This window comes from Scyliorhinus canicula, chromosome 18 (assembly GCF_902713615.1).
Source record: "Scyliorhinus canicula chromosome 18, sScyCan1.1, whole genome shotgun sequence".
Taxonomy (NCBI): Eukaryota; Metazoa; Chordata; class Chondrichthyes; order Carcharhiniformes; family Scyliorhinidae; genus Scyliorhinus; species Scyliorhinus canicula.
Window position 1 is genome coordinate 96,497,415 of NC_052163.1, and position 286,608 is coordinate 96,784,022.

Consider the following 286,608-nt stretch of genomic DNA (forward strand, 5'->3'; position numbering starts at 1 on the left):
GGCGCGCCGCCTTGACGCAAACTCCTAGCTCCCCAGGTGGGGGTGAATAAGGTGCGAGGAGCGGCCTCCGAGGCAGTCGTGAAACTCGGCTGAGTTCACGACGGCCTTCCCGATTTATCGCGGGAGCGGAGAATTCCGCCCCTTGGCCACCTGAATAGAGAACCGTGTCCCGGAGGTAATTGGGCAGGATCAGACTGAATTCGTGAAGGGCAGGCACTTGACATCCAATATTAGGTGGCTTCTTAATGTTATAATGATGCCAGCGGAGGGGCGCGAGGTTGAGGTGGCAATAGCCATGGACGCAGAGAAGGCTTTCGACCGGGTGGAGTGGTATATGGGATATTTTAGGCAGGTTTTAGTACCTATGGGATATTTTAGGCAGGTTGGGTTTGGGCAGGGATTTGTGGATTGGGTCCGGCTGTTATATCAGCCTCCGGTGGCAAATGTAAGAACCAACCGAGTCCAGTCAGAATACTTTAGGGATGCCCGCTGTTATGGGCCAGGGTTTGGAGAACCCCAAAGTGTATCATGAAGTCCACATGACCCACAACATTTTGTAGATTGTGGTTATGGGGAGCACAAGGGCCTGTTTTATAGGTGTGTACAGTACTTTTAAATTAAAACAATGTTTATTTATGAAACCAGTTAACACTTTATAAACCCATAGTGAACATCTTAACAACAATCAACAGCACTAAATCCCCCAAAGAATACAGTACTCTATAAGTAACTCTTAATCTTTCCTTGCAACATCCATAAGACAAAAAATCTTTATACAGAAAGACATCAGCTTTAACTTCTCTACAGAAACAGGCATTATTTTTAAATCACCAAAAAATCTTTGGTAGACAGATTGCAGAGACTGACTGCAGCTCCAAGTCTAAAACGAAACTAAACACATTTTAGGCAAACAGCCTAAAATGAAAGTAAAAAGCTGACAGACAGCCCAGCTCCACCCACACTCTGACTTCACTGATAAACACCCATTTCTTAAAGGTCCATCCACTACAGCTATTTTGTAAACACCCATTTCTTAAAGGTACTCTCACATGACACCGCTCTTCCCATTACTGTTTGCCCTGGCCATAAAGCCCTTAGCAATGGCCCTTAGATCATTGAATGCCTGGTGGGGGATAGTGGGCAGGCAAAACCCCAAGAGTGAAGAAGGCACTCCTGAAATGGGGCCGCAGGAAGGGGTGCTTGGCTCCCCCGAGCTTTATTAACTATTACTGGGCTACCAACATATCGATGGTCAGGAAGTGGGTAGTTGGGGAGGGGTCGGTTTGGGAGCGGATGAACGCCCCTGCCGTTTTCACTGGCTCGGTATTCTACAAGTCCGGTGGTGGTGGCAGCCCTAAGGGTGTGGGGGCAATGGAGGCAGCATATGGGGCTGGAGGGGGCGTCAGGTGGTCACCGATCTGTGACAATCACCTGTTTGTCCCGGGGGGGCTGGATGGGTGCTTTAACATATGGCAGCAGGCAGGGATTGAGAGGTTTGGGGACCTATTCATCCAGGAGGGCTTTCCGACCTTGGAGGCACTAGAGAAGGAGCTCGAGTTGCTGGGTGGGAACATGTTCCGGTACCTTTAGGTGCGGGACTTTGTACAGAGGCAGGTTCCAAGCTTTCCGCGCCTCCCTCCGAGGAGACTATAGGACATAGTGATGTCAAATACAGGGGTTGGAGAGGGGAGGGTTTTGGAGATATACAAGGAGTTGATGGAGTGGGAAGGGGCCCCTATCAGAGAGGTGAAGAGGAGCTGGGAGGAGACCTGGAAATTGAACTGAGGGAAAAAGCCTTGAAGAGAGTCAACTCATCCTCATCGTGTGCCAGGCTTAGCTTGATCCAGTTCAAGGTGGTCCACAGAGCCCACATGATGGCAGCCCGGATGAGCAAGTTCTTTCAGGAGGTGGAGGGACAGATGTGGCCAATGTGGGGGTAGCCCGGTGAACATGTACATATGTTTTGGGCTTGCCAAAATTGAGGGGATTCTGGCAGGGATTTGCGGGTGTTGTCAGAAGTCCTGGAAAGGAGGATAACTCCGAATCCAGAACTGGCAATATTTGGGGCATCGGAAGATCCGGGGGCCGGGGGGGGGGGGGGGGGGGAGGCCGATGTCCTGGCCTTCCCGAGCTTGGTGGCCCGGAGACGGATTTTGTTGGGATGGAGGGACTCGGAGTCCCCGATGGCAGGAGTGTGGGTCAGCAATATGGCAGGGTTTCTCAGTCTGGAAAAAATCAAGCTCGCCTTGAGAGGATCAATTCAGGGGTTCGCCCGGAGATGGCAACTGGTCATTGATTTCTTCAAGACAAATTGAACGTCAGCAGCAAGGGGGGGGGGGGGGGGGGGGGGGGGGTAGTGAAACAGGAGGCATGGCAATGTTAGATGAGGACAGGGAACTTAGTATACGGGTAATTAAGGAATAGGGCGGGGGTAGTAGGGGATATTGTTTTCTGTTCGTTTAGGTGATTTGCGTGTGTTGGCCCGCGCAGTTGTTTTAAGAAATGTTAATGTGGGACTTCCGGTGGCGGCTATAAAGGAGCAAGTCGCACATTATGGTGGCTCCCACTCGGGTCGGACTTTTGGAACTTTCCCCCCCGATTTTCTACCAGACTTGAATTGAAAAACTGATGGCAGAGGCAATTGTGTACGGAATTCCCACATCAGTGCATGGAGAGGAGGACTAGAAGTGCTCGTAAAGGCAGAAACAGAAAGACAGGGAAGGGTTGGGCTGAAGCTGCAGCGGGAGGCAGCATGGCGGAGGACCGGACCTCTGGCTTGTCGACACAGCGGTCAACAGAGCAGCTGATGCAAGTTATTCAGCAAGGCTTCGATAAGCAGAAACGAGACTGGTTGGACCCGATAAAAGAGTCAACTGAGCGGCTGGAGCTTAGATTGGATGCCCAAGATCAGGCGATCCAGAAGGTAGAGAAGGTGCTGGCTGAGCAGGAGGAACATTAAACTGCAGTGGAGTTGGAGGTGGGGATGCTGAGACACCAACAGAAGAAGCTCCTGGAGAAGGTGGAGGACCTAGAGAATAGGTCTCGCCGGCAAAACGTGAGAATCGTTGGGCTCCCGGAGGGGTCCGAAGGTGCGGCCGCTGGGGCATAAATTGTGGGCATGTTTGAGAAGCTGCTGGGGGATGGGGCATTCGCCCGACCTTTGGAGGTGGACAGAGCTCACAGAGCCGCGAATGGGAGAGACCCCCCCCCCCGGAGGACAATGGTGGTGAGATTCCACAGGTACTTGGATAAGGAGTGCATTCTACAGTGGGCCAAGCAGACACAGAACTGTAAATGGGACACAGTATCCTGCGGATCTACCAAGACCGGAGTGCGGCGGTGGCCAGGAGAAGAGCGGGCTTTACCCAAATCAGGTCGACTCTTTTTAAGAAAAAGGTGAGGTTCGGACTGTTGTATCCAGCCCGTCTCTGGGTCACGTACGAGGAACAGCACTTTTATTTTAAGTCGCCTGAGGACGCGCTGGACTTCGCAAAAAGGAAAACACTGGTGGACAGAGAACTCCGGGGCGGAGGATGCCTGGGGACGGACCGGTGGAGGCGCAGAGCACAGGCTGGAGGCTGGCCCAAAGAAAGGGGATGGCTGATCGGCGGGGGGGGGGGGGGGGGGGGGGGGGGGGGGGGGGGGGGCAGTGAGCCCCCCAACTAGGCTGATCACATGGAATGTACGAGAGCTAAATGGGCCGGTCAAGAGGGCACACGTGTTCGCGCATCTGAGGGGACTGAAGGCGGACGTGGTAATGTTGCAGGAGACGCACCTTCGAGTAGCTGACCATATTAGATTGAGGAAAGGCTGGGTCAGTCAGGTCTTTCACTCGGGACGAGATTCAAAGACTAGAGGGGTCGCGATCCTGATCAATAAGTGGGTGGTGTTTGAGGCGGGTAGAATAGTCTCGGGCGTGGGAGGTCGGTACATTATGGTCAGTGGGAAACTGGAGGGGGTTCAGGTGGTATTAGTAAATGTGTATGCACCAAATTCGGATGATATGAAGTTCATAAAGAGAATGCTGGGTAAGATACCGGACCTGGACTCGCACAAATTTAACACAGTTATTGACCCTGGCTTAGACCGGTCAAGCTCACAAACGGGCAGGGTGCCAGCAATGGCAAAGGAACTAAAAGGGTTCATGGAACAGATGGAGATTTGAGCAGCCGACGGTGAAGGAGTTCTCCTACTCACACGTGCATAAAGTGTACTCCCAGATCGATTTCTTTATTCTGAGCAGGGCTTTACTGACGGGGATGGTGGACACCGGGTACTCGCCGATCACAATCTCAGACTATGCTCCGCACTGGGTCTGGAGGTTAGTAAAGACAGTAACCAGCGCCCGCACTGGTGTGCGAGTGGCTGAGGAAATGATATCAGAACTATCTGCAGGTCAACGACACGGGAGACATTTCAGCAACGGTGGTCTGGGAAGCACCGAAGGCGGTGATTAGAGGGGAGCCGATCTCGATACGCCCACAGGGAGAAGGTAGACAGGGCAGAGACAGACCGACTGGAGATACAACAGATCGACAGGAGTTATTCGGTACCCCAGAGTCAGGGCTTTTAAGGGAATGGCAGAGGCTACAGGTGGAGTTCGGCTTGTTAACCACAGGGAGGGGTATGGAGCAGCTGAGAAAGGCGAGGGGGGTGATCTGCGAGCATGGAGAGAAGGCCAGCAGAATGCTTGCACAGCAGCTAAGAGGGAGGCAGCCAGGGAGATAGGGAAAGTAAATGATGGAGATGGGAACCTGGTTGGAGACTCAGTAGGGGTGAATAAGGCATTTAAGGAGTTTTACAGTAGGCTGTATGGGTCGGAACCCCCACCTGGGCCGGAGGGGATGAGGCACTTCGGGGGACTGAATTTCCCAAAGGTGGACAGGGAGCTGGTAGAAGGGCTGGGGGCCCCGATCAGGTTGGAAGAGATAGTGGGGGGTCTGAAGGCCATGCAGTTGGGAAAAGCCCCGGGGCCAGACGGGTACCCAGTGGAGTTCTATAAAAAGTTTTCTGGGATACTGGAACCGTTGTTGATGAGGGTGTTCAATGAGGCAAGGGAGAGAGGGGTGCTGCCCCTGACGATTTCACAGGCCATGATTTTGCTGATCCTGAAGCGGGACAAGAACCCGGAGCTGTGTGGGTCCTACAGGCTGATATCCTTGTTTTTTTTTTTTTTTTTAATTTTTTATTAAGATTTTCACAAAATATAAACAACAAAACAATATTAACCAAACAACCATAGTAAAAACCAAAGAACAAAAACCAACCCCCCCCTCCCCCCAGCAACTACAAAACAAACAAAAGAAAACAACAAAAAGGAGATAACACCCACCACATCCAACAAACTCCCACCGAACCAAACCCCCCCCGCCCCCGGGTTGCTGCTGCTGCCAGCCTATTTCCCTACCGTTCCACCAGGAAGTCCAGGAAAGGCTGCCACTGCCTAAAGAACCCTTGCACCGACCCTCTCAGGGCGAATTTCACTCTCTCCAACTCAATGAACCCCGCCATGTCATTGATCCAGGCCTCCCGCTTGGGGGCCTCACATCCTTCCACTGAAGCAAAATCCTATGCCGGGCTACTAGGGATGCAAAGGCCAGAACACTGGCCTCTTTCGCGTCCTGCACTCCCGGCTCCGCTGCTACCCCAAATATCGCGAGTCCCCAGCCTGGCTCAACCCTGGATCCAACCACCCTCGACACAGTGCTTCCAAAAGTTCCCCAACGCTGGGTATGCCCAGAACATATGGGCATGGTTCTCTGGGCTCCCCGAGCACCTAGTACACCTATCCTTGCCCCCAAAGAACCTGCTCATCCTCGTCCCGGTCATATGAGCCCTATGCAGCACTTTGAACTGTATGAGGCTAAGCCTCGCACAAGAAGAGGCGTTCACCCTTTCCAGGGCATCCGCCCACGTCCCCCGCCCACGTCCCCTCCTCAATCTCCTCACCCAGCTCCTCTTCCCATTTACCCTTCAGCTCCTCCACCGAGGCCTCATCCACCTCCTGCATAACATGGTACACGTCCGAAATCTTCCCTCCTCCAACCCACACCCCCGAGAGCACCCTGTCCCGAACCCCCCGCGGGGGCAACACAGGGAACCCCGCCACTTGCCGCCTGGCAAACGCCCTAACCTGCATGTACCTAAACATGTTCCCCGGGGGAGCCCAAACTTCCCCTCCAACTCACCTAGGCTCGCAAACAGGTCTACAAACAGGTCCCTCAACCTCCTTATACCTGCCCTGTGCCAGCTAAGAAACCCCCCATCGACGCTCCCCGGGACAAACCGGTGATTCCCCCGTATCGGGGACTCCATCGAGCCCCCCACCTCCCCCCTATGCCGTCTCCATTGCCCCCAAATTTTCAGGGTAGCCACCACCACCGGACTCGTAGTATACCTCGTTGGAGGGAGCGGCAACGACGCCGTTACCAGTGCCTCCAGGCTCGTATTCACACAGGACGGCATCTCCATCCTCTTCCATGCTGCCCCCTCCCCGTCCATTACCCACTTACGCACCATTGCTGCGTTGGCAGCCCAGTAATACCCACAAAGGTTGGGCAGTGCCAGCACCCCCCCCCCCCCCCCCCCTATCCCTGCCCCGCTCCAAAAACACCCTTCTCACCTTGGGGTCCCGTGTGCCCATACAAACCCCGTGATGCTCCTGTTGACCCTCCTAAAAAAGGCCTTCGGGATAAGGATGGGGAGGCACTGGAACAGGAACAAAAACCTCGGGAGCACCGTCATCTTTAACACTGCACCCTACCCACCAGCGATAGCATATCCCACCTTTTAAACTCCTCCTCCATTTGCTCCACCAGCCTTGTGAGGTTAAGCTTGTGCAGGGCCCCCCAGCTCCTAGCCACCTGGACTCCAGATACCTAAAGCTCCTCCCTGCCTGCTTCAGTGGGAGCCTACCAATCCCCTCCTCCTGATCCCCCGGGTGCACAAAGAACAGCTGGCTCTTACCCAGGTTGAGCTTATACCCAGAAAAGCCCCCAAATTCGCCGAGAATCCTCATCACCTCCGGCATTCCCCCCACCGGGTCCGCCACATACAGCAACAGGTCGTCCACATAAAGCGACACCCGATGCTCCTCCCCACCCCGCACCAGGCCCCTCCAGTTCCCCGACTCCCTCAGCGCCATGGCCAGGGGCTCAATTGCCAACGCAAAGAGCAAGGGGGACAGGGGACACCCCTGTCTCATCCCCCGGTGCAGCCGAAAGTACTCCGACCTCCTCCTATTCGTGGCTACACTCGCCATCGGGGCCTCATCGAGCAGCCTCACCCAACGGACAAACCCCTCCCCAAACCCAAACCTTTCCAACACCTCCGACAGATACCCCCACTCAACCCTATCAAAGGCCTTCTCCGCGTCTAATGCTACCACTATCTCCGCCTCCCCTTCCACAGCCGGCATCATAATGACATTCAGAAGCCTGCGTATGTTGGTATTCAACTGCCTTCCCTTTACAAACCCCGTCTGGTCCTCGTGAATGACCCCCGGCACACAATCCTCTATCCTTGTAGCTAAGATCTTCGCTAACAGCTTGGCGTCTACATTTAGCAGCGATATCGGCCTATATGACCCACACTGCAGGGGGTCCTTGTCCCGCTTAAGGATCAAGAAAATCAGCGCCCGTGACATAGTTGGGGGCAAAGCCCCCCCCCCCCCTCCCTTGCCTCGTTAAAGGTCCGAACCAACAGGGGGCCCAACAGGTCCAAATACATTTAATAAAATTCGGCCGGAAACCCATCCGGCCCCGGCGGCTGATATCCTTGTTGAACGTGGACGCCAAACTGCTGGCCAAAATTTTGTTCTCCAGTATTGTGGAGTGTGTTCCGGACATTATTGGGGACGACCAGACGGGGTTTGTTAAGGGTAGGCAGTTGGTGGCCAATATAAGGCTATTAAACGTGATCATGATGCCCCCGGAAGGTAGGGAGGTGGAGGTAGTGGTCGCAATGGACGCAGAGAAGGCTTTTGATCGGGTAGAATGGGAATATCTGTGGGAGGTACTGAGACGGTTCGGATTTGGGCGGGGCTTTATTGACTGGATCTTGTTGCTGTATCAGGCTCCTGTGGCAAGCGTACGGACAAATAGGACAACATCGGACTACTTTAGACTGCACCGGGGGACGAGACAGGGATGCCCCCTCTCCCTACTGTTGTTCGCGCTAGCTATAGAGCCGATGGCAATTGCTCTGAGAGCCTCAAGGGGCTGGTCCGGGTGGTTGGAGCACAGAGTCTCACTTTATGCAGACAACCTGCTTCTGTATGTATCGGACCCAATAGAGTGGATGGAAGAAAGCATGAGGATTCTCGGGGAATTTGGCCAGTTTTCATGGTATAAGCGAAATATGGGGAAAAGTGAGATGTTTGTGGTCCAGATGAGGGGACAGGAGAGGCGATTGGGGGAGCTGCCATTTAGATTAGTAGGGGGAAGCTTTAGGTATCTAGGCATTCAAGTGGAATGGGACTGGCTGCATAAATGAAATCTGGCCTGACTAGTAGACCAAACGGAGGACGATTTTCAGAGATGGGACGCGCTTCCGTTGTCACTAGCTGGGAGGGTGCAGACAGTGAAGATGACGATCCTCCCGAGATTCCTGTTTGTATTTCAGTGTCTTACCATTTTTATTCAGCGGTCCTTTTTCAAACAGGTCATAGATTATCATAGAATTTACAGTGCAGAAGGAGGCCATTCGGCCCATCGAGTCCGCACCGGCTCTTGGAAAGAGCACCCTACCCGAAGTCAACACCTCCACCCTATCCCCATAACCCAGTACCCCACCCAACACTAAGGGAAATTTATCATGGCCAATCCGCCTAACCTGCACATCTTTGGACTGTGGGAGGAAACCGGAGCACCCGGAGGAAACCCACACACACACGGGGATGTGCAGACTCCGCACAGACAGTGACCCAAGCCGGGAATAGAACCTGGAACCCTGGAGCTGTGAAGCAATTGTGCTATCCACAATGCTACCGTGTTGCCCTTGGGTCAACAAAGTGATCACTGGTTTTGTTTTGGCGGGCAAGACCCCGCGAGTAAGGAAGGGTAGTGCTCGAGTGGAGTCAGGGAGAGGACAGGCTGGCGCTGCCAAATTTTAGTAACTATTACTGGGCGGCGAATATAGCCATGATTAGGAAGTGGATGGTGGGGGAGGGTCGGCATGGGAGCGCATGGAGGTGACTTCATGCAAGAGCACCAGTTTGGGGGCGTTGGTAACTGCGCCACTGTCGTTTCCACCAGCACGGTACTCCACCAGCCTCGTGTGGTGGCGGCCCTGAGAGTCTGGGGGCAATGAAGGAGACATGTGGGAGCAGATGGAGCATCGTTCTGGTTCCCAATCTGTAATAATCACAGGTTTGCCCTGGGAAATATGGATGGGGGGTTCCGGATATGGCGGAGAGCAGGAATTGAGAGGATGGGGGATATGTTTATAGAGGGGAGCTTTTCGAGTACGAGGGCACTGGAGGAGAAGCTTGGGTTGGCGAGAGGAAACTAATTCAGGTACCTGCAGGTGCGGGACTTCCTACGTAGACAGGTGTCAACCTTCCCCCTCCTACTACCAAGGGGGATTCAGGACAGGGTAGTTTCCAGAGGGTGGGTTGGAGAGGGGAGCGTTTCTGACATTTACAAGGAAGTTATGGGGTCAGAGGAGATGCAGACCGAGGAGCTGAAGCGCAAGTGGGAGGAGGAGCTGGGAGGAGAGATAGAGGAATGTCTATGGGCAGATACTTTGAGTAGAGTCAACGCATCCACAACATGTGCCAGGCTCAGCCTGATACAATTCAAGGTCGTTCATCGGGCTCACATGTCAGCGGCCCGGGTGAGCAGATTTTTTGGGGTGGAAGACAGGTATGCAAAGTGTGCAGGAGGACCAGCGAACCATGTCCACATATTCTGGATATGTCCGAAGCTTAGGGAATTTTGGTCGGGGTTTGCAGATGTCATGTCCACGGTGTTAAAAACAAGGGTGTCGCCGAGTCTAGAGGTGGCAATTTTCGGGGTGTCGGAAGATCCGGGAATCCAGGAGGAGAAAGAGGCAGACATTCTGGCCTTTGCTTCCCTAGTTGCCCGGAGACGGATACTATTAGCTTGGAGGGCTCAAAGCTCCCGAAGTCAGAGATCTGGCTATCGGACATGGCTAGCTTTCTCTGTTTGGAGAAAATCAAGTTCGCCATGAGAGGGTTAATGTTAGGGTTCGCCCGGAGGTGGCAACCACTTGTCGACTTCTTGGCGGAAAATTAATCGTCAGCAGAGGGGAGGGGGGGGGGGGGGGGGGCTAGTTTAGCTTAGAGTAGGGGGTTAATAAAGGTGGCACCTGTAAGGGAGGGAGACAGCTTTTGCACTGTGTTTATAGATTCACGTACATTGTTTATTTTGTTGTTGTTGTAATACCAAAAATACCTCAATAAAATGTTTATTAAAAAGAAAAGAAATGTTTGTGTGTTAAACTGTGAAAATTACAAATGCTTCAATAAAATATTTTCGATAAAAAAAAGATGTCAATCACCTTGTGTAAAATATGTGATCCATTAAAGTATCTTAAAATTAAAAAAAGGTGGGTGGGAGGGCCGATTGTAATGGAGATCACTTGTAAACTGTATCCGATCCACATGCCTTTGTTTATTGTACGGTGTATAAAATGAAAAACGTCAATAAAAACATTTTCAAAATTAAAATGAATAAATGGGGCAGTGGCAACATGGATGCAAAATTGGTTGAGTGACCAAGAGTCGTGGCTATTTTTTGGACTGAGGGAGGGTTTATAACGGAGTTCCCTCGGGGCCGGTGTTAGGATGGTTGCTCTTCCTGATAGATAATAATGACCTAGGCCTTAGCATACATCGCACAATTTAAAAATTTGAGGATGATATTAAACTTGCAAGTATTGTCAACCATGAGAAGGATGGCATAGATCTTCAAAAGGACATGGACAGTTTGTGGAAAAGACAGACAAGTGGCAAATTAAAATCTGATGCAAAGCAGTGAGAAGTGATTCATTTTTGTAGAAATAATGTAGAAAGACAATATAAAGGTTACAATTCTAAATGGGATGCAGGAGCAAAGGGACCTGGGTGTACATTGGCATAAATCATTGGTGCTAGGACAAGTTGAGAGCATGGGCCATAAAACCTCTGCTTTATCAATAAGGGTGTACAGTACTAAAGCAAGGAAGTTAACATTAAAACATTAATTTTGCCTAAATTGGAGTAATACATCCACTTCTGGGCACCGCACGTCAGGAAGGATGTGAAGCTATTAAAGGGTGCAGGAAATATTCCACCAGTTGTATAGAAAGAATGGAAAAGTCGAGATTCTTTACTTGAAGAGAAGGTTGAGAGGTGATTTTATAGAGGTATACAAAACCATGAGAAGTATGGTCAGATAGATAGAAATTGTTCCTATTTATGGAAGACTTGAGAAACAGATGGCATAAATTTAAGGTAAATGTTAAAAAATGCTTTGTGACTGGAGGAAAAGAATGTTCATGTGGTGAGTGGTTGGAATGCACAGTGAATAGTGGTAGAGGCAAGATCAATTGAAGCTTTCTGAAGTGAATGGGATCATAATCTGAAAAGGAGAAATTACAGGGCTTCGGAGAAAAGTGGCACTAGATAAATTGTTCCTTCAGAGGGCCAGCACAGACATGATGAACTGAATGGCCTCATGTGCTGTAACCATTCTATGATTCTATAACCAGACTTGTAAAAGGGAAAAAGGGGGAAAACATCTCATTTTTAGGTGTTGGTGAATATCTGTTAGTATTTTTGTCCATGTTTAATCAGGAGTTTTCACAAGAGAAAAGCAGTAGTGAAATATCTCAATGATGGTCAAAAATAGCCTAAACAGGTATCAAAATAATGCATCAATTGATCCTGCCTCTACCACTATTCACTGTGCATTCCAAGGTCTTCAATGAATTCACTTTCATAAGAAAAAAAAAGAGTTCTGGTAAAATTCAAGTGGATACATTGGTCTAGGACTCATTTAGTTACCATTAACAATTTAATATGAAGGCCAGCTACTTCAGATATTTCTGACTACACTTCATTATACTACACCAGGACACATTTACACAAATAGACTGAAGATGAAATCAGGAAAAGTCAGAACTTTTAGTTTATTATCAATATTGTCAAATCTTACGTTCTCATTTTTATCCTTTTAAACGTACAGAAGGTTAAATACAGGTTGTTGTTATAAAATGTAAACCACTAGTGATCAGTCACATAACACGGGTACAATTGAGAAAAGTGAACGCAAAAAAGGCGGTGAAGGCAAGGGATAAATCACATTTTTGTAATTGAAGATTTGCATAAGTTGAAGTGGTTTTCCTGAGTTGAGACATATTTTCCTGTTCTAACCCGTTAGAATAAGTGACATTTTAAAACAGATACATAATATTCAGTATTTGTCAACATTTAAAGTAAAAGCCAAAGAAACTATCGCAGAACAGAGAAAACCTTAAAGCTTTATTTGTGGGAGCTTGTTTTTGATTTCTTTCTTCATCACAGGAAATAAAAGATCTACAGTAATGACCCCTTTATTACTGCACTCTTATTCTTTATCATTCCCTAATTTAGAAGATGGAACAGACCCTTTTCTTATTAAAAAGTAGAAAATTCTGGAATTATCCATCAAGTGTGACAGCATCTGTGGAAAGAGCAACAGTGTTCCCAGTTGATGACCTTTAATTGGAGCTTGCACATTTGGAACACATTATCCGTTAATATTTACTCCAATTCTTCTATATCAGTTTCAAGGCCATCTATTTTAACTACAGGCATTTCTCATATTCTACTCAAATAAAACTCCCACAAATAGGGCAAAAACATGAAACAAAAACAGGAAAAAGGGCACGAGGTAAGATAGGTATTCATAGAGTAAATATTTGATTTCTACAATCACTGGAAGATATACAGCAGTTTAATGTTTTCAAAACCCCTGAGAATCACAATCTAGTCTCTAATAGACAGTACTAGATTGTAAACAGCACATTCAGACAAAAGTACATATTTATTAGTCATTACTCATTCTAATTCTACCAGCACAGCATAATTTTTAGCCTGTACACATCAAGTACAAGTTGACAATTTCAAAGCAGTAAGGTCCATAGTGCTTTTGCTTTCTTTAAAGTGTGTGTTTATTTACGTCTTTGGTATACAGCAATCGTTATCCTTAAAGAAACTCATAACAGATGGTAAAATTCTACAAATGGAGAAATTATGGAAATCAAAAGCTATAATTTGAATACTTGAATCTAATGATTAAAATAATGAAAACTTCTAAGAAACCATTAAAATTGGAGTAATGACATTCCTTCAGAGTGCAAGAAGCCATTAAAGTAACTGGGTTTATATTTTGATAGCAATTAAAATAATTCACTCATGATTCAATTACACTATAGTTGAAAGATGTAAAACTGCTTAATACAGTACAGGTAAATATTTCAAGCATAGTTTGATGGCAGTTCTACCAGAGCAGATTTACCAAATCCACAAAAAGCCTATAGTGACCAACTCTGGAGATTGGCCAAAGGTAACCTTTATGGATTTATGGACAGATAGGCTTTTTTGTTTACTAATTTGTTGTTTGGGGTTGAATACAGTAACTATATATGGACTCAAGTCAACATATTATACACAACACACACGTTTCAACTTTAGACCCTTTCTCAGACTTCATTCTGATGGACAGTATATACTGAACATATTAGCCTGTTGTTGGTAACCTTTGTATTTCGTGGTTTGATTTCAGATTCATAGCACTTGCAGTTTTTCTCATCTTTCTAATTCTTATTAATGGGCAGCAGTTAATGCCAAAGGGTTTAAAATGAAAAGCATTTCTAAAAAAAAAAGTTAAAACTTGGTATTTAAACAAGTGTTTAAGCCCACTTATAAGAATGGACACTTAATCACTGCAAATTAGTTTACTATACTAATTTTACTCTAGATTGATTTGAAATCAAAAGTCTAATGCAGTGAATGTACTTGGAACTATATCTTCTACAATTAATTCCTGTCTTTAGGTACTTTCTAATGCCAACTGAAACCCCTGCTGTCCATTTAAGACCTCCACTAAAGCCCCCAACAGTTTTCTACAATTCGTTGACAATATCTTAAGTCCTGGGAATCATCTTTGCATCCCAGTAGCTAAATCTGAAGAATTTTTAAGCAAAGATGTTATAACCTTTCACATAAAAGAAAAGTATACAAAGGAAAATAACTGCAACTGCTTGGCAAGACCATATTGATCACTTTATCAGTGAGGTATGTTAAACAGTACCTGTAACTCAATATTAAAAATACATTTCATACAAAAACAGATTAGGATTCATATATATTCAGAGGTTTGTAACAACATTCAATAAAGCATCATAAATAAAGCAAGAAGAAAAGTTACGCTGCCTGCCCCAGTGATTTGGACTTTTAAGCGGTCCGAACACATTTTGCAATTAATTCTCCATGTACTGCCAGTGTAATTTAAGCTACAAATAGCCTAAATGGCAACATATTTTATTGGTATCTGCTTCACGCCAGTACAGTAGTCATGCATTACAGGATTATAAATCAATCTGCCTACAGAGTGTAGGTACTGAATTTACTTATATAAACAAATTGACTACTAATTTGCATCTTTTGATCCGTAGGAGATTGGCTGATTACAGATGACCAATTTTAGAGAAACAAATGATACGGTCAGAACATTATTTCACTATCAAATGCTTGTAAAAGACTGGAAGTGCAAATTCATGTTTAAGTTGTCCCAGTCAAACGCTCCTTTGAAAGCCAAAATAGATACCTAGGCCAAGATCATCCCCTTTACGATTGCAATGATCTGCAAGTTAAAAAAAACTTTTAATCCCCCCATTACTGTGCAAAGTTTAAAATGGAAAAAAATCAATAGCAAATTTAAATTTGTATGGCTGATATTCATATTTCCATTCACATAATTGTGGATTACAAAACTGCTTTAAAAAAATGCGTCTATTTTAAAACAGCTTATGTGTGTAGAATATAATGTGCTAATGGTAAACAGAACTGATACATTAATTGCCATCACTTTCTGTGTTAACAATTAACGTTTCATTACCACTTAAGTCAACACTGTGCAAGATTCAGGATTCCAATGCACTGGGCTTTAAGGTCACTTAAATAAAAATACATAAATAAATAAGCTGTTCCTGTTACCAACGTTTGGGAGTAGAGTTTATTAACTACTGGTGCACAAATGTGCACAGACAATTGTCTTGGAAAACCATATACAAGACAATGAAACACCTAAACCCTGAGCACATTTTTTAATGTAAATTACTTGCACTATGGCATTTGAGAATTTACGGGACTGGTAGCTTTGTCCAAGTTAATAATAATAATAATCGCTTATTATCACACGTAGGCTTCAATGAAGTTACTGCGAAAAGCCCCTAGTTGCCACATTCCGGCGCCTGTTCGGGGAGGCCGGTACAGGAATTGAACCCGCGCTGCTGGTTTTGTTCTGCATTACAAGCCAGCTGTTTAGCCCACTGTGCAAAACCAGCCCCAAAGTTTATTAAGTTAAGTTTATTAATTGCGAAAGGAATTTAATTTTCTGGTTTATAAATAATTAACAAATACGTGGTACATATTTTGAAAGCAGAAAAGGACTTGCAACAAAAGAAAGTTCATCCAGTCAAAATGTGTGTTGTGCAAGCAATTAAATGATGATTCCTCCAATGCCAAAATGCCTGTGGACTCCTAGAGTAAACCAAAAGTGTGTTTGGAGAAGCCTGGAATCAATCAGTTGAAAGTATAATTTTAAACTTTTGAGCAATTTATTCTGAAAATGTCTGCCTAATGTGGAATGCAGTGCTGCACTGTTCTATGTTCTAATGGTCATCTGCAACATGCACTACTTTATGAAATGAAATGAAAATCACTTATTGTCACAAGTAGGCTTCAAATGAAGTTACTGTGAAAAGCCGCTAGTCGCCACATTCCGACGCCTGTTCGGGGAGGCTGGTACGGGAATTGAACCGTGCTGTTGGCCTGCCTTGGTCTGCTTTCAAAGCCAGCGATTTAGCCCTGTGCTAACCTTTACTGAAATGTTCAAAGCTTGTTCCATCTGACAACTCTTTACATAAGCAATGTTATGCTTGGGTGTATTCTGAATAGGAGTCACTTGTGACTCACGGTTTAAAAACTGCACGGTAGAGGTTAATGTTCCTCAAGTCAAAAGCGATAAGTTACACATAAAAATGCATAATATATGAAAAAAATGCAGTAGCTAAAAAAGAGCTTCCTTCCTCCCACCCTCAATGGTTTCACAGGCATGCCAACTCTCTGATACCACAATCCTTTCTTTAACTAATGTAAAACAACATGCACTTTCCAAAGGAAATCAATCAGAAGCAGAAATGTGTCAATTTTTTCTCTCCCTTCTTACACTCATATAAGACTCCCATTCTGTGCCAACTGAGATCAGGCAACTTAAAAACAAAAATGGACCTACTGGTCTTTATGGCCTAGTGCAATAATTAGGGGTTCCCTTAACTACTAGATTAATTCCTCAAAGGGCATTTCTAACAATAGTTCAAAAATTCTAAGATACTAGCTACTGAAATCTTTCTGGTCTGAACTTCCCTGGTAATACCATTTACATTACTCCACTAAACTGACCAAGTTATCTGAAGTTCAGATTTGAATATCATATATTTTTAACTAGGTAGCTCTAGAAGCTGATAGGATTTTCTTACGGGAAATGGTTCCATTTCTAAAGTCTAAAAGGATTTGTAATTTCTAAGGTTTATGTTGGTTACTAGGTCTATACTGTAGAGTAATGCAAGTGGTACAGTAATAACAATTTCCTTTGGTTTACTCGAGATTATATATGCCAATAGTTTCTTAAAAATCATTTCACTCCCTCTTGCCCATTTCAGCAGTAACATTTTCTGATTTTCTCCCATCCCCAGTCCAGCGACAGCAAGGTCAAATTGTAATGCCCCACATATCACCTTTGCACTTCTGATGCTTATGGTCTGATACCACAATACATGATTCACATTGCATCATGGAATCTCAGTAACATAGTTCTAACACCATGTTATATTCTTGAATGTTAGAAAACAATATAAATTCTGTCCTGTGAACATGCAGTGCAGTACACATTTGAACAAAGGAAAACATAAAAAAAAAAGAAGGGTACAGGTGAAAGTGCTTATAATATGTTGTTATTAAAATGGTTGTAACCTTTTGTAGTTACCATATTTTCCACTAAAAAGGGCCAATTTGAAATCTACCATCTCATTTTAGGTTTATTATTCAAAAATGAATGCTTCATTTTTTTGGCTGTATATGTATTTCCATTATCACTGAGCTCAATTTACCCACTTGCACATTTGTTACTTCCTTTGCATTACTTGAACACAGTTTTCACAATACAGCTCACTATTTAAACCACTGCGATGTTTAAAGCTCTTGACAAAGTAGCAGCTATTGGTTTTGGGCTTGAGATTGACAGCTGTTAACTGTAACCATATTTAAAGGCTATTTTTGAACCTATAATTCATAACAACATCAAATCCAAAATCTTAAGCCCACTGATGTTTATTGGTATCTCAATACTTAAATGGTAATATTCTTGCAGAAAAGGTGGAGGTATATTTTGTGTAAGGCACGGAGTCCCTTATTTCTCTTTCACTCTAAAGTCATAAGTAACACAGTATACAAGCAGCGAGTTTCTGATAGCAAAGGAAAGATTTTTCTAATCACTGTTAACATTATAAACATAAGCACAGTTCCCTCTAACAACTATTTCTATCAAAATCAAACATCAGAAACTTCATAGCAATCAGAATTTTTTCTATTACATTTACATTGTCACTAGCACACAGGAACCACAACAAACCTTCAAGATATGTACTTGAAGATTTTTTAAAATTCAAGCATTGAAAGAACTAAACTTAGCCCAAAGATATCAGAAAGGTTGTCTTATTGAAAAAGATTGGGGCAAACATTGAAATTTGGCCACCAACCAGTAAGCAGATAGACATTGAATCAAGTTCTGTTTCCTGAAATGGTAGAACTAAATCAATTTAAACCTATTAAACCCAAAAGCAGAACCATGTCTGAAATTGTATCTCACTACACAAACCAACCAAAGACAGAGATGCAATTTGTGCTGTTTATTCTTTGTAATTCTATGTAATTAATTAAACCCAACAGCAGAATCAGGTCTAAAATGTCAAAAGTGCAGCTCGCTACAAATATCAACCAGGCAAAGATTGAGATACAATTCAGTTGACTAATTTATCACTATTTCTGAGTGCTATAGAAGAAATAGATTACAAAAAAGGAATCAATCTGGCACAGCTTGTCGCCATACAAAAGCAAGAACTACATTTGCCAGCAACAACCGAGTATCCATCGCATCCCCAAAAGGCTTAGGTCACCAGGTCAACTACAACAACACATCGATTTTTTTTAAAAGCCAATATAACCTCCCTGCACTATTATCTCTGAACATAAATTATCATTTTATCACAGCAATAAAAGCTGAGAGTAGCAAAGCTTTATTATGAGAGACAGGAAATTGCATATTTAATAGATTATTTCCTACTGCTATCTTGTTGCAATGTAAAAAGGTCAAGATCCCAAGGGCAGGCAGATCCTGGCCTCATTGCAATACTTTATTTGCCCCTCCCCCTTCCCTCATCATTCACTTCCCCCCCTCCCCCCTCCAATAAACCCAAAAGCAGCTCCATTGGGGCAAAACAATTGCCCAGACTCACCTTCCTGGCAAGTTGATAATGCATTCAGTGAATTCTTTTTACTCCCAAATAGAATCTGATAATTATAGAAGGATGAGGTAGTTATCTGCAACTAAATTTAGTGCCAGAGTAAAAAGACAGAATTTATGAAGATACATATCTTTACATCTCAGAATCAACAGTATTATCAATATATTTAACTGCATTATTAGTTTAATTATGTAAACGTGGAGAAAATATTACAGGAAATAAAATAATCTAACACTTTTATTGCATATTATATAACCTGCTTTAAGTGGGTATGCAAAATGTTGGAAACATATGACAAATGAAAATGAGAAAACTACCTTAACACTAATTTAAGCGTCACCACTGTGCCCAGTGATCAATATTGCCTTCTTTCATAAACACCTGACATTATCCAGCTGCGAAACTAGTACCTAGAAACAAGCAAGTCTTGACTGAAATACTGAATATTTGAATAATTAGAAGGATCTGGTTCAAACCCCATTTTAGGACTTGAGCAAGTGATTTAACTGACATTTCTGTGTAGTCCTGAAGAGGTGCTGAATTGTTGGAGGTTGTTTAATAACATGCCAATAAACAACAAAGGCCCTGGCACTTGTTCAAAAGAGGATTTTTTAAAAAGGTTACATTATTACAACAGCAGAGATCCCCCAGTGTCCCAGTCAACATTCTTCCTTTACCCAACACCACTGAAAAGAAAAACTGATCATTCATCATAAGGGTACGGTAGTATAGTGGTTATATGATGGTGTAATAATCCAGAAGCCAGGACTAATGATCCAGAAAGTGGAATTTAAATTTTGTTAATTAAATAAATCAAGGGAAAAATGCTGATTAAATTAATAATGACTATAAAACTACTGGATTGTTGTAAAATCCTATCTGGTTCAATAATGTCCTTTAGGGAAGGAAAGCTGCTCTCCTAAATCAGTCTGGCCTGTATGTGACTCCAAACCCACTGTGAGTTTGACTCTTAACTGGTCTCCTAAACAGCCTGGCAAGCCACTCAGTTGTCATCAAGGTGGTAGCTTTCCACCATTCATCACCCAGTGTAATTAGGGCTGGGCAATATATGCTGGCCTCGTCAGTGATGTCCACATCCCATGAATGAATACATTTTTTTTCTGTTCGTAAAATCTTATTATGTATAAATTAGCTGTCCCATTGACTATTGAACCGTAACTACATAAAAACAAATTGACAATGAAGTGCTCTGGACAACCTTAGGATGTGAAATGTGTTATATAAATGCTCATTCTTTCTTAGCAGATCCCAGTTTAGCAGACAAAAAATTCTAAAGTAAAAATCCAAGGAAGTTCTGTCAAAATCTGCTCAATTACAAATGGCTTCAGTGCTCTTGGTTAGGGTCAACCACTGATCAGTAGCCAGCAACGTATGGAAGCTGGAGGCCCATATGCGCCAACTGGATTGGGTCAGGTATCGCTATGATGCTCATTACAGTCAAATAGCCTGCCAATACCGACCATGTATTGGTTACCTACCAAATCATATCCAACAAGAGATAAGACCTTCAGAAGAGGAGGAGAAAAATTGGCAGAGAGGGGAGAAATTAGGCAGCAGGGGAAAAAAATAAAAAGCACATTCCATGCGTAAGATTAGTTATACTTGTAGCTTAAAAATGCCTCAGGTGATATGATTTGTCCAGGTATTTCTATATTACACAGCAACCTCATGTCTTATTGTAAAGCCATTGTGGGTTCTTTTTCACCAATCTTAAAAATTGATTTAAACCCAATTGATTTAAAGTCTTTTCACAATATAACCATCACCAATTACGGCAAAAAAGCTCACTTGTATCACACTTTAGAAAAGTAAATTATATTTGACACCTAATAATCAGAGATAGGACAATATAGTGGAATACTACCTCTAATACTACCTGTAGTAAACCATACAAATAAAGAAAGCACATTTTAATAGAGCATGCTATCAGCATTGCAGCATGTTGCAACTAATTATTTTAATGGGAATAGTTCCTTCAACAAGCTGATCCCGGATTTCAATAATTCCAGACCCCTTCGCTCCCAAGCCATTGAGTAGAGCCAGTAAAACCCAATCACACTTATCAGAAGTAAAATACTGCCTCTAGCAATATTTGCTTTTCATTAATTTCAATGTGATGACCCAAAATTAATTTCAGCATTTTGCCATGCTATCTTTAGCACACTAAAGATGAAGGCAGTACATCACATTTGGCCACTGATAGGAATAACCCGTAGTGTAAGTGTAAATAAATGAAAAAGGAAAATTTGCTGTTCAACAAACAATTGCTTTGACGGAGTGGATGAAAGCATTTGGTTGAAAATCTACAAATAAAATACTGAATTTGTTAACTGCATCCTCACAAAGAATATATAACACTCGATTAAGGCAGGTTTTCACTCATTGCAAAAATAGCCTCAGAATCCTAGGATAGATGTAGATATATATCTATTGTTCTAGATATACATTTTTATACAACTTCAGGCAGAATCGTTTTTCCATACAATATCTGCTTCAATGATGATGCACTGGTTTACACTCTAAAAATGGTGTATTTTCACAGTATGAACACAAAGTTGATTTCTGTATAAAATGTTTTACTTCAAATACCACATTAAATACTACAGTAAATGCAGTGGAGCTCACTAAAGATCAATGACCAGCAAATCCAATACCAATCATGAACACTCAAGATCCAACTGATAAAATCAATGTCTGCACAAAGCTTTTGTGACTATAAGTTTGTATAAGCTTCTAATATTGTTTATTGCTCTGCTAATGCTTTAGCTGAGGTATGTTTTGCAATCAATAGTGATTTAATAACTAACAATACCTTATATGTTAGATGTCCTTAGCATTTTTAAAAAATAGTCTACTCTACAACATTGCATTTACAAAATAAAACCACATATATATTTCGTGGCACAGTAAATCTGAATGGATTTTCCCCTTCATTGTCATAGCAAAACTTTAGGGAGATTAGCTGGCAGAATTCCATCCTGCCTTCATCAAAATGCTATTTTTAAAACTGACACACTAATATTTCTGGAGGATGACAAGTCAAAAATGTTAGATCAGTTCTATGTCATTTCAAGGAAAGGTAATGATTGATGCTCCAGCTCTTAGCACATAACATGAAGCAATTTGCAGTTTCAGCACTGCTAAATACTCAAAATGATTTGAGAGATATGAAAGCACATTGGAGATTTGTGCAAACATATACCATCAGAACGAAAGACACCACCAGAGCAGCACTGTTAAAATTTACCATTTCCCCCCCCCCCCAATTGCTATTTACAATGGTCCAGAATTTGATGAGAATGGAATGCTCCTTTAAGATCTTAATTACATTTGCCAGAAAAAAATGACCTCAAGATTGCTCCACTGTATTAGAGTCCTGTGATGTGAAGTTAAGTAAAATATATTAAAAAGTATTGTATATAATAAATATGTTGAACAGCTGTAAAAGTCTGTGTATTGCTACATGTACAAGAATGATCTATATAAATGGATAAACATTGAAATAGCTTATCCCTTTCTTGTTCGGCAGTAACTGAACATACCAAAAGTAATAAGAATATCGTAGATGTAGTTGAAATTTTCTTTTCCTTCAAAAAATATCAATATTCACTTATAAATCTCAATTAAAATAGCACATCATGGAAATACATATATATTCTTTAAACGCTGAATTTGGCCAAAAAGAAAAATGTAACCAATGATAAATCTTGATTAAAGATTGAGTAGATATTTGAGGTATTAGTCGTACATAGCTGCTCCTTGATCTCATTCCGTAACCCAAGAAAGTTTATAAGCAGAGTTGGATTATGCTCAACTGTTGGACCACAGTTTTGGCCATTCTATTGCAACCTCGTGTTATCAAAAAAGTTATTTTCCTTGAGAGTTAAAAGCCTGAGAACTCCTTTTAAAGTGTTTGGCGGTGATGCACTGTGCTCAAGAAGTTGGCATTGTTACAGCTGCAGTCTCACGGTGAAGAGTTGTTCGAAGTATGTGATGATGAGGAGGTAGGTGTACGAGGTACAGACAGACCAGGTGTGCCTTGGGAACTGTTATTTTTGCTACAATTTCCTTTGGTGCTGGATACACCAGATACGCCAGGTCCTTGACCAAACAGAACACCTATTTAAAAAAGGTGAAATACATGTTTAATTTAAAATACTGGTGTGACATAAAAAAAACGCTCAAATTGTCTTTGATGGCATACTCATGACTGGACTATGTGGAATGAGTGGAGAAATAGAAAAATGGATGGATGACTGGCTAAAAAGCAGAAAAGGGCAGGGATTAAAGGAAGATACTCAGACTGGTGGAAGGTGTAGTGTTCCACAGGGATTGGTGCCGAGACCATTATTGTTGCATCATTAACATAAATGATATGGACTATGGAATCAAATATGGACTATGGAATCAGGAGCACAATATCAACATTTCTGGATAACACCAAATTGGGGGGGACAGTTAATGAGACTATGACAAAATACAACACAACATGAAGAGGTGTGTAAATTAATTTCAATATAGACAAATGTGAGGCAGTGAACACAAATGGATCTAGAGGTACAGATGCACAAATCATTAAAGTTGTAATGCAAGACTTCCAGTGGCGGCCCTGGTCTGATTGGTTGCACACAGAGTGGCTCCTGCTTGGAAGTGTTGATTTTGACCCTTTTCTGCCCATTTAATGGGTGAACTTGGTGGATAAAGTATGAAGGGAGAGGAGGGTGGTGGTTTCTCCCCTAGAGAGGAATGTCGGCAGGATATCAGACACAGGTAAAGTCGGTGAAAGCCCTAGCTCAAGAGTTGGAGGATGCTTGTGGCGCAGCACCATTGGGAAAAATGGCAGAGGGGGAAGGATCATTGTCATCTGCCACACTGCCTGTGGAGCAGTTGATGGATTTCATTAAGGGGGAATTAGTTAACAATAAAAGGAGATGCAGGGAGACTGGTCTAGTGCGATTGAGGGGGCAGTAGCTCTCTTTGCTGGACTTTGGATCGTGTGGAGAAGCGGTTGGAGGCATAAGGTGACGATCCAAGAGGTGAAAATGGGGGTGTTAGATAGGGCGGTGTTAAAGGGCAGCACGGTAGCGCAAGTGATTAGGGCAACACGTTAGCACAAGTGATTAGCACTGTGGCTTCACAGCTCCAGGGCCCCAGGTTAGATTCCCTGCTGGGTCACTGTCTGTGCAGAGTCTGCACGTTCTCCCCGTGTCTGCGTGGGTTTCCTCCGGGTGCTCCGGTTTCCTCCCACAGTCCAAAGACGTGGATTTGGTGGATTGGCCATGATAAATTGCCCTTAGTGACCAAAAAAGGTTAGATGGGGTTATTGAGTTACAGGGATAGTGTGGAAGTGACGGTTTAAGTGGGTCGGTGCAGACTCGATGGGCCGAATGGCCTCCTTCTGCACTGTATGTTCTATGTTCTAGACCAGTGACCGGATCGTTTCATTGGAGGCGGAGATGGCAATGCTGGGGAGATCTGCAAGGTGCTGCGTGTGAGGGCGGATAGCCATGAGAATCGGTCCAGGTGGCAGAACCTGTGAATCATAGGTTTGCCAGAGGGAACGAGTGCCATGGGCTACCTCTCGAGGTTGTTCAGGAAGTTGGTGGAGAAGATTTTCGATATGCCTCAGAGGTGGACCGTGCCAACCGGTCCCAGAGTCAGAGACCTGGCACTTCCAAACCTGTTGCATTGCTATTGGATGGCAGATGCCGAGAAGGTGCAATGGTGGGGGTGGGGGGTCGGAGTGGGTGCAGGTGGAAGAGCCCTCATGCAGGGTATGAGTTTGAGGGCCTTGGCAACAGCTCCGCTCCAGTTTCTCCAGGGAGGAAAATGAGCAGTCCGGTGGTGGTGTCTTCGATCAAAATTTGGAACCAGTTGAGGAGGCACTTTAAGTTTGTGCATATGTCTGTACTGGCTCCTATTTGTAGGAACTATAGATGTATACCAGGGGAGATGGATGCGATGTACGGGAGATGGTGGGGAAGGGGTAGAGCGAGCAAGGGATAGAGCGAGCAAGGGACCTGTTCTCTGAGGGTAGGTTTGTAGGGCTGGAGGAACTGTGGGAGAAGTGAGTTGCCGAAGATAAGAGTTTAGGTATTTGCAGGTGTGGGACTTTGTACGAAGGAGTTATCCTCGTTTGCGCAGATATAAACTGTCAGAAAAGTAGTTGGTTTCGGATGAGCGGGGGAGAAGACGCTATTGGAAGGGAAAAAGCAGAAGTGGGAGAAGGAGCTGGGGAACGAGCTGGGCTGGGGGGTATGGAGTGATGTAATACTCTACTTTTCAGATGAGTGGGTCTTTCCGGGAGTGAAGAGTTGTGGGAGTGAAGAGCTATGGGAGGAGGCCGGCAAACCATGCTCATATGTTTTGGGGTATGCAAAGCTGGAGGATTTCAGGGAGACGGTGTTAAAGACTGTTGGGATGCTGGGGGTCAAGATGGCGCTGTGCCCTGTGGTGGCAATTTTGGGGTATTTGACTTGTCAGAACTGATGGAGGGGAAGGGAGCTGATGCTGTGGCTTCACCTTCTGATTGCCCGGCGATGGATTTGATTGAGTTGGAGGTCAGCAGCATCACCGGGGTTGTGGCATGGTTGGGGGATTTGTCCAAATTTTTGAGCTTGGAGAAAATCAAGTTCACCCTTAGGGAGTCGGAAGAGGGGATTTACATGTGGTGGAGGCCGTTTCTGTCCTTGTTTGAAGACCTGTTTGTAGCCGGGAGGATTCAAGGGTGAAAACTTTACACACAGTGCAATTTGTGTATTTTCAGGTGCAATTTTTTTGTTCGTAACTGACTGTTCGGAATAAAATGTATTTTAAAAAGTATTAATGCAGGTAGCACGGTAGCATTGTGGATAGCACAATCGCTTCACAGCTCCAGGGTCCCAGGTTCGATTCCGGCTTGGGTCACTGTCTGTGTGGAGTCTGCACATCCTCCCCGTGTGTGCGTGGGTTTCCTCCAGGTGCTCTGGTTTCCTCCCACAGTCCAAGGATGTGCAAGTTAGGTGGATTGGACGATAAATTGCCCTTAGTGTCCAAAATTGCCCTTAGTGTTGGGTGGGGTTACTGGGTTATGGGGATAGGGTGGAGGTGTTGACCTTGGGTAGGGTGCTCTTTCCAGGAGCCGGTGCAGACTCGATGGGCCGAATGGCCTCCTTCTGCACTGTAAATTCTATGATCTAAACAAAGCTACACGATGTGCAAACAAGATACTGGATTAATTTAGAGGAAAAGAGAATTAAAACGGCAGCGAGTTTAATGTTAAACTTGTATAGAACCATGGTTGGACAATATTTATGTACAGAGTTCAGGTCTTATAAAAGGATATACAAGCACTGGACAATGCACAAAATATAATACTAGAACTTATAAGATATAACTATCAAGAACGGAGAGTCTGAACAAGTTAGTACTCTTTTTGATGCAGTTGATGTAGAGATGTTTCCACTCGCAAAAGAATGAAAACTTAGGGCCCTTAAGTACAAGATAGTAATATAAATTCAATGAGGAATTTTGAAGAAAATTTACTCAGCACCGAGAATTTGAAACTTGCTACATTGGAAGTGGTTTTGACATGAATGACAATGCATTCAGAGCAAGCCTCAGGAATACATGAGGGGAAAAATAATAGAATAATATGCCAAATGGTCTTAAGTAAATAGAGTAGGTGGTGCCTCATGTGGAGCACAAACTCTGTCTTTGATGGTGGGTCAAATTCTGTGCTATTTTATGTAGCAGCCTTCATAATACAAAGAGCACAGCAACTTATCTTGGGTAGATGAAATTACTGCATTTTTTGACTCAATAGTGTCATGTGAGAGTACCTTTAAGAAATGGGTGTTTATTACTGCTGGGCTGTCGGTCAGCTTTTTACTTTTGTTTTAGGCTGCTTGCTGCAGGGTGTGTTTTAGTTTCGTTTTCAGAGCTGGATAGCTGCAGTCACAGCCAGAAGGTGTATTAGAGTCTCTCTCTGTAACCGAAAGACTGTGAATCAATCCTGGCGATTTAAAACTAATAACAGTAGTGACTTTAACCTGATGTGCTTCTGTTAAAAGGTGTTTTAAGTCTTATGGATGTTAAAAAGAAAGCTTAAAGGATTACTTAGTGTTGTATTCCTTGGGGGTTGTATTTGAATTAATGGTTACTAGGATGTTCACTATATGTTTCAAAACGGTTAACTTGAGTTCATAGAATAAACATTGTTTTGCTTTAAAAAATACTTTTCCATTTCTGTTGTACCACACCTGTAGAGTGGGCCGTTTGCTCCCTGTTATAACCTGCCGGCTTACCATTGGCTGGGGACTAATGACAATCCCACAATCCTGTGGGAGTATGAGCTTTCCCAATGAGGGCGGCGGAGAAATCATTAGCAGACTCCCTGCATAAATAGAGCTGGCCAGTTTGAAACCAGCAGAGAGAGAGAGGAGTGAGCTGCAAGGGAAGTTGCTGCTGTTGTATAAATATGTTATTGTAAATAAATGTTATTTCTTTGTATCCTGAAGACTCGTGCTGGATTCTTCGTGGCCCTCACAAAACTGGCGACAAGGATGAGATTCGAACCCACGCGTGCAAAGCACAATGGATAGCCAGGTGTGACCAAAATGAAAATGTTGGCCCAGAGTTATGTCTGGTGGCCAGGCCTCGACACAGACATTGAGAAGGTGGCCCAAAACTGCTCCATTTGCCAGGAGCATCAGAAGCTTCCGCCGGCCATGCCCCTACATCACTGGGAATGGCCAGTGCGGCCTTGGGCGCATTGCATGCGGATTTCGCCGGCCCTTTTCAAGGATCCATGTTCCTGCTATTAATCGACGCTCAGTCTAAATGGCTAAAGATGCATAAGATGGGAGGCACAACGTCCTGCGCAACAATCGAGAAGATGCGTTTGTTTTTCAGTACGCATGGCCTCCCCGAGGTGCTGGTCACGGACAACTGCACTCCGTTCACAAGTGAGGAGTTTGCGAGGTTCATGAAGATGAACGGCATACGCCACATCCGCACTGCCCCTTACCACCCGGCTTCAAATGGGTTGGCGGAGCGCGCAGTGCAGACATTCAAACGAGGCCTCAAGAAGCAGTCTTCCGGGTCGATGGACACGAGACTGGCTCGTTTTTTGTTTTCATATAGGACCACCCCCCATAGGGTGACTGGGGTAGCTCCCGCAGAACTCCCAATGGGCCGGAGACTTCGCACCCACCTTAGCATGGTTTGCCCGGACATTGGCGCAAAAGTACGCCGCACACAAGAACGGCAGGGACATGTTTTTTCTCGGCATCGGCCGATTCGGCAGTTTACGCCCGGTGACCCAGTGTTCATTCGGAATTTTGCTGGTGGTGCCCAGTGGGTCCCTGGCATAATCTTTCGCCAAACGGGCCCTATCTCTTACAAGGTGCAAGCCCAGGGTCATCTCCAGCGCAAACATGTAGACCATGTTCGGTCCAGAAGACTATCACTTCCAAAGATTCCCGGCCCAAGGAGCTCATTTCTACAGCCACAGAGACCAGACACAATGGAAAGTATTCCTCACATTCTTCCTCTGGTGCCTCACTCAAAGCCTGCGCAGGTCGTGACAGAACCGCGTGGAGATAGAGACGCCAAGATGACGGAGGCAGCAGACTCTGACTCTGAGATGGAGACACAAGACACCTCAGAGGGGGAATCCTCGGGCCCACGGGCCGTGGATGGACAACCGTTGCGTCATTCATCACGGAAGCGCCGGTCTCCATCTCGTTACATGCCGCCCGATCCAGCGCCTCATGCAAATGGAGTCCGGCCTACGGCAAAACGAGTCCGGCACCCTCCTTCGCTAGGGTCTTCGGTGGATTCCTTGGACTTTGGGGGGGGGGGGGGGGGGGGGGGGGGGGGATGTTATAACCTGCCTGCTTACCATTGGCTGGGACTAATGACAATCCCACAATTCTGTGGGAGTATGAGCTTCCCCAATGAGGAGGGGGGGGAGAGAGAGAAATCATTAGCAGGCTCCCTGCATAAATAGAGCTGGCCAGTTTGGAACCAGCAGCGAGAGAGAGGAGTGAGCTGCAAGGGAAGTTGCTGCTGTTGTATTTATATGTTATTGTAAATAAATGTTATTTCCTTGTATCCTGAAGACTCGTGCTGGATTCTTTGTGGCCCTCACAAAACTCCCCTTACCACAATCTATTAAAAGTTGTGGGTCAGGTGAACTCCATAATACACTTGGGGTTCTCTAAACCGTGGCCAATAACAAATTGGGGGCTCGTCCGGGATAAAAGTCTGTCTATTGGATTGGCTTAGCGAACTTAAAGACAGCGAGTGGTGAGCATATTGTGGTTGCTTATCAGGGGTGGTATTCTAGATTAGTGGGGAGTGTGTTGTGAACAATGGCTCTTTCAGAGGCTCTGATGTTTTTGGGGGTGGAGACAGTCACATGCAGTACCTTACAGACAGAAACTAAAAGCAGACTGTTGATTTGGCAAAAACATTGCAGTTAACATTACCTGACAAAATGCGAAAAGATTAGGTAATTACGGCGGTGGCTAAGCATTTAAAGTTGCCTGAGATAGTTTGACTCATTGGAAATGGCAAAAATTCAGTTACAAATTAAACAAATGGAACACGAGAAAGAATTAAAGCAGCTTGAATGTGAAAGAGAGAGGAAAAAGAGAGAGAAGAAAGGAAAACAGAAAGAATAGCCCTAGCAGAACAAAAAGAAACAGAAAGGGAAATACAGATCAGGGAAAAAGATAGAGAGAGATTGAATGTCAGAAAATGGCCATGAAACATGACAGTCAGTTAAAACTGGCAGGTGTAAAGGGAAACATACAGTTCGATGATAGTGATGAGGATAGTGAGAAAGAGCGTCATAGTCAAAGGCTTGGTGGGAATCTATTTAAATATGTCCAAGCATTGCCAAGGTTTGAGAAGGGAGCTAAACAAATGAAATGGCCACAGGACATATGGGTATTACTGATTCAAACAAAGCTGGTAGGTAGGGCTAGTGAAGTGTTTGCATCCCTACTGGAGGAGGTATCTGGGTTGGATGAGGAGGTGAAAAAATCCATCTTAGGTACATATGAACTAGTGCCTGGAGCCTACAGACAAAGGTTTAGAAATTTAAGGAAAGAATCTGGTCAAACATACATGGAGTTTGAAAGGCTCAGAGTAATTTTGATAGGTGGATAAGGGCTTTGAAAATAGACCAAACGTATGAAGCTCTCAAAGAAATTATACTTTTGGAGGAGTTTAAAAATTCAATTCCTGATGTAGTGAGAATTCAAGTGGAAGAGCAGAGGGTTAAAACTGTGAGACTGGCAGCAGAAATGGCAGATGATTATGATTTAGTTCATAAATCAAAGCTTGGTTTCCAAAATCAGTTTCAGCCTGTGAGGGAGAGAAACTGGGGACATGAGAAATACTCAAGTGGTAAAAGTAAAGGTTATCTGATTGGAGATAATGAGAGTGTACCTCAGATTAAAAAAGAAATCCAGGAGGGTGGAAGAGACATGAAAAGTTGCAAATGTTTTCACTGTAATAAACTAGGCCATGTAAAATCACAGTGTTGGTGGTTGAAGAAAAGCACTGGGAAGGCTGATGTGGTAAAACAGGATAAGACAGTGCAGTTTGTTAAAGTGGTAAAGGAAAGCCCAAGTGAATCGAAGGAGGGGCAAAAGATTGTCCAGCCTGATCAAGAGGTGATTGATAAGAAGGTGCCAGATATCGTTAAAGAATTTGCTTGTGTGGGTAAAGTTTACTCATGTGTATCAGGAGGAACAGGTAAAGAAATCACAATTTTAAGAGATACGGGAGCTAGTCAATCTTTAATGGTCAGAGATGAGGAGTTATGTAGTCTGGGAAGAATATTGCCAGAAAAGGTGGTAATATGTGGAATTCAGGGTGAGAGTAGTGTTCAATTATATAAGGCAAGGTTGGAAAGTCCAGTGAAGAATGGTGAAGTGGTAGTAGGAGTAATGGAGAAACTATCTTGTCCAGGAATACAGTTTATCTTGGGTAATGATATATAGAACATAGAACAGTACAGCACAGAACAGGCCCTTCAGCCCTCGATGTTGTGCCGAGCAATGATCACCCTACTTAAACCCACGTAACCCGTATACCCGTAACCCAACAATCCCCCCATTAACCTTACACCACGGGCAATTTAGCATGGCCAATCCACCTTTGGTGGATCATAGGTGGGAGTGATGCCTACTGTGGTTGATAAGCCAGTGGAAAACCCGACAACTTAAGTGTTAAAGGACGAATATCCTGGGAGTTTTCCAGATTGTGTAGTAACAAGCAAAGTCACAGGTTAAGACAGGAGGAGAAATCAAAGATGAAGTTGAAGTGCAATTATCAGAAACGATCTTTGATCAGATGGTTGAAAAAGAACAAGAACAGGTGGAGGATGAGGCGGATATTTTTAGTTAAGGAAAATTGGCAGAGTTACAACAACAAGATATAGAAATAAAACGGATGTATCAGAAAGCATACACAGTAGAGGAATCGGAGTGTATACCAAAGTGTTATTACCGTAACAGTAATGTCTTGATGAGAAAATGGAGACCTTTACATATGCAGGCGGATGAAAAGTGGGGAGAAGTTCATCAAGTAGTATTGCCGGTAGGGTATAGAAAGGTGGAGTTGCGAGTTGCACATGAGGTACCAGTGCGAGGCCATTTGGGAATAAGGAAAACTCAAGTTAAAATCCAGAAACATTTTTATTGGCCTGGACTACATAAAGATGTAGTTAGATTTTGTCAATCATGTCACACATGTCAAGTGATGGGGAAACCTCAAGCAGTGATAAAACCAGCGCCCTTATTACCCATTCCAGCATTTGAGGAACCTTTTACAAGGGTCCTAATTGATTGTGTAGGACCGCTTCCTGAAACAAAAAGTGGGAATCAATATCTTTTGACTATAATGGATGTGTCTACTAGGTTTCCAGAGGCCATTCCAGTTCGTAATGTTACAACTAAAAAGATTGTGGAGGAGTAACTTAAATTATTTACTAGGTATGGACTACCCACAGAAATACAATCCGATCAAGGATTAAATTTTACCTCAAGGTTATTCAAAGAAATTATGGACAGCTTCGGAATAAAACAATTTAAATCAACTGCGTACCATCCAGAATCGCAGAGAGCATTAGAAAGGTGGCATCAGACATTAAAGACAATGTTCAGGGCTTATTGTCAAGATTATCCAGAGGATTGGGATAAAGGAATTCCATTCGTACAGTTTGCAATTAGGGACACACCTAATGAATCAACCAAATTCAGTCCTTTTGAACTAATTTTTGGTCATGAGTTAAGAGGACCACAAATTGATTAAGGAAAAATTGGTGAGTGAGAAATCGGAAATTACATTATTGGATTACATGTCAAATTTTAGGGAACAATTAAATAGAGCAGGTGAATTGGCTAGACAACCTTGAAAAGTTGCACAAAATATGATGAAACGGGTAGTGGACAAGAAATCCAAAGTTCGTATTTTTGCCTGTGGAGATAAAGTTTTAGTATTATTACCAGTGGTCGGTGAACCTTTCAAAGCTAGGTTTTGTTGACCTTATCAGATTGAAAGGAAATTAGGCGAGATGAATTATGTGGTAAAAACAGCGGATAGAAAGAAGACTCACTGAGTGTGTCATGTGAATATGCTTAAAAGGTACTTTGAAAGGGAAGGAGAGAAAAAGGAGGTTTTAATGATTCTAACTCAAAGTGACAAACCAAATCCAGATGACTGTGAATACCTCAAATTAAAGTGGAAAACGAGGATGTTCTTAAAAATTGGTATAAATTGTTGAGTTACCTTCCAGAGGAAAAACAGACTGACCGGAAAGAATTATTGATATCACATGGGCATATTTGTGGAGATACATTGGGAAGTACAGAAATGGCTGTACATGATGTAGATGTGGGAAATGCTGTTCCAATCAAACAACACCCATACAGACATAACCCGTTAAAATTGGCACAGGTTAACAAAGAGATTGAGAGTATGCTTAAAAATGGCACAATTGAAGTGGGTTGCAGCCAATGGAGCTTACCCATAGTGATGGTACCAAAACCAGACAGTACCCAACGGTTGTGTGTGGACTATAGAAAGGTTCATGCAGTTACAAGAACGGACTCTTATCCTAGCCCACGTTTGGAGGATTGCATTGAGAAAGTGGGACAATCAGCTTTTATTTCTAAACTGGATTTACTTAAAGGCAACTGGCAGGTATCTTTATCCAAAAGGGCGAAGAAGATTTCAGCTTTTGTGACTCCAGATGGTATGTACCAATTCAAAGTTATGCCATTTGGCATGAAAAATACCCCGGCCACATTTCAACGGTTAACTACCAAAGTTGTTTCAGGATTACCCAATTGTGCGGTATACATTGACGATCTGGTAATTTTCAGCCACACATGCAAAGAACATTCAAAACATCTGATGGAGTTATTCGATCGACTTCAGGAGGCAGGTTTGGTGGTAAACCTAGCCAAAGGTGAATTTAGAAAAGCCCACGTCACTTTCCTTGGCCATACAATCAGACAGGGTCAAATGGTCACAAAGGAGTTTTCAATACCCTCAAGACGAAGGGAAAATAATGCGATTTCTTGTTATGAGTGGATTTGATCGAACATTTGTGAAAAAATTTTGTCACGTGGTTGCTCCACTGATAGACTTGCTGAAGAAATGTCGCAAATATCAGTGGACAGCGGACTTTCAACAGGCATTTGACTGCCTGAAAGCTGTGATAACCAATGCTCCTGTGTTGGAGAATTCCAAGGGACTCTGTGATCAGATTGAACTAAAGTATCTGACTTTAAAGAGAAATGCACGGATCGTGCAGAGACCTTCTTGTTCAAAGAGACTGTCAATCGAAAAGGATTTTAGTTGGAGGAAGAAGAACCAAAATGGACTATATTATTATATCTGTTTGCATGTGTTATTTTTTTTTAAACAAAAAAAGTATATTTACTGTGTGCATTTTGTAAAGGATCGTGAAAAGGTGAAAAATGAAACCAACTTGCTTTTTTTTCTTGGGGGGGGGGGGGGGGGGGGGGAAAGAGAGGTTTCATGTGAGTATCTTTAAGTAATGGGTGTTTATAAATGGGTGTGTATGTATCTGTAGTGAGAGTACGTTTAAGAAATGGGTGCTTATTACTGCAGTGATGTCAGAGAGTGGGTGGAGCTGGGCTGTCTGTCAGCTTTTTACTTTCATTTTAGGCTGTTTGCTGCAGGATGTGTTTTAGTTTCGTTTTCAGAGCTGGATAGCTGCAGTCACAACCAGAAAGTGTATTAGAGTCTCTCCCTGTAACCTAACGGCTGTAAATCGATCCTGGTGATTTAAAACTAAGAACAATAGTGACTTTAACCTGATGTGCTTTTGTTAAAACGTGTTTTAAGTCTTATGGATGTTAAAAGGAAAGCTTAAAGAATTACTTAGTGTTGTATTCTTTGGGGGTTGTATTTGAATTAACGGTTACTAGGATGTTCACTATATGTTTTAAAAAGGTTAACTTGAGTTCATAGAATAAACATTGTTTTGCTTTAAAAAATACTTTTCAATTTCTGCTGTACCACACCTGTAGAGTGGGCCATGTGCCCCCCATACCACAATCTATTAAAAGTTGTGGGTCAGTTGAACTCCATGATACACTTTGGGGTTCTCTTAAACCCTGGGCCATAACAATAGCTAACATTAATTCCAATGCTACCTTGAATGTGCTGATTAACTCAATAGTTTTAACCAGGAGACAAAACTCTTACAAATAATACAAGGTGTTTAGCATCAAAAATCATCAGGAATTTTTTGACCATTGATAATTTTGAACATTACACATTTGACTAGGACATACGGTAGTTCTGAGGGGAAGTCATTTTGCAGCATTCCCAGTAATCAAGCCCCAGAACTCTGCCCTTGAAAGTCAGGAAATGTGCAGAACACCGGTTGACTTGATTCCCAATCTTCATTCCCTGAGAAGATACTTTGCTTCAAGTTTATGAGTACTATAGGAGGTTGAGGAAAGAAATATGCAAACAATTTTGGAAATAAAAGTAAAAAAAGCATAGACTAATGGGGGATTTGAACTACTGGTACCTTGCTATTAATTGGATTGTAGAGTAGTTCAAGGGGATAAGAGGATGGAGTTGCTACAATGTATACATAACTCCTTCCTAACCCATTTTGTGAAAAATCCAACAAGGGAAAACTTGCTACTGGATCTAGTAGTGGGGAATAAACTCGAGCAGGAAGGAGAAGTGAAAGTAAGGGAACGTCCAGGACAATAGTGACTGGAGACACAATGGATTAATAAAGACATATGACAAGTGAGGGTTAAGAAAGAGGCAGGCAACAATTGAGGGTTAGGAAAGAGGCATGCACACAGTAGAATAAGAGAGAATACAAAGGGATTAGGAGAGAAGACAAAAAATGTAGGAAGGCACAGAGGAACTATGAAATTAAATCACTATGACCATTAAGGGGTAGACAGGATAATACTACAGGTAACAATGGAGAGATGGTAGAAATATTAAATAATTACTTCCCTTTGGTAAATACTTGGGCGATAAAACATCTAGAAATAACATTGAATGTCCAGATGGGTAATGAGATAAGTGCATTAAAATTTTTTTAAAAGGATGCATTGAACAAATTAGCTCCTGGTTCAGATGGATTGCATTCACATTTTGTGAAAGAATCTAGGGAAGAGATAATACAGGCATTACTCATATTTAATAATACATTAGAAAAAGATGTAGTGCCAGAACTGGCAGATAACTGATATAATTCATATATTTAAGAAGGGTTGACAGAGCAGGTCTAGGAAATTGTAGGCCAGTCAGTTTAACACAAGTGGTCAAAAAAAATGGAATCACTACAAACGGAGAGAATAGAAAAACATCTAGAAATGAGAAATACAATAATGAATAGTCAGCATAGATTTTAGAAGGGACAATCTTGCTTGACCAACCTTATTGAACTTTTCTGAGGTGGTAACAGAGAAGTAGGCAATGAGAATGCAGTAGGTGGCAGCCTGAGGATCACCGGACTTACTTTTTTGGATTGAAACCACTCCCGTATCAAGAGTGAACAAAAGGAACATTCAAGACTGATGTGAACCAATGCCCATTCCAGAAATCAATCCAAAAGGGTGCTGTCAAATTGAATGGGCCAGAAACAAAGACATTGACCGTCTCAAACACAGTGTTAAACTACAACACAAAAGGTTGGAATCAACATGAACACCAAACGTATTTGGAAAATGACTTGGAATTGCAAAGGTCACATGATAAGATGCCATGTTTTCGGTCTGCATTAAAAAAAAAATCAGCACAATCTGTTTGTAGACAGTTCCACCACAAACCAAACTAACTACAAGTAATTCAAGCAGCCATGGTGCTCAACAGCAATACCTTGTAAGCAGGAGATCCTAACAGAGACAACAGTCCCTGAACCTGTTCCAACTTCAACTGAGAATTAACCGCCTGGAAATGCGATAACAAGAAATCTCACAGCCTGGTCAGAATACTGCACTTTACAAAACCAACACTTCAACTAGCATCAAAATGATCCAAGTAACTACAGACCTGCCATATGGGGAAAGAGAATGTAAACCTGTGGCTGAGATTGTAAACTAACAGTTCTTTACCATAAACCTGTATCCAATTTTTGTGCGTGAGAGTGTGTTTGGGAAGGTGTATTTAATTCAGAGTAAGTGTGAGAAAATAAATAACATTATTCCTTTCTCAAAAGCTTGCTGCTGGAATTACTGAATTGGGACCCACACTCAAGAGGGTAAGAAAACGCACTTCTTTCATCACAAAGCACATGGATCACGGGCATTAAGGGAGCACAAGCATTCTGACCCTGACACGTGGAAGGTGCAAGTCTAGGCAGAGGTAGTGGAACAATGGGGTCTTGGAGTACAACACACCAATCACTAAATATTGCGCCACAGTTTAGCAAGGCCACATAAGAAGGTAAACCAAGCAATAGGTTTTGTATCTAGAAGGACAGAATTAAGTAGTAAAGTGGCACTACACCTGTAACAAATCTTAATTAGACAACAGTTAAGGGTGTAGTTCTTGTTGCCATAGTATAAACAGAATTTAGCACGGGAAAGGATGCAGAGAAGATTGACAATGATGCATTTCAGGAAAGGATTGACATGCTGGGTCTCTTGATAAAATAAAGTTGCATGGGAAGATAATGGAGGTCTTTAAAATTATAAAAGGTTTTGATAGTGGACACAGTGAGATGGTTTCATTGTGTGGGGGAAGAGCATAACTAGAGGGCAGAAATATGAGATAGCAACAAATCGAAAGGGAGTTCAAAAGAAACAACTTCAGCCATAGCAAAAATGTGAAACTTGCTACTACAGGAAGTGGTGATGCGAATAGTACAGATAGAACCATAGAATCCTTACAGTGCAGGAGGCCATTCGGCCCATTAAGTCTGAACAAACCCTCTGAAGAGTATTCCACCCACGCCCACTTTCTCGCCCTATTCTTATAACCCTTTAACCTAACTTACACAGTGCTGGACACAATTTGGCATAGTCAATCCACCTAACTTGCACATCCTTGGACTGTGGGAGGAAACCCACGCAGACACAGGGAGAAAGTGCAAACTCCACACAGACAAGGTCACGCGAGGCCGGAATTGAACCCGGGTCCCTGGCGCTGTGAGACATCAATGCTAGCCACTGTGCCAATGCTAGATAAGTGTTTGAGAAAGAAGGGAAGAAATGATTACGATATGGGAAAAGATAGGAGGAGGCTTAAGTGGAACATAAACATTGACATGGACTAATTGAAATAGAAAAGAAATCCAGTATTACTTGTAACAGTGACAAAACAAAAATATGTTTTTTGTACACTATGTTCACAAATTACATCTGTAGTACCCCATTTATTTGACATGAAACTTGAGATTCACCTGTGTAAACAACTCCATTGATCTCCACCGACATGCTGATACTGCTCATGCCATTTGTGGTAAGGTTCAATGCCGATTCCTGGCGGTCTGTTGGGAAAAAAAACAGAGTAATGTTAACAATTTACCATGTAAAATGGATACAAAAAGTGACCTGAAATTTCTGAAGACGGTCCTGGGTCAAAATACATTCATGCCCCACTCTAGGACTTCAGTGCGAAATCTCAGTTATTTTAGTACAGAGTTATTTTATAAATCAATTGTGGTTAATTATATTCAGGTGCTGAGTTTTAATCGCGCAATCACCTTTGCCTTTAAATATGGGAAAAAGTTTAGAGAGGGATTGTTGGTTGGGTGTGCATGTTGTCTGTATCCCTGAAAAGAAAACCTTTAAGTGCATAAAGATCAGTTCTGTCTCCAGTTTTGCCCTTCGCTGCCTGACTATCCGAGTTGTGACACAAGGAGTGCTGCACTGCTAGACGTGCTGTCTTTCAGATTAAACATAGCCCCTATCTGCTTTTTCAAGCAAATATGAAAGATTTCAGAAAAACTATCTCTGCGAGATTTACCTCAATGACAAGTCATCACTATCCAAGCACAACGCCTACCGAAACATTTGCAGGTCTGTCCAATACAAGCCCTCAAATCTGTCTACAGGTCCTCATTTACTAGTTCATCAACACCGCTCAGAGAAAATTCCAGAAAGATGGGTACAGTCTTTAGCCACACCCTCAATTGGCCTTCTTCCATCAGTGAAGAAGCAATCAACAGGCTTCTCTCTTGATGACCTTCTAAAACTGATAGAAACGACAAATACAATCTGTTGTGTTATGTACTCTGGGATAACAACTCGATGCAGCTTTGACCAAAAGATACTCCAGACATTGAAGTAAGTTCCATGTGATTTATTGAACCATTAGCACAGTTCTCCATGAGTTCGACTCTCCTGCTAATCTTGCGATAGTAACTCAGTGTAACTGCCATCGCAGGCCAGACCCCATCGAAGAGTACGAGTTGCCCAGGGGGAATGGTTTTAGGTACCTGCAGGTCCGGTACTTCGTAAGGAGAGAGGTGCCGTCCTATCCTGGGCTGCCGCCCCTGGGATTACAAGACAATTGTTGGCTAGGGACGAGATAGTGAGGGGAAGGTATCTCGAGTCTATAAGGAGTTCATGGATTTGGAGAGGGCCCTGGTGGGAGACATAAAGCGCAAGTGGGAAGGGGAGCTGGGAGCCGAGACGTAGGCAGAGGCTTGTGGAGGGTGAATGCGTCCTTGGTGTGTGCAAAGTTAAGCCTAATCCAGTTTAAAGTAATACATAGGGCGCATATGGCGGTAGTGAGGATGAGTAGGCTCTTTGAGGGGGTAGAGGATAGATGTGGCCAGAGTGTGGTGGGGCCCGCGAATCACATCCACATGTTCTGGGCATGTCCAAAGCTGAAGGAGTTCTGGCAGGCATTCGCGGACGTAATGTCCCAGGTGCTGGGGGTGGAGGTGGTCCTGAGTCCAGAGGTGGCCACATTCGGGGTGTCGAAGACCCAGGAGTTCAGGGGGTGAGAATGGCTCTTGTCTTGGCGTTTACCTCCCTGATAGCCCAGAGATGGATTTTGCTCGGTGGCAGGACTCAGGTCGCTGAAAGCACGGGTGTGGGTGAGCGACCTGGCAGGATTCCTGAGGCTGGAGAAGGTCAAGTTCATTCTGAGGGGATTGGTTGATGGGTTCCCCTGGAAATGGAAGCCGTTTGTGGATTTCTTAAAGGACGTTGGAGGGATTTTTATTCTGTAAATTAAGGAGACCTGCATTTTGCAATGTATTGTAATTATTTGTATATAGAAATGTTCATAATTGCACAATCCTTTTATATTTTAGTTTCATGATTGTTTATAACAATGTTATGAATTATGGTTTGTTTTATTTAAATCATTACATTTCAAGACCTCCCCCATGATATTTTTCAATAAAACAAACATAAATCCTAAACCTCACAGGCGCAGATTGGCCTTAGCACATACTCACTGGAATTCTATCGAACACCTCAAATAATGAACAATGTCATCTTTCTCTCGAAGGACGAACAACGAGGAAAGATGCCGTCGTACGGTGCGTGCCCTGGCCAATACTCATCCCTCAATCAACACAGCCATGGACAGATTAATTCATTGTTTGCTGTTTGGGGACCAATTTAAAAAGTAATGCATTAGCTGAACTAAAACAAGTCTTAACAACATGACAGATGCTATGTAAATGCATGCTTCTCCTTCCTTTTGATGACTGTGATGTGCTGTAGCCACCTAAGATGGACACTGGGCTACCAAAATGGAGAACTGCTAAGGCTGCAGGGAGAAAACAGTCTTAGCCAGGACAAGCAGTTTGCAGAAGGCTAATTAGCATTCTGCACGTATCGAAACCAGTTTATGGCCAGGTGCAAGATCTCAACCAAAGGTGTAAATGACAACAACGCTTTGCATAGTAATGAGGCGATCAAGATCCAGGCCAGCACAATAGATACATTTAGATATGAATAGATACTTTTGAGAGAGGCCCAGGCGAAACGGCACCATAAGTATCCATCACAGAGACCCATAGAGACCGCCCCACCCATCGAGAAGAAACCCTCAGATTGGGGGATTTGTAAGATATCGATTGGGAAATGACCCAATCGATACATGGCAGGTAAAGGCCCGCCCCGAAGAGGCACGGACATTGGGGGACCTATAAAGGTAGACCCCGCACATGGTTCTGTCTGTTTTTGCTCCGGCTCCACTTCTGACTCCGACTCCAGCCTCCAGATCCTGTCTTTCATCACCGGCCGTTGAGCACCAGCCATCGTTCAGTAAGTGCCAAAACGACGCTCGCTACGTGAACCCGGCATTGCTTATACTCTAGCCGACTATTAGTGAACAGAAGGTGCAGTCCAGAAAGGAACAAAGGCCTTGTCCCCTGACCTTGCTGGTTCCTACTTAGATAAGTATTTAGTCGTTTAATAGTAGAAATAAGTATTAGTCTTTAGCATATGCATGCGTATTTATTTTATTGGTTATAATAAATATTAATCGTTTGAACTTACTAATTGGTGTACAGTTTTATTACTTTGAACCTGACCTTGATATACTTGTGAGGTGTCTAAATACGGCACCTGGCGACTCCGAGCTGAAATTACATACACAGAGCTGTAGTAGTGTTAAGCAAACGGCCTTTAAACGGAGGCGTGTTAATACACTCCAATAAACGCGTAATACACTCAAGTAAAACGTGCAACAGTGCTTAACCGTTCCGTCGTCCTGGATAGCTCTTCACTAGTTACTACAGTCAACAACTCCAATCTCCTTTACGGTATTCAGTCTTTGTGTCAGCCATGGCTCAGTTAGTAGCACTACTGCCTCAGAATCAGGAGGCTGTGCGGTTCTCCTAGATTTGCTCACAAAAATCTACCTTGAAACTCCAGTGCTGCACTGCCAGAAGTGCTGTCATTTGGATGAAATGTTGGACCGAGGCACCATTTACCCTCTAAAGCTGATGTAAAAGATCCCATTGCACTGTTTTGAAGGGGAGATATCATTCTGCTCCAAACAGCACAGCAGAGTTATCATTCCGCTCCAAACAGCACAGCAGAGTTATCATTCCGCTCCAAACAGCACAGCGGAGTTATCATTCTGCTCCAAACAGCACAGCGGAGTTATCATTCCGCTCCAAACAGCGCAGCGGAGTTATCATTCCTCTCCAAACAGCCCAGCAGTCAAGGCTAGAATTTGAGTCAATCTTTATGCACTTTTATAAGCTTTCATTTGGAGGTACACATTACAAAACATGGACCTCCTAACCCAACAACCTCAGTTTCAGTCTGTTCCTATTAATAGTGAATGTATAATGCTCCCAACCTGCATACAATTAAACAAAATTAATATGCAATTAACAGTTACCCCAGTGCCCTGGTCAATATTCATACCTCAATCAGCATCAGAAAAAAAGATTATCTGGGCATTATATTGCTGTTTGCAGGTGCTTGCTCTGAGCAGACTGACTGCCATATTTCCTACATCATAAAAGCGACTACACTTCAAAAGTACTTTTTCTAGCCTTGACTGCTGGTCTGTTTGGAGAGGAATGATAACTCCGCTGCGCTGTTTGGAGCGGAATGATAACTCCGCTGTGCTGTTTGGAGCGGAATGTAAAGCGGTTTTGTATGTCCCATGGTCGTGCAAGACACTATATAAAAGCAAGTCTTTATTTTTTCTTTTCAGTGATCCACTTGCATGGCACTGCCATTGTTGGAGTGTTCAACTGTGATTTATTATATTCCTGCCCGTCTTATCCTTCAATGGCTTTTCCCTCTGCCGCTCAAAGTTATCTCAGATTTAACCAAGGCACCAATCATGGGAGTCCTTTCGTGCCACTCTATTGACCCTCAGCAACATTAGTCAAATGCAGAATCATCTTACATAACACCCTAGCTCTAACTTCTTGTCCATTACCTTGGACTCATCTCCAGGATGGTATATTGCCTCCCTGGTGCTAGGATCAAAGAGTGGCTACAAGACATTCTGAAGCAGGAGAGCGAACAGTCAGTGGTGGTTGCGATACACATTAGAACAAACGACATAGTAAAAAAAATGGGATGAGGTCCTAAAGTCAAAATAGAGGGACTTAGGAAGTAAGTTGAAAAGTAGGACCTCAGAGGTAGTGATTTTAGGATTGCCACCATGGCCACATGCTAGTCAGCCTAGAAATAGCAGGACATATCGGATGAATGTGTGACGGAAGAGATGGTGGGAGGGAGAGGGTTTCAGGTTCCTGGGATATTGGGACCGGTTCTGGTGAGGTGGGAGCAGTACAAACTGGTCAGGTTACACCTAGACAGGACCAGGACTGATGTCCTGGACACGGGATGGTTTTCTGGATCGATACGTTGAGGAACCAACAAGAGAACAAGTCACCCTAGACTGGGTATTGAGTAATAAGAAAGGAATAATTGCAATCCAGTTGTGCGAGGCTCCTTAGGGATGAGCGACCATATGATAGAATTCTTCATCAAGATGGAGAGTGACGTAGTTGATTCTGGGACTAGGCTCCTGAATCTTAGGGATGTATGAATCTACAGGGGAATATATAATTGGGAACAAAGAAATGACTGAACAACTAAATACATTTTTGATCTGTCTTCACAAAGGAGGAAACAAACAATATACCAGAAATGTTGAGGAACACAGGGCATAACGAGAGGGAGAAACTGAAAGAAATCAATATTAGTAGGGAAATAGTGTTGGGGAAATTGATGGCATTGAGTCGATAAATCCCCAGGGCCTAATAATCTACATCCCAGAGTTCTTAAGTGGCCCCAGAAATAGTGGATACATGGCGGTCATCTCCGAGATTCTATAGCCTCTGGAACAGTTCCTACAGATGAAATGAAAAAATGAAAATCGCTTATTGTCACGAGTAGGCTTCAATGAAGTTACTATGAAAAGCCCCTAGTCGCCACATTCCGGCGCCTGTCCGGGGAGGCTGGTACGGGAAGATTGGAGGATAGCTAATGTAACCCCACTAAGGGAGGTAAAGAATAACCAGGGAATTATAGACCAGTCAGCCTGACAGAGCACTTGGAAAACAGTGGCAGAGCACTTGGAAAACAGTGGCAGAATTAGACAGAGTCAGCAGGGATTTACAAAAGGGAAATCTTGCTCGACTAATCTACTGGAATTTTTTGAGGATATAACTAGTGGAGTTGATGAGGGGCAGCAGTGGGTGTGCTTTATTTGAACTTTCAGATGGCTTTTGACAAAGTCCGACACAAGAGATTAGTCTGTAAAATTAAGGCGCATGGGACTGGGGGTAGTGTATTGAGATGGATAGAAAATTTGTTGGCAGACAGGAAACAAAGAGTAGGTAAATTGGGCATGCTAAAGTGCCCCTAATTTCCAAATGGCAGGCAGTGATTAATGGGGTACGCAGTGATCAGTGCTGGAGCCCTAGCTATTCACAATATATTAATGATTTAGATGAGGGAACTAACCACCATGACTTGGAAATATATCGTCATTCCTTCACTGTCACTGGGAAACATCCTGGAATTTCCTTCCTAACAGTACAGTGGGTGTACCTACACCTCAAGGACTGCAGCGGTTCAAGAAGGCAACTCATTAGCACCTTCTGAAGGGCAACTAGGAACAGGCAATAAATGCTGGTCTAACCAGCGACGCCCACATCCCATAAATGAATAAAAAAAGGTAAGCATGTAGATGGTAAAGGAAGCAAATGGTATGTTGACCTTCATAGCGAGAGGATTTGAGTGCAGGAGCAGGGACATCATGATGCAATTTTTTTTTTAGAAAATATTTTATTGAAGCATTTGTAATTTACCCTACCTTCCAGGCTTCTGACATAGCATCCACAAATCCCTGCCAGAATTTTCTTAGTTTGGGAAATGCCCAAAACATATGAACATGGTTGGCCGGACTACCCCCACACCGCCCACATGTCTCCTCCACCCCCTCAAAGAACCTACACATCCAGGCGACCGTTATGTGGGCCCTGTGGACGAGCTTGAACTGAATCAAGCTAAGTCTAGCACAGGACGAGGTTGCATTTACCCTTTTCAGGGCTTTTTGCCACAGTTCAGTTTCCAGCTCCCTTCCTAGCTCCTCTTCCCACTTCCTCTTCACCCCTCTGATAGGGGCCCCTTCCCACTCTAACATTCCCTGTATATCGCCGAAACCTTCCCACCTCCAACCCCCGTTTTGGACAGCACTTTATCCTGTAGTCCCCTCAGGGGGAGGCAAAGAAAGCTTGGGACCTGCCTCCGTACAAAGTCCCGTACTTGAAGGTGACCATACTGATGCCCCCTCCAGTCCCATATGCTGCCTCCATTGCCCCCACACCCTTAGGGCTGCCACCACCGCCGGACTTGTAGAGTATCGAGCCGGCGAGAACGGCAGGGGCGCCGTCAGTAAAGCCTCCAAACTCGTACCTTTGCAGGATGCTGCCTCCATCCGCTCCCAAACCGACCCCTCCCCCACTACCCACTTCCTGACCATCGAGATGGTGGTAACCCATTAATAGTTAATAAAGCTCGGGAGAGCCAAGTCCCCTTTTCCACGACCCTGTTCTAGGACTGCCCTCCTTACTCCTCGGGGTTTTACCCGCCCTTATAAACCTCAATATCACCGCATTCATACTTCTGAAAAAAGCCTTTAGGACAAAAATCGGGAGACACTGAAAAAAGAAAAGCAGTCTCGGAAGGACTGTCATCTTCCCCGTCTGAACCCTCCCTGCCTGCGTCAGTGGGAGCATGTCCCATCTACGGAAATCCCTTCTCATTTGATCTACTGCTTTGCCCAAATTTAACTTGTGAAGCTACCCCCAATCCTTGGCCACTTGAATCTGCAGATACCTAAAACTCCTCCCAACCACTTTAAAAGGTAGCTCCTTCAGTCTCCTTTCCTGCCCCCGTGCCTGGATCACGAACATCTCGCTCTTTCCCATATCTAACTTAGCCTGAAAATCACCAAAATTCTCCTAATACCTCCATGATTTTGGTCATCCCCCCCCCCAACCGGGTCCGTGACATAAAGCAGCAAATCGTTCGCATAGAGAGAGAGACCCTGTGTTCCACCCCCCCCCCCCCCCCCCCCCCAACCTCACTACACCCCACCAGGCATTCGTTGCTCTCAGGGCCATTGCTAAGGGTTCTATGGCCACGGCAAACAGTAATGGGGAGAGCAGGTATCCCTGCCTTGTTCCCCGACATAGACTAAAGTATTCCGACCAAACTCAGTTAGTTCTTACGTTTGCCACCATGGCCTGGTACAATAACCGGACCCACTCCAAAAATCCCTGCCCAAACTCAAACCTGCCAAAAATATCCCATAGATACTTCCACTCCACCCGCTTGAAAGCCTTCTCCGCGACCGTGGCAATTACCACCTCAGCCTCGCGCCCCTCCGCTGGCATTATAATTATATTAAGAAGCCGTCTAATGTTAGATGTCAGATGCCTGCCCTTTACAAATCCCGTCTGATCCTCCCCAATTATCTCCAGGACACAATCCTCTTTTCGAGTGGCCAGGATCTTTGCCAATAATTTGGCATCTACATTCAAGATGGAAATTAGCCTATACGATCCACAGCTCTCCGGATCCTTGTCTTGCTTCAGGATGAGAGAAATTGAAAGTTGGGGGGGAAGTACACCCAGCTCCTTGGACTCGTTAAAAGCCTTAACCAGGAGCGGCCCCAGCAACCCAGAGAGCCTCTTATAAAATTCCACTGGGAATCTGTCGGGTCCTGGGCTTGACCCGATTGCAACGCCCCCAGTCCATTTATCACCTCCCCAAGCCCAATCGAGCCCCCCCAGGGCCTCCACTAGCTCCTCATTTACCTTCAGGAACTCTAGCCTTCCCAGGAATTGATTCATGCCCTCCTCCTCAACTGGGGTTTCCAACTCGTATAGTTGGCTATAAAATTCCCGGAACACTTCATTTGCCTCCCCCGGGTCCGTCACCATCTTCCCCCTCATATCGTTTATGTTCCCTATTTCTCTCGCCGTCTCCTGTTTCCTCAGCTGATACGCCAGCATCCTGCTAGCTTCTCCCCATGCTCATATATTGACCCTTTTACGCTCCTCAGCTGACCCTCCGCCTTACCTGTGGAAAGGAGCCCAAATTCCATTTGAAGTCTCTGACGCTCCTGCAGGAGCTCCTCATTTGGAGACTCCGAATATCTCCTATCCACCTGCAAGATTTCTCCTACCAACCTGTCCAGCTCTGACCGCTCAGTTTTATCCGTGGGCTTGAATCGAAATACATTCCCCTCTAATAACCGCTTTCCGTGCCTCCCAGGCCACCCCAGCCGCAGTCTCTCCCGTGTCATTGATCTTTATGTACCCCCGAATGGCCTCTCTCACTCGCTCACAGATCTCCTCATCCACTAACAGCCCTGCATCTAGTCTCCACTGTGGGCGCTGGGACATTCCCATGCCTGCCCGTGGATCTATCCAGTGTGGTGCGTGCTCTGAAACCACAATTGCTGAGTACTCAAGTGTCCTCAACCCCTGCTAACAGTGTTTTATCTAGCTCGAAGAAATCTATCCTGGAGTATGCCTTATGTACATTGGAGTAGAATTAATGTTCCCTGCTCCTTGGTCTCTCAAATCTCCATGGATCTACCCCTCCCATGCGCTCCATGAACCCCCGCAGTTCCTTCGCCATTGCAGATAGTTTCCCCGACCTAGCACTCGACCAATCCAATCTCGGGTCCAGGACCGTATTAAAGTCACCACCCAGAGCGAGTCAAGGTCTGGGATCTTTCCCAGCACCTTCCTGATAAACGCGACAACATCCCAGTTTGGGGCATATATATTCACCAGCACCACTGCCCCGCTTCCCGCTTACCATAACAAATCTGCCTCCCAGGTCTGCCTCTATCCTCCCCAACTCGAATGTCACCCTTTTGTTAATCAGGATAACCAGCCACCCCACCCCCCTTGTTTAAAGTCCAGTCCTGAATGAAACACTTGCCTGATCCATCCCTTCTTTAATCTAATTGGGTCTCCCAGCTTCAGTGTGTCTCCTGTAACAAGGCCACATCCGCTTTTAACTGTCTCACGGGCTCTCTTAACCGGCCCATTCAGCCCACGATTATTCCACGTAACCAGTCTGGTCGGGGGGGGGGGGGGCCCTTGTTCCCTCCCCTGTTGATCAGCCCTGACCTTTCCCAGGCCAGCTCCTAGCCCGTGTTCCGCACCTCACTTGATCCGCCCCTCGGCGGCGACCGCCATCTCATCTCCAGTTTCCTAGCTGTTCCTTACCCGTCAGCAGTACCCCTCCCCTCCGTCTTTCCTCAGCTCTCCCTCCGTCTTTCCTCAGCTTTCCCCCCCACTTTTCTCCCGTGAACTAGCTGTCCAGCTAGCCCAACATTTCCCACCCTCTGGCGTCAAAAAACCTGCCATCTCCCAGATTCTATCTCCCCTAAACATAACACAAGCACTCAACACAGTAACAACAATCCCCAAAAGCAAACACACCATTCCCCAACGCGCAAGCAACAAGGCCAACCCATCCCCTTTAACCGATTCTTAGCAGTCCCATCACCTTCAAACAGAATCAAACACAATAGAAGAAGCTTCAAGCAGCTTAAGCAAAATTATGCATGCAAGAATCAACCATCTTTCTTACAGAAAAGAAAATCCCCCGTCGCAACTTAAAAGATTTTCCCTCTGCAATCCAGTACATAAAGCAATAAATCAAAATAAAATTACACAAGGAAAGAAAAAAAAAAATTAATCCTTTTCTTCCCGGACATCGCGACTTAACTCTCAGAATTAGAAAGACTGAAATTTTAAACAAGATAAAACAAAACACACTGAACTATTTTTCTCTGCCCCCCAATTTATCCTTTCCCCCAAACTCAGTCCACCACAGTTTGAATTTAAAAGTCCTTAAGCCAGATTATTGTCTTTCATAAAAGTAGCCCCCTGTTCCGGAGAATTGAAGTACAGCTCCCGGTTCTCGTAGGTCACACAAAGACAAGACGGGTATAGCAGTCCAAATTTTATGTCTTTCGCAAACAGGGCCGCCTTAACTTTGTTGAAACTTGCTCTCCTCTTTGCGAGTTCTGTCCCCAGTCTTGGTACACCCAGATCTTGATTCTTCCCACATGTACCGTCTGCCTGGCCCACTTCATGATATGCTCCTTGTTGAGGAATCAATGTAGCCTCACCACCATGGCCCTCGGGGGCTCACAACCCTGGGGCTTACGTACAAGGCCCCTATGTGCCCGGTCCACCTCCAGCGGCTTATCAAACACATCGGCCCGGACCATCTCCTGCAACATCTTCCCCATATACGTACCCACATCTGATCCCTCCTTTCCCTCTGGCAGCCCGATGATTAGGATATTTTGCCTGCGAGACCGGTTCTCCAAGTCTTCTACCTTATCCAGCAGTTGTTTCTGGCTGTCCTGAAGCATGCTAATTTCCAACGCCATCGCAGTGGACTCCTCCTCTCGTTCAGTCGCCTGCTCCTGCAACTTTTGAATCTCCTGTCCCAGGGTCGCCATTTTCTCCTTCATCCGGTCAACTATCTTAACCGAGGCTATCGCCTGGGTCATGTCTTCTGCACACTCCTTACGATGCCGGGCAAACTTCTCATCCAGGTACTCGACCCATTGCTCCATCGACCAGTGAGCTGGCACGGACACGCTTTGTCTCGTTACCATTGTGCTCGATGACCACTGAGCCTTGCTTTCACTCATCTTTTGGTTTCTTCTTTTTCGACCCTTATTTGGACACGATTCCATAAATTGATGGTCACCTCCTTTTCCTCTCCCTTCGATCAACTTATGTGAAATTTCCTGAAAAATATGGCTTAAATACCATTAAAAAGCCACTAAGGGCGAGAGCTGCTGAATGTGCGACCGTTCACTCCATGGTCGCCATCGGAAGTCCATGACGCAATTATACAGAGAACACACCTGGAATATTGTGCACATTTTGGTCTCCTTATCTGAGAATGGATAAGAGTGAGTACAGCAAAGGTTTACAGAATGATTCCTGGGATGGCAGGTTGACGTACGAGAAGAGATTGAATCAGTTAGGATTGTATTCGCTGGAATTCAGAAGACCGAGGGGGGATCTCATAGAAACCTTTAAAATTCTAATAGGACTAGACAGGGTAGATGCAGGAAGGATGTTCCCGATGGTGTGGGAATCCAGAACCAGGGGTCATAGTCTGAGAATACGAGGTTAACCATTTAAGACTGAGAGGAGAAATTTCTTCACCCAGAGAGTGGTGAGCCTGTGGTATTTGCTATCACAGAAAGTAGTTGAGGCAAAAAAATTGCATGTTTCTGAGGAGTTAGATGTGGCTCTTGGGGTGAAAGGGATCAAAGGATATGGAGGGTAGATGAAAACAGGCTACTGAGTTAGATGATCAGCCATGATAATAATGAATGGCGGAGAAGGCTCAAAAAGTCGAATGGTTTACTCCTGCTCCTATTTTCTATGTTTCTATATCACCAGCACAAATTGCATAAATGACATCAATTTCTGAAGCAGCAAAAATTCAGTTCAACACATTTAAAAGTAATTATGTTTTGATTCCTGCCAAAAGTTCCACATCGTGGTTCCTGACTTCTTATTCCTTTGTTGCCAGCCTGTTGGACTGGGTTTGATGGTGTATATCCCCATTGTCCTTTAAAAAATATTTTTAAAAAAAAGAGTACCCAATTCTTTTTTTCCAATTGAGGGGCAACTTAGCATGCCCAATTCACCTACCCTGTATATCTTTGGGTTGTGGGGGTGAGACCCAAGTAAACATTGGGAGATCCCATTATCCTTTTTAACAACTGGTTTAATTTCAAATCCTTATACCGCTTCTAACGCCCTGATCCTTGCCTTTATTATCTCAAGTTTTGATATGCCTTCACTCCTAAATGAGTTCCACATGTCACAATTTGCAACTCATTCAAAACTGCATGTGCCACCTTCTAACCTTCAATCCGTCTTGCATAACCTTCACTGCCTCACAGCGCCGAGGTCCCAGGTTCGATCCCGGCTCTGGGTCACTGCCAGTGTGGAGTTTGCACATTCTCCCCGTGTTTGCGTGGGTTTCGTCCCACAACCCAAAAGATGTGCAGGGTAGGTGGATTGGCCACGTTAAATTGCCCCTTAATTGGAAACAAAATGAATTTGGTACTCTAAATTTATTTTTAAAAAAGAAAAAAACCGAAGCCTTCACTACCTGCTTAACCCCCCAAAGCACAAAAATCCCTACTTTCATCACAAGAGACTTCTCACCTTTTTTAATTCTGCAATCTCTTTTAGGCCTGCATTCCATTGTACACCCAATAGTCTATGGACCTCATTCCACTTTAGCCCCATGCTTGAGAGCCTCCACTCAACCACTCTCCTCTCTAACTTTTAAGCTAGCTCCCCAATCCCAATTTAAAAGTTTCCTAAAAACCTGCTTCTAGTAACCAATCCAAAATTTTTCCTCAGCACTCCATGGTATTTTTACCTCAAGTACTTTGGGATTGTTTTTTCAAAAGCATCATAAGTGCAATTTGTTGTGATGACTGAGTGATTCCATGCATATCATTACAACCTCATGTTTTATAGTATAGGCATCTTGTAAGCCATGTCCATTTCGATCCTTGTGGAGAATTAATTGCGAAGGAAGGAGTCAGAAGGTTGTTCTCACATGCCTCTATTTACCAGTAGATAATAAGGATTTCCAACTATGACTGATTTTTTCTTCCTATAAAAAGGCTTAACAACCATCTCGACTCAGGTTGGGAATCAGTATTAAGAGTATTAACTGTCCACAAGTATTCAAACTGTCATGGACAAACACCACTGCATTTCCCTGATACAACTAGTGAACTGAGTTGTGTTTAACGTGCAACCGGAGTGTGTGCAGAATTCAGATCATACATTTTGATATGGTCCTTGAGGAACCGCAAATTAAAATAACCAAATTTACTAAAGTGCCCAAATGAAGAAATTATCAAGATTCCATTTGTAATGAACTCCAATTGGCTTTATTGGTTGGCCAATTGGAGTATGAGATCCCTCAATGATAGCTCATTGAGGGGGCCCTTATAATCACCTATGTAGGCTTTGTGAGCAGTCTTAAGTTGACTGGACTGCTAGCAGCACTTTTTGTAGCTGCTCCTGTAATATCGTTATTGTAAATAAATATTGGTGTGGTGACGGAACTCCTGCCTCCCGTGGATTACTACAGTGGCGACGAGGTAAACTACGAATTTTGCGGAGACCAGCTGCCGCACTCGGAGGGTAAGTCTTGCCATTTTAAAAATGCCGTTTTGTTTGGGAGGTTAGAGGCACTCGACCCGGCTATTGAGGACTGGTCCCAGTATGTGGAGAGAATGTGTTACTTCTTCAGGGCAAATGATATACTGACAGACAAAAGGAGACGGCATATCCTGCTGTCGGCGGGCGGACCCTCCGCTTTCGCCATTATACGTAGTCTGACTTATCCCGATGCGCCGGAAATGAAAACTTTCCAAGAAGTAACGGAATAACGACCCAAAACCACCCCTCATTTTGCGTAGGTACAGATTCTACACAGCGAAGCGGGAAGACAGGGAGTCAGTCACGAATTTCTTGACCCGCCTGAGAAGGCTGGCGGAAAAATGTTAGTTCGGCTGGACGCTAAATGAAATGCTTCGGGACCGGTTAGTGTGTGGTATAAATGACCTCGCAATACAGAAACGCCTGTTGGCGGAAACGGAGCTAGACTGCAGGCAGGCGTTACAGCTCGCACTGTCCCTAGAAAAGGCAGCAAGTGGGGCGCAGGAACTACAGGGCACGCCAATGGAGGTAGATACCTGTGAGAGGGACTACCACAACGGGTCCTGCTACCAGATAGCCGCTCTCAGGAAAAACCTGAGGAATAGAGGGAAAAAGGAAAACCCCAGAACTGCCCCCGAGTCTGCCAGGACTAACTGGAGGGAAGTACCGGCTGAGGCTCCCCCAACAGAGAAGGACCGTTTCTGGCACCAGACAGAGTGGGGTAACAACGACAGAAACCCGAGAAGGAGGTGGCAAAAGAGGAATAGCAGGTGGGGACGCAGGGAAGTACACAACCTAGATGCCCCAACCTCCTCCGAAGGGGAACAATTATATAATATTACAACAAAGAAAGCAGAACCTATTAGGATTACCCCACGGGTGAACGGGCGGCCGACAATAATGGAAATAGACACGGGTGCGGCCGTATCAGTAATGGGAGTGGCAGCATTTAGAAAAATCAAAGATGGACTCCAGCCACTAACTCTAACAAAAATATCGACGAAACTTAAAACCTACACGGGGGAAACCCCTGGAAGTTCTAGGCACGACTCATGTAACTGTGGAATATGAGAAACAATTGCTCAGATTACCGTTGACGATAGTAGAGGGCTCCGGACCGAGCTTAATTGGACGGAACTGGCTGAAAGACCTAAAATTAGATTGGATGAAAATTTTCCAGAGTGGAAGCGGCCAGTTGAGTGGAGTACTCCAAAAATACCCGGAGGTCTTCCAGGAAGGTTTGGGGGAAATCATAGGCGCCAAAGCAACTTTGCACGTAGACCCAGAAGCCCTTCCGAAATTTTGTAAGGCCAGGCCAGTACCTTTTGCATTAAAAAAGAAAGTAGATGAAGAAATAGAAAGGTTACGGCGCGACGGCATTATCAGACCAGTACAATTCTCGGAATGGGCAGCGTCGGTGGTACCAATTTTGAAGCCAGACGGCTCGATACGTCTCTGTGGAGATTTCAAACAGACAGTAAACAAATACGCACTGCTGGACAAATACCCAATCCCGAAAATAGACGACCTCTATGCCAAATTGGCAGGTGGGCTATTGTTCACGAAACTAGACATGAGTCACGCCTACCTGCAGTTAAAACTGGACAGGGGCTCCCAGAAGTTCGCTACGATCAACACCCTGAAGGGCCTTTTTCGTTATACTAGGCTACCTTTTGGAGTGTCATCAGCCTGCGCTATATTCCAGCGTACGATGGAAAATATTCTGCAGGGACTACCGCAGGTGGCGATTTATTTGGACGATGTCTTATAACGGGTAGGACAAACAGGGAACACTTAAGGAACCTGGAGGAAGTGCTCAGGCGTTTCGCAAAGGCAGGCGTACGGCTAAAAAGGGAAAAATGTGTTTTTCTGGCCCCACAAGTGACGTACCTGGGATATAAAGTAGACGAGTCAGGCTTACATCCATTAGAAGACAGAGTAAGGGCAATAAAAGAAGCCCCAGCTCCCACCACGGTCCAGGAGTTACGATCATTTCTAGGGTTGGTAACCTATTATGGAAAATTTATTGAAAATAGGGCGTCCATCCTGGAACCCCTCCACCAGCTACTAAAAAAGGGGCAAGAATGGAAATGGTCCACCCGCCAAAACCGAGCATTTAGGGACATTAAGGAACAGCTGTCATCCGAAAATGTCCTAGAGCATTATGACCCAAGGAAGGAGTTGGTGGTCACTTGTGATGCATCCCCCTACGGGGTAGGAGCAGTCTTAGCCCATAGAGGAAGGAATGGGGAAGAACGGCCAATAGCCTATGCTTCGAGGACCTTGGCGATGGCTGAGAGGAAGTACGCCCAAATCGAGAAGGAAGGACTGGCGGTGATATTCGCAGTAAAAAAATTTCACCAGTAACTGTACGGGCGGAAATTCACCATAGTGACGGACCATAAGCCGTTATTAGGGTTATTAAAAGAAGACAAATCAATACCCCCGATTGCATCAGCTAGAATCCAACGCTGGGCGTTGCTACTGGCGGCATATAGATACGTTCTGGAGCACAGACCGGGAACGCGAGTAGCACATGCAGATGCTTTGAGCAGACTTCCCCTCCCGGACACACCGCTGCGAATTCCAAAGTAGAGGAGACAGTAATGACTCTAAATTTTTTGGACACCCTACCAGTAGACGCACAACATATTCGGTTGTGGACGCAAAAAGGCCCAGTTTTAGCCAAGATGAAGCATTTACTGCTAACAGGGGAACTGGAAAGACCAGTGGAGCCCCAGATGCACCCATACTGGAGCAGAAGGGACCAAATAACCGTAGAAGACGGTATCCTATTATGGGGAGCCCGGGTAATCGTCCCAGCTCAGGGCCGTCAGGCAATCTTAACTGAGTTACATCACGGACACCCAGGGGTGTCTAAAATGAAGATGCTAGCTCAAAGCTACGTTTGGTGGCCAGGTTTGGACACAGACATAGCAGCCTTGGTACGTCGGTACCAGGTGTGCCAACAGGGGCAAAGAGTGCCACCAGCGGCGCCACTGCACCCGTGGGAATGACTAGGCAGACCGTGGACCCGCCTGCATATTGACCATGCCGGCCCTTTCATGGGCTCAATGTTTTTGGTGAAAGTGGACGCCCACTCCAAATGGTTGGACGTCCACCGGGTAAACACGGCAAGCACAGCATCGACAATTGAAAAGCTCAGGGACACGTTTGCAACACATTGACTTCCGGAGGTACTGGTGTCGGAAAATGGAATGGCATTCACAAGTGGGGAATTTGGAAAATTCCTGAAGGAAAACGGAGTCCGTCACATCAAAACGGCCCCCATACCATCCAGCGACCAACGGCCTGGCAGAGGAGAGCGGTCCAGACACTTAAAGCGGGACTCAAGAAGCAGCCGGCAGTGTCAATAGACACAAAGCTCTCCCGCTGACTGTTTGTTTACAGGACCACACCGCATTCTACAATGGGCATACCGCCAGCTGAACTCTTAATGGGAAGACGGCTGCGAACGAGGCTGAGTCTCCTTTTCCCAAATTTAACGGGGAAAGTGGAGAAACATCAGGAGGCCCAACGCAGGGGGCATGATAATAGTCGGCAGCAGAGAAATTTCCAGGTGGGGGCACCGGTTTGGGTCAGAATTATGGGAATGGACCAACGTGGGTCAAAGGCACGGTAGAGTCCCAAACAGGGCCCATATCCTATGAGGTTTCAATAGGAGGTAAGGTGCTGAAGAAACACCTAGACCAAATAAGGGCAGCGGAACCACACCTGGAGGCAGGCGAAGCAGGACCGCCTCAAGCTGGGATAGCCGAGATGGAAATGATACCCACACCCCAGCCCCGAGCAATTTCTCCAGACCCCGTCATCCAGTCATCAGAGTCGGAGATGGACACACTCGACGAGGCCGCCGCGACACCTCTCCCCCAGGAGGAGGAAGAACAACTTCCAAGGAGGTCGTCAAGGAAAAGACGGGCACCTATAAGGTACACCCTGCCCACTTCGGAGAACGACCCGGCGGACGACACAGAGGTGACAGACACAGACATGAGGAGCAGGAAGAAGCTCAGAGGAATGCCAGTTGGCAGGAATTCCTCGGACCTTGGGGGGGGGGGGGTGTAATTAACTCCAATTGGCTTTATTGGTTGGCCAATTGGAGTATGAGCTCCCTCAATGATAGCTCATTGAGGGGGCCCATATAATCACCTGTGTAGGCTTTGTGAGCAGTCTTAAGTTGACTGGACTGCTAGCAGCACTGTTTGTAGCTGCTCCTGTAATATCGTTATTGTAAATAAATATTGGTGTGGTGACGGAACTCCTGCCACCCGTGGATTACTACACCAATTTTTCAGACTTTTACTTTACTATGAATCAGAACCAACACATCAATCGATCTAACCTTCATGTCATGTTCAATAGCAGTGGTATTCCATCTGAAGTACCCGGAGAAGGTTGTCACTTGATTAGCATGCGCCTGCAGAACCTCCCTAACTAGGTTCATGACAGTGTTGATGGCACAGATCCGCCAGAGACTCATCTTACTCCTTTAACAAACCCCATTAAACGGTCTGGTCAGGTCTGACAAAATTGACAAAATTGAAGCAACAGCAGAAATATAAGTGTCCATTCACAATCACCTATTCAGCACACACTCACACAACGCACACTTTTCTCGTAAACATGCCTCCTCTGCTGCAGCTCTTTTTTGTGTCTGCCAGTCACATGGGTTCTGGTCTTTACTTCCTTCCTGCTGGTATCGCTTCCAGGTCAAGGGCTCAGTATTTCTTATTATCCAAGAATTTACAATTGATCCCTTTGCAATTGGTGCAACACTTCAAAGTCCTTTTCAAACATTGTTCAACATTTTAAAGAACATTTTAAAGAAATCACAAATTTTACTTGACTGCTTCCAGATTAAAGGTTTCCATTACAATATCCATTAAAACACAAGGTTAACAAACTTAACTGCTCAAAAATTGAAGTAAATATATTTCAATTGTTTGAGACAACTAAGAATAGAACTTGCATTAACCTTTCACCTCCAATGAGGCCAAGACAATACTCCTTTCCTGCAAAGTTGCAGCTGCTGTTTGTAAGCAAGTATGGCAGCTGGTGTGATTGAGGCAAGGTCTCATAAACAGATAATATTTAGTATTCAATCCCTTTTTGATATTGATTAAGGGATGAATGTTGACATGGAAAAATAAAAAATTCCTAGCTCTTCTTTGAAATTCTGCCATAGCATCCTTTACATCGATTATGATCTCCAAAGAGTCCCGAGCCGGAATTCCCAGTGACTAACAAAAGGAATCATGCAGCATATTTTCAAGCCTTTACTGTACTCAACAAACTAAAATCAACAAACAGTAAACGCTACTTAGTAAGCAACTAATGCTCTAAACTACTGGAAATAGAACCCTTATGAATGTCCAAATGCCGCTGATAACTCCGTGCCCCATATATACTTTTGAGCATGCTCTGCCTGCATATATACTTTCAAGCATGCTCTCTACAGAATTGAAATCTATTCCGGGAACAGTCTAAAGTCACTTCCAAAGGGTTCATGCCTCCCCGCTTTGCCAAGTTGTAATGTCCGGCAGACGATGGTCCTCTCCCTCATTTCCCAATCAAATTTCAGTAAGGCCCATGCAGTGAATCCTCCCAGCCTCTCCATGGCAAATATTTCAGTGTCCTTAAATCGTTGTGGGTTCCTTCTCTTCGACCAGTGGACAAGCTTTCCCAGAATTCTGTCTGGTAGCTAACAAAGAAAACAGCACTTTCTGTGCCTGTCTCGCTCACTATTGGTCCAGGGCTTTTTCAATCCTACTTCCTGGAGTATGAGAGTCAACACAAGGCAAGACAGCTGCCTCTTTGGGTTCAGGTGTGAAATATGGGTTCCCCAAGTCCTAACCTGGGCCTCCTGTTCCAATGGTAACCATCTGGGGCTGGTTTAGCACAGTGGGTTAAATAGCTGGCTTGCAATACAGAACAATGCCAGAAACGCGGGTTCAATTCCCGTACTGGCCTCCCAAAACAAGCATCGGAATGTGGCAACTCGGAGATTTTCACAGTAACTTAATTGAAGCCTACTTGTGACAATAAGCGATCATTATTATTAATCATCTGCCTTGTTGCCAGGTAAAAAACAATGCAATGTTTCAGCAACCCCTTTTTCCAGGACATTCTCTTTTCTTTCAAATTAAGAGATAATTTAAACACAAGCATTGAATAACCTCACAATCATAACAGCACCTCTCAAAAGATGAAAAAATATTACTTTGGTACTTTTTTTTTACAACACTATCAAACTCTAACATTGTAAACACTGACAACTAACTCACTACATAGAGTACAAGTAATATGATCTCCCGTTTTCACATTTCGCCATTAAACAATCTATCATGGCAGAAGTATACGGTTTAATCCATCACATCTAATCTCCTACGACAATTAAGATTCAAAGTTCAGTTTATAGGAGTTCTTGGAATTCCAACTTTCTTCCAAATGAGAGTTCATCTTACTATTAGTGGCTTCACTTTCCATCATTCATCATCGCAAATCTCCTCTCTGATCTCAGGTAGGTTTTACATCTTTTCCATGTCCAAGTTAGAAAATTGTATATTTGTTCTGGTCAACATTGCCGATGTCTGATAATCCTGCGAGCTCTCTGGCACCGGCAGGTGTGAATCAGAAATCCAGAAGTAATTCTGTCATTTTAAAAAAAATTTAGAGAACCCAATTCTTTTTTTCAAATTAAGGGGCAATTTAGCATGGCCAATTCACCTACCCTACACACCTTTTGGATTGTGGGGATGAGACCCACACAGACATGGGGAGAATGTGCAAACTTCACACAGACAGTGACCCGGGGCCAGGATCGAACTCAGGTCCTCGGCGCCATGAATTAGCAATGCTAACCACTGCGCCACCGTGCTGCCCTAGAAATTCTGTCATAATGCTTCTTACCCACTGGATTCTGTAATTCCTTTTATTCTTCTTTAAAACTAGACACTACACAGTCATCGGGGTATTTACCCTTTCACAGTTTTTGAATTTACCCGTGTTCAGGTTTTAACTCTGGATCGCCATTCCCTTTCATCGCTGCAGGGTTTTTAATATTCAAGTGTATAAAGAATGACTCACCAAGCCAGACAATTGAATTGTCCTCTTCATAAACAAATGCAGAATTACTTTTAACTTTTAAGATCGTCCCTATGATTTAAACTTTCAGCATTCTACTCCAGGATACGCAGTTTAACACTGCTGCCTCAGCTGATTAAGAACCTTGTTGAGGTTTTGTCAATGATCAGATACTTTTTGGCATTCCTTTTCGGCATCCTTTTCAGTCAGTTCACAAATTCTTTTAAATTCTTTGGTTTACATTTTCCAATTCAGCATCACTTTTTCTAATCCTTCTCTCACAAGAGCGACCCTTTCGCCATTTTGAAGTTTTCATTTACGTTCAAGAATACAAATCATTCCTGGTATTAGCTACAGAAGAGTTATCTTGTTTTAAAGTACCGCTCTCCTTTATTCCCTCATCAGCTTTCAGTGTTCCTGCTGTCTGTTTGACAACTCTTGTTTAGGGTCTGCTTGTAGGTCTCATTCAGACAGCTTTAATTTCCAGCCGTTTTTAACTCTTTGTCAGTTTGATGCTCCAATGTTCCTTTAACCTCAGTAGTCTAAGCTTTTGGTTCTTTGGACGTACCTTGAGTTGAAACAGCGATTTTCACAGCAGGCTAAGAGAATCATGGATTTCTGTTATGTTATTAGATTCTCTTGTACAGTTTCAATTTCAGTGGCTTCACTGGACTTCTCTGACATCACTGGAGAGGAAAGGACTTTATCTCCAGTGAGGTCATTTCCTGATATAAAATTGACACCATTAATAGGCAACTTGTATCCAACTCCCACAACTAATATACTAGAAATTAAACCACACTTTAAATTAACTTCATATAAGAGTGGTTAAGCAATCTCCATTACTACTCTGAATAATTACATTTTTAAATGGTGTTCCTTTGAGTGAGAGTTTACCTTCACCTATGATCATGAGCGAGTTAGATAACCCCATATCCAAGAATATTAATTTCTTTGCTTGCTTTACAGGAAAACAAATTATTATTGGAAAAGACGAGAGCATAAGGAATTATATGAATTTTGTGCTCAAGGGTGCAGACCTCACCCTTGAACACAAAATTCTTCTAATCCTCTGTGCTCTTGTCTTTTCCAATAATAAATATAGTCAAATCTACCGGTCAGACATAAATGCCACTTACAGGGCAGCACAGTGGCCTAGTGGTTAGCACAGCTGCCTCACGGCGCTGAGGTCCCAGGTTCGATCCCGGCTCTGGGTCACTGTCCATGTGGAGTTTGCACATTCTCCCCGTGTCTGCGTGGGTTTCGCCCCCACAACCCAAAAATGTGCAGAGTAGGTGGATTGGCCACGCTAAATTTCCCCTTAATTGGAAAAATAATTGGGTAATCTAAATTTATTTTAAAAATAAATGCCGCTTACTTATACAACATTTTCTGCAGTCACACAATGTATGTCCACAAATATTACAGTTTTGGCTCTTCATATTCAGCAATCTGCCATCAGATGTCCTCGCTTATGACAAAAATAACATGTTGGTCCCCTTGGATCATACCTATCCTCCATACTGATTTTTTAACTACTCCAATATCTGACATGTCATTTTTTATCTTCCTCACTGTAAACAGGGGTCTCTTCATTCTCAGATCTCTTATCACTTCAGTTTCTGTGTGGGTTTGCAAACAATGGTCTGCTGCTACTCATGTTCATGAGACAATTTGTAGTCAGCCATTATCACAGCTACCCTCATCGGAGGAACCTTTTGGTCTTCTAAGTGGAACCTTATTTTTTAATATTTCCATTGACATCACCTCTCTAAGTTGTTCACATTCTGGCTCAATAGTCATAGCCCTGTATCACCTATCAAATATAATTTTCTTTTCACTAGCAAATTCTGCTCTTTCCTTCAATTCCTATATTTTTGTATGTAAGGAGAGGCAGTGGCGAGATCCAAGGCAAGTACTGGAGACCCGGCAGATGGTGAAATTTGAATTCAATGAAAATCTGGAATTAAATGTTGATAATTGTAAAAACCATCTGGTTAATTAATGTTTTTTGGGGAAGTGTAGTAATCCACGGGAGGCAGGAGTTCCGTCACCACACCAATATTTATTTACAATAACGATATTACAGGAGCAGCTACAAACAGTGCTGCTAGCAGTCCAGTCAACTTAAGACTGCTCACAAAGCCTACACAGGTGATTATATGGGCCCCCTCAATGAGCTATCATTGAGGGAGCTCATACTCCAATTGGCCAACCAATAAAGCCAATTGGAGTTCAATACACCCCCTCCCCCAAGGTTCGAGGAATTCCTGCCAGCTGGCATTCCTCCGAGCTTCTTCCTGCTCCTCATGTCTGTGTCTGTCGCCTCTGTGTCGTCCGCCAGGTCGTTCTCCGAAGTGGGCGGGGTGTACCTTTATAGGTGCCCGTCTTTTCCTTGACGACCTCCTTGGAAGTTGTTCTTCCTCCTCCTCGGGGAGAGGTGTCGCGGTGGCCTCGTCGAGCGTGTCCATCTCCGACTCTGATGACTGGATCTGGAGAAATTGCTCGGGGCTGGGGTGTGGGTATCCTTTCCGTCTGGGCTATCCCAGCTTGAGGCGGTCCTGCTTCGCCTGCCTCCAGGTGTGGTTCCGCTGCCCTTATTTGGTCTAGGTGTTTCTTCAGCACCTTACCTCCTATTGCAACCTCATAGGATATGGGCCCTGTTTGGGACTCTACCGTGCCTTTGACCCACGTTGGTTCATTCCCATAATTCTTGACCAAAATCGGTGCCCCCACCTGGAAATGTCTCTGCTGCCGACTATTATCATGCCCCCTGCGTTGGGCCTCCTGTTGTTTCTCCACTTTACCCGTTAAATTTGGGAAAAGGAGACTCAGCCTCGTTCGCAGCCGCCTTCCCATTAAGAGTTCAGCTGGCGGTATGCCCGTTGTGGAATGCGGTTTGGTCCTGTAATCAAACAGCCAGCCGGAGAGCTTTATGTCTATTGACGCTGCCGGCTGCTTCTTGAGTCCCGCTTTAAGTGTCTGGACCGCTCTCTCTGCCAGGCCGTTGGTCGCTGGATGGTAAGGGGCCGTTTTGATGCGACGGACTCCGTTTTCCTTCAGGAATTTTCCAAATTCCCCACTTGTGAACGCCGTTCCGTTGTCCGACACCAATACCTCCGGAAGTCCATGTGTTGTAAACGAGGTCCTGAGCTTTTCAATTGTCGATGCTGTGCTTGCCGTGTTTACCCGGTGGACGTCCAACCATTTGGAGTGGGCGTCCACTATCACCAAAAACATTGAGGCCATGAAAGGGCCAGCGTGGTCAATATGCAGGCAGGTCCACGGTCTGCCTAGTCATTCCCACGGGTGCAATGGCGCCGCTGGTGGCACTCTTTGCCCCTGTTGGCACTCCTGGCACCGACGTACCAAGGCTGCTATGTCTGTGTCCAAACCTGGGCACCAAACGTAGCTTTGAGCTAGCATCTTTATTTTAGACACCCCTGGGTGTCCGTGATGTAACTCAGTTAAGATTGCCTGACGGCCCTGAGCTGGGACGATTATCCGGGCTCCCCATAATAGGATACCGTCTTCTACGGTTATTTGGTCCCTTCTGCTCCAGTACGGGTGCATCTGGGGCTCCACTGGTCTTTCCAGTTCCCGTTAGCAGTAAATGCTTCATCTTGGCTAAAACTGGGTCTTTTTGCGTCCACAACCGAATATGTTGTGCGTCTACTGGTAGGGTGTCCAAAAAATTTTGAGTCATTACTGTCTCCTCTACTTTTGGAATTTGCAGCGGTGTGTCCGGGAGGGGAAGTCTGCTCAAAGCATCTGCATGTGCTACTTGCGTTCCCGGTCTGTGCTCCAGAACGTATCTATATGCCGCCAGTAGCAACGCCCAGCGTTGGATTCTAGCTGATGCAATCGGGGGTATTGACTTGTCTTCTTTTAATAACCCTAATAACGGCTTATGGTCCGTCACTATGGTGAATTTCCGCCCGTACAGATACTGGTGAAATTTTTTTACTGTGAATATCACCGCCAGTCCTTCCTTCTCGATTTGGGCGTACTTCCTCTCAACCATCGCCAAGGTCCTCAAGCATAGGCTATTGGCTGTTCTTCCCCATCCTTCCTCTATGGGCTAAGACGGCTCTACCCCGTAGGGGGTATGCATCACAAGTGACCACCAACTCCTTCCTTGGGTCATAATGCTCTAGGACATTTTTGGATGACAGCTGTTCCTTAATGTCCCTAAGTGCTCGGTTTTGGCAGGTGGACCATTCCATTCTTGCCCCTTTTTTGCAGCTGTGGAGGGTTCCAGGATGGATGCCCTATTTTCAATAAATTTTCCATAATAGGTACCAACCCTAGAATATGATCGTAACTCCTGGACCGTGGTGGGAGCTGGGGCTTCTTTTATTGCCCTTACCTCGTCTTCTAATGGATGTAAGCCTGACTCGTCTACTTTATATCCCAGGTACGTCACTTGTGGGGCCAGAAAAACACATTTTTCCCTTTTTAGCCGTACGCCTGCCTTTGTGAAACGCCTGAGCACTTCCTCCAGGTTCCTTAAGTGTTCCCTGTTTGTCCTACCCATGATTAAGACATCGTCCAAATAAATCGCCACCTGCTGTAGTCCCTGCAGAATATTTTCCATCATACGCTGAAACAGGCTGATGACACTCCAAAAGGTAGCCTAGTATAACGAAAAAGGCCCTTCAGGGTGTTGATCATAGCGAACGTCTGGGAGCCCTTGTCCAGTTTTAACTGCAGGTAGGCGTGGCTCATGTCTAGTTTCGTGAACAAAAGCCCACCTGCCAATTTGGCATATAGGTCGTCTATTTTCGGGATTGGGTATTTGTCCAGCAGTGCGTATTTGTTTACTGTCTGTTTGAAATCTCCACAGAGACGTATCGAGCCGTCTGGCTTCAAAATTGGTACCACCGGCACTGCCCATTCCGAGAATTATACTGGTCTGATAATACCGTCGCGCCGTAACCTTTCTATTTCTTCATCTACTTTCTTCCTTAATGCAAAAGGTACCGGCCTGGCCTTACAAAATTTCGGAAGGGCTTCTGGGCCCACGTGCAAAGTTGCTTTGGCGCCTATGATTTCCCCCAAACCTTCCTGGAAGACCTCCAGGTATTTTTGGAGTACTCCACTCAACTGCCCGCTTCCACTCTGGAAAGTTTTCATCCAATCTAAGTTAAGGTCTTTCAGCCAGTTCCGTCCAATTAAGCTCGGTCCGGAGCCCTCTACTATCGTCAACGGTAATCTGAGCAATTGTTTCTCATATTCCACAGGCACATGAGTCGTGCCTAGAACTTCCAGGGGTTTCCCCCGTGTAGGTTTTAAGTTTCGTCGATGTTTTTGTTAGGGTTAGTGGCTGGAGTCCATCTTTGATTTTTCTAAATGCTGCCACTCCCATTACTGATACGGCCGCACCCGTGTCTATTTCCATTATTGCCGGCCGCCCGTTCACCCGTGGGGTAATCCTAATATGTTCTGCTTTCTTCGTTGTAATATTATATAATTGTTCCCCTTCGGAGGAGGATGGGGCATCTAGGTTGTGTACTTCCCTGCGTCCCCACCTGCTATTCCTCTTTTGCCACCTCGTTCTAGGGTTTCTGTCGTTGTTACCCCACTCTGTCTGGTTGGCCAGAACGGTCCTTCTCTGTTGGGGGGAGCCTCAGCCGGTACTTCCCTCTGTCTCCAGTTAGTCCTGGCAGACTTGGGGGCAGTTCTGGGGGTTTTCCTTTTTCCCTCTATTCCTCAGGTTTTTTCCTGAGAGCGGCTATCTGGTAGCAGGACCCGTGTGGTAGTCCCTCTCTACAGGTATCTACCTCCATTGGCGTGCCCTGTAGTTCCTGCGCCCCACTTGCTGCCTTTTCTAGGGGACAGTGCGAGCTGTAACGCCTGCCGCAGTCTAGCTCCGTTTCCGCAACAGGCGTTTCTGTATTGCGAGGTCATTTATACCACACACTAACCGGCCCGACGCATTTCATTTAGCGTCAGCCGAACTAACATTTTTTCCGCCAGCCTTCTCAGGCGGGTCAAGAAATCGTGACTGACTCCCTGTCTTCCCGCTTCGCTGTGTAGAATCTGTACCTACGCAAAATGAGGGGTGGTTTTTGGGTCGTTATCCGTTACTTCTTGGAAAGTTTCATTTCCGGCGGCATCGGGATAAGTCAGACTACGTATAATGGCGGAAGCTGGAGGGTCCGCCCGCCGACAGCGGATTATGCCGTCTCCTTTTGTCTGTCAGTATATCATTGCCCTGAAGAAGTAACACATTTCTCTCCACACTACTGGGACCAGTCCTCAATAGCCGGGTCGAGTGCCTCTAAACCTCCCAAACAAAACGGCATTTTTAAATATGGCAAGACTTACCCTCCGAGTGCGGCAGCTGGTCTCCGCAAATATTCGTAGTTTACCTCGTCGCCACTGTAGTAACTCCACGGGTAGTGCAGGAGTTCCGTCCCCACACCAATATTTATTTACCATAACGATATTACAGGAGCAGCTACAAAAAGTGCTGCTAGCAGTCCAGTCAACTTAAGACTGCTCACAAAGCCTACATAGGTGATTATAAGGGCCCCCCTCAAGAGCTATCATGAGGGAGCTCATACTCCAATTGGCCAACCAATAAAGCCAATTGGAGTTCAATACACCCCCCTCCCCAAGGTTCGAGGAAATTCCTGCCAGCTGGCATTCCATCCGAGCTTCTTCCTGCTCCTCATGTCTGTGTCTGTCACCTCTGTGTCGTCCGCCAGGTCGTTCTCCGAAGTGGGCGGGGTGTACCTTTTATAGGTGCCCGTCTTTTCCTTGACGACCTCCTTGGAAGTTGTTCTTCCTCCTCCTCCTCGGAGGAACCAATAATTGGCTTTATTGGTTGGCCAATTGGAGTTCATTACAGGAAGGAAATTGGAAATTTGCCATCCTTACCTGGTCTGGCCTACATGTGACTCCAGATCCACAGTAATTTGCACCCCTAAATGCCCTCTGAAATTGTCAAGTATGCCGGTTAATCCCTGTTCAGATCATCTAAGCTTTTCTTTAGAGATCAAATTTCCTTAATTCTTCTCCCTGGAAGTAAATTTTTTCCCTTACCATGCTCTTTATAATTCTAATTGAAGTTTTTATATTTCTCTTTCAATTCACAGATAATTCCTTCCTCTCTAGAAACGCTTGAGCAATAGGTGTAACCATGTTGACTGTTCAATACAGTAAAAAAAAACTGTGACATCTAGTTAATTCAAACACTGATTAGTTCAATCTACTCGATCCCAGGCTCTGAATTTGTATCCGAGATTCCCAAATTTGTTACAATCGCCTTAAACACCAATTACCGTTAGAATGATATTTTAATTCCCAGTGACCAATGTAAAGGAATCGCATGTCAAGATTTCAAGTTTAAAAGCTTCACTGGAACAACCTAAAATCAACATTGAGTACACATTATTTAGTAGGTAACTAAACTACAGAAAAGATAACGCTTAATATCTTATTGCAATCCAAAACCCCATGCCTCATATACACGTTATAGCATGTTGTCCACAAAATTGCAATCGATTTAGGAAACAGTCTAAAATTACTGCCAGCTTCCAATGGGCTCATGACCCATTTTGAGTCAATATCCAACAACTGAAGGTCCTTTCTCTCAATCTTCTAAGAATTCACAACCAACTTTCAACAGTAAAGTCCAGTAATTTCTTCTCCATCCTTGCCAGGGCAAATCTTCAGTGTCCTCAAATTGCTGTTGATTCCTTCTTTTTGACCAGTTGGCAAGCTTCCCGCAATATTTGGTCTGGTACCTAATAGAAAATGTAGCCTTTTTCCTCTCTGACTGTCCCCGTCTCGCTTGCTCGATGTTCAGAGCGTTTTCAATCAGACTGCGTGGGAGAAATCAATACAAGGCAAGACAACTGCCTCTCAGCATTCAGGTGTGAAAGAATGCAAATAATCACTAAGTTTTAACCTGGGCCCCCCTGTCCTATGGTAACCATTTTTAGTCCGGCAAAACTCAATACAAGTTCACATACCACCCCCCCCCACCTCAGGGCATTCTGTTTTCCTTCGACAGACAAATTAAACTTGATCATTTTAGAACCTTGCATTCATAACACATCCAACAGTAGGATTTAAGTTGAACAAAATACAACACCTCTGCCAATTAACTATTATTTTTGCACCACAGTGTTAGCAGCGATATGCCCATGTTATGGGAATTAGGTTTGAATCCCCCACCCTTTTGACTCAGATGAGAACGTTATCAGAGTTTTACTGTAGTGTCTATGCCAACCGAATATGCATGAACGGCAAGTAGGATGCAAAACAATACTCTTTTATTAGAATGCACAAATCTCCTCTCCCCAGAGGGTCACCCTCTCCGACCTACACCCAGGTTGGGGTTTTTATACAGTGAGGACTCCCCTCGTTAAGGGGAAGCCCTGCCCCATTACCGGGGAAGTTCATTTTTGTTGGAGGTCACGGGAAAATGAATGGAACACACACGTGGCCTCCGTGGGGGTCAAAACAGTTACAAAGTAAATACAATCAAAACTTTACGTGTTTTAAATACCAAAGAGGCAAGTAATGACAAAAATAATGACTGCTGCTGTTATCAAAAAAAAAATCACAATTCCTCATTCTTCAGAGAAAAATAAGTCAAAATGAAATTAGTCATCGTTCAAAGCAATCCACCATTGGAGAAAAAATGATTACTTGCAAGAATTTTGAAATTCTAATTCTAAACATCCAAATTCTAATCCATGAGATACATGCCAATCAAATCCCCCACTAGGCCTCCCAACACAAAATGCATCAATGCATTCTAGAGTATTTCCACTGGAACTGACATGGCTTCGGTTATGGTCACCCCAAGCTGATTCAGAATCACATCAATGCAGAAAACAATGTTAACGGCTTGAAATACACTTAATTCAGCGTCCACTAGATCCAGAGAGGCCAATTTAAACTAATATCTACTGTTATTGCCAATGCTGTTGTTCCGAGGTGTATGGCATCAATATCATCAAGACATGGACCAACAAGAAAAGATAACCATCTGATGTACTTCCTACCAGTTCAGAATATTATTATTTAAAATAAGTGAAAATTCTTGCAAGCAGATTTTTTCCCTCTCAATGAAATAAGTGTGTTCTTAACACAATGTACTTTCCCACCAGTTTCTTTGCCTTGAAGTAAAGCTTAGCTCTACAATGGTGTTCCAATGATTGCAACAGATAACACCTTTTGTACTGTGCATTCTCTGACTTCATAATTAAGAATACTTCATGCTGTTCCATATACCTTGACTGTTGATCCTGATGTTCATTGGTATCTGGGCTGTCATGGCAAGTAGATTCTGCTGAATAGCACGCTGCATCAGCCGCTGCTGCTCATCCATCCCAATTACCATCTTCTTCTCCGGAGGCTCTCCAGACTCCAGTTTTTCTCTCAGCTGATCTAATGCCGTAACTTGCGCAGCTACTGCAGCCTGAGCTGCAGCAGCCTGAGCTGCAACTACCTGGTGACCTGTCAATGAGATAGGGAGTCTACCGCCCAAAGACAGTGGAATAATTGAATCCTCCTCTGCAAAACAAAATTAGACCATAACATTCATAAACATTGATAAAAAAGACAAAAATTAAAATATATTCCAAAGTGTTTAAGGCTTTTAACAAAAGAAAAGCTATTTCAAATAACACTTTTTTGTTGTTGCTTCATTTCTTTTTTTTCATCATTTTCATCACAGTGCAAATTTGTACCCTTTTAGGGGGGGGGGGGGGCGGGGGAGAGAATCGAAGAACAAAATCCGATGTTTGAGGATCAAAAACCACTTTTTCAGCTCAAACTTCAATCCTTGATGAACCAATGGGTTATCGAGTAACAGGGTTGCACAACAAGAAAATCCCAGCCTTAGACTCTTGTCATAAGCAGTGGTTTCTCAAGCTTATGAGTCATGTAGCCAAGTTCATATTCAACAACTTTTTGCTTACCTTGTAGGTAAGGCTGTTTCTTTTTTAAACTGCCCTTTTAATTACATTAAAAATTAAAGTGCATGGGATGGGGGTATCGCATTGAGATGGATAGAAAACTGGTGGCTGACAGGAAACAAAGAATAGGAATAAACGCGTCTTCGTTCAAGTGGCAGGCAATAATTAGTGGGGTACCGCAGGGATCAGTGATAGGACCCAGCTTTTCACAGTGTATATTAATGATTTAGATGAGGGAACTAAATGTAATATCTCCAAAATTTCCCCATTGACACTACGTTGGGTGGCAGGGTGAGCTGTGAGAAGGATGCAGAGATGTTTCAGTGTGATTTGGACAAGTTGAGTGAGTGGGCAAATGCATGGTAGATACAGTATAATGTGGATATATGTGAGGTTATCCATTTATGTAGCAGACCAGGAGGGCAGATTATCGGAATGACTATAAATGAAGAGAGGGAATGTGCAACAAGACCTCTATATCCTCTTACACAGTTGCTGAAGGTAAGATGTAGGTGCAGCAGGCGTTAAAGGCAGCAAATAGTATGTTGGCCTTCAATGTGAGAAGTTTTGATTGCAGGAGTAGGAATATCTTGATTCAGTCATACAGGGCTAGGTGAGACCACACTTGGAATAGGGTGTGCAGTTTTAGTCTCCTTATCGGAGGAAAGACAAGGATATGGGGGTAAATCATATAGGACCGAGACAAGGATAAATTTCCTCCACTGGTGGAATTCACTATCACAAAAAGCAGTTGTTGGATGATCAGCCAGCTCCATTTACAAGTTTGCTGATGACACGACTGTAGTGGGTCTGATCTCGAAAAATGATGAGGTCAGAGTACAGGAGGGAGACAGAGAACCTTGTGGCGTGGTGTAACGACAACAATCTTTCCCTCAATGCCAGCAAAGCTAAGGAGCTGGTCATTGACTTCAAGAAGCGAAGTATCGTTACACGTCCCTGCCTGCATCAATGGTGCCGAGGTGGAGATGGTTGGCAGCTTCAAATTCCCAGGTGTGCATATCACCAACAATCTGTCCTGGTCCACCCACGTCGACGCTACAACCAAGAAAGCACACAGTGCCTGGACTTCCTCAGAAAACTAAGGAAATTTGGCATGTCCACATTGCCTATTACCAATTTTCACAGATACACCATAGAAATCATCCTCTGTCTACATCACAGCCTGATATTGCAACTGCTCAGTCCAAGACAGTAAGAAACTACAGACAGCCCAGTCCATCACAAGATACCACCTCCCAACCATTGACTCTGTCTACACCTTCCACTGCCTTGGGAAAGCGGGCAGCATAATAATGACCCTTCTCATCCGGGTTATTCTCTCTTCCATCAGATAGGAGACAAAAGTCTGAGACAACGCACTAACAGGTTCAAAAACAGATTCTTCCCTGCTGTTACCAGACTCCTGAAAGACCCTCCTATGGGTTGAATTGATCTCTTCACACATCTTCTCTACTGAGTAGTACTATACTCCGTATGCTTCATCCGATGCTCATGTCTACATATTTATATTGTGTATTTATGTATGTCCCATGTTTTTTCATGGATGGAATGATCTGTCTGGACTGTACGTAGTTGTACCTCGGTACACGTGATAAGAAATCAAATCAAATCATAATGAATGGCGGAGCAGGCTCAAAGGGCTGAAAGGCCTACGTCTGCTCCTATCTTCTAAGTTTCTAATGACAAGTTTTGTAAATCATAGTTACAGGTAAACATATGACTACAGTAATTTGTTATTTGCTTCTCTAATAACTGCACATTTTGTAACTCCCCCCAACAGAATCAATCAGCAGCCCCTTTTCCCAAACCGTACCCCTCATATCACATATTGCAACATCCCTCCCCAACTCAGCAGTCTTTCTACCCAACCCTTCCCCCTACCCCCCCCCCCCAACTGCTCTTCTCCCCAACCCCTCATCATCCCACCTTGCTCTTAGCAGCCCACACCCAAGCCCACTACTCACTGAGCAGCCTCTTTCCCAACTCCTTTCCTTCACAATCGTTCCCAATCCTCCCTCCCCCAAATCAATTACTCGGTAGCCATACTTCCCAAACCTCCTCACCTCCACTCATTCCTTCATACCTTTGAGAGACGGTTATATCAAGGTGGTGGCCTGGTCCAGGCAGGCTGCTTTTGCCCAACAGTCCACTGACCTATGGGTCAAGCAGGCACCTCTCCCATTTGGACAGTCTTTGGGCGAGCAACTGCTGCTCTCACAGCACTGTTGTTGTCAGTGCTCAAGTTTATGTGCCACCACTCACTTACCCATCAGTTTCCCCAATCTCTCTTCCTAGGAGAGTCCAACCTGCCTTGAATAAGCCTAGTGAACCTTTGTTGCACTTCCTCTATGGCAATAATATTCTTGCTACAGTAAAGGACCAAAACTGCACACACTCCTTCAAGTGCAGTCTAACTAAGGTTGCATACAAACTAGGAGCTGCAATAGGCCACTCGGCCCCTCAAGCCTGTTTCACCATTCATAAGTTCATGGCTGATCTAATTTTAACTTCAACTTCACATTCCTATCTAACCCAATAGCTTTCACCTCTTGCTCATCAAGAATCTATCTACTTCTACCTTCAAGCTATTCGACTCTGCCTCAACCACCTTCTGAGGAAGAGAATTCCACAGTATCTCAACCCTCAGGAGAAATGTTTTCTCCTCATTTCTGTCTTAAATGGGCGACCCTTTATTTTAGACCCCTAGTTCTAGATTCTCTCACAAGAGGAAACATCCTTTCCACATCCACCTCGTTAATACACCTCAGGATCTCATATATTTCAACATGTCGCCTCTTAACTCTTCAAAAATCCAATGGTTACACACACAGCCTCTCGAGCCCTTCCTCACAAGACAGCCTATCCAATCTAGGTATTGATCTAGTAAACCTTCTCCGAACAGCATCTAACACAGTTCAGTAAGGAGACCAATACTGCACACAGCACTCAAGATATGTCCCAGGGGATTCAAGGGCAGAATCAAATTTGACTAGAGCGAAGGAACAAAAAGGGTTGCAATTACATTGCGCAGTCTAGTCTATAGGTTACCAGCTAGCGAAAGGAAGAACAAATCTGCTGGGAAATTACAGAGAGATGCAAACATTATAGAGTAGTTTTAATGGGGATATTAATTACCCGAATATAGACTGGGACAGTGGTAGTGTAAAAGATGAAGTAGTGGCAAAAGTTCCTAGACGGTTTTCATGAAAATTTTCTACAGCAGTATGTGTCCAATCCAACAAGAAAGGATGCACTGTTGGACCCGTTTCTTGGAAATAAGGTGGGCCAAGTAGATCAAGTGTCAGTGGGGGAACATTTAGGAAGTAATAACCATTATATTATATGGTTCATGACGATGATAGAAAAGGAAAATAGGCATTCCAGGATAAAAATAATTAGCTGGGGGAGAGCCGACTTCAACGGGGCAAGAACAGAGATCGGTTAGTTAGACTGGAATAAAAGGTTGGCGGAAAAATCTGTAGCTGAACAACAGGCTACATTCAAACATAAATGGTCCGGACACAGTCAAAGTTTCTTTCCTTAAAAGGGAAAGGTAGGGCAAACAAATCCAGAGCTCCCTGGATGAAAAAGGAGATTATAAATTAAGGAAAAATGTGCCAATGACAGGTGTCAAGTAAAAAATACAGTTGAGAACCAGGAGGAATACAGAAGTTTCAGAGGGAGGTGAAAAAGCACATTAGAGAAGCGTAGAGGGATTATGAGAAAAGACTGGCAGCTAACAAAGGGGAATCCTAAAGTCTTCTGTAGGCATATAAATAGTAAAATGGTTGGATTTTTTTCGGGTGCTCCGTTTCTTCCCACAGTCCAAAAATGTGCAGATTAGGTGGACTGGCCAGGCTACATTGCCCCTTAGTGTCTAAAAGGTTAGGTGGGGTTACTGCCTTACGGAGATATAGTCGGGCATGGGCCTAGGTAGGGTGCTCTTTCCAAGGGTCAGTGCAGACTCGATGGGCCGAATAGCCTCCTTCTACACTGCAGAGATTATATGATTCTATGAAGAGGAGCAGGGCCGACTAGAGACCTAAAAGGGGTTTACCACATGGAGGCGGGGGCATGGCTGATATAGTAAATGAATACTTTTCATCCATCTTTACCAAGGAAGTAGTGTGGAATCCATAATAAACTATTTCTTAGTGAATGACATGGGTCTGCAGAGACAGAAGGATGGAAGTAGCCAAAACAAGAATGTGCTTTCTGTAAACTATAGTAACATCCAAGCACAGTTGGGGAGATGAGTATGCAAAGGATTGAAAATGCTCTTTTTCTATTGGCCCATTTGCCCCATTTTCTATTGGCTAGGAATTACTGTCCCTTCATTGGTTTGTTAAAATGAAAGTTTAACTGCAATAATGAAAGTTGACACGGCACTGGGATCGGATGAGATGAATCCAAGGGTATTGAAGGACGTGAGAATGGAAATTGCAGGGGCCCTGGCCATAATCTTCTAGTCTTCTCTCGACTCAGGGTAGGTGCAAGAGGACTGGAGAATTGCAGATGTTACATCCTTGTTCAAAAATGGTTGTATGGATTTCCCTAGCAATTACAGGTCAATCAGTTTAAGATCAGCAGTGGGAAAGCTTCTGGAAAAAATTATTCGGAATAGAATTGGTAGTCACATGGAAAGATCTGTGCCGATTTGGAAGAGCCAACATATCTAAAGGGGAAATTGTGTTTAACTAACTTGGAGTAGGTTGAAAAGGTAACCAAGGGTCAATGAGTGTAATGCTGTTGATGTGATGTGCTTGGCCATTCAGAAGGCATTCAATGCAGTGCCACGCAACAGACTGGAGAAATGTTACACCTCCTGGAATAAAAAGGTACAGTAGCAACATGGATACAAAATTTGCTGAATAATAAGAAGCACAGACTAACAGTCAATGGAAATTTTTCGAACTGGAGGAAGGTTTGAAGTGATGTTCCTCAGGGGATGATATTGAGACCCTTGCTTTTCCTGATACATTAATGATCTAGAAGATCATGGTGTGCAGGGGACAGTTTTTTAAAGTTTGGGGATGAAACAAAGCTTGGAAGTGTTGTAAACTGCAAAGAGGACAGTGTAGAATTTTGAAAAGACATGGACAAGTTGGTGAAGTGGACATATAGGTGGTTGATGAAGTTCAATTTGGAGAAGTGTCTAACTAGGTCGGTGCAGCCTTGAAAGGCTGAATGCCTCCTTCTGCATGTAGGGAATGGCTTCCTTCTGCACTGTAGGGATTCTATGGATTTGGCTCCTCAAGCCTGCTCCGCCATTCACTAAGATCATGGCTGATCTGATTGTAACCTGAACCCCATATTCCTGCCTACCCCTGATAACGTTTCACCCTCTTGTTAAAGAAGAATCTATCTAGCTTGCCTTAAAAATTGTAGAATCCCTACTGTGCAGAAGGAGGTATTCAGTGTCATCCGCAAACTTACTAATCAGACCAGCTACATTTTCCTCCAAATCGTTTATGTGCACTACAAACAGCAGAGGCCCCAGCACAGATCCCTGTGGAACACCACTAGTCACAACCTTCCATTCAGAAAAACACCCTTCTACTGCTACCCTTTGCCTTTTGTGACTGAGCCAGTTCTGTATCCATCTTACCACCTCACCTCTGATCCCATGTGAACTTCACCTTTTGTACCAATCTGCCATGAGGCACCTTACCAAAGGCTTTACGGAAATCCATATAAACAACATCCACCGCCCTCCTCTTATCGTCAGAGGATACAGCAGGACCTAGATGGGTTGGAGACTTGGGCACAGAAGTGGCAAATGAAGTTTAATCCAGACAAATATGAGGTAATGCATTTTGGTTAGGTCTAATCGGAGGGGAAATAAGCCGTAAATGGCAAAACTCTTAGAAATATAGATAGTCAGAGATCTGGGCGTGCAGGTCCCACAGATCTTCGAAAGTGGCAACACAAGTGGATACGGTAGTCAAGAAAGCATACGGAATGCTTGCCTTCATTGGACGGGGCCATTGGGTTATAGAAAACTGGCAAGACATGCTGCAGTTGTATAAGAACCTTGGTAAGGCCGCACTTGGAATATTGCGCATTATTCTGGTCGCCACACTACCAGTAGGATGTGGAGGCTTTGGAGAGGGTGCAGGGGAAGTTTACCAGGGTGTTGCTTGGTCTGGAGTGTGCGAGTTATGCGAGAGGCTGAACAGACTCGGACTGTTTAATTAGAACAGCGGAGGTTCAGGGGTGACCTGATAGAGCTCTACAAGATTATGAGGGGCATGGATAGAGTGGCTGGGCAGGCACTCTTTCCCAGGTGAAGGGGTCAGTCACCAGGGGACATAGATTTAAGGTCCGTGGGACAAAGTTTAGAGGATATGGCGAGACGGTTTTGTTTTTTTTACTACACAGAGGGTAGAGAGTTCCTGGAACGCATTGCCAGGTGAGGTTGTGGAAGCAGATACATTAATGGCGTTCAAAAGGCATCTTGACAATACATGGACAGGATTGGTACAGAGGGATATGGCACAAGGAATTGCTGAAGGTTTTGGCAAGGGTTGGTATCATGACCGGTACAGGTTTTGGAGGGCTGAAGGGCCTGTTCCTGTGCTGTATTGTTCTTTGATAAAAGTAAGTGTCCCATATGCCTTTTTCACCACCCTATTAACCGCCTCTCTGCCTTCCGAGATTACGGACAAATACGCCACGGTCAGTTTGTTCTTTGAAACTTCCCAGTGTCAGATCTTTCATAGTATATTTCCTCGTTAAATTACTTGTTGCAAAGTGTATCACCTCACCTTTTCAGGGTTAAATTCTATCTGCCACTATCCGCCCATTTGACATCCCATCTATATCTTCCTGTAACCCAAGTGCTGTTGAAGGAGCCTTGCTGAGTTACTGCAGTGCAAGTTGTAAATGTGCGCAGTGATGGAAGGACGTGATGTTTAAAGTGATGTATGGGATGGCAGACAAGCAGGCTGTTTTGCCCTGGTTGATATCAGCTCAGAGTCTTGTTGAAGCTGCACTCATCCAGGCTTCCTGCCTTGTGCAGTAGATAGATGGTCGACAGGCTTTGGGAAGTCCAGAGGTGGGTTACTCGCATCAGAATTCCCAGCTTCTGACGTGCTCTTGTCGCCACAGTATTTATAGGACAGGTCCATTCAATGGGGTCAATGGTAATTCCCAGGATGTTGACAGTGGGTGATTCAGTGATCATAATGCCATTGAATGTCATGAGGAGGTGGTTAGAATGTTACTTGCCATTTGCCCATGCCCGAATGTTGTCCAAGTCTTGCTGCATATGTGAACCAACTGCTTTAGCATCGGAGAGGTTGTGAATAATACCAAACATTGTGCAATCATATGTAAACATCCCCAATTCTACCTTTACGATGGAGGGCAATTCACAGATGAAACAGCTGAAGATGGTTGGTCCTTGGACACTACCCTAAGAAACTCCTGCAGTGGATGTCCTGAGACTGAGATGATTGATTTCCAATGATCATAAACATCTTCCTTAGTGCTAGACATGAGCCCAATCAGTGTATATCTTTCCCACTTATTCCCATTGACTTAGGTTTTGCTTGGGTGCCTTGATGACACACTCAGTCAAATGCTGCTTTTGATGTCAAAAGCAGTCACTTCACCTCATAAATTCAGCTCTTTTGTCTATGTTGAGGCCACAGCTGTAATGAGACCAAAAGCTGAGAGACCCTGGTAAAACTCAAACTGAACTTCAGTGAGCAGGTTATTAAGTGCCGGTTGATAGCATTGTCCATGACATTTTCCATCACTTTGCTTATGATTGAGTAGACTGATGGGGTGGTAAATGGCTGGGTTGAATTTGTTCTGCCTTTTGTGGACAGGACATACCCGGACAATTGTCTCATTGCCACGGAGATACCAGTGTTGAAGCTGTATTGGAACAAGTTGACGAGGGCCATGGCTAGTTCTGCACGTCTTCAGAAATTCTACCAGAATGCTGTCAGAGCCCATAGCCTTTGTAGTAGCCAGCATCTTCAACTGTTTCTTGATATCATGTGGAGTGAATCAAATTGTTTAAAGACTAGCATCTGTGATGCTGAGACCATCAGGAGGAGACAGAGGTGAATCATCCACTCGGCACCTCTCACTGAAGATGGTTGCAGATGTTTCAGCCTCATGTTTTGCACTGATATGCTGGTCCCTTATCAAGGAGAATGGGGATTTGTAAAGCATTCTCTTGAGATTAGTTGTTTATTTGTCCACGACCAATCATGACTGTGTATGGCTGGACTGCAAAGCTTAGATTTGATTCTTTAACTGTTGGATTGCATTGGTCCGTCTATTGTTTCCGGATATCAGAAAAGCACTGAAGTTGTCCAAAGAAGTGGCGAGATAAAGCTCGGTTGTTGGCAGCTATAATGATTTCAGCAGATGTCACTCCAGGGGTAACATGCAGGTGTGAAAGAGAAAGTGGCTAAGGTTGGATCCTTGGAGCACTCCAGAGGTAACTACAGGAATGGGATTAATGCCATTGCAGATGATTACCTGCCTACAATGTAACAGTTAAGAATGGAAAACAGCTAGATCAATTCCATGCAGTTGGACGATGGAGAAGAAGAGATATTGGAGGATGGGTGTAGAAAGCCTACAGAACCTGGCATGATGGGCTCACACACACAAAACAACCTTTCGAGGGAGGTTACAAAATGCTAGCACAAAGGGAACACACTCAACTAACAGCCCACAGTCGAGGAGCAGCTGAAGAATAAGGATCAAAAGTAACAGTAAGTGAAAGGAAAATGCAACTAAACTGCATATTTTGAAAAGGAAACCATAAATTCAATTTATGACTGAAAGGTGGAACTTTTTCCATTTGTTAAAACCCGAGTTTTCTGATCATAAACTATTTTTAATTCTAAGTGCCCCAATTCTTTTTTTTTCCCCAATTGAAGGGCAATTTAGCATAGCCAATCCATCTTATCCTGTACATCTTTGGGTTGTGGGGATAAGGCCCACGCACACATGTGGAGAGTGTGCAAACTCCATACGGACAGTGACCCAGGGCCTGGATCGATGCTGGGTCCTCGGAGCTGTGAGGTAACAATGCTAACCACTTCACCCTGCTGCCCATTTGATCATAAACTTAAATGGCAGCACAGACCTGTTGGGATTGAAAGGCTTACACATTCAATATAATTCTGTGTATATAATAATTAAGCTGCAGTACAACAGAATCTTTCAAAAACTAATTTAAAGACAGATTTGCAATAGTTCCACTCTTACAAGTGATAATTCTTGTAACATGTAGCCATCTGATGGCCACTTCCAGAATACAAAATGGATGTTTGCAAAGACTATAGGGAAATATGGACAATGTTAGGAAAGCAAGCAGGCACAGAGCATGGATGCATATTAAGAAGGCAACTCCCAGACGAGACTGAAACTGTAAGGCAATTAGCATACTGATGGCCCATCTCCAGGAACAAAGGAATGGCACTCAAGTAACCAATACTATTGTTGACACCCCGGCGCCAGAAAGACACAAACAAAGCAAGGCCAACGGCCACCTAGGACACGTCCAGCCATCAGGGCACCCACCCCTTTATTGGTCAAGATCAATACGAGTGATCAAGTACGGCCCAATTAATTGGGGCCAAGTTCAAGGCCCGCCCAAAAGCGCGCGAAGCCCCCTTTGGGTATAAGAAGAAGACCCCGAGAGAGAATCGCTCTCTTGGACTCGGCTCTCGAAGCGGAGACCCGTCCACCAGCTGCACCAGAAGCAAGTAAGTCCAAGGTCAACGCTCGCCATCAGACAGACGACCGTAGCTTTTTCCTGTTACATCTTCAAACCCAACAGCCTCAGATCCGAACAACGGCCATTGTTCCTCTGACTGAGTGGGCACCCGAAGTTAAGTCTAGGCGTTAGCGTTAAGAGATAGTTTAGTTTGTGGTATTTTGTGCATGAGTAGATATTACTGTGTGTGTAAATAAATAGTATTGACTTTGAACTAACTAACTGGTGCATTGGTTCTTTGATCAGTATTCGGGTTTGAACCTTGTGGCGGTATTGAAAGATACCTGGCGACTCTAGAGCAAACATAATTAGGATTAAGGAAGGCGACCATATTGACCGCTGTATTTAGAACTAGATAAATATAGCAAAAAAACATACATAAAATGTAATCAAATACCTTTCTTTATTTTTACCAGTTGGCTTATAGGGCTGCCATTAGTTGTTGCTAGACTTAGTGTAGGCACTTGCAATTTGGGAGAAGATAGCACTGAAGACGTTCCACTGGGAGAGTAGCTATAAAGAGTTGATCCAAAGCCATGTCTGCGACCCTCTCGTCGATTGCTATCAATAGCAACCTGCAGTTCATTAGGAGAGCTCAGACCTCTCTTCTCACATTCATATGGGTAGAGGTATTTCATATATCTGCAAAAATGTAGGCACAGGTTATGTTGTATCTGAACATTACATTCATAATTCCAGGATAGTTATCAATATGGGTACAGTTGTCAACATCAGATAAATCTTTGGAGTAACAATCAGCAACAGTTATACCAATTACAAACATATGGAGCTAGGCCTATTTTCATAAAGTAGCTGACGTTAAAACAATTTACAGTAAATTGAACCAAAATTCTCACGTGCAACTTAGGGAAAAGTTTTACATATTTTTAAATTTTCATCCATTGTATGTGTGTGCTGGAAAGATATTATTAAACTGATCATCATGAGAATAAAGCCAAGTGAAAGTAACCAGCTTTACAGTTTATTTACTTTTTAAAATGTCATGTTACTCCGAATGAGGGATATTTGGCATGCCTGGTTAAGTGAAGGAAAGGGCTCTCAATAAAGGACTTAATATTGTAGTGAGGGTGGCACATAAGAAAGCACAAAATGCCCAATATCCCAATTATACTGGATTATCAAGTTCATTTTTATCAATGCAACCATCAACTATAACACATCCCCTGTGCATGTCATTTTGACTGAGGAAATCCATAGAGATGTCCTCAAATGCAGTAGAAATGTGATCTCTGGGGTCATGGAAAAACAACCAAGTAAGTGTGGTATCCCAGAGTCCAACAGTTCCATATCAGCTCTTGCACCAGTATATTCAAGATGAATTGGCTTTCGACTGTATGGAACTTACAAACAGCACCTATTTGGGCATCATAAACATAACTAGGAGGAACAAAAATATTTCTCCCATTCTAGAACATAGAACATAGAACAGTACAGCACAGAACAGGCCCTTCGGCCCTCAATGTTGTGCCGAGCCATGATCACCCTACTCAAACCCACGTATGCACCCTATACCCGTAACCGAACAACCCCCCCCTTAACCTTACTTTTATTAGTACACTACGGGCAATTTAGCATGGCCAATCCACCTAACCCGCACATCTTTGGACTGTGGGAGGAAACCGGAGCACCCGGAGGAAACCCACGCACACAGGGGGAGGACGTGCAGACTCCACACAGACAGTGACCCAGCCGGGAATCGAACCTGGGACCCTGGAGCTGTGAAGCATTTATGCTAACCACCATGCTACCCTGCTGCCCCAGGTTCATCATAATAGTATTCTTCAAGAAGAATGTGAAACAGAGCATCAATGAGTAGAAAAACATTAATACTTTTAACCCAATATTTTGTTGTTTCATTATTTAAAAAATACTAATTTATAACAAAATGGACAAACTTGCATTTATATAATGCCTTTCACAATGCAGAGAAGACAATCCCAAGTAATTCACAGCAAATTAAGTTGCTTTTTAAAAAAAGTATAGTCACTTTTCTAATATAGAGAAATGCTGCAGTCAATTTGTGCACAGAAAGGTCCCACAAAACGCAATGAGATTAATAAATACCCAGGGTAATCTGTGTGAACAATAATTGCTGAGAGATATTGGCCAGCACACAAGAAGACGCTCGCCCTGCTCTTCTTCAATAATGTAATGGAACTTTTATATCCACCCAAGGGGTAAAACATCTTATCCAGAAAGGGGTGGAAGACTGTCATTGCCACTGAAGAGCTGGCTATGACAGCAAAGATTATGTTGAGAACTGTGATGAAATAATATGACATTTCTATTTATAATCCAATTATTTTCCCAAGTTTTAAAACTGCACTAAGTTGCCCAGCAAATGTCACCATTTAAACTCCTCCATTTTTACTCACTGAGTTCTGAGTGTAAAAGGCCACTTGTGATAGAGGTGGGTAGATTCAGTCCTTTGGTAATTTCCCTCCAAAGCTTCTTATTAATGACCTCCACAAGGCCCCCTTTCTCAGTGACCACCGCATACAGCATATAGAGGGTCCAGAACCTGCTTAGCCATTATGGGAATACGATTGACTGGAGTACCTAAAAACAAGAGGCAAATCGAATAAAGTTCAATGCAATAAAAAGTATAGCATCCACAATGTTATCTTCCTAATTATCAAGGTAGTTATTTTAATTATTAAACTGTGCCCATCCTAATTAGATACATCAGGTATGTCACAATCTGAATGCGTAATACCATTCACGACGGATTGGATTACTATAGTACGTATTTTGCCCTATTTCTCAAATGTAATAATAAGTGAATTACATTTTCAGTTTCTTTTTCACTCCCATTAAAACTAATTTGCTGGGCGGCACAGTGATGCAGCGTGTTAGCGCTGCTGCCTCCAGCGTTGCGGACCCGGGTTAGATCCCGCCCTGGGTCAAGGTCCGTGTGGAGTTTACACATTCTCCCAGTGTTTGTGGTAGGTCCTCATCCTCATAACCCAAAAGATGTGCAGGGTAGGTGAATTAGCCATGCTAAATTACCCCATATTGGAGGGGAAAAAATTTGGTATTCTAAATTTAAATATAAAACGAATTTGCTGCCCAACTTTCAATGCCTTTTTAAAACGCGCTGGCAAGGCAAGCATGTTTCCAATTCCTAATGCCATTTCTTGAACCATAGCACTTCATTTGGCATAGTTCACCTAGTGTTGTTAATGATGTGAGGTCCAGGGGTTTTAAACCAATAACATTGAAGGAATGGAAAAATACTTCCAAGTCAACATATGTGTGCGACTTAGGAGCAGCATGATGCATATTGGTTAGCATCGATGCTTCATGGCACCGAGGGCCCGGGCCATTTCCATGTGGAGTTTGCACATTCTCTGTGTCTGTGTGAGTCTCACCCCAACAACCCAAAGATGTGTTGGTAGGTCAATGGGCCATGCTAAATTACCCCTTAATTGGAAAAATAAAAGAATTGGGCACTGTACATTTATTTTTAAAAAGAAAGGAGATTGTGCGACTTGAAGGGAATTTCCAGGTGTGGCTTCCCATCAGAAATTATCTTTATTGCTACAAATTTCCACTGATTTACCTGTAAATTTCAGATTAAAAAAAAACAATCCCTCCCCCCACCGGGGGGGGGGGGGGGGGGGTTCTAGTTTCTAATCAATGCCTTAAAGACTAAAAATGTGGGGAAACATAAAGTCCAAAAGGTAATTGCCATGGACACCAACATCACTATGGTTTGATTCTATTCACACATCAGGGAAATTCAATTATATGACCAATGAAGGACCCCTAGTGCTAGAGATTCAATTAATTTGCAGGCTGAATTAAAGTTCTTCAACTTTAGATATGCTAGTTTCGATAAATTGAGCAGATCCCAATGTTCATTTGGGATTAACAATTAAAGACTTAACCGGATTTTCTAATTGCTGTCGACTGTACAAATGGCAATGTGAAACGGAGGAGAGAGAGATTAAATATTTTACAAAATAAAATCATAAGACGCTAACAAGGAAGTTCTAAACAACATTAATTACTGTCAAAACGAATTGCGTCACATATCAGAATGTTATAAAGGCTGCATCAAATACTACGAATTCACGACTGCTACAAAATCTGAATATCAATTAAATTTTGATGTGGAATTTCAATTGGAGACATTTCTGTAACAAAAACAGAAAGGTTTCTAATCTCAAGAGTACAGGGTGGTAAATGGTGCTAGGTCAAGTCTGAAACTGGAAGCATGGAGCATTGGGTAACATTAAAAACAGTAGAAAGATTACATTTGCTATGCGTTTACAACCAGAAATTTGCAATTGTGGGTTTTTATCTTTTAATATTTGCCAGGCTTGGTTGGTATGACCTTTTTCTTTAAATACAACTTCTATGTTATTCTTTTAATTTGAATTCCAAGATTTTCACGTCTGTGAATTTTGTTGGTGTTCAGGCTTTGTACAAGTATACATATAGACACCCAAGTAAAAACTGAGTATAAGGAAATCGATTACCAGGAATACTCAAACAGATTAAATAGCATGACTGCCAGGAATTAGCAAACGGATGCTGGGGCTCTCTAAATCCAAATTAACACATGAAAAGCTCTTCCCAAGTTGCTGAGTCTTGAAAGGAACAGACTGTCAGAACAAGATTATTTTATAAAGGATGGCTTTTGACATTTTTATAACCAGCCTGATGAGAATAAAGTATGGGCTTGTTTTTCAAAAAATTGGTCTAATGCAATCATTGGTCTAATGCAATCAATGTAACCAGTCAAAGTCACCTCAAATACCATGGACAGAATTTGCCTTCCCCCACCCACCCCCAACGCCAGGTGGGAGAATCGCCGGGGCGCCGAGCGAGTCCCGCCACGCCGGCACACGATTCTCCCACCCCCCAACAAACCGGCGCTGCGAGATTCACGGCTGGCCACTGGGAGAATCACTGCTCGCCGTTTGTAACGGGCGGGCGGCGATTCTCCGGCCCGAATGGACCGAGCGGCCTGCCCAACACGACAGATTCCTGCCGGCGGGAACAGCGCGGGAACACGTGGGGGGGGGGGGGGGGGGGGGCTGTGGGAGGGGGGTTCTTGCACCGGGGAGGCCTCAAAAAGGGATCTGGCCCATGATCGGTGCCCACTGATTGGCGGGCCGGCGTCTCCGAAGGAGGACCTCCTTTCCTCCGCCGCCCCGCAAGATCCATCCGACATCTTCTTGCGGGGCGGCCGCGGGAAGGACGGCAACCATGCATGCGCGGGTTGGCGCCGGCCCACCTACGCATGCGCGGGTGACGTCATTTACACAGCGCCGGCCACGTAATTTACGCACCGCCAAGGCCCGGCGCGCGTAATTGACGCGGCGCCACTCCTAGCACCCCCCAGGTGGGAGAATAGGGGGCTGGAGCGGCCTCCAACACCGGAGCGAAACACTCCGGTTTCACTAAGGCGTCGGGACCTGGTGTCCCGATGGGAGAATTGCGCCCTATGTTTTCAAAGAAAAAAGTTGACAAAAATATTATAATTTGGATTTATCATTGAAGCGTACGCAATGAAGCATTTTATGCAGTATATAATGTAGATTTTAAGTTGAATATTTCAGATTTCAATAGCTTTCAAGATGTCAGCTAACTTTGATCAGAAAACTGCTCAAAACTGACATCTTGGTTCAAGCAATTTGGGTGTGACAACGACAATTGGCCAGAGCTTCGATAAGAATATCAAAGACAACGAGAATTAACCATTGTCCTGGATGCAGAGTTTCATGTTGAAATTCCACCTGTGTACACAATCTGTGTAACTACCCACACCCAACCTGGGGGGGGGGGGGGGGGGGGGGTGCATAGTGGCGCTGTCACTGGACACGTAATACAGAGACCCAGGGTAATGCTCTGGGGGACCCGGATTCAAATGCCACCATGGCAGATGCCGAAATTTGAATTCAATAAAACCTGGAATTAAGGGAAGTCTAATGATGACTATACACCCATTGTAGATTGTCATAAAACCCACCTCGTTCACTAATGTCCCTTCAGGGAAGGAAATCTGCCATCCTTACCTGGCCTGGCCTCCATGTGACTCCAGATCCACAGCAATGTGACAGACACTTAAATGCCCTCCAAAATGGCCAAGCAAGGGCAATTAGGGGTGAGCAATAAATGCTGATTCAACCAGCAACACCCACATGAATTAATAAATAAAACTACAGTTCAATAACCTGCCAGCTAGTACTTAACTTGGTGGGCCCTCACACGAAGATATAAGACACGTTATTATCAGTAAGAGCCAGAGGAAAAGAGAAACAGGGGAAAATTAATACTTTTACCTCTCTTCTGCATGAAGCTGAAAAGGTCATCCAAAAATTCTTTCCTTCTTGGATCATTGTCTAGCTCATAGAGCTGAAAAAGAACACAACATAGTTCTTCAAAATGGCAAACAGACAAGTTACTCATGTACATGATCAAAGTCCTAGTGGGTTGAGTAAAGATCACCTCTGGCAAGTATTTGGATTTTTAACACAAATATACTTGTTGTTCTCTAGCCATCTCGTAAAAGAACATGTCATTAAACAAATAGAAAGTAACATGCACATACATTGAATAAATAATTCTTCCACATATACTATGGAAACTAATCTTTAAAAGCAAAAATATCCATCAGTAAATTTGAATCATAACATTTACAAGTCAGGGGGGGGCTGTTTCATCCCTCGCACAACTACAATTATTTAATCTAATCCTTTTCTCACATTTTATATTCTTACTTTTCAAATGTTTATCCAGTCCTATTTTAAATAATGTTATATTGCCTTTACCCATAACCACAGGGTAAAGCATCGAGTACTCGTGTAACTCTCTGAACACAATTTCTTCTAACCCATTTCACTCTTCTAGTGGTAATCCTGAATCTATGGCCCACCACACTACCCTCCCCCACCCCACACCACCTGGACTGGCAAGGGTTTGGTTAGGAGCTAAACTAAATTAAAAAGTAGGATCATCACCAACACATCAGTTTTCAATTGCCACAATATTAAGTGGAGTGAATCAAGCCAACAAGAGGTCTCCTGTTAAAAAGAGATGGGAACCTACAAAAATCATTGGATTGAATTTAGATTTTGTTTATTGTCATGAGTACCGAGGTACAGAGAAAAGTATTTTTCTGCGAGCAGCTCAACAGATCATCAAGTACATGAAAAGAAAATAAGATAAAAGAAAATATATAATAGGACAACACAGGTACACAATGTAAATAAATAACACCGGCATCAGTGAAACATACCCGATATAAGGGCTGGTTTAGCTCAGTGGACTAAACAGCTGGTTTGTAATGAAGAACAAGGCCAGCAGTGCGGGTTTAATTCCCGTACCAGCTTACCCGAACAGGCGCCGGAATGTGGGGACTAGGGGCTTTTCACAGTAACTTCATACTTGTGACAATAAAAGATTACTATTATTATTATAGGGATGTAGTGTTAATGAGGTCAGCCCATAGAGGGCGTTTAAGAGTCTGGTAACAGCGGGGAATAAGCTGTTTGAGGTCTGTTCGTGTGTGTTCTCACTTTTGTACCTCCTGCCCGATGGCCAAGGGTGTGCAAACTCCACACAGAGTGACCCAGGTCCGGGATCGAATCCGGGTCCTCAGCGCCGCAAAGCAGCAGTGCTAACCACTGTGTCACCGTGACGCCTGCCAGTCTAGAATAATTGAAGGAAAGGTTTGATCGCTTGGCTTTAGACTTGTTCACATGTCTTTAAGTTAGCAACTTTACGAAACGGATTTTTCCCAACATTCCCCCTGAAGCTGCCAACATTTCTAATGTGGAGGGTTCTTTCACTTGCGGGGTTGTAGGGGAGCACTTCCGGTATTTATGGATGGGTTTTGTCAGATTCGATGTCAGTGGAGGGTTTTAGGCAGGGTGGGAGGAGGAGTTAAGGCCCATATTGGATGACGAAGTGTGGAGTGAGGCCCTTGCGGGGTGAACTCCACGCCCTCGTGCATGAGGCTTGGTTGGATCTAACTTAAGGTCGTTTTTAGGGCAAATTTGACCAAGTCCAGAACAAATTGTTTCTTTGCAGGGGGGTGGAGGACAGTGAGCACTGTTCAAGAGGTCCGATTACCCATGCGCACATGTTCTGGACTTGTCCCAAGCTCAATGGCTTTTGATTTTCCTTTTTTAGCACCATGTCCAGTGATTCTGAAGATTGAGCTGGAGCCCAGTCCTTTAGTGGCCAATATTTGGGGGTGTCAGAATCGCCGGAGATGCAGACGGGGAAGGGCCAAGTCCTGGCCTTCGCCTCGCTGATTGCCCGGGAGGCAAGTACTGCTGGGAGGTCTCCATCTCCACCTAATGCCTCGGTATGGCTAGAGGAGCGATGGAGTTCCGATACCTTGAGAAAGTCGGTACACAGTGAGGGGAACAATCAAGAGGTTCTAGCAGACATGACACCCTTTAATTGTTTATTTCAAGGAATTGGTCACTGTTAGTTGCTAAGGGCTATGGGGTATTTTATGTTTTTGGTTTTTACGTATATAACTGTGTCTACTCATTTTTGTAATTTTGTATTGTATAAAGGCGCTTTAATGAGCATGAGGGGCGAGACAGAGAGTGACCCGGTGCTGATTATGGTGGGGCCTCAGTCTGTGGACTGTCTGCATTCGGAAAAAATAAACTGTGAGATCACAGGGAACCAGGTAAATGACTGATTTGTGGGTACTTTGCTTGTTTCTTTTAAGAACTCATACAAATTATTGATAACTGCAAGGTGTTATTAGTCGAGAGCTTAACAAAAATGGTACATCAAAGAATAAGGTAATTGGCAACAGAATGTTGCTGAGGCAACAGAAGAGTTCTTCCACGTCTGCTTGGAATCAGTGGACTGGTCCATATTGAAAAACTCAGTGGCCAATCTAACCAAGTATGCTACCACCGTCACAGACTTCATCAGCAAGTGTAGAAGATTGCCAAAGAAGGTAGTATGTACGTTCCCCAACGGGAAAGCATGGTTTATTCGGGAGATTCACTCCCTACTGAAGACCAGGTCAGAGGCATTCAAAACTGGCAACCCTGACCTGTACAAAAAATCCAGGTACGACCTCTGCAACGCTATCATGGATGCCAAGAGACAATACCAGACTAAGCTAGAGTCACAGACTAACGGACTCACGTTGGTTGTGGCAAGGCTTAAACAACACAACGAGCTACAAAGCAAAGCAGAGTAGAACCTCAGGCAGCAGTGTATCCTTCCCTGATGAACTCAATGTATTATATACTCATTTCGAGCACAAAACCATCAAACCGTTGTCAATTGCCCCAGCAGCCTCGGACACACCCATACTACCGTCACAGCTTCCAAAGTCAGATCAGTCTTCTTGAAAGTGAGCCCTCGGAAAGCAACAGATCCTGACGGAGTCCCTGGTTGTGCACTCAGATCCTGCGCGGACCAACTGGCAGGTATGCTCAGAGGTTCCCACCTCCTTCAAGAAGACCACCATCATACCGGTGCCACAGAAGAACCAGTCCACATTACTCAATGACTACCTTGTAAATCCCAGAGACCTTCCCTTCCCCCACTCCTGTTCTCAACACCACCTTATCCACCTGTAGCCCCTGGGGAGATGGTGCAGGAAGCTCTAAACCTGCCTCCGCATAAAATCCCCTCACCTGCGATAACTGAACCCATTCCCCCTGGCAACTCAAACTCCTCCTCCTGCTCCTCCAAGCTCGGGAAACCCTCTTCAATAAATAGATTCCCAAATCTCTTGATCCCCGCTCGTTGCCATCTGCGAAACCCCCCATCCAGCCCCCCCAAGAGAGAACGGGTAGTCATCACATATCGGTGCCCACACTGACCCCCTCCCCCAACCCCAAATGCTGCCTCCAGCGTCCCCAAACCCTCATGGCTGCCACTACTACCGGGCTTGCGGAGTACTGAGCCGGTGGCCCATAAACGGCAGCACGTGGCACAGTGGTTAATACTGCTGCCTACGGCGCTGAAGACCCGGGTTCGAATCCCGGTCCTGGGTCATTGTCCGTGTGGAGTTTTCACATTCTCCCCGTGTCTGCGTGGGTTTCACCCCCACAACACAAAGATGTGCAGGTTAGATGGATTGGCCACGCTAAATTGCCCCTTAATTGGGAAAAAAAATAATTGGGTATTCTAAATTTATGGGGTGGAAAAAGTGCCCCCAAACTCGCGTCCTTACATGATGCCGCCTCTATCCACTCCCAGACCAACCACTATTCCACACTCCAGTACCTGACTATCACTATATTCGCCTCCAGTAGTAATGAATAAAATTCGGGAGAGCCCCCACCCCACCTTGAAACAAATACCAAAATCTCTATATTCATCTGTTTGAAGAACGCCTTGGGGATTAAAAAAAAGGGAGGCTCTGGAAAACAAACAGAAACCTCAGGAGGACTGTCATTTTAACTGTCTGTACCTGCCCCACCAATGACAATGGGAGCATGTCCGCCCCAAAAGTCCCCCCCTCATCTGATATACCAACCGACCCAAATTTAATTTATGCAGCTGCTCCCATTCCCGCACCATCTGGATACCCAAATATCGAAAGCTCCCTCCCATCAACTTGAACGGCATCTCACCCAATCTCTTCTCCTGCCCTTCGCCTGGATCGCAAAGACTTCACTCATACCCATATTCAATTGTATCCCGAAAACCGGCCTAATTCCTCCAATATCCCCATAATCCCTCCAATTCCCTCCCCTGCGTGTTGATTATGTACAGCAGCAGATCATCTGTGCAGTGTTCCACCCCCACTGCACCTCCCCTTCCAGACCTTCGAGCCCTCAATGCCAATGGCTCTACAGCCAAGGCAAACAACACTGGGGAAAGTGGACATCCCTGCCTCGTCCCCGGTACAACCTGAAGTAGTCCAATCTCACCCAATTCGTCCGCACTCTCGCCACCGGTGCCTGGTATAGCAATCGAACCCAATCCACAAATCCCTGCCCAAACCGCCACAGGAACTCCGATAAGTATTCCCACTCCACCCGATCAAAGGCCTTCTTCTGTGTCCATGGCCACCACCACCTCAACCCCGTGCCCCTCTGGAGATATCATGATTACATTAAGCAACCTCCTAATGTTGGTCGCCAAGTGCCACCACTTAACAAACCCGGTCTGGTCCCCGGGCCTTACCTGCTTGCATCGCCACTTCTACAAGCCCAATTGCCCCCCCCCCCCCCCCCCCCCAAAGCACTCCACCAGCTCCTCATCAACCTTTGGGAACTCCAGCCCTCCCAGAAATCACCTCATCTCCTCTTCCCCACCTGGGGGTTTCTGACTTATACAATTTGCTATAAAACTCCCTAAACAGCCCATTCCCCCCGCCGGATCCAAGACCGTGTTCCTCCTGTGTCCTTCAATTTTCCAATTTGTCTCACCGCCTCCTGCCTCCTCACTGGTGTGCTAACATCCTGCTCACTTTCTCCCCATACTTGTATACCATACTGCCCCCTTCACAACTGCCCAACCGCCTTGCCGTGGTTAACAGCCCAAACTCCATTTGCAGCCTCTGGCATTACTTTAACAGCCTTTCCTCTGGGGCCTCTGCATATCTCCTGTCTACCTGCAGGATTTCCTCCACTAGCCTTTCTGTTGCCAATCCCTCCACCTTCTCCTGTGTGCCCAAATCAAAGTCAACTCCGCCCTGACCACACGCTTTCTGTGCCTCCCATACCCCACCTGCTGAGACTTCCTCCGTTATCATTAATCTCCACAAACCCCCGGATGGCCTTCCTCACCCACTCACACACCTCTTCATCAGCTGGAAAGTCCCACATCCAGCCTCCATTGCGGGTGTTGCAACCCAGCTCATTCGTAAATCACCCAGTGCAGGGCTTGGGTCCGATACCACTATTGCCGAATATTCAACATCCGCCACCCCTGCCAATAATGTCTTATGCACCACAAAAAAATCTAGTCGGGAGTACATCTTGTGCATGGGAGTAAAACAAATTTCTTTCGCCCTCGGCTCCCAAATCTCCACAGATTCACCCCCCCCCCCATGTGCTACATAGAACCCTGAAGCTCCTTAGCTGTCGCAGACACCCAGCTGTCGCAGACACCGCTCCCACCGACGGTTCCATCTCAGATCCAGGACCTTATTAAAGATCCACCCATAATCAGCCGATGAGAAGCCAGACCCGTAATCTTCCCCAGCACCTGCCTCATAAATTCACATTGTCCCAGTTCGAGGCATAGATGTTAACCCGCACCACCGGCAATTTCCCGCTTACCATAACGTACGCTCCCCCAGAGTTCGAACACTATATTCCCCACCTCGATCACCACACGTTTATTTATTTATTTTTTAAATTTAGTATATCCAATTAATTTTTTTTTTCAATTAAGGGGCAATTTAGCATGGCCAATCCACCTACCCTGCACATCTTTGGGTTGTGGGGGTGAAACCCATGCAAACACGGGGAGAATGTGCAAACTCCACACGGACAGTGACCCAGAGCCGGGATCGAACCTGGGGCCTCGGCGTCGTGAGGCAACAGGGCTAACCCACTGCGCCACCGTGCTGCCCCACCACACGTTTATTGACCAAAATTGCCACCCCTTTCGTTTTAAAATCAAACCCCGAATGAAACACTTGCCCTACCCATCCTTTCCTCAGCCTAATCTGGTCCCCCTCCTAATGGTGCGTATTTTGTAGGCATGGCCACCATCCGCCTCAATCGCAGCAAGAGTGCGAGCACATGGGCCCTCTGGACTGGCCTATTCAATCCTCGATGTGTCACGTGACTAGCCAAGTCGGGGCCACCACCACCCCCGCCGATCAACCATAGTTCCTCTTGGGCCAGCCTCCAGCCCATGTTTCGCCCCTCCCCAGGCTCCCACTGTCATCGAATCTTCCTCTTCTTACACTGTAATACCTTTCACCCTGTCAGCAGTACTTACCCTCCCACACAGAGGGCAGTAGGAGCGGAGCTGCTGATTGCTGTTCTGGAGAAATTTGCATAAGTAGCATTGTGGTCAGCGTAACTTGAAGGTGTACTTGTGCAAGAAACCCTAGGTGTTCAAGTGAAGGCAAGCATCTAGCAGAGGGCAGTAGAGCGGAGCTGTTGATTGGCTGTTCTAGGGAAATTTGCATACGTGCATTGTGGTCAGTGTAACTTGAAGGTGGTTTGTGAGGAGGCTGTTGCCAACTGACAGTTAAACCGAACAATCACTGTTTCCTTCCTAACCCTCTCCTCTAACAAAAAAAAAAACCAGACTGTATGATCTGAAGCCAACAGACAGCACTGTTGCCCAGACCTTCCTGTCGTCTATCACGGAGGTCTTGGACGCAATGAGGGGGGAAAACCTGGACAACCATTATCTCTGGACGAGCTGACCAAAGGCCGGATCAAGGTCCTTTGAGACGAGGTAAACTCCCGGAAGCGACAGCTTACCGGCTGAGTTGTATTTGGCTCTGTGGACTGGATGGGCCCAGACCTGCTGGAAGTGTACGAGAGTATGCTTCTCGGATGGCAGCATGTCAGAATCCATGAGAAAAGGCATCATCACCCTCATCTACAAGCAGAAGGGGGAAAGGGAAGAAATTCGAAATTGGCGACCCATTTCACTGTTAAAATGTGGAGTACAAAAATCTTAGCCAAAGTCATCGCCAATCGGGTCAGGTCTGCTCTGGAGTCGGTGATGCCACCCCGGCCAAACCTGTGGCTGTACCCGGCAGGAAGATCTCTGACAGCCTCGCGCTGCTCAGGGATACGATCGCCTACGTGCAGGACAGGAGGGTGGACACCTGCCTCATCAGCCTTGACCAGGAGAAGGCTTTTGACAGAATATCGCACACCTACATGATGGATGTGCTCTCCAAAATGGGGTTTGGGGAGGGAATTCGCAATTGGATCAAACTGCTCTACACAAACATATATAGCGCAGTCTCAATCAATGGGTGGGAATCAGAAAAGTTCCAGATCAAATCTGGAGTCAGGCAGGGCTGCTCTCTCTCCTCGGCCCTGTTTGTGTGCTGCATAGAACCTTTTGCCGAGTCCATCAGGAAGGATCCGGGTATGAGAGGGGTGACGATCCCAGGCAGCGGAGGCGTGCAAGTCAAGACCTCCCTGTACATGGACGACGTCGCCGTCTTCTGCTCGGATCCCGCGTCTGTACGCAGGCTCTTGGACACCTGCGACCAGTTTGAACTGGCCTCAGGAGCCAAGGTAAGCCGCGGCAAGAGCGAGGCCATGTTCTTTGGGAACTGGGCCAACCGATCCTTTGTCCCCTTCACGGTCAGGTCAGATTACCTGAAAGTGCTGGGGATATGGTTCGGAGCGGCTGGGGCGTGCACCAAAAACTGGGAGGAACGCATTGCTAAAGCAAAACAGAAACTGAGCTGGCAGGAGCAACGCTCCCTCTCCATTGCAGGCAAAACACTGGTCATCAGGTGTGAGGTACTCTTGGTGTTACTGTACGTGGCGCAGGTCTGGCCCATCACTCGGACCTACGCCGCAGCAATCACCCGGGCCATCTTCAAATTCATTTGGAGATCCAAGATGGACCGGGTCCGAAGAGACATAACGTACAAGCCTCTAGATAAAGGAGGGAGGAACGTACCCAACGCCGCCCTCATCCTGATGGCCACCTTTGTGTGCAACTGCATCAAGCTGTGCGTAGACCCCAGGTATGCAAACACCAAGGGTCACTACATACTGAGGTTCTACCTGTCCCCGGTGTTGCGAAGGATGGGCCTGGCCTCATTGCCGCGGAACGCTCCAAGCAGTTGGACCGTGCCGAAACACCTGTCATTCGTGGAAATTTTTTTGAAGAAAAACACCTTTGACCACAAAGCAATGAAGCAGTGGTCAGCACGTAATGTCCTCGAGACCCTCAGAGAAAAGGAGACTGTGGAGGACGTTGGATGGTTCCCTGAGCAGACTGTCAGAGCCATCTGGCAGAATGCCTCATCACCACAACTTTCAAACAAGCACCAAGACCTAGCTTGGCTGGTGGTGAGAAGGGCCCTCCCTGTCAAATTCTTCATGTACACCCGAAGGCTCAGCATCAATGCACGCTGCCCTCGGAGTGGATGTGGGGTAAATGAGACAGCCACACACCTCCTTGTGGAATGTGCCTTTGCAAAGCAGGTCTGGAGTGAGATGCAGTGGTATCTGTCAGGGTTCATCCCGAGCAGCTCTGTAACACAGGACTCTGTGCTCTATGGACTGTTTCCAGGGACACACACCGAAACAAATATCAACTGCTGCTGGAAGGTCATCAACTCGGTGAAAGACGCTCTTTGGTCTGCCCGAAACTTGCTGATCTTCCAGTGCGAAGAACTGTCCTCGACCGAGTGTTGCAGACTGGCACATTCCAAGGTCCAGGACTACGTGCTGAGGGACGCACTCAAGCTTGGGGCAGCTGCCGCCAAGGCGCAATGGGGAAAGACCACAGTGTAAGGTCTTACCAACAAATGTACACCGAGGGGTTGGTAACCCCTTGGCCCGGGTCTTCAATACCACAATGTATGAAAGAAGCAAAACAATGTAAATATTTAAGAAAGAACTGTAATTTATTGTAGGATACGTGTGTAACGTTATCCCAATTGAATTGAAGAAAGACAAATGAATGTAACTCGGATGGAAATGCACAGTCAAGACAATTTGAAATGTTCTGTAAAGTTTATGATAAATTTTATGAATAAAGTATATTTTTTGAAAAAAAAACAACCGCTGCAAGGATCCTAGCAGAGTAAAGATCAAGAGGAAGGCTCGAGGGCCGGAAGAAGTTGAACCATGACGTCAGCGCCTGCAGGTAAGTGATTGACTGGTAAGTAGTTTTTCTTTTCCCTGAGGTGTTATCGTGCAGGGCGCAGTGGTTGCTGAGTGAGTGCTTGCTGAGAAGGGGAATACATTTTTTAAAAACATACTGTTGGGAGTTTCCAGCTGAATCCGGTCAGAGTGAGGACAGAGTGACTGCTGGGTAAGTAGTAAAGATTTAAATTGTTTGCACAGGCCCATAACAGCTGATTGCTGTTCTTGTGAGGGGTGCAATGGTTGCTAGTCAAGTGTTTTATTTTTACCTGTATTTAAGTTGGGCAGTTTCTAAACCCTAGACACTACACTTGTAGTGCCCCCCCACCCTTCCACCTCCTTTAACCTAAGGGGTAGAGTGAATAACAGGTAAGCTGTTTCTTTCTTTCTCTTTTTTGTTATCTAGAGGGGATGGCAGGGAAGGTAGTGCAATGTTCCTCCTGCAGAATGTTTGAGGTTAGGGACGCCATCAGTGTCCCTGCTGATTTCACCTGTGGGAAGTGCACCCATCTCCAGGTCCTCAGAAACCGCATTAGGGAACTGGAGCTGGAGCTGGATGAACGTCTGATCATTCGGGAGGCAGAGGTGGTCATAGATAGAAGCTTCAGGGATGTAGTTACTCCGAAAAATAAAGATAGATGGGTGACGGTGAGAGGGGCTGCCAGGAAGCAGTCAGTACAGGGATCCCCTGTGGTCATTCCCCTCAGTAACAAGTATACCGCTTTGGATACTGTTTGGGGGGGGGGGGGAAACTTACCAGGGGTAAGCCATGGGGTACAGGTCTCTGGCATAGAGTCTGTCCCTGTTGCTCAGAAGGGAAGGGGGGAGAGGAGTAGAGCATTAGTCATTGGAGACGCCATAGTTAGGGGGACAGATAGGAGATTCTGTGGGAACAAGAGAGACTCGCGGTTGGTGTGTTGCCTCCCAGGTGCCAGGGTCCATGATGTCTCGGATCGTGTTTTTGGGATCCTTAAGGGGGAGGGGGAGCAGCCCCAAGTCGTGGTCCACATAGGTACCAATGACATAGGTAGGAAAAGGGATAGGGATGTAAGGCAGGAAGTGGGAGTAGTTCAAAGGCCCCCTAACAGTAGTTATATCGCTGGACAGAACATTACAAAAGAAATAATTGGAGCTTTCAAAAATGACAGAAAGGCAATGTAATAATTGTTGGGGCTTTAATAGTCATATAGATTGGGATAATCAAATCAGCAAGAGTGGTCCAGGGTACGGGTTTGTGGAATGCTTTTGTGACAGTTTCTTGGACCAATACATTTTGGAACCAACTCGGGATGAAGCCATCTTAGATTGAGTACTGTGCAATGAAGCAAGGATAATTAGTAGTATCATATTAAAAGATCCACTGGGAAATAGTGATCACAATACCATTGACTTCCAGGTTAAATTTGAATGTGACATACTCCAATCACAAACCAGAATCTTAAACTTAAACAAGTCAATTACATAGGTAGGAGGGGGAAACTGGCCACGGTAAATTGTAAATGAACACGGAGAAACATTTAAAGAAACAATTCAAAATGTCCAACAAAAACATATTCCATGAAAAACAAAAACTCAGCAAGAAAGGACCATCTATCTGTGGCTCACTCAGCAAGTTCGGGATAGTATTCGATCAAAAGAAGAAGCTTACAACATTGCAAAAGGCTGAGTGCTTTAGAAACCCGCAAAGGCAACCACAAATTGATAAAAGGGGAAAAAATAAAATGAGAGTAAACTCGCCAGGAATATAAAAAGAAAAATACAAATAGCAGCATGTGACTATATATTTCAGGCATTTTATGTTTAAAAAATGATTAAAGTTTATACTTAACAAAATAATTTTTTAAATATCTTACTATAAAATCTGAATTTCTGTTTAAAAACGGAGCTTATTGTGGAAAAAGATTAATTATGTTCAACTTTTAGAAGTCGACTAGGTCTAGAGAATAACAAAAGCTGAAAACTCAAATTACTCAGTTGCAAAACACCAAGCACACTCCAGTGATTAGTCACAGTATGATACGCATTTTGTAAAAAACAAATAATCTTAAAATCAGCATTTTCTGCTATTTTTGTATTGCCTAAAACCCCCTGACCAGATAATAGGATCATAACGTAAAAGATGAAAATTTTAGTTCTAAAAATACCCAACAGATGTCGCCTGCCAATAGTATTTACATCAAAAAACCAAAATGAAATTAGCATATAAATTCTAATAGGCACAAAACTTAAGAACTCAAGTTGATATCTTGTTTTCTCCCAGAAGGAATGATTTCCCCCCATCACCATAATATCCACATATACCACATTCTACAAAAGAGTGCAGTGAGCAACCTAATCTGGGGCCGCCACTAGTAATTCTCTATTAGCATCACTAAAGGTATGCATGAATAGCTGGAGTAACTTCCCTATTAATTTAGTATCTTTCCACTGTCTCAGCTGCTGAGCACGAGGGAAAAAATGTTGCATATTGCCAGACTCGGTGCAACGCCAGTGGAACCATTGCATTCTTTTAGAAATACAGCAACTCTACTTTCCTCTCATTCACCTCAGTTGTGCATCATTGAGCTCATTGATCTCAGCGGGATTGATAATCTATGCTGAAATGCTGCAGAAACACTTAATTCTGCAGAGATGTAAGATTTTCAAAGCAGTAACATGCATTTCTATAACAATAATCATATTGCAATGAAAATCTTACATTTGATAAATAGCAACCTTTCATCTCCATTTCTAACACAGAAAAACCATCTTCAGCTGCTTCATCAATAACCATCCCTCCATAAAATCAGAAGTGGAGACGTTTATCGATGATTGCAAGTGTTAAGTGCTGTGCCCACAACAGATGTTCATTGCTGAGAAAACCAAATCCCAGGAGGGAAACTTGGTTTGTGAAATACCCTTTCGTTCATATTCTGAAAATGAGAAAAAAGTACTGGTTTCAGCAGAAAGAAGCCCTGTAACACTTTTGGGATTTAAACAAATTAAAAGTAAAAGGTTTATGAACATGAAAATAAAACTGTTTTATTATTGTGAGCTTAAAAGTTTTACAAAATATTCTCCTAAAAGTCTTCCTACTTGATCAGACCCACAAAAACACCTCCTTGCAACACTATCTTTAGATGTCCAACTATCAAAAATCTATACTACCCAAGGCAGGGGTGGGCAAACTTTTCCGTGCAAGGGCCACATTCAGAAATTCACAATTTTAAAGGGCCGCATAGTATATTAATTAATAGTCCCGGTTGTAACCAATTAGCGTGCAGTATATACCTCAGCGCTTCCCCCGGCGGCATCCTGCCTTTAGCCCTCTTTTTCTCTACTTTTCAAAAATGGCGCTTCACCCGGTTATGATTCTGGGCGCCTCATATAGAACATAGAACAGTACAGCACAGCACAGGCCCTTCGGCCCTCGATGTTGTGCCGAGCAATGATCACCCTACTCAAGTCAACGTATCCACCCTATACCAGTAACCCAACAGCCCACCCATTAACCTTATAAAAAAATGTTTAAAAAATTTTTTAATTAAAAAAAAACATTTTTTTTTAATGACTTGATCTTGGTGGGCCGCATAAAGAACTTTGGCAGGCCACATTCCCTGACCCAAGGCAAAGCTGCTGTCGCTTTACTAAGGTATACTATACAACCTCTCAAACTCTGTTGAAATCCAATGAACCTTCAGAAACAAGACTGCTTTTTGTAGCCCAAGACCTTTCTGAATTGACTGGATGGCTGATTCAAACTGCATCATCTCACAGGCCAAGGCTTTTTTAAAAATATAAATTTATGGGATGTGACGTTGCTGCCTAAGCCAGCATTTATTGCCCATCCCTAGTTGTCCTTCAGAAGGTGGCAGTGAGCTGCCTTCTTGAACTACTGCAGTCCCGGAGGTGTAGGTACACCCCCAGTTCTGTTAGGGAAGGAATTCCAGGATTTGGACCCAACGACAATGAAGGAACGGTGATACAATAAGTCAGGACGGTGAGTGACCTAAAGGGGAACCCCCAGGTGATGGTGTTCCCAGCTATTTGCTGCTTTTGTCCTTCTAGATGTTAGTGGTTGTGTGTTTGGAAGATGCTACCGAAGGAAACTTGGTGAGTTCCTGCAGGCATCTCCTGGTACACATGGCTGCCATTGTTCGTCAGTGGTGGGAAGGATTGCATGTAAGTGGAAAGGAAACCAATCAAGCAGGCTGCTTTGTCCTGGATGGTAGCCTAGCCAACAATGCCCAATCCTGTGAAAGAATAAAAAAACTCAACCCAACTTGGAAATATACTGCTATTAGACAGGAGCTAGGGAACATAAATTGGGAACAGATGCTCTCAGGGAAATGCACAACAGTAATGTGGGAGTTGTTTAAGGAGCACTTGCTGCAAGTGCTGTATAGTTTTGTCCCACTGAGACAAGGAAGGAATGGCAAGGTGAAGGAGTCTTGGATGACGAGAAGTGGAGCTTCTAGTCAAGAGGAAGAAGAAAGCTTGCGTACGGTTGAGGAAGCAAGGATCAGGCACAGCTCTAGAAGGTTACAAGGTCGCCAGGAAGGAACTCAAAATGGGCTTAGGAGAGCTAGAAGGGGGCATGAAAAAGCTCTTGCGGGAAGGATTAGGGAAAACCCCAAGGCTTTCTACACTTGAGAAATATGAGGATGATCAGAATGTGAGTAGGGCCGACCAGGGATAGTGGAGGGAACTTGTGCCTAGAGTCTGAGGATGTAGGGGAGGTCCTAAATGAATATTTTGCTTCAGTATTCAGTAGAGAGGGGCCTTGTTGCTCGTGAGAACAGCTGAACCAGGTTAATGGGCTCGACAAGGTTGATAGTTAAGGAGGATGGCTGGTAATTTTGAAAAAGCATCAGGATAGATAAGAACCCTGCACCAGACAGGATATCCCCAGTTTACTACGGAAGCACAGGGAGGAGATTGCTGCGCCGTGGCGATGATACTTTGTGTCCTCACTCCTCCACTGTAGTAGTACCGGGACTTGATTGGAGGGAGGTGACTGTTGTTCCTCTGTTCAAGAAAGGGAATAGTGAAATCCCTGGGAATTACAGACCAGTCAGTCTTACGTCTGTAGTGAGCAAATACGGAAAGGATTCGGAGGAGATAGGATTTATGATTATTTAGAGCAACATAGTTTGATTAAAGATAGTCAGCATGGCTTTGTGAGGGGCAGGTCATGCCTCACAAGCCTTGTTGAATTCTTTGAGGATGTGACAAGACAAATTGATGAAGGACGAGCAGTGGATGTGGTGTATATGGATTTCAGTAAGGCATTTGACAAGGTTCCCCATGGTAGGCGCATTCAGAAAGTTAGGGGGCATGTGATACAGGACAATTTGGCTGTCTGGATACAGAATTGGCTGGCCGAAAGAAGACAGAGTAGTAGTGGATGGAAAGTATTCCGCCTGGAGGTCGGTGACCAGTGGTGTCCCGCAGGGGTCTGTTCTGGGACCTCTGTTCTTTATGGTTTTTATAAATGACTTGGATGAGGAAGTGGAAGGGTGGGTTAGTAATAATCATAAATCCTATATCTCCGAATCCTTTCCAGTATTTTCTCACCACAGGCACAAGACTGGTCTATAATTCCCAGGGATTTCCCTATTCCCTTTCTTGAACAGAGAAGAGCCGCGAGATTTTGCTGCAGCCTTATAAAACCCTGATTAGACTATACTTGGAATATTGTGTCCAAAGAGAAAGTCTGGAAAATCTCTGACAACGGGTTATGTGGACTCGAAACATTAGCTCTTTTCTCTCCCTACAGATGCTGCCAGACCTGCTGAGAGTTTCCAGCATTTTCTCTTTGGTTTCAGATTCCAGCATCCACAGTAGTTTGCTTTTATTTAATGAATATTGTGTCCAGTTCTGGTCCCCTCATTATTGGAAGGATGTGGATGCTTTGGAGAGGGTGCAGGGGAGATTTACCAGGATGCTGCCTGAACTGGAGGGCATGTCTTATGAAGAAAAGTTTAGGGAGCTAGGGCTTTTCTCACTGGAGAGAAGGAAAAGAGGCGACTTGATAGAGGTGCATAAGGTGATGAGAGGCATGTATAGAGTGGATAGCCAGAGACTTGTCCACAGGGTGGAAATGGCTGTCACGAGGGGACATAATTTTAAGGTGATTGGAGGAAAGTATAGAGGAGATGTCAGAGGTCGGTTCTTTACACACAGAGTGGTGGGTGCGTGGAATGCACTGCCAGCGGAGGTGGTGGAGTCAGAGTCATTAGGGACATTTAAGCGACTCTTGGACAGGCACATGGACAGCAGTACATTGAAGGGGTGTAGTTTCAGTTGACCTTAGATTAGGATGAGTGGTCGGCACAGCATCGTGGGTCGAAGGGCCTGTACTGTTCCATGTTCTATATCATTATTCCTTCGTCCTCATGGTTCAAAATCCTGAAACTCCCTACCTAACAGAACTATGGAAGCACCTTCATTAAAGAAACTGCAGCAATTCAAGTAGATGGCTCACCACCACCTTCACAAGGACCAGCAATGCCCACTTCTTGTGAATACCAACACTGCTGTCTCACAGAGCTAGGGACCTAGATGCAATTCCAGCTTCCGGTCACTGGATGTGTGGAGTTTGCCCTTTCTCCAGGTGCCTGAATAGGTTTCCTCCGGGTGCTCCAGTTTCCTCCCACAAACCAATGTGCAGGTTTTGTGGATTGGCCAAACTAAAATTGCCCCTTTGTGTGCAAAGATATACAGGGTATACAGGGGCGGTATGGTAGCACAGTGATTGGCACTATTGCTCCACAGCGCCAGGAACCCGGGTTTGATTCCCGGCTTGAGTCATTGGCTGTGTGGAGTCTGCACTTCTCCCAGTGTTTGCATGGGTTTTCTCCAGGTATTCGGTTTCCTCCCACAAGTCCAAAAGACATGCTTAATAAGAATAATAATTTTTTATTGTCACAAGTAGGCTTCAATGAAGTTACTGTGAAAAGCCCCTCGTCGCCACATTCCGGCGGCGCCTGTTCGGGGAGGCCGGTATGAGAATTGAACCCACGCTGCTGGCCTTGTTCTGCATTACAAGCTAGCTGTTTAGCCCACTATGCTAAACCAGCCCCTAATCAGCTAACAAACTAACCAGCTTGTTAAGTAAATTGGACATTCTGAATTCTCCCATAGTGTGGCAACTGGGGGATTTTCACAGTAACTTAATTGCAGGGTTAATGCAAGTCTACTTGTGACACTAATGAAGAGTATTATAGTAGATGGGGTGAGGGGATAGGGCAGGGGAGTGGGCCTAGATAGGGTGCTCTTTCAGAGGGTCAGTGCAGACCCGATAGGCCGAATGGCCTCCTTCTGCACTGTAAGAATTCAATGAATGAACAAAATACTCTTTAGGCAGATGAACAAAATGAAAGAAATTTATCGATGACCTAATGCTGGTTAGTTTCACCATATATTGCCTTATTTACAGCTCCTATTAGTGTTAATATGCTATTTCTGAATTAGACAACACAGCTGTGTCTAAACCCTCCTCGCCAACATTCTCAAATGTGCAAAAGGCCATCAAAACTATCAAGAACATTCCATCCTGGCACATTGCAGCCTCAGAATCCATGAATACCATAGTAATGTAATACAACTGGGAATGGCAAGAAAATCTGCATAAAGGACATTACAATTGCCAGGCAGAATGGACATGGTTGGTTAATTACCCCATTGATCTCACACACACACACACAAGTATACTGTATAACCATCCTCCACTCGCTTCATTTTGCTGGAAAATTACCTTGTTTTTTTTATAACAGGGAGACTTCTTCTGTAGTTTGTCATGTGATTTGCGTGCTGTATTTTGTGAAGACCTTTTTTAAATGGGCTGTGCAGACAGTTTGCTCTAGTCGCGCGTTTAAATAGCTCCTGTTGCTGAGTAAATAGACTTGTTTGCTGTAAGTAGACTGATGTTATGAGTCCCAACCTTCGCCTCCCCGACAGGCGCGGAATGTGGCGACTAGGGGCTTTTCACAGTAACTTCATTGAAGCCTACTTGTGCCAAGAAGCGATTATTATTAATAATTAATAGTGCAATCTCACTGGCTAGCTTACAGTTGGTGTCAATAGACACTGCAAAAAAAAAGAGGAAAGCGCACATTAGCCAAGAAGAAAACTCTGGGGAAATTCCTCTATGATCACAAAAGGCAAATTAAGCAAGCTTCAGGAGGTACAAGAAGCCCATAAAAGACCTTTTTTAAATTATACTTTACCTTAGGAACTTTAAGGATTGCGAAGAATGCTTCTGTTACATGGGACAATGGCCGGGGTTCTCCAAAATCCCAACCAAGTGTTGACGCCGGCGTAAACACCAGCGTGGTGTACACCGCCTTCAACGGGCCTCCTGGCCCAGCAATGCAGCGGTCCTCAGGGTGCCGGAGTGCTGCGCGCTGCTCCAGCGCCAAAAGGCGCGAATTCACACATGCGGTGACAGGCGACTCCATACCGGCGCTTGCACGTGATGGCAGTCTCCACGCCAGCATTGGAGGCCGTCTCCACGCTGGCGCCGAGTAACATGGCGGAGACCTATAGCGGTCCCGCACGGAAGGTGGTAGGCCCCCTCCAGCTCGCGGGCGCCCGCCTATCAGTAGCCCCCGTTCGTGGGCCTGGACGCTATGGAGCCCCCCCCCCACCCCCAAGAGTCAGATCCACCCCTCCCCCCACCAGGAAGGCCACTGCAGCAGCAGTGTCCTAACTCCCGCCGGGTGGAGGTACCAGGTTGGAACCACGTTGGCAGGACTCGGCTGGAAATACGGCTGGTTGACTGCAGAGAATCACCGCGGGGGGGCCTCTTTCAGTGGCCCCCGACCAGCGGCGCGTGGACAAGCACAATGCGCAATTGCCGTCTATTCTCCCGGTTCGCTGTGAGAATCACGACCCGGCGTGGCGAGAATTTCCCGCGTCACTGGTGATTCTCCAATCCGGCGCAGTCTTGGAGAATCCCGGCCAATGTATTTGGGAAAGACTTCCTTTATGTCTAACTCAATTCTGCTTACAAATTTGTTACATTATGCTTTGATTATCAGGGCCATTACTACTCAATTTTTTTTATTAGAATCATTCTCATGATCGTACTTAGGAGTTCTAGCCAAACGTTTTTCTTTGTCCCTTCCATCAAACAAACCGTAGAGGTCCCAAATCAATTAGTCATTTTCTAGAATAATTTGCCTTGCGCTCCTGCAATGATTGTTGTCATTTTTTAAAATGTGTCCATTATCTTCTTGAAATATTATAAAAATTAAAGCGGGGAACCCAATTAAGACTGTGATGAGGAGAAATATTTTTACTTTGTAGTTTGTGAAGCTTTGTAAATCCCTATCCCAAAGTTCTGTGGAAGCTCAGTCATTGTATGAAGTATGTTTAAGAGATTGACAGATCTCTAATGGCAATGATGTAAGGGATATAGGGATTGTGTGAGAAAGAGGCATTGAAGTAGATGACCCAGCCATGATTATACGGACCTGGCAAAGCAGGCTTCGGTGGGCTGAATAGCCTACTCCGATGTTCCAAAATGATTCAGTCCGCACTAGCAGCTCCTAAATTCTGTACATAAACAGTTCAACTTAAGTAAAGTTCTGAACACCCAATCATATTTTCTGCTTCTCAGTTTAAATGGATGACCTCCAGTTTCACCCACAAATTTAGCACAGGGCTAAATCACTGGCTTTGAAAGCAGACCAAGGCAGGCCAGCAGCATGGTTCAATCCCCATACCAGCCTCCCCGAACAGGCGCATTTGAAGCTTCATTTGAACAGAACTTCATTTGAAGCCTACTTGTGACAATAAGCAATTTTCATTTTTCATTTCATTCATTTCATTTTTCACCGTAAAACACTATTTACATATTATTCTTCTATTCATAATTATTAATGCGCATATTCCATACTCCCAAAATGCCTTAATCCACTGCAATCTGCATAGCTCCACAACCGGTCCACAGCAGATGCTCTCTCCCACTGGTCGTACTCATCCCTGGAGCATCTTGACAACAAGGACTCGTACATCAGACTCCTATTCATTGACTACAGCTCCGCCTTCAGCACCATAATCCCAGTCAAGCTCGTATCAAAACTCCAAACCTAGGACTTGCGTCCTCCCTCAACAACTGGATACTCGACTTATTCACCCATAGACCACAATCAGTAAGGATAAATAACACTTTCCTCCACCACTGTCCTCAATACTGGGGCCAGCAAGGCTGCGTACTTAGCCCCCTACTATACTCCATACACATTGACTGTGTGGCAAGAATTTGACTCCAACTCCATCTACAGGTTTGCTGAGACAGGACCATAGTGGGTTGGATCTGAACAACGATGAGTCAGAGTACAGAGGGAGATAGATAACGTGGTGTAATGTAACAACAAGGAGCAGCATGGGGGCACAGTGGTTAGCACGTGCTGCCTCACAGAGCCAAGGACCCAGGTTTGATCCCGGCCCTGGTCACAGTCCATGTGGAGTTTGCATATTCTACCACGTGTCTGCGTGGGTCTCATCCCACAACCTAAAGATGCGCAGGGTAGGTGGATTGGCCATGCTAAATTGCCCCTTTAATTGGAAAAAAAATAATTGGGTCCTCTAATTTATTTAAAAAAAAGTAACAACAATCTCTCCTCAACGTCAGCAAAATGAAGGAGCTGATCATTAACTTCAAGAAGCGAAGCATCGTACAAACCCCCGGTCTGCGTCAATGGTGCAAAGCCTGGAGATGGTGACAGTTTCAAATTCCGAGGTGTGCACATCACCAACAATCTGTCCTGGTCCACCCACGTCGATGCTACGACCAGAAAACACACCGTGTCGATACTTACTCAGGAAATTAAGGAAATTTGTCCTGTTCACATTGGCCCGTACCAATTTTTACATATTAGAAAGCATCCTATCTGGCTGCATCACAGCCTGGTATGTAAAGTGCTCGGTCCAAGACCCTAAGAAACTACTGAGAGTTGTGAACACATCCCAGTCCATCACGTGAACTAGCCTCCTATCCATCGACTCTGTCAAAATTTCCCGCTGCCTTGGGAAAGCGGGCAGCATAATCAAAGACCCCTCCCACCCGGGTTATTCTCCCTTCATAACAGAAGGGTCCATTCCATTTTGGTTTGCTGCGCAGCTGACTCCCAGTTGCATATCAATTAACTGTGCAGAATGTGTGACATGCATAAGGCTGGATTCTTCATACTAACTTAATATGCAGAGAAAAGAGCAAGCTACACTACAGTCTTCAAACACTACAGCCTTCAAACTGAAGTGATAAACGTCGTTAAAAATCATGGTACTGTATCAGAGCAGCAGCATGGGAGTCCAATGTTACGGTTTTAAATGAACTCAAAGGGACAAGGTTAAGACTAAAGGCAAGCAAACCCTGGTCTGTGAATGCAGTAAAAAGGTTCAACACTCAAAGCTCAAGAAACAATTTCTGGAATATATTCATGAATGTCAAGCAAGTGGAGATGCAGTCAGCACTACAGGAATTAGTTTTAAAGATATTCACATCACAAAAGCTTTGGATACCAAGAACATTTTAAAGCAACTCCAAAATGGTGCTACCTCTTGACATATACGTTGATGCACTTCAATCACACAATTAATGTGTGATGATTTTGAAAGACGCGCTATGAGAGTACCAGCTTTCTATCATAAAACTACAAAAGCAATATCACCAATATCACCCTTCGCAGATCAGACATCCCTCACATTTGGCATTCCATTCAATCAAATGATGGCCATCAAAGAAGAAAGACTGATCACCTTGAGATCAACTGGCAACAAATAGTTTTACCATCATGGTCAGGCACCTTGGATTTGGGGCAAAGATCCTGTTGTTGCTGCGTATATTATCTTCAAACTTAAACCCCCCCCGAAAGAATATCACATGATTAAAAATTGTGATTGCCCACGAGAATGGAAAAGGTTGGTAACAAAAAGCTGATAGCATAGCATCTGTGCAAAGGGCTGTCTTGCAAACAGCATATGCTGATCCTTGACACTTTTTGGTCAAATGAAATATCATGAATCAAGGAAATACTAGGTGATATTTGCACAGATTTTGTCATTATTCCCAAGGAGCACGACAATCCAGTTGCAAATGATAGGCATCAGCTGCAACCAAGCAGGTGTGGAAAAAGTGGAATGAACGGCTCCCCTCTCATGCACATGCGTTCACAGCATTAGTCAACCAGAAGAAACCAAATATTTTTCTCATTACTCAAAGGATTAAAGAAGCCAGTGGTCCAACCCTGATCCAGATGGCATCAAGTGTTCGCTCACAAATGCCATGGTTGGTTCAGAAGGTGACATCCTCTGGAATGATGCTGCTACTGAGGTGGATAGTGAAGATGCAGATGGTATCGGTGAAGACATTTATAGTAATGATCAGAGACAAGTCAACAAGGCCAGAGGAGTTGCATAATTATTTGGAGACAGCGATTCAGACATAACATTTCTAAACTTTTATGTATGTAAAATAAATGCAAAATATCACAAAAGTTACCAGTAGCTTCTTTAACTTTATAAGTACAAGCTGTACAAAGTTTTGAATTTTATCATCTTTCAGATATTTTTTCCCTAAAAATCTGTCTTATGTTCAGAAAATCACTAACATCTGACTACCAATCTCTCACGGTGATACCTTACCCAGGATTTAATAAAGATATGGCACTATATCAAAACCTTTCTGGAAATCTAGGTACTAGACATTTACAGGCAGTTAGTTGCCTCCAACTAATTTAGGTACTTCTTTAAAGAATTCAATCAGGTTGGTAAAGCAAGATCTTCAGTTTTTAAGCCATGCTAGAATTAGTTTGTAAAAACTTCAGACCTCTCCAGATGGCTGTAAATCAGATACCTTAAAATGTCTTCCAGTACCTTCCTTAAACCAACATCAAACTAACAGGCCTCTAATTCTCCACTTCCCCTTTTCTCAAATTGTTCACTCACTTGAACTTCCCTTTAGTCTACTGGAACTAATCCAGACCTCAAAGAGCCATTAAATATTTGGGCCATATGACTTACACAATGCAGCTCCCATTTCCTTGTTTAGCTCGCTGGGCTAAATCACTGGCTTTTAAAGCAGACCAAGCAGGCCAGCAGCACGGTCGATTCCCGTACCAGCCTCCCCGGACAGGCGCCGGAATGTGGCGACTAGGGCTTTTCACAGTAACTTCATTGAAGCCTACTCGTGACAATAAGCAATTTTCATTTTCAACAAGTTAGGGTAATAGCATAATGTCTAACAGGTTCAATCAGATTAGAGCCCCATAATCCTAGCCAAGATAATTTGTTTCTATAGAATCAATCTTAGGAGCACTTTAGTATCATCTTTAAATTGAAAACAGATAGAAATTCAGCCATACTACAGTCCTCAAAACTAATCTTCTCTGTTAAATCTCTCAAAAGGCCAAGTCCAGTCCTTAATCAATTTTTGGCTTTTGATAGAATTGGATAGAAGGTTCAGCATATTACCACCCATGTCTACAATAATTTTTCAAGCCTTCATTAATTTATAATAGTGAATTTGGGAATCCTAAGTGCACCGTATATTGTTACAAGTCTCTCTGGCTATTCCGTAATATCTTGCGAAATATGTCTCAACTTCACTACAAACATCCTGTTCAGCTCATTGTTTAGGTTTCACTTAACCATGCAAACTCCTTTTCTTGGTGGAATATAAATCATTTCTATGCCATAAATATAGATTTAAATATTCCCTGTTTTATTCCCCTTGTACTCCAGTACTTTCACCAACACATCCCAAAATACCTTTCCCAAATCTTCCCTTACATTTGAAAAATTGAGCCTTCCTGAAATCTAGTACGAGCATTCTTAGTAATTTAACTAACCAACCTGAATTCTGATAACACAATGATTACTGCCGCCCAGGTGACGACCAATTACCAGGGGCTGGTTTAGCACACGGGCTAAATAGCTGGCTTTTAAAAAGCAGACTAAGGCAAGCCAACAGCATGGTTCAATTCTAGTACCAGCCTCCCCGAACAGGCGCCAGAATGTGGCGACTAGGGGCTTTTCACAGTAATTTCATTTTAAGCCTACTTGTGACAATAAGCGATTTCATTTTCATTTCACTATTATTCTCAGGGTTACAAAGAATTAAAAAGAAATGAAATCAAATAATATTTTTGCTGGTATTTTCCCCAGCATATTTAATCAAAAAGCAATCCTCACAGTTCCAAATACTTTTACGACTTCCGGTGGCAGCTATGAAGGAGTAAGTCGCACATTTGGTGGCTCCTGCTCTGGTTGGACTTTCGCACCTTTCCCCGTTTTTCTACTGGACTGAATTGTAAAACAATGTTAGTGGCAATTGTTTCCGGATTTCCCACTTCAGTGCATGAAGAGAAGGACTAGAAGTGTTCGTAAGGGCAGAAACAAAAAGATAGAGAAGGCTTGGGCTGTAGCTGCAACAGAAGACAGCATGGCGGAGGTTCGGACCTCTGGCTTGTCTGACCCAGCAGTCTATGGAGCAGCTGATGCAAGTCATTCAGGAAGGCTTTGCTACGCAGAAATGGCTCTGCTTGGACCCGATAAAAGAGTCGATTGAGCAGTTGGAGCAGCGATTGGACGCCCAGGATCGGGCGATCCAGAATGTTGAGAAGGCGCTGGCTGAGCAGGAGGAACATCAGACTGCGGTGAAGCTGGAGGTGGGGATGCTGAGGGACCAGCAGAAGAAGCTCCTCGAGAAGGCGGAGGACCTAGAGAATAGGTCCCACCGGCAGAACCTAAGAATCGTCGGGCTCCTGGAGGGGTCCGAAGGAACGGACGCTGGGGCTTACATCACAGACATGTTTGCAAATATTTTTACCTTGCCTCTTTAGACTTGGTCACACATTTAAGTATCAAATGGTGGTTTGGTTCTTCCCTTCTTAACCCTGGGGCACTGAGACCTATTTCAGGAATCCAAATGCTGCACTGAGTTCAGTTGACTTTGTGTAGATTGAGAATCAAATCAGAAAGCTTCTGGTCAATATCATTTTACTAACTTAAATCATCTCAAGTAAAAACAGACCCATGAAAAATGAAAACAGGCTAATCAGATAGAACGTAGAAGAACGCCAAATCATGGGCTTAAAATCAGAAGCAACTGCATTAAACTGAGCAAATACAATTGTAGTATTAAAAAGGTGAGAAATATTAGACAGGAGGAGGAGGAGGAAAGACCATTCAAACTGCACTAATTCCCTCATCACCTTTCCGAAGCAAAAGGTGTTTCAAGTTTGTTTTTAAAAGAATAGGCAATGACCTGTTTCCCCAACTCCTCGTTTTGGGATCCAACTTTACGAATAATCCACAGCAAGTTGAGTTAGGATCAACTCAGAAGGTTAGTTCATTTTAAACATTCGAGAAAAAAAACAGAAAAAGGAGTGTTCACCATTTCACACTCCACACATTCATACAGTTTAAGTGTAGGGGGAGAGGAATAGAAGGAGTTTTACACTACAGTATACAGATGACAAAAAAATGAATATTAGTTTATGGAAGTTCCAGAGTTCAAAGTCAGAGTCCAGACAGTATTTCCCTCGTGAGGGGTTCTTTTCCTACAGTTTCTGGTTGATACGAAATTTCTAAGAACAATGTTGTTGCATAACAGGTCTTTTGGTGTTCAGAGCACTTGGCAGGAGTTGATCAGAAACTTCTAGAATCAAGCAGGCTTTGTGGAATTGAGAGTGTTTACCAAGGTTGGCTGGATTCATGCCCAGTTGATGTTAAAACAGCACTCTGGTTGGGAAGACCAGAGAAGTAATATTAAAACTGGACAAAAGGCTAATGACTCGGGTCATGTGACTTCCTTTCTCCAAAATGACTTCAAACGGGATACTTATCCAGCATCTGGAATTGGCTTGCATTTCATGACTGATAATGTCTCAGGCATTAGTTGTTGAAAGTTGTGCCATCTATTTTGGGGGTCTGGAGTATTGGAAGCCATTGTCTCAACACCCACTGACTCCGCTGGCAAGGTTGGGTCATCAAATACAAATTATATCTCTGTAGTTTTCTTTGAAATTGTTCTCAACCGTCCCTGGTGGGTATGAATCTAGGCATAATGAGGTATAACATTTAGAAACTGAAAATTAAATATTTTGTCCTTGAAACTCCTGCGGAGGACTCCCAGAAAGGGGGTCAACCCCGTGATCTGGTGACTTGTAGCAGCCATCTTAAATTTTCTTTGCTCAGCAGAAAAAAATCCAGATTAAACAAAACTGTAAATAGGCCTTTTCTCATTAGAACGGAGAAGGATGAGGGGTGACTTGATAGAGGTTTATAAGATGATCAGGGGAATAGATAGAGTAGACAGTCAGAGACTTTTTCCTCGGGTGGAACAAACCATTACAAGGGGACATAAATTTAAGGTGAATGGTGGAAGATATAGGGGGGATGTCAGAGGTAGGTTCTTTACCAGAGAGTAGTGGGGCATGGAATGCACTGCCTGTGGAAGTAGTTGAGTCGGAAACATTAGGGACCTTCAAGTAGCTATTGGATAGGTACATGGATTACAGTAGAATGCTGGGGTGTAGAGTGATTTGTTCTTAATCTAGGACAAAAGTTCGGCACAACATCGTGGGCCGAAGGGCCTGTTCTGTGCTGTATCTTCTATGTTCTATAAAGTTTTAAAATATATTGTGTTGGGTTTCCTTTCCATGTCGTAGGAACCCAGAAAGAACTTCTTGACCTATTAATCGAACATCTGTTCTGGCAAAGTAACTAGAATCTATAATTAAAGAAAACATGATTGAGCACTTAGAAATTTGAGCTGATTACAGAGCAAAGATAGATTTGTATCAGGTAGCTCATGTTTAACTAACGTAATTGAATTTGAGAAAGTAACTAAAGTAAAAGACAGAGAACACCTATGGATATAATTTATATGGACTTCCACAAGGTCTTTGATATGGTGGTAAATAAAAGACTTTTCTCAAACTAAATGACGTGGTTAGGTAATTGGTTAGGTGGTAGAAAGATGAGGGAGGATCTTATTGAAACTTACAGGATTCTCAGCGGCCGAGATACAGCGGACGTGGAGAGGATGTTTCCACTAGTCGGAAAAACTAGAACCGAGGGCACAGCCGCAGACTGAAGGGACGATCCTTTAAAACTGAGATGAGGAGGAATTTTCTTCAGCCTGAGGAGAAGGCAGTAGAATGGGATGAGAAACATATCAGCCATGATTGAATGGCGGAGCAGACACGATGGGTTGAATTACCTATTTCTGCTCGATATTTTATGGTCTTATGGCTCCAGTTACGGGACGCGTTTTAAGCAGAGTGATTACATAGACTAGGCTTGTATTCCCTAAACATTGAAGGTTAAAGGATGATGTGATTTAAGTTTTAGGATTCTGAAAAAAATTGATAGGGTAGATACAGAAAGCTTTCTCTGCAGATGGGCAAATCTGGCACAAAAGGACATAACTTTAAAATGAGAGGCCGTTCAGTCAGGAGAGAAATTGGGAAAAACTTCTTCAGAATAGGGCAAGAGAAATATGAAACTCACTCTCTCATGAAAAACAGTCGATGCTGGTTTAATTAATTTTAAAACAGATAGATCGATTTTACTTGACATGGTCGTTAAAAACTATATGGAGATGAGAGTTTGGCTCAAGTTAGAATCAGAGCATGATGGGAAATGGAATGAGAGTTTGGTCAAGTTAAATCAGAGCTTGATGGGAAATGGAATGTTTGTATACCAGCTTTGTGAAATGAATTGTTCCTGTGAGAAGGTGTTATCATGACCTTGACTGTCTGTGAGAATCGGTGGTGGGAACGAAACACAGCCGGGGGAGATTCACTCCTTAGGACTTTCTGATAAAGAATTACTATGCTATGAAACTAACTGTATTACTAATGATGGGAAGAAAATAATTACATAAAGGAGGTGCGTATTGAGCTAATTGTATGACTAATGATTGAAAGCTTGATGGGTTTTGTAAGAATATATAGTCAACTGTAACTAAGAGAAGTTTGCTTTTTCACTTGCTGTAACTCTTGAGTTACAGCTGTGTTGCAGCCCTGCGGTGAATAAAAACGGCTCTTTTAAGTTATCTGGTGTTCGACTGATGATTGCCTCTGGACTGCAAAAATTTAGTATTATCATTGCCAAGTTGAGTGAATGGAGTTAAGCGCTGCAATCTACCAATCACGTTGCACCAGAACATCAGCATGCTGCAACTTGGCTGGTAGATGCTGGGAGACCCCGTTCCCGGGATCTACCCAGCTCATTATGCCTCGCGACATCGAATGCGATCTCGTGAGATGGCCCAAGAATTCTACCCATTGTGGGCAGATCACTTTTGGTAAATCTGCATATTAAGTGAGACAGTTAGCCTCACTCTAATATGCAGTTCCCCAAGGTAACTGAGATAACAGGTGCAACAGGTGATTAAGAAGGCAAATGGGGGACTTCCGGTGGTGGCTATGAGGGAGTAAGTCGTTCATTTGGTGGCTCTCACTCCGGTCTAACTTTAAGACCTTTTCCCCCCGACATTTTTGAACTTTTGAGCGCTGGAGTGAAAAACAATAGCACTCTAGATCTGAATCCATACAGAGTTGTATGGACTTAAGGAGCAGAAGGGCGAATAGGCGAAGAAGGGGCTGAACAAAGGTGGTGTGGAAGCTCAAGTGGGAGGAAGATGGCCGATGAACGGACGAAGGAAAGGACGGTCCAGGCAGCACTGGACAACATGCTGCAGGTCATGAAAGAGAGCTTCGCAGCACTGAAGCGGGATAATTTGGAACCGCTCCCGAAAGCAGTGCAGCGACTTGACCACAGGTTGGATGCTCAGGATGAGAAGGTCCAGGCACTGGAGAAGACAGTGGAAGAGCAGGCGGATTTCCAAACGGTAGCGGACGTGGAAATTAGTAAGTTGAAGGAGCAGCAAGCAAGTCTGATTGACAAGCTGGAGGACCTGGAAAACAGGTCTCATCGGCAGAATCTGAGAATCATTGGGCTCCCGAAGGGGGCCGAGGGAGTGGATGCCATGGCATATGTGGCAGACATGCTGCAGAAGCTGGTGGGGGATGATTTCTTCCCGCGTCCGTTGGAGCTGGACAGGGTACACAGAGTGCAGGCGAGGCAGCCACGGGGGGGGGGGGGGGGAAGAGAGAGAAGATGGTGGTCAGGTTCCATAGGTTCGTGGACAAAGTGCGGGTTCTACAGTGGGCCAAGAGCACGAGGAGCTGCTTATGGAACAACAGTGTCCTGCGCATCTACCAGATCTGAGCCAGGAAATGGCCAGAAGGAGGGCAGCCTACAGACAAATTAAAGAGATTCTGTTTAAAAAAGGTCAAGTTTGGGCTATGTTCCCGGCGCGGCTTTGGGTCACATACCGGGAACAGAAACATTATTTTGACGACCCGGAGGAAGCGATGGACATCGCTAAGGGCACGGACTGGTGCCGAACTGAGGACCCATGGACTCAAGTTAGAGTGTACTAAGGGATGTCTGCAGTTGTTCACAGATCGCCTTCGTGTTAGCGATCTCGTTTGGCATGCTCTTTTACTTAAAACCGGGGGCTGTTCTTGTGTTTGCCTGTTTGAAAGTTTTAAAGTTAAGCCAAAGTGATAGTTAAAGTTTAAGTTGTTGTTAAGCGGGAGAGTACAGACGGTTGAAGATGACGATCCTCCCGAGATTCCTGTTTATTTTTCAGTGTCCTCCCTATTTTCATTTCGGCGGTCCCTTCTTTAAAAGGATCAATAAAATCATCCTGCGGGTAAAGAGGGGACTGCTGGAACGGAACCGTAGCGAGGGGGGGGCTGGCCGAACCTCGGCAACTACTACTGGGCGGCTAACATAGCCATGATAAGGAAATGGATGGTGGGTACGGGGTCGGTTTGGGAGCAGGTGGAGGCTGCTTCGTGCAGGGGCACCAGCTTGGCAGCCCTGGTCACGGCTCCCCTGCCGCTCCTGCCGGCCAGGTACTCCACCAGCCCTTATAGTGGTGCTGGCTTTGGGGCCAATGGAGAAAGCATGTGGGGGAATTGGGACCGTCGGTCTGGTCCCAATATGTGACAACCACCGATTTGTCCCGGGGAAGATGGATGGCGGGTTTAGAGTATGGCGGAGGGTGGTGGTGGAAAGGATGGGCGACTTGTTCCTGGAAGGGAGCTTCGCGAACATGAGGGCACTGGAGGAGAAGTTCAGGCTGGCGAGGGGGAATTACTTTCGGTACTTGCAGGTGCGGGATTTCGTACGTAGACAGGTCTCGTCCTTTCCATGCCTTCCACCAAGGGGGATCCAGGACAGGGTAAATTCCAGAGGGGAGAGTCTCAGATATTTATAAGGAGCTTATGGGAGCGGAGGACACAGGGACCGAGGAACTGAAACTTAAGTGGGAGGAGGAGCTTGGTGGGGAGTTGGAGGGAGGTATATGGGCAGAAGCTCTGAGGAGGGTAAATGCAACCGCAACATGTGCCAGGTTTGGCCTGATTCAGTTCAAGGTGGTTCACCGGGCCCACATGACGGTGGCCCGGATGAGCAAATTCTTTGGGCTGGAGGACAAGTGTGCAAGATGTGGGGGAGGACCAGCGAACCATGTCCACATGTTTTGGGCGTGCCCAAAACTCAGGGGATACTGGCAGGGATTTGCGGACGTCATATCCCGGGTACTGAAAACAAGGGTGGCGATTTTTGGGGTGTCAGAAGACCCGGGAGTACAGGAGGGGATAGAGGCCGACATTGTGGCCTTTCCTTCCCTGATAGCCCGGCGACGAATACTGTTGGCCTGGAGGGACTCAAAGCCCCCAAGGACCGAAGTATGGCTGTCGGACATGGCAAGCTTTCTCGGCTTGGAAAAAAATCAAGTTCGTCTTACGAGGATCACTATCGGGGTTCGCTCGGAGGTGGCAACCATTCATCGACTTCTTCGCGGGGAACTAATCGTCAGCGGGGGGTGGGTAGAATAGTGTAGAGTAGGTGGGAAGAATAGGCGGGTCTATCTGCGAGAGTGGTTCTGTTATTTGCACTATGTTTTTTGTAATTGGTATCTGCACACTAATGTATACTGTTACTGTTTACAATGCCAAAAATATCTCAATAAATTGTCTGTTAAAAACAAAGGCGGCGAATGGAATTTTGTCCTTCATTGCTAACGGATGGAGTTTAAGACTAGGGAGGTTATGCTGCAACTGTAGAAGGTGTCAGTGAGGCCACACCTGGAGTATTGTGTTCAGTTTTGGTCTCCTTACCTGAGAAAGGACGTACTGGCGCTGGAGGGTGTGCAGGGGAGATTCACTAGGTTAATCGCAGAGTTGAGTGGGTTGGATTACGAGGAGATGTTGAGTAGACTGAGACTGTACTCGTTGGAATTTAGAAGGATGCGGTGGGATCTTACAGAAACATATAAAATTATGAAGCGAATAGATAGGATAGATGCGGGGAGGTTGTCCCACTGGCGTATGAAAGCAGAACTAGGGAGGATAGCCTCAAAATAAGGGGAAGTAGATTTAGGACTGAGTTTAAGAGGAACTTCTTCAACCAAAGGGTTGTGAATCTATGGAATTCCCTGCCCAGTGAAGCAGTTGAGGCTCCTTCATTAAATGTTTTCAAGATAAAGATAGATAGTTTTTTGAAGAATAAAGGATTATGGTGTTCAGGTGGAAAGTGGAGCTGAGTCCACAAAGGATCAGCCATGATCTCATTGGAATGGCAGAGCAGGCTCAAAGGGCCAGATGGCCTAATCCTGCTCGTAGTTCTTATGTTCTTTGATATCTAACCCCCTTCACCTCGGAGACCTTGGGCGAGCGCCATTCAGTACCAGATGGAACAGCACTCGTGGCAATCTTCCAGGGGTTTGGAGGCCCGCAGGTTCTTGCCCTCCGAACAGGGTGATATCCTGGCACTGCTGGTGCCACCTGGGCACCCTGGCAGTGTCACCTGGGTGTCAGCCTGGCACTGCTAGTGCCCAATTGACACTGCCAGCTGGCAGGGGCTGTCAAGCTGGCTTTTAAAAACAAAAACTGATGGGGATCAGGCCCAGGCCCCCCACCCACCAAAGGACCCCCTTATTGGTGAATGGGGATTTCGAGGATCATGTTGGTGGGTCTAGAGATCGGACGCTCCAATCTCTCTCTGTACTGAGGAATTCCGGCAAGCGGGGCTCCTAAGTGCGGCCTTGCCCGTGCGTTCCCCGCTGAGACCCCATATCTAACTGGAGTCGCCACTGGGAGCACCAAGAAAGAGACGGCTAAATGCGCTTGCTATGGGACTCTGTTCCAATTTGGTTAGATTGGGCCCAAGATTAGTGGATAGAATCAAGATATAAATCAGAAATGATCTCACTGAACAGAGAAGAAAAAAGATAAAAAGATGATTGCTGATCCTAAAACAAAGCTCACCTAAATTACACTCCTTCGGAAGTAAAAGCAGCTACAGATAATTTTTACTCAGACAATATTAAACTCTTCTCCCAAGGAGGAGGGTTCATGAGATGAGAACACAATTAGAAAGTTTACCAAAACGTAAGTTTGCTCTTAAAAAAAATTATAGCCTAAATCACAATGAAGAAATCAGACACCAACTAACTATAATATCAGTCTTCGGGATTAATTTTTCTTTTAAAAAAAAACTCAATTCAACAGCTGTGCAATATCACATTACAGTTTTGATAAAATTAGTCATAAATCCTTAAATATATATGAGTACCCAATTAAACCGGCCTTCAGAGAGGTTCTTTTGCCCTGATCTATTCACACTGCTTCGAGTTTCAGTTTGAAAGACTGGAAACTATTTATAAGGTTAACCAGGTCTTCAGTTATTAAGGACACAGTTGCATTACAGAACCTATATTACTTGCCACGATCCACCATCCACCGAGAAACTAAAATAAATCCTGTTCATTTGATACATATAGAGTTTTAAATGTGCACAAGATGTATTTAGCACATCAGTAACCACATCTTAGAAACATCGAGTGGAACACAGTGGCTATTCTCTTCAGTTTTACAAACAATAATTGTACCATACAGTTGGAGAAATCTTATGCAATAGTTTAAAAGTTGTATATATAGGATTAAAACATGGTTCATCTCGAAAACCATGATTTAAGTTTTCTGAGACTTAAACTGTATTCTCAACATGAAAGTCTAACTAACTGCAAACAATTATGTGCTTACGCAAGGCAACATTTGCCCTACTTATTTCTATTTGATTGCCTTCAGTAGTGATTGATATTAATCTTATTTAAACAGTGTGAATGTTTATAGTGAAAGTGATGGTTACACAAGCAAAGGTTATATTTGGTAGATGAATTTCAGCTTAATTTTTATTAAGTGACCAAATTTATATTTGATTAGAATTTAAGGGTATTGAGGGTAAGTTCCTTAAAGAATCAGCAATTTCAGACATGGATATATTATTTGAAACTGTATTTGGCATTGTATATTGAAGCAGCAATTACAGTTCGGGTAATCAGAAGATCATTCGTCTTCAATTTCCCTCACTTATATTCTAGAAACTAACTAAAAATCACTGACAGAAAACTCCCAGTTGGTGTGTGGTCTGCCAAAGCTACAGCAATGGTCAGCATTTTTATATATTTTATTTACTGAGTTGAGGGGAAAATCTTTAGTGAAAGAAAAAGGACGGGTTGAACTTAAACCAAGGTAATAATTCGTTCTTCTGTAATATTCTGCCCTCCTTCCTGTTACTATCAACAAGATTGCAAAGGGAAAAAGATAGAAAAACTTAAATTTTATTGCGCATGCAGTTATTATTATTAAAAGACAAATGTAAAAAATGTCATGTGTTTGGAGAAAGAGAGAGAGATACTGAATTTATAGTGAAATAAAAGGTCCAGCCTGTAGGATTACGGTTGAAAACCAAAACATGGGGCGCGATTCTCCGCTCCCACGCCAGATGGGAGAATCGCGGGAGGGCTGCTCTGGCACCTCCCGCGATTCTCCCAACCCACCCCCCCCACCCCAAATAACGTATCGCGGTTTGCGACACGCCGCTCGGAGAATCGTGTGCCACCGTTTTTGACGGCGGCCCGCGATTCTCCGACCCGGATGGGCCGAGCGACCTGCCGTTCCCGACCGGTTCACGCCGGCGGCAACCACACCTCATCGCTGCCGGCGTGAACATGGTGCCGACAGCTGTTTTGTGGCTTGTGGGGGACGGAGAGGGGAATGAGGACCACGTGCTCGGGAGGGGACTGGCCCGCATTCGGTGCCCACCGATCGTCGGGCCGGCGTCTCAAAGGGACGCACACTTTCCCCTCCGCCGCCCTGCAAGATCAAGCCGCCACGTCTTGCGTGGCAGCGGAGGGGAAGACAGCCACCGCACATGCGCGGGTTTGAGCCGTCATCTGTCGTGACGTCAGCCGAGATTTACGGCACAGCCCTCCTGGCCCCGGGGGGGGGATAGGGAGCCAGGAGCGGCCTCCGCCGCCGTCGTGAACATCTCCGGGTTTCACGACGGCGTCGGGCCTTGAGGAGAATTCTGCCAATGGTTTACTCTAAATTCCTCAAAAACAGCCAAGTAAACTATCGTTGCATTAAGCAACTATAATAAACAAAAATTGTTTTGCTAGGAAAGACAACAATATCATAAAAGGAATATACAATTAGTGACATAAATGGATCAGAGTTGTTTTATTTTTGTGAATTAAGTAGGTGATTAGAATTATCTTTAAACGTGGCCTATAGCAGCAGTTTTCAAAACAGCTTGCCGGACCTTCAAACCCTCGCTACCTCCTTCAGTGCATAACTTATTTCAGCGCAATGTGATCTGACTAATCTGAACAACCCTCAACTCAGCATTATAATTCTAATATCAACAATTATTCTGCTACTTGACGGAACAATAGCACAGTGGTTAGCACTGTTGCTTCACAACACCAGGGTCCCAGGTTTGATTCCCAGCTTGGGTCACTGTCTGCACGTTCTCCCCGTGTCTGCGTGGACTTCCTCAGAGTGCTCCGGTTTCCTCCCTGAAGTCCCGAAAGACGTACTTGTTAGACGAATTGGACATTCTGAATTCTCACTCTGTGTACCCGACCAGGCGCAGGAGTGTGAAATATTTCCATTCAGGATACTAAAGTTTTGAATAAATTATCCAGTCCAATTTCCATGCAACATTTTCTGCCATAGTGGGTCAGATCTCAAACAATGATGAGTCCTGGAGGGAGATGGAGAACCTAGTGGCATGGTGTCACGACAACAATCTCTCCCTTAATGTCAGCGAAACTAAGGAGCTGGTCATTGACTTCAGGAAGTGACGTGCCATACAGACCCCTGTCTGCATCAATGGTGCGAGGGTGGAGATGGTTGACAGCTTCAAATTCCTAGGTATACACATCACCAACAATCGGTCTTGGTCCACCCACATCAACATAGATCTTACCAATTTTTACAGATGCACCATAGAAAGCATCTTATCTGGCTACATCACAGCTTTATATGACAACTGCTCGTCCCCAGACCCGAAGAAACTACAGAGAGTTGTGAACACAGCCCAGTCCATCACGCAAACCCATCCATTGAGTCTGTCTACACCTCCCGCTGCCTTGGGAAAGTGGACAGCTTAATCAAAGACCCCTCCGACCCGGGTTATCCACTCTTCCATTGGGCAGAGGATACGAAAGTCTGAGAACACACACTAACAGATTCAAAAACAGTTTCTTCACAGCTGTCATCGGAATCCCGAATGCCCTCTTATGGACTGAACTAATCTCTCCATGCATCTTCTCTACTGTGTAGCACTACATTCCGTATGTTTCACCCGATGTTTGTGTGTTAATGTTTATGTATTTACATGGTCTGTCGATCGTATGACGTATGTTTTTCATGTATGGAACCATCTGCCTGGACTGTATGCAGAACAATACTTTTCACTGCAACTACACGTGACTCTAAATCTAAATGCTTGTTCCTTTCTTCAAGTCCTGTGCGAAGTCTGCACGGTCTCCCCATGTCTGCCTCGTTTTCCTCCAGGTGCTCCGGTTTCCTCCAACAAGCCCCTAAAGGCAAGATGTTTGGTAAATTGGACATATGAATTTTCCCTCAATGAACCCGAACAGGTGCAGGAGTGTGGCGACTAGGGGCTTTTCACAGTAACTTCATTGCAGTGTTAATGTAAGCAGACTTGTGACAATAATAAAGATTATTAGATTATTACTACCTAAAATACTAACGGAGGCAGGGAAGCAAACTGCAACCTATAGTCACATGATCTTCACTTCAATATTATAAACTAAAAATTCTGTGCTACATAAATAGCTAACAATAATCCGGTCATATTGTTCAAATTGCTACCTATGAGCCATGGAAAAATTTTAGAATGAAAGGAATTTTATTGTATACCAGTCAATTTCCCCGTCTAATTTTACTCAGTTTTATAAGGAAGAAGTCCATCACTCTTCACAGCTAACTAATCAATATAACACTTTGAACAGAGGAACTTAATCATGTTTGCAAGTTGATAGCGAACAACGGCAGATTTTCTCTAAATGTCGCACACACAAATTCTATGAACTCTGGAAATATAATCCACCTGTTTTAACATGATTCTGTCTATCCATGCACTAAATTATACATGTCAACTTTTTCTGCTGGCTTCCACAGTAGATGGTACCAGCTGTTTTCTTGCTCAACCAATCCAATCATAAAAATAGACTTCACAGGTTGCAGCATTTTCTCAACATTTATTAGGTTAGAAATACAAGTCTAAATCTAGGTTGATTGTTATCCATACTATTTGTATGAGCATTAAGGGGAAAAACAGCTGTCCAACTTGATTTTAATCACAAAACCAGAATCTCTCAGACACAAAGCCTATGTTCCCATCAATCTTTTATTGATCAGGATTGTCACTAGGCTCATTAAGCATATGGCTACCAAATTAATAGAAATAAAATTTAAACCAAGTACTTTAATGTTTTGTCAATACATTTGTGACACAGTAAAACCACTTCAATATTTAGGAACTGTTTTAGTTCAGAAATCGGAAGGAAGATATCTGTGGGCCTTTACACTGACAAGTATCCTATCAGTGGACTATTCAGTCCATGATCATTTGGACAGATGTGTAGATGAGACCTGGGTGTGTTAGTGCATGAGTCGCAAGAAGTTGGTTTACAAGTGCAACAGGTGATTAAGAAGGCAAATGGAATTTTGTCCTTCATTGCTAGAGGGATGGAGTTTAAGACTGCAATTGTAGAAGGTGTTAGTGAGGCCACACCTGGAGTATTGTGTTCAGTTTAGGACTCCTAATCTGAGAAAGGACGTACTGGCGCTGGAGGGTGTGCAGAGGAAATTCACTAGGCTAATCCCAGAGTTGAAGGGGTTGAATTACGAGGAGAGGTTGAGTAGACTGGGACTGTACTTGTTGGAATTTAGAAGGATGTGGGGGGATCTTATAGAAACATATAAAATTATGAAGGGAATGGATAGGATAGATGCGGGCAGGTTGTTTCCACTGGCGGGTGAAAGCAGAACTATGGGGCATAGCCTCAAAATAAGGAGAAGTAGATTTAGGACTGAGTTTAGGAGGAACTCAATGATATTGCAACTTTCTATGATTCATATTTCAGGTGACAATATTTGTTGGAGACAACCAAAACTCTTGACAACTTTCTTGGCAGTAGACAATATTAATGGCAGGTTCAAAATATCTTCAGATTTTTAAAACATATCTTCAAAAGAGTTCTTGTGGCACAGTGGTGGCATCCCTACCACTGGACCAGAAGCTCCGGGTTCAAGACTAATGCCAGGACTTGTTGACCACGGAAGAAGCGTTCATAATTCGGTTCAACAGACTGATAATCAGCTCAGGAATTCTTCCACCGCTTCCACTATTCGTAAAAGGGGGAAAAAGTGCGTGAAGATACGCTGAAAAAATTAAATCACACCTAAGTTCTGATCTTGGCAACCTTACTCATTCCTTTGACAGCGCTTTCTAGACCTACAACCTGCAAGCAGTTGGAAGAGCAACAAATACATGGGAACGATATTTATATCCTGGACAGACTTCGGACCCAGTTACGATATTTAATGCTGGCAGACTTTCGGTTTAAAAAGAGATTTAAGACTTAAAATAAAAACCAAGTTCTCTCCAAGCCACACATCATCCTGGCTTGGAACTAAAATCACCATTCCTTCACTGTTGCTGTATTAATATTCTGGAAATCCCTTTCTAACAGCAAGTGTGGGTGTACTTACACCACATGGACTGCAGCAGTTCAACAAACCACCACCTTCTCAAGGGCAATCAGGGACGGATGGCAAATGCCTAGCCAGTGAAGCCCAAATCCGATGAAGGAAAAAAAATTAGATTATGATCAAAGGGAGACAGTTTTTCCCTCAATGCACAATGAGATGTTCTATTACTATGATGCTCTACCCTTACAGAAGCAGATCACCCAACACCACGAGCAAAACTATGAAATGGATATGGAAAAGAATAATTTATCAATTTCATATTTTATCCGAATCAGGGCATAAGACAGATCCCAGTTATGATATTTATATCCTGGACAGACTTCGGACCCAGTTACGATATTTAAATGCTGGGCAGACTTTCGGATTTAAAGAGATTTAAGACTTAGAATAACAAACCAAGATAATTGGCAGCAGCTGTAGCTATATGGTTGAAGGAGTTCAATATGTTAGAGGAGATAGTGGGACCATAAATATTGGCAGATGAAGACAGTCAACAGTGCTATCAAGCTGTATTTATTCAGCACAAAACTGCTCATTAATGCTCAGTTTGGATTCTGCTTCATCACAGCCTTGATCCAACCACAGCTAAAAGAGCTGAATTCCAGAGCGGAAATGAGAGTCACTACCCTCTACGCATTTGTAGAAGTGTGCCATCAAAATGCCATAGGGAAATTGAAGTCAATTAGAACCAGGGGGAAAGCTCTCCACTGATTGAAATCATAGATTGCACAAAACAAGATGGTTGTTGGAAACCTACCATCTCAGCCCCAGGACATCACAGCAGGAGTTCCTCAGGTAGTGTCCCGGGCGCAACAATCTTCAACTGCTTTAAGATTTTCCCTTCAGAAGGTCAGAAGTGGGGATGTTTGCTAATGACTGCAGCATTCAGTACCATTCACAACTCCTCAGGTACTGAAGCAGTCTAATGCCCACATGCATCAAGAGTTGGACAACATTCAGGCTTGTGCTGACAAGTGACAAGTAACATTCATGCCACCAAAGTGCCAGGTAATGACCATCTCCAAAAAAGGAGAAACTCTCACGACCTCCTCATGACGTTAAGTAGCATTATTATTGCTGAATCCCCACTGTCAATATCCTGGGGGCCTACCCATCGACCAGATACTAAAATGGACCAGCTATATGAAATACTGTGGCTGTAAGAAAAGGTCAGGGGCTGGCAATTCTGGGAAACCTGCGCACCATCTATATGGCACAGCTCAAAGGTGTGATGGAGTGTTCTCCACTTGCCTGGTGAGTGTACCTCCAACAACACTCAAGCAGCTCAAATCTAACCAGGCTAAGCAACGAGTTTAATTAGCATAACATGCACCACCTTCAACATACAAACCCTCTACCACCAACTCTCAAGTCGCAACTGTGTGTACCATCTACAAGATGCAAAACAGTAACTCACGAAGGCTCCAGTGACTCTATCACCTCGAAGGAACAACGGCAGCAGATTCATATTCCCCTTCAATTCACACACCATCCAAGCTGCTCCTTCACTGTCACTGGGTCAAAATCTTGGAAATCCCTGCCTAAAGTACCTTAAGAGGGACTACATGGACTGCAGCAGTTCAAAGAGGCATATCACACCACCTTCTCAAGAGCAATTAGGAATAAACAATAAAGATTGGCTTTGTCAGTGACACTCACATCCCATGAATGAATTTAAAAAAAAAACAGAATTAAGAATAGAATCAAAAGGTAAGAAATGGTAGCTCATTGTCATATTTACAAGAGTCATGAAGAAACTATCTTTAAACAACTGATAAAACAGACTTTTCAAAAGCTCATTAAAAGCAGCAAAAAGGTTCAAAAGGTAACATAGAAAAACACAGCACAAAACAGGCCCTTCGGCCCACGATGTTGTGCTGAACTTTTGTCCCAGATTAAGAACAAATTAATCTACACCCCATCATTCTACTGTAATCCATGTACCTATCCAATAGCCACTTGAAGGTCCCTAATGTTTCCGACTCAAGTACTTCCACAGGCAGTGCATTCCATGCCCCCACTACTCTCTGGTAAAGAACCTACCTCTGACATCCCCCCCCTATATCTTCCACCATTCACCTTAAATTTATGTCCCTTTGTAATGGTTTATTCCACCCGGGGAAAAAGTCTCTGACTGTCTATCTATTCCCTATCACGTAATGGTTCAGTCACAGCATTTTAAAGGACTGAATAATTTGGCAGAGAAGCAACCTGAAGGAAGTTGATGAATCACTAGTAGAATAGCAGAAAAAGAAAAAGTGGGCAGCTTTGGATGATTAGTGGAGGAAGTCACGGATTTGAAAAAGGTAGAGCGTGAGAGATTCTAACTGAACAAAAAGAGTTAAAGGATTTAGCGAAACTCAAACAGAGCAATTTGAAAGGAAGTTACAAAGTCCTGAATATAGCTTTGGTATGATGACTTGGGTCTTGAGAGTTAAATTTTAGGATGCTGACTCCAATAGAATAAACAGCAGACAAACGTAGACACCTCCGCCACGATAGTCCTCATTACCGGGGTCCTGCAAGGCTGCAAACTTAGCCCCCACTAAACTCCTTATACACACATAACTGTGTGATAAAATTTGGATCCATCTACAAGTTTGCTGATGACACAACAGTAGTGGGTCGGATCTCAAACAATGATGAGTCCGAATGCAGGAGGGAGACAGAGAACCTAGTGGCATTGTGCATCGACAACAATCTCTCCCTCAATGTCAGCAAAACTAAGAAGCTGGTCATCAACTTCAGGAAGCAAAGTGTCGAACACACCCCTGTCTGCATCAATGGTGCCGAGCTGGAGATGGTTGACAGCTTCAAATTCCTGGGTATACACATCACCAACAATCTGTCCCGTCGACATTTTGACCAAGAAAGCGCAACAGCGCCTATACTTCATCAGGAAACTAAGGAAATTTGGCATGTCCGCATTGATTTACAAATGCACCATGTAAAGAGTCCTATTTAGGTGCATCAAAGCCTGGTATGGCAACTGCTCGGCCCAAAACCACAAGAAACTACAGACAGTTGTGAACACAGCCCAGTCCATCACGTGAACCCGTCTCCCATCCATCGACTTTGTCTATACCTCCTGCTGCCTTGGGAAAGCAGGCAGCATAATCAAAGACCCCTCCCACCGGGGTTATTCTCTCTTCCATCGGCGAGAAGAAACAAAAGTCTGAGAACACGCACTAACAGATTCTTCCCCACTGTTACCACTCTTGAATGGCCCTCCTATGGTCTGAACTGATCTCTCCAAGCATCGTCTTTTATTGTGTAGCACTACACTCCATATGCTTCACCCAATGTCTATGTCTATGTATTTATATTGTATATTTCCCGTATCTCCCATGTTTATCATGTTGGAACAATCTGCCTGGACTGTATGCAGGACAATACTTTTCACTGTACCTCGGAACACGTGACAATAAATCTAAATCAAATCAAGGTTAAAGAGCGTGGAGAGACGCGTGACTTTGCTAAAGAGCGCAGAGAGAGGGGCGAGACTTCATTAAAGAGCACGAAGACTTCAGTGAAGAGGGAGAGAGGGCGAAGCTTCAGTAAAGAGGGTGTAGAAAGGGGCGAGACTACAGTCAAGATCGCAGAGAGAGGAGTGAGAATATCCACAGTGATCGCAGATGATTCGTGGAAATATACAAGATCAGAGTAGCAGAGATAAAAAGATCACCATGGAATGACTTTTCCCAAACCATCACTGACAATCATGAGTTAACTTCCAAAACAATGGATGATTTGAGTGTTTCATTTTCGCTGCTTTAGGATATAGTGATGCAATTCTAATCGGATTACAGTTGGAAGTGTAAGAGTGACCATCTTCCCTAAGAATTGGGTATTCACAACAAATTTGCAAACAGAAAGAATGGTGGACTAGGAATAAGATGTCAATCTTAAGAATTAATCAAAATGGAACAATGCATGGTGTATTTTTTTAAACCAGTATCAACCTTAATGTATGAAAGGAAAGTGAACCAAAGGGTTTTTTTTCTCTTAAAGAGAGCTCGAAAGTATTTGATCAAGAATGAAGAGGGTGGAAAGGAAGATTCACAGAGGGCAATGACAGGTTGAGTAGCAAATACTGGAAGTGTACCAAGACGAAAGCCTATGTTTCTTACAGATAAAGTTATAGAACATAGAACAGTACAGCACAGAATAGGCCCTTCGGCCCTCAATGTTGTGCCGAGCCATGATCACCCTACTCAAACCCACGTATCCACCCTATACCCGTAACCCCCCAACCTTACTTTTATTAGGACACTACGGGCAATTTTAGCATGGCCAATCCACCTAACCCGCACATCTTTGGACTGTGGGAGGAAACCGGAGCACCCGGAGGAAACCCACGCACACAGGGGGAGGACGTGCAGACTCCTCACAGACAGTGACCCAGCCGGGAATCGAACCTGGGACACTGGAGCTGTGAAGCATTTATGCTAACCACCATGCTACCCTGCTGCCCCTGCAGGGTATGTTGAGCAAATGTAATTGTGGAGTTACAGAAGTTTCAAGTAGAGATAAATATTGTGCTCAGACTGATCAAAATGTTAGGTCTTATAGTAGTTTTGAGGGACAGCATAAAGATTGACATGATTGAACCAGGATGCAATTCCCAATCTGACTGAAAGAGAAAGGTGCAGCCTGATTCATTTTTTCTTTGACTCAGAAAGCAAGATGACTTGCATTTATCTCACGTCTTTCACTAACTCAGGCCATTTTCAAAGCCAATTAGGTACTGTTGAAGTGTAGAGACTATTATAATGTAGGAAATGTACAGCCAATTTGTACAGGCATGCTGTCCAAAAATGAATAATCCACAGGAAGTGAAAGTTGTAGCAACCCTGGTAACAGCAACCACAAAGATCAAATATAAAATGATCCGTTGATTCACATTTAGCAAAAATCACGAGTCACAGAAACTGTTTTAAAAGGTTGAATTTAAAATAAAATTAGAGAATATCTAAAGCAAATGGATTGGAAGGGGATGCCGCTCATTGTTCAATGAGGACAAATTAAACCTCTTTAAAAACGAGCATATAAGAGTAATACATTCCAGTAAATTAAAAATGAAAGAAAAGCAAAATGGCCTCTCCAAATCTTACAGGGAAAATAATTCACTGTGATGTATGAAGGAACATGCAGAAACATGTCATAAAGTTTATCAGAGGAGCAAGTAAACCTCAAAACATACATAGCTACAGGGCTAAAAGATAACTTCAGAATTACAACAGCATAAAGGGATGTTAAAGAAGAGGGCAATAAAATATGTAGCGGACCTGAAAAGTGATGGTGAGCATGAAGAACTAAAAAATATTCTGAAACATTGCTTTTTCAAATGGCATTCTGAAGGGAAAACAAACAATTTGCCTGCTCCAAAAATATCACCAAGGCAACATTCATAACTTCAACACAAATGAGATACAGAAAGGGCTTAAAACAAATAATCACCAGGGTTTGATTGAGTGCTGGGAGATATCAGAACCATTAAATTATGAAGGACTCAACACTGGGGAGCCAACAGAAGCAGGCTGTAGTGCCTATATTCAGAAATTGTAAAATATGCAGTCTCTCTCACTTTAATTTTGCAAATTTCACTAAATCAATTATCAGGAGTAAATTTAGGACTAAGGAACAATCTAGCAGACAGCATAAAACTTTAGAAGAGAAAGACCTTTCCTATCTAACCTCCTTGATTTCTTTGAGAAAGTAACTTTATGGGCTGCACAGTTGTTAGCATTGCTGCCTCACAGCTTCAGGGACTCTGGGTTTAATTCTAGGCATGGGTGACTGTGAGTGGAGTTTACACGTTCTCCCAGCGTCCATGTACATTTCCTCCAGGTGCTCTGGTTTCCGCCCACAGTCCAAAAATGTGGTTCGGTGGATTGGCCATGCTAAGTTGCCCCTTAGTGTCCAAAGGGTCGATGGGGTTACAGGGATAGGGAGGGGGACTGGGCCTGGGAAGGGTACATTTCGGAAGGTCGGTGCAGACTCGATGGACCAAATGGCATCCTACTGTACTGTAAGGATTCTACTCTGTGGTAGCATCATAGTGTGATTAGACTTCTAAAATTTCTTTGGTTAAGTTCCACGTGAAAGATTACTATTTATGTTCCAAATAGTGGGGTTCGAGAATAAAATTTGGAAGTGGTTGATAAATTGGTTAAAGGTCGACATGGGATGCACATGGCTGAGCGTGGGCATCAATATTGATACTTTACATCATTGACTTAAACTCACGCAAGTTAACTGGTCAAATTTGCGAATAACAATTTGCAAATAACAATCAATGAAATTAGGTTAAACAAATGTGCGAGTAGGTAAAACAATGCAAAATGAATGGGAAACACCTTACATAGGAAGGAGAAATAGCCAACTCAATAATAGTGTTGAAATAACTATACCGTATATGCCTAGCAAAGCTACCAGAATCTGAACTGTAGTTCAAACAATAAAATACAAGTCAGAGGAAATTATGTTCAAGTTATACAGCACTCTGGTCAGACCACACCTCAACTGTAATGCGTAGCTCTGGTCACTGAGAAACACGGGAAACATTCAAGCACTAGGGAAGAGATTCATCTCCAGTGTTAGGGGTTCAGCTAGGAGGAAAAAGTAGAGACATCTGAGCTTAACAAGCTACAAAATAGGCACCCGAATGGTTACTTTTTTTTTTAAAGAGCTGCTTAAAGCATTTGAGTTAATCTCTTTCAAATACTACAAATTCAACTGAGATTAGGACATACGTGCAAATTAGCTAAAGGTAAGACTATCTTCAAGGCATCATTCAGACGAAGCATAATCAACAATTTGAACAGTGGCAAAAGTCCAAGAAACAATTAAAAAATATTAAATATTAGATTAATGTGAATTAAGATGGGCTAAATAGCCAATCTCATTCAAATACCTTGGTGATAATGTGAATAATATCAACACAGCATCAACAACATCCAACACTGCCATTGCACCATATTTATAAACCTTAAAAATAAAAATAAAACTCAACGCCCTCAATCTTCTAAACTCAAGGAAACATAACCCTTGTAAAGCTTGTTTAACTTCTGAAACAATTTCATGCTGCATTCCCCTCAAAGGACAATATATTTTGAGATGCAGAACTAAACACAATACTCCAGATGGGGACTGACCAAGGCTCTTTACAGCTGATGTGTCACTTCCTCCTCTTTGCATTTCAAATCTTGAGATTAAGACCAATGTTTCATTAGCCTTTTTGATTTTTAAAAAATATACTTGTGCCAAACTTTAGGTGAATTAAATTTGCTCTTCAATAGTTTCTAGTCTCCCAGCACATCAAAATTAATCTTAGTGCCAAGATTATCACCAATTCCATGCACATTTATTTTTAGTATGGAACCCACATCAAATGTCTTCTGGAAGTTCTTAAAGGCAACTCCCACAGACTGTCCAGAGTTTGTTAGTGACCTCCTTACAAAATTCAACATGATTAGTCATTTATGAACTACCTGTTCCAAATCCATGTCGTCTTTGATCAGTTTATACTGGTTCAAATACTAGCTAGTCTGGTTCTAAAGATAAATTCAAATAATTCCCCACAACTAGTATTAAATGGATCAAGAAAGTAGCTTTTTGATTTCTCATTTCATTTTCATTTCATTTCTTAAATTATGGAGTGATAGGGAACTCTATGGGCCGAATGGCCTCCTTCTGCACTGTAAATTCTATGATTCTATGAAGTTCTGTAACAGTCTGGAAATGAGTTGAGCAAAAAAAACCCACACAAATACACCAACATTACTCAATACCGTCCTATTGACAGTCACAATTTAGTTGGATATGTCCGTTTTCATTTATATAATCCAAATGACAAAGCAAATTTGAGGAGTAAATTCAAATGTTCAAATTCTTTTGGCCAAATGATGTATGGCTTGAGCTGTAGAACAGTGCAAACTGTATGGAATTTTTGGCAAGGGCCCAAACTGTATTTACATTCTTACTGCAGCCATTAAAATAATCTCCTAAACCTTAAATTTATTCCGTGACATTTGCTTAAATGCTGCCAAACATACAAACCACTAAATGGTTTGGACAGTTTCCAAAAAAACCTGGCAAACTCAACTTTTGATCTTTTGCCAAAAACCAACTGCGTTTGAAATTTCCTACAGTGTGCAGAAGCTAAAATTGCATTATGCTTCAATGCGCTTTTAAGCACCTAAGTGGTACAGTATTCCCAACTCTCAATACATACACATATGAAAAATAAATGGATTTTAACATTATTAATCAAGATAAAACTGACTTATAGCACTTATCAGATACACCAGTTAAAGGTTTGTTTTGGTTTAGTTAAGAGGGAAGTCAACAACAGGTTCCACAAATCAAGTGCAATACATTAATCAAATTATCCGAATTACACAACCTGATAGAATTTACGAATAAATCTTCATTTTAAAAATTGGTGAAAAAAATATTTTTTAAAAGTGGTAATTGTGCGCATCTATTACCTGTATGAGAAGCATTGAAAACAGTTCTTAATAAATATATCAACTTTTCACTTCAGCAATTCAGTATTTACCACGTTTCTACAGAAATATGTTATATCATAACTTTCGGCAAACCAAATAATTTGCGCTGAATGTGTCCTAATATTTCATCCAAACAAGGGGAAGAAAGCAGTTGCCACCCTGTATATTACTAAATGCCATGATTACATACTGAATGTATGTCGTGTATGCATCTGGGGCCAAACATCATTTGCCAATTCCTCCTTCTCATCTCCCTTCCCCCGCATTCAACACTTAAAAATCCACAACATGTTTATATGGTTAAATTCAAAATTAAACCCAACTTTGGATCATTTTATTAATATAAAAATTTAATTTTGATAATTTAAGTTGTGGTATCCATTGCTTCGTTTTTTAAATACACGTGTGGATTTAAAGATTTCAATTGCATGATGCAACCGAACTAAATACAACAATTTTAAAAATTACATTAGTCTTATAAATACCTGTTTAAACTGTTCCTCATACGTCCAATCGGCCTGATCCTGGACTTGCTGCATCTGCGGGTGTGGCTGATAAGGGAGCCCGGTTACAGGGCGTCGCTGCCCGGGCAGACGATGCACCTCACTGGAGTGGTGCACTCCCCGCTCCTCTTTTACTCCGCTACCTCCTTCCTCGGCCATTTCGTCCTCGAATTCCTCCTCTTCTTCCTCAGCAGCCATGTCTTCCTCGGATCCCAGAGGATCGGGATAACGCTGGTCCGAAGTCTCCTCCTCTTCCTCTCCCCGCTCCATCTCTTCTCCCCCAGATAAGGCCTCGCTGCTCTCTGAAAGCCTCGGGCTCTCGCCTCGTTCCATCCCCAGTTCCTCTTCGTCTTCTTCGTCGTTGCCGCACTGGGCCGAAGCGTCAGCCCCTGCGGCGGCCGCCGCTGCTCTCATGGCGGCCAGTGCTGCGGTTTGCTGTGCAGCGATTTGCTGCTGCGTATTTGCCAGGATTTTGTTGTCGTTGGAAGCCCCAGCCGTTGGTCTTCGGGTCTCGCGCTGCTCCATTTGAATTTGCTGCTGCTGTTGCCGGGCCTGGAGCCGCGCGCGCGGAGGCTGCTGCTGGTGGTAGTGATGCTGCTCGTGCTGCTGCTGCTGTTGCTGCCGGGCCTCGAGCTCGAGCCGCGCACGCTGCTGCCTCTGCAGGTTTTCCATCACCGCCTGCAACTTCATGGCTCCCTCGCCCCCTCACTCTCCCTCCCTCTGGCCGCTGGCAAGTATCCTTTGCTTTCGCTCTGTCAAACGGTTTGCGAGGGGGGCGATGTTGATGAGGAGTAATAATCAACGAGTGGGGATGACTGACTGATGGATTCAGTCACTACTGAAGAGTCGCTACAACTGGAAGGGGGAGGGGTGTTGGGTCAGAGAGATTCCGCAACTTTTCATATAGATTGGCATTCAGGTGTTTGCCTGTCCCTGAGGCGGAAAAAGCCGTTAGAAATAATGTTGTAAGACAACATTTCACATCCGTGGTAGAGATAAATGTTAACCGATTTTTTTTAAATGGCTGGGTGGCAAGGAGGAATTCAAAGTCTCTTGGGAAAAGGTACATAATTATATTCTGCTTCTTGAGATGATTGCCTGTACCACATAACCTTGAATGCAGTAAACAACACAAATTATAGATGACAGAAAATTAAATAAGAGGAAAAACTGCAACTTGTGAAAAATAAAAATAAAATCGAGTGTTGTAAATAACATCACGTGTGTCAACATAAAAGATAAATTAATGTTCCAAGCAGAGATTCTTTATTAGAACAGGAAAGGAAAAGCAAAGGATATTTAACACGTCTTCTTCCTTTAAGGATTTCCAAAGACTACATATTTCTAATATTTCCTGATTTTACTTCACACCTTGTGAGTTCTTCATTTTGGTCATTTCCCGTATGTTTGACTTTGTTTTCCTTTAACTGAAAAAATAGTCATGGTGTAAAATGGGCTGATAATTTGCTATGTCCGTATTCGTGCTACAAGTAAAGACCGGTTTCTATCATAAATACAAATAAATGGTCACCTTCACCTGAAATGTTAACTCTTTCTCTCCACAGATGCTGCCTGGCCTGCTGAATATTCCTTGCATTTTATGTTTTTATTTCAGATTTCCAGCATCCACAGTACTCTGGAACATTTTTCCAGGGAAGGGGTGATTGGAGAGCATTCAAGATCCAACACAGTGGAGGTTTTCCCAGGGTTAATATATCCAATTTTGTGCCTCCAGATTTGTGTCAGGCGTGGTTCAATGAGTAGCACTCTCAACTAAGTCAGAAGGTTGTGTGTTCATGTCCCACTCCAGAGTCTTGAACACAGAAATCTCCAGTCACGCTTCAGACGGAGGTGCAATTTTTCAGATGCGATGTTAAGTGAGGCTTCGTCTGTGTTCTCAGGTGGATGTAAAAGTTTCCATGACATTATTCCAAAGAAGGACAGGGGAATTATTCCCAGTGTCCTGGCCTCTATCACCTCATTCACAATACTAAATAAAACAGAATATCTGGTAACTATCATATTGCTGCTTGTTGGAACATGCTGTGGACAAACCTGCTGCTGTATTGCCTACATTATAATAGTAAATACAATTCAAAAATAATAAATTTGTTGTTAAATGGTTTGGAATGTCCTGAGGTTGTGAAAGGTGCTATATAAATGCCAGTTGTGTTTTTAAACTGAACTAATGTTCTAGGCAACTAAATAAAGCCAAATGGTTTCTTCCTCAGTAGTTTGGTTGTGCTATCTCATCTAAAAGCAACGATCAATCTAAAGTGTCAAAAGTCATCTGTTTCTCCAAGGAGTTAGTTGATCATTTTTGGCCCATGCACATGAAATATGAATGAACTTAATGGTTTCTAAATGGTTTCATTGAAAATAGTTTATAGAAAATAGCATATCACTTGTTAAGTATGCACCAACATTACAAATATTTTCACAAACATTTCAATCCCATTTTTTCTTAACATTAATTGTGTGTACCATGGGGAGATAATGTATTAAAATAGTGTGATTCTCTCATTTAATATAAAGGTAACATAAGTTTGTCAGTTCTCTTTGCAATTACATTACCAAGTGCAACTTCACATATAAAGTTAATTAAGATTTTTAAAAGTTTTTCTGAAAAAAGGCACCACGCAGACAAGTCTTCCAATGCAGAAACTTTCCAACAGACATTATGAAAATGAAAATTGCTTATTGTCACAAGTAGGCTTCAAATGAAGTTACTGTGAAAAGCCCCTAGTCGCCACATTCCGGCACCTGTTCGGGGAGGCTGGTACAGGAATTAAATCCACACTGCTGGCCTGCCTTGGTCTGCTTTAAAAGACAGCTATTTAGCCCAGTGTGCTAAACCAGCCCCGCAGCCTTACAAATTGTGAATAATGTTTTGGCTATTCCAACTTTTTTAAGGAGCAGAGCTTTCCGAGAGAATTCTTTTTCATGTCCACCTGAGAAGGCAGTTGGGGCTTGATTTAACATTTCATTGAAAATATGTCACCTCTGTCAGCACACCACTCCATCAGCAGTTTGCTGTAAATGGCAGCAAGAATGTACGGCTCAAATCTCTGGAGTGACACCAGACATGTAATTCATAAGTTGTTTATTTTCCATTCCATTGCTGGCTTGGCTGGGAATCTTTCCACAATCAAATATTGTGCCAAAACACACCGTCAGGTTTCAGATGAAAAAAGAACACTTTGATAAAGTTAAGGGCAATCAGCACAAAAAGAACAATACTGCAGAATCAGTCAGCACCTTCAGGAAGAATAGGGAAACATATTGGTGGGGGAAATATAAAATTCTGCCTCGTGTTCTGCAAATAATATGTTAACATTGCGCCAGATATATTGTGGCACAATAAAACTGACAATTTAATTGGTACTGTAAAATTAGGAACTAACTGAAAGAACAATGAATAGCGATCAGATCCTTACTTTTCCTGAAGCAATGCAGTCATCAAGAGAAAGTTAATACCTTGAACTATTAAGCTAAATGTTGAACCATCAATAAATAATAATTTAGACTAATTCTTTCTATGACAATGTTTAAGATTACAATGCCGGTGTCAATAGAGTCCTGAATTTCTGTCCTACATTAATAACCCAGCCTTTGAAGGGAAAATGGCAACAATTCTTAATTAAATCACTAGGTGGCATCTTGCACAGCGGCAGACCACTGTGATCACAAGGATCTGCATTATGGTGAGATGCACCCTTTTGCGACGGATCTATTGAGTGACAAAGATGGTTCTTCCCAGAAAAAATGTATGACAACAATGAAGGAAACAAATTAAGGAGGAAAAAATGAGGTACGGCAGAATTCTATTTTATAATATTTGCTCAATTACTTAATGATCATTAACATTTTTTTGTTAAAAGAGCTTTTGTATTGTTTTCACATTCCTTCTTTAGGTCTCAACGCAACAGACTATCAGACTGTTCCCAGATTTCAAATGCACCTAGAGAATGACCAGGTAGAAGGTGCACAAAAGTGGTCTCCCTGAAGTGTCTGTTCCTTGCTGAAAATAGGAATTCACTATTCAGGAATCACAGGCATCCATTTACCCTAATCCTGGACTGTGCCAAATTAAATTGACTCCTGATAATGCAAAATCATTTGGCAATAAGAATTAATTATCCAACAATTCAAACTACGCAATGTAAATAACACAGAGAGTGGGTATTAAATGCCTGAAGTATTGAATTATTACAACATTTGAATTCAGCGATTTAGATTTGATAAACAAAGCCACAGAAACTTTAGTGCAGAAGGAGGCCATTTGACCCATCGAGTCTGCACTGTCTATCAGAAAGAGCACTCTACCTAATCCCACCGCCCTCCCTTAGCCACGTAAACTCGCACATTCCTTATTTTCAGACAGCAATCTAATTCCCTTTTCCTCACATCACTGTTACTCCTTTTGCCAATTATTTTGAATCTGTACCTTAGTTCTTGATGCTCTCTTCAGTGGGAACATATTCTCACTATTTCCCCTGTCCATAATCCTCAGGATCTTGAATCCACTCAGCCTTCTTTTCTCCAAGGAAAACAGTCCCAACCTCTCTAATCTCATAGCTGTTGTTCCTTATCCCTGGAATCTTTCTTGTGAATCTCCTCTGTACTCTCTCTAATGCATTCACGTCTTTCCTCAAGTATGGCGCACAGAACTAGACCAGCTGAGGTTTATGAGGCCTTCAGATGAGGAATGTATTTAATCTCAGTGGAGACAGCAACTGAGAAACCACAAATGACATTAGTGCACATGTTTTTTAAAAATTGTTTCATGGGATGTAAGCATTGCTGGCAAGGCCAGCATTTGTTGCTTACCCCCAATTACACTTGAGAAGATGGTGATGAGCCATCTTTTTGAACTGCAATAAGAAGAAAGAAAAAACACACTCATAAATGTCGAAATCCACCCAAAATACCCACTCCAGACATTTCATCACAAACCCAAAGCTCTCTCCAAAATTCAGTGTCCTCACACAGCTCCCAGTCCATGGTCTCTCATGAAGTCCATTACCTCCTCCGGAGTGTCAAAATCAAACTCTTTCTTCTGATAAGTCACCCACAAGCAGGCAGGGTACAAAACCCCAAACATCACTGTCTTCTTGAAGAGGGCAGCCTTTACCCGGTTGAACCCGGCTCTCCTCTTCGCCAGCTCTGCACCCTGGTCCTGATAGATCCGCAGCTCATTCCCTTCCCAGGTGCACCTCCTGGTCTGCGTTGCCCACTGCAAAATCCTCTCCTTGTGCAAGAAGCCATGCAACTGCACCACCATCACCCCTGCCGGCTCCCCCACCTGCGGCCTCCTCCTCAGAACCCTGTACACCCGATTCACCTCGAGGGGCCAATCAAAGGCCCCCTCCCCAATCAACTGCTTCAACATCCTTGCCACACGTCTGGCGGCATCTGCTCCCTCGATACCTTTGGGCATCCTGACTATCCTTAAATTCTGTCGTGTGGAGTGATTCTCCAAGTCCTCCAACTTCTCTCTCAGCCTCTTTTTTAATTATAAATTTAGAGTACCCAATTCATTTTTTCTAATTAAGGGGCAATTTAGCGTGGCCAATCCACCGACCCTGCACATCTTTAGGTTGTGGGGGCGAAACCCACGCAAACATGGGGTGAACGTGCAAACCCCACACCGACAGTCACCCAGAGCCGGATCAAACCTTGGACCTCGGTGCTGTGAGACAGCAATGCTGACCACTGTGCCACCGTGCTGCCTCTCTCTGCCTCTTATTGCTGTCCACCACCATCACCAACTTCACTGCTAGCGAGGTCATCTGCAGCTCATGTCCTGTCCCCCCCCCCCCCCCCCCCCCCGGACCGCCTCCTCCACCTTCTGTATCGCCAGGCCCTCAGCCTCTGGCCTCTGCCCCACTTTCTCAATCACTACCCTGAGCGGCTCCACCACCTTAGCCAGGTACTCCAAGGCCCCCTTCCTCTACTGCTGGAACCTATTTAAAAACTCTACCAGTTGCTCCATCGACCACTGCATTGCCCTCCGCTGTCTTGACCTGGGATGCACCACAAGAACTGCCCTGCTCCAACTGCTCCCTCTTTCATGTAGCACTTCTCGTCCTCTGATCCATGCACCAGACTCACCAGGAGACTCAGAGGAGTATTACCTTTCCTGCGCCCTCATACACCTTTCGCCCTCAAAAGATCCCCATATGGGTGGGGAAGAACCAACAAAGTCCACCTTGAGTGGGAGCCACCAAATGTGCGACCACTCACTCCATGGCCAATTTAACAATTGATCTAGCATTGATACTGATCAAGCATCAATTGCTGTTTGCAGAAGGCAGTTCCAAACTTCTCCACCCTTTGTGTGTGGGAGTGTTGCCCATTTCCACTCCTGTAAGACTTGGTATCTATTTTTAGATTATGATTTCCATTACCTAATTACGTTTCCTTAATTCCAACAGTGACCACACTCCCAAAGTACCTAATTGATAATGAAGCACTTTGGAATGGCCTGAGGTCGTAAATGGCATTACACAAATGCGATTCGTTCATTACGTTTTGGGATCTTCGTACATGTAAAATGGTTACATGTTTGTCTCCAACACAGTCAGTACACCCCAACTAATTAACAGAATGTGAAATGCTAGTCGCATATTAGTATGTCATTCATGCCACATCAAACATTAATTATCCTTCAATCCATTGTACACAAACTTGGGATTGCTTAATGTTGACAATCTGTATTAAAATTCTGCATCTCCAATCTTAAAATGGCGAATAAATAAACAAGAAAGTGATTAATTTCTGAGGAAATACGTAACTGTACAATCAAAAAATATCTTAACCAAATCTGCTGGCTATAATGTTTCACTTGGATCATATGCATTCCATTAATTGACTGAATTTCCCAGCCTTCCTTGAATTTCAAGCAACAGCCAGTAAAATTGATCCTGAGATTTCATCAACAAATTACCAAAAACAATTAAGGCAATTAAGTGAAGATCCAGCCACCCTAAACTCAACAACTCACAGATAACTTGTTGTAGTGGGATGTCGCTCAAAAAGGCATTTAAATGGGATAAATAAAAAGTAAACGCAGAAATGCACATCACTGAACCAAGCAGAAAAAATGCTCTCAAAAGATTTCCATTCCTTTTTTAAAATGTTACCGTATGTTCAAAACTGGTTCATTTATTCAGCAACTGTACTGATTTGTTGCAATAGTTTTCCAGCTTTGTTTCCAGTTTACCAGTTCAAGTGATTGGGAGTTGTAGCTGTCATATTTGTATCTGATGAAACACTTCACTTTTCATGGCTATCATGAGAGGAGGGCAATTTTCTTTTTGAAAAATATTTTATTAAGGCATTTGTATTATAATTTTAACAAAATAAGCAACCACAAACCACACACCAAACAAACAACAAAAGCCAGCCAACATCGCTCACATAAACAACTCCCCAAACCCAATTCCCCACCAACTTTCCCTCACCTAACCCACTCCCCGTCATACCCCCCCCCCCCCCCCCCCCCCACCTCCACCCCCACTGCTAATAGCTTAATTTTTCCCAAGGAATTCGATACATGGCTGCCACCTCTGGGTAAACCCCAGCATCGAACCCCTCAGGGTGAATTTAATCTTCTGAATCCGGAGAAACCCAGCCATGTCACTGACCCATACCCCTCACTTCAGGGGCTCTGAGTCCCTCCATGTCAATAAAATCCATCTCTGGGCTACCAGGGAGGCAAAAGCCTAGACATCGGCCTCTCTCACCCCCTGGACTCCCGGATCTTCCGACACGCCAAAAATCACCATCTCTGGACTTGGAATCACCCATACCTTCTGTACTTCCGACATGACATCAGCAACCCCCTGGCAAAATCCCCTAAGCTTCGAACAAGCCCAAAACATATGGACATGACTTGCAGGCCCACCCGCACACCGCCCACACCTATCCTCCACCCCTTCAAAGAACCCGCTCACCTGGTCGCAGTCATGTGCGCCCTGTGGACCACCTACAATTGTATCAGGCTAAGCCTGGCACATGACGAGGATGCATTGACTCCCCTCAGGACGTCCTCCCATAACCCAGCCTCCAACTTTTAACCTATCTCTTCCTCCCACTTCCGCTTCACCTCTCCTATCGGGGCTCCCTCCCATTCCATCAGCTCCTTATAAATCTCCAATACCTTTTGCTGTCCCACTCTGTTTTCAACACTACCTTATCCTGTAACCCCTGGGGCAGTAGGCGCGGGAAAGTTGAAACCTGCCTCCACACAAAGTCCCTCACCTGCAATTAACGGAACCCGTTCCCACCAGGCAGCTCAAACTCCTCCTCCAACTGTTCCAAATACGGAAAGCCGCCATCGATAAACCCCAAACAGTTCGATCGCCTCATGCTGATGCCCCCAAAACCCCCATCCATCCCCCCTGGAACAAACCGGTAATTGCCACATATTGGTACCAATATCGACGCACCCTCCAGTCCCATGTGCGCTCGCCATTGTTCCCACACCCTCAGGGCAGCAACCACTATTGGGCCTGTGGAGTACCTGGCCGGCAAGAACGGCAGAGGCGCCTTTAACAGTTCACCCAAACTCATGTCCCTACAGAAGGCTGCCTTCATCCGTTCTAACACCAACCCCTCCCCCACCATCCATTTCCTAACCATCACTATGTTTGCCGCCCAGTAATAATTTATAAAGTTTGGAAGGGCCAAACCGCGCAGCCCCCCCCCCCCCCCCCCCGCCGCGCCTGCTCCAGCAGCACCTTCTTCACCCATGGGGTTTACCCTTACCCGCCCACACAAACCCTGAGATCACTGCATTCACTTTCCCAAAAAACACCTTGGGGATAAAGATTGGAAGGCTCTGGAAAACAAACAAGAACCTCCGGGAATACCGTCATCTTCAAGGAGTGTGATTTATAGCGCATCTACTTTGGGAGGCACCTTTTGCTTCGCTGCCTTTCTCCCTGCAGCCTCTCTGCACCCCTCTGTAGCTGCTGCCTCTCTGTCTTTTCACCCTCCTGCAGTCGCTTCCTTGCTAGAACTAGATCAAAAACTAATTCAGATGCAGATCCATGTGCCATTTAAATGGGTTGCAGCCTCAACCAGCAATTTATTTATTTTTTCGTTTTAAATTTAGAGTGCCCAATGAATTTTTTCCTATTAAGGGGTAATTTAGCGTGGCCAATCCACCTACCCTGCACATCTTTGGATTGTGGGGGCAAAACCCATGCAAACACGGGGAGAATGTTCAAACTCCACACGGACAGTGACCCAGAGCGAACCTGGGACCTCAGTACCGTGAGGCAGCAGTGCTATCCACTGCGCCACCATGCTGCCCTATCACCCACCAGCTTAAGCAGTGAACTCCAGTTGCCCATAACCCCCTTGAGGAAAAGGGTTTCCTTCATGTCCCCATTAATCTTTCTACCAAATACCTTAAATCTATGCTCCCTGTTAATTGACCCCTCAGCTCGGGGAAGCGAGTTTTTTCCTGTCTACCTTATCCAGGCACCTCATAATTTTGGACACCTCAATTAGGTCACTCCTTAGCCTCCGCTGTTCTAAAGAAAACATTCCTAGCCTATCCAATCTCTCTTCATAGCTGTAATTTTCAAACCCTGGCAACATGCTTAAATCTCCTCTGTACTCTCTTCAGGGCAATTATATCCTCCCTGTAATGTGGTGACCAGAACTGTGCTCAAAATTTCAGCTGTGCCCAATCCAGCATTTTATAGAGTTCCATCATTCCATCCCTGATTTTGTATTCAATGTGCTTTCTTGATCAACTTGTTCACCTGAATTGTTACCTTCAAGGATCTGTGGCCATACTTCCCAAGGTCGCTCACTTCCTCAACCCCTCTCAATATCCTCCCATTTATTGAGTATCCCCTTACTTTGTTTGCTCTCCCAGATGCATTACCTCACACTTTTAAGAAAGATATACAAGGTATTATATAAAAGGCTGGTTACAAAAATTGAGGCTTATGGAATAGGAGGGTCAGTGTCCAATTTGATATACAAATTGTGTGATGAATGTAATAAATTGGTCTCTATATTGTCTTATACGTATTTGTTGCAGTAATGTTTTAAAAGCCTGAGTTAGGGTCTGTACATATCTGCTGAGGTGTAATGATCCCCATGATTAAATCTTGATTTCCATGCTTAAACCTTGCTTTTTCTGTGTAATCCCCTTTATGTTCCAATATGCTAGTTGTTGCAATTCTGTAAACTGTGCTTTTAAACTGAACTAATCCAGTCTAATGCGCTATTTGGGCTGGTACAAGGACTCCCTCAGTACAGTGTGCTATTTGGCAAGATCCAGTGATGTCAAATTTTGATGGACTTGGCTAGCAGCCAATCAACTCTTTTGGAATTCTAGGACTTGTGTGGCTTTCAGTTTTGATTGGTAGAGTGCTCCCAAAGATTCTGGAAGAAGGAGGGCAGATCCCATTTGAGTTTAGTTCTGCTTAGTCCAAGAAAGAGCAGGGATGTTACCAGCAGAGGCAATGTCTCTCTCTCTCTCTCCTCTGTCTTTAAAGTATTATTGAATTGTATCCAGAAGAGTCATACCTCAGAAGCGATGGTATCACTGTGCCAATGAGGAATATGATTTCTTCAGTTTTATTCCTCAGTCTCTCATTCCTCCTTCCTTTTTTGGAGATGGTCCAAATTCACCCCTCCTATTGGCATGCAAATCATCTTGTCTCACCCCACCCCTGTAACTAGAGTCGTAGGGATGAAACACAAGTGTTAGTACTTGGAACTATGATGTTGTTGCCATTACAGAGACCTGGTTGAGGGAAGGACAGGATTGGCAGCTAAACGTTCCAGGATTTAGATGTTTCAGGCGGGATAGAGGGGGATGTAAAAGGGGTGGAGGAGTTGCTCTACTGGTAAGGGAGAATATCACATCTGTACTGCGGGAGGACACCTCAGAGGGAAGTGAGGCTATATGGGTAGAGATCAGGAATAAGAAGGGTGCAGTCACAATGTTGGGGGTTTATTACAGGCCTCCCAACAGCCAGCGGGAGATAGAGAAACAGAAAGGTAGACAGATTTTGGAAAGGAGTAAAAACAACAGGGTTGTTGTGATGGGAGACTTCAGCTTCCCCAATATTGACTGAGTCTCTCTTAGGGCGAGGGGCTTGGACGGGGCAATGTTTTTAAGGAGCATCCAGGAGGGCTTCTTAAAACAATATGTCGATAGCCCAACTAGGGAAGGGGCTGTACTGGACCTGGTATTGAGGATGAGCCCTGCCAGGTGGTAGAAGTTTCAGTAGCGGAGCATTTCGGGAACAGTGACCACAATTCAGTAAGTTTTAAAGTGCTGGCGGACAAGGATAAGAGTGGTCCTAGGGTGAATGTGCTAAATTGATGGAAGGCTAATTATAACAATAGTAGGCGGGAACTGAAGAACCTAGATTGGGGGCGGATGTTTGTGGGTAAAACAACATCTGACATGTGGGAAGCTTTCAATTGTCAGTTGAAAAGAATTCAGGACCGGCATGTCCCTGTGAGGAAGGATAAATATGGCAAATGTCAGGAACCTTGGATAACGAGAGATATTGAAGGCCTCGTCAAAAAAAAAGGAGCCATTTGTCAGGGCTAGAAGGCTGGGAACAGACGAGGCCTGTGTGGAATATAAGGAAAGTAGAAAGGAACTTAAGCAAGGAGTCAGGAGGGCTAAAAGGGGTCACGAAAAGTCATTGGCAAATAGGGTTAAGGAAAATCCCAAGGCTTTTTACACGTACATAAAAAGCAAGAATGTAGCCAGGGAAAGGGTTGGCCCAGGCAGAAGGACAGGGGAGGGAATCTATGTGTGGAGACAGAAGAATGGGTGAGGTACTAAATGAATACTTTGCATCAGTATTCACCAAAGAGAAGGAATTGGTGGATGTTGAGCCTGGAGAAGGGTGTGTGGATAGCCTGGGTCACATTGAGATCCAAAAAGAAGCGGTGTTGGGCGTCTTGAAAAGTATTAAGGTGGATAAGTCCCAGAATATTGAAGGAGGCAAGAGAGGAAATTGCCGAAGCCTTGACAGAAATCTTTGGATCCTCACTGTCTTCAGGTGATGTCCCAGAAGACTGGAGAATAGCCAATGATGTTCCTTTGTTTAAGAAGGGTTGCAAGGATAATCCAGGGAACGACAGGCTGGTAAGCCTTATGTCAGTGGTAGGGAAATTACTGGAGAGAATTCTTCAAGACAGGATCTACTCCCATTTGGAAGCAAGTGGACGTGTTAGCGAGAGGCAACATGGTTTTGTGAAGGGGAGGTCATGTCTCACTAACTTGATAGAGTTTTTCGAGGAGGTCACAAAGATGATTGATGCAGGTAGGGCAGTGGATGTTGTCTATATGGACTTCAGTAAGGCCTTTGACAAGGACCCTCCTGGTAGACTGGTACAAAAGGTGAAGTCACACGGGATCAGAGGTGAGCTGGCAAGATGGATACAGAACTGGCTAGGTCATAGAAGGCAGAGAGTAGCAATGGAAGGGTGTTTTTCTGATTGGAGGGCTGTGACTAGTGGTGTTCCGCAGGGTTCAGTGCTGGGACCTTTGTTGTTCGTAGTACATATAAAAGATTTGGAGGAAAATGTAACTAGTCTGATTAGTAAGTTTGGGGATGACACAAAGGTTGGTGGTATTGCGGATGGCGATGAGAACTGTCAGAGGATACAGCAGGATTTAGATTATTTGGAGACTTGGGCGGAGAGATGGCAGATGGAGTTTAATCCGGACAAATGTGAGGTAATGCATTTTGGAAGTCTAATACAGGTAGGGAATATACAGTGAATGGTAGAACCCTGAAGAGTATTGACAGTCAGAGAGATCTAGGTGTACAGGTTGAGTAAACTTGGTTTATTCTCACTGGAACGAAGGAGGTTGAGGGGCGACCTAATAGAGGTCTACAAAATTATGAGGGGCATAGTCAGAGACTTTTTCCCTGGGTAGAGGGGTCAATTACTAGGGGGTATAGGGTTAAGGTGCGAGGGGTACGGTTTAGAGGAGATTTACGAGGCAAGTTTTTCACACAGAGGATAGTGGGTTCCTGAAACCTGCTGCCGGAGGAGGTGGTGGAAGCAGGGACGATAGAGACGTTTAAGGGGCATCTTGACAAATACATGAATAGGATGGGAAAAGAGGGATACGGACCCAGGAAGTGTAGAAGATATTAGTTTGGACGGGCAGCATGGTCGGCGCAGGCTTGGCGAGCCAAATGGCCTGTTCCTGTGCTGTACTTTTCTTTGTTCTTTTTAAATAAATAATACATGTCTTCCATTCACAGTAACAAATATTTAAAAACAACAAACTAACATAAAATCGTGCAGGTTCCATCAGAAAGGACACTGTAAATCTCCATCGGTTCCATTTTACCATCATGTGAACACCTCATTGCTCTATAGCGAACAGAGTCTCAAAAGGATTTGTTTGATGGGAGTCAGACTCTAAGTCATCATCATCTCCCGGTTGTCATACTCTCGACTGGAGTAATTTTGCTAAAGCGGCTTCGGGCGAATTGGGGTTCATTTCATCATTCCGGATGAGCCTGAACGAATTGTCTTGGTGCCAGTATTTCATATCGAGGTTGGAGCTGCTAGGGGTCAATCTGTAATCGTTGGGCGGTGGGTCTGGATCAGGGGCTTTAATGTACGTTATCTCGAAGGCGTTGCTGGAATCATGTTCGGAGTCGCTGGGAGTGGGGCCTGGTGCAGGTGTGTAATCGTAGCGTGGTGTGCTGTGGCTGTCGCTATTGCGATCACTGCCGCTATTGGTTGGGGGAGGGGAGAGGCGGGGTCGTGCCTCTGGGGGTGGAATCGAAGCTGTGTCTGATGATGGGCTGGACAGGTTGGGGGTGGGTAGGAAAAGGTCGTTCGTGGGCGGGGCGTGCTCATCTGCTGCTGCAAGCGAGATGTGCGAATGGTTGTTCTGCGAGCCATAAGCCTTAAGCTCGTTTATGTGGAACCACGCAGACTTGCCATTGGAATATAGTGATTTTGTATACAGAGGGGCTGACTTTGTCAGAGATGGAGTACAGTCTGGCAAATTTGGGGGAGAGGAACGAACTGGTGTTGTATAGGGCGAGCATTACTGGCTGCCCTACTACAAATTCCGTGGCGTGTACCGTTTTATCAAAGCAAGCTTTGCTTCTTCCGGGTCCCAAGTCTGACAGCTGCTGCAAGTTGGGCTGCTTTTACATTCTCAATAATCTGCTGTACAGCTTTTTCATGAGTGAGGGCGGTGACTGCGGGGCTGGCCAAAAGCAGTCCTAATAAATACTCTGTCCCTTTCATAGGGCGTCCGGTCATGAGCGTGTGGGGGGTGTATTCTGTGGACGTGGATACTGTGTTTCGTATGAACATTAGTGCGAAGGTGCTATTGTGCTGTTGTACCATTTTCGGAGAGTGGCTTTTAAAGTCCTGTTCATCCTTTCTACAATGCCGCTTGACTGGGGGTGGTATGCGATATGGAACTTCTGTTTTATACCGAAAATCGTGAGGACGTTTTTCATTACACGTCCTGTAAAATGGGAGCCTTGATCGGACTCTATACTGTGGGGGAGTCCCCATCTTGTAAAGATGTGCTGAGTGAGAATTTTAGCTGTCGTTTTGGCCGTGTTCATTCTGGGTGGAAACGCTTCCACCCATTTTGTGAAGGTGTCGATGACCTAGGCGTAGGGGTCCTATATAATCAATTTGTAAATTCGTCCCGGGGCCATTAACGGGGCGAGTGTGACTTAGCTGACCTTTTCTTGCATATAGAACATAGAACATAGAACAGTATCTGTCCGGATTGTCTGGGCTCAGATCAAGCAGTTCTCAATGTAATGAGTCACATCAGTCTTCAAATCAGGCCACCAGCAGATAGGTCTGAGGTGGGCTAGGGTGCGTTCAATGCCCTGGTGTCCATGGTTGTCATGGAACTGACAAATAATCTGATCCTGGCTGGGGACTACATAAATGCCGTCTTTTAAAATCACACCGTTAAGCACATTCACAATGTGCTTGCTTCTTGAGAAGGTCGGATAGGGGCACTGCCTTTGTGGCGAATCCGTCGATATGGTTTCTACAGTAGCCAACCAGTCCTAGAAATGACCGGAGGGCTGTGATATTATGGGGGAGGGGCAATTCTCTTTTGCTCGATCTCGCGTTTACCATCTGTGATTACTGTTCCCAAGTAAATCACTTTTTCCTGTAAAATCTGGGCCTTTTTGGGATTCACTTTACATCCAATTTGTTGTAGGAGTCCTAATAGTTCATTGAGAAACAAAATATGCTCTTTCTTTGTGTCCGTTTGCAGAAGCAAGTCATCTACATATTGTACCATACAGTCGGGGCAAGAAAATTTTGATAAACTATTTGCCAGCTGTCGGTGGAAAATGGAGGGGGAGTTGTGGAAGCCTTGTGGAAGACACGTCCACGTATATTGCTGTCCCTGGAATGCAAAAGCAAATTTTTATTGGTGTGCTTTATCCAATGGAATGGACCAAAAGCCGTTGCTAATGTCCAAAACCGAAAATAAACTTTGACTGTAGTCCCTGTTTGAGAATGGCCTCGGGACCCGTGGCTACGGTGGGGGCTGCTGCTGGGGTTACTTTGTTTAGTGCCCGATAATCAATGGTCAGTCGCCATGATCCATCGGGTTTCCTTACAGGCCAAATTGGGACATTGTTCATGGAGGCTACTGATTGGAGTACGCCTTGATCAAGCAGGCTCTGTATAACTTGCAAGATTTCTCCCTCTGCCTCTTGCGGAAAACCATACTGCTTTTGGGGTCTGGGGTCGGGACCTGTAATATTCACTCATCCAGCGATCTTGCCACAGTCGTGCTTGTGCTGTGCAAATGCTGCTTTGTGTCACTGCAGGACTTCCCTAACCTGTTTGTCCTGACTAATGGCTCGAGAGTCAAACCAGAAATCTCCGACTGCACTGATCCTATTTTCATAATCTCCAACTGTGAGTGTGGCGGGGGCTCATGTGGCCTTTGCCATTTTCCACACACATCTGTTTACCGGATCGAATGATAGATTGTGGGAGCTCATAAAGTCAATTCCTAAAATGTGTTCGGCTGTCTGGGGTAGGATACGGGGTAGAATGGGGTAATCTTCCCTATCTGTATGTGTAAGTATCTGTAAGTGCCCTGTAAAACCGCTGAGAGTAATGGTGTCTGTGGTGGGCCATGTCTCTCTCTGAAACATTGTGGAGGCATTTATCGTGGTACGGGACCCTCCTGTGTCACAAAGAAATTCCACGGGGTGTCCCCGGACTGTGCCTGCCACTACCGGTCTACCGGCTTTGTCCCAAAGGGTGTTGCAGACCCAAGTTGGGGAGTCCGAACACCGTCAATCGGTGCCGTTCATATCGTTATCTGAAAGGGAGCTAACGCTGGGAATTGGCTTTGCTCTATTCCTATTTAGGGTGCCTGTCTGCTGGTTTTACTGCTGTTTCTGGGGCGCATTGCACTCTCGTGCGAAGTGTCCTAATTGGCCGCAATTATAACATTCCTGGGATTTGGTCTGCTGTGGGCCGTTCCTGCCCTCATTGACCCATGCGAGGTTCTGGTCTGTCCTAACTGGATGCATGTCTGCATACTCTTCCTCTGCTCTACCGTATGCTGTTTTTCCCTGCATGGACTGTTCCTAAGTGCGGGACAATCTTTTCAAAACCCTTTTCTCGTTGTGGGCCTTGTCTGAGGGGTTGTAATTTGCGCAAGCTCTCTGTCCTGCCTCTGTCGCATGAGAGACTAGGATGCGGGTCCATTTGGCCATATTATCTGGGGACAAATGGGCGCGTGCTAACTCTTCGAACACCGCTGTAAAATGTATCCACGAGCGTCCAGTAAACGCTGTGGGGTGCTCTGTCTTTTGCCTACACTTGTTCAGGCCTTCTACGGGGTCTCCTTTGTTATAGCTGATCGCGTCTAGGATCGCTGTGTACATTTCTTGGAGTGTGCCTCCTCCTACATTCTGTGGGCCGGGAAGGGCTGCCACGACTGAAGGGTCGAGGCTCAAAACTGTGAGCTTCACTTGCTCCTTCTCATCCAGGCCGTACATATTCGCCTGCTGTTTTACTCTTGCAAAGAACTGGTGGGGGTCCGATGTGGGTAGGAACGGTGTAATCTTCTCACACTCGTCCCTTAATTGAGTGACGGTTAATGGGGTGGTGTGTAGAAAATCTGGGTCTCCGTCTGTTGTGGTCATGCGCTGTGAGGTTACAGGGTTCATAGGGGTGTGTTCTGCCTGTGCAGTCTGGGGTTGGGGCACCTTTCGCTTCTGGGGTTTTTCCTGTGCACATGTGCCATGTACATAATCTATGGGCAGTCGGGGCCGTTTTCTTGGTCTAACTGGGGTCCAAACGTGCTCTGGAACCCATTTTGAACAGAAAGCAGGGATTGCAGTTCTGCAATTTGCTTCCGGCACTTTGCGTGGTCTACCGAGCTCTGCCTTTGTTCCATCGTGGAAGAGTGGAGTGCTTGTAGGGCTGCTTTTAAATTGTTGCACTGCTTCTGCAACTGCTCAACCTGTTGTTCGGTTTCCTGTCTTACCAAGACCGCACGTTGTGTGTCTTGGTAGGCCTTATCATATTGAGTCTGAAAACTACTAAGATTGGTGGAGTTGCAGATAGCGAGGAGGACTGTCAGAGAATACAACAAAATATAGATAGATTGGAGAGTTGGGCAGAGAAATGGTGGATGGGGAGTTCAATCCAGGCAAATGCGAGGTGATGCATTTTGGAAGATCTAATTCAAGAGCGGACTATATGGTCAATGGAAGGGTCTTGGGGAAAATTGATGTACAGAGAGATGTGGGAGTTCAAGTCCATTGTACCCTGAAGGTGGCAACGCAGGTGGATAGAGTGGTCAAGAAGACATACAGCATGCTTGCCTTCATCGGAAGGGGTATTGAGTACAAGAGTTGGCAGGTCATATTACAGTTGTATAGGACTTTGGTTCGGCCACATTTGGAATACTGCGTGCAGTTCTGGTCGCCACATTACCAGAAGGATGTGGATGCTTTGGAGAGGGTGCAGAGGAGGTTCACCAGGATGTTGCCTGGTATGGAGGGTGCTAGCTGTGAAGAAAGGTTGAGTAGATTAGGATTGTTTTCGTTGGAAAGACGGAGGTTGAGGGGGGACCTGATTGAGGTCTACAAAATTATGAGAGGCATGGACAGGGTGGATAGCAACAAGCTTTTCCCAGGAGTGGGGGTGTCAGTTACAAGGGGTCACGATTTCAAGGTGAGAGGGGGAAAGTTTAAGGGAGATGTGCGTGGAAAGGTTTTTACGCAGAGGGTGGTGAGTGCCTGGAACGCTTTACCATCGGAGGTGGTAGAGGCGGGCAGGATAGCATCATTTAAGATGCATCTGGACAGGTATATGAACGGGCGGGAACAGAAGGAAGTAGACCTTGGAAAATAGGAGACAGGTTTAGATAAAGGATCTGGATCGGCGCAGGCTGGGAGAGCCGAAGGGCCTGTTCCTGTGCTGTAATTTTCTTTGTTCTTTGTTCTTACTCAAATGGGCGAGACAAGATTGGTGTGCCCACTTGGCATCAGCCACCTCTTTGTCCCTTGCCGCTAACTGTTCTCTCAATTCCCTGTTCTCCTTCTCAAATTCGCTCACATCTCCTTCACTATTCTTATCTCTCTCCTCAATCTCTCTACGGAGTGTCCTCACGACCTCCTCTGTGCCTCGCAATTGTACCAAGCAGGACACGATTGCCATCGGCTTGCGAGCTTTCCTTAAGCTCTTCTTGTGGATCTCGGACAGGTTCTCCCATCAAGTACGCCCGATACATCCGGGACCTGTTTCATCGTTCGCGCAGAATTTGCTCCAAAGGGGCCAACCTTTCCCTTTGAGGTACTTTCTGATTTCCTCTTCGCATACGGGACATTGTCCTACTCTACTGGTCGCTGCGACCTCAAATTCTTGGGTTCATAAGGCGTTCCATTGCCTTCATTGCCATTTTCTCTCTATCTCTGGGGTCTACTGAATTTGGAACAGGGGGTGATAAAGTGGTGATGTAAACACGGGTACGGCTTACGCTAATTTCCGGCCTACAAAACTCCCGACAGTTTTACGCAACAGAATCTCTCAGGTTTACCTTATATCCCTGTTAGTACGCATGCAAGTAACACACTTCTGAATCTTGATGGTTTGATCAGTATTGGTCTTACGCTTGTGGTTTTCTGTTTCCAATTGGATATCTAATTCAAAGTTTGGGTTCTCTCGGAGTGACTAGGCCACTTCTAGGTCAAATCCCACCAGAGTCGCAAGTAAATGTTGCTCTGTGTATCTGGTTCTAAATATGGTCACATTCCTTAATCCTAATTATGTTTTGCTCTAGAGTCGGCAGGTTTCTTTCGATACTGCCACAAGGTTCAAACCCGAATGCTGATCAAAGAACCAATGCACCAGTTAGTTAGTTCAAAGTCAATACTATTTATTTACACACACAGTAATATCTACGCATGAACAAAATACCATAAACTAAACTATCTCTAACGCTAACGCCTATACTTAACTTCGGGTGCCCACTCAGTCAGAGGAACAATGTCTGTTGTTCGGATCTGAGGCTGTTGGGTGCAAAGGTGTAACAGGAGAACAGCTAAGGTCATCCATCTGATAGCGAGCGTTGACCTTGGACTTACTTGCTTCTGGTGCAGCTGGTGGACGGGTCTCTCCGCTTCGAGAGCCGAGTCCAAGAGAGCGATTCTCTCTCGGGGGCTTCTTCTTATACCCAAAGGGGGCTTCGCGCGCTTTTGGACGGGCCTTGAACTTGGCCCCAATTAATTGGATCGCATCTTGATCAGGTATCGATCTCGACCAATAAAGGGGTGGGTGCCCTGATGGCTGGGCGTGTCTTAGGTGGCCGTTGGCCTTGCTTTGTTTGTGTCTTTTCTGGCACCGGGGTGTCTGCCTTAGTATCGGTTACTTGAATGTTATTCCTTTGGTCCCGGAGATGGGCCATCAATATGCTAATTGACCTACAGTTTCAGTCTCATCTGGGAGTTGCCTTCTCAATACACATCCAGGCTCTGTGCCTGCCTGCTTTCTTAGCACTGTCCATGTTTCCCTATAGTCTTTGCAAACATCCATTTTGTGTTCTGGAAGTGGCCATCCCAGATGGCTACAGCACATACTGTGATAGCTGGAATGTAAATACAGCCAAAGTAATGGGTATAGTGTAAGGCCCCTTCCAGTTGACTCCCTTAATTCCTATTTCTTTTGTTTTGGCTTTATCATTTTTGGTTCATCGATCGTTAGTGGAGACATACCTTTAAGGCGAGCAGAGGAAGGAAGTAAGGAATTCAAAGTGTCAAAGTAGTACACTGTGTTATAAAGTTTTTGTATTTTGGGCAGAAAAACCCAGACTTTATTGCACTCAGTGAAAGAATGACGGGAAAGAAATCAGCCGACAAACTTGATTCTGTTGACAGCAAATCAAGATAGATCTCAGCAAGTTGCCTCAATTTTACCGGTAAGGACTACCTTCTTAATGTCACCATTCTTTTCTTGAACTCTCTAGGTTTAAAAAAACACACACCAAGTTATGTACAAGTGTAAGTAAATATATTCACGAAGTGCTCAAATGTGCTACATACAATATGAAAACTGTAACCTTGGTGAACCCATCAGTGCTTTCGGTGGGATGGCGTCCTTTGCTCTTGCACACTCCTACAACGTGTCACCTGTATTGCCTTGGAGGAAGTGGAGACAGATTGACTTACTCTCCATCCAAGCCACCTCCCTGATGTTATTTTCCCTTTCTGGCTGCAATGACAACATAAATTTATGTTGGCCTGATATGTAGTGCATGGAGATATAATGGGCGGGATTCTCCGTGGTGCGACGGGCCTCCAGGATTCTCTGTCTCGCCAATCGGCCAAGGGGTTACCCACTGTCGGCATCCCAACGCTGTCGGGAAATCCCTGGGCTCCCAGCACACGGAGAATCATGACAGCAGAGAATCCAGTCCATTGTTCTTCACTGCATCTGTGCATCACAGTGCTCATTCACATGTATCCTGTATGTGCCTACATGAGCTGTGTCCACATACAAGTCTCAATACTGAAGTGGAGGTATGTGCTATGTCTCACACTTCAGCTGCAGTATTCAGACATGACCTTTCCCTTAGAGCTCTGTGTGAATTAGTCAAGCTACTCACCTTGCCTGAGTGCTACAGGTCATTGAACCTTTTCCTGCACTGAATCCATGAGCGTTGGTGGTATCCTGCTGTTAAAATCCAGGCCTTCTTCCTTGCTGCAGGGGCACTAAGGTAATCAGCTGGGTAGAGAACTGGTCTCCTCTTCTGAATCTCTTGCACAAAAGCAGGAAGATACTGGTCAGAAAAGCGTGGGCCAGCTGAGTCTGTCCCTTTCTCTGCACCTCCTCTGTGTGACATTCTGTGAATAAAAATAAGACAAAAAGGTTTGTTAGCCATTAAGAATAAAATGTTCTGGGACCTGACGGGTTCCCGGTGGAATTTTACAAGACGTTTTCGGATCTGCTGGGCCCGCTGCTTGTGAGGACCCTGAATGAGGCAAGGGAGGGGAGGGCTCTGCTCCCGACGATGTCCAGGGCAATATTTCTTTGATCCTGAAGCGGGACAAAGACCCCCTTCAGTGTGGGTCTTACAGGCCGATTTCGCTCCTTAATGTGGATGTAAAGTTGTTGGCAAAGGTACTGTCCAGAAGGGTGGAAGATGTAGTCCCGACATGAGGACCAAACGGGATTTGTAAAGGGGAGGCAACTGAATGCCACTGTACGGCGGCTCCTTAATGTTATGATGATGGCGCCGACGGCTGGGGAGGCAGAAATAGTAGCATCAATGGATGCGGAGAAAGCTTTTGATAGGGTGAAGTGGAGTTACCTGTGGGAAGTGTTGAGGAGGTTTGGGTTTGGTGAGGGGTTCATCAGCTGGGTGAGGTTGCTGTACAGCTCCCCGGTGGCGAGTGTGGTGACGAACGGGAGGAGGTCGGAGGGCTTTCGCCTTTCCAGGGGGACGAGGCAGGGGTGCCCCTTGTCTCCCCTGCTCTTCGCGTTAGCGATTGAGCCCCTAGCCATGGCGCTGAGGGATTCGAAGAGTTGGAGGGGGATTGTGCGGGGGGGGGGGGGGGGGGGGGGGGGGGGGGAGGAACACCGACTGTCGTTGTACACAGATGATCTACTGTTGTACGTCGCGGATCCGGCTGAGGGGATGCCAGAGGTGTTGAAGATACTTGAGGAGTTTGGGGACTTTTCGGGTTACAAGCTCAATATGGGGAAAAGTGAGCTGTTTGTCCTGCACCTGGGGATCAGGAAAGGGAGATAGGTGAGCTCCCGTTGAAGAGGGCTGAAAGGAGCTTTAGATATCTTGGGGTCCAGATAGCTAGGACCTGGGGGGCCATGCACAGGCTTAACTTTTCGAGGCTGGTGGAGCAGATGGAGGAAGAGTTCAGGAGGTGGGACGCGCTGCTGCTCTCGTTGGCGGGCAGGGTCCAGTTGATTAAGACGACGGTGCTCCCGAGGTTTTTGTTTCTTTTCCAATGTCTCCCCATATTGATCCCAAAGGTTTTTTTCAAAAGGGTGAATAAGTCTATTCTCGGGTTCGTGTGGGCGCGGAAGGCCCCGAGAGTAAGGAGGGTATTCTTGGAGCGAAGAAGGGAGGTAGGAGGTTTGGCGTTGCCCAACCTGTGTGAGTATTACTGGGCGGCGAATGTGGCAATGATTCGCAGGTGGGTGACGGAGGGGGAGGGTGACGCATGGAAGAGGTTGGAGGTGGCGTCCTGTGTGGGTACGAGTCTGGAGGCTTTGGTGATGGTTCCACTTCCACTTCCCCCGGCAAAGTACTCCACGAGTCCGGTAGTGGTGGTGTCCCTCAAAATCTGGGGGCAGTGGAGGCGGCATAGGGGGGAAGTGAAGGCCTCAGTCTGGGCCCCGATACGGGGCAATCACCGGTTTGCACCGGGGAGAATGGATGGTGGATTTGGGAGTTGGCACAGGGCAGGCATCAGACAGATTGGGGACCTCTTCCTTGATGGGAAGTTCGCAACTCTGGAGGAGCTGGAGGGGAAGTGGAACCTCCCCCCCGGGAACGCTTTTAGGTATATGCAGATCAGGGCATTTGTTAAGCGGCAGGTGGCGGAGGTTCCGCGGCTGCCGCCAACGGGGGTGCAGGATAGAGTGCTCTCGGGGACGTGGGTCGGTGAGGGGAAGATCTCGGTAATTTATCAGTTGATGCAGGAGGAGGAGGAGGCCTCAGTCGAGGAGCTCAAAGCAAAGTGGAAGGAAGAGCTAACGGAAGAGATTGAGGATGGAACGTGGTCGGATGCCCTGGAGAGGGTGAACTTGTCCTCTTCTTGCACACGGCTCAGCTTAATTCAGCTGAAGGTTCTGCATAGGGCGCACATGACAGGGGCCAGGATGAGCCGGTTCTTTGGAGGGGAAGACAGGTGCGGGAGGCCCAGCGAACCACACCCATATGTTTTGGGCATGTCCGGCCTTGGAGTGGTTTTGGAAGGGGGTGGTGGGGACTTTGCCTGAAGTGATCAGGTCTAGGGTCAGGCCGGGCTGGGGGCTCGCGATTTTTGGGGTAGCATCGGAGCCGGGAGTGCAGGAGGCGAGAGAGGCCGGCATTCTGGCCTTTGCGTCTCTAGTAGCCCAGCGCAGGATTCTGTTACAGGGGAGGGACACACGGCCCCTGAGTTCGGAGGCCTGGATCAACGACAAGGTTTTGTCAAGCTGGAGAAGGTTAAGTTTGCCCCGAGGGGGTCGGTACAGGGGTTCTTTCGGCGGTGGCAGCCCTTTCTTGATTTACTGGCGAAGGGGTAGAGGGTGGTCAGTCTCAGCAGCAACCTGGGGGGGAGAAGTACGGGGGGGGGGGGGGGGGTGGGTTCGGGGCTGGTTAAGGGGGTTTGTTTTTGCGACGGTGGGCTTGTTAGTTTCTTCTTTCTTGTATTGTTATTATTTATTATTCTGTTTTGTTGGGTGGGGGGGAGTTCTTTTCTTGTTTCGGTGTAGAACCACACCTTGTCTACTTTAACTGTGGGGAGAAAATTTGTTGTTGAAAAACTTGAATATAAATTATTTTTTTAAAAAAAGAATAAAATGTTCTGGACAGTACAGTGGATAGCACTGCTGCCTCACGGCGCCGAGGTCCAGGGTTCTATCCCGGCTCTGGGTCACTGTCCATGTGGAGTTTGCACATTCTCCCCGTGTTTGCGTGGGTTTCGCCCCCACAACCCAAAGATGTGCAGGGTAGATGAATTGGCCGCACTAAATGGTCCCTGAATTGGAAAAAATGAATTGGGTACTCTCAATTTATTTATTTTTTAAAAAATTTTAAGTTTTTTAAAATTAAAAAAAATCAATAAAATGTTCTCATTCACTTATGTGTGTTTTCATGCACTAACCCTTTTCACTATATCATTGATGAGTATTGGTAAGGTGCGGTGGAGAAACTGGTTTTGCGCAAATGCGTAGTGCCATCTATGTTGCAGCTGTGACTTTAATGTCATAAAATCATAGAATTTACAGTGCAGGTCACATGCTGTATGCAGTGATTATTGACAACCCTATTGGTTTCCTTCCTCTTCGTAACACTGTTATGCTGTGACAGCATATAGCTGTGAGGGACCTGGTCTAGTGTCACGAATGTCGTGCCACGATTCTGTTAAGGACCAGTAACGTTTTAAAAGTAGACAAAGTCTGAGATCCCAGTAACTTACTAAGAGAATAAAACCTCATGATTCCACAGTTTTTAAACAAACTTTACTCGACAAAGTCACAAAAGTCTACCAATGTACAATGGGTGCGATTCAGCGGACTCAAGTTAAAGCCTGTTGAGCAACGTGTTTATAACGGTGTTTCTCGGTGACTGCAGTGCTGAGAAACACTCCGCTATCCAATGGCACTTTGCTATTTTGTTTGTCCTCGGGAAGTTTCTCCCCGCCAAGGCTGCATTTTGTGGGTCTTAGAAAGGCTCCTCACTGATCGGAGTGCCATTTTGCCTGGCAACCCCGATCTCCACATCCGCGTGTCCCCCGCCTCCAAACATTCAGGCCCCTCACACTCTTTTGACCTCCCTCACCCGCCCAACTTTAGGGAGGCCCCGAAGAACCTCCTTTCACCCCTTCTACCTGGCAAGCCCCTTCCCCCCCAGGGCTCAACACTTGGCAATGGCACTTGGCAATGGGCACCCTGGCAGTGTCAGAATGCATGTCAGCCTGGTGGTGCCAGCGGGAATGCCAGAGTCTCACACTTCCACTTCCCCAACCACCTGGGGGTCTCCAATGTCCTGGAAGACCCCGCACCAGGTACCGTTAAGACTGGGCCATGTTCATGTGGACCAGTTAAATGGCAGCCTGACAAGGTCTCCCAGACACGGCCGGGGAGTCCTGGGCACCGTAAGGTTAATTTAAATATTCAGATCTGGATCTCGCGTCCGGCGCAGAGCCTGATTTGGGGCTCGCACGCGATTCACGTCTTGCACGTGGATCTGCATCAGGTGCAACAGAGTTGTGAATCGTGCCCAATATCTACCTTGCGCTCTAACATTCAGAATTAACATGAGGTACATGGGAATCAACAGGCAAACTGCCACCGAATATATTAACTGCATAATAAATGCGAGATGCAACCAAGACAGGGGGAGGCACTGGCATAGTGGTATTGTCAGATGTCGATAAAACGATGATTATAAAACTATTGTCAATTGTCATAAAAACCCATTTAGTTCACTTATGTCCTTTAGGGAAGGAAATCTGCCATCCTGACCTGATCTGGCCTACATGTGACTCCAGACCCGCAGTAATGTGGTTGACTCTTAACTGCTCCCTCAAGGGCAATTAAGGATCCGACAGATTTCTCAAAAACCAACTCAGATTTCAGTGCCTACTGATTGTTACACAATTTTGTTAAAGCTGTTTCCCTTACTAGTTCAAGTCTTCACTCTTGATTTGTTCCAAAAATCTCCCCAACTTAGACAGCTTCAGTGATGGTTTAATCTCTTCTCCTGAGACTGCATCTATTGACTTCCCAAAGCTGCACTCCAGCACCGACTCACGGGTAAATGTCCAACTCTTCAATCACAGAGCAGTAAACCATTGCTCCAAAGGCCTACCGTTGCCCCAACAGCCTGCAGCATGGAGTCAATGGCCTTCTGTTGCATTCAGCTCTCCAGAGTTTCTCCCAAGCCTATCATGACCCTGGAGCTGTTATACTGCTTGCAGCCCCTTTCTTGCTTCTCTTCCCTGTGGTTTCTCCCCCAGTAGTCTCCACCCGATGGTCTCCTCCTGTTGACTCCTTCCCATCTGGTCTGCCTTTCTGGGTCCTCTCTCTCCGGGATCTCTCCCTGGTTTCTCCTGTATTCTCTCTCAGTCCTGGGACTTGCCTAGTTATTGTGCCAAAACTGGATCCCGTGTTTGTTATTTTTGCATGACACATGTGCACTCCCAATGTTCCAGATGTCCGAGCCCTTTGACTAAGACAAAAACAAAATAGATTGTAACATGCATGGCCTGTCGCCTTGCGACATTCCACACATGCCTGGAACTCTTGAGCCAACCTGGAAATGGAGTCCTTTGCCTCCATCCAGAACCAGGTAAGTTTCCATTACTTAACAGAAGGGTCATGGTGGCAAGAAAATGCCATCTCCAAGGCTGTACCTTGAGAATCTATTCTGTGCTTTCAGTGGTGCAGTAGAGCAGACTTTGATGAGGCAGCAACAATGACAATTTTACTATATGATGGGCATCCATTCCAGGGTCAGCTCACAATTGGACAAAATTTACCGCTTGGACACTCACCTGATAAGGCAATGACATCTCCTCCAAGGCACAGGGACTTCATTATCGCTGACCAACCTCTCAATGGGTCTTTCAGAAGGCCTGCTTTTTATCTGTGCCTGAGTTGCCCAACCTATCCCAGTCTTGCCTCTAACCACTCACTACCTGCCCACTATTCTAGCCCGCCCTCCCAGACCTATAATTGGATATTTGAGCAGATATTTTTAGAGGTCGGCTTTGTAGAAATGGAAATGTTCCTGTCTCTGCACACCCTTGCCCGGACGTGATCAAACTGGGGCTCCGTTTTAGATTTATTCGAAAAATGGCACATTATAAATGCATCACACCTAACTCTACAACCCACCACCAGTGTCAATCAATGTCTTTTTATACCAATCTTCACATACTGTCAACCGCTGCCACATGGCATTAAGTGGCATTGGAAGTGTCTCCTTGGCTAATTAACAGCCTTCATTGAGCCACGTGAATGTTGCTGTCTCTGGTCAACAAGGACTTGAACATAGGACCTTCTAACTGACAGGCAGGAGAGCAACCACGTGAGCCACTTGGGCTCCAAAGTGTTTATAGAACATAGAACATAGAACACTACAGCGCAGTACGGGCCCTTCGGCCCTCGATGTTGCGCCGACCTGTGAAACCATCTGAAGCCTATCTGACCTACACTATTCCATTTTCATCCATATGTCTATCCAGTGACCACTTAAATGCCCTTAAAGTTGGCGAGTCTACTACTGTTGCAGGCAGGGTGTTCCACACCCCTACTACTCTCTGAGTAAAGAAACTGCCTCTGATATCTGTCCTATATCTATCACCCCTCAATTTAAAGCTATGTCCCCTCGTGTTGGTCATCACCATCCGAGGAAAAAGACTCTCACTGTCCACCCTATCTAACCCTCTGACTATCTTATATGTCTCTATTAAGTCACCTCTCAGCCTTCTCCTCTCTAACGAAAACAACCTCAATTCCCTGAGCCTTTCCTCGTAAGACCTTCCCTCCATACCAGGCAACATCCTAGTAAATATCCTCTGAACCCTTTCCAAAGCTTCCACATCCTTCCTATAATGTGGTGACCAGAACTGCACGCAGTACTCCAGGTGCGGCCGCACCAGAGTTATGTACAGCTGCAGCATGACCTTGTGGTTCCGAAACTCAATCCCCCTGCTTATAAAGGCTAGCACACCATATGCCTTCTTAACAGCCCTATTAACCTGGGTGGCAACTTTCAGGGATTTATGTACCTGGATGCCGAGATCTCTCTGTTCATCTACACTACCAAGAATCTTGCCATTAGCCCAGTACTCTGCATTCCTGTTACTCCTTCCAAAGTGAACCACCTCACACTTTTCCGCATTAAACTCCATCTGCCACCTCTCAGCCCAGCTCTGCAGCTTAACTATGTCCCTCTGTATCCTATAACATCCTTCAGCACTATCCACAACTCCACCGACCTTCGTGTCATCTGCAAATTTACTAACCCATCCTTCTACACCCTCTTCCAGGTCATTTATAAAAATGACAAACAGCAGTGGCCCCAAAACAGATCCTTGCAGTACACCACTAGTAACTGAACTCCAGGATGAACATTTGCCATCAACCACCACCCTCTGTCTTCTTTCAGCTAGCCAATTACTGATCCAAACTGCTAAATCACCTTCAATTCCATACTTCCTTATTTTCTGCAATAGCCTACCGTGGGGAACCTTATCAAACGCCTTACTGAAATCCATATACACCACATCAACAGCTTTACCCTGATCCACCTGTTTGGTCACCTTCTCAAAAAACTCAATAAGGTTTGTGAGGCATGACCTACCCTTCACAAAACCGTGTTGCTAATCAACTTGTTCTTTTCAAGATGATTACAAACCCTATCTCTTATAACCTTTTCCAACATTTTACCCACAACCGAAGTAAGGCTCACAGGTCTATAATTACCAGGGTTGTCTCTATTCCCCTTCTTGAACAAGGGGACAACATTTGCTATCCTCCAGTCTTCCGGCACTATTCCTGTCGACAAAGACGACATAAAGATCAAGGACAAAGGCTCTGCAATCTCCTCCCTGGCTTCCCAGAGAATCCTAGGATAAATCCCATCTGGCCCAGGGGACTTATCTATTTTGACATTTTCCAAAATTGCTAACACCTCCTCCTTTTGAACCTCAATTCCATCTAGCCTGGTCGACTGAACTTATACTTTTTAAGTAAGCAAGAAACAAATAATCAAATAAACAACCATTAAAAGGATTCTGTATCTAAAATAGAACGACAAGGGAAATTTCTCAAAATTAAATTAAAATGTTTGTTCAGCAGAATCCCTTTATGTCTGCACAAGTAATTATCCAGTGAGTGCCCCCTACTCGTAGACACTTATTTTATACAATTAATGAGGGTGAATATATTGATCTTTGAAGATGGTAGGAATATTGAAAGAGTGGCTAACAAAGCATATGGGATTTGAGGTTTCATGAATCAAGCCATTGAGTACAAAAACAGGCAAGTTACACTGAATATTTTTGAAACTCTGGTTAGGCCCTAACTATTTCACCCAGTTCAGGTCAACACACTTTAGGAAAGATGTGAAGATCTTGAGAGGATTTAGATGAGATTTGCCAGAATGGTTGAGGGGTGAAGGATTTTAGTTACAAGGTTAGATTGGATAGGCTGGGTTTGGTCTTTTGGGAGTAAAGAAGGCTGAAGAGAAATTTGATAGAGGTGTCCATGGTTATGACAGGCTTAGATAAGATAGGCAAGGAAGAAAAACTTCCCATTAGCTGATTGTGGAAGGACAAGGAGACACGGATTTAAAAATTTGGGCCAAAGACGCCCAAAGGAGGAATGTGAGTGGTAATGATGTGGAACTCATTGCTCACAACAGTGATGGAAGCAGAAACAATGATTTCAAAAATAAATTGAATGACACTTGAAGGAATAAACTTGGAAAACTATGAGAATCAAGTGAGGAAGTGGAACTGACTGGATTTCTCTGCAATGAACTGGCATGGACATGTTGGGTTGAATGGTCTCCTGTGCTATAAATGATTCTATGGCCTTAATTACATATAATTTCCAGATTACTGATTTCTTCATTTCTTATACGTTTCACTTGGCAAAGTATGTGACTGTAAATGTTGATGTGGGATTGGTTGATGAGATTAATAAGATATTACGGCAAACATTTATAGAACATAGAACAGTACAGCACAGAACAGGCCCTTCGGCCCTCGATGTTGTGCCGAGCAATGATCACCCTACTTAAACCCACGTAACCCGTATACCCGTAACCCCCATTAACCTTACACTATGGGCAATTTAGCATGGCCAATCCACCTAACCCGCACATCTTTGGACTGTGGGAGGAAACCGGAGCACCCGGAGGAAACCCACGCACACACGGGGAGGGCGTGCAGACTCCACACAGACAGTGACCCAGCCGGGAATCGAACCTGGGACCCTGGAGCTGTGAAGCATTGATGCTAACCACCATGCTACCGTGAGGCCCTGATTGATTATTGAAATCTGATCTGATTATTGAAATCGCAACATGACAATTAAGAGTAGGTTATGTGGTAACGACAAAAAACAATAGAAATGGCAAGAACTTTTGCAAATGCAATAAACTTCATACCAAAGCTAAAATGTAAGAATATTTCATACATTAATCTTAGGAATTCATTTTATGAATTTACAAAGAATTTGCATGAAACTGCTAAACCATAGAAAAGGTCTACCAGGGATGATGACATAGTTCCTGGTGTTTGGATCAAAAGATATCAGTGATATTTCATAAATTTTACCGTTGGACATGCAAAATGTTTGGTGGTTAGATAAGAAATAACTGCCTATAAATTCCGATAAAGGTCAGGGCACTGTGGTTTGCTGCTAATTGAGTGTCACATCAGCAAATGTTGATGTAATCATTACAAAAGTTCCCAAGTCACATTGATAATCATGATATTGCTGAATTGCCCTCAAACGATAACTTTGTGACAAATGATTAATTAAGGCAAGCCTCGAGCCCTTTCCTTATTATCATTCATGATTTTATCGCAATTCACAATTAATCAAAGGAAAAGTTTTTAGATAACATAATCTCCTGATGTTTTATCGCTGTATTATCAAATGGCAATTATCTGTTGCACTATCTGAAAGATACAAGCAAATTAGTAGTATATCATGACAATTTAATATTATTTTCAGGTTGATCTTATGACATGTCCAAGCCTTTGGGCGCAATTCTCCCAAAAAATGACTAAAGTCGTCACGGAAATCACGGCGTGATTTCCACCGGGTGTATGGGCATGATCCAGATTGAAATTCATCCACTTAGTCATTTTCTGGCGCTTGGGGAGATTCTCACAGAAAAATCCTACACTTTTCTGGAGTGGAAAACTAAGGACGCTGGCAAGACCGGCTCCTCAGAGAAAGGGTGCCTAGATCTCAAAGTGAACTTAAAGGTCTCCACACCCCCACTCATGGACATTGTGACCCCCCACAGACATGGGCAATATCCCCAAACCCCTACCCCAGAAGGAAAGTCCCCATCCCCCATCACTCAATTTCCACAACCCCCCAAGTCTCACACCACCCAGCCCCACACCCATCTATCCTTGTCAGTATTGGGGCATCGACCTCCTCTGACTCTCCAAGTACCAATTGAGCATACCCTGTTAGAGGGTCGCTGATGGCCACCCCACTTTCAGGTTACCCCCCATTCGCCGACTTCAAGCTTCACTCTTCATACCCATCCTTCAACCCACCTTGTTATGGGCCAGAGTTTAGAAAACCCCAAAGTGTATCATGGAGTTCACCTGACCCACAACTTTAATAGATTGTGGTATGGGGAGCACATGGCCCACTCTACAGGCGTGGTACAGCAGAAATGGAAACGTATTTTTTAAAGCAAAACAATGTTTATTCTATGAACTCAAGTTAACCTTTTTAAAACATACAGTGAACATCTTAGCAACCATTAATTCAAATACAACCCCCAAAGACTACAACACTAAGTAATCCTTTAAGATTTCCTTTTAATATCCATACGACTTAAAACACCTTTTAACAGAAGCACATCAGGTTAAAGTCACTACTGAAAACATTTATAATTCTGAATCCACCAAATGATCAAGAGATAGTCTTTTGATGGCAGAGAGAACAGCAGTACACCTGCTTGGTCTGGCTTCAGCTCCAACACTGAAAACGAACACACCCTGCAGCAAACAGCCTAAAACGTAAGTAGAAAGCTGACAGACAGCCCAGCTCCACTCACTCTCTGACATCACTGGAGTAGTAATCACCCATTTCTTAAAGATACTCTCACTTGACAACCTTAGAACATAGAACATAGAACAGTACAGCACAGAACAGGCCCTTCGGCCCTCAATGTTGTGCCGAGCCATGATCACCCTACTCAAACCCACATATCCACCCTATACCCGTAACCCAACAACCCCCCCCCACCTTACATTTATTAGGACACTACGGGCAATTTAGCATGGCCAATCCACCTAACCCGCACATCTTTGGACTGTGGGAGGAAACCGGAGCACCCGGAGGAAACCCACGCACACAGGGGGAGGACGTGCAGACTCCACACAGACAGTGACCCAGCCGGGAATCGAACCTGGGACCCTGGAGCTGTGAAGCATTTATGCTAACCACCATGCTACCCTGCTACCTTCATGCCCACCCTTCATACCCCCCACCCTACATAACCCTCCACCCTACATACCCCCACCTTCATACTACCCCTTCACTCCCCCACCCTCATACACCCCTTTAGGTCTCTCCCTTCAGGCCCCTCCTCTTTATGCACCCTCTTCATACCCACTTTCACCACTCTTTTTATTGGGTTTCACTATTCCCATTGGCTGTGCACCCCTACCAATGGCTTCAGTGGTGGATAGGGTGGTTTCAAGCAGGATAGAACCCCACCAGCAGCAAACAGCTGAGAAATACGCAGCTTGGGGACCGGAGAATCCCACCTCAGGTCACTTCTCTCATCTAATATTGCAATATGCAATAACATAATAGAGGGTGAAATTCAGCAATCGTGTTGTGCCGGCACGGATCTGGGCACAGTGGGTGAATCGCGCACAAGCCCCAATTCGGGCTCTGCATCAGGCGCAAAACATCTGACAATACCACAGTGCCATTGCCTATTGTCACACAACTTGTTCCGTCCTGCGCAATTTGGATTTTGCCCCTCTCAGGCTCATTTGAATACCCGGACACTGGATTCACCCCGGTGCCTGGGAGTCTTTACCAGGCTGTTGTTAAGTACTGGCCCACACAAATGTGGACCAGGCGTAATGGCACCTTGAGGTGTCTCCTCGGCCATTGGAGACTCCTGGATGGTTGGGGACAGGGCAGGTTGGCAACTTGACACTATGTTGTCACCTGGGCATTGCTGGCCTGGTTCCATGGCAGTGCCACCTGGGCCTGGCACTGCCAGGAGCCCTGTCTGGTTGGGGTGGGTGAGGTGATGGGGGGTGTTCCCGGGGACCTCCCCAAAGTTGGGAGGAGTGAGGGAGGGGTCCAAAAAAGCAGGGGGGAGGCAGAAAGCGGGGGAAGGGGAAAGTTTGGGGCCGCCAGACAAAATGGTGCGCCGATTTGCAAGGAGTCTTGCTCACCAGCAGGAATTCCCTCTAAGCGTAGCCTCAGTGGGGAGAAGCTCCCCGAGGCCTAAAAAACAGCAATGTACCATTGGATAGCGAGGTGTTTCTTGGCGCTTCAGTGCAACAGCGAATACTTAAAATGAATTTCAAACAGACTAACTAAATTCAAACAAATTGATTGAAATGGGATACAGGGTGAGATCTTCCAGTTGTTCATGCCAGGAGAATCTTCCGGCCCTGTTGACAGCACACCGCTGGCGACCTGTGGTGGATTCAATGGGAATTCCCATTGACAGCGGTGGGACCAGGTGATCCTGCCGCTGGCAAACAGCGGGCTGCCTCCCAATGCCAAGTAACATGCTGCATGGAGGCCTATTTATTTATGCCACTTTAACCTGCAACTATGTCAGTTAAAACAGTAAATGAATTTAAATGTGATAATGGAGTCAGCTGATTGTTACTCGGATATGTTATTTGTCTGAGTAAAAAATTTATCATCGGAGATCTTGTTGCACAGTGGGTAGCATCCCTGCCTCTGAGCCAGAAGCTCCAGATTTGAGTTCCAACCAAGGACTTGATGGCCGAGGAAGGTGCAATGATAATATGGCCAAACAGGTTGAGTATCAATCTGCAGATCTTCCCAATGTGCCAATGGCAGGCAGTAAGAGTGGGGGAGACTCCTGGTCAGCCATGCTTGATGTGGAGTGGTGTCCCTCAAGCTATCAGCCTCTGACAACAGGCTGGCAACTTGTTCCAGGAAAAGCTAGCCATGGAAACAGATGAAAGTCTACCTTGTGCACCTCTAGGTGTGGGAAGCGAAAGACTAGTAAGTTATCATGAAGCAGAAACACAGTGACTGTTAACAATGAATTATGCCAGTGAATTTAAAAAAAAGGCAATTATTACAATATCCAAATCTTGTAAATGCAGTAATATGCTTTTGTTCTATAGTCCCTGAAACAACTACTTAACAATTAATCTCACAGACACGTGGTCCCTATGATTATGTTAAGTTTATTAGGTTGATTTTATTGCAGATAAATTATCCACCAAACCCTTCCAGACGTTATAATATCTTTATGTAATATGATGAAAGAGCCCAAGTGGTATCTCTCACATTTTGTAAGCCTTATTCTCTGATATGCAAATTGTAGTTTTGTGGTGAAATAAGCTGCCTGTCAATATAGATAATACTTTGGTTCCTGTGGTTAACTGCCAGTAGAAACATGCAATATAAATTGTTACTATTGATTTTAAAAGTTATCAATTTTTCTTACTAATTCTTAATGTTATTTATTTAGTTAAACTTTCCCACAAATGTATTTTTTTCCTTTAAATGATAAAACCTTCCTACAGTTATCTCTGAAACCTTTTCTGTTCAACCATCATAATTAAATCTGAAATTACAATTCTGGGATAGAGACGTGATTATCATCGGGCTTAGATATCACAATCTACTCTTGAATCACAGTAACATAGGGCTGAATTTTAAGGTTCACCCATGGGTGGGAAAACATGCCATTAGCACGGTGCCAAACATTTCCTGAAAATGTGTATATATATATAAATATAATATATATATAAATCATCCGTCACATTTGATCAAGATATGATTTGCTTTTCCCCAGAAGAAATGCCGTAGATCACGGTGACTATATGAACCTTATGCACAATTTAACCTCCTTATTTCAGCCTCCAAAATCATGGGTGGGATTTTCCGTTTCAGAGACTACGTGTTGGCGCTGGGACAGAATCAATGGTGTTCTACTACCATGAAAGTGGCGCAGGTTCCGGAGCAATTTAGTACCCATTAATGGGCTAGCACCCCTTGGAACGAGTGCAATTCCAATGCAAAATGACGTCCCATTCGCCGGGGTCAGGGTTGGCACTCGAGAGGCTGACAAGCTGCAGTCGCATATAAGCATTCCACTCCCCACACACACGCTTGTTGTGTTATATACTCTGGGCTAAAACAGGATGCAACTGGATGCAGCTTTAACCAAAAGATACTCCAGACCTTGAAGTTAGTTCAATCTGGTTTATTGAACCAGTAGCACAGTTAGCACAGTTCTCTATGAGTTCGACTATCTGCTAACCTAAGTGTGGTCACTCTGTCTGACTGAACCAGACTAGCTCTTAGCCACGTGCTGGAGGTGTGATACTGTAAATACACCCTGACTCACTCGATAGATGTTCATCAGTGGAAAGAGGCGGAGTGTGAGTGCCTCGTGCCTTTTATAGTGAGATACCACCCCTGAGTGTCTTGCCTGCTCATTGGTCAAGTCCTGTTCTCTGTGTTCATTAGCTGTCTGTGCCTGTCTGTATATCATTATCTGCATGTTTGCATATCTGATAAAAATTAGCAAAATTAGTTCCAATATTTCTCATGTTCAACTTGACTTTCAGATAAAGGGCGCGATTCGTCGGCCTCGTTGCGCTCTCGCTGGAATGCAACGAGGCCAGTGAATAACGGGAGAGGCTGAAAACGAGAACCGTGCCAGGTGCCAAACAGTTTGCAATGCAATCGGCCCGCTCTCGTAGAGGAAATAGGGATCCCTCTGTAGTGTGGCGAGAAGCCAATTATCACCACTTAAGCTCTATTTCCATACAATTAACGGGAGCCACCCCATGTCCAATGGACTCCCGTGATTCAGCAGTCTCTCCAGCAAGTGGTCACGCTGGAGCCTGTTGTGTTCTGCTTCTTCATGTAGCGTAAGCTGCTTTTTTGATGTATGCTCTGACAAAGGAAGGTTCTGACTTGGAGATAGGTTTAACACATTTATTGAACAGTTAACAATTCTCCTACTTGAGTTCGACTCTCCTAATTTTGCTATAATACTCAGTCTAACTAACCAATCTGCTCTATGCCATGCAGTGGGCGTGATGTTTCTGATCTGCCCCTGTCCTCTCTAAGTGTCGTCTGTGGAAAGAGAACGAGCATGTGTGCCCTGTCCTTTTATATATGGGTTTTGTAATGCCCCCTTGTGGTAGTGTCACCTCTGGTTGTCTTGACTGTCCATTGGTCGTGTCCTATTCTATCTGTTCATTAGCTGTATGCCTGCATGTCATGATGTCTCTGATGCTCCCTCTAGTGTTTACTTAGTCTTAATGTATTTACATTAACCCCTTGTGTATTTCAGTGACGCATATCACCACATCCCCCCTTTTCTCGTGTTACATATTTTCTGTACAGTGTGAAAGAAAATTGAACAAAATAGGTAGATAAGTGATGACATGTTCAAATCATGATGACAGTGATGATTACACAATACCAAATAATATGTATAAGTCCAAAGTTCATGAATTTATATGGTCAAGTGGCTTTCTTGTTTTGTCATTGAAGTGTCAACGTTGATGTTGTCATTTCCTTGTGAAAGTGTCAGTGTCCCTGTGCTTAAGGAACCAAGGAGTCATCAGGAGGTGTGCAAATGGTCAAATCACTTCTTGTCTTATTTTGACTTTTTTTCTATGCTTGTGGTAGCGATCAGTATGTCATCTGTGTTGTCCGATCTGGACCGTTTCTTGTGATGGCGATATTGATGCAGTATGCACCTGCCTTGAAAGCTGGTTTGCTTGTTCGTAGTGGAGCAAACTCATCTGCCTTGAAAGCTGGTTTGCTTGTTTGCAGTGGAGCAAACTTGAATCGGTGAGATTTGCTGTCATGCCATGGTATGGCTGTACTCGTGCCAGTGTTAGGAGCTGTGCTGTTACATTGTCCTGCATTTGCAGAGTTGTACCATGTCGTACCAGTCGTTGTTCCAGTGTTGTTGTTTTTGTTGTGCTTGTTGTTGACGTTGGTGCCTTTGGTACGCTTCTTGTTGTTGTCAGTGTTGTTGTTTTCGTAGGTTTTGTTGTTGTGTTTGTTGCGCTCAATGACCACACCGAGTGGACAACTCGAGTCCTTCACAAAGTTACTTGTGTCAGTGTCCTTTGTGGCATCTGCTGTTTCATTGAACTTGCCGTCTCTGATTCCTCAGTGCTCCCTGTCTGGAATCATGTCCGGTTCACTTGAATCATCTTTGGCTTGTCAATGCTCCCCGTCTGGAGTCAAAATGTTCAGGAATGCATTTTCTTGTGGAGAGGCTTGAGTGGTTGAGGTTTGAATTAACATGGTGTCACTGGGAGTCACTAGTAGCCTCACTTTGATTGTCGAGTGCCTCTGTACATACTAGCTGAGATCTGTCAGTCTCACTGAGATGTTGCACATCTTAGAACATAGAACATAGAACAGTACAGCACAGAACAGGCCCTTCGGCCCTCAATGTTGTGCCGAGCCATGATCACCCTACTCAAACCCACCTATCCACCCTATACCTGTAACCCAACAACCCCCCCCCCCTTAACCTTACTTTTATTAGGACACTACGGGCAATTTAGCATGGCCAATCCACCTAACCCGCACATCTTTGGACTGTGGGAGGAAACCGGAGCACCCGGAGGAAACCCACGCACACAGGGGGAGGACGTGCAGACTCCACACAGACAGTGACCCAGCCGGGAATCGAACCTGGGACCCTGGAGCTGTGAAGCATTTATGCTAACCACCATGCTACCCTGCTGCCCCTATCTTGTATGGGAATTGTGAAGCCTTTGTCACTTGCCGCACATACAGTCGGTAGACCTTCAGTGTCTTCTTGCCGGTTAAATGAGCTGGGTAGACTGTCAGTCGTCTTCTGGTGGCTCAAATAATCTGGGTAGACTGTTATAGTCTTTTTGTTGTTCACGCGAGTGTGGTAGACTGTCATAGTCGTCTTGCTGTGCACTTGAGCATGGCAGACTTGCATCGTCTGCTGCTGGTTGCTCAGATAAGGTTGCTAGATCGTCATGGTCCTGTTCATGCAAGGGCTGCGCTCTGGAGTCTTGCATTGCCTCTATTGTGGAGTCTGTCAACAAGCTCGCTGTGGAGGCTTGTATCGCTCTCTCTGTGGAGTCTAGCATCGTTCCCTCTGTGGAGTCTAGCATCGTTCCCTGCGTGGAGTCATGCAGTGGTCTCGATGTGGAGTCGATCTGTGCACTCTGAACGGAGTCATGCAGTGGTCTCGCTGTGGAGTCTTTCTGTGTTCTCTGTGTGGAGACATGCTAACTGCTTGTTGCAGGGTTCTGCGGAGGTTACTTTCAGCTACTGGTCGAAGTTCAGGCATTGTGCTGTCGTTCCAGGTGAAATAATTTTTTTCTGGCTTTAAAATGTTTTTTTTACTATTTTGGGACATTTCCCCTTTAAGTGGGCGTGGCCCGGAGCCTCTGATGTCATGACGCTTGTGACGTAGAGCATAGGAATGGGGTCTGGTTGGTGGCGGTACATAGGAGAGACCTAATAGCGTGGAGCGCGTCGGGGAGGACTTCCTGCCAATGGGAAACCGGGAGATTCCTGGACCGGAGGGTCAGTAGGACGGTCTTCCAGACCGTCGCATTCTCCCTCTCCACCTGCCCGTTCCCCCTGGGGTTTTAGCTGGTAGTCCTGCTTGAGGCGATGCCCTTGTCGAGCAGGTACTGACGCAGCTCGTTGCTCATGAAGGACGAACCCCGGTCGCTGTGTACGTAGCTGGGGAAACCAAACAAGGTGAAGATACTATGCAGGGCCCTAATGACTGTGTGGGAGGTCATATCGGGGCACGGGATAGCAAAAGGGAAGCGGGAGAACTCGTCGATGACATTCAGGAAGTACACATTCTGATTATTCGAGGGAAGTGGATCTTTGAAATCGATGGCAAGGTGTTCAAAGGGCCGAGAAGCCTTGACCAGGTGGGCCCTGTCTGGTCTATAGAAGTGCGGTTTGCACTCCGCACAGATCGGGCAATCCCTGGTGATGGCTTTTACCTCCTCAGTGGAGAAAGGTAGATTTTGGGCTTTGACGTAGTGGGCGAGCCGGGTGACCCCCGGGTGGCAGAGGTCATTGTGGATGGCTTTCAGGCGGTCGCTCTGCGTGCTGGCGCACGTGCCGCGGGACAGGACATCTGGGGGCTCGTTGAGCTTCCCCGGTCGATACATGATATCGTATTTGTAGGTGGAGAGTTCGATCCTCCACCTCAGGATTTTATCATTTTAAATTTTGCCCCTTTGCGAGTTGTCAAACATGAAGGCAACCGATCTTTGGTTGGTGATGAGGGTGAACCTTCTACCTGCAAGGTAGTGCCTCCAGTGACGTACAGCCGCCACAATGGCTTGTGCTTCCTTTTCGACCGAGGAGTGTCGAAGTTCTGAAGCGGAGAGGGTTCGGGAGAAAAATGCGACTGGTCTCCCTGTCTGATTTAGTGTGGCTGCAAGAGCGACCTCTGAGGCATCGCTCTCGACCTGAAAAGGGACGGATTCATCCACCGCCCGCATGGCCGCTTTGGCGATGTCCTCCTTGATGCAGTTGAAGGCCTGGTGAGCCTCAGCCGACAGGGGGAAAAGTGCGGCCTTAAATAGTGGACGGGCTTTGTCTGCATATTGAGGGACCCACTGGGCATAGTATGAAAAGAATCCCAGGCACCGTTTGAGGGCCTTGGGACAATGAGGGAGAGGGAGTTCTAAGAGGGGGCGCATACGGTCCGGGTCGGGGCCCAGGACTCCGTTTTCCATGACATAGCCGAGGATGGCTAGCCTGTTCGTGCGGAAAACGCATTTCTCCATGTTGTAAGTGAGGTTGAGTTTCTGGGCCGTCTGGAGAAATCGCTGGAGGTTGGCATCGTGGTCCTGCTGGTCATAGCCGCAGATGGTGACGTTATCCAAGTACGGAAACGTGGCCTACAGCCCGTACTGGTCCACCATTCAGTCCATTGCTCATTGGAACACTGAGACCCCGTTCATGACGCCAAAGGGAACCCGGAGGAAATGGAAGAGGCGGCCATCGGCCTCGAACACCGTGTAGTGGCAGTCCTCCGGGCGGATTGGGAGCTGGTGGTATGCAGACTTCAGATCCACCGTGGAGAAAATACGATTCTGGGCGATCTGATTCACCATGTCTGCAATCCTGGGGAGGGAGTACGCATCGAGGAGCGTATACCGATTAATGGTCTGACTATAGTCCACGACCATGCGGAATTATTCCCCGGTCTTGACGACCACCACCTGAGGTTAGACTGGAAGTTGAGTCCCAGTAAGAGTGGGGCGCAGAGTTCGGGCAGGACGTATAGTTGAAAATTAGAGTAGCTAGCGCCTTGGATCGTTAGGGTCGCAACGGTGTGCCCTTGGAGGTGAACAGAGTGGGAGTCCGAAGCGAGGGAGATAGTTTGCCATGCAGGAAAAACAGGGAGCGAACAGGGTCTTATCAGATCTGGGTGTACGAAGCTCTCGGTGCACCCAGTCGAAGAGGCACGGTGTACTGTACCCGTTGATTTTAACGGTCATCATGGAGTTGCGGAGGTGTTTCGGACGTGACTGGTCCAACGTGACCACGCTGAGTTCTGGGTAGTCGGCGGTTCGATCAGCTGTGCTGGAGTGGCCCCGTGATGAATGCCCGCTGAGGTCGCAGTCTTCGATTTGGGTTGCTGAGTTTGGAGAGGATGGAGCCCAAGATGGCCGCCCCGTGGATCGCACGTGGTGGGCGGCGAGGTAGATGGCATCCAAGATGGCGTCCCACATGAGTCGCACGTGGCCGGCCGCGTGGTGGGGGGTTGCCAAGATGGCGGCCCCCATGGGTCGCACGTGGCAGTTGGGGGCGGAGTCGGAGTATAGGCCGCAGCGTTACGGGGCCTGCGGGCCTGCGAATTCAGGGAGCGAGTGCTCTGGGCTGCGCGAGGGTTTGAGGCTGGAGCTCTCTTCGCCAGACATACTCTGGCATAGTGTCCTTTGCGACCGCAGCTGCTGCAGGTCACGTTGCGGGCCGGGCAGTGCTGCTGCGGGTGCTGGGGCTGGCCACAAAAGTGGCAGGCTGGAGTAGCATGGTGGCTGGGTGGCCGCGCGGGGCAGACCTGGGGCAGTCGCTGGTCTGGGGCCCATGACGGGGCCACGGAGTCCACGGGGAACGAGGTGAGGCTGCGGAATGAGACCTCCATAGTAGTGGCGAGTTCTGCAGTGTCTTCTAAGTTTTGGGCCCCCTTCTCAAGCAACCGTTGGCGCACGTAATTGGATCTGAGGCCTGCAACAAATACATCGCGGACAGCGAGTTCCCTATGTTCTGCAGCATTTACAGCCTGGTAATTACAGTCCGGGATAAGGTTTTTAAGTCTCTTAGGAATTCTTCTAGTGATTCTGTGGGGCGCTGGTGGCGAGTAGTAAAAACGTGGCGCGCGTAGACCTCATTGACAGGCCTCACATACATTCTGTCGAGTAGGGCCAGGGCCTCTGTATATGAGCTAGTACAATTAAGTTGAGTAGATATACGATGGCTCACCCTTGCGTGCAGTAGGCTGAGTTTCTGCTCCTCCGTAGTTTCTGTAGTGCTTGCTTCAGCCAGGTAGGCCTTAAAACATCGGAGCCAGTGTGAAAAGATTTATTTCGCCTCTGCATCCTGTGGGTCGAGTTCCAGTCGATCAGGTTTGAGGGCTGATTCCATGGTCATTCCTTACTGTTTCTTAAGACGATTAAATTGATGAGACCATCAATTCACGCGACATGTGGTTAGAAGCAAACAGTGGTTTTAATCGTCTTACAACAGAGCCTGCCTGTGACGAGATGAACTCCAGATGAACTGGCAGGCAGGCTCACAACAGCAACCTTTATACTTCCGGTTAGGGGGAGGAGCCAGGGGCAGAGCCATGGGCGGAGCCAAGGGTGGAGCCCAGTACAAGCTCCTCATCTCCCCCTATGGGTAGAGCCGCGCAACTACACATGATCTAGTACAAGGTACAGGCTCAACACATGTTGTACAATATAGTATGGATTATTAGTGTTTATAATTCACCACATGTAGTAACTCAGTCTAACTAACCAATCTGCTCTATGCCATGCGGTGGGTGTGATGCTTCTGATCTGTCCCTGTCCTTCTCTCTAAGTGTCGCCTGTGGAAAGAGAAAGTGCATGTGTGCCCTGTCCTTTTATATATGGGTTTTGTAATGCCCTCTTGTGGTAGTGTCACCTCTGGGTGTCTTGACTGCCCATTGGTCGTGTCCTATTCTATCTGTTCATTAGCTGTATGTCTGCATGTCATGATGTCTCTGGTGCTCCCTCTAGTGTTTACTTAGTCTTAGTGTATTTACATTAACCCCTTGTGTATTTACAGTGATGCATATCACCACAGCGCCAATTATTATTCCTTTTTAAAAACGTGAATCTGGCGGAAGGGCTCCTGCGGGGAGCCGAGGAGGTGAGTAGCCATCTTTGCTCACAGGCAAAGAGTCCAGGGGCGCAGGGCTTGTTGCCCCAGTGCTCGGCGGGGTTGGAGGTCATCCATGGGTGGGGTGGGGGAGCACCCTCAGCTGGGATTGGCCGCCATGGTTGGGGGCCTCTGGGGGCAACCACACGCAGTTCCATCATGTCAACCCTGGATCATGTGTACCCGTTCCGGGGGCAACCCTTGTCCATGCCCGTCTGCCCACCGACTACTGAGGCCTCTGGCCATGCGGCTGAAAGCTATTGCTGAATTGACAATCGTGGTTAAGTGAGCACTTCACACAACTCAGGAGGCAACACCACGGCACAGCAGCCAACATCCGAAGACCCAGGGTATGGGGCACAACTCCAGGGACATGTCCACAGGGTTCGGAGGTCCGCCCGCATTGCTGAGGCGACATACTGATTGTGGTGAAGGCTTTTAAATGTTTCACAGGTATCCAACAATGCCCCACTCTCCCGATGGTGTCGCTCCACTCTCCTCGCCACCCCCTCCCCCTTCCCTCTGCCCTCTCCCCCCAATCCTCTGGTGCCCTCAGTGATCCTCGACGTGCTTAGCCTTCCTTGCTCTACAGTTAGTTCTAGGTGTCTCCCCAGGATGCACATCAGAGGTGGAGGCAGCCAGCTGCTGACCATGCCCTGTGGCTTCGATGCCCCTGGCGAGCGTCCTCTCGGAGCTCTGGGGCCAGGGGGCCCCGGCGCACTTGTCAGTGGCACATTAAGAGCCATGCACCCTGTCCCATGTGCTGACTGCGAGTTGCGGCCTTATCAGACGGCCGGAACTCAGGGGGGAGCTGGTGCCACCATCCCCACTCCATGGGACGGGTCCGGGTTGGCACACATTGCCATCTCCTCCTGCCCAGTGCCTATAATGCCCTGAGGTTCACCCCGAGTCCCGGCTGCCCCTGCATCATCTAACTCTGCCAGCCCTGGCAGCTTCCCAATGTTTGCACCATGGTGTCAACACCCCCGGCGATGCTCCTCAGTGATTGGGCCATGCTCTGCAGCGCCTCAGCAATGCCCATCTGAGACTGTGGCAAGCTCCACAGTGTCTCGGCCATTACTATCTGAGAGTGGGACATGTCCCGCAGGACAGTCTGCTAAGGCCATCAGCCATGGCGGTCACTGACTGCACCATGCCTTGGACACCTTCACTAATGCTGTTGATGTCGTGCATCAGGCTCTCCACTGGGGTCGGCACCCTAGCAATGTTGCCTCCGGTGCCACACGTTGCCGGTGACAGCTCCTGCACCCGTAGCCTCTGGGACTCCTTAAATTGGCTGTGGACCTCCTGGAGTGTCACTGACATCGCCCTCTGAATGTCCCGGCCACTCCCTGATGTCTCCATCAGCTCCATAGCCTGGTCCATGGGCTCAGCATCTGGCTGGGACCCAGCTGGGTCCTGGACTCCAGCAGACCCCTGACTGCTGTCTCGCCTTGGCGTTACACCACCTGATGTACATAAGCAATTGTGTGGTGATCACCAGATTGTGCCCCAGAAGCCTGACCACTAACGTTGCCCACCGAGGTGTGTGTCTCTGCGCTGGTGGAGGGTGGGGATGATAATTTTGACACTTTGGGTGTGGCATCTTCGGAATTTTCTTCCGAGGTAGTCTCATGGGAGGCAGGGGAGGGGTCACCCTAGGTAGGCCAGCGCTGTCGCCTGGAGGACCTGCAGGAGAATGAGCACATGGTCAGTGGGAGGGATGGGTTAGTCTGAATGGCAATAATAACTCACGTATGACTGGTCCTCCGGGTGGGGCCGAGTGGATTCTCACCTCTGCGGCGTGCACCAACCTCCGCATTGGTAACCGCTCTGTTCCCCCCCGTCCCCCATGCCCACCCGTGACTTCCAGGACCTGTTGCTTGAAGGTCGCGATGATTCTTCTGTCCAACACCCCTCCACCAGTCTGGACCCTCTCCCGGTGATTGTGGGAGAGTTTCTCCTGCGGAAACACAGAGAGGCATCATTAGCCGCATGTGTGGTTCACAGTGGGTGGGTGTCCTCTGCACACTTGCCTCTACCACTCATCAGTGTCATCTGCGAACATTGACACATTACACTTGGTCCCCAACTCCAGATCATCTCTGTAAATTGTGAACAATTGCAGACCCAACACTGATCCCTCAGGCACACACTAGCCACTGATCGCCAACCAGAAAAACACCCATTTATTCCCACTCTTTGCTTTCTGTCAGTTAACCAATTCTCTATCCATGCTATTACATTATCCGTAATGCCATGCACTTTTATCTTATGCAGCAGCCTTTTGTGCAGCACCTTGTCAAATGCCTTCTGGAAATACATTGTCCAGCGTGCTCGTAATCTCTTCCAAGAATTCCATTAAATTCATCAAACATGACCTACCTTTCATGAATCCATGCTGCATCTTCCCAATGGGACAATTTCTATCCAGATGTCTCCCCATTTCTTCCTTAACAACAGATTCAAGCATTTTCCCCACTACAGCAGTTAAGCTAACCAGCCTATAGTTACCAGCCTTTTGTCTGCCTCCTTTTTTAAACAGTAGCTTCACTTTTGCTGTTTTCCAATCTGCCGGAACCGTCCCAGAGTCCAGCGAAATTTGATAAATTACCATGAGCGCATTTGCTATTTCCCCTGCCATCTCTTTTAGTACACTGGGCTGCCTTCCATCAGGGCCAGGAGACTTGTCTACTTTTAGCCCCATTAGCTTACCCAACACCACCTCCTTAGTGATGATAATCGTTTCTAGCTACTCACCTACCAGAGCCTCCTTGCCAACAATTATTGGCATGTTATAAGTTCTTCCACTGTAAAGACCGACACAAAATACCTGTTCAATGCCTCAACCATTTCCTCATTTCCCATTATTAAATCCCCCTTCTCATCCTCAAAAGGACCAATGTTTACTTTAGCTACTCTCTTTCATTTTATATATGTGCAGAAACTTTTGCTATCAGTTTTTATATTCTGAGCTAGTTTACTCTCATAATCTATCTTACTTTTCTTTATAGCTTTTTGCTGTGGACCTTTAAAGATTTTCCAATCCTCTAGTTTCCCACTAATCTTTGCCACCTTGTATGCCTTTTCTTTCAATTTGATACCCTCCTTTATTTTTTTAGATTCCATGGCTGATTATCCTTTTTCCGACAGTCTTTCCTTTTCACTAGTATGAACTTTTCTTGAGAACTATGAAAAATCTCTTTGAAAGTCCTCCACTGCTCCTCAACTATCCCACCACAAAATCTTTGCTCCCAATCTACTTTAGCCAACTCCTCCCTCATCCCATTGTCATCTCCATTGTTTAAGCACATGCCACTGGTATTGGATTTCACCTTCTCTCTGCATCTGTATTTTAAATTCAACCATACTATGATCGCTCCTTCCAAGAGGATACCTAACTATCAGATCATTAATTATTTCTGTCTCACTACATAGGACCAGATCTAGGAGAGCTTGCTCCCTCGTAGATTCCATTACATACTGTTCAAGAAAACTATCGCGGATACATTCTATGAACTCCTCCTCAAAGCTGCCCTGACTGACCTGGTTTGACCAATCGATATGTAGATTAAAATCCCCCATGGTAATTGCTGTACCATTTTTACATGCATCAGTTATTTCTTTGTTTATTGCCCATCCCACCATAATGTTATTATTTGGCGGCCTTTGGATTTTGCCTATCAGTGACCTTTTCTTCTTACTATTTCTAATTTCCACCCAAATGGATTCAACCTTTTTCTCGATAGAACCTATATCATCTTTTATTACCGCCCTGATGTCATCCTTAAATATCAGTGCTACACCACCTCCTTTACCTTTCTGTCTGTCCTTCCGAATAGTCTGATATCCCTGAATATTTAACTCCCAGTTGTGACCATCCTGCAACCATATCTCTGTAATGGCCCCTAAATGATACACATTTGCAATGATTTGTCCCGTCAACTCATTCATCCTGTTTTGAATGTTACGAGCATTCAGGTAAAGTACCTTTATGCTAGTTTTAATACCTTCTTTTTGAATCCTAACACCTCGTTTAATAACATCTCCAGAATTCTTCTCTTTATCTTTTTTCATAACTTTTGGTGTAGTTGAACCCACCTTCCCATGTGCTAACCTGTTGCTTTGCTTCCCATTAACCATTTTATTTCCCATAGTGTGACCCTTCCTTTCACCCCCACTTGCTAGTTGGAACTACACTCATCCAGGCAAGTGAGAGTATTCCATTACATTCCTGACTTGTGCCTTGTAGTTGGGGGTCAGGTCTTCGGGGGTCAGGAGGTCAGTTACTCACTACAGGATTCCTTTGACCTGCTCTGGTAACCACAGTATTTATATGGCTTGTCCAGTTAAGTTTCTGGTCAATGATAACCTCCAGGATGTTGATATTGGGAATTCAGCGATTGAATGTCAAGGGGCGATGATTAGATCCTCTTTTGTTCGAAATGGCTATTACCTGGCACTTGTGTGCCATGCATGTTACTTACCACTTGTCAGCCCAAGTCTGGCTATTATCCAGATCATGCTGCATTTGGACATGAACTGATTCAGTATCTGAGGAAGCGCAGAATGGGTTGAACATTGTCCACCCCCCCCCGCTTTGGGGTGAACCATACTTACCTCGTGGATGCGCTCCTGCACTTCGGGTTTACCTTTGTTTGGGGGCCATCCAAGATGGTTTCGTCCACCGTACTTCTCATGTGGCAGCACCCTGCACTCGGCATTTCCCTTTGTCCAGGAGCCATCCAAGATGACCATCTTTACTGTTCACTCCTTGTGGCAAGGCCCCTGCTCTCCGGGGTTTCCATTTGCTTCGGGGTCCATCAAGATGACCGCTCTTGGTGCCATTGCTTTTGATGCCGCTATGTGCAACCTGTCGTAGCCAGCATTCTTGGATCTGTCCTTCCCTCTTGTCCCCCCTCTCCTTGCACTTGTGGCCCCCTTCCTATCTCTTCCCCCCCCCCCCCCCCATTTTCTAGCGCTATCCTCTTCCCTTCTGCCAGGCACTTTCTCCCTGTCAGGAGCTGTGCTGCAGCCCCCCCTTTGCCCATACTTCCCTGCACTGGCTTGCCCGCTTGTCTTGTGCCCCCACCCTCCTTTGAGGGAGTGATCTCCGGCTAAGTCAATGTCTGTTCGGAGTCTGCACGTTCTCCCTGTGTCTGCGTGGGTTTCTTCCGGGTGTTCCGGTTTCCTCACACAAGTCCCGAAAGACGTGCTGTTAGGTAATTTGGACCTTGTGAATTCTCCCTCTGTGTATCCGAACAGGCGCCGGAATGTGAAAACAAGGGGCTTTTCACAGTAACTTCATTGCAATGTAAGCCTTCTTGTGACAATAAAGATTATTCTATTCATTCTCTTCCAGCTCTCTGGTCAGTTTTTGGTCACTTGACTCTAACATTCACTTATATACTAAAAATCGCTATGCCCAGTACAAATCAGCTGAAAATTAGAAATTTGCCTCCCGCGAGGCAGAGAGTGTGCAGGCCATTGCCCGGTTGCAGCGCCTCAGCATTGATGAAAGCAGCCATTTTGCGCACTTTCCCTGGGGCATGCGCGATGCGAATGGGATAACGAAGCGGCCGGCAGCTGCACTGCACATGTGCAACAACGCGCGGAGCGTCAGGACGCCAACGTCATTACATGCTCGAACTGTGGCAACTTAAAGAAACACTGCCTTGCAAGAGGCAGGTGTGTTTAAACTGCGGGAAGCCTGGACACTATGCAGCCTTGTCCAGGTCTGCACCACCAGTCAGGGGCCAGCGTTTCCAATTCCGACGACGGCGCGTCCAGAGTGTGCAACAACGATTACAGGATTCTGATCCTGGCAGCACAACGGATCCAGAGGAAGAATGCCTGGACTCTGCCTACTGTGTGGGCATCATTACCAAATGTGAATATGCCACATCCAACTCATCACAAATTCAATCCATCCTCGCTGTGGATTCTGCGGACGAATGGTGTGCTACATCCCCCTTTTTCACTTTTATTTTCATAGTTGCAGAGCCGTAACTAAACACAAATTCAAACACAGTTAGTTTTATATACAAAGACAGAGCAGAGCAATGATAGTGTCAGTCCATGTTCACAAGTTCAGACGGCTGGGTGCACGTCTGATCCGGGTAGACCTCTTGAGTGGGCATGCAGACCCAGAGTCTTTTATGTCCATGTGGACACCCGCTGCTGGAGTTCCAGGATGTTGCATGAGAGGGTCCTGCAGATCTAATGTTGGAAATGCAGGTTGACGAGGAATAACCTTCAGCAGGTCTCGGCGATTGCGTCGAAACAGTGTTCCATCGTCCGACTTCACAACGTAAGATCGTGGCGATATTTGGCGGAGAACCGTCGCCATGTTAGACCAACCCCCAGCCGGGTGTCGCAACCTCACCGTGTCGTTGATTGCTAACGGATGCAGTACTTTTGTCTGCCGGTCATAGTGCTGCTTTTGTACCTGACATTGGTGACGCATCTTGTCCAGGACTGGCGAGTGATCGGGATTGACGAAGTGTAATGCCGGTAGTGTTGTCCGCGCATCTCTATTGAAGAGCATTTGAGCCGGTGATAGCCCAGAGCTCAAAGGCGACGAACGGTATGACAAGAGGGCCAAGTGTATGTCGGACTTTGAGTCAGCAGCCTTGCTGATTAGTTGTTTAATAATGTGAACACCTTTCTCCACCCTGCCATTCGATTGAGGAAAGTGCGGACTCGACGTCACATGATTGAAATTGTACTGTTTTGCGAATTCCAACCACTCCCACCTGGCAAAGCAAGGACCATTGTCGGACATGACCGTCTGTGGGATGCCATGCCTGGAGAAGGTTTCTTTGCAGGCCTTGATGACTGACGCCGCTGTGAGATCTGGGAGTTTCAGTACTTCCGGAAAGTTGGAGTAGTAATCGATGAGCAGAACATAGTTTCGGCCCATAGAGTGAAACAAGTCTATGACAACTTTGTCCCACGGTGACGTCGCCATCTCATGCTGCTGCAGTGGCTCCTTGCATTGTGCCGGTCAATGTCTTTGACACGTGTCACATGTGAGCACCATGTTCGTTATGTCCTCGTTTATCCCAGGCCAATAAATGGATTGTCGTGCTCTCCTTTTGCACTTTTCGGCACCAAGGTGCCCCCCCGTGAATCCTGCGGAGCGCCAGTGGGATGACGATTCTGTCATTCCGCAGTATGATGCCATCCACCACGGACAGTTCAGTTTGGACGTTTTGGAACTGTGGGCACCGCCCTCTTGGCCAGCCATGCTGAAGGTTGTGCATGACTTGAAGGAGGGTGGCATCTTCCCATGTCGCCTGACGAATTTGCTGCAGCCTCTCGTCCGTTGCTGGGAGTATCTCCCTGCACCACTGTGCATGAGCTTCCACATCATTAATGGAAGCCGGAGGCGGATTGTCAGCGTCAATGGCTCGGGATAAGGTGTCAGCTATTATTAGGTCCTTACCAGGGGTGTAGACCAGCGTGAAGTCGTACCTCCGCAACTTCATCATCATGCGTTGTAGGCACGGCGTCATATCATTGAGATCTTTGTTGATGATGTTTACCAGTGGCCTATGATCAGTTTCCACGAGAAATGTGGGGAGACCGTACACATAGTGGTGGAATTTGGTCACGCCTGTGATCAACCCCAGGCACTCCTTCTCTAAGGGCAGCAGGATAGCATGGTGGTTAGCATAAATGCTTCACAGCTCCAGGGTCCCAGGTTCGATTCCCGGCTGGGTCACTGTCTGTGTGGAGTCTGCACGTCCTCCTCCTGTGTGCGTGGGTTTCCTCCGGGTGCTCCGGTTTCCTCCCACAGTCCAAAGATGTGCGGGTTAGGTGGATTGGCCATGCTAAATTGCCCGTAGTGTCCTAATAAAAGTAAGGTTAAGGGGGGGGTTGTTGGGTTACGGGTATAGGGTGGATACGTGGGTTTGAGTAGGGTGATCATGGCTCGGCACAACATTGAGGGCCGAAGGGCCTGTTCTGTGCTGTACTGTTCTATGTTCTATGTTCTATCTGTGCGTACCTGCACTCTGTGGCGGTCATCGCTCGCGAAGCGTAAGCCACTGGGACCCAGTCCGACTGGTCATTCTGTTGCAGTAGCACCGCACCAATTCCATGTTGACTGGCATCGGTGGAGATCTTTGTAGGTTTTGCCGGGTCAAAAAATGCCAGCGTTGGAGCTGCCATCAATTGGTGTCTCAGATCATCCCATTCATCTTGGTGATGTTGGGTCCAGGCAAACTCCGTGTCCTTCCTGATCACTTGCCTTAACGCCATCGTCCGTGCTGCTAGGTTCGGTATGAACTTGCCTAGGAAGTTGATGAATCCTAAGGACCTGAGCACCGCTTTCTTGTCATGTGGCCGCTGCATGCTCTGAATTGCTGCGATCTTCTCAGCGTCCGGCTTCACCCCGTGCTCTGATATTGTGTCACCCAGGAAGGTCAGAGAGGACCGTGCGAAGGTGCACTTGGCCTGGTTGAGCTTCAGCCCAAAGTGGTGGATTCTTTGGAAGACTTGTTTTAACCTCGCAATGTGGTCTTCCTCTGTCATTGACCATATTATGATGTCATCAACATAGACACGGACGCCTTCAATGCCTTCTGTCATCTGCTCCATTATTCGGTGAAATATTTTGGATGCAGATATAACCCCGAAGGGCATCCGATTATAACAGTACCGTCCAAACGGCGTGTTGAAGGTACACAGCAGTCGGCTGGAATCATCGAGCTGCATTTGCCAGAAGCCCTGTGAGGAATCAAGTTTGGTAAATATGCGAGCTTGTGCCATTTCGCTCGTTATCTCCTCTCGCTTGGGGATAGGGTAGTGTTCCCTGTGAATGTTCTTGTTCAAATCCTTGGGATCTAAACAGATTCTGAATTCACCAGACGACTTCTTGACACACACCAACGAGCTGACCCAGTCAGTCGGCTGTGTGACTAGTGATATAATGCCTTGAGATTGGAGGCGTTGGAGTTCAGCTTTTAGCTTGTCCTGCAACGGAGCTGGTACCCTCCTTGGCGCATGAATGACCGGTATTGCATCCTCTTTGAGCAGGATTTTGTATTTGTAGGGTAACGTACCCATGCCAGAGAAGACGTCGGGATACTCACTGAGAAGCAGTTGTATGTCATCGGCCATGCGTGATGAGTCAGCCGCGTGCATGAAGATCCTTTGAATTAGCCGCAAATCCTTGCAGGCTTGAGCACCTGGCAGTGAAGTTCTTTTGTCGTCCACAATCTCAAATCGTAGTCCTGTTGTGACTGTCTTGTTGACTACTTGTAGGTGGCAGGATCCCCTCGAGGTGATCTGGTTCCCACTGTAATCTGTTAACTTGCAGGTAGCATCTCGTGTGTCCTTGGGATGGATGCGAGATCTTTGCTTGTCATCACGTTTGCGGATGCTCCCGTGTCCAGCTTGAACGTGATGGGGGAGTTGTTGACTTGAACCGTGGCACTCCATTCACTTGTGGATTCGATGGCATGCACGTATCGAGGCTGTGTGGTCAGCTCATGTGGTTCCGCTGTGTCGTTTATGATCCCAACACCATACGTGTTCTCCCAGGAGTGGAACTCTTCGTGATCGGAGAAATTTTCTTCGGGTGTCGGAGTGTCCATTGCATCTACTGTGCGTACTTTAAAGTTTCCATGCCTTTGCATTGTAGAGTAGTATTGGCTGTGGACTGACACTGGGAGGCAAAATGGTTCATTTTGGAGCATTTTAGACACCTTTTCCCTTGTGCAGGACATTGCCCTTTTAAATGGGCGGTGCTACAGCGGTGACACATCATGAGGTCGCGCGTTTGTAGCGTTCGCGCATGCGCAGCGCGATTTTCATACTGAGGCTGGTATTGTGGGTAATGCGCATGCGCGTACTGGGTCCTTCCAGGGTCGCGTCTGTCCGGATTGCACGCATGTGCAGACGTGCCATTATGGGCGCCAGCCACCTGAAGAGAAGGCCTGTGAGGAGAGGCCACCATTCTTACGTCTGCCTCGTGGTGGGTTTTCGCCATGTTTTGTTTTTCAAGAAGCTCCAGGTACTGCTGATTTTTCTGCTCCTGTTGTAAGCATTTTGCTATCATAGTTTTTAGTGTTAAGTCATTTTGCAGCATTAATGATTCCCTTAGATTTTCATCGGAAAGACCATAGATTAATTGATCCCTGATGATTGAGTCTGTTACATCAGCATAGTTGCAGCCTTGTGCTAGCAAGCGGAGATCTGTGACAAAATTGGAGATAGTCCCGTTTTTTTGGAATGGGTTACACAGGTTGAATCGTTCCATGATTTCATTTGATTGAGATTTACAGTGGTCATCAAATTTTGCCACTATCACTTGATATTTAGTTTTATCTTCAGTATCACCATACGTAAAAGAGTTATAAATGTCTATCGCCTGCTGGCCTGCCGATGAGAGTAATAGTCCAATTTTTCTATCATCGGTGGCTGCATTTAAGTCCATAGCTGCCATGTATATCTGAATCTGCTGTTTAAACATTTTCCAGTTACTATTTAAATTACCAGTAGTTTTCAGCATCCCTGGAAGTAGCGTGCGATCCATCGCTTCAGTAGGTTGTCTGGAATCAAAATGCTGTGAAGTCTTCCACAGTCGGGCGGCCGGCCGGTTGCTTTTGCTGGTTGCGTTGGTTCTTTCTGGTCTCTAACCTGATCTATCTAGTGCTGTTCAAATAAGCCACTCCTGTACAATGTTATGTTACTGGAAAGAATGCTAGAAGTCGTCCAGTAGTTGAAGGAAGGTTTATTGTGCTACACAACTTAAATGATTGCGTGAGCTCTTACAGAACTGCACTTGTAAAGGTTACACTTCTCTATGCTCTGCAACTAGGCCTGACCACACTAGCAGCCCTGAGCTCACTTCCGTCCCTGTTCTCCTCACCGTCTGTTCAGCCAAAGTGAGGGGGAGGGCCTTCAGCGTTACTCTTATACGTCCCCGTGCTGCCCCCTGGTGGTATTTCCATTTCCCATCAGCCCCTTCTGTACACACTCAAGTGAGGATCACTACAATCATATGGTCCACGACCCCTGAAGAGCATGTTTCCCATCTCCAGAAGGTATTCCGCCGTGTCCACGCCAATGGCCTGAAGCAGAACAGGTCCAAATTTTGCTTTGGCATGTCGACACAAGTTCCTAGGTGACCAGATCTTTCAGCAGGTGTGTGCCTGGACACAGACAAGGTCAAGGCCATCAAAGCCATGAAGGTCCCTGAAGACAAGAAGGCGGTGTTGCGCTTCCCAGGCATGGTCAATTTTCTGGGCAAGTTCATCTCAAACCTGGGCTCACACACCACGACCCTCCGAATTTTGGTGAAAAAATCCACTGCCTTTGAGTGGAAGGCAGCACATCAGGTAGAGTGGTTGGAGCTGAAAGCCAAGCTCACCACTGAACCCGTTTTGGCATTTTTTGACCCAGACAGGGAGACGAAGATCTCGACATATGCGAGCCAGGATGGCATCGGTGTGGTGCTGCTTCAACGCGATGACACTTCATCCTGGGCACCGGTAGCCTACGCATTGAGGGCCATGACACCCACCGAAAGGTATGCGCAAATAGAGAAGGAATGCCTGGGTCTTCTCACTGGCATTCTCAAGTTTCACGACTATGTCTACGGCCTGCCGACATTCACTGTCGAGACGGATAATAGGCCTCTGGTCCACATTATCCATAAGGACCCGAACGACATGATGCCTCGGTTACAGCGCATCCTCCTCAAACTCAGAAGGTATGACTTTGACTTAGTGTACGCGCCTGGCAAGGGGCTCATCATCGCTGATGCATTGTCCCGCTCCATCACATTGCCTCGTGAACCGCTGGAAATCATCGGCAGATTGAATCACAGGTGCAGCTGTGTGCTAGCACCCTCCCGGCATCTGATGAGAAGGTGGTTCGTATCCGCGAGGAGACAGCCAAAAACCCCCTCTTACAGCGTGTCATGCACCACTTCGCCAATGGCTGGCAGAAAGGGCAGTGCCCTCAATTTTACATTGTGAAGGACGACCTGATGGTGATTGATGGTATCCTCCTCAAGCTGGAGTGGATTGTCATTCCACTGAGTCTCCAGAGCTTGGTGCTCCACCAAATCCATGAGGGACACCTGGGCGTCGAGAAGTGCAGACGCAGAGCCAGGCAAGTTGTGTACTGGCCCAGTATTAGCCAGGACATCTCAAACATGGTCCTCAACTGTGCAACCTGTCAACGCTTCCAGCCAGCGCAGAGCAAGGAGATGCTCCAGCAGCATGAAATCGAGACCTCCCCATGGTCCAAGGTTGACATCGACCTCTTTCGTGCGAATGGTCTTGACTACGTGTTGATTATTGACTATTTCTCCAATTGCCCTGAAGTCGTGAAGCTCTCAGACCTCACATCTTGGACCATCCTTAAGGCCTGTAAGGAGAGGTTCTCCAGGCATGGTATCTCACTCACTGTCATGAGTGACAATGGCCCGTGCTTCAACAGCCACGAGTGGTCTATGTTTACCAAGTCATACGATTTCAAACATGTCACTTCCAGCCCACACTATCCGCAGTCCAATGGCATGGTTGAAAAAGGGGTTAACATTGTGAAACATCATATCTGCAAGGCCGTGGATTCTGCTTCTGACATCTACCTCGCGCTGTTTGCGTACAGGGTGACCTCACTGCCCACTGGCATGTCACTGGCTCAACTCCTGATGAACAGGGACCTGGGACGACACTTCCAGCCATACACTTGCCTAACCTGGATCACTTCCTGGTGCTGTAGATGGTGCAGCAGCTCCGAAACCAGCAAAAGCAGGGCTATGATGCTCATGCCACCGATTTGCCCGTGTTATCCCTGGCAGACACTGTCAGGATCATGATACCGGATGGTGGCTGGTCTGCTCCAGCTGTTTGACAGGCTGCGCCCCCCTCGTATGTTGTACATATGGCTGATGGTTCTGTTGTGCGACAAAACAGACAGGCACTGCGCAAAGTTGCCTGCCCGCAACCGCTTTCTTCTCCGTTTCCGTCCGTTGTTCTGCCACCTCCTGATACCTTGAACTACGAGGCCACCGGTCAGGCTTCCATCCCGCCTGTCAAGGTGCCATCGTCCCCACCACCACCTCTCCGGCGGTCGACAAGGATCAGACGCAAGCCCCAGAGACTGGACTCATGAACATTTGTTTTGTTTGCTATGTTCTGTTTTCTCACATTAGACAGCTGTCTTCACATGTAAATACATTCACATATGCCACCACTTGTAAATATGTTAATATGTGCCACCACATGTAAGTACGTTCCCTTTTGCCAACAAAACATAAAAAAAGGGGAGATGTCATGATACGCAAACATGCAGATAATGATACACAGACAGGCAGCTAATGAACACAGAGAACAGGATATGACCAATGAGCAGGCAGGACACTCAGGGGTGGTATCTCACTACAAAAGGCACAAGGCACTCACACTCCGCCTCTTTCCACTGATGAACATCTACAGAGTGAGTCAGGGTGTATTTACAGTGTCACACCTCCAGCACGTGGCTACGAGCTAGTCTGGTTCAGTCAGACAGAGTAACCACACTTAGGTTAGCAGAGAGTCAAACTCATAGAGAACTGTGCTAACTGTGCTTCTGGTTCAATAAATCAGATTGAACTAACTTCAAGGTCTGGAGTATCTTTTAGTTAAAGCTGCATCCAATTGCAGCCTGTGTTATCCCAGAGTACATAACACGACACTACGTCGTAAAGAAAAGAAAATAATTGTGGATCAGATAATGGGAAAATGCATTGGGATTGGACTGGGCGCACCGGTAAAGTTCCTCACTGTTCGTGGTGAATTTTGGGACAAGTGTGAGAACGTGAATTTGATTGTAATAGTTATGAATACAGCTGCAGAAAGCCCATTTTGTAATGGGGTGTGCAAAAGAAATCATGCTGTGATAGATTAAATGCTTTGTAAAACTTTGGCAGATAAACCAAGTTGTAAATTAACTTTGGCTTTAGCATGGGTCATCCATTTCATAAACATATGTTGCAGAATTATGAGCACGTGCAAATTAACATCATGGGCGAAATTCTCCGACCCCACGCAGGGTTGGAGAATCGGCCGGCAGCGGCGTTAATCCCGCTCCCGCCGGGTTTTTTATTCTCCAAACGGCCAAAAACCGGCGTTGTGCAAATCCTGCTGGCAGCCCCTGAAAACAGCTGGCGCCGGCGGGATTTCATTATATTTTTCTTTCACCAAATCTCCGGCCCGGATGGGCCGAAGTCCCGCTGACGTGGCGACGGGTCACGTCGGTGAAAAACAGAGTAGCTTTAAAACGGCATCAACTATTGATGATGGTTGACGCCGTTCAGTGTCCGAGGGCGAGTGCGGGGGAGGGGGGGGGGGGTTGCGGCGGGGGGGGGGGGGGGGTTGCGGCGGGGGGGGGGGGGTTGCGGCGGGGGGGGGGGGGGGGTTGCGGCGTTGGGGGGGGTTGCGGCGTTGGAGGGGGGGTTGCGGCGTTGGAGGGGGGGTTGCGGCGTTGGAGGGGGGGGGTTGCGGCGTTGAGAGAGGGGTAGGGGTGGTGGGGAGGGGATCTCTTCTATGGGCATGTTCACTGCCAGACCTACTGTCTGAGCTGACACCACATCACTGTGCTCTCTATTTTTGTACTTCTATGTTCCCAATCCATGGGTCTAACCTGCTCCTCTTTATCTTGTACCTTTAACCAGGTTTTATATTTCTGGTGGCCTTTGCTGCACTACCAATCATAGTTGCATCCTTCCACTGACTGGCCCCTTCTGGCAAATATGTCACTTTTGTACCAACCTTCGCCAGTTGTCCTTTGGGATAAATAGCCTCATCGGGTTCTTCAGAATTACTAAATCCCTCTTCAGACGTGGGGCGAAATTCTCCGCGGACCGACGTGACGCCCATTTCCGGCGGGAAAAAGCGGTGCGGATGACTCTGGCGTCAGGGCCTTCTTTTAAGCCGGTAATCTCCATTCCCGAAAGGGCCAGCAGCGGACTGACGCGATACGCGTCAGTTTCACCCGCTGCGGAAGTGGCGAGTCCCAGCGTTTGTGTGGTGGGGAGAGAGAGACCCGGCGTTGGGGGGGGGGGGGGGGGGGGGGGGAAGAAGAGAGACCCGGCGTTTGGGGGCAGGGGGGGGAGGAGGAAGAGAGACCCAGCGTTGGAACATAGAAGTACAAAAATAGAGAGCACAGTGATGTGGTGTCAGCTCAGACAGTAGGTCTGGCAGTGAACATGCCCATAGAAGAGATCAAGACTGGTGAAAGAAATAGGAGGGGGAAATCGAGCAGTAGCAGTCCATAACAAGATATAAGGCAAAATAGAGTGCTCAGCTCAACAATATGGTACAAACTAAGAATGCTACAAGGAGCAGAAGCCCATATGATTGAGAGGTCTTTGTGGCTTTCAACAAATTAGATGCAAAAATTAATAAAAGTGGCAACACAGCAACAACTGCAAAGTTGGAAAGAATTTGGGGTGTACACAGAGGTCCCAGAGAGGGGTGAACGAGTTCTATCTCACAGATGGATATGCAGGGAAAGGTGTTTCCTGATGGAGCTTGTGGGTTATTCATGAACCCCCACCATTAGACCATAAGACGTAGGAACAGAATTAGGCCACTCGGCACATCGAGTCTGCTCCGCCATTCAATCATGGCTGATATTTTTCTCATCCCCATTCTTCTGCCTTCTCTCCATAACCCCTGATCCCCTTATTAATCAAGAACATATCTATCTGTGCCTTAAGAACACTCAGTGATTTGGGCTCCATAGCCTTCTGCGGAAAAGAGTTCCACAGATTCACCACCCTCTGGCTGAAGAAATTCCTCCTCATCTATGTTTTAAAGGATCGTCCCTTTAGTCTGAGATTGTGTCCTCTGGTTCTAGTTTTTCCTACAAGTGGAGACATCCTCTCCACTTCCATTCTATCTAAACCTCGCAGTATCCTGTAAGTTTCAATAAGATCCCCCCTCATCCTTCTAAACTCCAACGAGTACAGACCCAGAGTCCTCAACCGTTCCTCATACGACAAGCTCTTCATTCCAGGGATCATTCTTGTGAACTTCCTCTGGATCCTTTCCAAGCCCAGCACATCGTTCCTTAGATGCGGGGCCCAAAACTGCTCACAATACTCCAAATGGGTCTGACCAGAGCCTTATATAGCCTCAGAAGTACATCCCTGGTCTTGTATTCTAGCCCTCTCGACATGAATGCTGACACTGCATTTGCCTTCCTAACTGCCGACTGAATCTGCACGTTAATCTTCAGAGAATTGTGAACAAGGACTCCCAAGTCCCTTTGTGCTTCTGATTTCCTAAGTAAATACCCATTTAGAAAATAGTCTATGCCTCCAGTTCTCGTTCCAAAGTGCATATACTCACACTATTCTACATTGTATTCCATCTGAAAAGGAGCCACGGGGCATAATAAATATGCCTCATGAACATTGAACAGAAACATGAATGAACACAAGCCTTCAAATGTCACCTTCCAGTTGCAAACTAGGGAGTCAGTGTGGAACTTATGGTTAACTTTCATCCAGTTATTACATCCCTGGAGTGCGATTACAGACTTCTAGATCACTGGTAGGGCACCCATACCACCAACCACCCCCTGTCACTCCCTCCCAAATGACAGGGGCATGACAGAGCTGTGGTGAATGTAACTCTGTAATTCACACTGTATTGTATATACATGAGACCATGCATTTGTAAGCGCAGTTGCGTTGCCCGACCACTAGGGGGAGTAGCACTGGGACTGCTTAGGAGTTTGTACAGGGCTCCACCCTTGGCTTCGCCTACGACTCCTCCCCCTGGACTGCTGTATAAATACCAATGCTCAGAGCCAGTCGTTCAGTTCATCAAGAGTTCAACGCGGAACAGGCTGGCTCTGTTGTAAGTAGATTAAAACCACTGTTCATATCTTAAAGCACGTGTCTAGTGAATTGATGGTTCCATCAATTTAATCTACTTAAGAAACAGTCAGGATCAATCATGGAATCAGCCCTCAAGCCTGAGCGACTCGAGCTCGACCCACAGGATGCAGAGGCAAAATACATTTTTTTTCATTGGCTGCGGTGTTTTAAAGCCTACCTGGCGGAAGCAAGCACAGCCAAAACAACAGAGGAGCAGAAACTGAGCCTACTGCACGCGAGGGTGAGCCACAGAATCTCTACTCAACTAAACTGCGTCGGTTCGTATACTGAAGCCCTAGCGCTACTCGACAAAATGTATGTAAGGCCTGTAAATGAGGTCTACGCGCGACTCGTGGTTACTACTCACCGCCAGCGGCCTGCGGAATCGCTCGCAGAATTCCTGAGAGATCTTAAAACTTTATCTAGTGACTGTAATTACCAGGCGGTTACCGCGGCAGAACATAGAGAACTTGCTGTACGCGATGCCTTTGTTGCGGGCCTTAGGCCAAATTACGTGCGCCAACGACTGCTGGAAAAGGGGGCCCTAAATCTTGAAGCAACTGTTGAACTTGCTACCACTATAGAGGTCTCCTTCCGCAGCCTCACCTCGTTCCCCGTCATGGGCCCCCGACCAGCGACTCCCCCTGGCCTGTGCCACGCGGCCGCCCAGCCACAATGCTGCCCCAGCCTGCCACTTTTGCGGCCAGAATCAGCACTCGCGGCAGCACTGCCCGGCCCGCAACGCAACCTGCAGCAGCTGCGGGCGAAAAGGACACTATGTCTGTCTGGACACACTAGAGTGTGTCTGGCGAAGAAAGCCCCAGCCTCTAACCCTCCCACGGCTCAAAGCACTCGTTCCCTGAATTCACAGGCCCGAAATGCTGCAGCCTGTATGCCGACTCCGGCCCCACCCGACATGTGTGACTCATGGGGCGGCCATCTTGGCAATCCTCCTCCATGTGGCCGGCCATGTGTGACTCATGGGGGCAGCCATCTTGGCAATCCTCCTACATGCGGCCGGCCATGTGCGACTCATGGGGGCGGCCATCTTGGGATCCATCCCCTTCAAACTCTGAAACTCACCTCGACGACTACGAACTCAGAGGGCAGTCATCACGGGGCCACTACAGCACAGCTGATCGAGCCACCAACGACCCGCAACTCAGCGCAGTCACTCTGGACCAATCACGCCCGAAGCATCTGCGAAACTCGATGGCGACGGTCCAAATTAACGGGTGTGGTGAATGTGATTCACACTATATATAGTTGCCAATATCACTCCATGTATATATGTTCGTTATCTACCCGTTGTAAGATCAATGCTATATATAGTTGCCAATATAACTCCGTGTATATATGTTCACTATCCACCATTGTAAGTGCAGTTGCACTATCCGACCACCAGGGGGAGTCGCTCTGGGAGTACGCGAGAGTTTGTACTGGGCTTCTCCCTTGGCTCCGCCCAGGACTCCTCCCCCTGGGACCGATGTATAAAGATCAGTGCCTTGGAGCCAGCCTGCAGTTATCTGGAGTTCAACGACGAATAGGCTGCTCTGTTGTAAGAGCATTAAAGCCTCTGTTCAGATCCAACTACACGTGTTCGCTGAATTGATGGTTCCATCAATTTAATACAGCTCGATCAGCTGCCGAAGTAAAGCATGGAATCCGCTCTAAAACCAGGACGTCTAGAACTCGATCCGCAGGATGCAGAGTCGAAAGAAACCTTCTGCCACTGGCTGAAATGTTTTAAGACCTACCTGGCCGAGATCAGCACCGCTGAAACTACGGAGGAACAAAAGCTGAGCCTACTGCACGCGAGGGTAAGCCACAGAATTTCGACACAACTAAATCCAGCCGGTTCCTACACCGCAGCGCTGGCGATTTTGGACAAAATGTATATTAGGCCCATGAACGAGGTCTTTGCCCGCCATGTGATCACGACTCGCCGACAACGGTCTACTGAAACTTTAGCTGAATTTGCACGCGAGTTGAACAATCTCTGAAATGACTGCAATTACCAGGCTGTAACCGCGGCCGAACATAGGGAGCTTGCTGTGCGGGACATTTTTGTAGCGGGCCTTCGATCTAACTATGTACGCTAGAGACTATTAGAAAATGGAGCCCAGGGCTTAGAGACTACCGTAGAGGCTGCTATCACAATGGAAGTTTCTTTCCGCAGCCTCAACTCGTTTCCCGCGGACCCCGCTAACCCCGCATGGGCCCCCGACTTGAGGACCCCCTAAGCCTGTGCTGCAAGGCCCCCCAGCTATCGCGCTGCCACAGCCGGTCGCCCTACTGTCCCAGTCAACTACTCAAGCTATCCAGCTGCTCCAGATAATTACTCAGCTCCCCCAGCCAGCTACTCAGCTCGCCAAACCAGTTATTCAACTGCTCCAGCCTGCCACTATTCAGCTCCCCAAACCAGTTATTCAATTGCTCCAGCCTGCCACTATTCAGCTCCCCAAACCAGTTATTCAACTGCTCCAGCCTGCCACTTCTGTGGACAAAGCCAGCACCAGCGGCAGCACTGCTCAGCCCAATCCGCGACCTGCAGCAGCTGCGGGAAGAAAGGCCACTATGCTAGAGTGTGCCTCGGCAGAAGGGTCCCAGCCCTCAACACCCCAACAGTCCAAGAACTTCGCCCCCAGCACCAGCAGGCCCGCGGGGCCCGAAATGCTGCAGCCTACGCTCAGGCTCCGCCCCCTCCCGCCTCGTGCGATCCATGGAGGCCGCAATCTTGACAAACCTCCACCATGCGGCCGGCCACGTGCGATTCATGGGGGCCGCCATCTTGGACGCCATCTTCATCACCACCCTCCACGGGCATTAGCTGCATCCCCAGACTCAAACAGCTCATCGGAGGAGTACGACCTCCCCGGGCAGTCACCACATGGCCCGCAACTCAGCGCAGTGTTCCTGCATCAGGCTCGCCAGAACCCAGCGGCATCTACTCGACAGGACGCCCGATCGGAAGAATTCGACTCCCCCGGGCACCCACCACGCGGCCCGCAACTCAACGCGGTCACCCTCGACAAATCTCGCCCCAAACATCTGAGAAATTCGATGACGGAGGTCCAGATTAACGGGTACAACACGTCATGCCTCTTCGACTCCGGGAGCACAGAGAGCTTCATACACCCAGAGCTGGTAAGACGCTGTTCCCTCCCTATTTATCCCATCAACCAAACTATCGCCCTCGCTTCAGGCTCCCGTTCCATCCAAATCCAAGGCCGCACTACAGCAACGCTAACAATTCGAGGCGCTAGCTATTCCAAATTTAAACTGTATGTCTTGCCCGACCTCTGCGCGCCATTCCTCTTAGGCTTGGATTTCCAATGTAATCTCAAGAGTCTCACCCTCCGCTTCGGCGGGCCCCTGCTCCCACTCACTATCTGCAGCCTCGCCATGCTGCGCATCACCCCCCCCCCTCCTCTCTTCGCCGACCTCACCCCGGATTGCAAACCGGTAGCCACCCGCAGCAGGCGGTACAGCCTGCAGGATAGGGTATTTATCAGAACGGAGGTCCGAAGGCTGCTCAGTGAAGGGATCATAGAGGCCAGTAACAGTCCCTGGAGAGTTCAGGTGGTGGTCGTCAAGACCGGGGGAAAATTCCACATGGTCGTCGATTATAGCCAGGCCATCAATCACTTTACGCTCCTAGGCGCGTATCCCCTCCCCAGAATTGCAGACATGGTAAACCAGATCGCCCAATATCGGGTATTTTCCACGGTGGATCTGAAGTCTGCATACCACCAGCTCCCAATCCGCCCGGAGGACCGCCACTACACGGCGTTCGAGGCCGATGGCCGCCTCTTCCATTTCCTCCGTGTTCCCTTCGGCGTCACTAACGAGGTTTCGGTTTTCTAACGAGCAATGGACTGAATGGTAGACCAGTGCGGGCTGCGGGCCACGTTTCCGTATCTGGATAATGTTACCATCTGCGGCCATGACCAGCAGGACCACGACGCCAACCTCCACCGTTTTCTCCAGACGGCCCAAAAATTAAACCTTACATATAACAAGGAGAAATGCGTGTTCCGCACAAACAGACTAGCCATCCTCGGCTACGTCATGGAGAACGGAGTCCTGGGCCCAGACCCGGACCGCATGCGCCCCCTCTTAGAACTCCCCCTCCCCCATGGCCCCAAGGCCCTCAAACGGTGCTTGGGGCTCTTTTCGTACTACGCCCAGTGGGTCCCCCAATATGCGGACAAAGCCCGCCCACTCTTCAAGGCCACACTATTTCCCCTGTCTGCTGAAGCGCGCCAGGCCTTCAACTGCATCAAGGAGGACATCGCCAAAGCGGCCATGCGGGCGGTGGATGAATCCACTCCCTTTCAGGTTGAGAGCGACGCCTCAGAGGTAGCGCTAGCAGCCACTTAAAACCAAGCAGGCGGCCCGTTGCATGTTTGACAACTCGCAAAGGGGCAAGATTAAAAACGCTAAAATCCTGCGGTGGAGGATCGAACTCTCCACCTATAGCTACGATATTAAGTATCGACCAGGGAAGCTCAACGAGCCCCCAGATGCCCTATCCCGCGGGACGTGCGCCAGCGCGCAGATCGACCGCCTGAAAATCATCCACAACGACCTCTGCCACCCGGGGGTCACCCGGCTTGCCCACTGCATCAAAGCCCGAAATCTGCCTTTCTCCACTGAGGAGGTAAAAGCCGTCACCAGAGACTGTGCGGAATGCAAACCGCACTTTTTTAGACGTGACAGGGCCCACCTGGTCAAGGCTTCTAGGCCCTTTGAACGCCTTGCGATCGATTTCAAAGGGCCACTCCCCTCAACTAACAGGAACGTTTACTTCTTAAACGTGATAGATGAGTTCTCCCGCTTCCCATTTGCTATTCCGTGCCCCGACTTGACCTCCCACACAGTCATTAGGGCCCTGCATAGTATCTTCACCCTGTTTGATTTCCCCAGCTACGTGCACAGCGACCAGGGAGCATCCTTCATGAGCGACGAGCTGCGTCAGTACCTGCTCGACAAGGGCATCGCCTCGAGCAGGACTACCAGCTACAACCCCGGGGGAACGGGCAGGTGGAGAGGGAGAATGAGACGGTTTGGAAGACTGTCCTACTGACCCTCCGGTCCAGGAATCTCCAAGTCTCCCATTGGCAGGATGTCCTCCCAGATGCGCTCCATGCTATTAGGTCCCTCTGATGCACAGCGACCAATCAGACATCTCACGAGAGGCTCTTCATTTTTTCCAGGGGCACTACCATGGGGGTCTCACTTTCGGCATGGCTGAAGACACCGGGCCCTGTACTCCTGAGGAAGCACGTCAGGGCGCACAAAACCGACCCCCTTGTTGAGAAGGTGCGCCTGCTTCACTCCAACCCCCAGTACGCCTTCGTCGAGTTCCCCGACGGCCGTCAGGACACCGTATCCCTCCGGGACCTTGCACCCGCTGGGTCCAGCATCCCCTCTATCACTACAGATGCACCCCTCACCCTACACCCCATCCTGCCGCCCCCTCAGGCTCCCGAGCCCACTAGCTCGCTGCATCGATTCCGCGCAATCCAGCCGCCCCCTCGTATTACTGAGCCCACTAGCTCATTCCTCCTGTTCCGCACCCCTGCACCGGCTAACCCCCAGCGCCCTCAGTCCCCAGTCGAACCAGACGTGTATGGAGCTCGGACAAGATCTTCCCTGGAGTCCGCCATCGTACCCCAACCCACAACACCCGTCCAGCCACCGCAAGAGGCTGCAACCCCGGTGCTCCGCAGATCGCAGTGGACAGTCCGACCACCGGACAGACTCAATTTATGAACCACCACCCCCACCGGACTTGATTTTTTTGTAAGGGGTGAATGTGGTGAATGTAACTCCGTAATTCACACTATTGTATATACATGAGACCATGCATTTGTAAGCGCAGTTGCGTTGCCCGACCACTAGGGGGAATAGCGCTGGGAATGCTTAGGAGTTTGTACAGGGCTCCACCCTTGGCTCCACCCATGACTCCTCCCCCTGGACTGCTGTATAAATACCAATGCTCAGAGCCAGTCGTTCAATTCATCGAGAGTTCAACGCGGAACAGGCTGGCTCTGTTGTAAGTAGATTAAAACCACTGTTCATATCTTAAAGCACGTGTCTAGTGAATTGATGGTTCCATCAAGAGCTTTACACAGGGGTTTGAATCTAACTGAGTTCTGCTAGGCGAGAGAAGCCTCAGTCAGGGCGCTGTCAGACTGTATGCTTTGGATTTCACAGCAACCCCAACTTGCACTAATCTTAAGAGAGTTTTGTGGGGGAGGGCATGTCAAAATCTGAAGCTGCCAGTTGCAAGGTTTAGAGTTGCTAGGGCCATGAGGCATATTTATTATGACCTGTGGCCCCTTTTCAGTTGCTTCCTTCTGCCATTTGGAATTTCCCACAAGAGAGACAAAGGGTCTTTGGAAGCGAATCCTACAATGGCCCCAATCAGGTGTATCCTCTTGCAAGAATGCCCAACATCTGTTCAGGTGCCACATTCCCTAAATTGCTCTTTGACTGTTCCTAACATGTCTCAGCTGCGCCTTCCACTCTCTTTGTTAAAGCGTAAAACAGCCCCCCCACCCCCCCCCCAGGCAATTTTTTCTTTGCTTCTTTTTCAATTGGGTCAACAAGAGCGTAGTGCCTCAGCACCTCACCCAATGGTGGAGCTGATCTTTTACTACCAGACCAGCTCTGAGCACCTCCGGTGACCATTAAAATCCCTCCCATCGTGCTGCAGGAACATTATCTGCAGGTTTACTCCCTCCAATCACTCTCCTTCATCCCCCTCAAATCCTTGATTCTCCTCTAACGCTTGATCCCATTGTTATAGTCATTACTATCCCTGTTCTCCCACCTGAACCGTCCAATGTTGATGTCCTGGCGCCCTTGTTCGCCCTAACCTCTCCCCATCAAGACGTCCATTGCATTATGACTTACAGAGATTCCCACCCTCCATAAGACTATCAAGTTCCCTCCCCAACCCCCACAATGCCTCATTGCATTGCTCATCTGCAGGCTGCAGATTCCTCCCCTGACTGACTATGTCATCTGTTGCCAGTACCAAGAAACCAACCCCAGGAGCAAAGTGTGTGAGCAACTGAGCACTGGGAGTGACTGATACAGGACTAATAGGTCCACCCCGCCCTGGACTAGGGCCAGAACAAGTGTGCCAAGCATAGCTCTATGAATTGTGGTGCAGATCCACAGGACTGACGAGGCTTTGCGGTCCTGACTACCCATGGCTCTTTTGCCCAGGACTGTCTATGCTTTCTGGACCAGAATACTCTCCCCCCCCCCCCCCCCCCCCACACACACACACACACACAATTCATGTGTTTGAGCAAACTTTTTGCCAGCCATCACACCCCCCACCAATTATGTGACTTTGTGTTTTTTCCCCAGTCAACGTCCCCCATTCAAACCTTTGATCTCCAGCCACCTCCCTTGCTTCTACCTTGTCTCAGTAACCCCCACTCTCCATCTCAGTCAAGCCTTTACACTTCAGCCCCTTCCACCCCCATCTCCCACGCACCTCAAGCCTTCAGGCTGGTCTTGCATGGTAAGCCTTGGCTCTGACCTCTGCTTAGGTTCCCGCTGGTCTTGTTTGTGCAGCCTTGGACAGACTCGGAGCAGCCACGAGCACAGCGCAATGAAAAGTAGGCTAACCTGACTTCTGTTGGTGGCCATGGTGTGAGTGGTCACACATTTGGTAGCTCCCGCTCGTGGCGGTATTTTTGGACCTTTTCCCTGGCTAACGGATGGATGTGTTGACGAAAAAATGTGCAGGAGTGGTGGAGGGGAGGGTGTTCCACAGGTGGATGGATTCGTGGACCAGGAGTTGTTTTAAAAGAAAGGAGCCGTTGGAGTGAGAAGCTGTGTCTGCGACTCAGGGAAAGATGGCATAGGATCAGGGATCGGCCCTACCATCTCAGTGGTTGATGGGGCAGCTGGTAGACTTCTTGAATGAGAAGTTCACCCAGCAGAGGAAGGAGACTCTGGAGGACCTGGCGAGGATGGTGGATCCAATTAAAGCGAGGGTCGACCTCCTGGAGACGCGGCTGGAGGCCCAGAACTAGGCGATCCAGAGAGTAGAGGAGACAGTGGGGGAGCATGAGGAGCAGCACACCTCGAGAGCGGCTGAGTTGGGGGTGTTGCGGGACACTCAGAGGTGCCTGCAGGAGAAGGTGGAGGACTTGGAGAATCGGCCCTGGAGGCAGAACCTGAGGATCGTGGGGTAGCTGGAAGGCAGCAAGGGAGCTGATGCCGCCTCGTATGGAAGTTTGAGAAGCTGATGGAAGAGGGGACCTGTGAGCTACCCTTGGGAGGTGGACTGAGCACACAGCGCCCTGATGAGGAAGCGGCAGGGGAACGAGATGCTGAGGGAGATGGTGGTGCGGCTGCACTGGTTCCTGGATAAGGAGCGGATCCTGATGTGGGCCAGGCAGATGAGGCAATGTACCTGGGAGGGTAAAAAGCTGCGAGAGTACCAGGACCTGGGTGCGGAGCTGGCCAAGAGAAGAGCGGGGTTCAATAAGGTGAGGGCGGCCCTCTTTGAGAAGGGGGTGAAATTCGGAATGTTGTACCCGGCTTGCCTATGGGTGACTTATAATGGTCATGAATGTTATTTTGGGACGCTGGGGGAAGCGGTGGAGTTTGTCAGGGTCAATTGACTGGCAGGAGAAGGAGGACATTGAACTCTGGAGGAGTTCTTTGTTCCTTTTGGTTTGTTTTCTTTGGGGTCCATTGTTCTGTGTTTTTCTGTGGGGACGGGTGATTGCTCTTTTCTTTGTTTTTGGGTTGGTGTTGTTTTTTGCACAAGGAGGGTCGCACTATTGATTAATAAGTGGGGAGCATAGTGGTGGACTCTGGGAGGAGGTATGTTATGGTGAGTAAGAAATTGGAAGGGATGCCAGTGGTATTGGTGAATGTCTATGCCCCGAACTGAGACAATGTGGAGTTCATGAGTTTGGGTGTTGGGGAATATCTGGGACTTGGACCCTCACCGGTTGATAATCAAGTTTGGGGGGGGGGGGGGGGGGGGTGACGGGACTTCAATAGGTTCTGGACCCAAGGTTGGATCGGTCGGGTCCGAGGTGAGGGAGAGTATCGGCGGTAGCAAAGAAGCTGCTGGGGTTTATGGAGCGCATGGGGTGGGGGTGGGGGGGGGGGGGGGGATCCATGGAGGTTTGATACACCATGGGTGAAGGAACTTTTGTTTTTCTCCCATGTGCACAAAGTGCACTCTCGAATTGACTTTTTCATGATGGATAGGACTTTGTTGGCGGGGGTGATCGGTTCGGAGTACTCTGCAAATGTAGTGTCGGACCATGCGCCGCACTGGGTGGACTTGCTGGTAAACCTGGATCTATTTCTTGCAACGTGCCCTCAGTTATAAACTTTAAAATTTAAATGTGGTAATCAAGATAGGCAACTGTTGCAATCACATACACAGTTTGAGATTTCATGATGATAAAGTTAATGATAACAGACTCTCATGGTGACAGTTAGGACTGGAAGATGTGATAAGTATATTGGTGAAGTAATAATTTTACTTATCAGGAACTAAAGTTACTGTAGATCTCAAATTTTATTTGCTCCAGTATTGGGTGAGGTGCTGAGGCACTAAGCTCTTAAGTTCCGAAGCCTCCCTGCCTCCCTCCATCTCTTTTCTCCTTTTACACATTGCGTTAAACCGAGCTCTTAACCCAAGTATTTTCTTATGCGACTCATATGAAATTTCATTTGATAATGTTCCTGTAAAACATCTTTGGGCATTTTACTACATTAAGTATGCTATTTAAGTGCAAGTTGTTATTGTATAAAATGATTTTCAGACCATGAAGAAACCATCAACAAGTTCACCCCAATTTATACCTCTTGAGTACATGCATGCATACATTATAAATTTGCATATGAGATAATATAGTCCTGATATTTCATAATCCTCACCTTCTGAGATATAAAATAATTTTGTGATGAGATAAATTGCAACAGCCTGCAAATGAAGATAAAACTCGATATCAATGGTTAAAGCATATGTTTTCAAACGGACGTCTCTGGACCATGAACAATCTTCAGAGGGATCTTGGTGGTTCACCAGATTATTTGATTATTGTATACTTGGATAATCTTTTTGAATATTTCTGTTTAACATCGCAAGATAATTTTCTGCAATCACAACAATGTTTTCCTTTGGGTACTTCACTGTTGGAAGTTAGGAGAACAGGATTCTCCGATAATGGGGCTAAGTGTTGACTCGTTGTAAAGACCGTGAGTTTTACGACAGCGTCAATTAGTCCCCCCCCAGGTCCATCGATTCTGCGGCCCACAAGGGGCCAGCACGGGCGCGCGGGAAGTGTCCAAGCGAGCGGCCTTCGTTACGTGGCGCCTTAAAAGAGACCTTTCCCAACACACATCCGTCGTAGGGAAGATGGCCGCCCGCCGTGCAATGCCGAGATTTTGGGAGGGAGAACTAGATACCCTGCTGAAAGCCACAGAGTAGAGGAGGGTGGTTCTGTACCCCGGACCCAGCCACAGGATACCAGTCGCCATCGTCCGGCATTCGCGGGTAGAGGTGGGCGAGGCAATCAGCGCCGTCGGGCCTGTTGTCAGGACAGCTGACCAGTGCCGGAAGAAGCTGCATGACCTACTCAGGGCAACCAGGGTGAGTACCCAGCACTGTGACCCTGGCACCAACCCCTCTACCCGACACATGTGAGCCTGCCCCCTCCCCCCCCCCCCCCCCCCCCCCCAGTGGGACTGCTCCAACCCTGCCCTGACCCACATGGCTGCACCCACCCATGCCAGCTGCAGTAGCCTTGTGCCCTGTGTGCCAATGCCTTCACAGACCCAACCGCTGGGCTGCATGCATCTGACCATCTAATACTGTTGATGTTTGTATGCCCCCTCCCCAGGAGAAGTCCAGTCAAATACCACAGGGAGCGGGATAAGACCGGGGGGGGGGAGCGCCTGAACTTCGTCCCCTCGTTGGCGGACCTGAGGAGCGGGAGGTTGCCAATGCCGAGGTTGGAGGTGTGCCACCAATGTGAGACGCGCCCCTGCCTGGCCGTGGCCCCTCACAACACATTTGTGCCAACCCCACCCCCTCACCCCACCCCTCCTTACCCCACTTCCCCTACCCCACCCTCCTTCACCACAACACCCCCTCACCAACCACCTCAGCACAACGACCTCCGCTCGCCCCCGTCTGTCGGTCTAATCATACATGCTGTCTTGTGTCTTTTAGGACCAGCCAGTGATGTTTCGGGCCCATCCGGTGCCCCCACCGCCCGCAGCCAGTGCCAGGGCCGGTGGCACCCTGGGATGCAAGCACTGACGGGGAGGGCAGCCATCTTAACAACCTGTGCCTGCACGGGCCAGAACACATCTACACAGGGGACAGAAACAGAGGGGACTGAAACAGAGGGGATGGACACACAGCACACAACGACACAGGGGATGGACACACAGGGGACGATGACACAGGGGACGGACACACAGGGGATGGTCACACAGGGGTCGGCGCCAACAGACAGCACACAATGACACAGGAGATGCTGGGCTTCGGGTCCGATGACGACACCGCGTTAGACTTTCTGTCACTGCTGTCACCCACATCCTCCACCATCGTAGAGACTATCACCTCGGTTGGGATCTTTGGTGAGGAGGCTCCTGGAACACAAATTGTGGGCACCACACAGCCGCTCTGGTTCAGCCGGTGGAGATAGGAGCATCCGAGGGGCCGGACAGTCAGAAGGCAGGCCCGGTCCTCGCAACCAGCTGCCGCCCAGCCGGGTCTCGGGTTCCTGGAATTTCCACTCCCACCCATAGATCTGATGCAGTCAGTGATCCAGGGACCACATAAGGGGATGATGGCCGGCTTGCAGCACCTGCAGACGCAGGTGGAGGAGTCCAACCACATGCAAGAGCAGGGTGTGGTGCCGGTCATACATGCCACCCAGGCCAATGCCACACCGGTGCGACGAAACCCACTGCCTGGGTATCCTGGTGGGCGCGGTCCACGGGGATCTATATATAGCAGTCCGCAAGGGCATGCAGGGCATCCGTCATGGCATGAATGCACCTGTGCACTGACGCTTTGAGATGCCAGACAGGTCCCCACTCGGCGACTGGAACAACCCCGTGGCATTGAAGTTTAGGGCGACCGTAATCTTGACGGCCACCGGGAGAGGGTGTCCTCCTAGAGTCCCACGAGGTGCCAGGTGTGCCATCATATGGCATATGTGGACCACGGTTGTCATAATATACATCCATGTATATGATGGAGTGCAGACAGGCAGTGATTGACACATAGGATGACCAGTGAGCACATAGAACACAGCAGCCAATCACTAGACAGGACACGACCACTATAAAGCCAGAGGGTAACATTTTTCCTGCTCTCTCAGGATCCAGCCTCTGAGACAGTCAGAGCTCATGAGCAGTAGCCAGTGCAAACGCCATGTGGTAGTCAGTTAGGCTGGTCAGGCTAGCCTCAGGTCTCCAGTCAAGTCAGCATAGTGTCAACCCACAGTTAACCATGTAATATAGTTAAATGTTAAATAAAATTGTGTTGCATCTCATCAAGTGTTGGAAGTCTGTCTCTCTCTACACTGCATCAAACACAGTCCACATAGACCCAGCCTACCCAACACATCAACGGTTTCCCGTCTTCTCCTGCATGCCCTGTCTGGGAGTTCCTGGAAGGACATGCGGCGCCAGTACACTTGGAGCCTCATCAGGTGCCTCTGTTGCACCACTACCACCTCTCCCTCTTTGTCTTCCCCCTCCTCCTCATCGTCATCCTTGTTCTGTGACTCCCCCCTTGACTGGTTCCTCTACCTCCTCCTCCTCGGCCTGTCGGGCAGGCGGACCTGCAGCCTGAGCGGCTGGCACATGCCCCTCTGCGGCCCGCTCCTCTGCTGTGGCCTCCGCCTCCTCTCTGAGCTGCCCCGCTCACACTCCCACAGGACGGCATGCAGGGCAGCGGCCCCCGCCACGCCGGCCAGCATTGCTGGCTGGTGGCCAAACATTATGATTTGCAGGGGTGAGGGGAAACAAAATGTTATCATGGCACCTACACCCGTTCCACAACCAGGTGCCATGGTCTACATGGCCGCCCCCGATGGCACCGTGCGTCCCAGCCACCCATGCTTCCCCACCCCTGCCCCTTCAGTGCCTCCGCACTTGTCGCCCGTCCCTCCTTCCAGGGCCACCGTTCCATGACACCACCAAACGAGGACTGCCGTGGGTGTGGCCCTGCGTGTCCACCTCCGGTGGGTGCCACTGGCTGGGTGGGGTGGATGGCGAGGGGCCCACCAAACACCCAAATGGCCGTGATGCCTGCGATGAGCCAGCGCCTGGTGTGGGTGCCCATCAACATGGCCGCCGTATTGGTGTCCGTTGCTTGGGCATCGCCCTGTCATGGCGGGGGTTTCCTGGCCACTCAGCCTGTCTCCCCCCCGCACTTCCCCGAAAGTTCCCCAACCCTGGAGGACTCACCTCACCCCCCCCCCCCCCCCCCCCCCCCCAACAGCAGAAAATAATTAATAGTAAGAACCTTCCATATCCTGTTACGGTATTATTGTTTCAGGGCCTTTTGACATCCTCTTACAAATACATTTAGTTGTCAGAAATACAAGATATATAGCAAAAATAAGTATAAAGAACATGACCGAGCCTTGCACCACTGAGGCTCCTAAGCATCTTTGCCATTCGGTAGCCCAACCCCAAAGAGTGTTAGATTTAGGTTCTTTAAGTTTCTCAACCTCCTTTTGGGTGTGGTTTGCCATTTCAGTGATCTCTTTGGAACTATCTGCATTGTAAGTACAGCATTCTGACCCAATCAGGGCACACATTCCACTTTTTCAGCAAGAATATAATCAAGAGCCATTCGATTTTGTAAAGTCACAGTGCACATAACTAGCATTTCAGCAGAAATTTTGAGTAAGGCTGTAGAAGTGTTATTAACTATGTTTTCTTTGACGGTTGTCATTTTATTAAATTCTTTGGCTACTTTTGTATCCTAATAAAAGAATAACCTGAATAAGAAATCTATCTCGTGCAGTGAGAGCACGTTTACTTCTTATTCCTGGTACTTCTGATAAAGAAGGGAGATGATAGATGGTGGGTATTACATATCCTAAATAACAAGATCCTAACTAAAGTTTTAGAAGCCAAGGGTATGCTCAATGGTTACAAATAAAATAAGTACCATTGTAAGAAGTGAAGTGGGCAACTTCCTCTGGGTACCAATGATCTGATAATTTATTACCATTAGTGACATTTTATAAACCTGTCAATAAAGAGGAACCAATATACATCTCTAATAATGTTGGTGTGCGTAAGCTCTGCTTACATTAAAGTCGTGAGTACAGTTACTATATCCCATTTCTACTACTTTAGGGTGATGACTCATCAAACATATTGATCCTTCCTGATTAATAGTAGCTGGGAGGTTTATATGGGGAGGAATTTGGTTCCTGTTGTAATTGGGTTGATACCATCCTCAAGATGTGTTCAGTGAATAAGCTGCAGACTTCTACAACTGAATCTTTTTTAAAAATTGACCTGATACTTGGTTTCCCAGCATGTGTTAGCTCCCTCACGATTTTGAGAAGCAGGTGGTACCCTGAAAAATATACCATTCTGCTGTTTTTGAAGTGTTTAAAGGGATAGACAAGAAGGTGATACCTTCTCCTGAGTGAGTAGGGATTGCAATACATATTCAACATTTGGACACATTTACATTTTTGGCATACACCTTGGACATATAAAGAAAAGTATTATAATTTAACTCTTTGTGAGCTGGCTGTAGACTGTTAAATAAAAAAGGCATCCAAGAATCAAAATGGCAAAAAACACTTTGTAAGAAACCATTTAAATCTTAATGAGCTCTTTTAACATGTGAAGCATGGATCCAGGACTTCTTTCTATGAACCTTCACAGCCACTGGAGTTGAGTAGCACCTGATCGGGTCCCTCCCACTTAGCCCCCAGTGGTTCCTTCTGTAACTTCTTTATGTAGAATTCAATTCCTGGCACAAGGTCGTGTCTGCCTTCGGGAGGATCACCCCACGCTGCTGATACCTGTAAGGAAGCAGAACTAATGGCATTTGTTAGATCCTGACAATATTTAAATAATGCATCACTCGTTAAATGACAATCAGCTTTTCGTAAGTCAATAGTTCCTGGTAAGGGCCAGGTATGGGTCTGCCAGTGATTACTTAAAATGGACTCAGGCCTGTGATTCTGTTTGGTGTTGCTCTGATGCTGCACAGGACTAATGGTAAAGCCAGAGGTCATGGCCTTCCCTCATGGTGATATTTTGATAATCGTTCTTTCAAGGTTCGATTTATGCGTTCCACCTGTCCTGATGATTGCGGGTGGTAAGGACAATGTATTTCCCACTGGATGTTTAATAATCTACAAAAGTCTTTGCAGACAGCTCCTGTAAAATGAGTTCCTTTGTCTGAGTCTTTGCTGACTGGTATTCCCCATCTAGAGATATAATCCTTGCATAAAACCTTAGCTATGTGGCCAGCTGTAGCTGAGTGCCAGAACATCCTTACCCATCTGGAAAATGTGTCCATTATTACTAGGACCTCTGAATATGCTTGACATGGTGCAAGGGTAATGTAGTCAATTTGTATATGCTGAAATGGTGCTGGAGGGGCAGGAACTTTTAACTGAGGCATGAATGTTATAGGTCCCAAATTGTTCTTTTGACTGTTCTGCTACTACCCAGGCATGTTTCTTGAATCCTCGACCCCGCCAACTCTTTTGGAATTGAGCCATCATCTGTTGAGGAGCCAGGTGCCCCCATGAATGGATTTGTTGGGCTAAATAGATCATCAGTGACTGTGGTGCAATTGGTTTATTAATCTTAGCTTGTCTCCAAATACCATCCTCACAGAATTTGATAACTGCTTCCATCCAGGTCCATTTTCCTTCTTATGGATACTCACACTGCATTTTACATAGATCTTGTAACAGGCTGTACACCCCAGTCGACAGATTTGTTTTGATTCCACTAAAGGATTACATAGTGAGGCAGCTTCTTTTGCTGCTCGATCTGCGAGGGCATTTCATGTGCTTCTAGGGTGTCTTCTTTGGTATGGGCCTTACATTTAAAAATAGCTACTTTTGGCAATTTTAGGGCTTCTATTAGGTTTTGTGCCTCATTTCCATTTCGAATAAGTGTTCCTATGGCAGTAAGGAACCCCTTTTCTTCCATATCGGACCAAAATTGTGAACTACCCCGAAACCATACCTTGAGTCTGTATAGATGTTGGCTGATGTTGTTCCAGCTGGCGTGCTTCAGCAAGGCCCTCAACCCAGCTTCTTGGGCTGATGTTCCTGACGGCAACCTTCCATTTGCCATAATAGTATACAGACTTGTGACTACCCATCTTCCCTTCCGGGAACCATTTTCTACAAAAGAGGACCCATTTTGGAAATAAAATTAGGCCTGGGTTCTGTAATGGGATCTTCCTTTATTAGGTGTGCCTCCTCCATCTCCTCTGTTGTATCAATCCAGTCATGCTCTTCTTCAACCCCTTTTGTTCTCCGGGAAGCGGGAGCAAAAATGATGGATTTACTGGGCCTACCCTTTGAAAATAAAGGTTGGCAGCTTCCAAGGTTGTTGTCCATGTAGTCCACCTGGCTGTGGTCACTTGTGTGATTCTATTTACTGAAAATAATGTATGAACTATTTGAGGGTGTTTAGTGGTCAGTTTTTGGTCCAGAACAATGCCTGCAGTCACTGTCGCGACTTTGTGGCTTCTATGTCTCTCAGGCAACTTTCCCATCCAAGGGCCATTGGGTCTAATTTTCCTGAATAGTATCCAATTGGTCTCTGTTGATCCCATGATCCTGTGTTAAAATTGTTGTTGATGTGACCATCAATTCACAGGACACGTGGTTGGAAGTGAACAGTGGTTTTAATAGTCTTACAACAGAGCCTGCCTGCGATGAGATGAACTGGCAGCAGGCTCACAACTGCTGATCTTTATACTTCCGGTTAGTGGGAGGAGCCATGGGCGGAGCCATGGGCGGAGCCAAGGGAGGAGCCCAGTACAAACTCCTCATCTCACCCTATAGGCAGAGCCGCGCAACTGCTCATATACCGAGCTTACAGAGACACAACACATACAATATAACGCTGTGAATTACTAGGATTGTGCGCCCTTCGAGGTGAACGCAGTGTGAGCCCGAAACGAGGGAGATAGTTTGCCATGCAGGGAAAATAGGGAGTGAACAGCGTCTTACCAGATCTGGGTGTACGAAGCTCTCGGTGCTCCTGGAGTCAAAGAGGCACGGTGTCCTGTACCCGTTGATTTTAACAGTCATCATTGAGTTGCGGAGGTGTTTTGGACGCGACTGGTCCAACGTGACCGCGCTGAGTTGCGGGTAGTCGGTGGCTCGATCAGCTGTGCTGGAGTGGCCCCGTGATGACTGCCCTCTGAGTTCGTAGTCTTTGAGATGGGTTTCAGTGTTTGAAGAGGATGGATCCCAAGATGGCTGCCCCCATGGATCGCACGTGGTGGGCAGCGAGGAAGATGGCACCCAAGATGGCGGCCCCCATGAGTCGCACATGGCCGGCCGCGTGGTGGGGGGTTGCCAAGATGACGGCCCCCATGAGTCGCACATGTCGGGTGGGGGAGGAGTAGGAGTACAGGCCACAGCATTTCGGGGCCTGCGGGCCTGTGAGTTTTGGAAACAAGTGGTCTGGGCTGCGAGAGAGTTTGGAGAGGGGGATTTCTTCGCCAGGCAGACCCGGGCATAGTGTCCTTTGCGACTGCAGCTGCTGCAGGTCGTGTTGCGGGCCGGGCAGTACTGCCGTGGGTGCTGGGGCTGTCCGCAAAAATGACACACTGGGGCTGCGTAGTGGGTGGGTGGCCGTGCAGCGTAGGCCTGGGGCAGTCGCTGGTCGGGGGCCCAGGATGGGGTCACTTGGTCCGTGGGGAACGAGGTGAGGCTGCGGAACGAGACCTCCATGGTAGTAGCCGATTCTACAGTGTCCTCCAAGTTCTGGGCCCCTTTTTCAAGCAACCGCTGGCGCACATAGTTTGACCTAAGCCCTGCCACGTACACATCTCTGACAGCGAGCTCCATATGCTGTTCGGCTAATACAGCTTGGTAAATACAGTCCCGAGCTAAAGCTGTTAAATCCCGCAGGAATTCATCCAACGACTCCGCGGGGCGCTGGCGGTGGGTCGTAAAAATGTGGCGCGCGTAGACCTCATTGATGGGCCTCACGTACATTCGATCTAGCATGGCTAGGGCCTCCGTATACGAGGTAATACTGTTAAGTTGAGTAGAGATATGGTGGCTCACCTTTCCGTGCAGTAGACTGAGTTTCTGCTCCTCTGTAGTTTCTGATGTGCTTGATTCAGCCAGGTAGGCCTTGAAACATCTGAGCCAGTGTTGAAAGATTTCTTTCGCCTCTGCAGCCTGCGGGTCGAGTTCTAGTCGATCAGGTTTGAGGGCTGATTCCATAGTCGTTTTCTTCAAGTTTCCTAAGACTATTAACTTGATGTGACCATCAATTCACAGGACACGTGGTTGGAAGTGAACAGTTGTTTTAATAGTCTTACAACAGAGCCTGCCTGCGACAAGATGAACTGGCAGCAGGCTCACAACTGCTGATTTTTATACTTCCGGTTAGTGGGAGGAGCCATGGGCGGAGCCAAGGGTGGAGCCCAGTACAAACTCCTCATCTCCCCCTATGGGCAGAGCTGCGCAACTGCTCGTATACCGAGCTTACAGAGACACAACACATACAATATAACACAGTGTGAATTACTAGGATTGTGATTCACCACAGTTGTCATATATCTTTTTTCATGAACAAATAAGGTAAATGGTTTTCCACTATTTGGGATGCCAAGAGTTGGTGCTGAGCACAAAGCCTGTTTTAAATCTGTAAAGGCTTTTTCTCATTCTGTTGAAAGAATGATTTCCTCTTTTGATTTCCGACTTCCTTTGAAGAAATCAAAAAGAGGTTGTGCTAATTGGGTGTATCAGTCAATCCAATTTCTATTAAAGTTACATAAACCCAGAAAAGATCTCAGCTGTTTAATCGTGGTTTTTTTTTTAGCAATTCGAAATGCCCCTGTTCTGCCAGTTCTCTTTTGCCCTTTGAAATTTTCTGACCTAAGTAGATTACTTCATTTTGAGCAATTTGTGCTTTGGCCATATTGGCTGTATGACTCCTTTGACTGAGATGCTCCAGCAAAACACGTAAATCCTTCTCATGATTTTCTTCTGTAATGGTAGCTAACAGAATGTCATCTACGTGGGCGGCATGGTAGCACAGTGGTTAGCACTGTCATTTTACAATGCCAGAATCCCAGGTTCGATTCCTGCTTGGGTCACTGTCTGTGCGGAGTCTGCATGTTCCCCCAGTGTCTGTGTGGGTTTCCTCCGGGTCCTCCGGTTTCCTCCCACAGTCCAAAGATGTGCAGGTTAGGTGGATTGACCATGCTAAATTGCCCTTAGTGTCGGAAAAAAAAGGTTGGGTGGGATTATTGGGTTACGGGGATCGGGTGGAAGTGCGAGTTTAGGTAGGGTGCTCTTTCCAGGAGCCGGTGAAGACTCAATGACTGAATGGCCTCCTTCTGCACTATAAATTCTATGATTCTACATACTGGATAATGGTAGAGGGCAACTCGGGTAACTCCCTCAAATAATGTTGTAAAGCCATATGGAATACAGTAGGACTGTTTTGAAAAGCTTGTGGTAATCTTGTCCAGGTGTATTGTTGCTCTTGAATAGTAAATGCAAACCAAGGTTGAACGTCCTGTGCTATTGGTACTGACCAAAAGCCATTAGCCAAATTGTCTGAAAACCATTCAAGTTCTAGCATTAAAGGGAGCATATGATGTCCACCAGTGTGCTTCAGACCTTGCATGACCAGTGGCCACTGCGGGGGCATAGTGCATTATTACCCCCAGTATTGACATTTTGGTTTAGTTAGTTAAGTTTCCACTTTGACGTTTTGTTTTAGTTACAGTGCCTCACCAAGGGCTGTCATCACTATCATATAATTTATTTATTTTCATTTCATTTTAAAAGAGCATAAAGAATTATTCTCACCAGGGGCTGTCACTCCCACTCATTATTTTTTGTTCATTTTTGATTATTCAAAAGTCTATAAAGACTGGCTTTCACACAGTGCAGGAGTTGGGGACGATAGGAGGATTTCCCCGTAAGCCTGCCAAGGTGACCATCAACAGATCCAGGCAGCAGGCGGTCGAGGGGAGTCATCTGACCTGACTATTTGATTTAGAACATACAGTGCAGAAGGAGGCCATTCAGCCCATCAAGTCTGCACTGACCTATTTAAGCCCTCACTTCCACCCTATTCCCGCAACCCAATAACCCCTCCTAACCTTTTTTTTGTCACTAAGGGCAATTTATAATGGCCAATCCACCTAAACTGCACATCTTTGAACTGTGAGAGGAAACCGGAGCACCCAGAGGAAACCCAAGCAGACACGGGGAGAGTGTGCAGATTCCGCACATACAGTGACCCAGCAGGGAATCGAACCTGGGACCCTGGTGCTGTAAGCCACAGTGCTATCCACTTGTGCTACCCTGCTGCCCCATTGTGTTCTGTGATATGGTCGTTGCAATGAGATACACAGAACATCTAGTTGTTTAACTAGAAAGGTGACAAACACGTGGAAATAGTGTACAGATTACTATCCAGACAAAACTACTAAATGAACTCAGTGAATTCTACTGGAACAACTCTAAGAGCGACTATCCTCTCGTACATCTTACTACCAACTGGCAGGTATCTCAAGTCACATGAAGGATGTCTGATGCCACCAGCTGGTGGGAGGTCGCATTACTAACTATCTACAAAACTGTGCACAGGCATATCACCACATCCCACTTCCTTTGGAAATGTTAATGTTTATATTTAAATATCACTGTCTTACAAAAACATGATCAGTATTACTATTTTTCACATGTTTATATACACACATACATACACAACTGTGCTTCAAACAACATTATATGCCAGATGAACATGTACCTGGTACGCAGCTTATTGTACATCATTGATCTTCTGGGCTCTTATCAGCTTCCCGATGTCGCTTTTGCTTCTGGAATACCAGTTTTCTTGCAGGTCTTTTTTTTATTAACACTTTGTTTGGCCTCTTTATGCGATGCATCCTGAAGACCGGTTTCCTTGCATGCCTTGCCTGCGTCACCAGATTTTTAAACTTTTTAATGCAATGCTTTTTGCTGTGTTGCTGTATATTTTCACTTTCTGGCCTGTCGGCCACATTGCCGATGTCCTCTTGTTTAGTACCACAGGTGGGACTCACTGCATCCTCCACTCTCCTCTTCCTCTTTTTTTTGGGAGGGATCCTGTGAATGCACCTTTTTTTCTGTTTGGTTTTGGTTGCACCCGTCCTGCCGCTGGAGTGTGCCATGGGAGTGGTTGCTTGTGGATCGTCTGTTGAGATATCCAGTGTCGGCATATTTATGAGGGACTGTGCAATTATGGTCAAGTCTGCATCTTCAGTAGTAGAGATGTCTGGATTGGATCCATGCCTCCAGTATTGGGTGCTGCTCCCTCATCCTGTGATTGAGCCCCAGGTGGTGGCTCATCATCACTTGAAATGATAATGTACAGGTCATCTTTTCCTGAAGAGCCGCGTAGTGGCTCATCCTCACCTGGCAGTGTGATGTATGTATCGTCTGCTGTTGATAGGGCTGGTTTAGCACAATGGGCTAAACAGCTGGCTTGTAATGCAGAACAAGGCCAGCAACGTGGGTTCAATTCCCGTACTGGCCTCCCCGAACAGGCGCCAAAATGTGGCGACGAGGGGCTTTTCACAGTAACCTCATTGAAGCCTACTTGGGACAATAAGTGATTATTATTATTATTACTATTATTATCATTATTATTATGGAGCTGCATATAGATACAGCCACCTGCTCCTCCAGCACATATTTTGGTGGCATGGCCTGGAGTCTCGGAGTGTCCATTACCAGAACCATTCACCGCCTGCCTCTGGAGCCAGTTTCTCCAGGATGGGGACGATTTCTACTGTTATCAGTCTGTTCAGAGCCTAGTTGCTCTCATCTGAAGTGTTTGCTTCTGCAATCTCACTTTCAGCCTCTGCATATGCCATCTTAGAGCTTTCACACTTCTTGGTATCCTGCACAGACTGGACGTCCCTTGTGATCACCTCGTCCCTCCCACCAAACCACCGGAATGGCGTTTCACGGCCATCTACTTTTGGCTCATCATCTGAGTATTCACTTCCCTCATCGTAGTTTTCATCGTCATAATGATCATCATCGTATTCAGCATCATCGTTCTCATCATCATCGTCTGCAATACCGTCTTCCATGAAGTATAACACTGCCCATGGAATTATGTGTGCATGTAAGAAATGACCGGTTTTCAAGTCAGCAGCAAGTTTTGCTGTAGAGCTTCCATCTAAAACTCCATGCTCTGGAACCTCAGGAGGAGTGAAGAAACTGGAGAAGAACTCATTTAGCACAGTTTTGTAACTGTTTTGTGAGTATTCCGACCCTTATGCATCTGCTTCATTTTAATGGTTTTCAGTGTGACATTTTTCCTTTCTTCAAGTTGAACTGGCATCCTGTGCATCCCATGATTGCAAATACAATGAAATGAAATGAAATGAAAATCGCTTATTGTAGGCTTCAAATGAGGTCTGACCCATCAGGCTGCGACTCCATCTGGTATGCTTTTGCGAGTACCTCTTTTGTGAAGTGCTCATTCGGTTCAAACTTAAACTCCAGTGTAAAGCTCATTGGCTGCCCTGGGTCTGAAACATTTACAGCTAAAACATTTACAGCTACATCTTGTAGCTGCTTCAGGATGGGCTCATCAGGTCACTGAGCAAATCCTCATTTTTGAAGACTGCTAACCAGAACTCTGGAGTTCCCTTTGGATCCTCCATCTCTGCCACTGGTTGAGCTTCCTCCACTTCGCTTGTATCTCATCGGATAACTGCGCCACTGTATTTTGTTGCAAGTCGCAGTAATCTTTTGTTGCCTCACAGTCTGGAACGTACAGCCGCTCAACTAGGTTCAAGGCCTCTTTTGTGAGGGCCACGAAGAATCCGGCACGAGTTGCAGGATAGAAAGAAATAACATTTATTTACAATAACATATATATACACAACAGCGGCAGAAAGTCCCTTGCTGCTCACTCCTCTCTAGCTGGTTCCAAACTGGCCAGCTTTATTTATGCAGGGAATCTGTTAATGATTTCTTCGCCCATTCATTGGGGAAGCTCATACTCCCAAAGGATTGTGGGATTGCCATTAGTCCCCAGCCAGTGGTAAGCAGGCAGGTTATAACAGCCTCATACACGTTTGCTCCTATGATGGACTCGCGTTTCGTGTCCACAATGGAAAATGGTACATTGCGACTTCTATTGTGCACCTATGCTTTGAGTTCACATACACCCAGCGTCTCAATTTCATTCCCACTGTAGTCTATTGTTATGGGCCAGGGTTTAAAAAACCCCAAAGTGTATCATGGAGTTCACCTGACCCACAACTTTTAATAGATTGTGGTATGGGGAGCACACGGCCCACTCTACAGGCGTGGTACAGCAGAAATGGAAAAGTATTTTTTAAAGCAAAACAATAATTATTCTCTGAACTCAAGTTAACCTTTTTAAAACATACAGTGAACATCTAGCAACCAGCCATTCAAATACAACCCCCAAAGAATGCAACACTAAGTAATCCTTAATAATTTCCCAAACAACATCCAGAAGACAAAAGAAACACCTTTTAACAGAAGCACATCAGGTTTACATTCACTACTGAGAACATTTATAATTCTGAATTCACCAAATGATCAAGAGATAGTCTTTTCATGGCAGAGAGAACAGCAATACACCTGCTTTGTCTGGCTTCAGCTCCAACACTGAAAAACGAAACCAAAAAAAAACAGACACATCCAACCTTTTCTCAAAGTGAAACTAAAAAGCAAAGCCAGAGCTCAGCTCCACCCATACTCTGACATCACTGCAGTAACATGAGCAGCCAAACATTTCTGAAAGCGACATTCTCATGACACTATCAACAGTCTCGGTTGATTGATGACTTTCGGTTTGACTCGCAGCCCATGCAAATCGGACAGCCTGAGGAGGTTTGTCCTCGCACCCATTTCGAGCTTGCATTTTATCAATATGTCGTTCAACATCACTGGAATTGTCCATCTGTTTTCTATGATATCAGCTTCAGCATCACTATGGTTCCAACTGGTCAGTGAGACTTTTTCAGTTGTCATGTTTGGAGTCTTTGTGTCTTTGGTTGCAATCAGATCAACAAAAAATAATTCTTCAAGGGGCATCTCATTAATTGCATTGACTGACCCTGTTTGGTCCACTGTTGGACGCAAAAAACATTGTTTTGCAAATTAATTTGTACGGCCACACTTGGAACATACTTTTCTATATGCTGGATGTTGCCGTGCCCATGATGATTGCCACATCTCTGGCATAAAATGGCGGATCCAGTCGGCCACTTAAAATGGCTACCCGCACTGAGACCACATTTTTTGTTGAACTGCATTACAGTGCTGATGGCGTTGGCGTCTTCTTCCATATTGGCACCAATATGTTTCAAGCTGAGTGTATGGATCTCTTATGCAGCCAACTCATTTGTGTGGCTGATCTTATTAACATTTTCTAATTTCACGCCTTCTTCCCGTAACAATCTCTCACAAAGTTTGTCATTTGATTTCCCAAACACTATTTGGTCGTGGATTATCGATGACTTTAGATTACTGAAATTGCAGGACTGGACCTTCAGCCTCAAGATTTGCCTGGTTTTTGGGTACACGTATGAAATATGTATCATTCAAATGTTTTGTTTTTCTTTGGAGAGCAATGCCGATCAAATTACTTTTTTCACCTCATCGTAGCTCTTGCTTTCCTCTTCATTATCAAAAGTGAAGGTATTGCATATTTCTATTGCCTGGGGACCTGCTACCATAAGCAGCAATGCAATACACCTCTCATTATACTGTGCCTGCAGGCCAACGGCTGAAACATAGAGTCTAAATTGTTGCTTGAAAATGCACCAGTTTTCATCTGTTACCCAAGACTTGAAGCTGGTGGAGTGCCTTTAAACCTTGCATCTCTAATTTTACCATTGTTTATTGCGTTGAGTTGCAGATAGCAGTAGTTAACCAGGTCGGCAGATGAACCTTCTCTTTTCGTTCTTCGACATATTTTGCCTTGTCTTCTCTGTCGTTATCTTAAAATGTTCTGCACTCTTGGTACCATCATGTGTTCTGTGATTTGCCATTGTAATGAGGTACAGAGAACATCTAGTTGTTTCACTAGAAAGATGATTTATTAACAAACACGTGGAAAGATAACTAACAGATTACTATAAATGAATTCAGTGAATTCTACTGGAACTATCCTCTTGTACGTCCTTCTACCAACAGGCGGGTATCTCTAAGTCACGTGAAGGGTGTCTGATGCCAGCAGCTGGTAGGAAGTCACATTACTAACTATCTACAAAACTGTGCACAGGCAGATCACCACAAACGTCTGCCCCTCTATCACGGCAATGTTTGGGGTGGGGAACAGGTGACCATGGAGAGGGACCACGTGCTGTCCACTGGTGCACTCTCTGATGTTCTTTGTTGTTCAAATCCTAGGATGGTTGGCGTAGTGTTTACAACGACCACGACTAGCTTTTGTATCAAACAAAGCTAAAGATTTATTTACACTACTTAAATGAATTCAACCTCTTACTTCTATATGATAAACAATTGACAATAAACATACAATTTACTCTCATCTACCACTAATCTCTACACTAATGTAATAACTATGATCTGCTCTCACTCACACTAGCTTTCCTACAGTCTTTCTCCTAGCCTTCTCCTCAACACTCTCCCAGATGGCTTCGCAACATTCTATAGTTCTGCATGTAGCTCCCTCAATGGCTGATTTGGACATAACATTAACTCTTGCAGTTCTGTACATTTCTCATAATGTCACACCCCCTTTCTTTGAAGAAAAATGTTATTAATTCTGTTTCTTACATTTTTTTGCATGTAACACTAACGAGAATGCATCATTATTCTTTTTTACATTCAATAGCAAAAGCTAAATGTTATATTGCAGCAGTGATTACAGAGTAATAATTATTAACGTCATTAACAGGGCAGCATGGTGGCACAGTGGCTAGCACTGTGGCTTTACAGCGCCAGGGTCCCATGTTCGATTCCCTGCTGGGTCACTGTCTGTGCTGAGTCTGCACGTTCTCCCTGTGTCTGTGTGGGTTTCCTCCGGGTGCTCCGGTTTCCTCCCACAGTCCAAAGACGTGCAGGTTAGGTGGATTGGCCATGCTAAATTGCCCTTAGTGTGCAAATAGGTTAGGAGAGGTTATTGGGTTAAGTGGTTCGGTGCAGACTCAATGGGTCGTATGTACTGTATGTTCTATGTTCTATGGTCTATTATAAATTCAGTCTATTCAGCAGTTTTCTTGCTCTCGTCAATCTTCTTAGTATATTTGTTGAAGTGTTAAAATTGTCCTCCATGTTTTCTGGATTTTTTGTCAACAATGAAAGATTTGGAATGTGAATGTTGTGGAATATGGCATCCGGAGCAACAATATTAGGAGTTTGATGTGGAACGTAATTCTTTATCTTCAATAGTGCTCTTCGATTCCTTCAAAACATTGTGCCATGTTCAGTTTGTACCAAATATGATCTTGGTGCGATCTCTCGTAATACCTCAGCAACATGTGACGATCCACCATCAGGATTCTGTATTCTGACATAATCTCCTTCTTGTAAAGGCGGTAAAGGTTTTGTATGCCTATTGTTTTCTTTTTTGTAAACTTATTTTGTCATGTAGTACTTGTTCAATCATATTTGGAATTGTGATTTCTGGTAGAATCGTATAAATGTTTCTTCCCATCTTCAACATCTGGGCGGGCGACAAACTTGATGACAATGGAGTAGCTCTGTATGTTAACAGTGCTAATGAGAACTCTTTGTTGTCATCTAGTGCTTTGCTGAATAGCTTCCTAACTATTCTGACCTTTCTCAGCTTTTCCGTTGGATTGGGAATACAATGGACCTGACGTTATATGGTGGAAATTATAACTTTCCACAAATTGTGACCATTCCCAGCTGGTAAAGCAAGGACCATTGTCGGAAACAACTTCCAAAGGAATTCCGTATTTTGATTACTGATCGAGTTGTTGAATCTGTCAGCGTAATAACCTGAGGATAGTTAGAATGGTAGTCAATAATGATGAAATAATCATGTCCTTTGAAATAGAAGAGGTCCATTCCAACTTTCAACCATGGGTAAGTGACTACTTCATTTTCTTCAATGTTTTCTTTACTATGTGCGGATTGATGCATCTGACAAATGCTGCATTCCTGCACATGATTATCCACATCCTTGTTAATCCCAGGTTAGTATATAGATTGCCTTGCTTGTCTGCGACATTTTTCAATTCCTTGGTGCCCTTTATGTATCTGTTGGAAGATATCTTTCCGTAGGCAGGAGCGAATAACTATTCTGTCTCCTTTAAGTAAGAATTTGTTGATCACAGTGAGGTTATCTTTGCTACTTCAAAAACAGCCGATGGGCCATCCTTCTCTCGGGTATTGGATTACCCTTTGGAGTGTCAAGTCCTTCACTGTTTCTTATTGCATTAGACGTAGCTTGTTGTCAGACACTGGTACGTGACTGCTATAAATGAAGTTTGTGCTTCCACAATGTGTACTATTTCCGAAGCCGGGGTATCAACATTATTTGTAGCTCTTGATAAAATTTGTTCAATTTCACCTTTAAACGTAACATTTGAATTATTGGTTGCGTGTATCCTTTAAACCAAATTGAGTTTGCTGCAAGCATCCACCCCAAGGAGTGATGATTTGTCATTTTCTACTATTTTGAAGTCTAGTGGCATGCTGATGTCACCATTGTGAACGTTGAGACAGCAGGAACCTCTCATGGCTGTGGTATTGCCATTATAGTCAGTCAATTGACAAGTTAATTTCTTTATCTGTGGTTTGCTGTGTACGTGTCTGAGATCCTGTTCCATAATTAAATTTGCATGTGCACCTGTATCTAATTTAAATGGAACCCAAACCCATTAATGTTGTGTAGTACAGTCCACTCTTGAGTAATTTTGGAGAGCTGATATATTGGATTGTTATCACAGTCCAGTACATTAACCCTCGTAATTGCATAGACCATGAAAGTATCTTTCAGTGCATTTTGGGACGAACCATCATTATCAGGTAAGACATTGTTTCCTTTTCCTTCACTCTTTATACTCTGAATCTTCCTATAATCATTGTATGAGCTTTAAAATTTATTAGCTGTTGAGGCTGTTGCGAAACGACATTGTGCTGCAAAGTAATTGTATTTGCAACACTTGGAACATTGTTTGTCTTTTGCCAGACAGTTGTTTTTACTGTGGGCATGGTGTCACTTTCAAAATGGCCACCAGCCATTGTGCGCAGTTTTCTGTGTTGCATCACACATTAATGGCGCCAGTCATGTTTCCCAACTTCATGCCTTTTTTGTTTGCTCTGAACTCTGCATATTCAATAGTTGTTTGTTCACTGGCTTCACCTAGCGGCAAATCTCAGCAATTTGTCTTGCAAACGTATCATCATTAATTCCAAGGACAATTTGATTGCGAAGCATTAAATCATCAACGGAGAAGAGGTTACACGACTGCGCTCTTAATTTTACAGTAGTAATCAAAGAATCTACCGACTCCTCTTTCAGCTGCAGCCATTTTCTAAACATATAGCGCTCCTATGTCTCATTCACTTGCTTTTTGCAGTGAGCATCAAATTTTTCCAGCACCATATTATATGTTTTTTATCCTCATCTTCTGCAAATTCAACTGAGTTAACTGCTCTAATGCCTGCGGTCCAGCCAAATTAAGAAGAAGCGCGATTTTTTTCTGATCGGAAGCATTTTCTAGCGTGGAGGCAGATAAGAAACCTTCAAACTGTTATTTGATAAATTTCCAATTTTGACACGGTTTACCAGTCGTCCTGAATTGTTCTGTTTTTTTCAGACCATCCATCTTACGATCCATTGGTTGTGCAGATATTTCAATCGGTGTAGCGGTGTGACTGTTTTTCTGAATTTTTTTAAAGCTATACTAGCCAACCTAATTGCTTATTGTTTAGAAATAGACTCCTGGTACCATGTGGTGTTCTTTGTAGTTCAGATCCTAGGATGGTTGACGTAGTGTTCACAAAGGCACCAACTAACTTTTGTATTGAACAAACCTAAAGATTTATTTTCACTACTTAATTGAATTGTATGCACTCCAGAAATTTCTCTTCTATTGTACTGTGATTAAATTGATTCACCCAATCTATATGCAGATTAAAGTCGTCCATAATCAGTTCAGGCAGTTAAGTTTCCTTTGATGTTTTGTTTAATTATAGTGCCCCATGAGGGGCTGGTACCCATCTCATTTTTCTTTAATTTATTGATTAAATATTATTTTAATTTAATTTGTTAAGTTTCCTTGAAATTTTGATTTTGCTACAGTGCTCCTTTAAGAAACAGTTCATTAGTTAAATTGTTTATGAGCGAAATCATTAGATTTATCAAAAGAATGTAAAGAGACACATTCTTATAGGGCTATCAACTTTGAACTCAAAAGATGTATTTCTCCATATACTTGAGACCTTCTGTGATGGTTGAACGCTGCAGGGATTCGAGTGCACCATCAGTCCTGAGAACATAGGTCATGATCCAACGGCCATGCTGCGTCCAAAAAGCAGCTCACTGCGGTGCAATATGGACGCTGAAAGCCGGGAGACCCCGCTCCCGCGATCTACCCAGCTCACGATGCCTCACGAGATTCTGCGAGATGTTGCGATGTGAATCCCATGCAAAATGGACGGGATCACTTTTTTGCAAATTTGCATATTAGAGCGAGGCAGTAAGATTCATTCTAATGTACACATTCCCAAGGTACCTGAGGCTTTGGGATTCAACCCCTTCATCTCAGAGACCTCGCATGAGCACCGTTCAGCACTGGTTCCCCACAAATGGGGACCAGATGGAACGGCACTTGTGGGGGTCTCCCAGGGGATCTAAAGCTCCCAGCTGCATGTCCTTTGGGTAGGGTGGTGCCCTGGCACTGCTGGTGCCACCTGGGTGCCAGCCTGGTACTGCCAAGGTGCCCATGTGGCACTGCCAGCTAACTGGAGCACTGTTGGCAAAATGCCACAGGCTGGCATTTTGTTGTGTGCATGAATTGGCCGGGGGTGCCTGCCATGGGTGTAGGGATTGCTGGGAGTATGGGGGGGAGGGGGGGGGCAGGGACCCTCCCTTAGTGCCTACGGGCTTGGGGGCAGGGAGATCAAGGATTGCTTTGGTTTCTCTATTATGGGATCTTTCCCACCAAGGCATGGATCCCGCAGAGTTAAGGGATCGATTCAATGGGACATGCCATTGACAAGTCAAGAGCAGAGGATCCTGCCACCAACCAACAGCAGGCCGCCTTCCGCTGACATAAAAAATACCGCAAGGTGGCCAGAAAATTGAACTTCCGGTGGCGTGGGCGAGCAGGGCGGCCGCAGCGTGAAGAGCTCCTGCCGGTGGCCACGATTCGTGGCGATTTCAGGGAAATACCCAAGTTAACACTTACCCCCCCGACTATCATCGTCCTTTGGGGGTATCACGAGCAGCCAGTGGGACCGGTTTAAAAACCGGTGAAGAACCCCGCGCGGGTGTCGGGCGGCGGGGGCTGAGGCGCTGGGCCCAGCGCGGCGTCGATGTCAGAGCAGCGGGGGCGGAGCTACGAGGAGGCCGAGGCGGCAGGCCCGAGACCAAGGCACGATGTAGGTGGGGTGTCCCACATAGGATGGCTCCCACCAAGGAGGAAGAAAGAAGGCTGAAGCCTGGTCCCAGGGGAGCTCTGGGTGAATGTAGAGGAGAAAGAAGTTTAAGGAAGTTTGGTGAAGGTTTTTTTTCTCTCCGCTTTTTAAATAAAAAAGAATAATTCAGATTGATGAAGGATAGGAGGGTGGAGGGGGAGAGAGGAGAAAAGAAATAAAATAAAAAACAATTAGCTGCTAAAGGATGCGACGAGCAGCGTCGCAGAAAGGAGGAAACGCGGGTTCGCCGCTGAAGGAGAAGACGAGCAAAAGTGTTGACAGGATGGCGGAAGCCGAACTGCAAAGTGGGGCCGCACTACTTACGGTGGAGAAGATGACCGAGGTGATGGCAGTGGAGCTGGAAAAACAGTTTGCGATGCACATGGAGGCCTTGAGGAAGGAGACGGTGTGGTGGTATGAATGGGAGCACTGCCATTGGTGCAGAGCACTGGTTTCCCATTGGCTCTGGCTGGTCATGTGCCTCTCATCTGATTGGCTGGGACTAGTCATGTGACTGCTCACCAATTGGTCGAGAGGCAAGTAGACCCTGCCTCCGAGGCGGGGTATAAGTACCCAGAGTTCCCGGTGGTCGGCCTTTCTCTGTAGTCGACCACCGGGCTAACATCTAGCTGATTAAAGCCTAAGTTTGGACCTTCATCGTGCCTCGCGTCCAATTGATGGTACATCAATTTAATCAGCTAGAATTTTGAAATGGAGCTACGCATCAAGCCTGACTGCCCCCGCATCAGCCCGCATGCTTCAAATGCGCCTGCAATCTTTAAACATTGGCTGGCGTGTTTCAACAGTTACCTGACAACTGCGGCCAGCAAGCCCACCAAGGAGCAGAAACTCCACATCCTCCACTCGTGCGTGGGCACGGCGGTATACTCAATGATTGAGGACGAAAATGATTATGACGCGGCCATGGATATCCTGAGAGGACACTTTCTCCGGCCGGTCAACGAAGTATATGCACGGCAGCTCCTGACTACTAGACAACAGTTCCCTGGTGAGTCACTCGATGGGTTTTACCAGGCCCTCACGGCTCTGGGGAGAAATTGCGCCTGTCCCCAAGTTTCTGCGACAGAGCACATGGAACTTTTAATCAGAGACGCTTACGTTGCCGGCATGCAATACTCCTCTATCCGCCAACGATTACTGGAGAAGAACGCCCTCAGCCTAGCTGAGGCACGGACCCTCGCAACCTCCCTGGAGGTCGCCGACCTGAACGCCTGCGCATACGCCCCCGGCCGCGCGGCAACCCCTTGGACTTCATGGCATGCGCCACCTCCGTCCTCTGCTGACCCCGACCCACCCCCCAGGCCTGCGCTGCGGGGATGCTCCGACAAGCTAACGGGGCCCCGCTACTATTTTTGCGGCCTCTCCAAACACCCCTGCCCGCGCTGCCCGGCCCGCTCCGCTCTGTGTAAGAGCTGCGGGAAGAAGGACCATTACGCTGTGGTCTGCCAGACCAAGTCGGTCGCTGCTGTTCCGCGCAGAGACCATGGATCGCCCCCCCGGGCCCTCCCAGGGCCCAGCGCCGTGCACCAACCTCTCAGGCCCGCCTCCCGGCCCCCGCAACAGGCCCACGGTCCTCCCTACCCCCGCTCCCGGCTGCCCTGACCAGCCCACAGACGCCGCTGACATTGCCCCCAGCCGCCACGAGGTTCGTACGGGCGCCGCCATCTTGTGCCCCGGGACGCCATGTGCGGGTCATGGGCGCCGCCATCTTGGGCCAACACGGAAGGCCCTGCCAGCGATTACTCTGCCACCGAGGATGATCTGGAACTCTCGCCACGACTTGCTTCCATCACGCTCGACCAGTCGCGACCACGCACGCTCGCCAAGACTCCGACAACGATCCAGCTCAACGGGCATGAGACGAAATGCCTACTGGAGTCCGGGAGCACGGAAAGTTTCATCCACCCCGACACGGTAAGACGCTGCGCGCTCCCCATCCACCCAGTCAAACAGAAGATCGATTTAGACGTCCAGATCGCCGGGTGCTGCATAGCGGACCTTACGGCCCAGGGGAGGGTTTTCAAAAACTACAAACTCCTCATTCTCCCCGTCTATGCACTCCGGGACTCTTGGGCCTGGATTTCCAGTGCAACCTGCAGAGCTTGACCTTCCAATTCGGCGGCCCTATTCCCCCCCTTACTGTCTGCAGCCTCGCGTCCCTCAAAGTGGACCCCCCTTCCTTGTTTGCTAATCTCACCCCAGATTGTAAACCTGCCGCCACTAGGAGCAGACGATACAGTGCCCAGGACCGGACCTTCATCGGGTCCGAGGTCCAGAGGCTCATTAAGGAAGGAATTATCGAGGCCAGCAACAGTCCCTGGCGAGCCCAAGTGCTGGTAGTTCGGACTGGGGAGAAAAACCGGATGGTCATTGATCACAGTCAGACCATCAACAGGTTTACGCAGCTGGACGTGTCTCTTCTCCCCCGTATTTCCGACCTGGTTAACAGGATCGCGAAATACAAAGTTTTTTCCACGGTGGACCTTAAGTCTGCCTACCACCAGCTCCCCATTCGCGCGAGTGACCGCAAGTACACCGCGTTTGAGGCAGATGGGCGCTTCTACCACTTCCTCAGAGTTCCATTCGGTGTCACAAATGGGGTCTCAGTCTTCCAACGGGAGATGGACTGAATGGTCGACAAGTACGGTTTACGGGCTACCTTCCCGTATCTCGATAACGTCACCATCTGCGGCCACGACAAGCAGGACCATGACATCAAAAATTCCTCCGAACCGCGAAACTCCTTAATTTAACTTACAATAAGGATGAGTGCGTGTTTAGCACCGACCGTCTAGCCATCCTCGGCTACGTAGTGCGTAACGGAGTGATAGGCCCCGATCCCGAATGCATGTGCCCCCTGATAGAACTCCCTCTCCCCAACACCTTCAAATCCCTCAAACGCTGCCTGGGCTTCTTCTCCTATTACGCCCAGTGGGTCCCCAACTACGCCAACAAAGCCCGCCCCCTCATCCAGTCCACCTCCTTTCCCCTGTCGATGGAGGCCTACCAGGCCTTTAGACACATCAAAACGGATACCGCAAAGGCCATGACGCATGCTATCGACGAGTCCCTCCCATTCCAGGTCGAGAGCGACGCGTCTGACGTAGCTCTGGCGGCCACCCTGAACCAAGCGGGCAGACCCGTGGCCTTCTTCTCCCGGACCCTCCACGCTTCCGAAATCCGCCAATCCCCGGTGGAAAAGGAGGCACAGGCCATAGTTGAAGCTGTGCGATATTGGAGGCACTATCTGGCCGGCAGGAAGTTTACCCTCCTCACAGACCAACGGTCAGTAGCCTTCATGTTCGATAATGCACAGACGGGCAAGATCAAGAACGACAAGATCTTGCGGTGGCGGATCGAGTTGTCCAGGTACAACTACGACATCTTGTATCGTCCTGGGAAGCTCAACGAGCCTCCCGATGCCCTATCCCGTGGTACCTGCGCCAGCGCACAGATTGACCGCCTCCGCTCCCTCCACACGGACCTCTGCCATCCAGGGGTCACCCGCTTTTACCACTTTATTAAGACCCGCAACCTGCCCTACTTCGTTGAGGAAGTCAGGGCCGTCACCAGGGTCTGCCACATCTGCGCAGAGTGCAAACTGCACTTCTACCACCCCGAACGAGCGCATCTGATCAAGGCGTCCCGCCCCTTCGAATGTCTCAGTATAGACTTCAAGGGTCCCCTCCCCTCCAAAAACCGCAACATATATTTCTTGAGTGTTATTGACGAGTACTCCCACTTCCCTTTCGCCATCCCCTGTCCCGACATGACCACAACAACCGTCATAAAGGCCCTCCTGTCCATTTTCTCCCTGTTTGGTTACCCCGCGTACATCCACAGCGACCGGGGGTCCTCCTTTATGAGTGATGAACTGCGTCAATTCCTGCTCAGCAGGGGCATAGCCTCTAGCAGGACAACCAGTTATAACCCCCGGGGTAATGGTCAGGTCGAGCGGGAGAATGGCACCATCTGGAAGACCATCCTGCTGGCCCTACGGTCCAGAGATCTCCCTATACCCCGTTGGCAAGAGGTCATCCCTGACACCCTCCATTCAATCCGGTCTCTCCTCTGTACCACCACTAATCAAACACCTCATGAACGTCTTCTTGTTTTCCCTCGGAAGTCATCCTCAGGATCCCCTCTCCCAACCTGGCTGGCCACCCCCTTGCTCCGGAAGCATATGCGGGTGCACAAGTCTGACCCGTTGATTGAGCAGGTCCAGTTACTCCACGCCAACCCGCAGTATGCGTACGTGGAGTATCTAGACGGTCGGCTTCAGGACCTGGCACCCGCCGGCGTGCAGCCTTCTCCCCTTACATCAACACCTCCCCCCCAACCCCAATTCCCCCCAGTGCCCCCTGCGCCCCCACGACCCAGCGCAGACCCCCCTCTTCCCCAATCACAGCGTCTCCACCACCGGCCCGGGGTACGGAGACACATCTACGACCGACCATCCTGGAGGCAAGGACGACCATCGGCCCGACGTCACCGGCTCCACTGCAACGGTCCACCAGAACACCACGGGCACCAGACAGGCTGATCATGTCCATCTGATGCAACCATGGGACTTTATTGGACTCTATTGTAATTTTGCACCCTACAGTTTTGTTCATTTTGCCACGAGCCAGTGGGCAGCTCCCATCTTCTCGATTGTCTCTACTCATACCACCAGTCCTCGCCCCCACCCCTCTCTCTCTCTTCCCCTTACAACACCCCCCCACGCCTTCTTCTCCACAAGGGGTGAATGTGGTGGTATGAATGGGAGCACTGCCATTGGTGCAGAGCACTGGTTTCCCATTGGCTCTGGCTGGCTATGTGCCTCTTGTCTGATTGGCTGGGACTAGTCATGTGACTGCTCACCAATTGGTCGAGAGGCAAGTAGACCCCGCCTTGGAGGCGGGGTATAAGTATCCAGAGTTCCCGGCGGTCGGCCTTTCTCTGTAGTCGACCACCGGGCTATCATCTAGCTGATTAAAGCCTAAGTTTGGACCTTCATCGTGCCTCGCGTCCAATTGATGGTACATCAGACGGCTGTCGCATTGTTGAAGTGATTGGTGGAGGAGGCAATCGCCCTGGTGAGGGTGGCAGTGGCAAAGGCATTGGCCAAGGTGAGAGAGCAGGGCGAGAAGATGAAGGAAGTGGAGGAGGCCATGTCATGACACAGCGACCAGGTCACCTCAATGGGGAACGAGCTGCGGAGGGTGGTGGAGGTTAACAGAGGACTCCGAGCAAAGCTTGAAGACTTGGAAAACTGTTCAAGGCGGCACAATTTTAGAATTGTGGGCTTGCCCGAAGGGACAGAGGGCCCAAGACCAATACAATACTTCGCTAAGAAGTTGGCGGAGCTGATTGGGGAGGGTGAGAACCCCTCCCGGTATGAGCTAGACCAAGCTCATCGGTCATTAAGGCCGAAGCCCAAAGTGAACGAGCCGCCAAGGGCAGTAATTATCTGCTTCCATATGTTTTGCATGAAGGAGAAGGTATTAAGCTGGGTGAAGCAGAAGCGGGAGGTGCTGTGGGATGGTACTGTTTGGATCTACCAGGACTTGACGTTGGAGTTGGCAAAAAGATGAGCGGTGTTTGGGCGAGTGAAGGCGGCGTTGTACAAGAAGGGGGTGCAATTTGGTATGGTGTACCCAGCGAAGTTGAGGGTAACTTTTAACGCCAAAGACTTTTATTTTGAGACAGCGAATGCGGCTGAGGCGTTCATTAGGGCAAAAGGCTTGGGACAGACGTGAGGAGCAGAACTGGAAGAGAGACTGTAGACTGTGTTTGAACAGCTGGAAAATGTATAAATGTTACAACTTTATTTTTACGGATTTGTATTGTAATTTACTTCTCTTTGCATTGTTACAGAGTTCAAGTTAATGGTGGGTTGATTGGCGTTCTGTGTTGCAACGGTCAAATGTTACGTCAGTGACTTGTAGGGGTTGGATTGTTGGGTTTGTTTTGTTGGTTCTTCCTCTGGGACTGGGTGGAAGGGGACGATGTCTTGGCGGGGGGAGCCACCCGCGCTAGATAACTAAAGTCAGCTAGTGAACAGAGGTGAGGTGAGAGGAGGGCTGCAGACGTTGGAGCCTGGATAGCAGGCTTCAATGGACCTACGAGGTGAGCGAGGGGGAGGAAGGGATGGATGTTGGGGGATGTTGTTTCAGGGGAAAAATGTAGGGGGGGGGGTTCTTGGGAGGGGGGGAAGGGGTTCGATGTTAACAATGGACAGGGGCGGGTCAGGCTTATGGGGCAGGGCCCGTGGTATGATGATGGTGGATAAGAAAGGTACGGGGGTGAGAGATCCCCAGTAAGGATAGTCACGTGGAACGTGAGAGGGCTAGGAGGTCCGGTCAAGAGGTCAAGGGTGCTTGCGCATCTTAAAAGTTTGAAAGCCGATGTGGCAATGCTGCAGGCGACTCACTTGAGGGTGAAGGACCAGGTGAGACTTAAAAAGGGATGGGTTAGCCAAGTGTTTCACTCTGGATTTGATGGAAGGGCTCGAGGGGTAGCGGTGTTGGTCAGCAAAAGGATACGCTTCCAGATGGAGAAGGTGGTGGTAGATCAGGGGGGTAGATATGTGATTGTGTCAGGGGCGCTGGAGGGGAGATTAGTGGCACTGTTAAGTGTATACGGTCCCAATTGGGATGATGTGGGATTCGCGAGGAAGGTGTTTGGGGCCATTCCTGACTTGGACACACATGAGCTGATTGTGGGAGGGGGACTGGAACTTGGTGCAGGAGCCAAGGTTGGGCAGATCACGGGCGCGCTCGCTGGTCCCATCAGGGGGGGCGAAGGCGCTGGCTGGGCTAATGGTGGAAATGGGAGAGGTGGATCCTTGGAGGTTCCTGCACCCAAGGGAACGGGACTACTCGTTTTTCTCAGCAGTCCATAAGTATTCTCGCGGATCAACTTTTTTGTGGTGGGAAAGGCTTTGCTGGCTGGAGTCAAGGGGTCGGAATACTCTGCAACTGCAGTGTCAGGTCACGCTCCACATTGGGTGGGTATGGTGCTGGAGAAAGGGGTAGCACAGAGACCGGGGTGGAAACTGGATGTGGGGCTTTTGGGGAACCAAGTATTCTGTGAGAAAATTGAAAAGGTAATTAAGGATTATGTAGGTTTCAACTGTACGGGTGAGGTGTCGAAGGCAGTCGTCTGGGAGGCTCTAAAGGCAGTGGTGAGGGGTGAGGTAATTTAGTTTAAGGCCAGGGTGGACAAAGAGGAGAGGTTGGAGCGGCAGAGGGTAATAGATGAGATGTTGGAGGTAGATAGGAGTTAAGCATGAAGATGGGGACCCAGCGAAGCTGGAAAAGAGGAAGGAACTACAGGCGAGCTTCGACCGACTATCCACCAGGAAGGCGGTACGCCAACTGGGACGAGCAAGGGGTGCAGTTTATGAACATGGAGATAAGGCGGGTCATATGTTAGCAGGTCAGCTCCGGAGGGAGGCAGCGGCAAGGGAAATTATTCAGGTAAGGGATAGGGCAGGGAAGTTGGTGGTGGCTCCGTAGCTGATTAACAACGTTTTTGAGGAGTTTTACGAGAGGTTGTACAGGTCAGAGCCACTCGGGGGAGACCATGAGATGCAGGAATTTCTAGATGGGTAGGAGTACCCGAGGCTAGGGGAGGGGGACAGGGCTACATTAGAAGGAGCAATAGTGGAGCAGGAGATAAAGGATGCGATTGGGAGTGGCACTATTTATTATGCACTTTCAAGAACTGGATAACATCGAACATTAGTTGGGGGGAGATGGGTGCAAGGGTTGGGGGGGAGGGGGCTGTGTATATTAAGGATGACTATGGGTAATCCCTGATTCCTTTTTGTCATTTGTTTATGTAAATGTGCGGGCTGATGTTTGAGGGTTGGTGGGAGGATGGGATCGTTGTTATTGTTATGGGGTTTGACATATTTGTTGCTGATTATTGTTTGTTGTTGGTGGGTGTAAATTCGGGAGAAAATGTGAAAAAGGAGAATAAAAATATTTTTAAAGAAAAGGTGGCCAGAGAATCTCACCCCTTATTTTTCTTGCCAAAATGCACCTTACATTTATCCATATTTAAACTAATGTTCCAATTATTTCCATGTTTATGAACATCTTCTTGTCAGTTGTTGCAGTGTTCCTCATTATTGTTAACTCACAATTTGGGTGTCATCTACAAATTTAGAAATCATGCACCGTAGCACAAGTGGATAGCCCTGTGGCTTCACAGCGCCAGGGTCCCAGGTTCGATTCCCTGCTGGGTCACTGTCTGTGCGGAGTCTGCACGTTCTCCCTGTGTCTGCGTGGGTTTCCTCCAGGTGCTCCGGTTTCCTCCCACAGTCCAAAGACATGCAGGTTAGGTGGATTGGCCATGATAAATTGCCCTTAGTGACCAAAAAGGGTTAGGGGGGGTTGTTGGGTTGTGGGGATGGGGTGGAAGTGAGGGCTTAGGTGGGTCGGTGCAGACTTGATGGGCTGAATGGCCTCCTTCTGCACTATATGTTCTATCTATCTATCTATCTATCTATGTTTTCATTCCAAAGTCTAAATCATTAATATAAATTTTGACAAGTTGCATTTCACAAATTATTAATCCTGAGTTTCAGCAACATGCTCAGCAATTATCCAGGAAGTGGCTTCCTAATTGTCTGCCAATATGCTTGCTGCTCTACTAAGGGCTCCCTTGCAGCGGCCCAATCGGAGGACTGGCAGTTCTGGAGCCTCAGCAGCCTCACTGGGTGTGCACTACTGAGGCAACTTGGCAACCATTTTGGAGACACCTTCAGAGGCATACATTTAAATTAAAAATTCTGATGGGCAAAGTTGGTAGACTCCATCAATTAGAAGGAGCCCCTTTGGGTGGCTCATTTGGACATAGGTGCGGTCGCTCTGATCTGTGGCCTCGTCATTGGGGCATGGCTCCTCTGGTTCTGATGGTACCCTTGCCTTCCACAAAGAGGCTGCCTTCACTAAGCTGGTGATCTTTGTAGACAAAAGGTTTATGTGGCCACAAGATCGCCCCTAATTGGGGAATTAACAACGTTAATTGGCTGTTTACCCTTGTGGGGTAGACAGCTGATCTACTACCCAGCCTGCCCCGGGATAGTTCCCTGGCAAGAGGAATGCACTGGGAAGCCATCCAGATGCGGCTCCACAATATTTTCCCAACCCCCCAAGCCCACCATCAGAAGGCCTGGTAAATTCATCTCTATGTTTCAGATTATATTTTCTTATTGATGCCTATCCTGGTAGCTTTCAATTCCATTTAAAAAAAAATACATTTAGAGTACCCAATTATTTTTTTTCCAATTAAGGGGCAATTTAGCATTGGCAATCCACCTAACCTGCACATCTTTGGGTTGTGGGGGTGAAACCCACGCAGACATGGGGAGAATGTGCAAACACCACACAGACAGTGACCCGGAGCCGAGATCGAACTCGGGCCCTCAGCGCTGTAGGCAGCAGTGCTTGCCACCTTGCCGCCCTTCAATTCCATTCTTAAATAGATATCGATCATCTTTAGAGTAAATTTAGCGCTAGAAATGAAAACTCCAGAATCATTTAAGAACTGATTTAATGGCGCAATGGAGAGAGTTTACGGTTGTTCTGGTTGGATGAAGTAAGATGGACAACAAGGTGTTCCCTGTCTACGAGTGACTCATTATAAAAATCTTAGCCTAAAATTAGTGTTATCCATATTGGTTAACATGAACCTAACAAGTTCATAAAACATTTCTCTGCTATTTTTACCAAAGGTGTTGACACATTCAAGATAAGCCTGAGATAAAATTTGAATTTTCCATTACTATTCACTTAACACAAATATTTTCATGTCAGATATTTACATGAGGCAATTGTAATGTAAAGATTGTTAATACTGTATCCTCTTAATGATTTGTAAGTGGGACATGCTTTAAACAAGAAGACCACCCTTTGAACTTACTGCATCATGTGAACTCACATTTTCTCCCTGGCACAGATAATTCTAGCTCAATGTGTTTTAGTATTAATTTAGTGGGGTGAACCTGGGCATCTTAAATCACAAATATATTTTTTCACCGCATGGCACATATCTAAACATAAAAAATTGTAAAACATATTCAGCATATGATTTTATTCACTAGCTAAAATTATTTATAAAAGGATATTACTGTACTGAACGAATTAAAAGCTAGGTTTTCTTTACATTGTGTAACTTGCACAATCATTGAAATTATAATCAAATAATGAGCAAAACAGCCTAGATATCCCCAACTACAATACAACATAACTTGGAAAGTTAATTGAGCCAATTGCATGCAGTGCAGAAAAAGTTTTCCATATTATAAATATTTACAATGTTTCTTACTGTTTGAAAAATGGAAAACATTCACAAAGAACAGATTGAAGCTGGCATCCTAATAATATCATTATTGTTACCTCAGTCACAGATAAAATCCTTCCAGTTGCAGGTTTTCCTCATCAAAGATATCCATCATTCAATGCTGCCAATATACTTATTTACCTATGTATCCTTTAAGTTCAGGCAAGACCAAATTTGAAAAAGGGTAAGGGTGGGGGAGTGAACTAAATGGATAGTTCTTTAAAAGAAATTCCACAGGCATGATAGGTCACATGACCTCCTGTGCTGTAAAATCTTATGATTCTGTGAGAAATTGAGACTGTAGGTGCAATATCTAACTCTATGGTGACTCATTTCCATAATTCTCTGGTTATACTACGAATAGCCACCAGACATTTTGAAAGACAGGCAGTCTAGTTGACCGGGTGCACAAGGGTATCATAGTAAATCTGATCCTTGCTCTATCTGACATCCACAAACAATGGACAGAGATCAGAAGAGGAAACACTTCCTGAACTTACCCCTTCTTAGCTATTCGCACAAAGGCTTTTAGAGAATTTTACTGCCAGCTTGAATTGGGTCAGATAACTCAACAATTTTCAACAATGGAATCTTGAATCCTTCAAGCCGGCATTGGTCAGTAAGACAGCTATTTTTTCTATTTGAGCCATAATTTACTTCACTTTAGAATGCATTGAACCTGCAACTAGAGATTTTAAAACCCCTTTTAATCTCTGAATCATGTTATGCAACAAAACGTCCAGTGAATATATTTGCAAGATTAACACAAAAATCATGCTTCTTGTCTATTATTGCACCGAACACAACATATACCAAGATACACATATATTAAATATAACTAGTGATTTTCTTTTATAGACAAAGAAAGGACACAACTGTTTTGTACATGTTAGGCATGGCTCAGAGAGTAAGTAGCACTCTTGCCTCCGAGACAGAAAATTATGATCATCCAGGCTGGTACTTCATTACGAAGGGTGCAGATGAGATGTTAAACTGAGAGTCTGCTTACCCTTTCAAGCAGTTGCAAAAGATCCCCTGACAGTATCTTTTCATTAATAATCTTTTATTGCCACAGGTAGACATTAACACTGCAATGAATTTACTGTGGAAAGCCCCTAGTCGCCACATTCCATCGCCTGTTTGGGTACATGGAGGGAGAATTCAGAATGTCCAAATTACCTAACAGCACATCTTTCGGGACTTGTGGGAGGAAACCGGAGTACCCGGAGGAAACCCACAATCTGAAAAAGGACCTGAGATTTCTGGTGTTTGGGGTCTTTTTTAAAATTTAGAGTACCCTATTCATTTTTTCCAATTGAAGGGCAAGTTTAGCGTGGCCAATCCACTTACCATGTACATCTTTATGTTGTTGGGGCGAAAATGCACGCAAACACAGCCGCTACTGTCCACAAGGACAGTGACCCAGAGCCGGGATCGAACCTGGGATTTTGGCGCCGTGAGACAGCATTGCTAACCACTGCGCCACCGTGCTGCCCAGTGTTTGGGGTCTTTAACCAACATCATTAAATCAGCTGCTCAGGTCATTATCACATTACTGTTTGTGGGACCTTGCTATGGACAAAATGACACATACAAAATGGATAGAGATCAGGAGAGGAAATATTTTCTAATCATAACTATGACTATAATTTAAGAATATTTAATTTTCTGTGACGTGCTTTGGATGTTCTGAGGTCATAAGGGGTGCACATAAATTAAATATCCTTCTTTCTTCTTGACCTGCAAAGTTATCACCACTTTATTTCTCATCAAATCCTGAAGCTGTCTCTTGAATTATTTGTTTGGGAGGGTGTAGGATAGGCTGTATGGAACTGCGTGACATGCATGGCACTTTACTGACGATTCAGCCTGAACTTCCGGCTTTCCCACCAGCGGAATCTTCCAGTCCTCCAATGGCAACACTTTGCAGCGCATTCCCCGGTGGCGTAGGGAGCAGGGCACGCAAAATCCCTTAGACATCAGTGGAGTGGTTTGTATTTACTGCACATTGAAGATCTGGGGTTGAAAAAGACATAGGCCAGGATTTTACGCCCAAAATGATGACGTAGGTTCAAAATCCCACAAGAGTCAAAAGATTTATGTGCCTTACTACCCGTGATGCTCATTACCTTCAGCTGGAGGCACTAAGAGCATAGGTGTCAGTAGGCTGTTGGACTACAAGGGACATCAGTCATATGCCTAATCCAGTGGATAGCATCAAGAGTTCAAAGACCAGGGGTCCTAAGGCAAACTCTCATGATGAACCTGACAGATGCCATCTACCTCAGCAAAGTCCTGGAATGAATCCAAGGGCCTTCCTGTATTTAATACCTCAGTTATACATGGTATGAGACATTTATTCCCAAAGCCACCAGGGATGCCAGGCTGCAAGGGCCTATACAATAAGTCTTTCAAAATCCATCAAGGTATGAATGATAAGTCTTTTATTTGTAAACAGGTTGGTGTTGATGTCATTCCAGGTTGTGTAGGATCAACGACTCACCCATTAAATTGAAGTTTGAAAGGCTCAGTTAATGGTTGCCTGGCACTTAACCAAATAGAATAGAATGTTAAGATACATTTGATATGAACTCTCCCTATCACATTATATCCTCCTGAATCAACTGAAATATTTCCAATATTAAAGTAACACATCTCAAAATGCGCAATTTTCTTATGTTCCAGATGAAACAAAATGCATTTCTGTGTTGCCAGCAGCATTTCCACTGTTTGTGTTCCCAACTCTTTGTTTGAAGATGAATGGGAATGCCTTCTTGAACGATTTTCTGAAGTTGTCTCCCATAAATGCATATATTATGGGATTGATGGAGGAATTTGTGTAGGACATGCAATGGGCCCAGATCTTGACTTTGTATGTGTAGTAATTCCTGTTAAAGTTTGGAAGGAAAGATTGGAAAAGGATGTATAACTGGATGGGACCCCAGCAGATAGCAAAGAGAAGGACCATAACTGCCAACATCCTGGAGATCTTTGTGCGCATGGCCTCTGATCTTTCAGCAAGAAGTTGCACCTGCAAAATACAGTTGTCTGTGATCAGAACATGAAAACATATGAAAGCATGGGATTCTGCACAAATATTCCCTGACCTCTCAAAGGCAGCCCAGCAAAACTCTGAGTTGGTTCATTCATTCTTCCATGTCCCTTTGGCCTGTTGTCTGCAAGACAGCGTTCGCCACCCCTTTAATCCACAACAATAATAACAACTTTATATAACACCTTTAACCCTGTAAAATGCCTTAAGGAACAATATCAAACAAAAAAATTAACCTTAAGCCACATAAAATATTAGGGTAGATGGCCAAAGGCTGAGTCAAAAAAGTAGGCTTTAGGGGCTGTCTAAAAGGTGGAAAAAGAAGCAGAGGTGCAGAGAGAATTAAGCAGTGAATTCCAGAACTTAGGGCCTTAGCAGATAAAGATACAGTTGCAATTTTGGATGCTCAAGAGACCAGGTTTGGAGGAGCGCAGATGTCTCAGAGAATTATAGGGTTGGAGGAGATTAAAGAGTTAGGGTGGGGTGAAACCATGGGGAGGATTTGAAAACAAGGGTGAGCATTTTAGGATTGAGGAGTTGCTTAACTGGGAAGCAGCGTAGGTCAGTAAACATGGGAGATGGGTTAAAGGGAGTTGGTCCAAGCTGGACAAGAGGCAGCAAGCAGGTCTTCCGGTGACAGCCATGGTGTGAGTGTTCGCACACAGGGCAGCTCTTGCTCGAAGGGTTAGAAAAAAGCTCTTTGCGGCTGAAAACGGGAGAAGTTTTGATGGGAAAATGCAGTTGAAAGTTGGAGGAGAAGCACAGCCCCCCCCCCCGGGTGTGGCATGTCTGCTGGTTGCCAGACCTAGCAGAAGGTGAAAGACCAGGCCAAGGAGCTGGAAGAGACTTGTTGTGCAGCAGCTATTGGAAAGATGGTGGAGAGGGAAGGGCCAGTGCAGGTTGGGAAGCCCCAGATGGAGCAGTTGATAGCCTTCATCAGGGAAGCGTTCCGCCAACAAAGAAAAGAGATACAGAAGGACCGATCGAAGGCCATTGAAGGGGCTGTGGCACTCCGAAGGGTTCGATGAAAGGGTTGAGAAGTGTTTGGAGGCACGGGGGTCGCAGATCAGGGAGATGGAGAGGGTGATGTCGGACCATGGTGATCAGGTGGGGCATTGGAGGTGGAGGTCAGCCTCTTGGGAGACCTTTACAAACGTTAAGAGCAAAGGTGGAAGAGCAAGAGAACAGGTCGAGAAGACAGAACCTATGCATCGTCGGCCTGCCTGAAGGAGTGGAAGGCACGAGTGCCATGAGGTACGTCTCGAGTATTTTGGCAGGGCTGGTGGCAGCGAGGTACTGGACAAGGCCCCAGAGGTGGATAGAGTGCACAGGTCTCTAAGACAGCAGCTAAGAGCAGGGGAGCCGCCGCGGGTGGTGATCGTAAGACTCCACGAGTCTTGTGGAGTTTGTGGAAAAGGAAAAGATCCTGCAGTGGTCCAGGGAGAAACGGAATTGTGAATGGGAGGAGGGCAAAGTCCAAATATACCCGGACATTGGAGATGAACTGGCAAAACGGCGTGCAAGATTTAACAGGGCCAAGGTGGTGCTTTATCAACGTCAGATCAGGTTCGGGGTGTTGTACCCGGCAAAACTGTGCGTGACCTATGAAGGCTGGAAATATTACTTTGAAACCCCAGAGACGGCCAATGACTTCATTAAAGAGCGCAAACTGGGGGAGAGCGGGGCCAGGATTCTCAGAGCCCGCACCAGCTCAGAGAATCAGAGTTGGCGCCGGGACGTCGGCGACGCTGGTCCGACGCCAGTATGCAATTCTCCAGCGACCGGAGCTTCGGTTCCAGTCACGTGCACGGTCGACGTGGCGCCGGTCGGGGGCCATTGAAAGAGGCCCCCGTGACAATTCTCCGCGGTCGACATGGCCGAGTTCCTGCCGACATGGTTCCACTCCGGTGTTTACATCGGTGTCAACATTTAGCTGCAATTTCAGAGAATCCCGGCCCTGAACTTTATTGGGAGCCGGCAATGTGGAGTTCAGAGGATACGTGTAGAGTGGGGGAAGGAGGGTGGGGGAGGGGGGATTCTGCTTCATTCCAGGTGGAGGGATCTTGTTGGGTCGACTATTTGTTGCAGGGGTAATAGGTTTGCAAGGGAACAGCTGTGCGCCCCCCCCCCCCCCCCCCCCCTCCCCACCCTCTCTTGCTGCCTGTGGCGGTGGTTTTCTTTTTGGAGGATCCAACCTGTGGTTTTGGATGTATCTTTGTTTGGATGGAGGTGGGGGTTGGGGAGGTCCACAAGGAGCCTTTTACACAGATCAAAGAGGAGAGGGTGGTAGGAGGGGTGGAGGGGTTAGTAGGAGGAGCCTTCAGGCAGGAGTTGCCATGCTGGCAGGTAATGCTGGTGAATGGAAATTAGGTAGGGGAGACAGCCACAAGGGATGGCCAAGGGAGGAGGGAGAGGGGAAGGAGCAAGTGGGAGGGAGAGAGAGGTGGGCAGGGTGGGGGGGAGATGCGATGTGGCAGGGCTGGAGAAGAAGCGTGGTCAGGGGCGGAGAAGGGGGCCATGTTGGATGGGCCCGGTACAGGTAAAACTTAAAGGGGAGGGAGCCGAAAGAGGAAGTTGGCAGACAGTTGAAGGGAATGAAGGCATACGCCTCTGGTAAGGGTTATAACGTAGAACGTGCAAGTGCTGAATGGGCGGGTGAAGAGATCTCGGGTCTTTGTGCACCTTACAAGTTTGAAGGCGGGGGTGGTCTATTTACAGGAGACGCACCTCTGCGTGAAAGACCAGGTCAGGTTGAGAAAGGGATGGTTGGGTCAGGTATTCCACTCGGGATTTGACTCAAAGTCAGGGGGTGGCCATTTTTTTGAGTAAAAAGATGGGGTTTGTGAGCGCGAAGGAGGTGAGGGACCCAGGTGGGAGATATGTGATGGTGAGTGGGCTGTTGAAACAGATGCTGGTGGTGTTGGTGAATGTATACGCACCAAATTGGGATGATTTGGGGTTTGTGAGGTGGTTGTTGGGAGCGATTCCAGAATTGGCCATGCTTCAGTTGATTGTGGGTGGAGATTTTAACTGTGCGTTGGAGCCGAGGGTGGACAGGTTGAGCCCCAGGTCAATGGAAAGGTTGCGGATGGCGAAGGAGCTGGGAGGATTTATGGAAAGGATGGGCATGGTCGACCCGTGGCATTTTAAGAATTCGGGAGGGGCGGGAAGAGTACTCCTTCTTCTTGCACGTATATAAGCTATACTCCAGAATTGACTTTTTTGTGATGAGCCGTGAGGTACTGGTGGGAATGGTGGGGGCAGAGTACGCAGGGATAGTAATTTTGGACCATTTGCCACGCTGGCTAGAGGTGCCTATGGTAGCGATCTTTGGGATATCGGAGAAGCCGGAGCGGAAGGAGGGGAGGAAGGCCGATGTCGTGGCCTTTGCCTTTTCGGATTGCCTGGCGGAGAATTTTATTGGAGTGGCGGTCGGCAACGCCGACAGGGGTGGTGGCCTGGCTAGAGGACCTGTATGACTTCCTCTGGTTGGAGAAAATCAAGTATGAACTGAGTGGCTCAGCAGAGGGCTTTGAGGCAAAGTGGGGACTGTTCGCAACTATGCTCGAGAAGTTGTTCGTCGTGGGGGATGGGGGGAATGGGGTGAAAACGGGGAAAAAGCCTGTACAGACTGTAAAACTGAGTTGGGGAGCATGTTCTCCGGATTATTTATGTTTTGTAACTCGTTGAGTAAGTTTGGAATAAAATTGGGCAGCCAGTGCACAGAAAGAAGAATTAGGTGGAAAGAACCACATGCCTGTTACAGAGACTGTTGAATAAAGTGTAAATTTATGTTGCTGATGATTAACTAGATTTAAAAAAATTTTTTGAAGCAACTCATTTTATCCTTAGTCAAAACTGATCCTTTGAGAACTGCAGCAAAAGTGGAACTGTAACAAAATGAAATATTTCTGATTTAATTTTAGAGTGGGATAGGACTCAAGGACCTTTAACCTAGATGCTCTGATAGTGAATTTGAATCACTTATTCTAATTAGCTACTGTAAGTGTTAAAATTATTGTGATGTGCAAATCTAGGCCATAATTATGTATATTTCTCTAACTGAACTAAAAATAATATTCATCAGTATGAGTTTAAAGAAAATAATTTCTGTGAGCATTACATGAAAAAAGCAAACTATTTTGTTCACTTTTCCTTCCTTCCTCCATCCCATCCGATTTTGCACTCTTTCTAATTCCTCCTCTTTCTCCTTGATTCCCTTCCATCATTCAGATTCTTCCTCTCACTCTCAATGCAATTGATGTCCAAACGAAAAGCAGGAATTTTCTCTAAGCAGCTTCATGCACTTTAGCAAATGCTTTATTTCTTTGTTGTGTCATGTATTGGCATATTTATTCACTTGATCACTTGGGAAAATATTTACAAGTAAAGATTTATCCAAAAAATATAATTTAGCTCAACTAGTCAATTTCCTCTGGCACGGGAGGTTTCCTTTAAATTAATGGAGTACACATAAATAAATTCTACCTGGTAGTTATTGTCAATGGGTTCCACAGCTGGCCGCCCCATTTGATGCAGCATGGCAGTATAAGACACACAGATCGTGATCAATGGGAGAAGATAGACAGCTAAGAAGTTATGTAGAATGAAGACCTTCTCATGTGAAGCTGAAGGGAAAGATTCGCTGCAGTAGACCTGGGGCCCAAACCAGTATCCGTTTTGAATCTTCTGATACAAAGCCACCGGTATGGACACAATAAAAGACCCTGCAGTAGATTAGAAGAGTAATATAAAAGTATAATTTATACCTCATTTTACAGTTTTCAATTTTCAAAAAAATCCAAAGAAGGAAAGATTAGGAAGAGTTGACTAAAAATTTCTTCACAGAGGTGAACTTTATAGAGTGTCTTTTTTTTTGTAATATATTTTTATTCTCCATTTTCACATTTTCTTCAGAATTTACACCCCACCAACAAGTAGTAAACGGTAACCAATACAAAGTCAATCCCCTTATCAACAACAACGATCCCATCCTCCCACCACCCCAAACAACGGCCCACTTGACAATATAAGCATCAAATAAAACAAACCCTCCCACGGTAGGAAAAATAAAGGAAAAACAAATGAAAAAGGAATCATGAATCGCCTATGGTCACCATTGCCCTATAGTGTCCATCCCCCCCCTAACATTCAATGCCATCCAATCCCCGAAAGAGTACCATAAATGACACCCATGAATTGTAAATTCCCCCTCCCCGACTCCTCCCCACTTCCTCTTATAAAACTCCTCCCCCCAACCTCTGTTCCTTCCCCCGAACTTTCCACCCTGGCTAGACTCACCTCGGAACCTGTTCTGACAGGCTCCGATGGCTGCAGCCCCTCCCCCCACCTCACTCCCATTCACTGGCCAGCTTAAACCTGCCAGCGTGGAGACCCTGCCCGGGTCTCTTTCCCCCTTGCCGGGTCCCAGGAAAACCAAGAAATCCTCTTTAGTACACAAACCCCGTATACACACACAAGCCCCAAAGAACTCTCATTGCAAGTGAAAGTCCCATCACTTCCCTTGTCCAAATATACGTTGGCTCATTTAGCACATACACCAGCACGCAGTGAAAAAATACAGTTACATGAGGCTACATCGGTACATGACCATTTCTCAATTCAGCCACAGTCCTTCTGCCTTCGCAAACTCCTCCACTGCTTCCGCCATCCCAAAATAAAAGTCCTTGGATTTGTAGGTCACCCTCAACTTAGCTGGGTATACTATGCTGCACTACACCTTACTGATGTACAGTGCCTTCTTCTCCTCCTCGCCAGCTCCACCGTAAAATCCTGATATATGCGGATACCAGCTCCAGCCCACTGCACCACCCGCTTCTGCTTTGCCCAGCACAGGACCTTCTCCTTCACACTGCACCTACGAAAACACATAGTCACTACTCTTGGCGGCTCACTCTCCTTTGGTACAGGCCTCCACGACCGATGAGCCTGATCCAGTTCATATCGGGAGGGATCATTCCCCTCCCCCAATAGCTTCGCCAACATCGTGGCAAAATACTCAGTCGGCCTCGGGCCTTCCACTCCTTTCGGGCAGACCCACGATCCTCAGATTCTGTCGCCTGGATCTGTTTTCGGCCATTTTGGCTCGCAGACCCTTGTTGATCTCTATCACCTTCCGCATCTCCTTCCCCATCGAGGTAAGTTGATCACTGTGCTGCAATAATGTCTCTTCCACTTCTTTCAGCACCTCACCTTGCTCCACACCTCTGCCACTGCGCTCAATACCGCAGCCCTCACTGGGGCAATCGCCTCCTCCACCAGCACTTTCAATACTGCTCCCATCTCCTTCCTCATCACCTCCATGTGTTTTGTGAACTGCCTTTCGAGTTCCACAGCTATCGCCTTAGTCATTTCTTCAGACGTGGGCAATGCAGCCTCCCCTGGTGCCCCAGCTTCCACTTTTCTTGCCGTCCCCACGGTGACCTTTCCACTCCCCGACGGATTTCAGCCGCTTTTTTCACAGCCGCTTTCTTTATAGAGTGTCTTAAAGAGCATGTGTGGCCATCTAAAATGGCTGCCCACGAAGGATAATGGGAATTGTGGTCCCAAGTTGAGACACAGATAGTACACAGCCCCTTTTTATTGTGCTAAAGGTCAATCACCGATTTCCCGAGAACAATAGACTCAAATCAAGGAATAGCAACAGTAGCAGACTCACGGCGCCGGTTCCCCTTATTTCGAAAGGCATATGTGCTTGGGACAATGGTAACTAGACTAACCCAGCCATCGAGGTACCTGCCCCTAATTGGCCAGAATCGATAAGGGTGATCGAGACCCTGATGTGTTGATTAAGCTGGGTCTGCGAGGACTGCGTTTACTGCAGTGGTGAGAGAGACAGGCTTCCAACACTTGAAGAAATGCAACTCGAATTTATTGAACTCTTAACTATCATACATGCTTTAACTGTGGGTTGACACTATGCTGACTTGACTGGAGACCTGAGGCTAACCTGACCAGACTATCTTACTACTACATGGTGCATGTTCTAGTTGTTGCTCACGAGCTCTGACTGTCTCAGAGGCTGGATCCCGAGAGAGTGGGAAAACTAGTGCCCTCTGGTTTTATAGTGGTCGTGTCCTGTCTGGTGATTGTAGCTGTGTTCTGTGTGTTCACTGGTCATCCTGTGTGTCAATCACTGCCTGTCTGTGCACCATCATATACCTGGATGTATATTATGACACCTCCCCCCCTTTTTTGAAAAAAATGTGTGCAGGTCAATAAATAGTGAGTGTGTGTGTATACAGGAGCCTGACTATATAAAAAGTATGTGAACGTATTTACATGGGAAGGTGTCTAGTGCAGATAGAGGGCAGATAACAAATTAGGAAAAAACAATATGTACAGATGTGTAAACGGATCATAAGGTAATGCAACATTCAGTCTATAAACTCAGTCTCTGTGGCGGGCGACGAATTCTGGTTCACCGCCTCAAGGGTGGGTCAGCGGCCGCCTGCACTTGAATGGGCAGAACTGCCTCCAATGTAGAGGTCGGTAGAATAACTGACAGATCGGTGGCCTCGTGGAAGGGCGCGTCCTGAGGAACCAGCATGCGAGGCGGGACATCACGGTCAGGTGGCGGGCATGGAAGTAGCCACAGTGCCCGCCTATTACGCCAAAGAAAGGAGCCATCAGCCATGCGAACGAGGAACGATCCCGGGGCCACTTGCTTAATCATCACAGCTGTGGCAGACCAGCCACCGTCAGGTAGCTGAACACGAACTCGGTCAGCAGGGACCAGAGCAGGAAGATCTGTGGCGTGGGCACCGTACGCCGACTTGCATTGGGCTCGAGACTGTTGCATCCTCTGTAGGACCGGAAAATTGTCAAGGTCCGGAATGTGGATAGCCGGCACCATCGTCCACAGTTTGTGGTTCATTAGGAGCTGCGCTGGGGACAAAGGAGTTGCCCTGTAGGCTAACAGCGCCAGGTTGAAATCCGAACCCGAGTCAACAGCTTTGCACAACAGTCTTTTAACGATATGGACCCCTTTTTCAGCCTTCCCATTCGACTGGGGGTAGTGGGGGCTTGATGTGACGTGCCTAAAATTGTACAGCCGGGCAAAATCCGTCCACTCCTGGCTGAAGAAGCAAGGGCCATTGTCAGTAATAACTGTGAGTGGAATGCCATGCCGGGCAAAAGTCTCCTTGCATGCCTTGATTGCTGTTGCTGAGGTGAGGTCAGTCAGTCTAACCACCTCGGGGTAGTTGGAAAAGTAATCCACAAGGAGGACATAGTCTCGGCCCTTGGCATAAAAGAGGTCAACACCAACTTTGGACCATGGGGGGGACACCAGTTCATGCGGCTGTGGAGTCTTTTTAGGCTGAGCTGGCTGGAACCTTTGACACGTTGGGCAATTGAGGACCATGTTGGCGATATCTTGGCTGATGCCTGGCCAATATACTGCCTCTCGGGCTCAACGGCGAGACACATTTCAACACCCAGGTGACCCTCGTGGATTTGGCCAAGGACCAGCTCTCACATGCTCTGTGGGATTACTATTCTGTCCAACATCATTAGTATGCCGTCCACTACCGCTAGATCGTCCTTTACATTATAAAACTGGGGGCACTGCCCTTTTGCCAACCATCCGTGAGATGTTGCATGACCCGCTGGAGTAAAGGATCCCTGGCCATCTCCTGACAAATTTGCACGACCCTTTCATCAGTGGCCAGAAAGTTGGAGGCACAAAACTTCACCTGCGCGTCCAGCTGACAGACAAAGTCCGACTGCTCACACGGCGTGGTGATGGATCTAGCGAGTGCGTCGGCCACAATGAGCTCTTTGCCCGGGGTGTAGACCAGGTCGAAATCGTAGCGGTGGAGTTTGAGGAGGATACGTTGTAGCTGTGGCATCATGTCATTGAGGTCTTTTTGGATGATGTGAACCAATGGCCTGTGGTCCATCTCGACCGTGAATTTGGGGAGGCCATGCACATAATCATGGAATTTGTCAATCCCCGTGAGGAGGCCCAGGCATTCTTTTTCAATCTGAGCATATCGTTGCTCAGTGGGTGTCATGGCTCTAGAGGCATATGCGACTGGGGCCCAGGAGGAGGAGTCGTCCCGCTGGAGGAGTACTGCCCTAATGCCAGCCTAGCTCGCGTCGGTGGAGATCTTTGTCTCCTTGGCGGGGTCAAAAAACACCAGCACCGGGGCCTTGGTGAGTTTCGCCCTGTGCTCACGCCACTCTTGCTCATGAGCGGGAAGCCACTGGAAGTCCGTAGTTTTTTTTACGAGATTGCGGAGAGCTGTGGTGTGTGATGCAAGGTTGGGGATAAACTTCCCAAGGAAGTTGACCATCCCTAGGAAGCGGAGGACCGCCTTCTTGCCCTCCGGTGTCTTCATGGCGTTGATCGCCGACACCTTGTCTGCATCTGGCTGCACACCAAACTGCGAAATGTGGTCGCCAAGGAATTTTATTTCTGCTTGACCGAACGAGCAGTTGGCTCTATTGAGTCGGAGGCCATGCTCATGGATCCTGTGGAACACTCGCTTGAGGCAATTGATGTGCTCCTGAGGAGTTGTGGACCAGATAATGATATCATCGACGTACACTCGCATCCCCTCGATGCCCTCCATCATTTGTTCCATTATGCGGTGGAACACCTCTGAGGCGGAGATGATGCCAGGGTGATCGAGACCCTGATGTGTTGGGTAAGCTGGGTCTGCGAGGACTGTGTTTACTGCAGTGGTGAGAGAGACAGGCTTCCAACACTTGAAGAAATGCAACTCGAATTTATTGAACTCTTAACTATCATATATGCTTTAACTGTGGGTTGACACTATGCTGACTTGACTGGAGACCTGAGGCTAACCTGACCAGACTATCTTACTACCACATGGTGTTTGTTCTAGTTGTTGCTCACGAGCTCTGACTGTCTCAGAGGCTGGATCCCGAGAGAGCGGGAAAACTAATGTCCTCTGGCTTTATAGTGGTCGTGTCCTGTCTGGTGATTGGCTGCTGTGTTCTGTGTTCACTGATCATCCTGTGTGCCAATCACTGCCTGTCTGTGCACCATCATATACCTGTATGTATATTATGACAGACCCTATCGATCCATTGGATCCTGAGTTAGCATCAGTGCCCTGGGTGCCTTCTAGTTCCAGCCAACCCATAGCTGTATGGGTGGTCCAGCACAACCTTTCCACGGCAATCTGTGTGTATGTGGGGGGTATATAGTGTGAGTGCGGCTGTAGTTTGTTAGTCCAGCTAGTGGCCATCACGGACCCAGCGATTCCCACACCATTTTTTGTGTGTTCTGCTGGTGTTCCACGCGGTGCCGGTGCTAGCCCCTCACCCATAGTGGAATCGGTGCGGGTGTGGCGTTGCTTTTTCTGACATGGAACTCCACGGATCCTCTGTTGGCGTCAGCACTTAGACTCAGGAACGGAGGAGAATCCAGCCCCATGGTTTTATTCCTGCGCCAATGTAAAAGCGTGACACAGATATCCCTGTGTCCTGCCGGTGCTTAACAGAAATCCCGGTGTTCAACATCGGGAACATTATTATAATACATTTACACATCATTATCAGGCTTCAACGTTTGAATCATCCCGCCCCCGTAAGGAAATCCATTCATGTCAGCATAAGGGCCATGAATTACGACTGGTCTACCACGACATGAACCCTGCAAGTAAATCTCCCAGAGGAGCTCAGGTGAGTGCATTGCTTAGGAGGGAGAGGGTGATGCCCGGGCACTACCTATACACTGCCCCCTGGTAATGCTTGGGCACTGCCCCTAGTGCAGAGGGGGTTCATGGGGGCCAGGGGCGGATGGGAGGGGGAATGGGGGTGTGGGGGTCCCTGGTGTACATCTTTGCATCTTTGCACTGGAATGGCCTTTAGAAATGGTGCCCCGACTTTTGAAACACGAAAGGGCAGAGATTTCTCATTATTTGGCAGAGTCGCATAGCGGGTGGGAAAAACAGAGTGGAAGCCACCGGACCCAAGAGTGGCTTCTTCTGCCTTATTGTGAGCCTCTTACAAGAAAATGCAAGGAGCAGATGCCACAACATTGCAGTGGCGGGGTGGGCTCTGATTCAGCCCCCCGCATCAGCAACTTTGGTTTTCAGAGGATTGCGGCGCAGTTTTTAATGGTCACCCCGACTTAAAATAGAAAACCCCTTTTCCCACCCGCTGTCACACTCTTCCAAGTACAGGTAAAATTTAAGCCATGATCTTATCTTGCAATTCAATTCTACATTTTCTCAAGATTAACCCCCATCTAGAAGGTTAATGTTGACGTTTGTTAAGAATAAATAGCAAGTTGTATTAAGTTGTTTGACTTGGGAAAAAGATTGATTTATCACCCACATTTGTTTGGTTGCAATGGTTGTAAAAAATTAAGTTAAATTTTAACTGTTAAATTAGTAGAGTTAAAATTGTGGAATGTCAATTACATTTTCCTGAAGTACATTAATGAACCAGTTGTTAATGTTATCAGAATATTGATTTCTGTAAAGAAAATCTTTTTTTGGTGTATGGAGACTGAATGTGCATCCTCTGAAAAAATACAAACCAAATATTCCCATTAATAATGCCCTTTTAGCATTTTTGGCCTTGATATTTTCACTTACCAATCCATATCCCAAGACTGACAGCCATAGCCACCCGGGGTGTTCTCTGCCTCAGGGATCTGAGTGGATATACTGTCACATACCACCTGTCTATGCTCATTGCAGTCAATGTAACGCATGTTGCCTGCACTGATACCTGCAAAGATACAGAGTGCAGTTTTGAAAAATACAAACCAAACAGAAAATATTTATACCGGTGGGTCTGTGTGAACTGTGCAATGCTGAGTGAGTAAAGGCAGTGAGTGAATTATTCTAAACAAACTTGAAATTTGAAATTCACCGATAATCATTTGTCCAAACCCACAATCCAGTGCTGGGCAAAAGAGAGAAAAAAGAAACTCGCCATTAATTTTAATCCCACTTTCCGGCACTTGCAGGTTACAGCACTTCAGATGCCGATCCAGGTAGAGCATTTCAGCCTCAAGCACCAACTTCGACAGTTAATTCCAGATGTCCTCATGTCTACTCTAATCCTTCTACCAATCACCTTAAATCTATGCCCCTAGTAACTGACCCCTCAGCTGGGGAGACAAGTTTTTCCTGTCCACCCTATCCACAATTATGTAGTTGAAGGAATGTAAATGTAGTCAGAGTGAATTTAAGAATGAGAACCATTTAAAAAAATAAAGTTTGCAATAGACACTTAGACTAGGTTCTTCCAGCCCCTCTGCCCACATGGCAGTCGCTTCCGTGGCAGAGGCAGTCACCACGGGCCACAAGCAAAATCTTCGAGTCCCGCCAAAGTCTACACCATCTTGCAATGCTCACTGACTCCACCATGGGGGTCAACTTCAGCAGGATAAGAAGATCCTGCTGTCGGGAAGGGCTGTAAAATCCCACCTTTAGAACTTTGTTTTATTCAATCTATGCATGGGCTCTGAGGTCTTCCCATAATAGATACTAGGTGAGTTGGCATGGAGGGTGGAAGGGCATGGGTTGGCATGTAGAGAATGATGGATCATGGCTGATGGGGAGAGGGTTGTAGGTTAGCAGGCAAGGTATGAGAGGAAACAGCGAGCAGGGACATGAGGTGGTATATAGGACATGAGGTGGCATGTAGGGGATGAGGGCCATGGTGGTGTGTAGGGGGCATGAGGAGGCTTGGGTTGGCATGAATGAGGCATGGGAAGGGCATGGCGGGTTGAAGGAGTGTGTGGGGGTGTGGGCTGGAGGACTGTTTTTGTTATTTCTTTTTTACAGCTGGAATCAAGTTCCAGATCATCAAGGCAGGTCTTTATCACAGTCTTCCTCCATACCCGAAAGTCCTTGCTGCTGACTCCAAACTCTTTCTGGGAACAGAGGGCCAGACTTCCATTAACACCTGCACCCTGAGAACAGAAATGAAACCACCCAGGCCATTTTCTCCCAAATGGGGTTTGCAGAGTTGGAAATGTTCTTGACTCTGCACTCCTCACTCAGGACTGAAAATTCAGGCCAATATCTTTTTGTAGCTCCAGTGAAGTAAGGGTTCCCAGATAAAGAATGTTCTGCAAAATTGTTGGTTGCTGACACATTTGCTTTACTACCAGAGAAGAAACTGTTATATATTAGTTAACAATGCATTCATCTGTCTGGATTGAGGAAATCATCCAAACTTAGTTCATAGTTCCAAGTTTCTGATAACAATTAAATTCATGTTTCTTCCATTTGCGAGGAATATACTTACTATTTATGTGTGTCATGACACTGAGCATTGGTAGGGTATTCAATCATGATGGGTATCGCAATAAAGCACAATTTTGTCCTCATCTAACATCCATTTTCTAGTTGGTAGTAACAGGATAATGATCAGAAGTAGGAATGTGAGTTGATTTTTCCCACCCCAACCCAGAGACATTCAGGAAAATTGCAGTTACTGCACGACTACTTCCCTGGGGTCAACTAGATGTGACAACCCCCTGGGCTAGTGCACAGTCAATTCCAGCCCCACTTGACACGGAGTCACAATACAAATGAAATTAGATGTTATTTTAAAGCACCCGACACCTTTGCTGAGCCCACTAAACTGCAGTCACAGATTTGAAAATTTAACACAAATAACCTTTTATTATTTAACAGTAATATAATTAAACTGTCAAAAATGCAAAATACCCCTTACCTAACACCCGTCTTTCCAACTCACCATATATACACACATACACATAGAGAGAAAGGGTGGTGGAGAGGGAAGAAAAATTATGATAAAGCAATAAGTGTAAACGATCGCCAATGCACTACAATGGATTTCGGTTAAAGTCTTTCAGAAGTTCAAGCTATCACTTTGATGCTTCTTCCTTCTAAGCTTGAGAGGGTTTTCTCTAGCAAGCTCGTCTACTCTTTTTGTTAATTCAAGGTCATTTCAATTATATAGTAAAGTTGTGCCAGGCATTCAGGTTTTAGAACAATAAAGCAGTCCTTTACATCAGCAATGAAAGAGAACAATAAAGCAGTCCTTTACTTCAGCAGAGAAATTAAGAGAAAGAGTTCCTCCTTCATTCAAGGTCTAATCACATCTGACAAGCTCTCTCAGAAGCATCCCGCAGGAACCAATCACTGACTGTTGTCAGCCAGATTACTGTCTCTGACGTTCCGATCTCCTAGGCCCCAGAAATGATCCCCGACCTTTCCCCCAGCTCGAAGGCATTATGGGAGGAGCCCCCAGCTTGGCAATGCCAACTTAGCATCCTGCCAACGTCCATGCTGGCTTGGCACTGTCAAGGTGCCAATCTGGCACTGCCAGAGTGCTGATCTGGCAGCAGCAGTGCCAGGACACTGCCATGCTCAAAGGCTGTGGGGCTGCCAATCCCCTGGGAGACCCCAACAGGTGCCATTCTGTCTGGTTCCCATTTGTGGGAACCGCCCGAGGTCTCTGAGGCAAAGGGGATAAATCCCAAAGCCTCAGGTACTTCAGGAATCTGCACACTAGCCTCACTCTAATATGCAGATTTGTCAAAAAGTAATCCTGCCCACAATGGATGGGATTTACATCGCAATGTCTTGCGAGATCACATTGGATCTTGCGAGGCATGACGATCCAGGTAGATCCTGGGAGTGGGCTCTCCCAGCTTTCATTGGCCACGCTGTGCCGCCACGAGCTGCTTTTCTGGCACAGCGTGGCCGTTGGATGGCACCCTAAGTCCACTACTTAAGGGAGCATTCCGATTACGAGTTCACGGACCAAAAATAATAAAATAAAACAAAAGAAATGGGAGCAAAGATAATTAAAAAGGAAGGACAGTAACATAGATTTTATACATTCTTTCTCCATATGTTCAACTGTTCACTGATTCAATGGGGAAGGAAGTTGCTGAGAGCTATATGCATTGACTTGTCTCTAACCAATGCTGTTTTCCAGATAAGCAGTAGAGGATGCTATTACAATGTGCATAGCTCTTCTTCCTTTCACAAACATAGCTGAGGCTAGAAACTGGGGGATAGGAGTCACAACCTACTAATTTGAGAATCATTGTACTCTGGGTTTGTTATAGTTCCACTAAAGGCTGGAATTACATATAAAGGACAAGCCACAAGATTTTTTAGAGCATAAATAAGCTGTACTCTTATGTGTCAAGTTGACAGCATTAACTAATCACGTGTATCCTTCTATTTTGCAGATCATTTGGAGTCTATAAATAATCTAATTTCTCAGGGTCTGTTCTTCACAGTTGATCATAGAAAATGTGACACACATGAAGCGAAGCAGTTATACAGATTTAAAGACCTAGTTAATTATCACATTACTCAATTTAGGTGATTCAGTTTCATCATTACTAGCTGGCTCCACATATACTGTGACATCGACTGAAAACCTATCTCGTCACCTAGATTTTTGACTTTTTCATTGTCTGTTGATTAAATTTCCAAAACTATTACATTGTTGACAGGTACTCCAGTAATATCTTCACAAAATTACAAGTTAGACAACAACTGATTAGCTCTGGAAAATTAAGTGAGAGACTAATAATTAGACATTTCCTGGCAACTTTATATAAATAACACGTTTTGTTAAACTCAGGTGTCTCTCCAATCTAAAAAACCTCCTTGCAATTGATTACATCAAAAATAAAAATCATCATCATTGAAGAATACTTCTTGCCAAAATATTCTAAATGTGATCCATATAGAAATTTTCAAAAGCAGTAAAGGGTCTGAATTTAGTCCAGATGACAGGGGTTCTGCCAGCAAGCTCAAAGGTGGGGGCAGGGAAGTGGTATCCCCCCTTTCGTCACTCAGTGTGGCCCAGGACTGCACTTTGTCAGCAGCAACCCATTAAATCCCTATTAAGGATGACTACCCACCCCAAAGACCTGCTGTCCAATCAGAGGGTTGGTATCTCAGCAGCCCCACCAAAGGCGTTGGCCACTACCGGAGCTGCACCTGGAGGAGGCGGATCCAGCAATGAATATGCATCTCACGGTCTGGTAAGCGGCCTCTGGGGAGTCAGGACCGGTCAAGTAGGCCTGATGAAGGATGGGGGGGGGGGGGGGGGGGCATGCTGGTGAGGGCAGGTGGCACCCTTCCCACAGGGGTGGCCATTGCTTCTGGGAATGGACAAGTCGGCAGGAGGCCTGTGTATAATGGTGAGGGAAGGCGGGTGTGGCATTTCCTTTGTCTTTCCACTGCTATGTCATCTTGTTAGTGGTACAGAAGTTGGCAGACTGCCCTCCTGCCAAGAGGCTAATTGAGTCCCTAAAGTAGCAAAGTAAGGGCCTCTTCCTATCTCCACTGGCATTTTGCCAACCACAGGGGGCTCCTCTGCTGCATGGGGAGAATGCCAAATAGATCCTAGTGGCCTCCAGGTAGGCACCAGAGATGGGGAAGGCCTCCTTTCAGGTACTCTTCATTAGCCCATGAAGAGCGCCCCTGATATAGTGGAGGTGGCCAGGGCATCCACAAAGTGCCCATCCTTCGGACTGTTGAGGTCTTCAACTGCCCAATTAAGTGGCAATTAAGCACCTCAGTCAGCCTGCATGGCCATAAAACTGCTGAACATGGCAAGTGGACCAAAGTGCAAAAGTCTCTTTCTGGATCACCATTGCTCTTCTTCCTCGAGACATTTGCAGCCCCGGTAGCAGCCAGTACTGAGCCTGGCCCTGCTGGGGTTGCTAGAGATGCTGCTGGTACTCTCGAGGGTGGACATTTGCTGTGCACCATTTAGCCTGCCAGCAGCATTATCATTGTGAGAAAAGCTTTTTAAAAGTTGGCCTGTTCAGGACCCACTTTCCTTCCAGGGAGTGCACTGTTTGCGTTCCTGTGAAAGCCAGACCATTAAGTGCAATGTCTGATGGGCTTTAGAGTGCACCAAGCATTTCCCAATATCCTTCTGCACCCTGGCCCATCAAAGTCTTAATCTGATTTATTTGCAGCACAACTAGGGTGTGACCTCACCATCTGGTGAGCTTGCATTATCATTCCTGACTCTTGTACAATTTTTCTGTGTCTCACCGCAAGCAGATCCTTCCTTTATCGTAGCCTCTAAAATATATGCCGGCATGGTAGCACAGTGTTTAGCGCTGTTGCTTCAGAGCGCCAGGGACAAGGGTTCAATTCCCGGGACCTGTGGGAGGAAACTGGAGCACCTGGAGGAAACCCCACACAGACCCGGTGAGAACGTGCAGATTCCACACAGACAGTGACCCAAGCCGGGAATTGAACCTGGGACCCTGGAGCTGTGAAGCAACAGTGCTACCCACTGTGCTATCGTGCCGTCCCCCTCATCATTGACTATTTCAGCTCCCCCGGTGTCCATTGCCTCAGATGGTGCGCACTATCTCCTCTGTGGGGCTTGAAATTTACTTGTCCATTTCTTGTTCATTACTTCCACCTTCTCCCACAAGAAAGAAGTGTTTCACGAGTGCCCTAAGTGCCAAAGAAGAAGCATTCATATCTTTGTTCCTGTCAGTCTTTGTGCAGGCTGCAAATCTCTCTATAGCGCTGCACCCAAATTTCTGCCACCTAGATTTCCTCAACATGTATGGAATAATAACAAGGGATGGTCTTGTGACACAACAAAAAGAGGAAATGAGTGTTCTGTAATGTGTTTGAGTGATGTGGTTGAGTATCTCCCAGAATGTGTGAGATGTGACTTGAGAGTGTAAGGCTTGCAAAAGTGCTAAGTCTGTGAGGATGAGGTAAAGCATAATAATTGTAGATTGTGTACTGATTGCTGGTAGACGGATAATGCAAGTCTGTTGAATTGAGCAATGGATGAGGCAACTGTCACAATTGGCAGGATATGACATTTGAAGATGAGGCACTCACCTTGACAACTTAAGGGAGATCATTAAACTCTGACACTCCATCTATTTTCTTGGAGAAACATTTGTGGCATTGACATCTGTTCCTTCTTCCCATTGCCTTCCAAGCTTCTGTCTGGAGGACATCCTGCCCACAACCCCACCCCATGTGGATATTGAGCATCTTTCTTTCTTTCTAGCTCTCCAATCAAGACCTGCAATGTAGGGTTTGAAAACTTTGGCATATGCTGTCTCACATGTTCAACAGTTCCTCAAAATATCATAGCACATATTCAACTTTCAAATGACGTTCACCACTTCCTGCAATCACAAGGCATCTCTTCTTTCAGAGATGCTGTCTGCCTTTAAGTAGTGCTAACCATTTGTTTTATTGAGCCCCCTGCTGATGTGTGCAGTCAATGGTCTGTGTGGGTAGCACTGGCTGCACACAGCGCCAATGTAAACCAATAGACAGCACAAATTAACTATGCTGACTGCAACACACGCCACATAGCGATTATCAGAGGTTAGCCAATATTCTTCAGGAGAAAATCCTGCAGCACTGCTGCTCTAAGGAAAATATTTTCAGTAAACATTGTCATTGAAACATATCAGGGAAATACAAGAAATTTGAATATTTTCTGCTGGTAATGTTCTGGTTATACATTGTTACTGTGGGAATAAGTGAGTAAGATAATTGAAGCAGAGAAAGTATGTGTGTGAATGGAACTAGTGCATTTGGTTCGTTGACGAGCTTAGCCACCCTGCAAACAGATGTTTATCTAAGGCAATATAGTAAAAATGGATGCAGAACATGAATAGATTTGAAGGAGTTGTTAAGGATTCAAAGGAAAATATGCAAGGTGAGAAGGAAAGGTGTCATCGGGAAGGTTGATGAAGGGGGTTTACTTTTGTTTTAAACTCTAAAAGCTAAAATAGTGAGATGTGGGTAATCAAGTCAGTGCGAGAGCAGTTATAAAGAAATTAGGTCAGAGAAGGGAGAGATCAAAAGGAAAAAGTATTTTAGGAAATATTGAAACCTATGCAAGAGAGCTGTTTTTTTTATCTCAGCCAACAGCAGAAATAGCTGCTATCCCCCAGCAAGTAGCATGTGAAGGAAACCTGATTTGAAAAGCAAACTGCCAGTTTACCTCAGAAGCAGTCCCAAGAGATGTAAAAGCATTACGTGGTAAAAGTTACTGGATTTTTATAGACCTTAAAATCTAGAAGGCGTTGTGGAACAGTTTGGGAGAATTATCTCTGAAGGTGGTTAAGTTAAGATTGTTTGAAACTGTTTAAATTAGTGATATTGTGTAAAGTTATTCGGCTGGATTCTGCGTTCCTGAGACTAAATGTTGATGCCAGGGCCGGATCCGTGGACTTCCATGACAGCAAAACTGGCACCTGGACTGATTCAGCGACTGTTAAGGGGCTAACAACGGCGCCACGTGGAACACAATTGATTCCAATGAGAAACAGTGCCGGATTCGCAGGGTTCACAATTGACACAGGAGGCTGACAAGCTGCAGCCACATATACACACTTCACTCCCCACACGCACCATCCCAGCCAACAAAATGGCAGCAAGACCCACGGCACCAAGTGTCATGATATGCAAACATGCAGCTAATGAACACATAGAATAGGACACGACCAATGAGCAGTCAGGACACTTGGGTGGTATCTCACTATAAAAGGGATGAGGCACTCACACCCCGCCTCTTTCCACAGACCAACATCTACAGAGTGAGACAGGTGTATCCTCAGCATCTCACCCAAGCACGTGGCTGAGAGCAAGGCTGGTTCAGTTAGACTGAGTTACTACATTTAGATTAGCAGAGTTGAACTCATTGAGAACTGTGCTAATAGTTCAATAAAACACATTGAACTCACTTCAAAGTATGGAGCATCTTTTACTCAAAACTGCATCAAGTGGCAGCTTGTGTTATTCCAAATTAAATAACACAACACCAAGGTTCACAGATGCCGAGCTGGAGTACCTCCTGGATGCAGTGGAGCAGAGGCAGGCCACTCGGCCCTGGAAAGGAGGCTGCCAGCTGCTGCCATTCGCCTAGCCTGGGTGCAGGTATCAGAGGTAGTCAGCGCCACATCCTCCGAACCGGCTTGCAGTGCTGTAAAAAAAAACTGCATGACCTCATCAGGGCAGCCAGGGTGAAAAGGCAGCACTCTGCCCCTGGCACCAATCCCCATCGCACACTCACATGCCCCCCACCCCCACCCACCAAGAGAGTGGGCGAACCCCCATCCTGCACCACATGCTGGCCACCAGCTACCCAACCCCTGGGCTGCATGCGTTGGACTGTCTAACATTGTCATTTTCTTTTTGCACCCCCTCCCCCACAGCCCCTCCCAGGAGAAGGCCGCCCATAACCACCAGGAGCAGGAGAAAATTACCCAGGGACTAGCTTCAGCCCAGACAGTTTTCGGGCTTCTGGAACGGACGGTCCCATTGAATGTGGAGATGCAGTCGCAGAGCCAGGGACTACATGAGGGGTTGTCAGCGAGCACCAAGCAGATGGAGGAGTCCAACCATGTGCAGAAGCAGGAGGTGGTGCCAACCATGCATGCCACCCGGGCCAACACCACATGGGTGGCGTCTGCGGTCGAGGCATTGGCGGCGCGGGTTCGGCTATGGATCAGCATGTCCAAGGCCTGGGGCATTCTGCGCAAGCGCTGGCCGAGGCCCAGGACAGGGCCCTCTCACAGGCAACCATGTGCCAGAGCTGCCTAGACATTGTAGTGGTCATTATGAGCGTGGCCCAGTCACAGCGGGCCATAGCTGAGAATGTTGGCGGCATTGCACCAGTGCTGGCCGACGTGGTGCAGACACCGAGCGAGGTGATTCAGTGCCAGAGGGAAATGGAGCAGCCACTGACTGATGTGTCACAGACTCAGAAGGTAGTGGTCCAGTCCCAGACGGAGATGGTCCACTCCCTGTACTCCATGGCCGTGAGCATTCAGACCCTGGTTGAGACCAGAGCAGGCCTCCAGGACTGGCAGCGCTAGGTGGTGGGGCTGCCTCAGCGGATAGCTCCCCTCGCACCCCTGCCCTATGGAGTAGCCCGGGGGACATCTGGCACCCCAAGGGAGGAGAAGGTGATGGGCCTATGCCCGTGAATCCCGCAGAGGAGGTTCTGGAACTACGCAACACCATGGGCTCCCCCCCTCCGACCATGGCGCAACTGGTGGGCAGTGGTCAGAACAGGGCAGCACCACAGCACCTGGGTCACCCGAGCAGCAGCCGGGCCCATCCAGACCCGGTTGCCCAGAAACGGACGCCAACAGGGACCCAGGTCACAGGACGGGGATCGCAGTAGGCAATGTACCGTCCGGTATCCACCTAGATTTAGCGTTAGGCCTCGTAAGGCCAGAAAGTTAGACACCAGTTAAGTTGGCACGGGTTAGTTATAGGGGCTTGGGCACATAACTACATATTTGTGCACATTAAACACCTGTTCACATTTTTACAACCTGCCTCGGTGCTCTGTCAGATGGGTGTGTGGGGTGGGCTGGTCTGGGCCAGAGAGGGGGCGTGGGGTGGGGGGGGGGGGGGGGGGGGGGGTGTGGATGAAGAATAGGCAGACGTTGTGGGTGTGTGGGCTGGGCTCCCCACCCTCCCCCCCGACTATCCCCAACACCCCGGGGATCCGATGGCACCATGTGTCGTGTGATGGAATGGCCATCTCGCAAACAGAGATCACCAGGTGGATGGTGGAAAGTGCTACCATGGGCAGGAGTCAGACACTGTCAAATGATGTGGGGCACCAGAGCTCATTACAGAGCAGGTTGTCATCATCCTCCATCCCAAAATCAGGGGATGGGTGTGTGGGGGTTGGATGCAGTGTCGGTGCTTCTGGCCAGTCCCCACCTCCCTCCCACCCCCCACTCGGTGAACCTGGAGGCAATCAGAGGGTCTCATGTGCGATGGCCCTGACGCACATGTCATGTGGTCACCTGTGCATGCCTGGGCCCCATCTCATGCTCATCCTCACCTTCTCCCTCATCCTCCTCATCGGAGGAGGCCTGGTGTCCATCCTCCTCCTCCTCCAACATGCCTCCCCTCTGCTGCGTGATGTTGTAGAGGATGCAGCAGGCTGCCACAATGTGGGCGACCCTCTCAGCGTCATACTGGAAAGCTCCTCTAGAGTGGTCCAGGCACCTGAACCGCATCTTCAGGATGCCAAAGCATTGCTCCATCGCTGCATGGGCATTGTTGTAGCGGGTCTCAGCATTAGTCTGTGGCTTCCGGATAGGTGTCATCAGCCACGACTGCAGTAGATAACCCGTCACCCAGCCGGGGGCGGGCGGGGTGGGGGGGGGGTAGTCTTCTCGAACATGTCAGGCATTGTCGAGTGTGCCAGGATGAAGGTATCCTGCACAATGCCCGGATATCAGGCGCAGACATGCATGATATCAACTGCACGTTCATCAAGTGGAAATCTTTTCGGTTTGTGTAGAGTGTCCTGTTATCTGCAGGCACTTATAGGATGACATGCATCCAGTCGATCATCCCTTCCACCCGGGGCATGTTGGCGAGCCCCGCTGCTCGGGCATCTGCGTGGCCTCGGTCCACATTGAGATGGATGTATTGTGTCGACTGGGCATATAGGGCCTCCGTGACAACGTGGATGTACCTGTACACCGAGGTCTGTGAGATCCCAGACAGGTCCCCACCCGGCACCTGGAAGGGCTCCATGGTGTAAAGGTTCAGGGTGACCGTCACCTGGACAGCCACTGAGAGCGGGTGTCCTCCCCCATTCCCCCACGTCGTCAGGTGCGCCATGATCTGGCAGATATGTCGCACTGCCTCCCTACTCAGCTGGAGTCTGCATGCCCGGTCCGGCAGGTCCTCGAATGATAGGCACTAATAATAATCCTTATTTAAAACCATGCTTATGTGTAAAAGGACAAGCCTAATGGATTTTTGTTATTATTTCTGGGGAGTAGATAATTAGAGCCATGTGTTTAAACTTAAGTAATCAGGTTCTGGGATTTGAGTGACATAAGGATGATGAAATTAATGGGAGAAGCCAGAGACTGAGGCAGTCGGAGTTTGAGCCAGTCAGTTTTAGATTTAGAACATAGAACATAGAACGGTACAGCACAGAACAGGCCCTCGATGTTGTGCCGAGCATTGTCCGAAACCAAGATCAAGCTATCCCACTCCCTGTCATTCTGGTGTGTTCCATGTGCCTATCCAATAACTGCTTGAAAGTTCCTAAAGTGTCCGACTCCACTATCACAGCAGGCAGTCCATTCCACACCCTAACCACTCTCTGAGTAAAGAACCTACCTCGGACATCCCTCCTATATCTCCCATTCTGAACCTTATAGTTATGCCCCCTTGTTACAGCTACATCCACCTGAGGAAATAGTCTCTGAACGTCCACTCTATCTATCCCCCTCATCATTTTATAAACCTCTATTAAGTTGTCTCTCATCCTCCTCTGCTCCAAAGAGAAAAGCCCTAGCTCCCTCAACTTTTCCTCATAAGACCTATCCTGCAAACCAGGCAGCATCCTGGTAAATCTCCTCTGCACCCTTTCCAATGCTTCCACATCCTTCCTATAGTGAGGTGACCAGAACTGCACACAATACTCCAAATGTGGTCTCACCAGGGTCATGCACAGTTGCATATCCCCATGGCTCAAACTCAAGCCCCCTGTTAATAAACGCTAACACACTTTAGGCCTTCTTCGCGGCTCTATCCACTTGAGTGGCAACCTTCAGAGATCTGTGGACATGAACTCCAAAATCTCTCTATTCCTCCGCATTCCTCAGAACCCTGCCGTTGACCCTGTAATCCGCATTCAAATTTTTTCTACAAAAATGAATCACCTCTCACTTATCAGGGTTAAACTCCATCTTCCATTTTTCGGCCCAGATTTGTTTCTGAACAGAACAGCAGCTCCTGGAAAAAGCTGTGGTTTGACACAGGCAAGAACCTGCAGGTTGTTTCCTGAACGATCTTTCACTCGCCAAGACATCTCTATACAGCAAGTATCCATGTGTTTGCTGACTGTATTTAAAAATGGTGTTTGAGCTGAAATATGTTTCGCTTGATTGGAGATAAAAAAAGATGGCAGTTACGAGTTAAAGTCTTTTATTTTATTGTGAAGCATTGTTTAACAGGTAATTGTAAGCTATACTTTCTGTGGTGTTAAAACTAGTTTAATACTGTGTTAATAAAGTTTGTTTTAATATACCATGTCGCTAGTTGTGCATGGAGTCGCTCCTGGAGCGATGTATCCTTTCCTCACAGCTTTACAAATTTAAAAAAAATTAGGGGCTAGATTCTTTGTCCCGCTGCACCAGATTTCTGGTTCAGCACGCCAGTGGGTTGCTCCGTTTCGCTAGGCTGGTCAATGGGGTTTCCCATTGTGGGGCAGCTCCATGCCGTCGGGAAACTCCCGGGCTGTCGACAAAATGGAGTATCCCGACGGCGGAGAATCCAGCCCCAGGCTTCTGTCAGGTATCCTAGCAAAGGTTGGGGTCTGGTCCTGGATGGTAATAAAAATGTTACTTTGTTAAAATCATGACAAGGGAAGGGTTCCCTTCTTTGATTTTGCACAACTCGACATTTGCAATCAACCATGTGGAGTCTGTCTTGCGTACCAGCAGGTTTATGTTGGGAGCACAAATAACTCTAAAAAATCATAGCCTAGCTGTGAAAACCTATTAGCTTTACTCTGCAGTTACTTATCTTAGCATATAGAATGCAATGCAGTTTTATTAAGTACATTTGCCACTGGAATCATGGGAAATCCAGATGTGCCTCACAGCATTTTGATTAGTAAATAAAATGAGTAATAGTCACCATTGTTGTAAGTGCAGCTAGCTGAAAAGCTGCAGTATTAAACACCTAACGCAACGTAATTAATGGCAAATTCGAATTCTCAGTGTTTAATGTAATATTTAATTCTACTCTCAAATACACTGAATAGAAAATGGTTTTAAAACTTACATGGCATCATTTTTGTGGCCATATTTGTATACTTTCAAAGAGATATCTCTGAAAGAGATTGTGAACACTACAGGTTTGAAACAGTCTTTTCACTGACTATGAGTCACAGGTCCTTGATGTGAAAATAACAGTCCTTTAGGCTGATGCTCGACATATATCTTGAGATTGCAGAAGAATCACTCAGAAATAGATATTGTCTAAACAGTGTCTGTCACTGTTTTGCTGTTAAAATAATATGCAAATGTTTCTCTTCAGCATTAAGATAGCTTGCCGAAACACATTAACCGCAATGCTGGAAAACAAAATTAAGTACTGTATCAACACTGTGCACAATACTGTGCGTTACACTTCCTTTGTCTTTACGGTTTTCATATGTGAGAGAAATAAGAAGAATTTCTGTAAGATTGACAAGAGATAGAATCATAATTTCACATCCATTTGTTATTAGTCCTTTACTCTTTTGTCAGGCTGTTTAACCACCATGTCTGGCAGGATGTTAGTTAATTATCCCATTACTGACTAATTCATATTAAATAAATTAGCTGTTGTGCTCAGTAAGGAATTATGTTACAACAGGCACAAGAGGAAAATTAACCAATTGTACTGTAACAATTTAGTGTGCAGGTTTTGTACAGTGCGAGCTCTGTAGGATCTACCACTATTCAAGAAATGTGCTGAAGGTTCAAAGCAATCTGTTGTTAATCAAAACGTAGTTTAGCAATGGTGGATAAATCACTAGTCCTACACCACACATGTACATACATGCATAAATGTACATACATGCACACATCAAAAGATTGGCAATTTAATGTTCATTTTCAGTTCATGGACTTTGAAACATTTAGCAGTTGTGATTAAGCCTGATATTTAAAATGCCGCGTAATTTTATCTGTTATGATGCATTTTTCCTCTTGTACATCACATCCATTCACGAGTAACGGTTTCACAGAGAGACAGGGGAATAGAGCGTACATCACCTCGAGCAGATCACTACAGCTCAAAGAAAAATGAAGAATGGTGCTGTATATTGTGCTTTGCAAAAGTTTTATTAGAAAATTTCAGTCAGAAACTACTCTAAGAACTAGACTCTGGCCGTGGGAGACTTCTTGACATCACCATGCTGTCACATTTGTCACCCCTACCATCCACCAGGGCAGATACTCACACCTCGGTGGGATTACCTAGTAAGCAGGCTTCTGGGTCACTCACTGGTGAGCATCTCATAATCGAAGATCCACAGCAAGCGGAGGACGAAATGTCTCCGGGAACTGACACTTGAGGGGATACCGGAGCCCAGGACTCAGCAGAGATCCTAGCCAATGACTTGCCTCTTGGTCCGGTTGTTACAGAGATGCTTGAACTACAAAGGCAGCCGCTACGGCAAGATCCCGATTTCGCCTATGGGAGTGGGCCAGTTGCATCGCAAACTGTTTGCCGCCTGAATGGATCTTGTTTTTGGCCTCTCTCGTTCTTCACCAGCTTGTTACGCTTGAGCGAGAGCACCATGAAGCCGGAGAATCATGCCCCTAGTCTCAGGAACAGAGAATCCAGCCCAATGTTGGAGGAATTAGTTGACGCAAGCAGCCTGGGAAAGGGGAACTACAGGAGCATATACGGACAACATTTAGAAAGGACATGCTTCCCACTGGACGGAACAAGGGAGGAAGAGTTAGAGACAGAAGTAGGGTGGGGACTCTGGAGTAAAGCACTGAACAGGGCCACCTGCATCTCCTCCTGAGCAAGGCTAAGCCTCATACAGATTAAATTGGTGCACAGAGCACAGCTAACAAGAACTCGAATGAGCAGGTTCTTCCTGGAAGTGGAGGACAAATGTGAACGGTGCCAGGGGGGCCCGACCAACCACGCCCACATGTTCTGGGAGTGCCCCAAACTTGTCGGGTGCTGGACAGCCTTCTTCAAGGCAGAGGCAATGTCCAAGGTTGTGGAGATGAGGGTGGTGCCATAATATCCACTCATGTATATCATGAGATGCAGACAGGCAGTGATTGACACACAGGATAGCCAATGAACAGACACGACACAGAACAACCAATCACCAGACTGGACACCACCACTATAGAGACCACAGGGCATTAAGGCTCTCTCTCTCTCTCACAGGACACGGCTAGGGAGATAGTCACAGTGCACAGGCCAATGAACATCATCACCATGTGGTAGAGAGCTAGTCTGGTTCAGCCAGTAGGAGGTTATCAGTTAGGTTAATAGAGTGTCATCCCACAGCAGATTATGTACAGCAATCAACAGGTTCAATAAAACAGTGTTGGACCATCACCTGTCGGAAGCCTGTTTTTCGTTTTACTGCATCCAGTTGCAGTCGATGTTAGACCAGCACAGATAACACATCAATGGAGCCTGCTAATTAGTGGCAGTCTTCGCGATATCGGACCAGCCAGAAATACATATGGGGAAGAGGCCGACACCCTTGCCTTTACTTCTCTAATCACCCGGTGGAGAATCCTCCTTGGCTGGCGATCAGCAGCACCACCCACAGCTGCAGACTGACTGGCAGAGCATTCAGGATTTCTCCACCTGGAGAAAATCAAATGACCATCTGAGGGTCTGAAGATGGCTTCCACAAAGCATGAGGCCCATTCATCGACTTGTTCCAAGACCTGTTCGAAGCCAACAACTGATAGAGCGGGGGGATGTATGGCAGCCACCGTGACCACAGAAAGCAGACAGGACCGAGGGGGATGCAACAGGGGAGGAGAGACCGGAGGAAACAGCAAGGGGGAGCCCAGAGAGAGACATGGGGACCAGAGTTCCCAACGCAAAGCCACAAGAATAAGACAAAACCAAACAAACTACCTACGATAAAAGGGTCTAGGTACTCTAGGATAATAGCATAAGACCCGGAAACAGCCGAAGAGGGAAAGTCAAAAAGGAACAACATGTAAACTGTCACCGTTTCATCTGTTTTTATGTAATAAAAATATTTTTTTAAATAATCAACAGGTGATCAGTGGTTTTTAACATGATACCCTAACCCTAATCCTAGCCGTCACCTTAACCCTAACCCTAACCAGTTTATATTCCTGAGGGACAAGAACTCTATTAACAAAACAAAACAGCCACAAGTGACAAAGAGTTTAGGGACAAAAAAGCAGAAAATGCAAAACACGGCACAGACCATGGTGACTGAGAGCGATACAAAGAACAATGAAAGGTAACAATAGGTAATAAGAGCTACAATTGAAAATGAAAAAAAAACTTGCAAAAAATATCAAAATCAATGCAAAAGAACTTTGCATTTATACTGGGAAAAAGTGGTCTGACACAATCTGAGCCCCTTGAAAACAGCTAACTTTAAATGCAAATAAAGAAAAGGTAAACAACATTGTTAACTTTGAATAATTACTTTGTGCCCATATTTACAGTAGAATTTTAGGATAGCATGCATTAACAGAGAATGGTATAGAAAAAATGTGATGGAATTGATGCATGAGCGGTGTAACTGATCATCTGTATCTTGGTAGTTGATGAATAATCCTAGCTGAAAAAAGAACCATATGGAAGGGCATTTGCCTCTATCAAAACTGCCCACCTTAGTGTCATCGGCTTACGTGGATACGTGACTCTCATCTAATTAATAAATAGTGATTGGTTGAGACTGCAACATCCCTAAGGGATACCACTTGTTATGCCCTGCTAATTAGAATATTTGTCACTTATCCCTCCTCACTATCGCCTGCCACTCAGCCAATTTCCGAAACAGGTCAATAATCTGTCTTCAACTTCATGAGCTTCAACCTTTGCTATAGTCTCTTATGAAGGACTTGATCAAATGCCGAAGAAAAAAAAGACCATATGATAATGGAACTGTGTGACTGACAGGTTCTTATGCTTTCTGTACCTGACTAGATTATAATAACTGACTTACCCTGGTAGAGGGGCAGTTGTCTGAGCTTCAACGGCTGGATTGCCAGGGCACGGGGGCTGCAAATAGCCCATAATTCGTCTAACTCTGTCTTAGAATATGCTAGCGGGAGGGAGAATTGTTCAGAGATGCAAAAAATCCATTGTGTATTTGCTGGTTTTAAAATAGCCGCTTACAAGGTTTAAAAGCTTATTTATGAGACTGAATTCTATGTAAAATCATAATTAAGTTTTTACCCTAAAACGGCAATGGAGAAGTAGCAATAGGATATCTGTCAAAGAAAATGTTTTGAACTGAATATCTTCAAAACAACAGAAAAAATCTTCAGGACACTTACAAGAGGTTTATAATTATGAATAAATTATTGTTATTTTTGAACAGAATTTAAAGCAGAATTCAGTCCTTATCAGTCATGTAGAATGAATCTGCACTTTCAACGGCAGCAAAACCTGAGCCCATTTTACACCCTGCCTGATTGTTGTTTGCACTGACGTAAGGGATAGTATTTAAAACAGTCAGCTGATCCATTACCATTGCTCTGCACTGCAAATACTGCGTCAGCTATGGCTGAGTGGTAGCACTTTTGCCTCTATATCAAGAGATTATGGGTTCATGTTCCAATCAGAGCACTGAGCATGAAATCTAGGCCGTCACTCCAGTATACTGGCAGAGGTGTCATATTATTGGTTGAAACGATAAACTGAGATCTGTCTTCCCTCTCAAATGGACATAACATCATAACATCATGACATCGTGACACCATGACACTATTCAAAGAACAGCAGGAGAATTCTCCCTGGTGTCCTGAACAATATTTACCCCACAACTGACATTGTTAAAAGATAGTGGGCATGATTCTCAGTCCACATTGCATTCTCGCTTGAGGTGAAATTGGGATCTCGCCGTAGCGTGGCAAGAAACCAATTATCGCCACTTAAGCCCTATTTCCATACAATTAACTGGAGCCACCCCACATCCAGCGGCCTCCCCAGCAAGCGATCATGCTGGCGCCGATTAGTACTGCCTTTTGAAAAATGTGAACCTGGCGGAAGGGCTTCTGCGGGGAGCCGAGGAGGTGAGTAGCCATCTTTGTTCACAGGCTTGCCACCCCAGTGCTCAGTGGGGTGGGGGGTCTGCCATGGGAAGGAGGGGTAGGGGAAAGGGGGAAGTGCTGGGGGGGCAGCCACGCAAGGCACCAGCATGCCAACCCCTGGATCATATGTACCCGTTCTGGGAGCGAACCCTAGCCCCTGCCCGCTTGCCCGACCAACCACTCATAACCCCCATCAACCGCCGAGGCTTCTGGCTGTGCAGCTGAAGGCTATCACTAATAGGGAACTGGCAATCATGATTAGGTGAGCACTTCACACAACCCAAGTGGATTCCCGTGGGTGGACGGGCCATGTAGCATGTGGGAGCCATTGCCTAGCATCCAAATCACTCCTTGATGCATGCACACTGTGTTTGAACACTGTGGGAGCAACACCACATAAGCAGCAGCCAACATCCGAACACCCAGGGGACAGGACACAGCTCCGGGGACTTGTCCATGGCTGGAGGGTGGGGGAGTGATACGGGGAAGGGGAGGTGCTTGGAGAGATGGGCCACGGGTTCAGAGGTCGGCCCACATAGCGGATGAAAGTGACAGAGGTGTCATACTAGTTGTGCTCTGTAGTGATCTCTTAATGTGCATGTACATAAGGGGTTAATGTGTAATCAGTAGCACCACATGATCAATAGAGGGCTGGACCAACAAGGGTATAAAAGAAACCACATTGGGTCTCTCTCCCTCTCTTTTGGGTGTATTACGACAAGGATAGGAGTATCAGATTAGTTCAGATGGTTAGTGGAGTTAGGTGTAGTCACTGTAGTTAGATCTTGTTAACCTTATCACTAGTATCAATGTTAAAGCAAAGAACTCATGCAATTATTGTTATAGTTACTCAATAAATGTTTTGTTACTACTGGACGAGTTGGAGTCTTCTTCATCGAGATTCAGAAGACCTCATCAGTAACCGAGGTTTGAGTAACACATATTACACTCCGCAGTATATCAAAACACACAATGAAGTGTAATAAAAGATTATACAGGAGTGTAGTAAAAGATGGTACCAGGCGTGTTAGCTTTAAAAGAACTAGTTAGATTAGGTTTGACAAAAAGAGAAGAAAATTCAGACCGGATATTCAACTGTGGAAGACTTCGCAGCAGATGGATCCTCAACGACTAAACGATTCGATGGACCACGTTCAAGTGTCAATGCAGCTGAAAACTGATGGTAACTTAAGTCATAACTGGAAAATGTTTATACAAAAGTTCCAAGTATATGGGCAGCAGGGTAGCATGGTGGTTAGCATAAATGCTTCACAGCTCCAGGGTCCCAGGTTCGATTCCCGGCTGGGTCACTGTCTGTGTGGAGTCTGCACGTCCTCCCCTGTGTGCGTGGGTTTCCTCCGGGTGCTCCGGTTTCCTCCCACAGTCCAAAGATGTGCGGGTTAGGTGGATTGGCCATGCTAAATTGCCCGTAGTGTCCTAATAGAAGTAAGGTTAAGGGGCGGGTTGTTGGGTTACGGGTATAGGGTGGATACGTGGGTTTGAGTAGGGTGATCATGGTTCGGCACAACATTGAGGGCCGAAGGGCCTGTTCTGTGCTGTACTGTTCTATGTTCTATGTTCTATATATGGCAGCTAATGATTTAAATCCGGTCTCTGAAAAAAGGAAAAAGCACTACTACTCGGTATAGCAGGACATGAAGCTATCGAGATCTATAACTCCTTTAATTTCTTGGAAGGTGAAGACAAAACTAAATTTAAAGTGATTATTGCAAAATTTGAAGAACACTGTAAAAGTCAGTCTGGTGAGATGCTGGAAAGATTTAACTTTTGTCATGGATGCCAGAGAACTGGAGAGCCCATCGCTGATTTTATTACAGACCTCAAGTTAATACCACAAGGCTGTAATTATGCTGATTTCAGAGACACTATGATAATAGATCAATTAATTTCTGGACTATCTGATAAAAATTTAAGGGAAGAACTTTCACAAAATAAGTATCTAACTCTAGAAATCGCTATACAAAAATGCCTTGCTTATGAACAAAAACAAAATCAATACTTTGAGTCTTTACAAACAAAGAATCAGTATCTAGAAAACAAAATTGGTAAAAATGGCACGAATACTCACCACGAGGCAGAGGCAGGGTTGAAACAGAGCGGCAGCCATCTTGTGCAAGTGCAGTCTGTCCAGTCCGCACATGCGCACTTCCCTAAAAGATGCAAACCGGCAAAAGTGTTCTGCACATGCGCGAGATGCCGCGCATGCGCAGTTGCGAAAAGAGCGCACAGTAAAGGAAATTAGGATTGCGCATGCGCAATCGAGTCCTACGCATGGCGTCATGACTGTCATGACGTCAGAGGACCCGGACCACGTACACTTAAAGGGGAAATGCCCGAAAATTGAAAAAAAGAGTTTTAAAGCTACAGAACCCAATTTTTTTACTTCGAAAGTCAGAACAATGCCTGAACTTCTACCAGCAGTTGAAAATAACCTCCGCAGCACCCTGGCACAAGCAGTTTGCACCACTCAAAGTAAAGAGCACAATGACAAATCCAAAAGCAAAGAAGGTGATTTGTTCATTGAACACGAAGAGAACAGTGACAAATCCGAAACCAAAGAAGATGATTTGTTCATTGAACATAAAGAGCACAAGAACGAATGTGAAACAAAAAGAGATGATTTGTATATTGAAGAATACTACTCAGACATGGCTGAGTTCTTTGGATATGATGATCATAGCATCAGCAACATGGTTGAAAAGCTCAATACGAATCTACTCATGGCAGATGAATCCAATACCATGATGCAATGGCAGATCGTTGAAACATTGGATGACAGCAACCTGTCAATCAGCCAAGAAGAAAACAACGCCACACAGAGGGACAGGATGACTCCGTTGAGAGAGCACAGATTGACTCCAAAGAGAGAAAACTGCACAACTCCACACAGAGAGCGAGGAAAGACTCCACAGAGAGAGCGACGCAAGCCTCCACAGAGAGCTCGTTGACAGACTCCAAAATGGAAGCAATTAAAGACTCCAGACCGACAGCCATGCACGAAGAAGACTATGAAGGTCTATCCACCTTATCTGAGCGACCAGCAGCAGACTATGAAAGTCTACCAAGTTTATGTGAACAACAAAAAGACTATGGAAGTCTACCCAGCTTATTTGAGCCACCAGAAGAAGACTATGAAAGTCTACCCAGTTAATTTAAACAACAAGAAAACACTGACTGTCTACCCATTTTGTGACAATGTGATCACGATTGACATACAAGATGTGCAAGATTACAGCGAGACTGACAGATCTCAGCTCGTATGTACAGAAGCACTCAACAATCAAAGTGAAACTACTTTTGAGTCCAGTGAGACCAAGTCAATTAAACCTCATCTACTCTAAACTACTCACAAGAAAATGAAATCTTGAGGATTTTGACTCCAAAAGAGGAGCACCAAGAAACCAAAGATGATTCAAATGAAGCAGAAATGACTCCAGAAGAGGAGCACCAAGAAATCAATGATGATTCAAGTGAACCTGAAATAACTCCAAAAGAGGAGCACCAAGAAATCAATGATGATTCAAGTGAACATGAAATTACTCCAAAAGAGGAGCACCAAGGAATCAAAGAGGAATCACATCAACCACAAATGACTGTGTCACCAAGATCAATGCAACATCAGATCATTCTTACAATCCTCAAGAAGAAATGCTCAATGAAACATCAGATACCAAAAAGGACACTGACACAAATAACTTTGAGAATGACTCAAATTCTCCACACGGCACAGTCATTGAGCGCGACAAGAACAACAAAAACCAAATGAAGCATAACAGAAACAAGACCAACAGTAGCAACAACAAAAACAACAAGAAACACAAGCACAACAAAAGCTACAAGCACAACAACAAAAACTACAAGCACAACAACAAAAACTACAAGAACAACAAAAACAACAAGAAGCATAACAAAAATGACAACAGCAACAACAAGCATGACAAAAACAACAAGACCAACAACGAAGACAACAAAAACAGAAACAACAAGCACGACAAAAACAACAACGGAAACAACAAAGACAGAAACAACAGAAGCAACAACAATGAAACAACGACCTGTACAACATGGCACAACTCTGCACATGAAGGACAATATAACAGCACAGTTCAAAACAATGGCAAGAGTACAATCATAACATGGCATGACAACGAATCTCACGAATTCATATCTGCCCCTCAGCAAACAACCAAACCAGCTTTCAAGAAAGGTGACATACAGAATCAATACCGCAAGCACAGGAAAAAGTCCAGGTCAGACAACATAGATGACATACAGAATCAATACGGCAAGCACAGGAAAAGGTCCAGGTCAGACAACGAAGATGACATACAGAATCAATATCGCATGCACAGGATAAAGTTCAGGTCAGACAACGGTGCAACACAGAATCGCTACCACACGCATCGAGAAAAAAAATCTAAATCAGACAACAAAGTGATTCAACTATTCGAACACCTCATGATGACTTGTTGGTCACTTAAACACAAGAACACTGACGATGTTCACAAAGAAATAACGACATCAACATCACCACTTCAACAACAGAAGAAGAAAGCAACTCAACCAACCAAATTCATAAAGTTTGGATTAACAAATTTTTTCATTAAGGTTGGACTCATAAATATTAATTGGCTTTGTATAATCATCAATATCATCACAACTTGTGCATAACATCATTTGTCTACCTGTTTCAAGCAAACGAGAAAACAAACCTAAGAGACTAAATGTATTAACATTTGACTGATTAAGTCATTGATTTTACGTAATGTATTTGCAAACTGCATCCATTATGTTTGTTCAATTTTCTTTACAACATACAGAAAATAAGTAACACAAGAAAAAAAGGGGAACGCAGTGCTCTCTGGATGTGCATGTACATAAGGGGTTAATGTGTAATCAGTAGCGCCACATGATCACTAGGGGGCCGGACCAACAGGGGGATAAAAGAAACTACATTGGGTCCCTCTCCCTCTCTTTTGGGTGTACTGTGACCAGGACAGGAGTATCAGATTAGTTCAAATGGTTAGTGGAGTTACGTATAGTTACTGTAGTTAGATCTTGTTAACCTTATCACTAGTATCAATGTTAAAGTAAAGAACTTATGCAATTATTGTTATAGTTACTCAATAAACCTTTTGTTACTACTGGACGAATTTGAGTCTTCTTCATCGAGATTCAGAAGACCTCATCAGTAACCAAGGTGTGAGTAACACATATTACACTCCGTAGTATATCAAGACACACAGAGAAGTGTAATAAAAAATAATACAGGAGTGTAATAAAAGATGCTCAAGGGTTTTTAATGTGTCACAGGTGTCATACGATTCCCCACTCCCAATGGTGCCTCTCCATTCTCCCCACCACACCCTCTTCCCCTCTCCCTCAGTGCCCTCAGTGATCCTCAACGTGCTTAGCCTTCCTAGCTCTACCGCTATGTCTAGGCATCTCCCCAGGATACACATCTGAGGTGGAAGCAGCCAGGTCCGAATCCTGCCACTGCAGATGATGAAAGTTAAATTCAATAAAAATATCTGGAATTAAAAGCCTAAAGGTGACCTTGAAACCATTGTCGATTGTCCTAAAAGCCCTTTAGGGAAAGAAATCTGTCATCCTTACCTCGTCTGGCCTACATGTGACACCAGACCCACAGCAATGTGGTTGATTCTTAAATGCCCTCAGGAATGGGCAATAAATGTTGGCCCAGCCAGTGATGCCCACATCCCATGAACAAATAATAAAAGAAAAGTGCTTTTTACAGGTTGTGAGGTTTCAAGCCTCCATTACTTTCCCGGGTGGTGCATTCCAGATTCTCACCACCCTCTGATAGAAAAGTATTTTTCTCAAATCCCCTCAGTCTTCTGCCCCTCACCCTAAAACTATGCACCCTAAATCTATGCCCCCTTGTGATTGAGCCTTCAACCAAGGGGAACAGCTGCTTCCTACTTATGCTGTTCAAAGTTACCGAATAAAGGATCAATCATACTAATAGGTAATAATTGTCTCAGCCCACCAATTAGTGCAAGGGAGGTGAAGGAAGAAATGCATAAATTAAGGAACTGAGTAAAAAACGTAGAACAATGATCATAGGGGATTTCAATTGCCCTGATCTAAACTGGACAGAAGAAGTAGGTGAAGGGGCTAAAGGAATGGTGTTTCTACAATGTGTACAGGGCTCCTTTCTAACCAAATGTGTGAAAAGTCTAACAAGGGGAGATTTGTTATTGGATCTTGTAATGGGAAATGGACCAGAGAAAATAGAAGTATAAAAAAAGGAAATATCTGGGCAAAAATGATCATAATGTAATATGCTTTAAGATATTGATAGAGAAGGACATAAGTGTGATGAAAACCTCTGACTCCCCAAAGCCCATCATACATCTACAAGACATAAGTGAGGAGTATTATGGAATACTCTCCATTGCCTTGATAAATGCAGCTCCAACAACAACCATGAAGCTCAACACCATCCAGGACAGAGCTGTCCGCTTGATCGGCGCTCCATCCACCACTTTAAACATCCACTCCCTCCACCACTGATACACAGTGGCAGAAGAGTATACCATCTACAAGGTCCACTGCCAAGGTTCCTTCGACATACCTGACTGTCTATCTTCTAGCCTGATGCTGATTATTTTCTTCAATAGATTGGAGAAAAGTTTATTTTGAGGAGCAGCACAATCAGGGGCGAGAGGAGCAGCAGCGGGACGAGAGGAGCAGCAGCGGGACGAGAGGAGCAGCATAAGCAGGATCTAAATATAGGCTCTTGATAAATCTCATATCTTACTGTCAATCTTAAAATTCAGTAAAATGCCTCAGCTGTTGGTAATAAACACGATTGAACACTTTATGAAGCATATGTAATTATTCTTGTTTAATTGTAGATATTTATTGAAGATTTTTCTTCGGTTAAATATTCCCTTTCCACTCAAGGTCTAAATCCAGACTGCATTTCACCAATTCCTGCTTCAAATGTCTTATTGTTTATTTGTATTATGATTTCAAAATCATTTGCATGAGATGACACACTTAGCTTATAGTTCTAAAATAATTGTTTTAGGCTTCTTACATAATTTAACTAACACTGAATGTCCCAAGTCACTTGGAATATATCCTTTGGTATATATTTGATCACAGGTTTTTGTTATCATCTCAAATTCTGTTTCTCCAAGGGCTTTTAGATGTTCTGTTGTTACTTCATCTATGCCGGGAGTTTTCCATGTACTCATCAATTTCAAAGTATTCTTTACCTTTGATATCGGATTGTTTGTTCCTTCATTTGGCTCTGTGTAATTCTAAAGTGGGACACCACAGATGAATTAACACATAAAAGACCAACTGAGGTTTCGGAAAGAGGCATATATTAAGCACATAGATAGCAAAAGAGTATATGATAGAAGTGATGAGATTAGGAGAGAAGTCAAACAGCAATTAGGAAGACAAAGAGGAACTGAGACATTAAATTGTCAGGGAGCACAAAAAAATGGTAACATATTTCACAGGCACATCAATAAAAAAAGGCTGGGATGAAAATGGGAGAAATATTGAATAATTATTTTGCTTTGGTATTTACCAGGGAGATAGAACGGATAAACATGACATTCAATATCAGAGTGAGTAATGAGATCAGTACATTTAAAATGGTAATACCATTGCTGAATTCCCCACTATCAACATTCTGGGGGTTATCACTGATCAGAAAGTGAACTGGATCTGCCACATAAATACTGTGGCTACAAGAGCAGATCAAAGGCTGGGAATTCTGTAGTGAGGAACTCATCTCCTGACACCACAAAGCTCATCAACCATCCACAAGACACAAGTCAGGAGTGTGATGGAATACTCTCCATTTGCCTGAATAAGTGCAGCTCCAACAACACTCAAGAAACTCAGCACCATCCAGGAAAAAACACCCCATCCAGGGCTGGATTATGACATGCTGAGGCCCTAAATTATGTTTTAAGGCGTCCCATATAACAAAAATAATGCTTTATTATTCTCACAGAAAGGACACTGAAAATGTAAATATGAAAGCTTTATGTGTGCATCTGACCAAAGGTGAAGGCTTTTTTATAATTTAACTAAAATACATCTTCCATAATACCTCTTGCATTATATACTTTCAAATTAAAATGTGTGCATGATTTCTTAATTATTAGATGTGAAAACTTTTTATCAACACCAATTGAAAAGCTGGTATACAATCAGCAGCTTACTAAATGGAAGCAATAATGCAACCTGCAATGTGTCTGTTTGCACATCACATGAAGTAAACCATTTAAAACATTTTCTTTCATGATTTTTAGAGAGCAACATAATTGATGTTGTCATCAAGTGATAAGCAACGAAGTTTTTAACTTTCAATATACGTCATGCTTAGGCCTTGGTGTCTGCCATTCATTTTTTACGTTTTTCAGTCATGGAAAATGACCTTTCCTCTGAACAGTTTGTTACTATTAGACTCAGAACTAGTCACAAAGGTGTTTCTCTACATTAGGGATTGCCAACTGAATCTTATCTTGGATGATGACTTGATACAGACCCTGGTGGCTAAAATGACCTTTAACTGCATGAATTTCCTTAATATAACCATTGAAGTGCTTTATTTCCCCAATGAGGATTAACATTACACATCTACAAATCTACACATGGCACATCTACAGATGTGCCATAGAGAGCATCCTATCCGGCTGCATCACAGCTTGGTGCGGCAATTTCTCGGCCCAAGACCGCAAGAAACTGCAGAGTGTGGTGAACTCAGCCCAACGCACCACACAAGTGGTACTGTCCTTGTGTGACAGTATGTATGTGCCATCCAGTGCCGTGGAACTGCATTCCGATGCTATATCAACTGTCTTTGTGGTGATGCAAGCATGGTTCATCCTTGCCATGGATTATGATGTAAGTATCATCCATTGCAAAAGGATGCCTTCACCTGTTCTTCGAACTCTTCCTGCGGTGGAACGGCTTCAAGTCTCGGGCTGTCCATTATCTGAACTTCTTCACGGGGCCTTGATGGCTCCCCGTAGGCTTCTGGAGCTAACTTTTCCAGAATTGGTATAATGTCCTCTGTTTTCAGTTGATCCGGATGGTTTCGCCGGAGGTGTCTGCTGCAGCAATCTTGCTGTCCATTTCTAAATGTGCCATCTCAGTGGATTCGCATTTCTCGGTTCCGGCATAGGCTGGGCATCCCTTGTGATCACCTCGTCATTCCCGCCAAACCACCGATGTAGCGCAGCACAGGCTTCCTCACTGAGTTTACCACCTTTGCTGTGAAACTGTTTCACTAGCGTTTCATATTCATCCAACTCCGGCTCATCGTCCAGCCCTTGGCTTATTTCTTCATAGTGTTCGTAGGATTCATCAGGGTACTCATATTCGGAGTCAGTGTCATCAGCAAATATTTCTCTTGTAAAATACAACATTGCACATGGAATTATGTGTTCACACAGGATTTGACCAATTTCAAAGTCAGCAGTGCGTTTTGCTGCAGAACGTTTATTTAACATTCCATGCTGAGGAGCTTCTGGAGGACTGAAGAAATTGGAAAACAAATCATTTGGTACCGTTTTTGTGACTGTTTTGAGAGTGTTCCGACCGCAATGCTTCGGCTTAATTTTAATGGTTTTCAATGTGACATTTTTTCATTTCTTCCATTCAATTTGGCACCAACTGCATCCCGTGATTTCTGGTTCGTCACAAAATGAGAAGTCCCATCCGTCAGGCTGCGATTCCAGCTGATACGCTTTGGTAATTACCTCATTCGTAAAATGCTCATTTGGCTCAAACGTAAACTGCAGAGTGAAGCTTCTCGGCTTTTGTATGCTCTGAACATTTAACGCTTACATCTTGTAGATGCTTTGATATGGGCTCATCATACTCCTGTATCATGCGATTGAGTATATACACCTTCTTGAAGACTGTTAACCAGAAGCCTGGAATTCCCTTTGGCTTTTCCAGCACCTCATTGGATTTGTTGTCTTTCGCCTAGACTTTTGCTTGTTTTTCATGTAGTGAGTATACCGGCACATCTCATTGCGAGCCGCAGTAACTGTCTGGCCACTTGCTGTCTGGCCCATGCAGCCACTCATGACTATTTTGAAGGATTCCTTCATTCGTTTCGGTTGGACTGCTATGGCCCTTCACTGAAATTAAATCAATAATGAGCTGCTCTTCTAGAGGCATCACCTCCACTGCATTAACTGCTCTGAATTGGTCCATTGAAGGACGTGAAAAATATTGTTTCACAAAATGATTCATTTGGCCGCACCTGGAGGATACTTTTCCATATGTTAGACATTGCCATTGGCATGTCGGTTGCCACACTTCTGGCATAAAATGGCAGACCCACTCAGCCGCTTAAAATGGCTGCCCGCACTGAGACCACGTTTCTTATTGACCTGCATCACAGTGCTGATGGTGCTGGCGTCTTCCTCCAAGTTGACGCCAAAATGTTTCGAGCTGAGTGTACTTATCTACTGTGCAGCCAACTCACTCACGTGACAAATCTTAATTGCTTTTTCCAATACCAAATATTCCTCCCGCAGCAATCTTTCATGCAGCTTGTCATATGAAATTCTTAATACTATTTGGTCGTGGATCATTGAGGATTTTAGAGTACTGAAATTGCAGGACTGGGCCTTTAGCCTCAAGCCAGTGACAAAATTGTCAAAAGATTTGCCAGGTTTCTGGGAATGCGTACGGGAAAAAAATCTCTCAAATGTCTCATTCTTTTTGGAGGAGCAATGGCGATCAATGTACGTTATCACTTGCTCGTATCTCTTGCTGTCCTCTTCGCTATCGAAAGCAAATGTATTGCTGATTTCAATAGCTCACCGACCTGGCACCATTAGCAGTAATGCAATGTGCCTCACGTCAGGCTGTGCCTGCAGGCCAAGGGCTGAAACATAGAGCTTGAATTGCTGTATGAAAACGCAGCAGTTTTCGTCTAAGTTATCCGATACTTGAAGCTGGTGGGGTTCCTTCAAACTCTCCAGCTCACGCTTCACCATCTTTTATTGCATTGAGTTGCCACAGGTCGTAGTTTACCAGGTTGGTTGAAGAATCTTATTTGTTTTTTGTTTTGTTCTTTGGCCGGTTTTCCTTTGCCTTTAAACTGGGTAATGTAGAGCAGTGTGGTAATTCGGTGCAGAGTGGGAGGAGGTGCTTTTTCCCTTTTGTTTTGATATCTTTCTTCTGGCTTTTTGAATGGTAATCTGCAGGGAGAGATCCAGAGAGCACCCTGGGAAGGTAAGTGATATAAAGACCCTTTTCAAATTTGGGGGGAAAAAACTGAAGTGACGTAACAGTAAAGCTGTGACCTGAAGGCTGGCAGGAAATCTGTTAATTTTGTTTAAAAAAAAACATTGAAGAAAATAATTAATTTATTAGGTAGAGGAGTAACTAAACCTGAGGGCAGAGATTAGTATTTAGCATTTAATTTTACAGTAAAAATCTAGCACCAGGGCCATATAGTTAATTGTAACTTAATCGAATAACAATTTAAGTATTTATTTTGAATTAATTAACTAGTACATAAATGTCACTCAGAGGGATGGAGTGCTTTAAATGTGAGATGGGGAAGATCCGTGACACTTCCAGCATTCCGGTCAACTACGTCTGCAGGAAGTATAACCAATGGCAACTCCTCACAGACTGCATGGTTCAATTGGAGCAGCAGTTGGATGCACTTAGGAGTGTGCAGGTGGTGGAAAGCATCATAGATAGGAGTTATAGAGACGTGGTCACATCCAAGGTGCTGGCAGACAGATGGGTGACTGCTGGAAAGGGCAGGCAGTCAGTGCAGGAATCCCCTGTGGCTGTCCCCTTCTCTAACATGTATACCGTTTTGGATACAGTTGGATACTGTTGGGGGGGATAGCCTATCAGGAGAAAACAACAGCAGCCAGAACAGTAGCACCACAACTGGCTCTGTTGCTCAGCGGGGAAGGAAAAGTGCAGGGAAGCAATAGTTATAGGGGACTCTATAATAAGGGGCACAGATGGGCGCTTCTGTGGACGTGAAAGAGACTCCAGGCTGGTACGTTGTCCCTCTGGTGCCAGGGTCAAGGATGTCTCTGAACGAAAACAGGATATCCTGAAGGGGGAGGGTGAGCAGCCATAGGTCGTAGTACACATAGGTACGAATGACATAGGCAGGAAGAGTGATGAGGTCCTGCAGAAGGAGTTCAAGAAGTTACGCAATAAGCTAAAAAGCAGCACCTCTAGGGTTGTAATCTCAGGATTACTCTCTGTGCCAAATGCCAATGAGGCTAGAAATAGGACGATAGTGCAGCTAAACATGTGGCTAAACCAGTGGTGTAGGAGTGAGGGTTTCAGATTTCTGGACCATTGGGATCTCTTCCGGGGCAGGTGGGACCTGTACAAGAAGGATGAGTTGCATTTAAACTAGAGGGGCACCAATATCCTGGCTGAGATGTTTGCTAGTGTCACTCGGGAGGATTTAAACTAGTATGGCAGGGGGGTGGGAATCAGAGCATTAGCTTGGAAGGTGTAATAACTGAAGGGGAAATAGAGAACAAAAATAAGAGAACAACATCACCCTCAAGCAGAGCAAAAAAGGTGACAAGGGTGAGAAGGGAGGTGGCCAATGCAGGACAGAGGGCATTGTACCTAAATGCGCACAGTCTCCGGAACAAAGTAAATGAGTTTGTTGCACACATTGAAATTGGCCGGTACGATGTTGTGGGCATCACAGAGACTTGGCAGCAAGCGGATCAGGGCTGGGATCTAAATATACAAGGATATGTGTCCTATCGAAAGGACAGGCAGATGGGCAAAGGGGGCAAGATTGCATTGTTCGTAGGGAATGAAGTTAAGGAATCGATAGCAAGGAGCGATAGAGGATCAGAAGGCATAGAATCTCTGTGGGTAGAGTTGAGGAATCGCAAAGGTAAAAAGGCCCCCTAGCAGTAGTCAGGATGTGGGGCAGAAAATAAATCATGAGATAGAAAATGCTATATTACAATAATCATGGGGGACTTCAATATGCAGTTGGACTGGGAAAATCAGGTTGCGAGTGGATCCCAAGAAAATGAATTTGTGGAATGCCTAAGAGATGTTTTATGGAGCAGCTTGTGACAGAGCCTACTAGGAAACAGGCAATTCTGGATTTGGTGATGTGTAATGAGGCAGACTTTAGTGTGGAACTTAAGGTGAAGGAACCCTTAGGAAGCAGTGACCACAACATGATCGAATTTACCCTGCAGTTTAAGAGGGAGAAGCTGGAATCAGATGCAACGATATTACATTTAAATAAATGTAACTACAAAGACATGAGGGAGGAGCTGGCCAGAGTTGATTGGAAAAGGAGCCTAGCAGAGAAGACAGTGGAACAGCAATGGCAGGAGTTCTGGGGGGTTATTCGGGAGGCGCAACAGAAATTCATCCCATGGAGGAGGAAACATGCTAAGGGGAGGACAAGGCATCCGTGGCTGACGAGGGAAGTCAAGGACAACGTAAAAGCAAAAAGAAAAAACATACAAAGTGGCGAGGATTAGTGAGAAATTAGAGAATTGGGAAGCCTTTAAAAGCAAGCAGAGGACAACTAAAAAAGCAATAAGAGGGTAGAAGATGAAATATGAGTGTGAGCTAGCTAGTAATATAAAAGAAGATAGAAGAGCTTTTTCAATATATAAAAGGTACGAAAAAGGTAAAAATAGACATTGGGCCACTAAAGGGGTCTTTTTCAGGATGGCAGCCGGTGACTAGTGGTGTGCCTCAGGGGTCTGTGCTGGGACCTAAACTTTTCACAATATCCATCAATGATCTAGAAGAAGGAACTGAAGGCATTGTTGCTAAGTTTGCAGATGATACAAAGATCTGTAGTGGGACAAGTAGTATTGAGGAAGCAAGGGGCTGCAGAAGGACTGGACAGGGTAGGAGTGGGGCAAAGATGTGAGGTTGGAATACAATGTGGAAAAGCGTGAGGTTATGCACTTTGGAAGGGGGAATAGAGGCATAGAATATTTTCTAAATGGGGAAATGCGTAGGAAATCAGAAGCACAAAGGGACTTAGGAGTCCTTGTTCAAGAGTCTCTTAAGGTTAACCTGCAGGTTCAGTCAGCGGTTAGGAAGGCAAATGCAATGTTAGCATTTATGCTCGCATTCCAAGCATTGTCCAGCATCTCTGACTTTGTCTATATAAATGTTTCTGGAACATGCCTCTCCATTCACCTGAGGAAGGAGCTGCGCTCCGAAAGCTCGTGTTTGAAACAAACCTGTTGGACTTTAACCTGGTGTTGTAAGACTTCTTACAGCATTTATGTTGAGAGGGATAGAATACAAGACCAGGGATGTACTTCTGAGGCTGTAGAAGGCTTTGGTCAGAACCCTTTTGGAGTATTATGAGCAGTTTTGGGTTCCATATCTAAGGAAGGATGTGCTGGCCTTAGAAATAATCCAGAGGAAGTCCACAAGAATGATCCCTAGAATGAAGAGCTTGTCATTTGAGGAACGGTTGAGGACTTTGGTTCTGTACTTGTTGGAGTTTAGAAGGATGAGGGGGGATCTTATTGAAACTTACAGGATATTGCAAGGCCTAAATAGAGTGGACGTGGAGAGGATGTTTCCACTTGTAGGAAAAATTAGAACCAGAGGACACCATCTCAGATTAAAGGGACGATCCTTTAAAACAGAGATGAGGAGGAATTTCTTCAGCCAGCCAGAGGGTGGTGAATCTGTGGAATTCTTTGCCGCAGAAGCCTGTGGAGGCCAAATCACTGAGTGTCTTTAAGACAGAGATAGATAGGTTATTGATTAATAAGAGGTTCAGTGGTTATGGGGAGAAGGCAGGAGAATGGTGATGAGAAAAATATCAGCCATGTTTGAATGGCGAAGCAGACTCGATGGGCTGAGTGGCCTAATTCTGCACCTATGTCGTATGGTCTTAAGCGGCTTGTGATCAGACTCCACTCTTACTTTGGACAGAATTTCATGCGTGACGTGCACTCTTGGCAGGTGCTACAGAAAGCAGCTGCTAATTCCTGATCCCGCCTGACTGATATTATGCTGACTGGCCACTTAAGTTGCAGACATCGTAAATCACTGCAGCATTGGGGTCAGCAGGGCGGGCGACCAGGGGACGCCGCGTCCAATGGCAGCCAAGTTTCAGAGCGGCATGCAAAGGTCTCTGAGGCATCATTATCTGCAGAATAACCAGTGCTGGGAGGCACCGGAGGTGGGTGGAGAGTTGTAGCAAGCCTCTCATTTCCCGGACAACTGCCTCAGAGCCCTGGTTGAGGCAGTGACAGCCATGAGGGACGTATTAATGCCTATGGATGGAAGGAGGAGGCCACCCACCTCACCTAGAAGGCATGGACAGAGGTGGCCGGTGAGGTCAGCAGGTATGACATTGTCCCACACACCTCGATCTAATGGTTCTAGTTTTTACTACTCTCTGACACCATGTTTCAAGTACAAGGACTTTAACAGTCTTTAACTATGTGTGCTTCTCGCAGACGCTTTATTGAACTGATCTTAAGATGCTTGCCTCCAAACAGAGAGAGGCACTCTCATGACATGGTCACATGACTATAGAAAGCCTGATGTGTCAATCAGACTCTCTACAATTTAAAACCCAAAGACTAGGTAAATACCACTATGTAAATTCTTGTTCTTGATATTTGTGATTCTGTGCTCACTATTATGTCGAACTGCTGCCGAACTGGTCTGAGAAACAGTTATTCCAATTTGGGTACAAGTCTGTAAGTGTTAATGATGTGAACGTTACAGTATGGCTGGACTTGGATTGCCCAAGTCTTGTCTTAACATAATGCTTGGATTATTGTTGATAAGCCCTTCTGATCTTTTTCCTAACTTTGAAACTTTGTATTAATTGTTCGTTAACCATTTCATGGTGTGTTAGCTGCGTAGTGGCTGGAGTCACATGTAAGCCAGACATTTTTTTTAAAATGTGTTTTATCACAAACAGTGACATACACAACAACCTCACAATCCAGTTTGTACAATTTTTACCCCCTACCCATCCCCTGCGATTAACAGTTCCTCAAACATTGTCATGAACAATCTCCACCGTGCCTCAAAGCCCTCCTTCAACTCAAATTTGATCTTTTCCAGCCATAGAAAGTCATACAGGTCCTCTAGCCAGGCCGCCACCCCTGCCAGCGTATCCAATTCAGCAAGATCCTTCGCTGGGCAATTAGGGAAGTGAAGGCCACAACATCGACTCCCTTCCCCTCCATCAGCTCCGGAATTTACGATACCCCAAAGGTCACCACCATTGGGTCTGGCCTGACTCCCAGCCCCACAACGTCCCAAACACCATTTTCCAGTGTTACATTCTGTGTTGTGGCCACAGTAAAGATGCACACAGAACATCTAGTTCTTTGACTAGTAAGATAGTTTATTAACAAAATGAACATGTGGAAAGATGACTAACAAACTATAATACAAACGGTAACGAATACTTGAATTCTCCTGGAACTACTTTTCCTTTTATAAATTTAGAGTACCCAATTCATTTTTTCCAATTATGGGGCAATTTAGCATGGCCAATCCACCTAGCCTGCACAACATTGGGTTGTGGGGACGAAACCCACGCAAACATGGGGAGAATGTGCAAACTCTACACGGACAGTGACCCAGAGCCGGGATCGAACTTGGGAAGTCGGCGCCATGAGGCAGAAGTGCTACCCACTGTGCCACCGTGCTGCCCCGGAACTACTTCTAATGCAACTTTCCTCAAGTACGACTTATTATCAACTGCTGGTTCTGTGGAGTCACATGGTGGATTCTGTCCCCACCGACTGGTCGAAGGTCATATATCTAACTTTATGCATTACTATGCATATACGTATCACCACACCCAGTACCTCTCCAGCTCCTCACAACCCCAGAACATGTGTGCGTGGTACGCCAGCCCTCGTCTGCACTTATCGCACTCATCGGCCACCCATTGAAAGAACTCATGCATCCTTGCCCGAGTCATATGCACCCTCTTCACTACCTTGAACTGCATCAAGCTCATCTGCATGCAAGAGGAGGTTGAATTCACCCTGTGCATCGCCTCACACCACAGACCCCAGTCTATTCTCCCCCAATTTATCCTCCCACCTTCAACCAGCTGAAGTGGTTTCAAGATGGCAGTTCACCAGCACCTTCTCAATGGCAATTAGGGATAGTTGATACATACTGGCCTTGCTAGCGATACCCATATTCCAGGTCTGTGAGAGAAGAAGATGTGGAAATCTGATCCAGGATGCTGTGTAATTTCGCTGTTATATTCTGTATCACACTTCTAGATACAGTGGAGGCAACTCGTATATGTATCAGGAAACCAGACCCCTTAAGGAAGCAGGTGGTGCCATTGAACTAATTTCTAATAACTTATTAAAGATGGTTTGTGCTCGGGTAGGTTCCTTAAGTAGAACTGATAGATCAATAAAGCATTTCTGCTTCTTTGCAGTTTTGGCCATTTTTAAACAGATCGTGGAGATTTTCGATATAAAATGTATTTTCCTGGAATCTGTTTAATGCATTCATGACACACTGTAACACATCAAAGTTACTGGCGCAAAACAATCTTGAAGAAATGTCAGTAGTTTCATTCAGTTCACATTCACATTCAGAGGCTATCAAGCAACTGTCATTACCTGGGTTTAAACCACTTCCCCACAAGGAATACCTAAACAGTAACTTTAAAGGGGTGAGCCAGGTTCAAACATAACCCCAGTGTAAACATCACGACTGCGCTCTAGACTGCGCTGGAACGGGACTGGTACAGCATGCCCACAATCTTCACCAACGTCACGAAGTTTCATGGTGGTGGTGAATGTTGAGAACAGATGCAAATCGTGTCCCACATTGTTCTGTGAACGGAACCCTGTACGTTTCACATGTTCGCGATGACAAAGCTCGAAAATGACTGGAATATGTTGAGATGCATACACTAATTAAATGAACTCCCGAACGGTGACCAATGAAATTTGGGATCAGCATGGAAAACAAATGTAGCTGCATTCGGAGAGGCAGAAGGAAAAACCCACCTGTTGTATGTAACTGACAAATTTGCACATGAACTCGCCGAAAATCCAGCTGGGGAGTGGGTATAGGACAGCGGTGAAAGGAACACAGCACACCAGAAATATAATATCAGTTGTAGCCAGGTTTGCTGTAAAAAGAAACAAAAGCTCAGATCAATTTCAATCTAAAAGGGGACTGAGAAATCAATCAAGTTGCAAATCAAGCCGTAGTTCTGTGAATCACCATCATAATTAAATATTTCTGAGTTTATTAAATCAATCATTTTAATCACGAGCTGAAGGATTGGATTTGACTTTTTCCCTGTGTATCAAAAGCGATATTTATCTTTTTGATTTACAAATACAGAATAGTTTTTTGAATTTTTACAGCTACTGGTTTAATTTAGAACAAAACATTAACTGGGAGACTAAAGCTACATTTGCCTTTATTACCGAGCCTGGTTAGTGACACAACCCTTTTCACCAGCTTCCCCGACTCGAGAATTTATGGTTAGTTTAGTACATGTTGTTTTATCATCAAGCATAAATCTGCATATTTTTTTTTCAGATACAGACCGTCCATTCTAAATGATCCATATGGGTTATATAGGTCAGACTAACTGTACCGATCCCAGACTGGATAAATGGGGAGGGTTAGCGGCATGAAGCGCACTAACTGGCCAAATGCAAAACAAAACGCTGGTGGATATGAAAGGGACGATCAATCAGCATTGTGGCGACCCCGTGTAAAATGGGACAAGTCGGAGGACTCATCGATTTTACCTATGTAAAAGTTGGTAACTGTTCGCATCTGCTTGTGCTTCGTGACCACACAAATCACCAGCGAGTTCCCAGCCAGTCCGACCACCATCAGAATCCCGAAGAAGAGAGGCACCAGCCAGGCGTCCATCAACACCGGGGGGCTCGGAGGGGCTGTCGTGTTACTGCAGACATCCTCCAAACATGAAATGTTCAGATATTGGAAAGACTCGTTCATGAAGGGGGCCGCAGAGGCGCCCAGCATCTTCCTGAAGGAATCAAAAACAATGCTCAAAACAATCAATCATCCGAGCCTCTCCCGGGAGATTCACGCCGATTTCCCTCCCCAGTTAGGCGCTGCTACCTGTCCAGACGCCTCTCCACTTCAGCACTTGGTCAATGACATCCTCAGACCATTTAGTGACAGAGCTGGATCAACTGCGACCTCACTCAGAGCTCACTGACCGAGCTCACTGGCAGCAAGAGTCGGAGGAAAAGGAGGTCGGCTGGATGCCAGGCGAGTGCAACCCTCCTGTGTTTCTATAGAGAGCTTTGACGCGATCGATGATGTATCTTTGAAATGAAAGCGGAGGGGCGGCAGGATAATAGGGGCGCTCTCCTCGAATACAACCCCCCCCCCCCCCCCCCCCCCCCATGTCTATGAGATTAAACTGCCATTGCTCAACCCCGAATGAAAAGAAAGAAACCTTTCTTTAAAGTCGAATAATTACAAACAACTCGAATTATTCAATCGTTTCAAGATTCTGTTGAATCTGTACAATATTGATGTTTTTCTTCTACATTTTATATAAGTGTACATTCCGAGCCATTTCATAGTTATTCAAAAAAAACGGCCCCTTATACTTTATATTAGTCCAAATTCACAAATCGTTATCAAATTATCCCAGCCCCTTTATACAGTAAAAAGATCTAAAAGTACCTGTGCCCGGAGGATATTTCTGTACTAAGTGTGGCAAGGTTGGTCTTTTTTGGATTCTACTGGCAGCACGGTAGCACAGTGGTTAGCAGAGTTGCTTCATAGCTGCAGGGTCCCAGGTTCGATTCCCAGCTTGGGTCACTGTCTGTGTAGAGTCTGCACATTCTCCCCGTGCCTGCGTGGATGTGTGCTGCCTGGGAGTGTCACTCCCAGGCAGCACACATCCATGGTACCACGTAGACCTGCTCCCCACTTTGGGGGCACCAGCTGTGGAAGCGAGACAGGACACCCTGTTCCCCCAAGGGGGTCGGAGGACCTGCAACAGGGCTGACAATGCAGCCTGAGTGGCAAGGTCATCAGTTCGAGCAGCATGACCAGGAGGACCACCATACAATGTCGGAAGAAGATCAACAACCTCCACCGGGCTGCAAGGGTATGTTACCACCAGTCCCCTGGCATCAGACCCGCCTGTCACCTGCCACCCTCTGACCTGAACCACACGCACCCCCCCCCCCCCCCCCCCCGCAACAAATTGACTGCTGGCACCTCAGCAGTTATAATAGTCTGTGGGATTTACCTGCACCAATCATGCCATCTTTCTCTGAGTTTCAACTTTAACTATCTCTTCTAAGCAGTTAAGAGGGACACCCTCCCTTTGGGGATCTGTGTTTAAATGTATAGATAAGAGGCACAATCCAACGGCCAGGCTGCACCTCAAAAGCAGCTCACCTCAGCGCAGCCTGGCCAATAGAAGCCAGGAGACCCCGCTCCCGGGATCTACCTGGTTCGCATCGCCTTGTGAGATCTAACGCGGTCTCGCAAGTGTTGCGATGTGAATCCTGCCCATTGTGAGGCGGGATCACTTTTTAGCAAATCTGCATATTAAAGCGAGACAACGAGTTTCACTTTAATATGCAGTTTCCCAAGTTATCCAAGACATTGGGATCTATCCCCTTCACCTCGGTACCTTGGGTGAGTGCAGTTCAGTACTGGTCTCCACAAACGGGGACCTGATGGAATGGCACTCGTGGGGTCACCCAGGGGATTGAAGGCCACCAGGTAAAAGCCTTTTGAGCAGGGTGGTATCCTGGCAGTCCCAGCCTGACACCCAGGAAGTACTACCTGGGTGTCAGCCTGGCACTGCGAGAGTGCCCAGGTGGCACTGCCAGCTGGCAGGGAACTGACAGGGTGCCAGGTTGGCATTTTCTGTGTGCTGGCAATTGGACCAGGGTGCTCTGCACGGGTGTTAGAAGGTGCGGGGGGGGGGGGCTCCCACATGGACCCTCCCAGGTGGACCCTCCCAGCTGGGGGCTCTCCCACAGTATGTTAGGGCTTGGGAGAATCGGGGGCTCGGAGATTGAGACAGCATTTAAAAATGGTGTTCTGTTTCTCTTTTGGCACCGGAGTCGGCAATTAATGTTGCCAATTAATAATGATGCCCTTTAGAGTCGTCAGGTATCAAATTATACCACCACAAGGCTTTACCGGATATCGATCAAAGGACCACACAACCAGTTAGTCAGTTCAAGTTCAAAGATAGTTTATTTACACACAAGGATTACTTCGACATGCAACACAAAACACTACAAGTTAAACTACACCTAACAACTACAATAACCTATACTTAACTTCAGGGCAACCGGCTCTATGCAGATGGACAAGGTCTTTGTCCAGATCTTGCGTGGCTGGGTAGAAGAAGTGGCTCTGTTTCTGCTGGCTTCATCCGTCTGGTAGCGATCGTTAGTCTTGAACTTGTCTGTCTGGTCGTTATGCTGCACTTTGATTGGCATAGGCCGGATCCAAGAGAAACCGAGCACATGGCTGTGTCTCTTCTTATCCCTCTGGGGCGGTCCTTAACTTGGACTCAATAATTCAACAGGCTTCGATCACTGCCTTCGATTTTGGCCAATAAAGGGGTGGGTGCCTTGATGGCTGGGCGTATCCTTAGCGGTCATTGATCTTGGCTGTTTGGGCTCCCTGAGTGAAGGGAGTGGCACCGATTAATCTG

At 45.9% G+C, this 286,608-nt stretch overlaps 2 protein-coding genes across 3 annotated transcripts; both read right to left on the reverse strand.

Annotated features, from left to right (window-relative positions):
• Positions 1 to 19,330: 19,330 nt before the first annotated feature.
• arid3a (AT rich interactive domain 3A (BRIGHT-like)) lies at positions 19,331 to 132,131 on the reverse strand. The gene is given in 9 exon segments (XM_038777261.1): positions 19,331 to 22,929; positions 37,718 to 37,804; positions 67,871 to 68,152; positions 78,723 to 78,967; positions 80,722 to 80,740; positions 80,743 to 80,857; positions 80,859 to 80,905; positions 84,640 to 84,712; positions 131,269 to 132,131. Coding segments are annotated over 9 exon segments (1,731 nt in total). The 5' UTR covers positions 131,977 to 132,131; the 3' UTR covers positions 19,331 to 22,774.
• A 99,424-nt stretch (positions 132,132 to 231,555) lies between these two features.
• Positions 231,556 to 284,177, reverse strand: LOC119953440 (G-protein coupled receptor 54-like). Of its 2 annotated transcripts, XM_038777734.1 has the most exons (6): positions 284,028 to 284,177; positions 283,688 to 283,932; positions 282,929 to 283,053; positions 246,694 to 246,829; positions 239,585 to 239,823; positions 231,556 to 235,075 (listed from the first exon to the last, which is right to left on the reverse strand). In XM_038777734.1, exons 2-6 carry the CDS (start codon positions 283,926 to 283,928, stop codon positions 234,719 to 234,721), a joined length of 1,098 nt encoding a protein of 365 aa, XP_038633662.1. In that variant the 5' UTR covers positions 283,929 to 283,932; positions 284,028 to 284,177; the 3' UTR covers positions 231,556 to 234,718. The 2 variants fall into 2 exon arrangements, with proteins under 2 accessions (XP_038633662.1, XP_038633663.1); XM_038777735.1 differs by having other exon boundaries at positions 283,688 to 284,177.
• Between the last annotated feature and the right edge of the window lie 2,431 nt (positions 284,178 to 286,608).

Excerpts from the sequence above, each read along its gene's own strand:
- LOC119953440 (XM_038777734.1), bottom strand. The coding sequence starts at position 283,928 with ATGCTGGGCGCCTCTGCGGCCCCCTTCATGAACGAGTCTTTCCAATAT. Across the intron at positions 246,830-282,928 it reads TTGTCAGTTACATACAACAG|GTATCAGTGCAGGCAACATG; the intron begins GTGGGTTTTTCC and ends GTATCTTTGCAG. Across the intron at positions 235,076-239,584 it reads CCATTGACAATAACTACCAG|GTGCAACTTCTTGCTGAAAG; the intron begins GTAGAATTTATT and ends TGTATTTTGCAG.